Consider the following 288,358-nt stretch of genomic DNA (forward strand, 5'->3'; position numbering starts at 1 on the left):
ACATGCAGTCCTCACGGGGGACTTCTCTTGTGAATTCTATGCACTTCTCTAGGTTGTCAGAGCGATTGCAAGGAAGAAGGCGATTGAAGATATTTCCCTGAATTCCATGTGTGCCTCTGCGTCGTCTTCATTGCATGGAAGGTGGATTCTGATGTTGAAGATATTGTCCCTGAATTCCACGTATTCCCACAAATTCTCTGCATCCTCAGTCACTGTAAGGAAGAGGGTGATTCTGATGAAGATATTGTCCCTTTGCCACGTCTGTGTGATTTCGCGAGCTGTAAAGCGTGACACTGCAGATGAGGACTCTGGAGGTACTTCATCTCTCAGTTTGTACATTTCTGCTACAATGTGACTAATAAACAATAGCTGAAGGTAATAAATTTGTCTTACTGTTTTCATTATTACACTGGTTTGTAATAAAGTACTCTGTTTACATTTTGCTTGCTTGTTCCTAATGATTTAACATTTTTTGTAATCCACCTATGCTTTTTTTTTTTTTTGCGCTCGTCACGGTTTGTGATCTATTTCTGAAATTGTGTACTGCGGAGATTCGTGAGAGGGAAGAAGAGGGAACAAATCTCAATGCCACAAACTCCACACGAACACATTGGGATTATGTCACACACAAGATCTGATTTCGGCAAACCTTTCTCGTCGAACTTCCTAGTAGACACATACTAGGGTACAATCAAAGTGGAAGGTCGCTAAAAGGCTTGGATACAAGGTTGTCTAGTGTCTCTTCACCTTCTGGGTGTCTTGCTGGCTGGTGATTCCTCAAGAAGTGACAGAAGATGCGGGATCTTCCTGTTGCTAGTGTTGTTAAAATGATTGTTGCTGAACACAGTGGAGGTGAAAGCTGTGCCTTCGTGGGATCATTACACCTCTGACTACGCTGGAGCACTACAAGATGTCTGACTCTTTTTCATTTACACTGGAATATCACGGCATAGTAGAATGTTAATGGGGATAATACACTTCAGTGATAAAGGGGAAACCTAAAATGACATCCTTAAGGTCAAGTGGACAGAAATGTTCAAAACTCCCAACACTCAAATACAACTGAAAAAAAAATTAAAGTATTTCTGTTTGTAGGCCACAAACAGTGGGTAGCTAGTTACAAAGATAACATAACACATGAAGTGTGTACTTGTCCTTGTACTTCATCGATTGTGCTAATGTGGGTTTAATAAACACCAAAACATATAGAACATCTTTTGTGACAGGACAATATAATCTTTTGCAACAGGGACACGCACAAAGCATTTTATTAGAAATATATATCTACAAGTACATTTAAAAGCGGTTTCTTTTTTTTTTGATTAAGGTTTGGGGAATATGTGATACAGAATCGTGAGACTAAGCATTGTGCAGAATTTTCCAGAATGCCACTTGACTCAAGATTGACAACACTGGACCATAAGTTATTTAGAACTTGCAGTTTGAATGCAAAGGTAGCTTGTGGCCACACTGGAACATCACAGAGCTAAGCAGTGATTTGATAAGTCTTGACAAGGTTGGTGGGAACCAGAATAAATTGTAAGAAGGCTCAAGATGAGATGGGTACCAAATTGCAATATAAAAAGGCTGAGACAGACAACCCTGCTTGTCAAGAGCTCAAGGTAGCCGGTGAACTCAATAAAACACAAGGAGGCTAAGAGTAGGGGTCACCACATTGAAAAAAGAGGGAAGAACTCAAAGATGGCGGGAACATTAGAATGCTGACCATATTGGAACATTATTGAGCCAAAGTTGGTGGCTATGCTGGAAAGTCAGAAGACCAGGGTAAATAGTGACTGCGCTGTAACATAATCAAAGAAGGCTGAAGTGGATGGTGGCCAAACTTTTTTTTTTTTATCGATATTGGTTCAGATTACATTTGGACATTAGCCGGTTCAGTCTGCATTTGATGAAGATGGAAATGGAAATATGTGAATATGCTGAAGAAGCACTGAGGACATAAGAATTGGGTTACTTGGGTTGTGCTGGAGATTGGAGATTAGGACTGTTTACAACAGAGGAACTCCAGAAAGCAAACCACTTCTTGGCATATCCATGTTTTTTCCCAACCTCCTGTAGACCAGTATACCAACTTTTTTTTTTTTTAACACCTCGAAGAGCTTCGACTACTGGAACAGGGAAAGTGAAACTCCATCCCTGGGGTTACCAACAATACCAGAGCATGTGTGTGTGCCAGGACAATGCGCTTGGGGTTATGCAAACCTGTAGAACATAATTCCAAAGTGGCATTATTTTGGGATCAGAGATTTGAAATTTGGAAGCCCAGGCCAGGTTTAGCAGCTGTGGACTGCATCAGTTTTTGTGACCGACAGTAGATCTGAGAACCAGGATCACACATGGTTGCATTTTATTGCTGCAAGGTTAATGTTCCCACAGTAGGTGGCAGGTTACATTTTTTTTATTTTTAAAGCTCTGTAATAATCTCAAGTTGGTTCAATTAGGAGTCCTTATCTGCTGTTAATATTTTTTTGGGGTGCTTCTATGGTCTTCCATAAGTTCCTTAGCCCATGGATGTCCCCATGTCCTCCATAAGTCTCCCAGCTTACCCATGTCCAAGTTTTCTCGGCGGATGAGTTTTCCCATGGTTTCCAGGTGTCCCCAGCAGATGGACACCCCCCCCCCCCACACACACCCATCAAATGGTGAACTTTGTATCCTGCCCGAGTGCCCTGGCATCTGGATGTCAGTCCCCTGCCAGCTGGATGTCACTATGTCCTGCACGAGTCCTGAAGCCGCTGGATGTTGCAGTGTCCTCCATGAGTCCTACGGCAGGTGGATGTTACCGTACTCTCCACGAGTCCCCAAGCAGATGATCCCTGTGTCTTCAAAAAAAATCTCCCAGCAAATGTACAGCCCTGTGTCCCTCACAAGTTCTCCAGCAGATTAATGTTCCAATGTCCTCCATGAGTCCCCCAGCAAATATACAATAATGGTGTTCTCCATGAGGACCCTGGCAGAGGGCTCTCCCTGTGTTCTCCATGAAGCCCTCAGCAGATGAACCTTCACGTCTCCTCCAGGAGTTTCCCAATACATGGACATCCACAGTCTCTGGCTAGCTGGACAGTCACGTCTTCTCTGAGTCTCCAGGCAACTGGCCATCCACGTCTTCTCCAGGAGTCACCTGGCTAAGGTGCGTCCTCGTGTAATCCATGATTCTCCCAGCAGATGGATGTTTCCCTGTCTTCCAAGACTCTTCCAGCAGCTTGATGTCTGTCTCCGGGAATCCCCCTCCACCACCAGAGGGACATTCTAGAGATTGGCCCAAGCAGAGCTTCAATGGAAACAAGACTATTTTCCTCCTGTGCTATATCAAGGTTCCAAATTTTCAGTAAGCCAATTGAATGCGTCATTCTTGCCTCTGGTACTGCGAATTAGGGAGCTTTCTTTGTACAGATTGTTTGTTTTGGGTTTAGTTGCATCTCCAATTGGGTTGGTTTTCCAAGATGACTGTTCTTTCAGTAAAATAAATATCCCTCCTTCCATTACATTATTCCATGGAGGACTGCACCATCAGCTGAGTTACTGCTTTTTATATGCATTGATGGATTTCATTTTAAGTCACTGACAGGAGTATCTGAAATAGAAAGCTACAAGTTTGCAATGATCACAGAATGAATATGTGACAGTCATATTTTGTTTTTTTAATATAATAAAAATATAAAGTCCCCATTGCTAGTCAATCACCGAAATTGAAATATCGCAACTCAAAGGCTAAGCTTCACTAAAATAAAATGGCTGAGCCCTGTCAATGTGTTACACACAATTCTTCTCTATTGGCCGGTCTCTGGTAGAAGGATACAGCATTGCTCATATCCAGAAATTTCTGGTCTCCTGACCTATAAGGTATTGCTGGCCAGCTTTGGACCCCTATTTATTTATTTTGTATTCACTTTTAAACCCTACCACTTCTTACCATCTGTGCAGTGTTAATTTCGTCGACTAAAACGTTTTCGTCGACTAAATTAACACAATTTTAGTTGACTGAAATACGACTAAAACAATTCAGATGACTAAAATACGACTAAAACTAAAATAGCATTTTGGTCATAAGACTATAACTAAAACTAAATAAAAAATTGACATCAAAATTAACACTCCTCTGCTGGCCATTTCTATATCGTCAACACAATTCCATCCAGAGCATGTAATAATTTCACATTAAAGTTTAAACATGTATTGCACCACCGCATAAGTAACATAAGTAAGGAGCATCTACTAAGCTGCTAAAAACTAAACAATTAAGCAAAAGGCTTTTCTTATATTTTTCCCTAATATTTAATGTTGGTAATATATTCAGGTAATATGTGCAATGACATTACAGCCAATGGAGTTTACAGCAGTGTTAATTTCGTAAACCAAAACGTTTTCGTCACCGGCATTTTTCAACTGACGAAAACGAGACGCAAAGTATAGCACATTTTCGTCAAATGATAACTGACGAAAATCAAATCCGTTTTAGTTAATGAATGAAAACTAAACGAGAATGTGAGGCAGGGATGTTTACCCAACTTCTGGTTTTCACGGAGCTCCGCCTGTGTGGCGTCTGGCGTGGCGTGCCCCATGATGTCTGACATGAGGAGTGGACTACTACAAGAGAGTCGTTTCGAGACCAGTCATCTGACCTCACTAGAGCGCTGCAGCACTACAGCCAGACGTGCCAGGCCCGACTCATCACACGGCACTGGCACCCGGCCACCACCACATAAAGAGCAGAGCACCCACTGTGAGTTAACAGCCAGGCCAGCTATTACTGCCTCCCTGAGTCCTCTCAGACCACTCGCCAGTCACCACTGGCATCCGATTCCGCCATCCATCCAGGACTGTGTGCGTGCATATAGGCCGCTGAGGCCCATCCTGCTCAACAACTTCAGTTCAGAGTCAGACCAGAGACCACCCTTAAACCGGAGACCCCCACCCAGCACTCTGAGTAGCACTGTGTGCACTCGCTGCACTGACTGCAGGCAGCAGCATTACAAGCCTCCTCTCTGACCTGACCATGACAATTTAGATGACTAAAATGTAGGACGTTTTAGTGGACTAAATACGACTAAAACTAAACACTTGCAGAAGACTAAAATAGGACTAAAACTAAAATGCCATTTTAGTCCTAAGACTAAAACTAAATTGAAATTTGCTGCCAAAATTAACACTGCATCTGTCTTCTTTTTTTTTTTTTTTTTTTTTTTTTATTAAGTATTTCAGTGTGGAGGCAGGCTGCGGCCCTGTACTTTGATGGTAAATGGACAAGAAAATCTCCAAGATTCATGTTCTTATAAACTCAGATGACAACTGGATGGATTATATCTTGCATTGTGTCTAATAAAACCTCAATCTAATCCTACTGGGCTCTGACTTTTTATTAATATCACAGTCCCTGCCATTTTGGGAAAGATGAGCAAAATTCTGAATGGCATTTCTGGTATGATGGGCAGAGTGGAGGAACGAACTTTATTTCAGAGGATGCTTCCGATAGAAGCAGCAAAGCCCCCGTTTTAGGAGAGTTAGAGGAAGGAGCAGAATACTCCAGCGATTCAGAGTATTTCAAGAGGGTTAGAGGAATGAGCAGAGTCTTTCAGGAGTGTGAGAGGTAAAAGCAGTGTCCTCCAGCAGTGCAGAATATTTCAGGAGAGTTGGATAAGAGTAATGAGCAAAGTCATCCAGCAGTTTCAGAGTATTTCGGGAGAGGAAAGAGGAAGAAGCAGAGTCCCCCAGAGGTGCAGATTATTTCAGGAGATGAGTTTGTCAAATCCACTGCTTTAAGAGTATTTCAAGAGAGCGGAAGTAAGTCTTTGGGCAGCAAGCTTCCTTTCCTTAAATACCCTTTGCCACCAGAGGACTCTGCTCATCCCTCTAACTCTCCCTTTCTGAAAGACTCGGTGCCACCTAGAGTATTTCAGGAGAAGTGAGTTAGGCAAAAGAGCAGATTGTTTTAGGAGAGTTAGGAAGAAGCAGTCATCTGGTGATGCAAAATATTTCAGGAAAGGAGAGTTAAATAGAGGAAGAAGCAGAGTGCTCCAGCAGCAATGATTTTTTTTTCAGGAGAGTTTGAGGAAGGAGTCTCCCGTCAGTGCAGAGTATTCGGAGAGCAGAGAGTTGATTAGTGGAAATAGTCTGGATGGAGCAGAATTCTCCAGAAGTACAGAGTGTGTTGAAGTGGCAGACTTTATACGAGAGTGAAGACTCCACAGACTTTAGGTCCGTTGCTGCTTTGAAATTGGTCTTTAAAGTGGAAGTAAATCACAGCCTTAAAGAGAAAAAAAAATCACTGCAAGACAATGGCATGCTGTACTAGTATGCATCGTATACTAGCACATTATGAAGTGCTTACCTTAGAACGAAGCACGCGGTCAGGGCTTCCATCTTCACCCAATCTTCTTTCTGGGTTCACGTGCTCCAGCTGTCTGTTTGGCCGAGCTGCAATGGAGTCACTCCTGCACATGTGCGCCGTAGTCACAGCTGTGGCACAGAGCTTTGAAGGTACGGCACAGGTATGCCAGTCCTTCAGAGCGCTTGGGCCAGTGATGTCACCGGCCGCATGCAGTTTGAATATAGTTAGAACAGTGCACGTTTAGGAGATATTCACTGTACCTACAGGTAAACCTTATTATAGGCTTACCTGTAGGTACAAGTTAAAAAAAAAAAAACTTCCACGTTAACTGGTTCCCGCCTGGTCTATGGCAAGATGACAGATAAGCAGAAGATCCTAGGAGCTCAACATCCGAACAAGACCTACTGTGTAGACCAGAGGCAGTCTTAGCCTGTACTCCTTCCAGGCCACACCCCCAACACATTTCATTCCGCTCAAGGGAGCTTACTCATGGGGATGAGTAAGCTCCCGTGGGTGGAGTGAAACGTGTTGGAGGCATTGCCTGGCGGGATCCAGGCTGAGACTGCTCTTGTCTACACACAGCAGGTCTTGTTCTGATGTGCGGCTCCTGGGATCTTCTGCTCTTATCTGTCATTGTCTGGAGTGTGGGCGTGCTCCTTCCCAGCATGCACTCACAGCAGCAGGCACAGGACTACTTTTCCCAGCAGCTCACATGCATACATTGGGTTTGTTACTACAAGATGACACTGAGGGGAACCTCTCATCGATCTGGGCAGATGTCATATGACGTATCCACCAGACAAAGCCGATGACTGATCACTGTACCAGCCCGTTGCCGGTACCATGTGACTGCTGTACCCATCAAAGCAGGTCCCATGACAGTTATAAACAATGAATGGCTTCCTTTTTAAGCCATCCTCTGTGTACAGTTGTGGTGCTAGCTGTGATTGGTCAGTGTGATCACATGCTACAGACTGTGTGCCAATCACAGCCAATGTGTACCTTGTGATTAGCTCTGACTAATCACACCAAAACAAACTGAATAAATCAATTTCATCCCGTAAAATGCTTGCATACAGCAATTTAATGCACTGCTATATGCAAACAATGTTAAAAAAAAAAAAAATACTAATCTCTTCCTCAGAGTATTTCAATGTTACAATGGTAACATTATTTCTCTTTTGTTCGACAGACACAGCTCCTGGTATTCATAACCATTGGGTTATACTGCCCTGTACAGGTGTAGGACACAAGGCAGAAAAAAATTCTAGCTACACCCACGGGCAGTCCCAGGGGCATATACTCTCTCTGCTATAGCCACTCATTTTCTTTTCTCTGCCTAGTCAGGAGTAAGGACCTAGTTCCTTGCTGGGATCTTTGGTCCTTGCAAAAGCTTTTTAGAAATTTTTTTTCATACCGATTTTTTCCTGAGATCTACAATCGACTGCCGGACTGGGCGACGAGCTGGATAATCTAGATCCAGTAGTCACCCCAGTCTGGCAAGCGAGTGTGCCCAGACCTAAGCTTTGCGCTAGGTTGGCTGCGACATAGCCCTTCTGGACGGAGGGGGGGGGGGGGTTCTGGGAGTTAACGTCTCGCGAGGGCACATATGACTGGGTATCGGCCCGAGCCAGTGTTCTTCCTGGCTTACAGCTGGAGAGAGTCCAGAGGAGAGCAACTAAGCTGATTGGAGGATCTTAATTATGAAGAGTTCTTACAAGTATTTAATTTATTGTCCCTGGAAAGGAGACACCTGAGAGGGGACATGATGGCGATATACAAGTACCTCATCGGTGATCTCAGCATAGGAAAAAAATCTGTTCAGTCGCACTGAATGCATGAGGACACGTGGCCATACAATGCGATTAGAGGAGAAGATATTTAACCTTAGGCTGCGCAGGGGTTTTTTTTTTTTTTACAGTAAGGGCTACAAGATTGGGGAATTCTCTACCACAAGTGGTAGTAACTGCAGGGAGTATGGCTATTTTTAAAAGACTCTTGGACGTACATCTCAAGGATCATAACATTCAGGGGTATGATGATTGCGTCCACACACACACCTACACAGGTTGAACTGGATTGACTATAGTCTTTATTCAACCTCAACTACTATGTAACTATGTACAGCCCCCCATTTCAATGAAGGGTTCTGTCTTGAGCGGTGCCCGTCTGGTTCTTGGTATGTTGAGTAGCTATCCCTTCTCTCCTCTTGGAGGGTTTTGGGGTGGATGTGGGCCCCTCCTTGGGACGGTCACACCCCCGGTTTCCCCTCCTTCCTGCAGGCACCCGTGCCCTTGCCGAGTCCCTCATCCTGCTCCCCCTTCCACATATGCTGGGGCTGTTTGGGTGATCTGGCCACTTTCCTGGAGTGGGGGCAGGTCGCTGACAGCCGGGGGGGGAGTTGTACCTGGTGGGGGCCTGCCATTCTGCCTGGATCTGTTCATGAGGCCTGGTCTCCCAATTCTGGGGGTTCCTGTATGCCACGTGGTGCCACCATTTTGTTGTAGCCTGTGTATTCAATACATGGTGGCCATTTTGCTGTGGTTTGCCTTTGAAAATAGAGGCGACCATGACAGGTGGAGCCCTGTGGGCAGCGATTTCGGTGTTGAGAGCCCCTCCTCATCCCCTGGTGCTGACTCCTGGATCATTTTACTTCCTGATCGATGCACGTGTAGTGCAGATTATCCTGGTGGCTGCAGGTGTTTCACTCTGTGGGTGGTGAGTCTGGTGAAGTAGGGTCCTCTCCTCTCTGCTGAGGATTGCTTGGTGCTTTTTGCCTGGGGGTGGTGCTGCCAGTGCGGTAGGGGTGTCCCTTAGCAGTGTTTTAAACTTTTTGTGGGATCCCCCTTGTGACTCATGAAGTCTTTAGAGCACGTCACCACCTGATCCCTTCTCTGAGGCTGCGGGGCCCTCTGGGTCCCAACCATCCATTCACTGATGGCGGTCCTGAAGTCCCTTGTGTCCGGGGTGGAGGTGGCCTGTGGGCAACGGACTAGCCCCCTGCCTCGTCTGTCTTGTCAGATCCTGAATCTGGTTCAGCTGCCGCGGATGTGGGTCACCCTGCTGGGTCTGCAATCGCGTGCCCAGAATCCTCCGATAGTGAGGATGGTTCCTCCACTTCTGTGACCGTGCAAGAAAAAGCACTGGTGGATGCACTGATTGCATCTGTGCGTGAGAGATGGAGGATGCAGGTGACGCTGCGACGGAGGCACATGCACCCTTTGGCACTCACAAGCCAGCCAGAGTGGCAAAGGTGTCTCCTTTTCCCGACCAAAGTGTCCCCGTAGGGTCCCTAAGTGCTTTACTAGTTGTTACCCCTACGAGAAGTCCCTTATGAAGAAGTGGACTGTTCCACCAGTGGTGGACCCTCCAGTTTACAGATTAAACAAGGCAATCATGATACTGATTGAGTTCTCAGCCTATAAGGATCCAGCTTACTGCAAAGCAGAGGCTGTGGCCTGCCATATGTACACTCTGGCTCTTTTGGCAATGAGGCTGGTATTCACCAGTGCCCTAGTGTTGCAAACTCTGAGTGAGCTAAGCCTGGAGGGGGGAACAACTCCCCCCTGCCTTTGCCGAGCATGCAGATCAGCTGGTCCAGGGGCTGCAATTTATCTGTGATGCCTCTTTGGATGCGGCTCCCCTCTGTTTTGGAAGTGGTTCTTCAGTGTGTCTTTTGGCTCAAGCGCTGGTCAGCGGATCAGACCTCAAAAAAATCTTTGACTGATCTTCCTTTCCTTGGAGATCGCCTGTTTGGAGCTTCCCTGGATGCTGGATGGCATCATTAAAGGTCTCACAGGGGGACGAGTACTTTTCTGTCACAGGCTACTAAGGGCAAGTAATCTATTCATAGACGTGGGCCTTCCTTCTCAGCTCATAAGAAGTTTTTACGTCCCTCAGGGTCAGCTGACAAGGGCTCGAAGCCTTTCAGGGCATCTTCAGGAGGATCCAAACTAACCTGGTCTGGCAAGCCAAGATTGGGCTTCTCCAGACCCGTGGACAAGGCTCCTTCAGCTTGAAGATGTGCCCTCACCCATATCGAGGGGGGGCGGGAATGTCTTCGCCGGTTTCTGGACCTGTGGACTTCCCTAGTGCAAGACAAGTGGGTCCACAAATTAATTTGGTCTGGCTACAAGATCGAGTTTCACTCTTGTCCCCGGCCAAGGTTTTTTTGTTCCAACTTGCGCCTGTCCCCAGACTGCTTACTGGGCCTGTTTGGGGCAGTACGAGACCTGTTCCTTCAAGAAGCGATTGTCCCGGTTCTGATTTCGGAATGCTTTCAGGGTTTTTACTCAAACCTGTTTACAGTCCCCAGGAAGGAAGGCAAAGTGCGTCTAATCTTGGACCTCAAGGAGCTAAACTGCTTTATGCGGGTTCAGAATGGAGTCCGTTCGAACGCTGGTGGCATCCCTGCATCAGAGGGATTTCCTCACCTCTGTTGATTATCAATGATGCCTACCTTCATATTCCAATATGTGCCAGTTGCCAGCGTTTTCGCTGCTTTGCTGTGGAAGAGGAGCATTCTCAATTTGTGGCGTTTCCCTTTGGTCTCGCCTCTGCTCCTCGGGTCTTCACAACAGTGTTGGCTCCGGTGCTAGCCTTGTGGTACTGGGCTACTTGGACGATCTTCTGTGAGCGGAGTCTCCCTCTGCTCTGGTGAACAACCTAGAGATCACAATCCAGACTCGGCGGGAGTTTAGCTGGATTCCGAAATTTTAGTAGTCTGCTCTGGTTCGGTCCACGAAGCTGGACTATCTGGGCCTGCCTCTCTCGACTCCGCCTTGGCCAGAGTGCTCCTTCCTCTGGACAAACTCTAGAAATTGCAGGCTGCAATTCGTCTCCTGCTGTCCAACAGATGGTCGTCCCTCTGGACTTGCATGTGGGTGCTGGGTTGGATGGTGTCTACCTTCAAGGCGGTTCCGTTTGCACAGTTCCATATGAGGTCCCTGCAAAGGGAGATTCTGACCAAATTGAACAAGACTCCCAAGTCTCTGGAATATCAGATCCGGCTGAGTCTGGGAACCAGGGACTCCTTGCTATGGTGGCTTCATTCTCTGGTGCTTCGGCTGAGAAAATCCTTCCTCCCCTTGTATTGGACAGTGGTCACCATGGATGCCAGCCTGTCCAGCTAGGGAGGCATCCTCGGCAAGCATTCTGCTCAGGGGATTTGGACGCTGGCAGAGTCAAGACTACTGATCAATGTCTTAGAACGTTGTCGTTGTCAAGTGTGCATCCAATCAGGCAATGCCAAGACTGTGCCTTATGCCAATCATCAAGGGGGCACAAGAAGTGCCCTGTTGGTTCTGGAGGTAGCTGGCATTCTACAGTGGGCAGAACGCTTTGCTTCAGCCCTCTCTGTCGTACACACTCTCGGGGTGGAAAATGGGCAGGTGGATTATCTTAGTCGGCAGGCGTTCGACCACGGGGAGTGGTCCCTTCATCCGGAGGTGTTTCATCAGCGGTGTTTTAGGTGGGGCTCTCCCGAGGTGGATGTGTTAGCGTCTTGACTCAACAGAAAGGTGCAGAGGTTTGTGGCTCGGTCAAGGGATCCTCTGGTGGACACTGCAGACGTGCTGGTGGACCTGTAGGCTCAGTATCGGCTGATTTACGCCTTCCCTCCTCTCAAGCTTCTGCTCAGACTTCTATGCAGGATCGAGGCAGAAGGGATTCCGGTCATCTTGGTGGCTCTGGATTGGCCTCGCCAGGCTTGGTACGCCAATCTGGTGCAGCTGGTCGCCGACGTTCCTGGGAAGCTTCTAAGGGAGAATCTTCTGTCCCAAGGGCCGATCTTCCATCTTGCTTTAGTCGCTGGCTTTGATGGCTTGGCTGTTGAACGCCAGGTGCTAAAGGATGGGGGTTTATCTGAGTCTGTGATTCCTACCCTGTTGAAAGGTAGGAAATCTACTTTGAGGAAGATCTGCCATCATACTTGGAAGATGTACATTGCCAGGTGTGAGTCTCTTGGGGTTCCTCCTCGCTCCTTCTTGGTGGCTCGGATCTTAACCTTCCTTCTACGGGGGGGTTGAACAGAAATTGGCCTTGAGTACCATTAAGGGCCAGGTGTCGGCTTTTGGACACACACACCCTGGTGCGTACCTTTCTTCAGGGTGTTTGACATTTGGTACCTCAAGTGTGGGCTCCGTTGCCGCCTTGGGATCTTAATTTTGTGCTTTCAGCTCTGCAGAAGCCTCCATTTGAAAATATTCGGGAGATTCCTCTGCTTACGTTGTCTCAGAAAGTGGCCTTTTTAGTGGCTATCACTTCTGTACGCAGTGTGGCAGAAATGGTGGCGTTGTCCTGTCGTTCACCTTACCTGGTGATTCACAGGGATAAGGTGGTCCTTTGCCCCTGTCTGTCGTTCCTTTTAAAGGTTGTCTGATTTTCATTTGACTGAAGGCATTGTGTGGCCTTCCCTGTGTCTCAGGCCTAAGCATCCAAAGGAAATTGCCTTGCATGCCTTGGATGTGGCCCAGGCAAGTAGGTCAGACTCTATTTGTGCTTATGGATGGACCTCGAAAAGGGTTGTTTGCTTCCTCTGCGACCATTTCCAGATGGATCAGACAGACGGTGGTTCAGGCCTATTCCATCAAGGGTCAGGTTCCTTCTTTCCCTGTCAAGACACACTCTACCAGGGCCTCCTGTCATCAGGCATCAGTGATGCAGGTTTGCAAGCCGGCCACCTGGTTGTCGTTTCACACTTTTACAAAGTTTTATAAAGTGGATGTGTTGCATCCGCGGATGCTTCCTTTGGCTGCAAGGTTTGCAGGCTGCTGTTGAGAGGACCTGATCCTCTTTGAGAGTGTATTGTTTTTTTTGTTTTCAGGTGGGCTCTGGTTGTTTGGTTGAGCTCCTGTTGCCTGGTTGGCTAATCTTTAACCTTGGGAATTTTTTGGTTGTTCCCACCCCTCATGTTTAACACTGCTTTGGGACGTCCCAATGGTTATGAATACCAGGAGTTTTGGCTGTCCAATGAATGAAAGAGAAAATGGGATTTTTGACTTACAGTAAAATTAATTTCTCTGATGTTTGATGGACACAGCACCCACTCCTCTGCGGAGTTATCCTGACACTGCTTGTTACAAAACGGAGTGGCAATAGCAGTGAGAGGGAGTACAGTAAACCCCCCTCCATTGCAGGGGTTACGTTCCGGACAAAGCCGCGAAAAGTGAAAATCCGCAAAATAGAAAAACCCTATTAAAATGCATTGTAGGCATGTTTTTTTTATTACTGCACGTGTAAAAGCATTTTAAGGTCTTTAAACACACTTTTAAAACAATAGAAACTCATTTAAACACATAAAAGATACTGAGAGACATAGCAAGAGCTATGGAATACACAAAAATATTTCATTTTTAATGATTTATATAGTAAAATCACATTACAAAAAAAAAAAAAACTCAATATACCGGGACCGCAAAAACTGAACCGTGATGGAGCAGGGGTTTACGGTATACCCCCTGGGGCTGCCCATGGGTGTAGCCAGATTTTCTTCCTGCCTAGTTGTCCTACTTCTGTAGGGGGCAGTATAACACAATGGTTATGAATACCCTGAGTTGTCTGTCAATGATCGTTAGATAAATTGTAAGTCAAAAATCCAGTTATTGCTCTGGTCAAAGTGTGTTTAAAAAAAAAAAAAAAAAAACTTTTTTTTTTTTTTTGTCACCTTCCCTGATCAACACCACAACGACAGTATGTAAAACAAATATTTATTTTTAGTTTAGTCCAAAAACGTATGATAAAAAATATGTCAGGATATTTGTACTGTCCTGACATTTTAGGGCCTCAATAAATGAGATGGGCCATCAGTACATCAGGATTGATACATTTTCAGATATATACCATAGTTTGTGGACTTTGTATAACTTTCCTACAGACTAAATAATACACCCTGATTTGGGGTATTTTCACCAAAGGAATGGAGCAGAATATGCTTTTGCCTAAATTTATGAAGAAAGATTAATTTGCAAACATTTTATAACAAAAATGTTTGTTTTTTTTAATTTTTGGTCTTTTTTTTTTTTCTTCATTTTATTTGGCAACAACTAAAAAACCCAGTGGTGAATAAATACCACCAAAAGAAAGCTCTATTTATGTGAATGAAATGATAAAAATGCAGGTAGTGTTGCATGACCGAGCAATTGTCATTCAAAATGGGACAGTGCTGAAAGCTGAAAATCGGCCTGGGGGGGGGGGGGGGGGGTAAAAGTGCTTGGTATTGACTGAAGTGGTTAAGTTGGAAGCACTACTTCTATCAACCATCTTTTTTTTTCTTTTCTGATTCTGCTAAATTAAATCCTATTGTATTTTTTTTTATTTTTCCCTACACCTCTGATATTTTCCAGGGATCAGCATAATTGAACAATAACCATGTAGTGCAGTATGTTCTCCAGTTCTGATCGCCAGTCCTCAGGAGGGATCTGCTTTAACTGGACAGAGTAATGCCTCGTACACATGCATCGATTATTGGCTGGGAATCTTCGGCCAACGTCCGATCGGCCGATTTTCGGCTTGTTAGTATGATGCTTTCGACAACCGACTCCGACTTTTCGGCCGAATAAAATCTGGTGTGCAGGCTATAAAATTTTTGTTGGCCGTCAACACAACGGCCGATTTTCCTTCAGTCAGTACAGATTTCGGCAGAGCAAGACTGGGCATGCTCAGAGAAGGAAAAACACACGGAACGTAAACCAGCACATGACATCACTTCTGAAGTAGATTTTTGTTGGCTGAGAAAATTCGTGTGCAGTCTAGGCACATTCCAACCAACAAAACACAACTCTGGACAAAAGTCGGATGATCGGTCGGCTGATAATCGCTGCGTGTGTACGAGGCTTTAGGCAACAAAGCTAATAAGGGGACTGGAGGACCTCTGGTATGAGGAATGACTACAAGCATTAAACTTGTTCTCCCTGGAGAAGAGAGGCTTGAGAGGGGATATGATAGCAATATACTGTACACATACCTCAATGGTGATTCTAGTATAGGGAACAGTTTATTTAGTTTCAGGGAGCCTAAAGCCCCGTACACACGTACCGATGGTCGGCTTACAAATGTTCCTCTTTTCTCCCCGGGATGTCGGTGTCTGCTGAAAAGTGCAAAGACAGCACAAGGACAGCACAAGAATTTTGTCCGCCGACTGCAGAAGTGATGTCATGTAATGGTTAACTTTCCCTGTGTTTTCTATTTTCTGAGCATGCCCAGTCTTGCAAATCTGCGGTCTGTCGGCCGAATTGTGTACTGACAGGCGAACAATCGTCCGTTCTGGTGTCGGCATACAAATATTTTCATGTTTGCACGAAAGACTTTTGTCCGCGGATTGTGCGCAGACATCTGTCGGAGGCACCATACTAACACGCGTACAATCGGCAGATCCTTCGTCCACCGACGTTTGTATGCCGACGATCGGTACGTGTGTACGGGCCTTTAGAAGACACATGGCCCCTCAATGAAATTGGAGAGGTGGTTCAACCTTAGATTGCGTAGAGAGTTCTTTACTATCTGAGCGGTAAGGATTTGGAACTTCCACAATCAATCGTGTCAGTGGGAAGTGTCGATTGTTTAAAAAAAAAAAACTTAGATGGGCATCTTAGCAAACAGGAATATGGGAAATGGTATTGACATAAACACACACCTACACAGGTTGAACTGGATGGACAGGTGTCGTTATTCCACCTTACCAACTATGTAATTATGTAGTTTAAAGGGAAACACAATTATTATCCAATCCAGGCTGACCCTCACAACATCGTTGGTTAGTTCTGTGAAAAAAGTAATAGACAAAAGTCTAAGGAACTTTCACTGGTTTATGGCTGGCTGAAAATGCTGATAACCAGGCTGCATGCTCCTTCCAGGATTGTAGTGAAAGAGCCAGCTGAGTTCCTGGGCAGATTTCCTTTCACCCATCCCCCTAAAGCACACGTGTCAAACACAAGGCCCGCGGGCCGAATCCGGCCCTCGAGGCCATTTCATGTGGCCCTCACACCTGCAGCTGCAGAAGAGCTTCAGCCCTCCTCTGGTCCTCCTCCAGATCCTGTACTTTCTGCTTTCCAGCATTGCCTCTAGCTTCTTCCCAGCAGCAGCACAAGGCAATGGGGTTGCACTGTGATGTAAGGGAGGGTGGGGGACTCAACTTCTGGTGGTGGAGAGGCTCTTGACGTCTTGTGAAAGGGTAGGGAATGTTCTGGACATCTGGTCTTACAGATACAACCGGCCATTTCAGGGCAATCATAATGTTGATGTGGCCCGCGATAAAATTGAGTTTTACACCCCTGCCCTAAAGGAAAACTAAACCCATAAACAAAAATGTAATCTATTTCAGGTTACCAGTCTGTAGATGTAGTGGCTGCATTAGTTGTAATTCTTCAGGCTAAGAACATTTTTTATTAAGTACAGAAAATGTTGATCCTGCCACAAATTGAAGTCCCTGTTACTTCCTGTGAAACTAACGTTATTCAAAAACAATGTTATCTTTCTTTATAAAACCCATTGCACATTACATAATGAGATGTACTAAGGCAGCTATAGCTGGAATCCAGCCTGGGTGGCAACCATCCACAGATACAGTTGTAGAGCTCCCAGCCACATTCCTCATTGCCAAGTAACAAGTACCCTTATGCAGCCGCCTTCTTGGGAGGCTTCTTCCCTGATTGGATATGTGAGGACTAGGGGGTCGACAGATCTTTTTTTTTTTTTTTTTTTCAGGGCTGATACTGATTTTTTTGGCCGCCTTTCAGGCCGATAGCCAATATTGTGTACATTTAAGGTTTCAAAAAAATCACATGAACATGTTAATGTTTATTAAAGTGGCTGGCTGGCACGGTGCACCCTGCTGTTGGAGTGTGGGTGTGTGACCTGGCTCCCTGCTTTGGGTGGCTGGCGTGTCCTCACTGTTCCAGTTCTGCCTTTCCAGGGCATGCACTGTCAGAGGCGAGGGAGACAGCAGCCTTGGCCCTATCCGGGTAGAAGAAGCCAGGACTCAGTCAGAATGTCTGCAGGCCCAGTGCGCGGAGCGCAACATACGTAATGACGCCGTGTGCATGCGCCGCACACTGGGCCTGCAGTGCACTGCAAACCTTCTGAGTCCTGGCTTCTTCTATCCGATAGTGGGCCCCAAAGAGATAATGGTCTTCCCCTGCTGCGGCCACGATCTGTAATATTGGTAAGTTTTGACCGATACCGATTAATTAAAAAATGTGAATATCGACCCCACCGATAATCGGTCGACCCCTGTTGAGGACAGCACCTTTTGTAGTTGGCTGTGCAACAAATGCAGTCTTTTTTTCTTTCCGGACATATTTTCATGGGCAAGGGTGAACTCCACCCCCTCTATGCCATAGATCTAGATGTTAATAAATGTAGGTTTGCCCTCAAAGCCTGGTTCTCAACAACTTAAAATACTACCAGTTTGGGTGGCGCTGAGGCCATGGAGATGAGTAAGGAAAATAGGCTTTTTTACTTGCCAGTAAAATACTTTTCTTGGAGTACTATTCAGGACACAGAATTTTAAAATCTTTAAACTTTGGTTATATGTAGCTACTTTCAGGTAATGGGACTCTGGCAAAAAAGGAGAGCTGCAAGGACATACCCTCCATAACCCCTCCTATGTTCAGTTAGCCTCAGTTTTGTAGCAAGCAATAGGGACATCATAGAGAACAGAGAGGAAGGTCCTGTAATCCAAGAAATAGATTTTAGTAGCAGTCAAAAATACTATTTTCTTAGGTGTAAAGGCACAGGATCTTAACTGTGGAACATCCAAACGCAGTGCATCTGAGGTATGGAGAACACAGCAAACAACGGCAACAGCCAAAATCAAACTGGTCAAGAAGGGCTCAGCAGCTGGCATCAGAGGAGGCTGAAACATCAACCTGGTCAAACTTCAATGTGTGAACAAAAGACCGGTTGGCAGTCTTGCAAATGAGGGAAATGGATGCCTGATGCTATAAAAGTCCTTCCCTGTAGCCCTCAGTGGTTTCTGCATGTGGCGCTCTCACACAGCAACATTTATAGTTTCTTAAAAGTATCCTGGCCTGTTAGTGGGCCCTGTAGGCCAGGGTTGAGGACCACTGGTCTAGGAGACTGGAAGAGCTGAGCATTCGTCATTTCTGGTTAGGACAAATGTAAACACTTATTTACACCATTTTTATTTTTTTGGAAAGCATGAGATCAAGGTTTTGTTCTTTTGATCTCATGCTTTCAAGGACCCCCCCCAGATGTCTCCATAAAGAGGACCTGTCATGCTTTATTGCACATGTGTCATACACAAGGCTCGTGGGCTGAATCCGGCCCTTGCCCCCAGGAGGAGAGGTGTTGGTGAGATGTGGACAACCTATGACCGAGAGCTGAACCCTGTACTCTGTGCATAGCACAACCCTGCACTCTGTATGTAGCTCACTCCTAAACACTGCACTCTATACACAGTGCACTCCTGAACTCTACACTCCTTACATAACGCACTCCTGGTATTTATGGTCCCATAAAATCCTCACATGGTTATTGCACTCTGGCCACAACCCCATTATTACTGACCGGACGTCATATGACGGTGGCAGGATAGGCGATGGGTGATGCGGCGTGTCAGTCTGACTCCCCGCAGGCTCTTTACCATGTGTCCAATCACGGCTGGTCACATAGTAAACAGGAAGAGCCGTTGATCGGCTTTCCTCAGTACGTGCCTTAAAGACACGAGTAAAGGAGAGCCGATCTGCGGCTCTCCTGACAGATGGGGGTCGGCACTGGTAATCAGATCATTGATTATCAGTGCAGACCCTCGGGGGGGGGGGATTGGTGCCCACCCATGACCCCAGGGATGCCCACTATGGCCACCAGAGATGGCAATCAGGGCTCAGGGAGCCCCCCATTGCCCTCCCCATCAGTGCTGCCCGCCAGTGCCCTCCCCATCAGTGCTTCCCACCAATGCCCGTCATTGCCATCTATCAGTGCCACCCACCAGTGCCCATTATTGCCCACCAGTGCCGCCTATCAGTGCCCACCAATGCTGCATATCAGTGCCTGTCAGTGCAGGAAAAAACTTATTTATTTACAAAATTGTATAAATAAACAAAAAAACTTTTTTTTTCCAAACTTTTGGTCTTTTTTTTATTTGTTTAGCAAAAAAGAAAAAAACTTGCGGTGATCAAATACCACCAAAAGAAAGCTCTATTTGTGGGGGGGAAATGACATAAATTTGGTGTAGGTACAGTGTTGCATGACCGCGCACTTGTCATTCAAAATGCAACAGCGCTAAAAGGTGAAAATTGGCCTGGTCATGAAGGGGGGTGAATCTTCCAGAGGTCAAGTAGTTAAATTAATATGGAACGTTCCTTGCTAAAGAAGGTTATGGGTAAAGTTCCCCTTGAAGTCCTCACCATGGCTTCCTATGACATAGCTCCGTGTGTACCTCCGCAGCTGTGAGCATGCGCAGTGGGAAGCTGCTCAGCTGTCCCCTCCCCCCAATATACATTGTCCCCTGTACAGGGTGCGGTATACGATACGCGTTCACCCTAAAGGGCTATGATAGGCTACGCCCCCCGGTCACATGGCAACCTCCCTCCCCCTAATGGAAGTGTTTTAGCTCTGCCCCACCCACCTCGCTGCTTCCGTTGAACTTCTACCGCTAGAGGCCGAGAAACAGCACTTCCGGTTTCCGGCGCGATCGCCATCTTCCCTGGGACCGTGTGCAGAGAAGAAAGGGTGTCGGACTCCGAGAAGATGGCGGTCAGAGGGACAAGTTCACCGTAAGGAACGGAGCTCCCCCTCTCCCGGGTCATTGGTCCGGTCCTGTTTCCGGCGTGTCCTTGAGGCGAGTGTCCCAGCCATGTTCTCTCGCTGCCTGAGTCGAACCCTGCGCTGCCCGGTGTCCGCCCTCCGGAGGGTGAGTGTAATTATGTAACCCCAGCCCTTCCCCTACGATACTCGGTTCCTTCCTATACCCCAAATCGCCCGGAGCTCTGAGGAGGTACCTACCCTTCCCCCACATCCCCCCTCATAGGTCATCTGTCAGGTTGTGGTTTGCATATTATTTTAGGGAGGGTCATGTGTCCCTACATGAGCTGTATCAAGGTCTTGCAATGTTGGTGTTAGTCACTGGTCATGTGATCATCGCTGCCCTGGGGGGGGGGGTCATGTGACCTGTGCCACCCCAGCACCCTCAGCGGGGTCATGTGACCTGTGCCGCCCCGGCACCCTCAGCGGGGGGGGGGGGTGTCATGTGACCTGTGCCGCCCCAGCACCCTCAGCGGGGGGGGGGGGGGTGTCATGTGACCTGTGCCGCCCCAGCACCCTCAGCGGGGGGGGGGGGGGTGTCATGTGACCTGTGCCGCCCCAGCACCCTCAGCGGGGGGGGGGGGGGTGTCATGTGACCTGTGCCGCCCCAGCACCCTCAGAGGGGGGGGGGGGGTGTCATGTGACCTGTGCCGCCCCAGCACCCTCAGCGGGGGGGGGGGGGTGTCATGTGACCTGTGCCGCCCCAGCACCCTCAGCGGGGGGGGGGGTGTCATGTGACCTGTGCCGCCCCAGCACCCTCAGCGGGGGGGGGGGGGTGTCATGTGACCTGTGCCGCCCCAGCACCCTCAGAGGGGGGGGGGGGGGGTGTCATGTGACCTGTGCCGCCCCAGCACCCTCAGCGGGGGGGGGGGGTGTCATGTGACCTGTGCCGCCCCAGCACCCTCAGCGGGGGGGGGGGGTGTCATGTGACCTGTGCCGCCCCAGCACCCTCAGCGGGGGGGGGGTGTCATGTGACCTGTGCCGCCCCAGCACCCTCAGCGGGGGGGGGGGGGGGGTCATGTAACCTGTGCCGTCCCAGCACCCTCAGCGGTGGGGGGGGGGGTCATGTGACCTGTGCCGCCCCAGCACCCTCAGCGGGGTCATGTGACCTGTGCCGCCCCAGCACCCTCAGCGGGGTCATGTGACCTGTGCCGACCCAGTACCCTCAGCGGGGGGGGGGTGTCATGTGATCCGTGCCACCCCAGTGCCCTCAGCGGGGGGGGTCATGTGATCAGTGCCACCCTCAGCGGGGGGGGGGTCATGTGATCAGTGCCACCCTCAGCGGGGGGGGTCATGTGATCAGTGCCACCCTCAGCGGGGGGGGTCATGTGATCAGTGCCACCCTAGCACCCTCAGCGGGGTCATTTGATCTGCACCGCCCTCAGCATAGGTCATGTGATCAGCGTTGCCCTGGTGCCAATATGGCCACCCAGATGGGATGCGAAGGCGTTGCGGCACCTTTCAGTCGATGCATTGCAGATTATAAGGCGGAGTCGCTTATATTTAATGTTCAGCGCACGCCTTGGGATCCGCCATATTTTTTTTTTTTTTATAGGTGACTCCACATTGAGAGCCGTGGCTTTTTTGCATTGTTCATCACAAGACGCAGAGCATCTTCATAAATTATACATTTTTTTGGGATGCAGTGATACATTTTTTTTTTTTTTAAGTTTAGTACTCACCGATACCTTCCGGCAACTGTTATGTTTACACTTCAGCTGTTAGCAATGGTACAAAGCATTCAAAAGTTTTTTACGAATTAAATGTATTTTTTATTTATTTATTTTTTTTAAATTTTGCACTATTTTGTAATGTGATAGGCATAAATATATGCTGACCACTTGCCATACTATAGCTGAATGGCGGCTACAGCGCAGGTGGCTTGTTCTCGTAGGTCGTCATATGACATCCTCCTGTGATTGCACTCATTCTGATCAGTTTCCTCTGGACACTTCTGATCACAGATCGGGGTAAGGAGCCAATCAGCAGCTCTTTGGACACAGCTTACCACGGATGTAAATAGAAGCCGGTTATCAGCATTCCTTTCCTCATGCAAACAGTATTAAGAGAGGAGAGCCGATAACCCTCTTTTCTAAGAGGGACACTGATTACCAGTGCCGCCTCATCAGTGTCACCCCATCAGTGTCACTGATCGGTGCCGCCTCACCAGCGCTCATCAATGTCACTGATCGGTGCCGCCTCGCCAGCGCCCATCAGTGTCACCGATGGGTGCCGCCTCACCAGCGCCCGTCAGTGTCACCGATGGGTGCCGCCTCACCAGCGCCCGTCAGTGTCACCGATGGGTGCCGCCTCACCAGCGCCCGTCAGTGTCACCGATGGGTGCCGCCTCACCATCGCCCGTCAGTGTCACCGATGGGTGCCGCCTCACCATCGCCCGTCAGTGTCACCGATGGGTGCCGCCTCACCATCGCCCGTCAGTGTCACCGATGGGTGCCGCCTCACCATCGCCCGTCAGTGTCACCGATGGGTGCCGCCTCACCAGCGCCCGTCAGTGTCACCGATGGGTGCCGCCTCACCAGCGCCCGTCAGTGTCACCGATGGGTGCCGCCTCACCAGCGCCCGTCAGTGTCACCGATGGGTGCCGCCTCACCAGCGCCCGTCAGTGTCACCGATGGGTGCCGCCTCACCAGCGCCCGTCAGTGTCACCGATGGGTGCCGCCTCACCAGCGCCCGTCAGTGTCACCGATGGGTGCCGCCTCACCAGCGCCCGTCAGTGTCACCGATGGGTGCCGCCTCACCAGCGCCCATCAGTGAAGGAGAAAAATTACCTTCTTCCAAAGTTTTATAACAAAATATTAAAAATTTGTTCTTTTTTTTTTTTTTCCCCTTTCGTTTATTTAGCAAAAAATAAAAAGCCCGGTGGTGTTGAACTGCTTCACGACCGCCCACCGTAGATTAACTGCGCCCATAGATATTCTGCACCAGATCACTTCTTACCCAGTACGTGATCTGACACTTCTGGGTCTGGGGCGATGCTGCGATCACACACAGCGAGAAACCCAGCGGCGGGTACAGCAGACTCAATGTCCGCTGGGACCCACCGACTACACAGGCAGAACTACAATCTGTCCATGTAAACAAGGCAGATCGTCATTCTGTTAGACAGGAAGGGTTATCCTCCTTCCGGGCACATTTCTTGCTCTGAGAACTTGGATGGACTTGCTCAAGTCGTTGACTAATCCCCCAATTTGTCTTTGTATGTGGGTTCTGGGAAGGTGGTAGCCTCTTTTGAGGCTATGCCCTGTTTCATTCAAAGCCCCTATAGCAGAATGTCTTGGTGACATGGGACTGGAGGGTGCAATGATTGGACTCCCTGATGCTGTAATACCTCAGCGCAATACTGTGGTGTTCGAAGAACTCTGTCGGTGGAGCGCCACAGATGTGGATCTTCTGGTGTCCAGGTTCAATGCAAAGCTTGACAAATTTTTTTCCAGTGTTTATGGTGGATGCTCTGGTGACACTGTGACACCAGCTTTTCATAAATTATGATTTTCTTGAGTTACCATCTCGTCTGCTTCACAGTATTTGAGCGAAAGGAATTCTGGCAAATCCTGACCTGACCCAGGAGAACGAGATGCTCTGACACTAAAAATGCTGACGGAACGACCTTTGGATTCTTCAAGATCAACCCGACCTTCTGTTGAAAGTTTCAGTTCACAACCGGTTATTACACATTTCTTTGGCACATGCCTTTGTGGAAGGTGTCACTCATATTGTCCCACCAATCTGGACTCTGTGGGACCTCAACTTGATACTTTCTATATTACAGAGATCCCCATTTGAACCAATCCAGGATATTCCTTTAGTCCTGTTTCGGAAGGTTATTTTTCTGGTTGCCATGACTTTGATTCTCAGAATTGGCTACACTTCCCTGTAAGAAACTGTTCCTGGTGCTTCACTGTGTTGAGGTGATTCTATGGCCTACGCCATCATTTTCACCAAAGGTGATTACCCGTATATACCCGAGTATAAGCCGACCCGAGTATAAGCCGACCCGAGTATAAGCCGAGGCCCCTACTTTTACCACAAAAAGATGGGAAAAATGATTGACTCGAGTATAAGCCTAGGGTGAGAATGCAGGGTGGTGGGCATGGTACAGGAGAATGCAGGGTGGCGGGCATGGTACAGGAGAATGCAGGGTGGCTGGCATGGTACAGGAGAATGCAAGGTGGCTGGCATGGTACAGGAGAATGCAGGGTGGCTGGCATGGTACAGGAGAATGCAGGGTGGCTGGCATGGTACAGGAGAATGCAGGGTGGCTGGCATGGTACAGGAGAATGCAGGGTGGCTGGCATGGTACAGGAGAATGCAGGGTGGCTGGCATGGTACAGGAGAATGCAGGGTGGCTGGCATGGTACAGGAGAATGCAGGGTGGCGGGCATTGTACAGGAGAATGCAGGGTGGCGGGCATGGTACAGGAGAATGCAAGGTGGCTGGCATGGTACAGGAGAATGCAGGGTGGCTGGCATGGTACAGGAGAATGCAGGGTGGCTGGCATGGTACAGGAGAATGCAGGGTGGCTGGCATGGTACAGGAGAATGCAGGGTGGCTGGCATGGTACAGGAGAATGCAGGGTGGCTGGCATGGTACAGGAGAATGCAGGGTGGCTGGCATGGTACAGGAGAATGCAGGGTGGCGGGCATGGTACAGGAGAATGCAGGGTGGCGGGCATGTACAGGAGAATTCAAGGTGGCAAGCATGGTACAAGAGGATGCGGGGTTGCGGGCATACTAGTGCGGCTGTGTTTCACTTACCTGTTCCAGAGGCGCCTTCATTTTAAAAATGGCGCCGCCCGGTGTCGCCACGTCATTGCGCACTCACCACCGCCGCTCGGGAAAGCTGGTATACGTTCGGCTATTCCCGGCTTGTCCCGAGCGGTGGCGGCGCATGCGCGGTGACATGTATACGCCGAGCGGCGCCATTTTTAACTCTTAAACGCGTCGGAGCAGCCGGGAAACTTTTTTTTTTTTTTTTTTTTTTTGACTCGAGTATAAGCCGAGGGGGTGTTTTCAGCACAAAAAAATGTGCTGAAAAACTCGGCTTATACTCGAGTATATACGATACTTCTTTCTATCTTAACCAGGACATTGTGTTATCGTCTTTCTGTCCTAAGCCTCAGAGGCTGAATGATAAGGCTCTTTACCATTTAGATATGGTTTGTGCTAGGGTTGCACCAATACCGGTATCAGTGCCGATACAAAGCATTTACATGAGTACTTGTGCATTTGCTTTGATACCTAAAGCTTATACCGTTGTGGGATTTCAGCCCATACAAAATAATGGGCTCAAATCACACTGCAAAGAAGCGCATGTGATTTGAACAGATATGCGGTGCGATTCCTTTCGGTTTCCCGCACTGCTTCTTTGTGAACCCAGGCTTTGCCACAGTGACTTCAGCCTGTATTCACACAGCGGCAGTGCAGGAAACGGCATGCAATTCTTTGCAGTGCATTTTGAGCCCATTCATTTTGTATGGGTTCAAATCGCACCGCAAAGATATCGGTGCTCACCGTGAAAAAAAAGTACATCGGTGCATCCCTAGTTTGTGCTATCACGTGTTACCTGAGGTTGACTGCTGCTATTTGTCAGTCACGTTCCCTTTTTGTCTTTGCTGAAAGCCCATGGAAGGGTCACGTAGCTTCCAAATCTACCATTTCTCCGATAAATTGTCTTCTTATTTCTCAAGCGTACGGTCTAAAAGACAACGTTCCACCATTTTCATTACCTGCTCATCCTACCAACGGTTTTGGTGCCTCCTGGGCTTCTCTTCAGGCTTTAGTAGCTCAAGTTTATAAAGCTGCTACTTTTGGTTTTTGGTTCCCACTTTCACAAAGTTTTACCAAGTTGATGTTTGAGACACTGAGGGCGGTACCTTTGGTTGGCGTGTGTTTGCGGACTGTTGCGGTTCTAACCTGTTCTGGTTTCGTTGTTTGGGGCCAGTTGCTGTGTTTTGGTACATCCCAGTCGTCATGGATATGAAGATGCGTGGTGTTCCCTAATGTACAATAAAGAAAATGTAATTATTTTTTATCCATCCGATGCCATCTGATCCGATCCATGGGATGGATAGAAAATAGAACCACCATCCCTCTGTTTTTGGCGGACAGGATTAGATGGCGGCAGATTACAGATCCATAGAGGAGACTGAAGGGTCCTATCAGGTCTGCCTGAGAAACTGACAGGCGGACCTGATCAGACAGCCTGTGTGAAAGGGGCCTTTGGCTGTGTGGCTGTGGCATGGCAGGGAGATGATAAAAAAAATATAAATATTTTTCAATAATTGGAAAAAAGAAAAAGAAAAATTATTTAAATTTTAAAAAATAAATAAATAACCACACTCCCTGTCCACTTACCTTTAAGCAAAGGTAAGTTTACAGGGAGATGAAGCCTGCAAAAACTTCCATCTCATCTCCTCTTGGGAAGGAGATGGGCAGGCATTGAGAACAGGCAGTGGAAACAGTCATTAGTGACTGCTTGTGAAACTCCCGGTCACCACAAGAGGGCGCCAGTCCCCCCGTTGGAAGCCTCTCTCATCTAACAGAAGAAGGCCGAAAAGCCGGGGCCTCAATTTTCGTACGGCGCGGTAGTCCATGCACCCGGGGAGGAGGTGGGGGGGGGGCGCAAAAGGGACAGGACACAACTTGCAGGGCACCCCAGGCGCCAGGTCACTAATTCTAGTCGCCAATGCGACCTGGCGCCTGAGGTTTGTCGAGCCCTGATATAAATATGCTCTGTGCCCTTGATGTATTCCAAGAAAACAAAAGATCCAATATTCTCTGCCCTCTGGTGTGTTGCTGGATGTTTAGCAGTGCACCAATCTGGACTGAGCTTTCCATTTGGCTCTGCTGTTCCTATATTAGAGGGATCTGTGACGGGGTGGATTTGATTTAAATCACTAGTAAAAAGGCTTGATTAAAATCATAATAAAGAGCAACTGTCATCTCTGTCCTGCAGCGGCGGCTCCCCTGACCCGCTGGTGAGGTGGCAGTGACACGACAAGGTGAGGGACGTGGTGGCAGCAGGGGATGCCTGCTAACAGGCGCTGAAATGACAGGTGCTATTTAAATGTAAGGACTTATTCTTGCTGGTAGTTAGAAGCTTTAATATTTGCAAACAAAATGAAGGTTTCCTATTTAGAATAATAAGCTGTCAGGTTAGTAAAACTTCAAAATCAGAACTGTATTCAATCATACAGTTTGTAGTGTACATGCATTTGCAAAACAATGGGATAAAACAAAGTTCAGGAATATTCCTTTATCTCATGGTTTCTGTGAAATTGTGTGAATGCATCAATGCAGTGCATGTTATCTCCGCTTGGATTCATTAAATGAGTTTACCAAAAATGCAGCCTCATGCTACATAACTGAGCTCTATTTTATGCTGAATAAACTAAATTAATAAAGTATCTTCAATAGAAAACTATCTTTAGATTGATTTTTACTCCAAAAGCATCTTCTTAAAATAATTTTGATAAAAATCAGAAAAATCTGATTTAAATAAACAAAAAAATCCGATTTCTTTCGTTCATTGACGGACAAAGTTTCTTATCTTCTTGACCATTGGGTTATACTGCCCCCTACAGGAGTAGAACACTAGGCAGGAAAAAGCTTGACTACGCCTATGGGGCAGTCTCAAGGAGTATACTCCCACTCTCCGCCATGGGCACTCTTTTTTTTTTTTTTTTTTTTTTTTTTTCTGCCTAGTTAAGAGTAAGGCGTAGTCAAGATTTTCCTGCCTATTGTGCTACTCCAGTGGGGGAAAGTATAACTCGATGGTCAAGAAGGAGCTGTGTCCATCATTGAACATCAGAGAAATGGATTTTATGGTAAGTAAAAAAAAAAAGTGGGATTTTTGAATCAATTTTTATCCACTCTGATCTGTGCGTAGCAATTTGTTACTTTGAGGGGGAAGTAGGCGCCATGACTTAAAATTGGGGTGGGAGGAGCACAATGCAGACAGCTGATTGGAGGACTGTTGGAACTATGCTCTATAGTGGATGTAGGATAAGCACAATGCAGGCAGCTGATTGGAGGACTGTTGGCACTATGCCCTATTGTGGAAGTACAATTGCAGTGCAGGCAGCTGACTGGAGGAACGTTGGCACTATGCTCTGTAGTGGAAGTGGGGGAAGCACAGTGCAGGCAGCTGAATGGAGGACTTTTGGAACTATGCTCTATTGTGGAAGTAGGAGCAGTACAGTGCAGGCAGCTGACTGGAGGAACGTTGGCACTATGCTCTATATTGGAAGTAGAAGTGCAGTGCAGGCAGCTGACTGGAGGAACGTTGGCACTATGCTCTATATTGGAAGTAGAAGTGCAGTGCAGGCAGTTGACTGGAGGAACGTTGGCACTATGCTCTATAGTGGAAGTAGGAGCAGCACAGTGCAGGAAGCTGACTGGAGGAACGTTGGCACTATGCTCTATAGTGGAAGTAGAAGTGCAGTGCAGGCAGCTGACTGGAGGAACATTGGCACTATGCTCTATAGTGGAAGTAGAAGTGCAGTGCAGGCAGCTGACTGGAGGAACATTGGCACTATGCTCTATAGTGGAAGTAGAAGTGCAGGCAGTTGACTAGAGGAACGTTGGCACTATGCTCTATAGTGGAAGTAGAAGTGCAGGCAGTTGACTGGAGGAACGTTGGCACTATGCTCTATAGTGGAAGTAGAAGTGCAGGCAGTTGACTGGAGGAACGTTGGCACTATGCTCTATAGTGGAAGTAGAAGTGCAGTGCAGGCAGCTGACTGGAGGAACATTGGCACTATGCTCTATAGTGGAAGTAGAAGTTGGCACTATGCTCTATAGTGGAAGTAGAAGTGCAGGCAGTTGACTGGAGGAACGTTGGCACTATGCTCTATAGTGGAAGTAGAAGTGCAGTGCAGGCAGCTGACTGGAGGAACGTTGGCACTATGCTCTATAGTGGAAGTAGAAGTTGGCACTATGCTCTATAGTGGAAGTAGAAGTGCAGGCAGTTGACTGGAGGAACGTTGGCACTATGCTCTATAGTGGAAGTAGAAGTGCAGGCAGTTGACTGGAGGAACGTTGGCACTATGCTCTATAGTGGAAGTAGAAGTGCAGTGCAGGCAGCTGACTGGAGGAACGTTGGCACTATGCTCTATAGTGGAAGTAGAAGTGCAGGCAGTTGACTGGAGGAACGTTGGCACTATGCTCTATAGTGGAAGTAGGAGCAACACGGTGCAGGAAGCTGAATGGAGGAACGTTGGCACTATGCTCTATAATGAAAGTAGGGGAAGCACAGTGCAGGCAGCTGACTGGAGGAACATTGGCACTATGCTCTGTAGTGGAAGTAGGAGCAGCACAGTGCAGGCAGCTGACTGGAGGAACATGGGGACTATGCTTTATAGTGGAAGTAGGGGAAGCACAGTGCAGACAGTTGATTGGAGGACTGTTGGCACTATGCCCTATAGTGAAGGGTGGGAGGAGCACATTGCATACAGCTGATTGGAGGATTGTTGGCGGAGCTCCTTTCCAATCTCTGACAGTTCTTCTCTCTCCCTCAGGGTTCCAGCGGTGCGCAGATCCGGCTTTACACACGTAAGTATGAGTGCAATGTTTTGCAGAGAATGGTGCAGAGTTGTTTCTGATGATCTATTTTTTTCATTTTTTTTTTTTTTTCTTTTTCAGGGGCCGCTGGGTGCCGAATCACGTCTATTGGCAGCCAGAATAACTTTCTGTAAGTAGAGGACAACTACTGCACTTGCCAGATCCTGCACTGTGGATCTGGGTTGGTGCCTGCACCTGGGGGTTTGTATGTGTTTGGGCAGGATGCTGATTGCGCTGTCTGGTCTCTTTCTCTGCAGACCCTCCAGTACAGATGCCATCAGGTTCTATCGGACGTCAGCCGTTTGCAGTAAGTGTTAGCACAGTTTACGCATCAGGTCAAACAATTCAGTGACCATTATTCTCCTAACCCCTCTCCCCTCCGGCAGGGCAGGACGTGGTGACTGTCAACACACCAGCATTTGCTGAATCCGTCACAGAGGGAGATGTCAGGTGGGAGAAAGGTGAGATGGTGGTGCTGATGGGTGGGTGGGGGAAGGGGAAGGCAGGCCAAGGGTGGTAAGCTGTGCGGGAAGGGGTTTTCTGTGCAGCCAGGCTCCAAGTGTGGTCAGTTAACCCCTCATTGTCTCCTGCAGCTGTCGGGGATGCCGTATCCGAGGATGAAGTTGTGTGCGAGATTGAGACTGACAAGGTGATTGGAATTCTGCTGGATTTTTACCTGATTCTGTTCTACAGACACTGGCCATTGCACTGACTTTTTTTTTTTTGGGAGGGGTCCCCACTGTTCCTGGGCTCCACCCACTAACACCAAACAGCCGATTAATAGAAATGAGGGAATAGGTCGTGTGGCACACGAAGGACTGCAGTAAGGATGGCTGTGCGGTCATGTGACCTTCATTCACATCTCGCTGGGGCCCCAATCACAGCTCTATGTCCATCTCTCTGTACACGTTACCGGGAGGTCCCATTTTCAGCTCTATATCTACCTCCCAGAACACATTACGAGGGGTCCCATCCACAACTGCCTGTCCACCTCCCAGAAAACATTACCAGGGACCCCATTCACAGCTGTCTGCCTCCCAGAATTCCTTGTAAGGTGGTCACAGCTCTCCTATAAATAGGGGTCTTTGTGTGAGATGCTATAAGTAAGCAGGGACCCTCATGTGATGTAGTCGCAGCTCTGCTGGCTGGGCTATAAATGAGGGGGCCCTGGTGTGAGGCGCTATAAATAGGAGGGAAGGGCCCTTGTATGAGATCCTATAATTTGGAGGCCCTGGTGGGAGGTGCTATAAATAGGGGCCCCGGTGGGAGGTGCTATAAATAGGGGCCCTAGTGTGAGGTGCTATAAATAGGGGCCCTGGTGGGAGGTGCTATAAATAGGGGCCCTGGTGGGAGGTGCTATAAATGGGGGCCCTGGTGGGAGGTGCTGTAAGTAAGTAGGAACCCTCATGTGAGGGTGTCACAGCTCTGCTGGCTTAGCTATAAATGGGGGGCCCTAGTGGGAGGTGCCATAAATAGGGGGCCTTTGTGGGAGGTGCTATAAATAGGGGCCCTGGTGAAGTGATCACAGCTGTGCTATAAATCAGGACTCTCATGCGACGTCTGCTCTGCCATAAATGGTGGTATTCATTTTAGGTGCTAAAAATAGGGACTCTTTTGTGAGGCGCTATAAATAGCGGCCTGCATGTGAGATGGTCACAACTTTGGTAAAAATGTAAAATTATATAAATAGGGGGCCTTGTGTGAGGTTCTATAAATTGGGGGGGGGGTCACAGCCCTGCTGGTTGTGCTGTTGAAGGGGGGGCCTGGTATGAGGTATAAATGGGGGGCCCTGGTGTGAGGTGGTATAAATGGGGGGGCCCTGGTGTGAGGTTCTATAAATGCGGGTTGTGTGAGGTACTATAAATGGGGGGCCCTGGTGTGAGGTGGTATAAATGGGGGGGGGGGCCCTGGTGTGAGGTGGTATAAATGGGGGGCCTTGGTGTGAGGTGGTATAAATGGGGGACCCAGGTGTGAGGGGGTATAAATGGGGGACCCAGGTGTGAGGGGGTATAAATGGGGGGCCCTGGTGTGAGGTGCTATAAATGGGGGGGGGAACTGGTGTGAGGTGCTATAAATGGGGGGAGGCCCTGGTGTGAGGTGCTATAAATGGGGGGAGGCCCTGGTGTGAGGTGCTATAAATGGGGGGAGGCCCTGGTGTGAGGTGCTATAAATGGGGGGAGGCCCTGGTGTGAGGTGCTATAAATGGGGGGAGGCCCTGGTGTGAGGTGCTATAAATGGGGGAGGCCCTGGTGTGAGGTGCTATAAATGGAGGGGCCCTGGTGTGAGGTGCTATAAATGGGGGGGCCCTGGTATGAGGTGCTATAAATGGAGGGGCCCTGGTGTGAGGTGCCATAAATGGAGGGGCCCTGGTGTGAGGTGCCATAAATGGAGGGGCCCTGGTGTGAGGTGCTATAAATGGGGGGGCCCTGGTGTGAGGTGCCATAAATGGAGGGGCCCTGGTGTGAGGTGCTATAAATGGAGGGGCCCTGGTAGGAGGTGTTATAAATGGGGGCCCTGGTGAAGTGATCACAGCTGTGCTATAAATCAGGACTCTCATGCGAGGTCTGCTCTGCTATAAATGGTGGTATTCATTTTAGGTGCTATAAATAGGGACCCTTTTGTGAAGTGCTATAAATAGCAGCCTGCATGTCAGATGGTCACAGCTCTGGTATAAATAGGGGCACTTGTGGGAGGTTCTAACAATTTGGGCCCTCTTGTGAGGTGGTCACACCTCCTGCCTGGGGTGGGGGGGGGGGGTCAGGATAAAGAAAACATCTCTATTGTGAGATTTCTTAATTCTGAAAAGAATTAAACCCTACCTACTATCATTCCAATGTGCAAGAAAAATGGCCAGAGGAGCTCTTTCATTGGACAGGGCAGGTGGTGGAGTTTAGCCACGAACTCGGGGCTTTGTAACAAAGTGAAGCTAAATCAGAGGGGGGCACAGGACCGGTTTTTCTTGCTAATACACGTAATGGGCATCTTGTGATATTTGCCGCAAAGTATAGTCCCAGTCATGACTGGTTCTCTTTATTACCTTCATGTTTCCTTGTGTAGACATCGGTACAAGTACCCGCTCCTACAGCTGGAGTGATCGAGGCTCTTCTGGTCCCTGATGGCGGCAAGGTGGAGGGTGGGACTCCGCTCTTTGTCCTTAGAAAGTCTGGAGGTACATAATGGCTGAAGGAAGAAGGGGGAGGAGTCATTCTGGAGTTACATAGAATTGGCCAGAGAAAAAGGGGGAGGGGTCAGTCTGGAGGTACATGGTATTGGCTAGAGGGAGAAGGGGTCAATCAGGCGCTACATAGTACTGGCTGTGGGGAAATAGGGGGTGGGGTCAGTCTGGAGCTACATAGTATTATCTAGTTGTGTAAGAAGGGGAGGAGTCAGTCTGAAGTTACATAGTATTGACTAGAGGAATAAAAAGGGAGGGGTCCGCCTGGATCTACTTAGTATTGACTAGAGGAAGAAGGGGAGGAGTCATGAAGTTACGTAGTATTGGCAAGAGGAAGAAGGGGAGGGGGTAAATCTGTATTGGCTAGTAGAAAAAAAGAGTGGTCGCTCTTGGGGTACATAGTAATAGCTAGAGGAAAAGAGAGGGCGGGGGTCATTCTGGAGCTACTTAGTATTGGTTAGAAAAAAAAGGGGAGTGGTCAGTCTTGAGCTACTGCATATTGGCTAGGGGAAAAAAGGGGATTGGTCAGTCTTGGAGGGTACTTAGTGCTGGCTGGAGAAAGGTGGGGTGTGGTCAGTCTTGAAGGAAAGTTATGGAAGGTAGTAAATGTATCTTTGTTGTTTTTGTTTTCCGTTCAGCTGTTCCTAAAAGCAAACCAGCCGAGGCTGCAGCTCCCCCTCCATCTGCAGCTCCTCCTACAGCCAGTCCTCAGCCTCCTTCAGCCCCACCTTCTGTTGCTGGTCCAATTCCCACATCTCTCCCACCTGTGCCACCCGTCTCTTCCCAACCACTGGAAACAAAGCCCGGTACGTTGCACAGCATTACTACAGGATGTTGGGTGATGTGAGATTGGTTAGAATAGTTTTTGACAAATTTCGGTGTAAATGGAATGGGAACAGTAGATATGAAGGACAGAGTGGATAGTGGCATTGGGTGGACACTGTAGATATGGAGATCAGTGATTGGATGTGGGCACTGTAGATATGGAGGTCAGTGATTGGGCACTGGGTGGACACTGTAGATATGGAGGTCAGGGATTGGACACTAGATATGGAGGGTAGTAATTGGACACGTGTTCTGAGTTGACACCATAGATATGAAGCTCAGTGGTTTGACGCTGTAGATATGGAGGTCAATGATTGGGCACTGGGTGGACACTGTAGATATGGAGGTCAGTGATTGGGCACTGGGTGGACACTGTAGATATGGAGGTCTGTGATTGGGCACTGGGTGGACACTGTAGATATGGAGGTCAGTGATTGGACACTGTAGATATGGAGGTCAGTGATTGGGCACTGGGTGGGCACTATAGATATGGAGGTCTGTGATTGGGCACTGGGTGGGCACTGTAGATATGGAGGTCAGTGATTGGGCACTGGGTGGACACTGTAGATATGGAGGTCTGTGATTGGGCACTGGGGGGACACTGTAGATAATGGAGGTCAGTGATTGGACACTGGCACTGGGTGGAGACTGTAGATACGGAGGTCAGTGATTACACACTGGCACTGAGTGGGCACAAGTTGTGAGTGTATTGGTGGATCAGTTCAGTTGGCAGAGTTGTTATTGACCTATTATGAACTTGCAGTGTCTGCTGTGAAGCCAACATCTGCCGCCCCTGTGTCTGAGGTCGCCCCAGCTGGCAGCGCGCGCACAGAACACAGGGTAAGCTCCTCCTTCCTTTCTTGAAACCAGCAGGGTAAGCCCCTCCTCCCTTTCCTAACACAGGGTAAGCCCCTCCTCTCTTTCCTCCTCTCTACATGGTAAACCCCCTCCTTCCCCTCCTCTGCACTGTGCGCTGCTCTACTCAGTGTGCCCTCTGCAGGTGAAAATGAACCGGATGCGCCAGAGAATCGCTCAGCGGCTGAAGGAAGCTCAGAACACGTGTGCTATGCTGACCACCTTCAATGAGGTGGATATGAGGTAAGAGTCCGGCAGCAGGGGGGTAGGGGTTGGGTCTTCCTGCTTGGAGTCTAATAACGCATCTTCCTCTTCTTTAGTAACATCCAGCAGATGAGGACGCTGCACAAAGATGCTTTCTTGAAAAAACACAATCTAAAGCTCGGCTTTATGTCCGCTTTTGTTAAAGCTGCAGCATTCGCTCTCCAGGACCAGCCGGCTGTCAATGCTGGTGAGCCCCTCCCCCCTCCTACATAACACCCCATGGCCTGCCCCTTCTTGCACCCTCCATTCTGGGTCTGAGTCTGTTGCAGGCTCCTCCCTGTGTATTCCCTGTTCTGTATATTAGAGTATCTGTCCCCTACCTGTTAGAGCCTCTTACATTTATAGTGTCTGTTTTGTCTGCACCTTGTATATTAGAGGCTCCTACTTCCTCAGTCCATACTAGCTCTCCTTTCCCTGGTAATTGGCAGCTACCCTCTCCCCAGTCTTCTGTATTTTAGAGGCCCCCACTTCTCCAGTCCCTGTCCTACATATTGAGTTCCTCCCTCTCTGGTCCCTGCTCTTTGTTAGAGGTCCTCCTTCTAAAGTCCCGGGTCTGTCCCCTCCCTGCATATCACAGGCTCCTCACTCTCCAGTCCCTGTCCCTTCCCTGCATATTACAGGATCCTCCCTCTCCAGTCCCTGTCCCTTCCCTGCATATTACAGGATCCTCCCTCTCCAGTCCCTTCCCTGCATATTACAGTCTCCTCCCTCTCCAGTCCCTGTCCCTTCCCTGCATATTACAGGCTCCTCCCACTCCATCCCCTGTCCCCTCCCTGCATATTACAGGCTCCTCCCTCTCCAGTCCCTATCCCTTCCCTGCATATTACAGGCTCCTCTCTCTCCAGTCCCTGTCCCTTCCTTGCATATTACAGGCTCCTCCCTCTCCAGTCCCTGTCCCTTCCTTGCATATTACAGGCTCCTCCCTCTCCAGTCCCTTCCCTGCATATTGCAGGCTCCTCCCTCTCCAGTCCCTTCCCTGCATATTACAGGCTCCTCCCTCTCCAGTTCCTGTCCCTTCCCTGCATATTACAGGCTCCTCCCACTCCAGTTCCTGTCCCTTCCCTGCATATTACAGGCTCCTCCCACTCCAGCCCCTGTCCCCTCCCTGCATATTACAGGCTCCTCTCTCTCTGGTGCCAGGTTTATATCTCCACACTGCATACTAGAGGCCCATTCTCTTGATTTTGGTGAGTTCTCTGTCCCCACCGTCTCTCTCTGTTTTTCTCATAGTTATTGATGATACGACGAAGGAGATTGTGTACCGAGACTATATAGACATCAGTGTGGCTGTGTCCACACCCCGGGTGAGCGAGTGAACATTTTGAGTGAGGGGTGAGGTTCGCAGAAAGATTGTGACTCCTATCTTTCTCCTCCCCTTGCAGGGTCTGGTGGTTCCCGTGTTGCGTAGTGTGGAGTCAATGAACTTTGCTGACATCGAAAGGACCATTGCAGAGCTTGGAGAGAAGGTGATGTGATATAAAACGCTGCTGCTCAGGGGTAGCACTGCCGATTGCATCACATGACATACAGTGCGAATAAATCCTTCGTGCCCACCCATGAAGAGCATCATGAAAAAATAATATAAGTTTAGCTTGACTATGCACAGAATTCCTTGGAAGAAAGAGGCCAGGGTTGACGGCAAAACATTAGCAATGGGAAGGGGGAGATTCAGTGGTGGAAGTAGAGAGCGTGACATCACCAACAGGGTGGGAAGTGGTGAAAGTAGATCTGAACTGGTTGAATAATGGATTAATGTTTTCCTCCTCAGGCTCGCAAGAATGAGTTGGCAATTGAAGACATGGATGGTGGTACCTTCACTATCAGTAATGGAGGGGTGTTCGGGTCCATGTTCGGCACACCTATCATCAATCCTCCACAGTCTGCAATCCTGGGAATGCACGGCATATTTGATCGGCCTGTGGCCATATCTGGAAAGGTTTGTACATTTGGGGTAGTGGGGTCTGTAGGGGTGGGGTATGGCCAGTGTTAGATGAATTAGCTGTTTGGGATCATACAGGTATTATGTATACGAAGAGTTCAAGGGGGGGGGGTGTATATTTTAGGGTGTGTCAGGGGCTTTGTAGATTAGGGGAGTTTGCGGTTGTTTAGATTTGGGGGGTAAATATTTTAGGGGTGCTCATTGCAATATGGTATGTTGAGTGGGTATTTGGGCTCATTGGGCCACACTTTTTTTTTTTGGCTTGTGTCTCTATTCATTTGCTCATTATGCCTCACTGCTCTCACAGGTGGAGGTGCGCCCAATGATGTATGTTGCCCTAACTTATGATCATCGACTAATAGATGGCAGAGAAGCAGTCCTTTTCCTGCGTAAGATCAAGTCGGCAGTGGAGGATCCTCGCGTTCTTCTTCTGGATCTCTGAAGGGTTTTTCTGCACGCTCAATGATCCTTTACTCCCCATCTCCCCAGTTTTATGTTGGGGCTACAGTCCCCCCCCACCCAACCCCCACTGAGCAAAGAGGCGCCAATTCAGAGACTTGCTGTGCGCTTTTTACAGACTCCTTTTCCAGTGGGTTGGGCCTTCATATCTTCCACCTATCAATATGGCACCTTGCAACATATACAGAGTTAACTACAATATTTAAGGACTTGATTTTAAATGTTTAAAAATAAACGCCATTTATGAAAAAACGCTTGCGTAGAAAACCCTATATTTGCAAAGCTGCAATATGCTACTGTCAGAACAAAGCAGTATAACAATGGAGGTGAAGGAAGTCCACAAACTTCTGTTATAAGAATCGTGCAACTCCTCTGTGAACCCTTGAAATATGAGAACCCAATATTCCTCCAGGTGTAATTTTACACCATGGAGTCATGCGACACTAATGATGTCACAGGTCTTCGATATGTGGGGTTGTATGACACTAGTGACATCACAGCTCTTGGATATGTGCAGTTATGACTACACTGTGTACACAATTATTAGGTAAGTTGTATTTTTGAGGATTCACAACTACAGCGCTCTTGGTCAATCCAAAATGTTCATAGGCCTCAAACCTGAATATTTTAGAAAGTAAAAGTGAGGTTTTGGAGAATATCCATGTGTGCACAATTATTGGGCAACTATTAGTGTGCAGAATTAATATGCAGCTGAATGAAAAACAAAAATTTTCCCATCTCATTTGTTTTTATCTGTTAAAGTGAGAATAATAAACCACTCAAAAAATTCAAATAAATATTTCTGAAATGTAAATCCGTGACCAATATAGCCAGAAAAAAGAGAAATGGGAATGCCAATAAATTAGGTTGTAGTGAACATCCTCTAGTAACCTACCGACTCACTCGTAAATACATCGAAGGTTAATGAGCGGGGCTCTATGGCAAAAAAACAGCATGTATAAAAAAATTAGGCAAATAGGAAGAGTAGCCTAAAGCACCATATCTAATGAGCCACCGGAGAATGGTAACAGAAACAAACATATTAACCAGCTCCAGACCACCCGGCGCAGTTTTACTGCGGCAGGTAGCGCCTCCTGCGTGAACCAATGTAGGACTACGTCAGTCACGCGCCTGGTGTTAGGGGAGCGAGTGTGCGCTGCCAAAAATATTCTATATATTTTTTTTTTTTTCAAGAGTTGTCGCTCCTTTTTTGTTTTATAGCACAAAAAATAAGAATCGGAGGTGATCAAATGCCACCAAAAGAAAGCTCTATTTGTGGAGAAAAAAAGGACATCAATTTTATTTGGGTACAGCGTCGCACGTCCACGCAATTGTCCGTTAAAGTAACGCAGTACCGAATAACAAAAAATGGCCTGGTTATTAAGGGGGCAAATCCTTTAAGTCCAGAAGTGGTTAAAGCAACCTAAAATGAGTGTAGCAAAAAGTATAACATTTTATTGTAAATGCAACATAAGCAAAATCCAACATGTTAGAGATAATATGTAAAACAAAACACATTCCCACTATCGCCATTAAAAAAGACGTCCTGAAAACAAAAGACCACACAGTGCACCAGACGCCACATGCTCACATTCATGGGAAATCAAATCAGAAATGCTATAAGCAATAATCCAATAAAAAGTGCATGGAATTCACCAATTATGACTCCTTGAATGGTGCAGCAGGTGTAGAACAAATACAGATCAATTAGTGTAACCGCCAAAAATAAAGGTAATCGATGTTCTAAAGATACTGCAATATTGAACGGAGTCAGTGGATGCGCGTCAAACAATAGCATATCATGGACACTAAAGCCCCGTACACATGTACCGATTGTCGGCCGAACGATCGGCCGTCTTTTGTCCAGTGTTGTTGTGTTGGTTGAAATGTGCTCTAGACTGCCCACGAATTTTGTCGGCCAACAACAACCAACTGCAGAAGTGATGTCATGTTCTGGTCTACTTTTCGTGTGTTTTTTCTTCACTGAGCATGCCCGGTCTTGATCATCACATTTTTGTCGGCCGAAATCTGTTCTGACTGACGAACAATCGGCCGTTCTTTGTTGGCCAACAAAAATTTTAAAGCCTGCACACCAGATTTTGTTCGGCCGAAAAGTCGCAGTCGGTTGTCTGAAGCATCATACTAACAAGCAGACAATCGGACGTTGGCCGACTATTTACGGCCGACAATCGGTACGTGTGTACGGGCCTTTAGTCTGCTGCTGGATGCATGTGATGAAGCAGTAATTCAGGCACAACCCAGAGAAGTGAAAGTTTATGGACTGGGCTGCCAGACAACCGGTGTCCATCTGATGATAGGCAATTAACAAAACCTAAAGCGAAGTACGGCAGCAGTAGCATGAAATAGCAGGTAAGCGGCAGTGGAAAATAAGCAGCGAATGTCAATGCAGCAGTATTAACTATGGATCGGAGGGTCATAAACTCATCACATGTAATAACAGCATAGGTGGCCAGTGAGCAGTATATACCAGTCAGCAGGTGAGCGGCAGAAGAGGATATATGTCTGAACAATTTAATAGTTGCAGCAGAGTATGGCAAAGTATGGAGAGTTAAGCAGGGTGACTGATAGGCAAATCCCGTAGTGTATGGGTCTTGATTCAAAGTCTACACTCCATCATAAACCCTACAGTCTGAGTGTAAAGAGCCGATCCTATTGTTCAACTGGGTGGGAATAGTCACAGCCAAATCAAACCTGATTCCTGGTCCCTGGTGTGTCCGTGTCTCCTTCTTTCCCATGCCTTCAATATGCCACCACCATCTCCATCAGAATATATCGTGAATGCAATCCCACCATGTCTTGAAATGGATGTGTAGTAACCTCTCTACACTACAGCTCCCACTGCTCCCGTGGCACGCTCCCAAGTTGGTGAAAATGATGACCAGCGTGATCACTGGCTTCTGAAGCAGTAGAGCATAGCGTCTGCATGTTTCACTGATAAACCAGCTTCTTCAGGACGTGGTACCCCCTAGCTAGACCATGTTTAAATACACTTACTGCCCTTCTCTGGACTCTCTCCAGTTCCAGCACCTCCTTTCTGAGGACCGGTGCCCAGACGGAATACTCCAGATGTGGTCGGACCAGAGTCTTGTAGAGAGGGAGAATAATCTCTTTATTTTTGGAATGAATCCCCTTTTTTTCTACATCCCAGTATTCTGTTGGCTTTGCTTGCAGCGGCTTGGCATTGCATGCCACTGCCAAGCCTGTTGTCTACCAGTACCCCCAGGTCCTTTTCCATCTTAGATTCACCCAGAGGTTCCCCCCCTAGTGAGTAGCTTGCTTTCGTGTTTCTGATGCCCAAGTGCATTACTTTACATTTTTCAACATTAAACCTCATCTGCCATGTAGTTGCCCACCCCATTATTTTGTTCAGATCCGCTTGTAAGGTTTCCACATCCCGCATAGAAGATATTGGCATGCTTAGTTTAGTATCATTGGCAAAAACCGAGATTGTACTAGATATTCCCTCCTCTAGATCATTTATGAATAAATTAAACAGGATTGGTCCCAGGACAGAACCTTGGGGGACCCCACTTTCCACACCCACCCAATCAGAGTACTCCCCATTTATCACCACCCTCTGGACTTCCCCCTGGAGCCACTTTTCTATCCAGGTACTCACCCTATGGTCCATACCTACCTTCCTTAGTTTGTGCAGTAAGCGTTTGTGGGAAAAGGTGTCAAAGGCCTTTGCAAAGTCCAGATACACCACATCCACAGGCCTTCCTTTATCTAGATGGCAACTCACTTCATCGTAGAAGGTTAATAGATTATCATGAATCCATGCTGATTACTACTAATAATACCGTTTTCATTACTAAAGTCTTGTATGTGGTCCCTTAACATCCCCTCCAAAATCTTGCAGACTACAGATGTTAGGCTGACCGGCCTATAGTTACCCGGGATATATCTCGGCCCTTTTTTAAATATTGGTACCATGTTGGATTTTTTCCAATCAGCTGGCACCATACCCGTCTGTAGACTTTCCTTAAAGATCAAGAATAATGGTCTGGCTATCACCTGGCTGAGTTCCTTAAGAACCCTCGGGTGCAAGCCACCCGGTCCCGGTGATTTATTTATGTTAAGTTTCTCTAGTTTAGTTCTAAGTCTATCTTCTGTTAACCATGGGGGTACTTCCTGAGGTGTGTTGTTTAGTTTATCATCTATATCTCTAAGGTGCTCACTGATGTGGATGTGAACTGCCTCTTTGTTTTGCTTATATATAACTTCTTGCATGGGCACTGGATACTGTAAATGGCATGAGTAGCAGTGCAGTTAATCAGGCTTTTTTTTTTTTTTAACGTTTTTCTTTATTGAAAATCCGTAAGAAAAGTGGTACAAGCAAAAGTACAAAATCATAGAGAGGTAAATACCAAACAAAGCATACACTAAATGGGAAAGAACAATCCGTATAACAAAAAGTCGCTATCTGAAATAAACAGACATCCCATATATATAGGGCGGGATTAGAGCGAGAACCCAAATGAAGGGGAGACTGCGGTGTACCAATGTGCCGTTAATCAGGCTTTTGATAGAATATACATTTGTTCCATCTGCATTAGTGAAAACACTGGTTCCTTCAACATGCGTACAGATCTGGCAATGGCCACATTGGACCATCCCTACTGTTCTGGGAATGGAAGAAAGCCATGTGTCGTGCCCAGTACACGTACTCTGATTGGGTCAACCTATCAGAGAGTTTGGGGGCTCGATGAGCGACCATGTGGGGATAATCGCCTACAATTTTCGATAGAAGAGGGCATTGGCGTAAAACCAACCAGTGGGATGTCAAAATCTCAACATTATTCCATTGTGCCCCAAGGTGTTTTACATAATATCTCTACATGTTGGATTTTGCTTATGTTGTATTTACAATAAAATCTGATACTTTTTGCTACACCAATATGATCACCCGTCTTTTAAATATTCATAAGCCTTCCATTCATAGTGTCAGTTTGTTGATCTGTTGATGATCAAGTTTTTGTGCAGGAGCAATCACAGCCTCCCGGACACTGTTCAGAGAGGTGTACCGTTTTTCTTCACTGTAAATCTCCTCTTAACCACTTAAGCCCAGGAAGAATTTACCCCCATTCCGACCAGGGGGTATTTTGCGATTCGGCACTGCGTGACTTTAACGGACAATTGCGCGGTCGTGCGACGCTGTACCTAAACGAATTTGGCGTCCTTTTTTTCCCACAAACAGAGCTTTCTTTTGGTGGTATTTGGTCACCTGTGCGATTTTTTTTGATCACGTGCTATAAACAAAAAAAGAGCGTCAATTTTGCAAAAATAACAATATTTTTCACATTTTTTTATATGAAATTCCCCCCAAAAAAAATGTAAAAATCAAAATTTTTTAACATTTTCGGCCAATTTGTTTTATGCTACCTATGTTTGGTAAAAAAAATCGCAAAAAGCGTATTTTGATTGGTTTGCGCAAAAGTTATCGCGTTTACTAACAAAGGGAAAGATTTTTGTCATTTTTGTTGTTTTTTTTTTTTAACGCGTAATGGCGGCGATCTGCGATTTTTTTGCGGTACTGCGACATTGCGGCGGACAGATCGGACCCTTGACTGACATTTTTGACACTTTTGGGGTTACCAGTGACATTTCTACAGTAATCAGTGCTATATATATGCACTGTTACTGTAAAAATACACTGGTAGTGAAGGGGTTAACTTTATTTGGGAGGGAGGGGCTGTGTGTGTCCCTAGGGGCGTGCTTTCTACTGTGATTGGCTGTGGCTTCAGCTGTAAGGACACTGATCAACGGATCTACATAGTAGATCCATGTGATCAGTGTCTTTGCAGCGAAGAGAATGACAGGCAGCTTGTTTACACAAGCTGCCTGACATTCTCCCTCTCCCCCGCCGATCGCCGAGTGGCCGGCGGACATTGGGTCCGCTGGTCACACGCGCGGGGGGGTCCGTGACCACGCGGGAGCGGGAGCGCGCGCTCGCTCCCTAGACCCTCACAAGCAAGCAACGTAGCCCTACGTTAGTTTGCCTGTGAGGGGCTGACCGCCGACGTGTGAGGGGCTGACCGCCTGTGAGGGGCTGACCGCCGAGATAGTCGTGCGGCGGTCGGCAAGTGGTTAAAGAAAGGCCCACAAGTTCTCAATAGGGGTCAGGTCAGATGAGGTAAGGGGCCAAGTCATTATTCTTTATCTTTAACGCCTTTACTGTCTAGCCACGCAGCGGAATACTTTAGTGCATGCACCGGAGCATTGTCCTGCATAAATATCATGCTCTTCTTGAAAGATGCAGACTTTTTCCTGTACCACTGCATGAAGAAAGTATCTTTCAAAAACTGGCATTGGGTTTGGGAGTTTATTTTAACCACTTAAGCCCCAGCCCTATTTCGGACACTTTTTGTTTACAAGTTAAAACCAGTATTTTTTACTGGAAAACTACTTGGAACCCCCAAACATTATATATATTTTTTTAGCAAAGACTCTGGAGAATAAAATGTCGGTCATTGCAAAATTTTTTGTCATGCGGTATTTGCGCAGCGGTCTTTAAAACGCCATTTTTTTGGAAAAAAAATTGAAAAATCACATTTCACTGCATTTAAAAAATACTAAACAGTAAAGTTAGCCCATTTTTTTTATATATTGTGAAAGATGATGTCACGCCGAGTAAATAGATACCCAACATGTTACGGTTTAAAATTACGCCCCCCCGTGGGATGGCGACAAACTCTGGTCAATAGAGATCTCAATCTGCGACGCTTTAAATTTAACGGTTACCAGTTTAGAGGTAGAGTGTAGCTCTTTTTTTTAAATTATTGCCCACGCTCTGGCGATCGCGGCGATACCTCACATGTAAGGTTTGAACAGCGATTTCATTCGCGGCTCGACTTGCGTATACGTTTTTTTTGTGCGCGAGCTAACGGTGACGGGGGCGGCTAAATTTTTTTTTTTCCTATTTATTTTTTATTTAAACTTTATTACAGGTTTTTTAAAAAAAAAAAAAAAATCTGATCACTTTTATTGCTGTCACAAGCAATGTAAACATCCCTTGTGACACCAATATGCAGTGACAGGTACACTTTATGGAGGGATCGAGGGTCTAAAAGACCTTAGACCCCTCCACTACACTTCCCTGTATGCAAAACGCCGAAAACTGCATTTTTGCATACAGCCGTTTTTTAAATTTGCCGCCTTTTGCAGCACCGTAACCCGGAGGTGACGTCATGGACGCCGCCTCCGGGTTACGTCATCGGAGCCCCGATCGATGCCGTTTCCGGCATTCATCGGGACTCCATCCAGCCGGCGGACGTGCTGGCTGGGTGCTCGGGGCTCCCGGTGGGATGGGAGCCCCGGGCAAAGCCACGGAAGGCGGCGGGAGGGGGGGACATCCCCTCCCGCTCCCCCGGGTAACGATCGAGCGGCTCCCGAGGCCGCATCGGTCGTTACCGACGGAAAGCCGACCGTTGGCTTAAAACCACGGTACCGGGATGATGCCTCTAACTAGAGGCATCATCCCGGTATAACCCCGCAAAGTGTACCGACGTACCGGTACGTTAGAATGCGGTAAGTGGTTAAGTCCATCTTCAATCCGAAAAAGTCCAACTAGCTCATCTTTAATAATACAAGCCCATACCTGTACCCCACCTCCACTTTTCTGGCATCTGAGTGAAAGTGGAGCTCTGTTCCCATTACTGATTCAGCCACGGGCCCATCTATCTGGTCCATCAAGAGTCACTCTCATCCCATCAGTCCATAAAACCTTTGAAAAATCCGTCTTCAGATATTTCTTGGCCCAGTCTTGACGTCTTAACTTATGTGTCTTGTTCAGTGGTGGTCAGGTTTCAGCCTTCCTTACCTTGGCCATGTCCCCGAGCACTGAACACCTTGTACTTTTGGGCACTCTAGGTAGGTTGCAGTTCCAGGAATATGACAGCACTGAAGAATAATGGATTCCTGGTAGCTTCAAATTTGATTGTTGTGAATTTTTTGGCAGTTAATTTGTGCCTTTTCTCAACCCAAATCTTGCAAGCCTGTTGACTATTTGCAACAAAACATTTGATTGATGTGTGATCACGTTCCAATATCAATTTCAAGAGTGCTGCATCCCTTTGAAAGACTTTTTACAATTTTCGACATTTCAGAGTCAGTTAAATCACTTGTTTTGCCCATTTTGCCTGAGCAGCTGCCTAATAATTATTTACACATTGATATAGGGTAGTGATCTCCTTAGGCCACACCCTCCCTCATTCCACAAATACACATCCCCTGAAATGCCTAAATCCAATAAGCTTTCGGACAATATGCATAAAAATGATGATTTGGTCAAAATACTCACTTGCCTAATAATTGTGCACGCAGTTTAGTGACTCTTCGATATGTGCAGTTATATGACTCTAGTGACGTCACAGCCCTTCAGTGTGTTTGTATGTATTATTATAATACAGGATTTATATAGCGCCGACAGTTTACGCAGAGGGTAGACCATGCAACTAAAATAAACTTTATTACAGTAGGAATCAGAGGGCCCTGCTCATTAGAGCTTACAATCTAAGAGGGAGGGTCAAGAGTTACAGGAGGTAATAATTGTGGGGGGGGATGTGCTGATGGAGAAAATTAAATATATAGTTGTTAGGTGGGTGCCACATAGGCTTCTCTGACAAGATGAATTTTCAGGAATCGTCTGAAAGTGGACAAAGTAGGATATAGTCAGAAAGATTGGTGTAGAGCATGGGTGTCCAACGTTTTGGCTTCTCTGGGCCACAATGAGTGTGGAGAAATTTTCTCGGGCCGCATATAAAATATATACTATAGTTAAGGTATTTAAGTAATAAAATGCAGCCGCGCCCTTCCCACACTAATTTAACACAACTAGAGGATGATCAAATGAAATTGGAATCAGTATACAGAGGTTTACTTCTTCTGAGAGATAATAAAGAAACACTCTAACGACCATGACCACTTTAGTGACTTGAAGTAGTCATGGTGGTAGGAGTCAGAAGCGCCTCCCCCTCCCCTCCGAGGCAGCCTCTGCCTACAGTTGGAAGCTGCTGTGGCTGTGCCCCCGACCCGACTTCCTTCCTCCCCAGCAAAAAAAAAAAAAAGAATTGTCGGGGCAGTGGGCAGCATAGCCTGCAGTTCTGGGCCGCAGGTTGGACATGCCTGGTGTAGAGCATTCCAGAGGATGGGAGAGGCTCAGGAGTAGTCCTGGAGGCGAGCATGGGAAGAGGTGACGAGGGAGCAGGAGGAACAAAGAGAACGACTTGGTTGATATTTTAAAAATAGGTTAGTGATGTAGCTGGGCGCCAAGGTATGGATGGCTTTGTAAGTATAGTTAGTATCTTACATTTAATTTGTAGGTTGAGCGACAGCCAATGGAGGGATTGGCAAAGAGGGGTAGCCGATACTGAACGGTTGGTAAGGTGGATGAGTCATGATGGACTGAAGGGGGAATAGCCAATTTTAAGGTAAGCCAATGAGGAGGGAGTTGGAGTAATCGAGACCAGAGATGACCAGGGAGTGGATTATAAGCTTTGTGGTGTCGTTGGTTGGGAAGGAGTGTATCTTGGAGATGTTGCAGAAGAGGAACCTGGGGGAAGAAATATGAGCTTGGTTTTGAATAGGTTAAGTTTGAGGAAGTGATGTGACATCCAGGCTGATATTTCTGTTAGTAAGTTGGTGATGTGTGAGGAGACTGATGGAGTGAGCGGAGGGGTGGAGAGATAGATTTGGGTGTTGTCAGCATAGAGATGATATTGAAAGCAATGGGAGGCAATTGGCTGACCCAGGGAGCAGGTGTAGACTGATAAAAGGAGAGGTCCAAGAACAGAACCTTGGGGACCCTGATGGAGGAAGGAAGAGGAGAGGAGGTAGTAGAGTTGTAAGTAGCACTGAAGGTGCGTTGGGATAGGTAGGATGAGACCGAGGGAGTGGAGTTTTTTTTGAGGGGGGGGTGGTCCACTATGTCAAAGGCAGCAGAGAGGTCTAGGAGGAGTAGTACAGAATAGTGTCCGTTTGATGTTAGCCATTAGTAGGTCATTTGTGACTTAATGGAGAGCAGTTTCTGTGAAGTGTTGAGGGCAAAATCCGAACTGAAGGGGATCAAGAAGTTTGTTCTAAAGCCCCGTACACACGCACCGATTGTCGGCCGAACGATCGGCCGTCTTTTGTCCGGTGCTGTCCTGTCGGTTGAAAAGTGCTCAAGACTGCACACGAATTTTGTCGGCCAACAACAGCCGACTGCAGAAGTGATGTCATGTTCTGGTCTACTTTCCGTGTGTTTTTTCTTCTCTGAGCATGCCCAGTCTTGCTCATCTGCTGTTTGTCGGCCAAATTCTGTACTGACTGAGGAACAATCGGCCGTTCTGGTGACGGCCAACAAAAATTTTAAAGCCTGCACACCAGATTCTGTTCGGCCGAAAAGTCGCAGTCGGTTGTCGGAAGCATCATACTAACAAGCAGACAATCGGCCGGTGGCCGAATATTTACGGCCGACAATCGCTACGTGTGTACGGGCCTTTAGTCAGATGGTCACAGTCATTCAAGGAGTTTGGAGGAGAATGGGAGTAAGGAGATGGGGCGTAGATTGTGAAGATTGGTGGGGTCCAGTGTATTCAGCCATCTTATGTACTAGTAGCTTTAGGTAGCTTCAATTCTCATGTTATTGTTCAAGTGGATGCTGACCTCTGTATATAAAACGGGGGATGTGAGTGTGTTCAGAAATGTTATTTGCTTCCATATACAAACTACAAGAATGAAGACTGTCTGTGTATCCCTCAGCAACCATTCACATCCCTTTTCTCATGTTGTGGGGTTGCTATGGACAGTGCAGACATCAGATTTCAGCTGGTTTACAGATTGATCAGATGTTACTAATGCAAGGCAGATTTTATAGCTACAGAGTGATCTAGGAACTGTCGGCCTCAACCGTTCCTGAATCGCGGGCAGCCAATGAACTGTCAGGAGTCCTGAACTGTTCTGCATCAGTGATTCGCAAGCAATGAGGAAAGGATCAGGATGACGCCCCTGGAGCCCAAACATTTAAAGTTGATATAGGAATCTGTCTTGGCCGAGTCAGAGGTTGTGACATCATTAGCCCTCCTCTCTGACTCCACTCAGAGGAAGCTTTGTATTCTTTGCTAGAATATATTGCTTTCTATGAATGGCTGAGCGCCGCCCAGGTACTCTATTGTGTTCTGGGTATGAGACAGGAAGGTTTTGTCTCGCACCCAGAACACAGTACTCTATGCTGCAAGTTGCCTCAGCTACATACAGTTTATACCGCACATTCAGCAGCCTCACATGTTAATGAGGGACAGCTAGTTTGGGTCAGCTTAGCCCAAATGATCTATGTAAAGTGTAAAACAAAAGCTATAGTATAGCTTTAAAACAAATGGCAAATGTCAGCCCCCATATTTCTAACCCGACAGGGGTGCTGGGAGACATATCTGAGGGGCCTTACCCTCTTCCTGTTCACCTATCCGATTACTTTTATCTTTATGCTCTACCCAAACAAGAAATGGAGTAGCTGGCTGGTTGCTGTGAACTCTGTTCTGGATGCAAGAGATAAGACTGATATGGAGCTGAGCAAATGCTCTTAGCCATTCCCCGGCTGATTTGGTGGCAGTGCTGGGACAAGGTCATCCAGCAAGACAACAACAAGAGAAGGGCCCATGACCTTGTGCATTACCACTAAAAAGTTTATCAAAATCGAAATGGGTAGCATATATTAAACTCAAACATAGGATGTGTACCTGCATGTAGGACATGGGAACCACGAACCTCCAGAACACTTCTCTACTGCTGGATAGTGTCCTGAAAGACCCAGGTCTTTGTGGACGCCATCATGCTATCCAGCAGTAGAGAAGTGTTCTGGAGGCGAGTGGTTCCCATTTCCTACATGCATGTACACATCCTATGTTTGTGAGTATTATGTACGCTATCCATTCGATTTTAATAAACTTTTTAGTGGTGATGCACAAGGTCGGGGCACCCTTCTCTTCTTGTCTTACAGTGTTTTTGGATACCCTTGGTCCTGAGGGGGCAGCAAGACCACCTTATCTGTGCTAAAAAAAAAAAAAAAAACGACAATTCAGAACATTCACCTTCCCGCATACCACTTGAGCGCAGGAGAGATACTGTTTTTACAAGGTCATCCAGCACCCAGGGAGTGCCTGGGTGCTGGATGAAGGAGATAAGTCCCCATCTTTAGCCTGATTATTGATTGGGTGAATTTTGAGTCCATTGTCTCTGGATTCACCCTTTATGGGAATGCTTGTTTGACCTGCCGATAACACAGAGGTCATATATTTCAGGTGAGCGCAGTGTGTGTCCACTGGTGAAGGGGTTGGTCACCTGGATGAAAAACGTCCTTTTACACACTGATCTGGATTGCTTGGATCCTCCGGGCGTTTTGGACTTTCCTTTTCTACTAACTAATATTTAGGTATGAGTTTCTCACTGAGCACCGGACGCGGATACAAACACAGACAGAAGCAGAGTGCGCTCATTTATTGTTAATGTGAACAGGTGACATCACAGTGATGGGAAATTTTATGGCTCTTTGGCCCCCGTGTCTAAAGACATTACATGACATCACAGTGGCATGCATCCCGATATCGGCCGCTTCCTGTGGCCCTCTCACACCAGCTTGGTCCACTGGATGCCGCTGAAGAAAGGGTGGGATTTTATCTTCTGTGCACCACCTGGGCCGAAGCCGAGCCGCTTCTCTGGTTCATAATGCAGAAGCTGTAGGATAGAGATGTCATGACTATTCAATAAATTGAATTCTACACACAGGTCACATCATACAATCTCAGACAAGGGGCAACAAAAAAAAAAACCCATCGGCAATGAGAATGGCTGCTGGTGGTCATGCAAGGATTCTCTCCAACTCCCTTCTCTATCCTGGCACCCACTACATCACACAGCACAATTATGGTCACACATATGCGAACAATGACATGGAACTCCTATAATTGGCAAATTCTGAAGTCCTAATTATGCAAGTTATACTTCACTATAATTCTCCGATCTCCTCTGAAGGTTGTAGGAACTTTCCTTCCAGACAAACTTCCCACCTGACAGTTTGTATTCCTACCATCTTATATGCAGGTCACAGGAGAATGACTCCCATTATGTCCCGTGCAAGCGGCAGAGGAGAATTACCCCCATCATGTCCTGTCTAAGAGAGGTGAACAACCCCTGTTGTGTCCTGTGCGAGAGACAGTGGAGAATGACCCCCCCCCCATCATGTGAGGAATGGTGATTAATGGTCCCCATCGTGTTCCTGTGTGAAGGATGGCGGAGAATGGCCCTCATAGGGTCTCTTGTGCGATGGCCAGAGGAGAATGACCCCTATTGTGTCCTGTATGAGGGATAGTGGAATATTGGCAAAGAAACAAAGGTGACCAGCGCTATGGAGTGTACGGTGAAAGAAAAGTAGGTACTGGGTGTAAGCAGCCAACAACCAAACCCCAGGGGGTTAAGAATTAAATAAAAGTGCAAAAGAGGTTGAAGCGGCGCTACCTATAGGTGATCAAGTGTTGGGGTGAGTTTATATGCGGACTTCATAAATTAAATCCCATAAAGGAGGGGAGTGACACCAATAAATTATAATAAATATAATAGAAATAATCATAAAGACAAAGTGCAATACACGTATCAATCCAATCAGATCGGTTGGATCTTGCTGTGTGTGGTAAAATTGTGCAAAGGTGCTAGTGGTGTAAAATAAATAAATAAAGCAGGATTCACAAAGTGATAAATTTATTCCAATGCTAATGATACAGTGCAGAAATTAATAAATATTATTGATTATTGTGAACAGTTAGTGTCCAAAGAAAAGGGAATTCCTGGTGATAAAGTAGTGAAAGTGTAAGGTAATTCCCAAAGATAAAATGTTGCAATCACCCGTGTGACCACTGGGTGTCGCACCACATATACAACCTGTTGGCGTGATAGGCAGGCTGATGTGTATCCCGGGGTTTCCTCTCCACGGTCCAGCAGGCACAAGCTGGCGGTTTCACATAAAGGAGAGAGAGGGGAGCCCCATGATGCAGTATATAACAGTGCGTAATGGGAAGAAATAGTAGTGACTCACGGTGAAGCTGCCTCAGATCAGTATAGAGCGTTCGCCGGGAAGCTTCCGCGTTCCACGGCTGGAAAGTCCGGAACCGGAAGTGACGTTATGACGCAATGGACTCCGCCCTACGCGTTTCGTCAGAGGACGTCTGCTGGAGACGTCCTCTGATGAAACGCGTAGGGCGGAGTCCATTGCGTCATAACGTCACTTCCGGTTTCGGACTTTCCAGCCGTGGAACGCGGAAGCTTCCCGGCGAACGCTCTATACTGATCTGAGGCAGCTTCACCGTGAGTCACTACTATTTCTTCCCATTACGCATTGTTATATACTGCATCATGGGGCTCCCCTCTCTCTCCTTTATGTGAAACCGCCAGCTTGTGCCTGCTGGACCGTGGAGAGGAAACCCCGGGATACACATCAGCCTGCCTATCACGCCAACAGGTTGTATATGTGGTGCTACACCCAGTGGTCACACGGGTGATTGCAACATTTTATCTTTGGGAATTACCTTACACTTTCACTACTTTATCACCAGGAATTCCCTTTTCTTTGGACACTAACTGTTCACAATAATATTTATTAATTTCTGCACTGTATCATTAGCATTGGAATAAATTTATCACTTTGTGAATCCTGCTTATTTATTTATTTTACACCACTAGCACCTTTGCACAATTTTACCACACACAGCAAGATCCAACCGATCTGATTGGATTGATACGTGTATTGCACTTTGTCTTTATGATTATTTCTATTATATTTATTATAATTTATTGGTGTCACTCCCCTCCTTTATGGGATTTAATTTATGAAGTTCGCATATAAACTGACCCGACACTTGATCATCTATAGGTATCGCCGCTTCAACCCCTTTTGCACTTTTATTTAATGGAGGAATATTACCCCCATTGTGTCCAGTCTGCGGGATACTGGAAAAGGACTCCCATTGTGTCCCTGTGTTAGGGATGATGGAGGATGATTTCTGTTGTGTCATGTCTGAGGGACAGTGGAGAATTACTCCTATCATGCCTTGCGTGAGGGATGTAAAGCATGATCCCCATCATGTGCTGTCTGAGGTATGGTGGAGAATGACTCCGCTTGTGTCCTGTGTAAAGGATAGTGAAGAATGACCCTCCTTGTGTCCTGTTGGAAGGACAATGGAAAATTACTCCTGTTGTGTCCTGTGTGAGGGACAGAGGCAAATGGCCCTCATCGTATCCTGTCTGAGGGATGGTGGACAATAACTTCTATTGTTTAATATGTAGCCCAATACAATGAAAATAGTACAGCTCTAATGCCCCCCAAACCTGTGTCATTCGGATCAGCATGTGAATGGATTGGTAAAAGACAGACAGGATCAGCTTGTCAGGCTTCAGTAGACTTCAAGCAAAATGGTGGTCGTCTGCACAAAGACACGTACTCCCATTGTGTCATGTGTGAAGAATGACTCCCATTGTGTCCTGTGCGAGGGATGGTGGAGAATAACTCCTATCGTGTCATGTCTGAGGGAAGGTGGAGAATGACTCATGTTGTATCCTGTGTGAGAAATAGAGGAGATTACACCCCAGGTGAAGAACCACCATCATATCCTGTCTGAGGGATGGTGGAGAATAACTCCTATCATGTCATATCTGAGGGAAGGTGAAGAATAACTCCTATTGCGTCATGTCTGAGGGAAGGTAGAGATTGACTCATGTTGTATCCTGTGTGAGGGACAGTGGCAAATGCCCCCCATCGTGTACTGTGTGACGGACAGTGGCAAATGCCCCCCATCGTGTACTGTGTGAGGGACAGTGGCAAATGCCCCCCATTGTGTACTGTGTGAGGGACAGTGGCAAATGCCCCCCCATTGTGTACTGTGTGAGGGACAGTGGCAAATGCCCCCCATCATGTCCTGTGTGAGGGACGATAGCAAATGCCACCCATGGTGTACTGTGTGAGGGACAGTGGCGAATGCCCCCCATCGTGTACTGTGTTAGGAACAGTGGCAAATTCCCCCCCATCGTGTCCTGTGTGAGGGACAGTGGCAAATGCCCCCCATCGTGTCCTGTGTGAGGGACAGTGGCAAATGCCCCCCATCGTGTCCTGTGTGAGGGACAGTGGCAAATGCCCACCATCGTGTCCTGTGTGAGGGACAGTGGCAAATGCCCACCATCGTGTCCTGTGTGAGGGACAGTGGCAAATGCCCACCATCGTGTCCTGTGTAAGGGACATGGGCAAATGCCCACCATCGTGTCCTGTGTAAGGGACATGGGCAAATGCCCACCATCGTGTCCTGTGTGATGGACATGGGCAAATGCCCCCCATCGTGTCCTGCATGAGGGACAGTGGCGAATGCCCCCCGTGTCCTGCATGAGGGACAGTGGCGAATGCCCCCCGTGTCCTGCATGAGGGACAGTGGCGAATGCCCCCCATCGTGTCCTGTGTGAGGGACAGTGGTGAATGCTTCCCATCCAGTCCTGTGTGAGGGACAGTGGTGAATGCCCCCCATCGCGTCCTGTGTGAGGGACAGTGGTGAATGCTTCCCATCCAGTCCTGTGTGAGGGATAGTGGTGAATGCCCCCCCATCGTGTCCTGCGTGAGGGACAGTGGCAAATGCCCTCCCATCGTGTCCTGCGTGAGGGACAGTGGAGAATAACCCTTATGTCCCCTCTACCCTGTGTCACATCCTGCATGAGATAAATCACATTACAGGAGAAGGGACATATAATCCTGAAAGCACTGACCATTATTTTTATGTCTAACTTTTGATTGTGGCTACACAGATCCCCTGCTGGCCGAATGATGTTTTCCACGGTTTACTTTTTGTCTTAGGTAAAAATAACTGTTTAAATCCAGAACACCAGAAGGCTGGAATCAGAGACATTTAAAGGCCAGATATATGATCAAGGATCGCAGTTGGCAAATTGTCCAATCCTTCGAGGTTCTGAAAGTTTCTGATCCAACAAACTGATGATTTTCAGTTTCTCTGTCATTTTAACATTCTTGGCAGTTAGGTAGAATTTACATTTTGCATAGGATGTATAGGCGTTATGCAAAAAGATAGGACATAAGATGTTACGGAGAATGTAGGATATTATGTAGTACACATGATGTATAGGCATTATGTAAGATGTGTATGTAGTACGCAGGGTGTACAGGTGTATTATCAAGAAGTATAGATAGTACCTAAGGTTTAGTGTTCTATATTATGTACAACAGTATATAGGACGTTTAGTGTATAGATCAGCCTTTTCTAAACCAGGATTCCAACTGGGTTCTTTAGGGGGTGCCATGGAAAAATGCCTAAAAATTGCCCCAAATCGCCAGCAAGTCAGGTGGTGGATCTTCTGCCTTTCTTATTTGTTGTACAAAGCCATGGGTCTTCAATGTGCAACATTCCAACCTTGGGCACCATTTGGGCCAGCCACCAACATCCAAACAACCGAGACCATCAGTTAATAAGGAGCACAGCGGGACCCGCACAGTGTTCTTGTTTGCCCCCCCCCCCCTTTCAGCACTGGGTACAAGTGAAGTACCCATGGGCAGAGTGTCTCTGTTGCTGCTGGAAGAATAACGTTTATTGCATGCGAGGGATCTGCAGTTTGTGGTTTCACTACTTTTGTTTGCAGACAGTTTGGGGAACATATGCAACCTAGAAACTGCTGGCACCCGCCGCCAGAGGCACAGGAGCTCAGAACGGTGCAAGGAGATATTTGAATACTCAACCAGAAACAGACATTTTGAAAGAATTGTATTTGATAGGAAATATAACAGACTCAAAGGGGATCTCAGATTTCTTAATCAGTATCAGATCCTTTCCTGCCTATTCTCATTCTCTGTATGCTGTATCACTTTGTTATATCACAGATTCTTATCTCAGCATTCAGCTAAACCATCTGTATATCAGAACTGCTGTGGTTCCATGAAAAGAGTGAAATCTCTTCTTGTAATTTGCATTGTCGCAATAAAATTTATGAACAAGAAAAGAGTGAAATCTCAGCAGCTATTTATGAAGAATGACTGGGAAATATTAAACATACAAAGTGGAATGTGGTGCCAGGCTGGAATTTTAGAAAGATCAGACTAATTAGAAATGGCAATTAACATGATAATGATGGGAATACACCCCATACACTTACCTCCCTCAACAGAGAAATGGCATCTGCACTGAGGAATTCTGGGTAGGGGATTTCCATGTGAGCACTGAGTCCCAAATTCAAGTTCCTGTAAAGAGGCTGCAGAGAGACAGCAGGTCAGATATCCACTACAGGGAAATACACAGCAGACAGGACACCCACCACAGGGAAATACACAGCAGATGAAAAATTAACCACTGGGAAAAATACAGCATGCTGGGCACCCACAACAGAGCAAGATCATACATACTCATCACCTACTCACCTGGCCACACAGCATCTCATAGAGCAGAACTCCTAGGCTCCACCAATCACAGGCTTCATTTACTGGCCCCACCCCCTGGACCTCTGCGGACAAGTCAGTGAAAAGCGGCAGGAACATAAAGAGAAAAACATTTTTATTCTCCTTCCTTTATCTTTCTACATGAAAAAGCAAATAAATATATTTAAAAAGGAAGTTAATAAGACAAGTGCTTTACAGGGAGGGAGATAGAGGGATCAATGGGATGACTGAGCTGTCCATGGAGGGATTGCTTGGAAGGTAAGAGGGCAGGTGCCAACCAGGGAGGGAATCCAAGGGATTGCTGGGAAAATAACAGGACAGGCGACAGCCAGGGAGAGAATCCAAAGAATTGCTGGGAAGGTAACAGAACAGGTGCTGACCAGCAAGGTAATCCAAGGGATTGCTAGGAAGGTAACAGGACAGGCGATGACCAGGGAGGGAATCCAGGAGATTGCTAGGAAGGTAACAGGACAGGCAATGACCAGGGAGGGAATCCAGGAGATTGCTGGGAAGGTAACAGGACAGGCGATGACCAGGGAGGGAATCCAGGAGATTGCTGGGAAGGTAACAGGACAGGCGATGACCAGGGAGGGAATCCAGGAGATTGCTGGGAAGGTAACAGGACGGGCGATGACCAGGGAGGAAATCCAGGAAATTGCTGGGAAGGTAACAGGACAGGCGATGACCAGGGAGGAAATCCAGGAAATTGCTGGGAAGGTAAAAGGACAGGCGATGACCAGGGAGGGAATCCAGGAGATTGCTGGGAAGGTAACAGGACACCAGGGAGGGAATCAGAAAGGTTGCTTGGAAGGCTATAGGGCCAGTGCTGACAAGGGAAGAACTCAGAGGGATTACTAGGAAGGTAAAATGGTCAGGAGATTGAAGAGGACTTAGTGTCTTACCTGGTGCCACATACAGGTTCTCCACTGCCTCCGGACAACAGACATGGTCAACCTCTCGCCACTGGCCAAAGTATGTCAAACATACCTCACCTGAGGGACAATTTACATTGTCAATTTAAATTTACATTGTCATCATATGTCAGAAGAGTAGAGTGAAGCTTTACGACTGCTGAAAAACAGAGCACAGCTAAGGACTGAGATGGTGATTTTTGGCTGCTTGTAATAATAGCGATTAGACTGCCAGTGCTGTGTTCTGTTTTGCAGGCACTCTATGGGTCACTGGGGTGTTGCAGGGAAGATCTCACCTTTCTCCCCCATAAGCAGGTTGCGAGGATTCAGATCCTGGCACAGTACCCCCTCTTGGTGAAGAGTATCCAGGGCCAATACCAGCTGTGCAGCCCACAATCGGACCTGTGAATTCAGAACGCCCACTGCTGGAGAAGCATTGTCCAGAGACACACTTAGCTCATGCGGTTCTTGGCTGATGCCCTGATCAGCCCTACAGACGGATACTGGTGGGACCTGTCTACTGTTTTTTTCTTGTGCTCGTAAATTCCTGAGATGGTCCCAGAGCTGGCCACCTTCAAGGAAGGAAAGCAGATGATTGGAGGAGGAAAGCAAAGCATGCTGGAATAAGTAACCGTCACATGACTGACCTTTAACATGCTGCAACTGAAGGTACACGGAGTCATCACTGACATAGAATCGCTGCAATGGAACCATGAAGGGAACACCCTGAGGAATAATTGTTACTGTTCCATTACCGCTACGGCCGGACTTCATCAGAGACTACGAGGACAGAAAGAAAGGACTGTCATCAGGAACAGATAACCCTACAGAACCTGTAGGAAACGGCAGGCAATGCAAACACCCAGAACAATATCATGGAAACTTTGATATGGTTGTGGCTTGGGGACATATATATTATTTATACTCATCCTAGGCCTTCAGGGTGTTTGAAAATAATTTATAGGAAGAAAAAGTCATCAGGGTCATCTCACAGATAATGGAAGGAGCCAATCCCTTCATCTTCTAGGACCCAGCTTTATAAACCCCAAATGTGCCGAGATGCCCTACCTCTCTTCTGTCCCCATATTTTACAAGAGCCAATAATAGTCCGTTATCTCATTCCCAAAAGTTACAGGTAATCCAGGAAACTCTGATCACTGCAGCCAGGGCCCCCTTGGTTGTCCCTGTTCTCCTTCATCATCCCTCCCCCAACCAGATGATTCACAACTACAGAGAACTCATCTTGCGTCTTACAGATCCCTCTCCTTCAATTAAATGTTCTTTACACTCTACTCCTCCTCCATCCTCTCCTTACACCCATCTACCTCAATCTATTGATCCCTGTGTGTTCTACAATGTCTGTGCCTAGATAGATATGTCAGATCTTTATTCTCCTCCTCCACAACCCAGAGATTTGACTTTTCCCATACACACAACACATTCTCATCTTTCATTCTTACTCACTGCAGAATACATCCTCTGCCCACCCACACTTCCCCATCATCTCTATTGATTGGCGTCGACGTCCTCCATCCGCCCACACTCCCACGTCATCTCTCCTAATTGATGGCCTTGCTTTACTTCTCGTGTCTGTGTCATTGTCAGAAGTCTCATCAGATCATGCTAGGGTTTTATAGATTACGTCCTCTCTTACACCAGAAATGTAACAGCTGATCGGTATTTGCATATCAGAGAAGCTTCTGCGACACTTAGAATATCACATATATTGCCAGGACATGCCTGCTCTATGGAGCCACTAAATAAGGTAAAGCGCAAAAACTTGGCTGAACAGTACATTGTAAAATTTCTGTGTTTGGTTCCCAATCCAGCACAGGAAACGTCCAATCAGCTGACACTTTAATGCTGCATCTCTTCCTATACTTTCTGCGGGCTCAGCACCCTCCAGGGCTCTCTACATCATCAACTTCAACCGCACTTCTCACTAATTTAGATTATTCCTCCAAGAATGTATATATCAGTATACTCAGCATTTCTCCTCACTACAACATGATATCCCCTCCAGGACTCTACAGATCAATAACCTCGTCTTCACTCCTTGCTAATACATATTATCTTTCCAAAGTTTTATATATCAAGATCCCGGATCAAAACAATTCAAATCTGTAAAGAAAAGCGCACGCAACCTCGGGCAATAAAGCTTTAATAAAGGACAATAATACAGTACATTGGAATTGCACTCACACTTTTTCTTTAAGGCAATCGCTTTACAGCATTCCAACAGGAGCTACTCGCTCCTCCCGTCCCTCCAGATGGTGACTCTGCGGTCTCCTCATCCGCAGCTGCCGCCGCTGTATCCCCGCTCTCCTTCACTTCCTGTGTTACCTGGTCACCGGATGCCGGTTCTAGTGCGCCTGCGCACTATGCCGACGTGATCTATGGCGCCTCAGGAGAGCCTCAGCCAAAGCCGGAGCCACAAGTTGTACAGAGCTGCGAGGTGGGGGATTCAAGACACGGGTGCACTGCCTCTGCGGTTGCTACGGACAGCAGAGGCAGTGCACCCGTGTCTTGAATCCCCCACCTCGCAGCTCCGTACAACTTGTGGCTCCGGCTTTGGCTGAGGCTCTCCTGAGGCGCCGTAGATCACGTCGGCATAGTGCGCAGGCGCACTAGAACCGGCATCCGGTGACCAGGTAACACAGGAAGTGAAGGAGAGCGGGGATACAGCGGCGGCAGCTGCGGATGAGGAGACCGCAGAGTCACCATCTGGAGGGACGGGAGGAGCGAGTAGCTCCTGTTGGAATGCTGTAAAGCGATTGCCTTAAAGAAAAAGTGTGAGTGCAATTCCAATGTACTGTATTATTGTCCTTTATTAAAGCTTTATTGCCCGAGGTTGCGTGCGCTTTTCTTTACAGATTTGAATATATCAAGATCCTCAGCCTTGCTCCTCACTTATCCATATTCTCTCACCAGGAATCTTTATATCAATAACCTCAGCCTCACTCCTCACTATATACAGTATATTCACCTCCCTCCAGGATTCTATATATTGATAACCTCAGCCTCGCTCCTCACTTATCCATATTCTCCCTCCAGGAATCTATACAGGTGCATCTCATAAAATTAGAATATCAAAAAGTTCATTTATTTCAGAATTCAATTCAAAAAGTGAAACTCATATTATATATATTCATTATACACAGAGTGATTATATATATATATATATATATATATATATATATATATATATATATATATATATATATATATATATATATATATATATATATATATATATATATATATATATATATATATATATATATATATATATATAAATAAAACTCTTTAATTGAAAAGTGTACAAATACAGTTTTCAAAGCAAATATTGTTTAGTATCAATTGCATTGAGATCAGCAATAAAAAGAAAAAGCAAAAGCAAGACATAAAGAGCAGTATATCTCCCAACCTTGGAGATCAAACCAAATTAACTTAGTCAGGTGTATTAATACTTAAAGACAATACATGTGGCATAACGTGTAATGTCCAAGTGGATGCATGGTAACAGCATATCTCATGTAGCAGTGCTATTATAACATATGACAGTATTTTATGCAGTCAGGGTGGAGGAGCTCCAGCTATCCCAGATTTTATTATACTTTTTTGGGCAACCCCCGTGCTCGTATAATATTTTTTCATATGTAGAAGCTGGTTAACAGATTGTATCCAGCTTTGCATGGAGGGAGGAGTGGGCTGGATCCACTTAAGTGCAGTGGATTTTCTTGCCATCAAATGGGTTTCTCTTAGCATGGTTCGCATGTAGCGGGACCAGAGTTCTTCATCGAGGATGCCTAGAAGGCAGACCTCTGGGGTTGAGGGTACTGGTATAGACAGCACCGAGGATAGCACCTACAAAACCCTCTGCCAGTATCTGGCTACTATTACCAGGCATTGCCAGATGACGTGTATAAAGTCCGCTCTGGGGGCATCACACCTTCTACAGTTCGAGGAAGGCATACGATGCATGGCAAATAGCCTAGATGGGGTCAGGTAGGACTGATGTAACATGTACAGTTCAGTCAACTTATTGTTAACTGCAGGAGACACACAAATGTGAGGAGCACGCTTCCTCCCAGTCCTCATCTGATAAACTGGGAAGAAGTTCTTGCCATTTAGAGCGGACCTCCAGTGGAGTGGCTGTCAAGATAGCATTCAACAAGTGAGAATATATATCTGATATCAACCCCTTGGGACCTTGTGTTCGTAGTATACCTATAATCTGGTAATTAGAAAACTTACTTCCAGTGCTACCGAATTGTGCGTGTTGGAAGTACCTATAGAAGGTCATATGTGCCAGTTCATATTTACCCTGTAATTCTGCAAATGAGCAGAGGACATTATTTTGAAATACTTCAGCTAGGATGAATATGCCCTTGTTTTCCCAGAAGCAATAGTCTAAATAATGTCCCAAATGAGGGAACATAGGGTTTTGCCACAGGGGTCGATCTAAATTGATATCCGTACATTTATCAACGCGTTTAGATTCCCTCCACACTGTGTAGGCTAAAGTTAATATTGGCATATTTCTTTAAGTGAGGAGTGCAACTGGAGCCTCCAGTGCTATTAGTAAACGGTCACGCTGTAATGCGTGTGCAAGGTGAGATTCCACTACGAGGGGTGTGACGGGCACAACCCAATCAGTTAGATGTTTAACTTGGCCAGCAAGGAGTGCCATGCCGGCTTCAGCTTTTGGCCTTTGCAGGACAGATAACTTAAGCCCCTGTCTACTATTACCCCATATAAAAAGGTAGTAAATAGGGCATCAAAAATAATCTTAAAAATAGATTTGGGGACAAGGACAGGCATATGTGACATAACATATAGGCATTTGGGTAAAAGAACCATCTTAATTAGGTTAATTCTACTGGCCACAGACAGTGGCAGTTTAGTCCACATAGCAAGCTTGGTTCTAATAGTGTGCATAAGTGGATCCAGGTTGGCCTGTTAGGCTTCTGAAAGCTTTGCTGTGATAATAATTCCCAAGTACTTGAAGGACATAACCACTTTTAAGCGATTCCGAGAATTCTACCGGAGAGAATGCATGTGTCTGGAGAGGCATGAGGGCTGATTTTTGCCAATTGATTTTAAAGACTGAATAGGTTCCAAACATTTCTATAATATGCATAGCCACTTGCAGGGAGGTATGTTTGTCATTAAGATATAGAATTAGATAATCTGCGTATAGGCCGAAAACATCCGTCCTGTTGGCTAATGTAATGCCAGCCAGAGAGGGAGACTGCCGCAGCCGTAAAGCCAGGGCCTCAAAAGCCACTGCGAACAGAAGCAGGAATAAAGGGCAACCCTTGTGTGTGCCTCTGTGTAGCTGTATGGGATCAGATAATACGCCATTGGCTAGGAGATAAGAAGTAGTAGCCAAACGACCGCAGGCCTGCTTGTAAAAATGGCCATTCTATTGAATCAAAGGCCTCTGCCGTGTTAAGGGAGGCCAACGTGCAGAGTTTAGTAGATGGTCACTAAGCTGTGCAATAATTTGGGTCCTGTGGAGATTTATAGAGGTGGACTTCCCCGGCATGAATTCGGTTTGGTCGGGATGTATAATACTAAGGATCACAGAGTTTAAACGTTTGGCCATAATTTTTGTGAGAATTTTATAGTCTTCAATAGTGATATGGGACGATAGGAGGTACATTCAGTTAGATCCTTATCTAGTTTTGGTATGAGCACTACATTGGCAGAATACATTGACAACGGCAATCTCTTCTCTCGGAATGCATTTGCGTATATATGGACCAAGGTTGGGGCCACAACATCAATATAGCGACTATAAATTTCCAATGGAAGTTCGTCAGGGCCAGATGCTTTACCAGCAGCCAATGAGGCTATGGCTTCCCGGACCTCATCTTCAGTGAAATCTCCCTCTAGTAGTGTAATCTGCTCAAACGTCAGAGATGGAAACTGAAAGTCATCTAATCTCTTGATCATTATATGGGAGTGAAGTGGCATACATATTAGTATAAAATTCATGAAAGCAAGACAGTATTCCAACTGCATCTCTCACAAAGCCACCATTTGTATGTTTTATACTGGTCACCACCAGGCTGCCAGTTTGTTGCTTGGCTATATGGGCAAGAAGGTGGCTAGACTGGTTGCCTTGTTCGAAATACTTTTGCTGCAAGTAGAAGGTCTTACGTTTAGCGTTTGCCGACATACGTTCAGCATATACACAAGACGATACTTCCCATCTTGCCCGAGTAGAGTAAGAGGGAAAAGTCAAAAATTCAGTTTCTGCAGTGCGGCATGCCCTTTCTAACTCCTCGTGTTCCTGGCGGGCAGAGAGTTTAATGTAGGAGATGGTGGATCTAAGGGCACCTCTAAAATAAGCCTTGAGGGGGTCCCATAAAAACAAGTCTCTGGAGGGACCGTGGACCTCAAAAAACACTTGTAATTGATCTGGTATTCTGTCATGAGATCCAATCAAGGATAACTAGAATGGATGCACATTCCAAGATCACCTTGTGCCAGCAGTGCCCATTTTAAGAGCAAACACTAATGGCGAGTGATCTGAGATACCTTGATTGAGGCAAGTTATGGATGATATTCTAGGCAGAGGCAAGTTATGGATGATATTCTAGGGACAATTTTATCTTTGCCTAGTACCAAATCTATTCTAGACAGACACCCTCTGCCTTTGATGGCCCACGAATAGGCACGACTGCAGGGGTTAGAGATGCACCACATGTCTTGCCAGCCAAATTCCTCAACCAAAAGGTTAAATGCAGAGGGATGCTGTGTAGAGAAAGGTATCATGTCTATCCATGAGAGGATCCAAAAGAAGATTAAAATCTCCCATGCATAGTACAGCAGCTTCAGGGTAGGAACTTGCAAATACCATAGCCTCTTTAGCAATTTGTAGTGTAGCCGGTGGGGGATTACATATTCCTAAAATGACAAATGGCATGGTACGTTTTTGAGCCCGTATAAACTTATATTGCCCATTGGGGTCAACTTTCAGTTGATGGCATTCCCAAGGGAGAGAACGGTGCACCAGGACAGGGACTCCTCTGGAGTACGTAGAATGGTATGAGTGGGATGACCATTGCAGCCATGGTTCACGTAAATTGCTGAGATTGTCAGCCACCAAATGTGTCTCCTATAGACATATAATTTAAGCTTTGGACTGTAATATAGTAGTGAACACTTGGGAGCGCTTATGCGGGGTGCCTAGACCCCTAACATTCCAAGATAAACAATTACATAGCGTGGCCATTTTTTTGGTAGAGAAATACTACAAACTCCACAGGGGGAATGGACTCAGACGCAGCCACATCCAAATCCAGGCATACCACATAGAAAATAGCATCCACAAGAACTTATCTTTAGATTGCATACACCGACTAGTAATAAAACTAATTACAGTTAACAAAACCAGTTGCAGGTTAACATACGGAACAGTTAATGGAGCAACAAAAAATAGGATAGAAAAAGATGGGGCTTTGCAGGCCAGTGGGAGTAGAAGGATCAGACCCAAAACCAATTTATATAAAACCAAGATACATTTTATTGATCATTTTATTTATGGCCAAATTAATACTCCTATAGGTGGCCATGTTGGGCTAAAACATAAATTTGATCGACGCATTGTTAAGTTTACTGTGTTAGATGTTATCCCGGAGGACACAAGAGGTGGAGACATTGATAAGAAAGTTCTAGCACGAGAGGCCAGGTGGATATACGATTTGAGGGCTACCGTATATCCAGGCTTAAATGATGTAATTAGTTACAAACCATTCTTATAGTAGCCCTATTGACCATTCTACCTTAAAATTCTATGGGTCTTCTTTCCCCTCCTCTCTCCTCTTTCCCCCCCCATGAGGATTCCCCTTTTTCACACTAGGATGAAGGACAGATGAAGATATCCTGTATTATAGGGACTACTAGTCTCAAATACAATGTAGAAGTACAATGAGATATGCAAATTTATGTGAAATTAATGTGTATATACTATGACTCTGCCTATGTGCAGTAGATTAACATATATATGTATTCTCTTTTCTGTATTTAACAGATGACCAGTGAGACGACAGGGTTTTGATAGATGCTGCTGGAAAATAATTGCTGATATCATAATATCCCTTATATATGCTCTACAATTTTAAGTGTACATGTACAGCTTGATTATTGCACGTTTGGATTGGATTGTTGGTCCCTTGTGCGATCCCGATGGATCGGGCTGTATCTCAAAGTAATCCTGCATAGGTGCCTTTAGAGGGAGCATAACAAAAGAGCGCCCAGCCGACAGTGTGGATCGCACCCAATGGGATGCGGTTTTCCGCGAGCTGGAGGGTGGGTCAAGATGCGGCTAAGGAGGCTGTCTATAATGGTGTCCTCACTTCCGGCGCGACCGGAAGTGACGCGGAAAGGCGGAAACGCCGCAGATCGTTGCCTGAGCGGTGAGAGGACTGTCCTCACTTCCGGAGCGACCGGAAGTGATGCGGTCAGGCGGCGTCGCCGCCGACCGCAATTATGTATACACACAGCCGACCGCAATTAGGCATACACACGGCCCCAGCTGAATGCAATGAATTGGGGCGCTAATTTGGAACTACGAGGGCGGTCTTCACCTTACTATCCCTTATATATAATTCATCCTGGACAGGAGCAGGTAGGCAGGTTGTTGCTGTATACTGACCACGGAGGTAAGTGAAGCCATTTCTATACTAGGTGAAAGGACAAGGCTATCAGGACTGCACTTTTTACAGCACAGAATGGGGTGCTGTATATAACATAATTAACCCTTGAATTATTCTCTTTTAGGGCTTAGGTAGCCCAGGACCGATTGTTCCCCATAATTGAATATATATATGCATATATGCCCCCCTTCCCTGCCTGAAGTACTTTACATACTAAGGAGAGGTAGGTTTACTCTTTGTTAAACCTTATTATTTCCCCAATACCACAGGCCCCCCCCCCTATCTGTTTCCCCCCCTTTTCTCCTCCCCTTCATTCCCTTCCCCCCCTCCTCCCTCCTCTCCCTCTCTCTCCCCTCCTTCCTTCCCCTCTCCTCCCCCTCCCCCCCCCTTTTGTTCCCCCTTTCTTTCCTCTTCCCCCCTCCCTTTCCCTGAACAAGTATAGTTCCAGGTTATAGCTATATAGCACCTCTTATGTGTTTTTTCAAAACACTGGTCCTTTCTCCAGGTTATTCCCTGCTACCAACCAGAGTACAGAGGTTGGAAATTCAATATTCCAAGGAACGCACAGGAAAGGCTGCTTCTCGTCCTACTCTAAGCCACTTTTATATAACATTAGGTGGGTGCCAACATTCAGCTCCGGGTCTAGATATGCCTGAAGGCACCACTGTGTTTTCAGCAGCTGTCTTTAGTAGGTCTGTCCTAGCTCCATTGAATTAATATTTACCCTTCTCAGCCCTATTTTCCTCTTCTATATATGGTATCTTACTATCTTTCCCTCTGATAGTTGTACTTTACCATCTGTATCAGCCGGCAGAATACTTATCTGCATGTGCTTCTATTACTCATGGTTTACTACCTATATATATACATATCATATATTTTTATGAGAGGTGAGTAACCTATGTGTTCATATTTATAGATCCATCATAGCTATGGTGTAATATATACACATATATATTTTGAAAAGATACCTAAGAGTGGACCCCTACCTTTTCTGGCTGCGATCCCTATTGAGGAGGCTACATTAAGGGTAAACCCTGAAGGTGGGTCATCATGCTAAAAATGTGCTCAGAATCTTTATGGGCTATAGAATGGACATGGAGATATATATCCCTGTTGGTGCTTTGATTCACAGCCTTCCTTCTGGGGACACATTTGGGACTTAAAGTATCGGATCCAGTGCAATAAATTTGTTCATGACGTCTGTAAAGAATTTATATTTTCGGAAGAAACATCTTCCAAGCAGCATCTAGTATCGCTACAACCTTGTCGTCTAGCATGAGTCACTACCAAGAAGGGTCAGTACAAAACCAGAACCAAAATATGACTGAAACATAATAAGACCATGTATGATGTATTATGAAATGTATGACTGATTGATACTCATTTGGCTATGTCTTTATATTATTATAGAAATACCGGTCTGTTATGGTCTCTCAGGCCCTGAGGAAGCCTTGAGCGAAACGCGTCGGCTTGCTGGGGACCTACTTTGACCGAATCCAGCTTGAGACCCACTCTCCATCCTACACAGGCTTTTTTTCTGGTCATATCCCCCTAAGGGATTGGTTTCTATATTGCTAGTGACTCTCAATGTTTGATTTTAGTATTGTATGTCAGTCTGTTGTTTTTTGAGTATACATGGTTGTCCATGTGTAGTTTTATCCTGTAATCATCAATAAAATGTATCTTGGTTTTATATAAATTGGTTTTGGGTCTGATCCTTCTACTCCCACTGGCCTGCAAAGCCCCATCTTTTTCTATCCTATTTTTTGTTGGTCTCTCATAGGGGTAAGGGCCTTAACTACACGGAAAAAATTTTGTACAGACAGTTAATGGAGCACTGCCTGCACACAGCAGCCGCATACGTTAAGGCAATATGTGGGTACAGCTGCTCTTTAAGCTCCCTAGTTGACAGGGATTTACGACAGCAAGGATCAGTTAAGTTTGACTGAGAACAAAATTGCCATCCAGGGCCTTACAGTTACTTGTTGAATTTTTCATTCGTAGATGAATCCAGTCCATGATGTAAAGATCCAGGACATCCCTTAAATTAGGGTCGTTGAGCCAGAACATTTATGAACTTTGGTAACAGCCTTAAAGAAGAATATCGTGCACAAATTGAGTAAGGCGTGTATCTCGGGCATGATTTCAGAGTTCTTTCACGCTTTGAAATACCAAACACCAGTTTGCTTTAGTGACTTAAGAGTAACAGGAACGTTTCTAGGAGAAGGTAGATGCACAGCATACAAACTTTAGTGCAACAACGGGCTAAAAGCCATCGAAATAGTGGCAGTTAGCTAGTAAACGGGTAGGCGTCATCTGAATATGATTAAAGTTGACCTGTGAATTATGGCAGGCGCCCTTTAGAGCATAACCAATCTTGTGCTAAATCAGGTGTGGTAAAAAAGAGGACTTTGCCATGATCCATCATGCGTAGATGCCCTGGGAAAGCCATGGAGGAAATAATGTGGCGGCCCCTCAGCTTCTTTTTGATGTCATTGAAAGTAGCTCTTTGTTTTTGCAATTGGGGAAAGAATGAGACAAATGAGACATGTGAATTCACGTATTGAATGGGGCCGTTCTGTCTGGCTTTGCGGAGAATTAGATCCCGATCCTTGCAAGTCAGCAGGTGAGCCAGGAGAGGTCTCGGTGGTGCACCAGGTAGGGGGGGGGGGGGGGTTTCGCTGGCACCCTGTAGGCCCTTTCCACAGCAAAGGCCATGGAAAAAGCAGCGTCAGGGAACAGACATTTAACCCAGGATTCAACAAAGTCTCCAGGGTTTTGGCCCTCAGCCCTCTCCAGTAATCCCACTATTCTGACGTTGTTGCGCCGCAGCCTATTTTCCAGATCATCAGCTTTCTGGTACCAGAAAGAAATCTGTTTTTCAGCTGCAGAGACTCAGCTAGGGAAGGGGGAGAAATCATCTAATGTAGTAAATCTATGTTCTGCCTCTGTGACCCGCTCCCTAATATGCTGGACATCCTGTCTTAGCAGGCCGATATCTACTTTAATCTCCTCCATCTTACCAGTCAGAGATGTGTTGCAGGTTGTGATGGCAGCTAAGAGCTGTAAATGCACCTGTTCCAGGGTCAACTTGGCTAGTTTCTCAGAGGAGGCGCCCGATTTTAAGGATTCTGAGGGAATAGTACTGCTGCTCCTCGTGTGCGGGGAACTGCGGCTGCCATCTTGTCTTTCACAATGACCAAATTCTTTCAGGTGCTCGGTCGCGGTGGAGTACCGATCCTTGCTTATGTCCTTAGTAGGGTGAAAATGCTCTCCGGTGAGCTGTGTATAGTGACGGGAGCTGCTGTGAATATGCAGAATAGTGATGGATTCTCGTGGTGGCTGGCGAAGCTCTGCTCAGTTACCTCCGGCCATCTTGGCGGTAGCCACGCCCCCAATAGAGTGATATAGTTTAGTCATTTGTTTCTTTTAATTTTGATGATTATGGCTTACAGTTAGAGAAAACCCAAAATTCAGTATCTCAGAAAATTTGATTATTACATAAGACCACAAAAAAAAAAAAAAAAAAGTTTTAATACAGAAATGTTAGCTTACTGAAAAGTATGTCCATGTACAGTATAGTATGCACTCGGGGCTCCTTTTGCATGAATTACTGCATCAATGTGGCGTGGCATGGAGGTGATCAGCCTGTGGCACTGCTGAGGTGTTATGGAAGCCCAGGCTGCTTTGATAGCAGCTTTCAGCTTATCTGCATAGTTGGGTCCGGTGTCTCTCATCTTCCTCTTGACAATACCCCACAGATTCTCTATGGGGTTTAGGTTGTGCAAGTTTGCTGGCCAATCAAGCACAGTGATACCATGATCATTAAACCAGGTATTGGTACTTTTGCCAGTGTGGGCAGGTGCCAAGTCCTGCAGGAAAATGAAATCAGCATCTCCATAAAGCTGATCAGCAGAGAGAAGCATGAAGTGCTCTAGAATTTCCTGCCAGAGGGCTGCGCTGACATTGGACTTAATAAAACACAGTGGACCAACACCAGCAGATGACATGGCTCCCCAAAGCATCACTGACTGTGGAACATTTTTCATTTTATTTGGAAATCAAGGTCCCAGAGTCTGGAGGAAGAGTGGAGAGGCCCAGCAATCCAAGTTGCATGAGGTCCAGGGTGAAGTTTCCACAGTAATTCTAGAACACTAAATGCTTCCCTCTGCTAACCAGCTTCATGGAGATGCTGATTTTATTTTCCAGCAGGACTTGGCACCTGCCCACATCAAACATAACAATGCAGACGAGCTGAAGGCTGCCATCAAAGAAACCTGGGCTTCCATAGCACCTCAGCAGTGCCACAGGCTGATCGCCTCCATGCCACTCCACATTGATGCAGTAATTCATGCAAAAGGAGCCCCGACCAAGTATTGAGTGCATACTATACTGTCCATGGACATACTTTTCAATAAGCCAACATCTCTGTATTAAAACTCCTTTTTATTGGTCTTATGTAACAATCACATTTTCTGAGATACTGAATTTTGGGCTTTCGTTAGCTGTAAGCCATAATCATCAAAATACAAAGAAAGAAATGCTTGAAATATATTACTCTGTGTGTAACGCATCTATATAAAATATATGTTTTACATTTTTTTAATTGAATTACTAAAATAAATTAACTTTTTGATGATATTCAAATTTTATGAGATGCACCTGTATATCAATAATTGCAAGGCTCTGTAAATCAATATCCTTGTTCCTCATTAAATCATTTTCCCCCTCCAGGACTCTACATATCAATTCAGAAATATCAGGAATCAGTAAAGTGAAGGGGGAACTCTTTTACCTTTAGGATAAATGTTGCTCCTGTGGATGGATCACGAACCAACTGCACCTAAATCCGGGTGGGGGCAGAAATAGCGGAGGAGCAAAATACATAGGGTAGGATAAAGAGAGGGAAGGATAAGGAGGGGGCGAGATAAGGGAGAGGAGCAGAATAGAGGGGGTGAATTAAGGGGGCAGGCAGAATGAAGGAAGGGGCAGAACAGAGGGGTGTGAAGCGGAAAATGACAGAATAGAGGGGATGAAATGACACGGAAAGGGCAGAATAGAGGGGGTGGAATAAAGAGAGAGGCCAAATAGGGAAAGAGCAGCAAAGAGGGGGCAGGGTAAAGATGAGGTGCAGAATAGAGACGGTAAAGGGCACAGAATAGAGAGCGTAGGCAAGGGGGGCAGAATAGATGGAGTGTGGTAAGAGAGGGAGATAGAGAGTGAAAAAGATGTGAGCTTTCCAATTCACATCACAGGAGATTTATAACTCTTTTGCAGCCAATGTAGTATCGTTGTACAGTTAGGCCCCAACCCACAAAATAACACACCCCAATTATACACTGGAACGCAACATTGGTTACCTTGTCAATAATCTGCAACACCTGGCAACGCTTCAAATTTTCCACAGCTGCACTCAGGACTCTGATTGGTCGAAACCTCAAACTGCTGTAACCCTGAAATAGGAATGGAATTGGTAAGTCATACATGGGCCTTGATTCTATCAGGCCAGTTACCCCAATCTATCTGCTGAAGGGAAGTCCAGTAACTGGCAGGAATTTGGATGGCTGGGGTCCGTGCCTTTGTACACACTAAGGGGCACTTTATGGACATCAACAGAGCCACTGCTGAAGTGAAGGGATGGGACTGAAGTTCCTCTTGAAGTCATTTTTATCTTTATCTTAGTGTCTGTAGAGTGGTTTTAGGCAGGTCCAAGCACACAGAATGCATAACTGCTGACCTTCTGGGATTCCCACGCACTAGGAAGCTCTACAGAGATTGGCCATCCACTAAACAAGGGCCATCAACTGAGAGGCAGAATTGTGGGGAAACACCTTCTGACCTAATGTGTGAGGTCAGAAGAGAACGTCCAGACTTGATTCCACAGCAGCTCCAATAATGACAATGCAATGCATTGCTGCGCAAAAGGTCAAACACCCAGTATGGGGAGTCATGAAAAGGATAGACTATAACAGAAGACCAGCTGAGGTTCCTCTGGGAAAATTAGGCCACAGGGAACACCAGATCACCGGTGCTGGGGGACTAAGGATTAGAAGAACAGTTCTGGTCTGAGGAACAGCCATTTTGCTGTACAGGTGGAGGGTCAAAATTAGGCGCACATAGGAGAAATCCATGGATCCATCCTGTCCAGGGTCAGCAGTTCAGGTTGGAGGCAGGGTAAAAATGGGGAAGGATTTCTAGGCACATATTAGGGTTTATAGACTGAACATACAGTATATTACCAAAAGTTTTGGGACATGCCTTTACACGAACATGAACCTTAATATATTTCTGGTACTTATATAGCGCTGTCAATTTATGCAGCACTTTACATATACATTGCACATTCACATCAGTCCCTACCCTCAAGGAGCTTACAATCTAAGGTCTCTAACTCACATACATACATACATACATACATACATACATAGTAGGGCCAATTTTATACAGGATCCAATTAACCTACCAGCATGTCTTTGGAGTGTGGGAGGAAACCGGAGTACCCGGAGGAAACCCACGCAGGCACAGGGAGAACATGCAAACTCCAGGCAGGTAGTGTCGTGGTTGGGATTCCAACCAGCGACCCTCTTGCTGCTAGGTGAAAGTGCTAACCACTACACCACTGTGCCGCCCAATGGCATCCCAGCCTTGGTCCATAGGGTTCAATATTGAGTTGGCCCACCCTCTGCAACTATAACAGCTTCAACTCTCCTGGGAAGGCTGTCCACAAGGTTTAGGAGTGTGTCTATGGGAATGTTTCACCATTCTTCCAAACGTGCATTTAGGAGGTTAGGTACTGGTGTTGGAGAGAAGTCCTGGGTCTCAGTCTGCGCTCTAATTCATCCCAAAGATGTTCTATCGGGTTGAGGTCAGGACTCGGTGCAGGTCAGTCAAGTTCCTCCACCCCAAACTCGCTCATCCATGTCTTTATGGACCTTGCTTTGTGCACTGGTCTAAATCATTTGGTGGGGGACATAGAAGATACTAACATGGATGAGCGAGTTTGGGGTGGGGAGTCCTGACCTCAACTCGATAGAACACCTTTGGGATAATTTAGAGTGGAGACTGCGAGCCAGGCCTTCTCGTCCAACATCAATGCCTGACCTCACAAATGGGCTTCTGGAACAATGGTCAAACATATGCCATAGACACACTCCTAAACCTTGTAGACAGCCTTCCCAGAAGAGCTGATGCGGTTATAGCTGCAAAGGGTGGGCTAACTCAATGATGAACCCTACGGACTAAGACTGGGATGCCATTAAAGTTCATGTGGGTGTAAAGGCCGGCGTCCCAATACTTTTGGTAATATAGTGTATATCTGAATGCCACTGCACGCCTAAGCCTTACCGATGACAACCCATAAAAGTACCAGAGGAGTGACTGTGTGCAGCCAGCACAAGTAAAGGTGAACTTAATAAGGTAGCTATCTGAGTGTAGGTATGATTCCATAGGACTGACCTCTGCTGCTCCACCCACACTTCCCAGAGGCCTCTGCAAGTGACAATTAAAAATTTCTTCAGCGCGCTTTAAGTACTGTGATATTTTTCTTTTGACTGCATCGCGCCGCTCCCGACTCGGGTCCACTGCAAGAAAAACCCAAAGAACTGGTAAGAGGAGATGGCAGAACCAAATCGGAGCAGAGATGAAAATAGGAAAATCACTACCATACATTATACCAATTAAGATGGAGCATAGAGGAAAGGACTGCGGAGAGGACTGTGGGGGAAGATAGAGGATAGAATAGAGGACAGTGTGGGGGGAGATGGAGGATAGAATAGAGGGCAGTGTGGGGGGAGATGGAGGATAGAATAGAGGGCAGTGTGGGGGGAGATGGAGGATAGAATAGAGGACAGTGTGGGGGGAGATGGAGGATAGAATAGAGGACAGTGTGGGGGGAGATGGAGGATAGAATAGAGGACAGTGGGCGAAAAGATAGAGTTAAGCTGGCCATAGATGGATTGAAATTTGGCCGGTTCAGCAGGGACCAGCCTAATATCCACCTATTTGTTGCCATCCGTATTTGATTAGAATCATTATATTGACTGACAAACGGGCAAGATGGAAAACTTTTTTTGCTCAGCCAATGGGCTGCAGCTACAGATCAATGTATTCCGACAGTGCAGAATCCTGCGGGGAAACCTCATCTGTGTGAATGGAGGAGTCCATGGCCAGCTTAATGAGGGGAGAGCAGCAGGGAGAAAAGGTGAATAAAAGGAGAGAACAGTAGGGAAGATATTAGGGGATAAAGAAGAGGACAGCTAGGAAAAAGACAGGGGATAGAGGAGAAGACAGCTGGGAAAAATACAGAGGATAGAGGAGAGGTCAGCGGGGAACAAGATGGAGGCTAAAGGAGAGGACAGGTGGAAGAAGACTGAGTACTGCAAACAAAAAACAAAGACCATATCATGGTCCTTCAGGCTCTGAGGAAGAAACAAAGCCTCGAAACGCGTCAGCCGTCATTCTATTAACCGGTTGCCGACCGCCGCAAGTACATATACTGCTGCAGTCAGCCCCGGCCAGGCAAAGTGACGTACCGGTACGTCACTCGCCTGCAAGCCAAAAGGGGGCGAGCGCACGCCGCCGGAGGCGCGCTCCCGCCCCCCGCTCGTTCACTCTGATCCCCGTGCGTGTGACCGGCGGACTCGATTTCCGCCGGTCACTCGCGATCGTCAGTTACAGAGAGAGAAAGGCAGGCGGCTAATGTAAACAAAGCCGCCTGTCATTCTCCCTTGTGCAACAGCAGAGATCATACGGTCCTGCTATGTAGGACCGTAGATCTCTGCTGTTACACACACAGTCACATCCAATCACAGTTAGAATCACGCCCCTAGGGACACACTTAACCCCTCCTTCTCCAATAAAAATTAACCCCCTTCCCTGCCAGTGTCATTTTTACAGTAACAGTGCATATGTATAGCACTGATTACTGTAGTAATGTCACTGGTAACCCCAAAAGTGTCAAAAATGACAGTCAAGGGTCCGATTTGTCTGCCGCAATGTCGCAGTCCCGCAAAAAAAAAAAAAAAAAAAAACGCAGATCGCCGCCATTACTCGTTAAAAAAAAAAACAAAAAAAAAAAAAACAATAAAAATGACAAAAATGTTTCCCTTTGTTAGTAATAACTTTTGCGCAAACCAATCAAAATACACTTTTTGCGATTTTTTTTACCAAACATGTAGCAGAAAACAAATTGGCCAAAAATGTTAACAAATTTTGATTTTTACATTTTGTTTTGGGGGAATTTCATATAAAAAAATGTGAAAAATATTGTTATTTTTGCAAAATTGTCGCTCTTTTTTTGTTTATAGCGCATGATCAAAAAAATCGCACAGGTGATCAAATACCACCAAAAGAAAGCTCTGTTTGTGGGAAAAAAGGACGTCAATCCACTCCTATGGACGGCACTGGCCCCTCTCGTCACTTCCGGCGCGGCGCCGCATTCCTACACAGCTTCTGGGCATGCCCAGAAGCGGTTTAGCAGGGAATGCGGCGTCGCACCGGAAGTGACGAGTGGGGCCGGTGCCATCGCATTGATTCCTGGGAGCGATGACGTTCAGCTCCCAGGAATCATTGCAAACCGGAAGAGACGGCGCGGGCCGAGGCCACAGAGGGAGGAAGTGGAAGACAGGCGAGTATATCTTTCTACAATTACAAGGTAAGTAAAAAAAAAAAAAAAAAATAATCCTAACTATCCAATTCCTTTTCAGGTGAAGCAAAGCAAGCGGATGGGCACAAAATCGATTAGGTCGATTTTGTGCCCGGAACTCCGCTTTAAGTGGTTAAAGACTGTGGACTCTGTAACCATGGACTCCAACATTTGAATTTGATAGGCTGGTTTACATCACCTGTTTGCGAGTAGCCATTTTTAGTTTGTATTAATAAAGCCTTACTGAGGATAATGCGCTAGGCCGGTGCGCCCTTTCTTTCCAGTACCTTGTCGACCACCCCGGTCTTAGAGGGCAGCAAGGCCTAGCCATTGGTGATGCCAAGTATGAGTCCCGTGATAGGAGTGGTCTGGGAGCCTTGTTTCTGAGCGCAGGAGAAAGGTGCTGGGCATCGCAAATTTCTTTTGTAGCAGGAAGAAGACTGAGGACCGAGGAGAAGATGGAGGATAAAGGAGAGGACAGCGTGGAAGATGGAGGGTAAATGAAAAGGACATCGGGGAAAAAGATGGAGGAGGAGAGAGGAAAAGATATGGTGGGGGGGGGGGGGAGACTGAAAACAGAGGACTGGGGAAAAAAGATGGCTAGATGAAAGGACGGGTAGAGGATAACAGAGAGGACAAAGGGAAAGAAGATGGAGGAGAAAGGAGGGCTGCGGGGGAAGATGATGGAGTACAGGATAATGGGGGTTATTGGTCAGAGAGGACAGTGGATTACAGTGTAGCAACCAGCCAATCAGATTAGAGAGGAACACAACGAAGACATATTCCTCCACTATAGAATAGCACATGAATGGAATTTATTGGATTATCATTTACAATATGGCCGGAGCAGATTGGACTCTTGTCTATACTGACCTGTCACCCCACTGAGGAGGAGCTCCACGCCATGCTTGTAGTGGTTGAATGCAGCCTCATACTCTTCATTAGCATCTCGCTCCTGCGCCACGTGAAGCTGCTTGGCTGCATCCACCAGGTAATCCTTCTTGGACGGTGCCTTGCATGTCGGCTCAATAACTCGATAATGACAAGAAAAGTCTCTGTCACAGCTCATCTCCCACCTGAACGGTGACACTGGGGGGGAAGTTCCGGGAAGGTGCCGCTGTAGTCAGGGTGTGGGCTGCAATGAAAAATTAAAAACACAGAAGATTCAGAATTGTTTCCTCCCATTGGAAGGTTGAATCATTTTCATCGCAAGCAATCAGACATTAGGTTTTTTTTTTTTTTGGAACATGAATCAAGGAATCTGGCTGGTTGTGAAACAGCTCTGCTTTGACTCTATGTCAGTGTCAGTGTCTAAAGCCCCGTACACACGATCAGATTATCGAACGATCTGTCGTCCGTTTTTTGTGGCATGCTAGTCTGATGTGGAAAGTGAAGAGGTTATTTTCATACGAATTTTCCCGTACGACAGAATTCTACTTCAGAAGTGATGTCATGAGTTGGATTGCTTTGTATGTGTTCTTTCCTCTCTGAGCATGCCTAGTCTTGCTCTCAAGATTTTTTTCCATCGAAATCTGAACTAATGAGACGAAAATCGGACGTTGTTTTGACGGTCGAAAAAAAATTATTTAGCCTGCACATCAGGATTTTGTCGGTCGAAAAGTCGGAGTCGGCTGTCGGAAGCACCAAACTAACAATCAGAAAATCGGCAGATCGGTCGTCGGACGAAATTTCCCTTCAGATTTTCTTATCGTGTGTACGGGCCTTAAGTCTATAGCCCTTTATTGCTCTAAAGCCCCGTACACACGATAAGAAAATCTGAAGGGAAATTTCATCCGACGACCGATCTGCCGATGTTCGGATTGTTAGTATGGTGCTTCCAACAACCGAATCCGACTTTTCAACCAACAAAATCCTGATGTGCAGGCTATAAAAATGTTTTTGTCCGTCAAAACAACGTCTGATTTTCGTCTCATTAGTACAGATTTCGACTGAAAAAAATCTCAAGAGCAAGACTAGGCATGCTCAGAGACGAAAGAACACATAGAAAGCAATCCAACACATGACATCACTTCTGAAGTAGAATTCGGTCGTACGGGAAAATTCGTATGAAAATGACCTCTTCACTTTCCACATCAGACTAGCATGCCACAAAAAACGGACGACAGATCGTTCGATAATCTGATCGTGTGTACGGGCCTTTAGACTTCCAGGTTGTGAGCAGAGACCTGGAAAACTTGACCTGTTAATTCTCAACTCAGGAATACAGTATCTCACAAAAGTAAGTACACCCCTCACATTTTTGTAAATATGTTATTCTATCTTTTCATGTGACAACACTGAAGAAATGACACTTTGCTACAATGTAAAGTAGTGAGTGTACAGCTTGTATAACAGTGTAAATTTGCTGTCCCTTCAAAATAACTCAACACAATGTCCAAATTGGGCCCAAAGTGTCAATTTTTGTGTGGCCACCATTATTTTCCAGCACTGTCTTAACCCTCTTGGCCATGGAGTTCATCAGAGCTTCACAGGTTGCCACTGGGACAGTAACAGAGAGCGGGTTGCCAGAGAAGGGTCACCACAGATAGGATGATGAGGGTTAGCGGGGACAGAGATAGAAAGGGGTCATCAGGATCAGAATGAAGAGGGGGCACCAGGGAGAGGGATGGAAAGTAGTCATTTGGGACAAGGATCAAGAGAGGTTGCCAGGGATGGGGATGAACAGGAAACACAATGGAAGGGATTAAAAGGATTTGCACCAGGGACAGAGATGGAGAGGGGACGCCATGGACTGGGACTAAGTGAAGTTGGATCACCAGGGACAATGATGGAGAGGGGGTCTCCAGGGACAAGATTAAAGGGGGGCTACCAGGGACAGGGTTGAAAGTGGTCACCAGTAACAGAAATAAAGAGGGCTTGCAGGCACAGAGACCACTTGCCTGGGATGGGGATAGAGAGGGCTCACCAGGGGCGGCATGCAAAGGGCTCACTAGGTTTGGGGATACAGAGGGGTCATTAGGGATGGAAATGGGTCATTAAGTATGAAGAAAGGTTGCAAGCGATGGCATAAAAGGAGTTGCCAGGAACAGGGATGATACGGGGATATCAAGGATGAAGAACAGTCATCAGGGACAGGGATAAGGAGAGTCTCTGGGGATGAAAATTAAATGCAAGGGATAGAATGAAGAGAGGTTGCCAGTGACAGGGATAGAGAAGGAATATCAAGGAGGGACGGGGATGGAGAAGGCACGACGGGGACGGGGATGGAGAAGGCACGACGGGGATGGAGAAGGCACGACGGGGACGGGGATGGAGAAGGCACGTCGGGGATGGAGAAGGCACGACGGGGACGGGGATGGAGAAGGCACGACGGGGACGGGGATGGAGGAAGGCACGACGGGGACGGGGATGGAGGAAGGCACGACGGGGACGGGGATGGAGGAAGGCACGACGGGGACGGGGATGGAGGAAGGCACGACGGGGACGGGGATGGAGGAAGGCACGACGGGGACGGGGATGGAGGAAGGCACCACGGGGACGGGGATGGAGGAAGGCACCACGGGGACGGGGATGGAGGAAGGCACCACGGGGACGGGGATGGAGGAAGGCACCACGGGGACGGGGATGGAGGAAGGCACGACGGGGACGGGGATGGAGGAAGGCACGACGGGGATGGAGGAAGGCACGTCGGGGACGGGGATGGAGGAAGGCACGTCGGGGACGGGGATGGAGGAAGGCACGTCGGGGACGGGGATGGAGGAAGGCACGTCGGGGACGGGGATGGAGGAAGGCACGTCGGGGACGGGGATGGAGGAAGGCACGTCGGGGACGGGGATGGAGGAAGGCACGTCGGGGACGGGGATGGAGGAAGGCACGTCGGGGACGGGGATGGAGGAAGGCACGACGGGGACGGGGATGGAGGAAGGCACGTCGGGGACGGGGATGGAGGAAGGCACGACGGGGACGGGGATGGAGGAAGGCACGACGGGGACGGGGATGGAGGAAGGCACGACGGGGACGGGGATGGAGGAAGGCACGTCGGGGACGGGGATGGAGGAAGGCACGTCGGGGACGGGGATGGAGGAAGGCACGACGGGGACGGGGATGGAGGAAGGCACGACGGGGACGGGGATGGAGGAAGGCACGACGGGGACGGAGGAAGGCACGACGGGGATGGAGGAAGGCACGACGGGGATGGGGATGGAGAAGGCACGACGGGGACGGAGAAGGCACGTCGGGGACAGGGATGGAGAAGGCACGTCGGGGACGGGGATGGAGAAGTCACGTCGGGGATGGAGAAGTCACGTCGGGGATGGAGAAGGCACGTCGGGGATGGAGAAGGCACGTCGGGGATGGAGAAGGCACGTCGGGGATGGAGAAGGCACGTCGGGGATGGAGAAGGCACGTCGGGGATGGAGAAGGCACGTCGGGGATGGAGAAGGCACGTCGGGGATGGAGAAGGCACGTCGGGGATGGAGAAGGCACGACGGGGATGGAGAAGGCACGTCGGGGATGGAGAAGGCACGTCGGGGATGGAGAAGGCACGTCGGGGATGGAGAAGGCACGTCGGGGATGGAGAAGGCACGACGGGGACGGGGGATGGAGAAGGCACGTCGAGGACAGGGATGGAGAAGGCACGTCGAGGACGGGGATGGAGAAGGCATGTTGGGGATGGAGAAGGCATGTTGGGGACTGGGATGGAGAATGCATGTTGGGGACGGGGATGGAGAAGGCATGTTGGGGACGGGGATGGAGAAGGCATGTTGGGGACGGGGATGGAGAAGGCATGTTGGGGACGGGGATGGAGAAGGCATGTTGGGGACGGGGATGGAGAAGGCATGTTGGGGACGGGGATGGAGAAGGCATGTTGGGGACTGGGATGGAGAAGGCATGTTGGGGACTGGGATGGAGAAGGCATGTTGGGGACGGGGATGGAGAAGGCATGTTGGGGACGGGGATGGAGAAGGCATGTTGGGGACGGGGATGGAGAAGGCATGTTGGGGACGGGGATGGAGAAGGCATGTTGGGGACGGGGATGGAGAAGGCATGTTGGGGACGGGGATGGAGAAGGCATGTTGGGGACGGGGATGGAGAAGGCATGTTGGGGACGGGGATGGAGAAGGCATGTTGGAGGATGGAGAAGGCACGACGGGGACGGGGGATGGAGAAGGCACGACGGGGACGGGGATGGAGAAGGCGGGACGGGGATGGAGAAGGCACGACGGGGACGGGGATGGGGAAGGCACGACGGGGACGGGGATGGAGATGGCATGTTGGGGATGGAGAAGGCACGTCGAGGACGGGGATGGAGAAGGCACGACGGGGACGGGGATGGAGAAGGCACGACGGGGATGGAGAAGGCATGTTGGGGACGGGGATGGAGAAGGCATGTTGGGGACGGGGATGGAGAAGGCACGACGGGGATGGAGATGGCATGTTGGGGATGGAGAAGGCACGTCGAGGACGGGGATGGAGAAGGCACGACGGGGACAGGGATGGAGAAGGCACGACGGGGACAGGGATGGAGAAGGCATGTTGGGGACGGGGATGGAGAAGGCATGTTGAGGACTGGGATGGAGAAGGCATGTTGAGGACTGGGATGGAGATGGCATGTTGGGGACGGGGATGGAGAAGGCATGTTGGGGACGGGGATGGAGAAGGCATGTTGGGGACGGGGATGGAGAAGGCATGTTGGGGACGGGGATGGAGAAGGCATGTTGGGGACGGGGATGGAGAAGGCATGTTGGGGACGGGGATGGAGAAGGCATGTTGGGGACGGGGATGGAGAAGGCATGTTGGGGACTGGGATGGAGAAGGCATGTTGGGGACGGGGATGGAGAAGGCATGTTGGGGACGGGGATGGAGAAGGCATGTTGGGGACGGGGATGGAGAAGGCATGTTGGGGACGGGGATGGAGAAGGCATGTTAGGGACGGGGATGGAGAAGGCATGTTGGGGACGGGGATGGAGAAGGCATGTTGGAGGATGGAGAAGGCACGACGGGGACGGGGATGGAGAAGGCGGGACGGGGATGGAGAAGGCACGACGGGGACGGGGATGGGGAAGGCACGACGGGGACGGGGATGGGGAAGGCACGACGGGGACGGGGATGGAGATGGCATGTTGGGGATGGAGAAGGCACGTCGAGGACGGGGATGGAGAAGGCACGACGGGGACGGGGATGGAGATGGCATGTTGGGGATGGAGAAGGCACGTCGAGGACGGGGATGGAGAAGGCACGACGGGGACGGGGATGGAGAAGGCACGACAGGGATGGAGAAGGCATGTTGGGGACGGGGATGGAGAAGGCATGTTGGGGACGGGGATGGAGAAGGCACGACGGGGATGGAGATGGCATGTTGGGGATGGAGAAGGCACGTCGAGGACGGGGATGGAGAAGGCACGACGAGGACAGGGATGGAGAAGGCACGACGGGGACAGGGATGGAGAAGGCATGTTGGGGACGGGGATGGAGAAGGCATGTCGGGGACTGGGATGGAGAAGGCATGTCGGGGACTGGGATGGAGAAGGCATGTCGGGGACTGGGATGGAGAAGGCATGTCGGGGACTGGGATGGAGAAGGCATGTCGGGGACTGGGATGGAGAAGGCATGTCGGGGACGGGGATGGAGAAGGCATGTCGGGGACGGGGATGGAGAAGGCATGTCGGGGACGGGGATGGAGAAGGCATGTCGGGGACGGGGATGGAGAAGGCATGTCGGGGACGGGGATGGAGAAGGCATGTCGGGGACGGGGATGGAGAAGGCATGTCGGGGACGGGGATGGAGAAGGCATGTCGGGGACGGGGATGGAGAAGGCATGTCGGGGACGGGGATGGAGAAGGCATGTCGGGGACGGGGATGGAGAAGGCATGTCGGGGACGGGGATGGAGAAGGCATGTCGGGGACGGGGATGGAGAAGGCATGTCGGGGACGGGGATGGAGAAGGCATGTCGGGGACGGGGATGGAGAAGGCATGTCGGGGACGGGGATGGAGGTGGCATGTTGGGGACAGGGATGGAGGTGGCATGTTGGGGACAGGGATGGAGGTGGCATGTTGGGGACAGGGATGGAGGTGGCATGTTAGGAATGGGGATGGAGAAGGCATGTTGGGGACTGGGATGAAGAAGGCATGTTGGGGACTGGGATGGAGGTGGCATGTTGGGAATGGGGATGGAGAAGGCATGTTGGGGACGGGGATGGAGGTGGCATGTCGGGGGACTGGGATGGAGGTGGCATGTCGGGGACTGGGATGGAGAAGGCATGTCGGGGACTGGGATGGAGAAGGCATGTCGGGGACTGGGATGGAGGTGGCATGTCGGGGACTGGGATGGAGGTGGCATGTTGGGGACAGGGATGGTGGTGGCATGTTGGGGACAGGGATGGAGAAGGCATGTTGGGGACGGGGATGGAGAAGGCATGCTGAGGACAGGGATGGAGAAGGCATGTTGGGGACGGGGATGGAGAAGGCATGCTGAGGACGGGGATGGAGAAGGCATGTTGGGGACTGGGATGGAGAAGGCATGTCGGGGACAGGGATGGAGGGTCACCAGGGACAGGGATGAAGAGGATGATACGGGATGAGACATCCTATGAATTACAAGGCAGTGATGAGCAGTCGGATTCACTGTCAGTGGAATAATGTTCAGAGAGGTCACCAATGATGGAAGCAGCACACAGGGAGCACAAGGGGAGGGACATCCATCACGCAGACAGATAACGGGGCCCGGGGGCCCCTCCTTACCTCTTAAAGGTATTTCCAGCATCAACCGACTGCTCCACCCTGAGCTCTGCCTCCCCCTCCTCAGCCTTATAGATGACATCATACTCCAGCAGCCAATCAGCAACCTGCTGCAGATTAAAGGGACATACACATGCAGCATCAGATGACATCAGTCAGCTCCTCTGGAGTCAGAGGTCAGTGACCCCTCCAAGGGCCATTCACACCTGAAAAACAGAAATCCTTGTTTCATTCTCCCAGTAATGGTTGCTATGGGTAACAGTACACTCTTTCCCATGTCTTCACAGTCCAATGAGAGAATGGAATGTGTGTCACTGTGTAGTATACCCATATCTGACAACCAATCACATTCCTCCTCTCACCTACAATACAGAGCTGAGGATTATCAGCTACAGTGTGATTGATCAAAAGGTTTAACAGTCACAGGTGACAGGAATTGGAATGGAATTGCTAACATCGGTCACACCTTGTCCAATTAGATTGTACAATCTCCGCCACACACTTTAAGAACCGCCCACACAGTTATATCATTCCCTCCAATCACATTGTAGCGATTACGGGGGGCGGATCCCCCCTTCCCTGCAGATTGTCAGCGAAAACAAGTGCACCGTGCGCACCGGAGCAGAACCACACCCCCACTCAGACTCAGCACCTCCCATTGCCCCGCCCAGCAGGGGAGGGAGAGAGTGCGGGAGAAGCGTGGATTGGTCACGTGCTCACTGGTGTCAGGAACCAAACTTCGCCCACCGACTTGAGTGAGAAGTGCGCCGCGCGGTGACGTCACTTCTTCTCCGCCGTCTGCCATCTTGGTACACCCTGTCACCATGCCGGGCGGATCAGAGAAGGAATCGGAGTTATCGGAGCGGATTGAAGCTTTCATCACCGGCCTGAAGAGGGGGGGAGGGCGCCCGAGCTCAGAGGAGACCGCCAGAGAGACTGTGGGCCTTCTTCGCCGTATTATCGCCCAGGCCAGATGGGGCAATGCGGGTGAGACCCCCACACACCCCAGTTAGGGTTGCCATCTCATCCCTTTAATCCAGGACATATATTACACAGGTTCTGAGGCTGATTAAACTCACTTAGTGCATTATATTACCACCTTAATCAGCCACAGAACCTGTGTAATATATGTCCTGGATTAAAGGGATGAGAGGCATTAGATTGTAAGCTCTTCTGAGCAGGGCCCTCGTAATCCTCTTGTATTTTATTGTATTGTCTCATTCTAACATTGTACAGCGCTGCGTAAACTGCTGGCGCTATAGAAATCTAATGAGGTGGCAACCCTACCCCTATTGTAGTGATGGCGAACCTTGGCACCCCAGATGTTTTGGAACTACATTTCCCATGATGCTCATGCACTCTGCAGTGTAGTGCAGCATCATGGGAAATGTAGTTCCAAAACATCTGGGGTGCCAAGGTTCGCCATACAGGGAAGCAGTGGGGTCACTCCCTGTGGATGAGGGGAGTGTGGATGGACTTGCCCCAATGATGAGGATAGATTGTTGGTCACCTCTGTTACCCATAGGGTGGGGGATAATGTTAACACCTCATCCTTTGATCCAGGACACAATAATTACACAGGGTCTGAAGCTGATATAATGCACCAAGTGAGTTTAATTCCCACCTTAATCACCCACAGAACCTGTGTAATTAACCACTTTACCACCGGAGGATTTTGCTGTCTTACGTCCAGGCCACTTTTTGCGATTCGGCACTGTGCGACTTTAACAGACAATTGCGCGGTCGTGCAGCGCTGTACCTAAATGAATTTGACGTCCTTATTTTCCCACAAACAGAGCTTTCTTTTGGTGGTATTTGATCACCTGTGCGATTTTTACTTTTTGCGCTATAAACGAAAAAATAGCATCAATTTTGCAAAAATAACAATATTTTTCACATTTTTTATATGAAATTCCCCCCCAAAAAAATGTAAAAATCAAATTTTTTTTAACATTTTAGGACAATTTGTTTTCTGCTACCTAGGTTTGGTAAAAAAAAAAATCGCAAAAAGCGTATTTTGATTGGTTTGCGCAAAAATTATTGCGTTTACTAACTAAGGGAATGATTTCTGTCATTTTTGGTGGGGTTTTTTTAACGCGTAATGGCGGCGATCTGCGTTTTTTTTTTTTTTTTTTTTGCGGGACTGCGACATTGTGGCGGACAGATTGGACCCTTGACTGACATTTTTGACACTTTTGGGGGTACCAGTGACATTTCTATAGTAATCAGTGCTATGCATATGCACTGTTACTGTAAAAATGACACTGGCAGGGAAGGGGTTCATTTTATTAGAGAGGGAGGGGTTAATGTATGCCTGGTGCTTACTAACGTGTGTGGGGGGGAGGTGACTGAGTGACACAAGGACAGATTGCATGTTCAGCTATGCTGATCCCTGCAATCTGTCACTCCTTGTCACTTAGGAGATCCGCCCGCTCTGTTTACACAAGCGGGCGGATCTCCAAACTCGATTCCCCGACGATCGGGGAAGAGCAGCGGCGCGGCTGCTCCTCCCCTGGCCCGACTCCCGCTGTGACTGAAAACAGCAGGAGCGCGCGCCGCCTACAGGGGGAGGAGTCCAGCGACGTAGGTCTACGTCGCTGGACAGAATCAAGCCACTTTGCCGCAGTATGGTCAACGTGACCGGTCGGCAAGTGGTTAATGTGTGTCCTGGTTTAAAGGGATGAGTTGGTAACCCTAGTGGGGGGTGGTGGTGGTGCACCCCTGTAATAAAAGTAGATGGCAGGTCACCCCCCTCCAATTAAAAGTAGACAGTAGGGGTCACCCTCAGGATAAGATTGGTCATTGGGTGGGGGATGCACCCCTGTAATAAGGGTGGATGATGGGTCACCCCCATGATGAGGGAGGAAGATGTGGTCACCTCCAGGAAAAGGATGGAGGGGTCACCATTGGGATGAATGTGGACGTTATGGGGCACCCCTCTAATGAAGAGGAGGGGAACCACTGTAATGCAGGTGGATAGTGGGTCACTTCCATGATGAGGGAGGACAATGAGGTTCCCTCCACAACCAGGACAGTTGGAATGTCACCTCCAGGATGAGGACAAATGGTTTGGGTCATCTCTGGGAGGAGGGCAGATGGCCAGGCACACATGACGAGAGGATGGCAGGGGAACCCCTGTAATGCGGGTGGATAGTGGGTCACCTCCAGAACCAGGACAGTTGGAATGTCAGCCCCATGATGAGGGAGGAAGATGTGATCACCTCAGGGAAAAGGATGGATGGTCAACGTCAGGATGAATGTGGACATTAGGGGGACACCCTTGTAATAAGGGGATCCCCTGTATTGGGGTCCATAGGGAGTGATCTCCACGATGAGGGAGGACAATGAGGTCCCCTCCAGAATGAGGATAGTTGGAATGTCACCCCCCCATGATGAGGGACAATGGTTGGGTCAGCTCCAGGATGAGGGTAGACAGTGGCAAGGATCAACCCCAGGATGAGGACAAACGGTTTGGGTTATCTCTTGGACTAGTCACCCCCATGATGAGAGAGGATGGCAGGGGAACCTCTGTAATGCAGGTGGATAGTGGGTCACCTCCACAATGTTGGAATGTCACCCCCATGATGAGGGAGAAAGATGTGGTCACCAACTGGAAAAGGATTGATGTTTACCATCGGGATGAATGTGGACATTAGGGGGCGCCCCTGTAATGCGGGTGGATAGTGGGTTACCTCCATGACTAGGGAGGACAATGATGTCCCCTCCAGAATGAGGACAGTTGGAATGTCACCCCCCATGATGATTGAGGAAGATGTGGTCACCCTCGGGAAAAAGATGGACCGCAGGCCTACTAGCGGGATGAATGTGGACATTATGGGCACCCCTGTAATAAAGGAGAGGAGGGGACCCCCTCTAATGCAGGAGGATAGTGGGTCACCTCCATGATGAGGGAGGAAAATTAGGTCCCCTCCACAACCAGGACAGTTAGAATGTCACACCCATGACGAGGGAGGACGGTGGGGTCACCTCCAGGATGAAGGTAGACAATGGCAAGGGTCAACCCCAGGATGAGGACAAATGGTTTGGGTCATCGCTGGGAGGAGGGCAGATGGCTAGTCACCCCCATGACAAGAGAGGATGGCAGGGGAACCCCTGTAATGCAGGTGGATAGTGGGTCACCTCCAGAACGAGGACAGTTGTAATGTAACTCCTATGATGACTGAGGAAGATGTGGTCCCCTCCGGGGAAAGGATGGATGGCAGGCTCATCATGGGTCACCTCCATGACGATGGAGGACAATGAGGGCACCTCCAGAACAAGGACAGTTGGAATGTCATCCCCATGACGAGGGAGGACAGTGGGGGTCACCTCCAGGATGAAAGTGGACAGTGGCAAGGGTCAACCCCAGGATGAGGACAAACTGTTGGGGTCATCTCTGGGACAAGGGCCACGACGAAAGAGGATGGGGGGATCACCCCAGAAAAAGGATAGACTGCAAAGTCACCAGCAATATGAGGGCAGATAATGGGGGAGAGGGACAGCAGATCACCCCGGTGATGAGAGGGGACAAGCAGGGTCACTCCCTAGGATGAGGTCAAGTCACGCTTGCATTGGGGACAGATGGTGTGGAGTCCTCCTTGTAGATGATGGGATTGCCCCTGGAATGTGTATTGGTGATAGGGGTCACTCCCAGGATTGGGGTGTACAGTGGGCAGTTTGGTCTCCACTTGTGTAACGTCTCTCATTCCTCTAGGAGAGCTGATGGACATTATCCGGAGGGAAGGGAAGAGGATGACTGCTGCACAGCCTTCGGAGACCACTGTAGGGAACATGGTGCGCCGAGTTCTGAAACTCATCCGTGAAGAGTATGGCAGGTGAGGAGCCTCCATCATACCTCCCACCACACTCACTCTGTGCGCCTCTGTACTGTGAGGACCGAGCAGGAACCAGTGAAGTCTTAACTCCTGATCTCTAGGTTTGTCCCAGTCTGTTCCAGAGAAGGAAGTTAAACCATGGGTTTAGCATGATGGCTTCGTATTCTTTCAGAACATTTCAGGAAGTGAGCTAGGCTGTATGATCCTGTACAGGGGGGATATTGATGGATGTCACTGAGTTTTTCCTTGGGGTGGGGGGAGGGCTCCTACTGTAGCCTCATAGTTATCAGTATGGGCCTAAAGTGTTTGTTACAGCAACATTTCATATTCTTGATATATGGCTGATACACCATGTACTGCTGTTAAGAACTAACTTTTTTTTTTTTTTTTTATTGCTTCCTTTGTGTGAAATACCTAGTGAGCCTGTCAGTCTCCCTGCGTTTTGTATTTCAAACTGACCACACTAGGCGCAGGAGCACATTAATCCCAGCGTGGTCAGTTTTCTGGATGTACTGGGAGCATAGCCTGCCTGTTCTCCAATGGCTGACATGGCCCCCTGCACAGCTTTGCACTGGGAAGTTCAGTGTACTGCTGTTTCTCTGCCTCTTGCTGACACCTGGACCCCCCCCCCCCCCCTGCAATCAACCTTTGTGCCCCTTTAGATTTCCTGCACTGTGTTGTGGACTAAATGTTATACATATCACAACCCACTGTATACTCAGAGAAGGGTCAGAGACAGACATATGGCCATGGTCTTTTAGTGATTAAGTCATTCGGTTAATTTGCTGCATGCCACTTAATGGGTGTCCATCTTGTGCGCAGGTTGCGAGGCTGCAGTGAGGAGAATGACCAGCAGGAATCTCTCCACAAGCTGGTGATGGTGGAGGAGGGACTCAGTGAGGACTTCAGCACTTTCTTCCAACCACTGAAAGCCAATGTGATCGAAGTTGTAAACGAGCTGCTCGTCGAACTAGGTAATAATCTGCCGCAGCGTGTGAACATCTTTCTCCACTATGTCTGTTTCTGATTGGTCAATGTCTCCCGGCAGAGGGCACCACCGACAACATTGAAGCCCAGGCCAAGGAACACATCCATTCCAACGAGGTAATCATGACGATCGGGAGCTCACGGACTGTGCTGCGTTTTCTGCAGGAGGCTGCTCGTAAGAGAACGTTCCATGTTATAGTGGCTGAGTGCGCCCCCTTCTGTCAGGTAAGTAGAGGGGACTCTACATTCAAGGTAGTTCATCTACTTCCCACTGCTGACACTTCCTGTTTTTAGGGCCACGAAATGGCGGTCAGTTTAGCCAAAGCGAATATAGAGACTACAGTCATCACAGATGCTGCCATCTTCGCAGTCATGTCCCGTGTGAATAAAGTGAGTGGGGGAGGGCTGATGTCTGTCCAGCCAGATCTGTGTGTGGCAGGTGATGATATCCCCTCTCTCTCAGGTTATTATAGGCACCAAGACCATCCTGGCTAATGGCTCCCTACGCGCATTGTCCGGGACGCACGCATTGGCTCTGGCCGCAAAGCATCACTCCACTCCGCTCATAGTGTGTGCGCCCATGTTCAAACTGTCACCACAGGTACATCCTGGGCAGGGGAATGTTGGTGGTAATAATGATAGTTACTGTAACTCCCCCTCTCTTGGCTTGTCCTTTCCTTTTGGGTGTCTGTTTGTGGGCTCCTCCCTCACCAAGTGTGTCAATTTTTGCACCTCCCATGCTTTGTGGCCCCTCCCTCATTCAGTTTATCTCCTCACTTGCTGTATGTGGCTTCTCCCTCAGTCAATTTCTCATCCCTTGCTGTATGTGGCTTCTCCCATGCTTTATGTGGCCCCTCCCTTGCTGTATGTGGCTTCTCCCATGCTTTATGTGGCTTCTCCCATGCTTTATGTGGCCCCTCCCTTGCTGTATGTGGCTTCTCCCATGCTTTATGTGGCCCCTCCCTTGCTGTATGTGGATTCTCCCTTGCTTTATGTGGCCCCTCCCTTGCTGTATGTGGCTTCTCACATGCTTTGTGGCCCCTCCCTCAGTCAGTTTATCTCCTCCCTTGCTGTATGTGGCCCCTCCCTCAGTCAGGTTATCTCACTTGCTGTATGTGGCCCCTCCCTCAGTCAGGTTATCTCATCACTTGCTGTATGTGGCCCCTCCCTCAGTCAGTTTATCTCATCCCTTACTGTATGTGGCTTCTCCCATGCTTTGTGGCCACTCCCTCAGTTAGTTTATCTCCTCCCATGCTTTATGTAGCCCCTCCCTTGCTGTATGTGGCCCCTCCCTCATTCAGTTTATCTCCTCCCTTGCTGTATGTGGCTTCTCACATGCTTTGTGGCCCCTCACTCAGTTTATCTCCTCCCTTGCTGTATGTGGCTTCTCACATGCTTTGTGGCCCCTCACTCAGTTTATCTCCTCCCTTGCTGTATGTGGCTTCTCACATGCTTTGTGGCCCCTCACTCAGTTTATCTCCTCCCTTGCTGTATGTGGCCCCCTCCCTCAGTCAGTTTATCTCCTCCCTTGCTGTATGTGGCTTCTCCCCTGCTTTACGGTGCCCCTCACTTGCTGTATGTGGCTTCTCCCATGCTTTATGTGGCCCCTCCCTCAGTCAGTTTATCTCCTCCCTTGTTGTATGTGGCTTCTCACATGCTTTGTGGCCCCTCCCTCAGTCGGTTTATCTCCTCCCTTGCTGCATGTGGCCCCTCCCTCAGTCAGGTTCTCTCCTCCCTTGCTTTGTGGCCCCTCCCTCAGTCAGTTTATCTCCTCACTTGCTGTATGTGGCTTCTCCCATGCTTTGTGGCCGCTCCCTTGCTGTATGTGGCTTCTCACATGCTTTGTGGTCCCTCAGTCAGTTTATCTCCTCCCTTGCTATATGTGGCCCCTCCCTCAGTCAGGTTATCTCATCACTTGCTGTATGTGGCCCCTCCCTCAGTCAGTTTATCTCATCCCTTACTGTATGTGGCTTCTCCCATGCTTTGTGGCCACTCCCTCAGTTAGTTTATCTCCTCCCTTGCTGTATGTGGCTTCTCCCATGCTTTATGTAGCCCCTCCCTTGCTGTATGTGGCTTCTCCCATGCTTTATGTGGCCCCTCCCTCATTCAGTTTATCTCCTCCCTTGCTGTATGTGGCTTCTCACATGCTTTATGGCCCCTCCCTCATTCAGTTTATCTCCTCCCTTGCTGTATGTGGCTTCTCACATGCTTTGTGGCCCCTCACTCAGTTTATCTCCTCCCTTGCTGTATGTGGCTTCTCCCATGCTTTATGTAGCCCCTCCCTTGCTGTATGTGGCTTCTCCCATGCTTTATGTGGCCCCTCCCTCATTCAGTTTATCTCCTCCCTTGCTGTATGTGGCTTCTCACATGCTTTGTGGCCCCTCACTCAGTTTATCTCCTCCCTTGCTGTATGTGGCTTCTCCCATGCTTTATGTAGCCCCTCCCTTGCTGTATGTGGCTTCTCCCATGCTTTATGTGGCCCCTCCCTCATTCAGTTTATCTCCTCCCTTGCTTTGTGGCCCCTCCCTCAGTCAGTTTATCTCCTCACTTGCTGTATGTGGCTTCTCCCATGCTTTGTGGCCGCTCCCTTGCTGTATGTGGCTTCTCACATGCTTTGTGGTCCCTCAGTCAGTTTATCTCCTCCCTTGCTATATGTGGCCCCTCCCTCAGTCAGGTTATCTCATCACTTGCTGTATGTGGCCCCTCCCTCAGTCAGTTTATCTCATCCCTTACTGTATGTGGCTTCTCCCATGCTTTGTGGCCACTCCCTCAGTTAGTTTATCTCCTCCCTTGCTGTATGTGGCTTCTCCCATGCTTTATGTAGCCCCTCCCTTGCTGTATGTGGCTTCTCCCATGCTTTATGTGGCCCCTCCCTCATTCAGTTTATCTCCTCCCTTGCTGTATGTGGCTTCTCACATGCTTTATGGCCCCTCCCTCATTCAGTTTATCTCCTCCCTTGCTGTATGTGGCTTCTCACATGCTTTGTGGCCCCTCACTCAGTTTATCTCCTCCCTTGCTGTATGTGGCTTCTCCCATGCTTTATGTAGCCCCTCCCTTGCTGTATGTGGCTTCTCCCATGCTTTATGTGGCCCCTCCCTCATTCAGTTTATCTCCTCCCTTGCTGTATGTGGCTTCTCACATGCTTTGTGGCCCCTCACTCAGTTTATCTCCTCCCTTGCTGTATGTGGCTTCTCCCATGCTTTATGTAGCCCCTCCCTTGCTGTATGTGGCTTCTCCCATGCTTTATGTGGCCCCTCCCTCATTCAGTTTATCTCCTCCCTTGCTGTATGTGGCTTCTCACATGCTTTGTGGCCCCTCACTCAGTTTATCTCCTCCCTTGCTGTATGTGGCTTCTCCCATGCTTTATGTAGCCCCTCCCTTGCTGTATGTGGCTTCTCCCATGCTTTATGTGGCCCCTCCCTCATTCAGGTTCTCTCCTCCCTTGCTGTATGTGGCCCCTCCCTCAGTCAGTTTATCTCCTCCCTTGTTGTATGTGGCTTCTCACATGCTTTGTGGCCCCTCCCTCAGTCAGTTTATCTCCTCCCTTGTTGTATGTGGCTTCTCACATGCTTTGTGGCCCCTCCCTCAGTCAGGTTATCTCCTCCCTTGCTGTATGTGGCCCCTCCCTCAGTCAGGTTATCTCCTCCCTTGCTGTATGTGGTCCCTCCCTCAGTCAGGTTCTCTCCTCCCTTGCTGTATGTGGCCCCTCCCTCAGTCAGTTTATCTCCTCCCTTGCTGTATGTGGCTTCTCCCTTTATCTTCTGTGTCAATTTGTCTGGCCCCCTCCCTCACCCTTTGTCAGTTTATCTCCTCCCTCACCCTCTGTGTCAGTGTGGCTCCTCCCACCCTGTCGGTAGGTGATGAATAATGGTGACGACAGTACCTTCTTTTCCCATCCTCAGTTCCCCAATGAGGAAGACTCCTTCCACAAGTTTGTGTCTCCACAGGAAGTTCTTCCATTCTCACAAGGTAGGGGGCGCTCTTCTCTGCTCCCCAGTTGTGCGCTGTGTATATTGAGAATAACGCATCTTCTCTTTGCAGGTGAGATTCTGTCCAAAGTCAGTGCTCACTGTCCCATCTTTGACCATGTCCCTGCCGAGCTGATCACACTGTTCATAACCAACATCGGAGGGAACGCTCCATCGTACATTTACCGTCTGATGAGTGAACTCTACCACCCTGCAGACAACGACCTGTGATACCGCTGTATATGCACTAATAAACACATGAAGACTGAATTCTAGAAATAAATATTGTATTGTGTATTTAACGCTCCACTTCAGCCTGCGAGTGTTGTGTATCTGGATGAGTCTCTGCTCTGATTGGCTGCTCCATGGAACAAGACGACCCTGCGTCAAAGAGCCGCCAGGCCTTGTAGTGGCGTCGCAGACGGCTTAGGTTGGGCTTTGAAGAAACCTGATGGTAGAAAGTGAGAGCAGTTAAAGCAGATCCTGGGATCTGGTGCCCAATCCACCTGCTGCTGGCTTGTCTCTGGGTTCCCAAATGGTACAGTGCATCATACATTGAGGGACACAGGATATCAGGAACAGGCGGGTTATACTTTTGGCTACAGGGGATTGGGGCAATGCCGAAACAGGAAAATCCTAAGCCAGCCTTTATATTAACCACTTCTTCTCCAGAAGATTTACCCCCCCCCCCCCCCCCCTTCATGACTAGGCCACTTTTTGAGATACGGCACTGCGTTACTTTAGCTGACAATTGCGCACCCATGCGACTCTGTACCCCAATACATTTTTTTTTCCCACAAATACATCTCTCTTTTGGTGGTAATTGATCACCAATGCGGTTTTACTTTCTGCTATAAAACATATCCAATAAAAAAAATAAAAATCTATTTTTTTCATATATTTTGGCCAATATGTATTGTGCTACGTGTTTTTACAAAAAAAATCCCAAATAAGCATATTTTGATTGGTTTATGTGAACGTTGTAGTGTCTACAAACTATGGGATATATAATGCAATTTTCTTTTTATTTATTTTTATACCAGTAATGGCGGGGATCTGCGACCTATAGTGGGACTGCGATATTGCGGCGGATAAATTGGACACTAAGTCACTGTGTGGGAACCAGTAACGCTAATCCAGTGATCCAGTGCTTAACAAATATGCGCTATCACTGTACTAATGACACTAACAGGGGCAATCAAAGGGTTAACTGTGCGCCTAGCCAGTGTTTGTGTTTACTATGTGTGCTTTACTAAGGGATAGATTTTTGCTTTGAAGGACCACAAAATCACCACCCACCCAGAGCGGAACTCTGCCTTGTTTACATAGGCAGAGCTCCATTGCGAGTCTTTGCCCAACTATTGGCGGGAGCCGACGGACATCGAATGCCCAGTCCCCACAGATCAGCTTCTGCTGTGAATAATCACAGCAGAAGTGGTGTGCCCTGTGCAGGTGGAAGTTGCGGGATCACGTCTATATAAATGTGAGCACTGGCTGAATTTCAATCTATGTATGAGCTAACTGGATCTATCATTTGACTTGGGCACAACCAGCTTGTTGGCTAGCAATACTGATTATTCTATTCTTCTACTGGGGAAGGCACCCTGCTGGCAGAATACAATAGCACAGCGGAAGTGATTTCCCCATCCACCTCAAATGTTTGCATGGTGGAATTGGCACTTTTTTTTTTAAGTTCAATCCCCTGGTTGAAAGAAAAAAAGCATAATGTATGGCCAGGCTAACTCCCATTCAGGCTGCAGGGCTGAGAAACAACTCTGATAGGCCTTCTGCATGAAAGTGTGCCATCACTTCTATGACTGGCATGCTGCATGTACATCAAGACAGGTTCTTGGGTAGTTTGCTTCTTCGGGATTTGGGTGTTCAGCACACCCAGTTTGGCTGTTTTGGCTACCTTCTTGTGTCTGGCATCTTCTTCAGCTGCCCCTATTCCTTCTTTTACTACTATATTCAGCAGTGTGTCTTTCAAAGGTCCTCCTGGGTTTCCCGTACCCTGAGACTCCTGTTCCTTTCGTGGGTAGGAATTTAGCAGCATGAGTTGTTTCCCACACAAAATTATCCACTTGAAGACCAGGCCTTTTCTGAAGCTTTTTTGTTGTAAAGTATTTTTTTTTCTTTTTTCTAGAAAATTACTTAGAACCCGCAAACCTACATATATATATATTTGTATATGTAGTTTTTTTTTTTTTTTTTTTTAGCAAGACCCCAGAGAATAAAATTATTTTTTTTTTTTAATTTTGAATTTTAATGCAAAAAAATAAAAATTTTATATATATATATATATATGGATTATTGTGAATAGACACGTTAGCACTTTGTTAAATGAATTGATTAATGTATTTATAACATTATTGGATATATTTTATAGCATTGTTTATCAATTGATTACATTTAAAACACAGTATTTTTGTATTTTGAGTAACGCTGCACAAATTTGGTTTTCATTTTGGATACCTAACATGCTTGTGTAATGGTGACAAACTATGCTACTTAAAAATCTCTTGGTGAGGATTTAAAAATGTTTACAGGTTTCATAGGAGGTCCAGGGCTAGAATTATTGCTCCCGCTATAATGTTTGCTATGATACCTCACATGTGTGGTGCAAACACAGTTTACACATGCATGCATGGCTTATGTATGCATTCACTTTGGAGTGATGGCGCTCTTTTATATTAATATTATTTTTGTTTTATTTTTACACTGTCTATTTATTTATCACTTTTATTCCTATCACAAGGAATGTTAACATCACTTGTGATATATATAAGGGATGACAGGTCCTCTTTATGAAGAGATCTGGGGTCTATAAGACTCTAAATCTATCCTTTAACTTTAAAAGCATCAGATCTAAGAATTGATCTCATGCTTTTTTTTTTTTAAAACATTATTTACTTTTGCCCTACACTGGAAGTGATGTCATGACGTCACTCTGATCCTCCTAGATCAGGGTGTAACGTGAGAATTACCTACCCCGTGAGAAAAACCTACCCCTCCTCACTTCCGGCCAGGAACAGCTGAGCAGCGCAGCAGTGCGCATGCTCACAGCCCCGGATACCTAATGGAAGAGCTGAGGATCAGACTAGTGCGCATGCGCACTAGTCTGAAACGATCTCGGTGTCCGTTAAAAAAAAACCTACTGACGCGGCGGTGACATAAAATAGCTGTGCTGCACTATGAGTCATCTCCGCTCCTGTCCCGGTCACTTCCCTGATCTTGGCTAGTAAATTATAAAAGCGGCTGGCGGCTCCGTGATTTATCTTTTCATACAGCCGCCGCCGCTTTTATATTTAGTAGCCAAGAGCAGGGAAGTGACCGGGACAGGAGCGGAGATGACTCATAGTGCAGCACAGCTGTTTTAATGTAACTGCTCGCGTTACACAGACTGCCGTGAACCGGAAGTGACGAGGGTAGGTTTTTCTCACGGGTAGGTAATTCTCACTGAACACAGGGATCTCCAAACTACGGCCCTCCAGCTGTTGCGGAACTACACGTCCCATGAGGCATTGCAAAACTCTGACATTCACAGACATAACTAGACATGATGGGAATTGTAGTTCCTGAACAACTGGAGGGCCATAGTTTGGAGACCCCTGTCCTAGATGATAGTGGTCAGGAGAGACAATCTGGTCTCTCCTTACCTCTGTGACCAGCCATGTGCAAACCATCAGATCAATTCCTGGGCTCGCCAGTAAGTACTGTAAGCCCAAGAAACACCGGGCGGGAGGAGGGGGATGACCCCTCCCTCTGCTTCTAAAAGGGATGGATCCAGGGGCTAATCAGCTGCTCAGATCGCTTTTATGAGAAAGAGAATCTATGGCAAAAAAAAAAGATAACTTCAGCCATACCCCGGTAAACCACTTCAAACCGGCAATGCATATATATGTATTGTGATCTTGCAGTGATTATAATCCATGGTGCATTCTCAGATGCTATTGAACCTTATGGTGGTTAGTATACCTTAGAATTCCTCCAATAAAGCTTTTTCAGTGCTTCAACAAAAATGTCATAAATGCGATAGGCGCGTTTATGAGCATTGCTTCATAAACAACACACAAGTCATGGCCTTGTGTATTGCTTTCTTACAAGACGTAATGGGTAGAGGGGGGGTTATACTGGGAACTGGCTTACGTCTGTTAGCTAGGGTCCAACCCTTCTGAAAGTGGCAGTATAACACATCTGCTTCTGAATACTTGTCTCCATAATCTCCAAGAAAATAATTTTACAGTAAAGCCAGACTTACATGGGTCGAATCCCGAAATAATTTTCTTTTAAAAAACACATATAAGAATTTTCGTTCTAATTTCGCACAATTAGACAGCCGCAGCAACAGACGATTTTTGTGCAGCCATCAAATTTGAGTGATTAGGCATGTTGGACATTTATAATCAACTACTGGAGAATCGTGCGAGAAATAGAATTGGAAAAGAAATGCACATTAGCTCAAAAAAAGAAAAATTCCCGGCAATGAAAATTATTTTCTGTAGCAACATGAGGTGAAAATGAAGGCTTAGTTGGTCGAATTTCAAAATCAATGGTGGCACCATCAGATCACAAAACACCCAAAATTTCTGATTTTCAAAAGAAAATGTGTGTTTAGAGTTTGACCCATGTATGGCCCGCATAAGTATAAAAATCCTATTAGTCTCTGGTTGGCCTAATTGTACAATGATTGGGCCAGTGTGACAGGTGCAGGCCTACAAACCCCAACACAGCACACTTCCTTATTTCTATTATTACCTGACCCTATGTGATCATCAGAGTTCCTCCTCCTCTTTTAAGACCCCCACCACTACTGTTTTGTTGTCTCTATAGCGTCTTTTCTGTGTTGCTTCACCTTCAATGCATTTGTCTGCAACTCCTCATCTCTATGTGTGGCTCCACCCTTTGTTGGTCTGTGCCCTTGCTATGCATCAATATGCCTTCCTGGTTTTTAGATGGAGGTCAGCACCTGGTCTAGTTGGTTTTGGTGTGTTTGAGTAATATGAGTGTTGGGCTAGACTTTTTGATTGGCTCCAGATACAAAGCTTTAGGCCTGCTGAGATCATTTTCATCCTAGAACAAAATATTTGAGCAGCAAGGTGCAATGTGTAGCCCCCTTGGGTGTTGGGAGAATGGTGGGTGGCTGTTGGAATACCTGGTCCTCTGATTGCAGGTGCAGTAGATCTGCGAGGGGCAGGATGGCCGGTCTTCCATGTGCACACTGGAAGGGTAGGGAACACTGTGCCAGACAGCGCACCAAGTGTCGACACTCATCTATAGTCAGAGGATCATTAAACTTCACGGCGCCTGCAAAAAAACAAGATGAAATTCATATCAGACCTATGGGTAACTCTTCCTTCACCACATGCTATAGACGAACTCCACAAAGAAATGGCCCCCAGTTTAAGTAGGGTAAATGTAATTCTGTACATAATTTGGAGACCTTGATGTGTAAAATTCAGGATCTAGTCGGACTTGGTTGTCATAAACAAAGGTCTATGGGGATTTCCCTGGTTCAGATGACATTCCCACCTCATGTTGTGTACAAACTTTCTTTATAAAATTCCTTATTTAATAACATCACAAAGGAACAAAATAATTCCCAGCACACTTACTAGCTAACCTGCAAAACAACCAAACTGGCCCTGTCTAACAGTTTATGTTAAAAACAGGGTTTTGTTTGCACACATTTGCAAAAATGTATGCCACAGTGCCCACGCCAAGGGACCTCTGTATATATTGTGGTCCTAACTAAATTTCCACACATAACAATAGATAGCTCAAGGGCAGGTATGCCTGGAGGGAGCCCAACCCTCCATAAAAGCACAAGGACGGACGTGACAGCCAGCAAAAGTACAATTGCAGCAAAGGTATCCAGTGCGTCCCTGCACCCAATGTTCGAAAAACTGGCAACCACCCCAACCTATAACTGGCCCTTAGCAGCAAGGTGCAGATGGAAGGGACATCACAAGCAAACAAAAGATTTCCAAGCACAGTTACCAGCCAGCCTGCAAAACAGCGAAACTGACCCTAACAGTTTATGTTAAACACAGAGGGTTTTGTTTGCACACATTTGCAAATATTGTGTAAGCCACGGTGCCCACGCCAAGGGACCTCTGTATATACTGCGGTGCGAATGCTAAATTTTCAGAGCCTCCACAGTAGGAGCACATAGAAAGTTAAAAGTTGGGGTGGTTGCCAGTTTTTTTTTGTACAGTTGGCTAAACTGGGTGCAGGGATGCACTGGATGCCTTCACTGCCATTATGCTTTTGCTGGGCGTCACGTGATCCCTGTGCATGTAAGGAGAGGTGGGCTCTCTCCAGGCATACCTGCCCTTAATCTATCCATTCTTATATGTGCTCTTACTATGGAGGCTCTGGACATTTAGAGTTAGGACCGCAATATATATATATATATATATATTGTGACAGGAAGTCAGGTAAATCTGGGAATGTAGTCACTGAGAGGAGACACATTCCCACCTGCTTTGAAAAGTTCACTGATACTATAGGGTGTCGGCTGCCAAAGGCAGCAGGAAGGTGTAAAGAAGTTGAAAGGCCTTCAGCTGTTCAGAATGAGGAAATTAAGGCCTCTATAATTGGTCCAAAGAAAATCTATTGAGTGCTGCCTCCTGTCGCCGTGTGGGCTGGGAGAGGAAGGCAGACATACGTGTACCTCCCGACGCCGTGTGGGCATGGGAGAAGGACTGCTGCCTCCTGTCGCCGTGTGGGCTGGGAGAGGGGGACAGTCGGATGTGTGCCTCCCGACAAGCTGGTGAGCATGGGAGAAGACCCCCTACAGCGATGTGAAGCTAAGGAGGGTAACCACGAGTGAAGACGTCTCAAAGGTGAGAAGACAAAGTGTTCCATGTGAAGAGTGTGAAGAGTAAAGGGACCTGTTAAATGAACTGTGTTCAATGTGAAGAATCTGAAGAGTAAAGGATCCTGTTATAAATGAACATGTGCTGTGTGAAAGAAAACAAAGGGACATGTTCAATGGACAATGTTTGTGCTGTGTGAAAAGCAAACAAATGGACATTTGAGTGTCTGCTGTAGGATCAGCAGTGTCGGCCCAACAGTAGGTTGGAAAGACTTCTTAGGTAGGTTCCAGCGTGAGAAGGTAGCCGCCCACAGAGGCAAGGATTTATTTTGTCTTTTATTTTATTTTGGCTGTTTTGACGCTTGCAATTGTGTGAAGTAAATTGCATGAATAAATCAGTCTTGTTTTCAACCTCTGCTCGGCTATCTCTCTGTGAAAACGCACCCCCAAAGGGGTCATCCACGCCTACCACCGAGCTAATCCCTTACATATGGTGGAGGTATGCAGTGGGCATAAGCAGAGATCCCTGCAAGGAAGTGCAAATGTTTGATGAACTTTATCTGGTGCATGAGATTGCACAATCTATGTGTGCAGGAGAGAAGATCCTGACAGAAAAAAAAAAGTGTTTTAAAGAGACAGCGGTCTCAAAATTATTTGATGAACTTTGTTGTGTCTGGTGCAAGTGACTGCACAAACTGTGTGTGCAGGAAAAGAGATCTTGCAAGAGAGAGAAAAACTACATGTGTTAAAGAGACAGTGGTCTGAAAATTTTTTTGCTGGACTGTGAAAAATTTGTTTGTGGAGTTATTGAAGATGGGGCGGTCCAAACGCCTGAAGAATGCAAAGATAGATGAAATGAGAGACCGGATTCTATGGATGGAGGGGATGTTGCCGTCTGAACCAGCCCCATCCATGCCTGAACGGAATCGGCTAAAGAGAAAAGTTGTTGTCCCTAGCAACACTGGGGCAAATGAAACTGCTTTGGAGACGCAGGGTTCTCAGATGAAAAGTAAACCCAAAATGGGGGAGATGCTGAAACAATGGAGCTTTGCAGCTCAACAAAAGGATCACCAAGAGAGCATGGCAGGCTGGAAACAGAGACGCCAGCAGCCAATGGAGGCCATCGGTTTGGAGGAAACCGAGTATGTGTGCAGGGCTGAGTTGGATGCCTTGCAACGGAAAATGGAAGAAAAGGAACAAGCCTTGGAATTGCTTAAAATGGAGCATAGAAACTTGCAGGAAATGAATGAACTACTCAAGTCTCATGTGTTACAGTGGGAAGAATCCACTGCTCTTCTTTTGGTCGAGTTGCAAAAATGTCAAGACACTATAAAGGAGAAAGATACCATCCTCATGGAAAAGGAAATTGAAATTCAGACTTTGCAGAAGCAAAGTATGTGTGAAATGTTGGAGTTGCGTAATCAGCTGGAAAAAAGTCTTCAGTGTTTGGAAGTTACAAAAATAGACCTGCAGGAGTCGCAGGAACAGAATGTCGCTCTGAAAACGACATTGTCTCTCAGCGACAACGAGAAAAGTGAAAGACAGGCTAAATTACTGAGTACTGTGTATGAGCTCACCACTTTGAGCAGTGTGGTAGATGAATTACGTGCAGACTGTGAAAGTTGGAAAGGTGAAGCCCAACGTTTCCAGCAGCAGTTAAAGGAGAAAGAAGCCTGTGTGGCAGAATTACAGTCTCATTCCCAGAAACTAGCCAATGAGGTGAAGGCTCTTATGCAGGGAAAAGGAGATTGTGAACATAAGAGGGAAAAAGTAGAGGCACGGCTTCTGGAATCGCAAGTCAAGGTGTCAGAAGGTGACCGATTGTGTGCTAAGCTGTTAGAGAAGGCAAACCGACTGCAGGTTGAGTTGGACAATGTTACAAATCAGCTTTCTCAAGCAGACAGCAAATCTAGAGAAATTGCGGAAGATTTTTCTATCTTGGAATCGCAGCTGAAAGACACGCAGGAACTCTTACAGGAAGAGAGGTGTCAAAGGCTGAGTTTTAGCACAAAGCTCAAACAAATGGAAGATGAGAAAAATGACTTCCTGGAACAATTAAAAGAGGAGGAGGAAGCAAAGAAAAACCTATCAGAGCAAGTCGCAACATTGCAAGCTCAGATAGCAGATATGAAAAAACGCATGGAAGAAAGCGTTGGTTCATTAGAGTGTGTTGAAGATGTGAAAAAGAAGTTTGATCAGATGCTTGGTGAAGAGAAGACTGTGTCTGCAAAATATGCAGAAGAACGCGCACGTGCAGAAACGGAGGCGCGTGATAACGAGAGCAAAGCCCTGTTCTTGGCTCGCTCTTTGGAGGAAGCTCTAGAGTGTAAGGCTGAACTAGAAAGTGTTAAACAGCTGCGTACAGAAATGGAAGAATTGGTCAGCTCCAAGGATGATGTTGTGAAAAGCGTTCAGGAGCTAGAAAAGTCTAAGCGAGCCTTAGAACAGCAAGTAGAAGAGATGAAGATTCCGTTGCAGGAACTGGAAGAGGAATTCCAGGCAACAGAGGATCTGTCCCAAAGAGGGGATAGTGTGCCTGATGCAGTTTTTAAAAGGATCAGTGTTTTGGGGTCTGTCCTGAGTGAGCCTCAGAAATGTGACGACATGTGGCTTGAATCACCCCTTTGGAATAAACCGTTCCTTCAAAAACTTCAAGCATTGGAAAATGTATCATTAGAACTTCAGCAAACAAAGGAGCTGAGTAAGAAATGTGGTGATTTCTCAGTTCAGGCTGAAAACCTAGTGGAGAAAACTAAGGCTGTTGGTGAAAACGTGAAGCAAATGAATAAGTGCCTTTCAGGGAGTGTTTCCAAAATGGAACTGGTGAAAGACGGGTGGCAGAAGTTTGATCGTGATCTTGAGATGCATTCCATGTGGAATTCAGATAGAGAAAAAGAACTAGGTGACCTTGAGCGGTCAAATAGTTCAGCAGAAAGTGCATTGAAGAAACCTGTAAAAGAATGTGTTGCAGTTCCATGCTTCTTCACTGATGCAGAGAGGAGGTCTATAATGGATACCACCCAGATCGCTGGGTTCAACTGTGTTGTTGCCTTTGACCCCTATGTTGGTGGAAGGAAAGTTGATGATGTTCTGGTTGGCTACTTCTGTGAAGAGTTTGGCAAGAAATATAAACTGAATATCAAATCAAATAGTAGGCCTTTACTGCGACTCGCTCAGGAGGGCGAAAAGTTTAAGAAGTTGATGAGTGCAAATGCTTCAGATCTGCCTATGAATATGAAATGTTTGAATGATATTGATATCTCTGGGAAAAGGAACAGGGGTCACTTTGAAGAAATGTGTGACAGCCTGTTGTCTCAATTGGAAAATCCTCTGCACAGCATCTTAGAGCAAGCAAAGCTCAAGAAGGAAGATCATTCCCTTTTACAACAAAAAGTCAATGATTGTGTACAGCTGTATGGAGAGGCAACTCAAGTCACAGAGGGATGTCAAGAGTCCCTACATGGAACAAAGCTTAGTGAAGCAAAGGTTCTCAAAGTTTTGTGGAAAACATTTATGGATTGCAGAGAGAGGCGTCTTAAGAATGTTGAAGACATTAAGACTAGCCCAATTGAGTTGCCTATGGATCACGGTCCTCCGTGGTGGATTGGACAGACGGTTATGAGGGACAAGCTGTCTGACATTTATGAGAAAGCTGTCAATGAAGATGACAGAAACGAGAAGGAGCAAAATTATGCCAAAAATGCAGTTGAAGAATGTGTATATGAGATGAGAGACAAACTGTGTGGCATTTATGAGAAATCTGTCAGTGAAGATGACAGAAACAGTTTCATCCGGAAGCTTGAGGATAATAGGAGGCTTATCAGTGAGTCAGCAGTGCCTGACACATGCGTGCCTGGAAATATGTGTCCCAACCCTAGGGTTGAAACAAGAGGGGGGGGTATGTGACAGGAAGTCAGGTAAATCTGGGAATGTAGTCACTGAGAGGAGACACATTCCCACCTGCTTTGAAAAGTTCACTGATACTATAGGGTGTCGGCTGCCAAAGGCAGCAGGAAGGTGTAAAGAAGTTGAAAGGCCTTCAGCTGTTCAGAATGAGGAAATTAAGGCCTCTATAATTGGTCCAAAGAAAATCTATTGAGTGCTGCCTCCTGTCGCCGTGTGGGCTGGGAGAGGAAGGCAGACATACGTGTACCTCCCGACGCCGTGTGGGCATGGGAGAAGGACTGCTGCCTCCTGTCGCCGTGTGGGCTGGGAGAGGGGGACAGTCGGATGTGTGCCTCCCGACAAGCTGGTGAGCATGGGAGAAGACCCCCTACAGCGATGTGAAGCTAAGGAGGGTAACCACGAGTGAAGACGTCTCAAAGGTGAGAAGACAAAGTGTTCCATGTGAAGAGTGTGAAGAGTAAAGGGACCTGTTAAATGAACTGTGTTCAATGTGAAGAATCTGAAGAGTAAAGGATCCTGTTATAAATGAACATGTGCTGTGTGAAAGAAAACAAAGGGACATGTTCAATGGACAATGTTTGTGCTGTGTGAAAAGCAAACAAATGGACATTTGAGTGTCTGCTGTAGGATCAGCAGTGTCGGCCCAACAGTAGGTTGGAAAGACTTCTTAGGTAGGTTCCAGCGTGAGAAGGTAGCCGCCCACAGAGGCAAGGATTTATTTTGTCTTTTATTTTATTTTGGCTGTTTTGACGCTTGCAATTGTGTGAAGTAAATTGCATGAATAAATCAGTCTTGTTTTCAACCTCTGCTCGGCTATCTCTCTGTGAAAACGCACCCCCAAAGGGGTCATCCACGCCTACCACCGAGCTAATCCCTTACAATATATATATATATACACACACACACACACACACAAAGGTTTCTTGGTGTGGGCACTGCGGCTTATGCATATATTTGCAAATGTATGGAAACAAAACCCTCTTTTTTTAGACAGTCCGTTTGGTTGTTTTACTGGCTGGCTGGTAAGTGTACTGGGAAATCTTTTTGTTTGTGATGTGCATTGCCATTCCATAAGCACTTTTCTGCTAAGGCCAGTTATAGGTTGGGGTGGTTGCCAGTGTTTTGTACAGTTGACCTATTATATAACACCCTTTGTACCCCCATGGAACCTCAAACACTGCAGACTGTCCTTACCATGACAGGCCTGTGATGCCAGCACCTTTAAAACTGTCCCTGGAAGAGGTCCAAGTGGAGCTCCTGGAGATTGCTGAGGGAGAAATGAAAGGGGTAACCGTATCACTTGAACATTCTCACAGGGTAATCTACCCCTCCCCAGACTCTGACAAGAATGCGCATTACAGACACTGCACAACCCTCGGCTCCCACCGCAAGCACACCATACTGCTACCAAATACATATTCTGCATACCATATTACTAAATCCTATACTCTTCCTGCAACAAAAAGCTTTATAACAGCTTTGTGTCCCTTAGACTCACCTGCACCTCTTCCTGCAGAAACTCCTGAAAACAGAAATGAGATCATTAAAAGTAATCTCTCACAATCCCCCTAAGCAAATCACCCCATACTGTCCTGGTTCTTACCTCTACCATCCTCCTGGCCACCATCACTCTCTTCCGTTGAGTTTCCCTGACCTTCTTCTCCACAAAACACTGGGGGATCTCACTGACCAGTACCCGGGACAGGCAGCTGTCAGGAAATGAGAGGGACAGTCCAACCCTTTGCAGGGCACCTGCGCGTATCCTGCACAAAAAGGTTGCCATGAGTTGGAGAAACGTAACCATAGCGGGAGATGAATAACACGACATACCTGAGGAGGCGGCCCTGTTCTTCTGTTATGTCCAGCTCTAGCGGGGGATTCACCATGGAAACCTTTAGTCTCCTTCCACTGTCTTCTGATGATGGCTCATAGGAGTCTGTGTGTGATAAAGGTAACGTTCCATATTCCCATTGCACACGTTCCTGGAAAAGGCTCTAAAATAATGGATGCTGCAGCAACCACAAGCTGGAGACTGGAACATGCACAATACAGTGTAGATATTTGCCAGCACACCACGGATCTTCAGGTTGAGTTCAAACTATTTTTTATTGAAGCATGATCACTTCACAAACAAGAGTGCAACGTTTCAGAGCCATGCAGGACCCCTTCATCAGGCATGCTTGACGAAGGGGTTCTGCGTGGCTCCGAAAAGTTGCACTCTCTTGTTTGTGAAGTGATCATGCTTCAATAAAAAATAGTTTGGACTCAATCTGAAGATCCGTGGTTTGCTGGCAAATGTGTACACTGTGCTAAATCTGGTGCTGCCCTGCATGGCAGCCAATCAGCTTCTAACTTCAGCTTGTTTAATTAGGATTTGACAAAAAAAAAACTTGGAAGCTGATTGGTTTTTATGCAGAGCTGCACCAGATTTAGCATTCTCCAGTTTTAGTAAATCAGCCCCTGTGTGTGATAAAGGAGGCATCAGGGGTGCTTGTTAAAGTGGAGGCCCAGTCTCCTAAACAATTTAATAAAAGCACCCCCGTGAGTCTTAGTACTCTTACTATATAATTAGCATATTGTCATAACTGCCCTCATACTTTTTACTTAAAAATCGGTAATTTCTTACATGATCCTAGCAGGCAAGCAGTGGCCATAGAAGATGTGGGCATCTGAAGCCCGCTCCTGTGTATTTCCGAAATTCTGTGCAAATGGCTTCCAGAATGCATCTCTGGATCTCGCGTATGTGCAGTAATGACACTGCGCAGCGCACTTTTTTGATTACAGGTTACCATAGCAATGGCAGTGGAAGTTCCCGCCGTTTTGTTATGGCAACCTTTTAACCAACAGAGAACCCAGGCTTCCAGAAGACTCCTGGGATAGAGGACGCCGATATCCCAGGAACAGAAAGGAATCGCCTAGGCAGACAGGACCAGACGTGCCGCCTTCATACATTAAAAAAAGGTATTTAGGAACAATAGAAAAAACATTAAGGACTGTACTGTGTGTGATCCAAGGAACATGTCAGAATGGGCGGAACTCCACTTTAATATCTGGAAATGGGAGGATGAATACTTTTTTTTTTTTTACCTGCAATCAGCTGCTCCAAACGCACCCGCTCATGAGCTGCATGCTGATCCACCAACACCAGGAGGTTCCCACCTGCAAAACTCACACTTAGAAAAGATAAAAATGTATTCACATGATTCTGTCTGAGAAGTCTCTGGTGGAAGTGGGTAAGTGGGGGCAAGACCAGGAACTACGGCTTGAAATCTCACTGCTGGAGTCCCCAAAGATAGAAGTTAGTTTTAGTATTGCTGTCAGATGCAGTGCTATAAAGCGAGAAAACTTTGCCATGTGACCTACACCCAATGACCTTACAAAAAAAAAAATTTGATTCATGTGGGGTGGTCCCCTGAGTGCCACATCCCAAATTGGAATACAAGAACAATGGAGTTCCCCTTGGGGCGGGACTTTTAAGGCACTGTATAATATCAAGATACACAATTTATTTGAAAACTTTATTGAAAAAAGTATATACTTTTTTCAATAAAGTTTTCAAATAAATTGTGTATCTTGATATTATACAGTGCCTTAAAAGTCCCGCCCCAAGGGGAACTCCATTGTTCTTGTATTACAAAAAAAAAAGTCAAAGTTGTTGTCACTCTGATTTCCACCTTACGTAACATCCATGCTTTGCAGATATCTCATGAACTCAAAGCTCTCACTTACCCTGCTGCCTCCTGGCCCTGTTCTCTCCCAGGCCCTTATCCAAGTCTGGCCCCTCCTCTTGGCCCTCACCTGACTCTGCCCCCTCCAAGACCGCACCTGACTCTGCTACCTCCAAGGACCTCCCCTAACCTGGCTCTGCTGGTTCATAGGACCTTGCCTGACGTTGCCTTTTCCCAGGCTCTTAACTAGCCCTGCCCACTCCCAGGCACTTAGCTGACACCACCTGCTCCCAGGACCTCTTCTGACTTCTGCCACCTCCCTTGCCCTCACCTGGCCTTGCCTGTCTCCAGGTCCTCACCTGATTTTTCTGTCCTTTCAGTCTTTGTGTCAACCAAGCATGCAATGAACTTATTGTCCACTTGTTGCAGAACCTGCAAATTAGAACAATAGATAAATGTGATATAAATATCATTATAATACAGGATTTCTACTGTATAGCACCAACAGTTTACGCAGCGCTTTACAACATGAGGGCAGACGGTACAGCTACAATTCAATACAGGAGGAATCAGAGAGCCCTGATCGTTCGAGCTTACAATCTAGACATAACATCAGAGCGCAGTAGAGTCCAGCATGTCCTCACACTATTGCCATGCTGTAATATTCCTAAACATTATTTCTGTGGCTCCTGGTCATGCAGTTTTGTTACCCTTCACCAGCTTTTATTTACACCAATCGGCACCTAGTTTTAAGATACCAGAATTACTAAAATTGCAGACTTTTAATATCTGTCCAATTAAGCTGAACCTGTCTCAAATCTGCCAACACTGGGTTGAGAAATGTAAAATATGTACTTAGCCCCTCCCACCTCTTAAGCCTATTGGTCAATGTGGCTACTCACATTAAAAGACCAGTAAAGAGGCACAGGAGGCAGGGCCAAGATCAACATATAACTTCAGCTGCCCAAATGATTGGATCTACAGCTCGCTATGTCAGCTCTTGTATATTTGCCTAGGGGCCCTTTCACACAGGTGTTCAGCTTTGATACCTATGTCAGTTTTTCAGACGGATCCAAACTGGGCCACAATGTATGTCTATAGGTGGGTGAATGTCTGTTTTTTAAAGTGGAACTTTTTTTTTTTTTTTTCTTTATTCAATTCATATTTTATTTACATTTTTTTTCCCCAAATGCAAAAATTTCATATAAGACAACAAAACTATTTACATAAATACATACTTCTGAGTTTCACTCGCCCTCCCTACCCCACCCTATTTCACAATTAAAATTAACCACTTAAGCCCCAGAAGATTTTACCCACTTCCTGACCAGGGGGTATTTTGCGATTCGGCACTGCATGACTTTAATGGACAATTGCGCGGTCGCGCGACGCTGTACCCAAATGAAATTGACGTCCTTTTTTTCCCCACAAACAGAGCTTTCTTTTGGTGGTATTTGATCACCTGTGTGATTTTTTGATCATGCGCTATAAACAAAAAAAAGAGCGACAATTTTTCAAAAATAACAATATTTTTCACATTTTTTATATGAAATTGCCAAAAAAAAAAAAAATTTAAAAATCAAAATTTTTTAACATTTTAGGCAAATTTGTTTTCTGCTACATATGTTTGGTAAAAAAAAATAAAAAAAACCGCAATAAGCGTATTTTGATTGGTTTGCACAAAAGTTATTGCGTTTACTAACTAAGGGAAAGATTTTGTCACTTTTATTGTTTTTTTTTTTTTAACGAGTAATGGCGGCGATCTGCGATTTTTTTTGCGGGACTGCGACATTGCGGCGGACAAATCGGACCCTTGACTGACATTTTTTACACTTTTGGGGGTACCAGTGACATTACTACAGTAATAAATGCTATACATATGCACTGTTACTGTAAAAATGACACTGGGAGGGAAGGGGTTAACTTTATTAGAGAAGGAGGGGTTAAGTGTGTCCCTAGGGGCGTGTTTCTTACTGTGCAGGGATGTGGCTTGTGATTTAACAGCAGAGATCAACGGTCCTACATAGCAGGACCGTATGATCTCTGCTGTTACACAGGGCAGAATGACAGGCGGCTTTGTTTACATTAGCCGCCTGCCTTTCTCCCTCTGTAACCGACGATCGTGAGTGAGCGGCGGACATCGGGTCCGCTGCTCACACGCGCGGGGGGGAGGGGTCCGTGAACGAGCGGGAGCGTGCCACCGGCGGCGTGCGCTCACCCCCTATTGGCTCTCAGGCGAGTGACGTACCGATACGTCACTTTGCCTGCACGGGGCTGACCACCGCAGTATATATACTTGCGGCGGTCGGCAAGTGGTTAATAAAGTACAGGCACAGACTTTCTATATATTCTCAAATTCGGGTATCAGTCCTAGGGTTTCAATCCATATTTTCCATATATTCTCAAATCTAATTTCATTACCCCTTCTAGAAGTTATTTTTTCCCTTTCTATTGTATTATTGAGCATTTTCAGCCAATCCATTACCGAGGGTGGCCTAGGCTTTATCCACTCTGAAGTAATCCCCTTCCTAGCCTGGTATAAACATCTCCGGACTGCAACTCGTTTGGAAGCTGATCCCACATTTTGCTGCATTTATCCCAATATACAAAGTATTGGGTCCATTCGTAGATCTAATTTAAATACGAAGTTTATTTTGCTCAATACCCCTTCCCAATATCTGTATATAACTTGGAGCACCTCCAGAGCATATGGATCAAATCCCTAACTGTAGCCCTACACCTAGGGCAAGATGCATCTGCACGTCTCCCAAATTATTATTATTATTATACAGGATTTATATAGCGCCAACAGTTTGCGCAGCGCTTTACAGTGTGGGGGAAGACAATACAGATACAATACAATTCAATACAGGAGGAATCAGAGGGCCCTGCTCGTTAGAGCTTACAATCTAGAAGGGAGGGTCAAGTGAAACAAAAGGCAGTAACCGAGGGGGATGGGCAGATGGAGAAAATGGAGGTAGAGTTGTTAGGTGTGGGTAGAATAGGCTTCTCTGAAAAGGAGGGTTTTCAGAGATCGCCTAAACGCTAATAGAGTAGGAGATAATCAGACAGATAAGGGTAAGGAGTTCCATAGGATTGGAGAGGCTCTGGTAAAGTCCTGGAGGCGAGTATGGGAGGAGGTGACGAGGGAGCTAGAGAGCAGGAGGATTTGAGAGGAACGAAGAGAGTGATTAGGTTGGTATTTTGAGATGAGGCTAGTGATGTAGCTGGGGGCTAAGCTGTGGATGGCTTTGTAAGATGTTGTTAGTATTTTGAATTTAATTTGTTGGTTGAGCAGAAGTTAAGATAATCTTTTTGGTGTATAGTATACTCTATGAATAATATAAAGTTGTGTGAGTTTCTGGGCTGCTGATGAGGACAATAGATCTATTGAGGTTACTATATCATTCCATTGGACATCTTTAATTCTGCCACATCCTTTTCCCATTTTATCCTGCAATAGAGCTGGGAGTCCTTTTCCAGTACTTTTAAATGTATATTTTTATACAACTTCGAGATCATCCCTTTTAAAAGGAAGTGGTGTCTACCAGCATTTTCAACAGGGGGGCTCCACTCCATTCTAACCTCTCTTCTTTAAACTGTGTTGCCAATGCGTGTCTTAACTGTAAGTACTGGTAAAAATTCTTATTTGAAAGCCCAAATTCCTCTCTCAGCTCCTGAAATGTCTTCAGTTCCTCCGCCACATATAATTGCGATAGTCTTAATACCCCCCCTCTGTTTCCACTTATTAAAATTCTCCAGCCCCTCAAGCGCCTGTAGGTTTTTATTGTCCCAGATAGGCGCATATTCTGTATATCCCGAGTATTGAAATATTAACCGTACTGACAGGGGAAGTCGATTCCATGTCTTACATTTTCCGTTAAATACTTTTATCAAAGGCTCTAAATTCTTTGATGTCGATCTGCTGACAGCCTTAGGGTCAGTTCACACCACATGCAGTCCAGTGCGCTTTTCTTCTGCATCAAAAACGCATAGGATAATAGGTTACATGGTTTTCAATAGCATAGTTCACACCAGTACAGTCCAGTTCCAGAAAAAAGAAGTAGAACATGCAGGATAATGTCTGCACTGGACTGTATTGGAACGTGGTAAAACGCACCTAAATGCACCAAAAACACACATGTCCTTATTTAGGGTTAAAAAGAAAGAGGGGAAAAATGCACTGGACCGCATCAAAAACGCACTGGAATGCACCAAATATGCATCACAAACGCACATGCAGAAAGGCATCCGGTCTGCGTTTCTTTGGTGTGAACTGGCCCTTAAAGCAAAATTAAACCTTCCTATCCTTTACAGCCAAGGAAGCTGGTTCAGTTTGATGTGACAGTTAGCAATCCTGGCATTCCACGAATGTAACTGTTTTTTTGAAATTGGTAAAATCGATGGGTTTCTGCTTTATGATTTGCTGCTGTTCAGGTGTTCTGGACTTCAGCAAAATGCCAGCCGACAGCTTCAGGAAACAGGAACAATGCTGGAAGCAATTTACAGCACTCACTAATTTTGGTAGCATAATTATTATTGTGGAATGTATGTTCCTTGCTAAAGAACATTATTTTTTATCAAGTTGTTATGGGTAAAGTTCCCCCTTAAGCATACACCCACGTGAGGGCTGTGTTTTGCCTGGCATTCCGCGTGCAGGCAACCCATTCATCAGGGGCGTGGTTGCAATTGCAACCGGGCCCCATGCCCCAGGGGGCCTGTGTAGCTTCCCTGTACACCTGTATAGGAGGGGCGGCGGATGCAGCATGTAGAGAGATCACTGTCCTCCTTTTTCCTCCTCTAGCTGCAGGGGATGTGTCACAATAGAGAACCAGGAAGGGGTCAGTAAATATGTAATTTACCAGCTCCTTCCTTTTCTGAATGGACAGAGTCATAGTCAGTCACATTGTAAAAAAATAAAATAAAATGATAAAAAATAATACAATTAAAATACCAAAAAATAAAAACTACTGACACCAGTGGGTGAACTTCCAGGATCGCAAAGGTCACACTTGCAACCGGCCCTGGCATTCCACCACTGTGGGGAGGCCCCAAGATGGCAGGAAGGGGGCCCACTGCAGAACTTTTGAAAGGGACCGTAATAAAAGGGCCCCGCAACGAGGATCAGTGGGAAGAACCCCAGGCTTGAAGGAAAGGACCTTGGCGCGGGGGCCCTTTATGGTTTCTTGCACCGGGGCCCTGCAGGTTCTAGTTACGCCTCTGCCATTCATGCCAATTGGGACACAGCTGCTGCTCCCAATTTTAGATCCATGTGGGTGCGGGTCCCTGAATGCAGACAGTGCGAGTTCAGGGACATTCACCTGTACCCACAGAAGTGCCGATCGGAAGCTGCAATCCCTGATGAAACACTGAAGCATAATATACCTTGTCTAATATCCAGAGAGATAACCTTCCATAATAAGAGGATGCTAAAACTGTGCACAGCACCCTTTGCCTCCTTCTATTATAAAGTATGGCCAGCGTACCTCCATGCTGTGAATCATCTCCTTGGTAAATCGATATGGGTACAATATATTGTGTATCTTCACAGCCAAAGAGTCTGAATGGTCCTTACCGATGTCCACCGCCACCTAACACAAGAAAAACAATGTAATGTGACTCAAATTAGCTTTTATAAAAGAAACTAAGTTGTATGCAAAATGCCTTGAGCCAGGACCAGTGGTGAATTCTGTGCAATGAGTGGAATGTATAAATGTAATCATTATACACTAAAAGCTCAAATGTTTGCGAATGCCTGACCAACACCTACACTATATTGTCAAAAGTATTGGGACCCCTGCCTTTTCACGCACATGAACTTTAATGGCATCCCAGTCTCAGTCTGTAGGGTTCAATATTGAGTTGGCCCACCCTTTGCAGCTATAACAGCTTCAACTCTTCTGGGAAGGCTGTCCACAAGGTTTAGGCGTATCTATGGGAATGTTTGACCATTTTTCCAGAAGAGCATTTGTGAGGTCAGGCATTGATGCTGGACGAGAAGGCCTGGCTTGCAATCTCCGCTCTAATTTATCCCAAAGGTGTTCTGTCGGGTTGAGGTCAGGACTTTGTGCAGGCCAGTCAAGTTCCTCCACCCCAAACTCTCTCATCCATGTCTTTATAAACCTTGCTTTGTGAACTGGTGCACGGTCATGTTGGAGCAGAAAGGGGCCATCCCCACATCCCCAAACTGTTTCCACAAAGTTGGGAGCATGAAATTGTCCAAAATCTCCGGTATTTTGACACCTTAAGAGTTCCCGTCACTGGAACTAAGGGGCCAGGCCCAACCCCTGGAAAACAACCCCACATAATAATCCCCCCCTTCACCAAATGATTAGACCAGTGCACAAATCAAGGTCCATAAAGACATGGATGAGTGTGTTTGGGGGTGGAGGAACTTGACTGGCCTGCACCTCAACCCGATAGAAAAACTTTTGGGATGAATTAGTGCGGAGACTGCGAGCCAGGCCTTCTCGTACAACATCAGTGCCTGACCTCACAAATATACTTCTGGAAGAATGGTCAAACAATCCCATAGACACACTCCTAAACCTTGTGGACAGCCTTCTCAGAAGAGTTTAAACTGTTATAGCTGCAAACGGTGGGCCATCTCAAATGTGCGTATAAAGGCAAGTGTCCCAATACTTTTGACAATTAAGTGTATATGAGCTTGTTGGACTTCCAATTCAAAAACCATGGGCAATAATACGAAGTAGGCATCAGTTTGTGGCTTTACCCTCTCCACTCTACTGGGAAGGCTTTCTACAAGAGTTTGGAGTGTGTTGGGTCAGGTACTAAAGTCAAATTAATGCCAATGGTGTTCAGTAGGGTTAAGGTCAAAACTCGGTGTAGGTCCAGGCTCTGTGAGTACTGTGTGATATCTTACAAACTCCCATTGTGTATCTACAGAATACAAAGGGATTGTGTGTGTGGTGGTAAGGAGTGAATTTTCTGACCTGCCAGTATACTGTAAATATCAGAAGGCACATAGATCACTTACTGCAGGAAGTCGGGGAAACACTGGATTCTTCCACTTTGAGTACATTGTCTCTAGTGAGCCATCACCTGTAAAGAGATATTCTCCATTACATTTGAGGGTGTGGGGAAGGTCTTCTGTATCAGGAAGGATTGAGGAGGGAATGGGGAGGACAGTCCTCTGTATCATGGAGGAGTGAGGAGGGATTGGGGAGGACAGTCCTCTGTATCCGGGAGGATTGAGGAGGGATTGGGGAGGACAGTCCTCTGTATCAGGGAGGATTGAGGAGGGAATGGGGAGGACAGTCCTCTGTATCAGGGAGGATTGAGGAGAGATTGGGGAGGACAGTCCTCTGTATCAGGGAGGATTGAGGAGGGATTGGGGAGGACAGTCCTCTGTATCAGGGAGGATTGAGGAGGGATTGGGGAGGACAGTCCTCTGTATCAGGGAGGATTGAGGAGGGATTGGGGAGGACAGTCCTCTGTATCAGGGAGGATTGAGGAGGGATTGGGGAGGACAGTCCTCTGTATCCGGGAGGATTGAGGAGGGATTGGGGAGGACAGTCCTCTGTATCCGGGAGGATTGAGGAGGGATTGGGGAGGACAGTCCTCTGTATCAGGGAGGATTGAGGAGGGATTGGGGAGGACAGTCCTCTGTATCAGGGAGGATTGAGGAGAGATTGGGGAGGACAGTCCTCTGTATCAGGAAGGATTGAGGAGAGATTGGGGAGGACAGTCCTCTGTATCAGGGAGGATTGAGGAGAGATTGGGGAGGACAGTCCTCTGTATCAGGGAGGATTGAGGAGAGATTGGGGAGGACAGTCCTCTGTATCAGGGAGGATTGAGGAGAGATTGGGGAGGACAGTCCTCTGTATCAGGGAGGATTGAGGAGAGATTGGGGAGGACAGTCCTCTGTATCAGGGAGGATTGAGGAGGGATTGGGGAGGACAGTCCTCTGTATCAGGGAGGATTGAGGAGGGATTGGGGAGGACAGTCCTCTGTATCAGGGAGGATTGAGGAGAGATTGGAGACAACAGTCCTCTGCATCAGGGAGGATTGAGGAGGGATTGGGGAGGACAGTCCTTAGTATCAGGGAGGATTGAGAAGCGATTGGGGAGGACAGTCCTCTGTATCAGGGAGGATTGAGGAGGGATTGGGGAGGACAGTCCTCTGTATCAGGGAGGATTGAGGAGGGATTGGGGAGGACAGTCCTCTGTATCAGGAAGGATTGGGGAGGACAGTCCTCTGTATCAGGGAAAATTGAGGAGGGATTGGGGAGGACAGTCCTCTGTTATCAGGGAGGATTGAGGAGGGATTGGGGAGGACAGTCCTCGGTATCAGGGAGGTTTGAGGAGAGATTGGGGCTGACAGAACATAGAAATGTTAGTCTCTACCTCTCTGGCTGGCTGAGCCTCTCTCTGAACTGGCTCTGGGTAAGAACGGCTCTAGCAGCTCAGTCCTAAAGGGATGACATTGGTACTGGAATCCTAGATGAAAGGAAACAAATCTACTGCTGTTATACAGGTCAGTCTGATTCCTCTGTTTTCAGAGCATAGGTATTTTATGGGGTGTTTCTGCAAATCTTACAACCAATGCACTAACACAGATGGAGCACATCTGACCAACATATGACATCTATTGATTAAAGTGTATCCAAATTCAATAACCAATTTTATTTATTGCAGCTGACCAGTCCTCAGATGTGGTGGCTGCATTTGTTTTTTTTTTTCCAGGCTTCCTCTTCCTTCCATTTATTAAATGGTAATCCAGACAGTAATACACTTTCTGTCCTATGGTGACAACGCTCACTAACTGTACTGTATTTATGGAAGCACAGAGTTGTAGGAGAGGACAACAAAACACCTCCCAATCTCATTACATTGAGGGGGGGTGTTGTGTAGTTTTTAAAGAAAGCTGGGAAGACTGATACTATTGTTTGAGATTCAGTTCATCTCACAGGAAATGACAAAGACAATGGATTTCTGGAAGCTCAATGGGTATTTTCTTTACTTGTAAAAAAAGTACACAAAAACAATAAAAACAAATGCAGCTACCAGATCCAAGGACTGATAGGCTGCAATGTATTACATTTTTTGTTCTTGGGTTTAGATCAGTGGTGCATTTAGGTTTTGTGCTGCCCTAGGCCTGACTAAGTTTGGGCACCCCCAAATTTAAATATGACCCACCCCTTCCTGTAAAGGCCACACCCCCACTGGTTTATGACCCGCCCCGTCATCTGTACACCACAGACCACAACCATAGTCTATCTGTGCCCATCAGCATAGCCTTATCAGTTCCCATAAGTTCAGCCTCATCAGTGCCCCCTCATTACTGCCCATCAGTGCAGCCTCATCAGTGCAACATATCAGTGTGGCCTCATCAGTGGCCATCAGTACAGCCCCATCAGTGGCCACCAGTGTAGCCTATCAGTGCACATTAGTGCAGCCTATCATACCGGCAGGTAGTAGTGTGACTGCTTTATGGGGGTGCCAGATTGATTTGCCTCCTGAACCCTGCCCTCTGGCTCAATTTGCCACATAATACTGACACTAAACTAAAAGTGTAGCGCAAGCCAGCGGGGAACCTTTCCGTGCGGGACCTGGGAGGAGGCTGTTTTTTTCATGCGGTGAGCAGCTTTTTTGCTGCCCCCCTGCAAAGTGCCGCCCTAGGCCTGGGCCTTGTCGGCCTAGGCCAAGATACAGCACTGGTTTAGATATCCTTTAGTAATCCAACTTACTGTATCTGACATAGTAAAATAAGTTAGATGGCAGAGTGAGGCCAGCCTTCACAAATGGATGGTACGTACCATTACCACAGACCACCTGGACAGACATAGTGGATAAATCTTTGGTACAGGCCACGATCTGGTCCGCCTGGGGGGCGCTGTAAGTGCTGAGTCCAGTGCTGGGGTTGATGAAGACATTCCTCCCCAGAGTTTGCTCATAGTGCTGCAGCCACTCTGGGGAGGAATTCTGCGCTTTTTTCTCTTCTTGGTGGATTTCTATCGGTGGCTCCAGTTCATCATTTTCTGACCCACAGACCAAGCCCCCTGTGTCCATATTCACATTTGCACATATATGAATGTCGCTGGAGGGTGTTGTGTTTTTGGGAAGTTCAGCCATTGAGTGGTCAGTGTGATTTTTTAGCTGTAACTCTCCAGATCGTATCTCCAGAGGGCGACAGGCCAGGTTCATGTCCTTTTTTAGCCGGCACAACTTAGTTGATAGGGAGTTGTGACGTTTGATGGTTCCTGGCTCATTTTCCCTTAAAATTTCATAGCTGGATAAAGTCAAAGGACTGGCAATCACAGCCGTCTTCTCACTCTCTGCGTGCAACGCAGTCTCTTTCACAGCTGGCTGTATGCGTTCAACTAAAGGACACAAGGCTTCTGCCCTGGCTGATTCTGCTCCATCATGGACCCGGCCAGCAGGGGCTGCAGCCCCCTTCTTTCCATAAGATCTTTTGAATTTATCCAAAGATCCTAGGCCCACTGGCAGATGCAACTTCAGTGTTTTTTTTCTCATTGAGAGCTCTGAGGGTACAGTAGCCATTTTAGAAACTATCATATCGGTAGGATGATCGGTTTCCACAGCTCTTTCTTTTTCTGAAAATTCTGAAAGTCTATCAGTACAGGGAGGAATACTTTCATATAACTTTTTCTCCATAACTGCACTGTTTCTGTGTTGTGAATCCAGAAAATTAGGCTTGTAGGTGACAGCAGATGGATGGCCGGTATCTCCACCAGAGGTGTGCATACCCCATGTAGGAGGCTTAGAGCTGCTCTGGTCTGCAGCCTCCAATCCAGCATTAAGACTTTTTTTTGAGAGCATGCTTTGTCCTGAATGATGTTCCAACAAGCTGCTGGAAGTGACAAATTCCATGTCATTCCTACAGGATTCCAATCTGATTCCGATTTGCTGCCCAGGTAATTGCTTCACGTCTTCTTCCCTGTCGGACTCAAGGTTCAGCCTTTCTGACCCGCAGGGTGTAAAATCAGAAGACAAATGCGGACAGTCCAGTTTCTCCCGGTTGTCTGTCTGTGAGGTAGATGAGGGCAGTGAAATTGCTCCTCCGCTGACAGCCTTGGTGTCAATTGCATTCTGAGTTGCAGAACTGTCCACCATGTGTGCTGAAATTGCATTCCTCCGACACACTGACTTTGATCGCAGACTGGCAGGATCAGGGTGGACCAATATTGACTCGCTGATTCCTTTGGAATTTGATGGCTCTGACCTGTCTTTAGGTGATAATTCATGGCCTGATAAACTGACATGATGTTTCTGATTAAATTCAGTGATATCTTCTTTAGAAGGTTCTAAATACAGGTTCTCTTTCTTCAGGAAGTTCTTTACCCCCTGCTCTACACACAGAAGCACAGAGCCCCAGTCCTGGAATTCAATCAACGTTTTATGAGGCTCAAAGCAGATGTCATACTCATCATACGGGCACTGGATATTGAGCACAAAAATGCCATGCAACTCCGAGCTTGCCCGATGGGAGCCAGGGCTGCAGCTTGTACGGCCTGCTTGGCTGGCTTTTGGCCGGCATATCACACTTTCTTTCCTCAAAAGAGAGTCAATGAGTTTGTGCAAGTGTGTTTTCAACACCAGTCGACTATTGACATACAGGAACTGCATTGTTTTGTTGTAATGTCCTTCGGAACTGATAAAGCCAACAATCTGCAACTTGTCCTGTGTATGGTGGATCTCCCGAAGGTGCTGGGATTTCACCGGCCCATAGATCTGGCAGAAGCGTGAACACATGTCCCGGGTTTTTGGCAGCTGCAGAACCATAGAGTGAAGAGCTTCATTCTTCAAAGAAAAGGAGATGGTTGGTTTCATGAAAGAAGCTGCCTCCACCTTTTGGCGAATCCTCTCCAGTTCCAGGACAGGATCCACACACCCCCTCCGCACGGGCAGATTATAGAAGAGGTTATACAGTGTCACAGTGGTACCAGCGCTGGGGCGAGTCACCTCTGCTTGCTGCACAGGAAGTGGCTTCCTGTTCTGGAAAAGTTTAGTGAACGTTTGGCCACTAGGTTTGTGCTTGGAAGAGATTTCTACAATGCTGCACACATCGGCCATGCTGGCGATCGCCTCTCCACGAAACCCATGAAATCTTAAATCTTCCAAGTCCTTCAGGGAATGGCATTTACTGGTGAAGAATCTCATCCCCACTCTTTCCATGTCCTCTGGGCCCAAACCACAGCCATTATCCACCACCTGCACCCTAAAAATCTCAAGGTCAACCCGTACTGCAATACACGTGGCCTGAGCATCAACACTGTTCAGCAGAAGTTCTTCCACACACTGACTGACTGATGTAATAGCAATTCCTGACCGCAAATGACATCTGACATCCTCTGGCAAGACTCGGATCATCCTAAACACGACAGTACATAGGAACGTGGGATTGGATCTCCATCTTCACAGACCCATAATACTATAGATACTTGACTGAAAAAAAAAAATCAGAAATAATAATTAACAAACAGAAAACTATACGAGGTGGTATAGTGTAACAGGGTATATACAATGTGATATGGTATAATGGGAATATACTGTATGCAATGCGATGTGGCGTAATAGAAGTATATACAATGTGATATGCTAAAATAGCGGTATATATACACAGTAATGTGATATAGTGTAATAGAAGAACAGTGGGTATAGAAAAGAATCAACCCCCTTTTAAATAATCAAATTTTGTTGCTTTGCAGCCTGAAAAAAATTGGATTTTTGACTTACCGTAAAATCCATTTCTCTGATGTTCATTGACGGACACAGCTCCTGATCTTCATGACCATAAAAAGGTACAGGAGTAGGACACTAGGCAGAAAAAGAATCTGGCTAAACCTATGGGCAGTCCCAGGGGGTATACCCCCCCCCCCCCCCCTGCTATAGTTACTCAGTTTTGTTTCAAGCAGTGTCAGAAGAATTACAACTCTACGGAGGGGTGGGTTCTGTGTCCCTCAATGAACATCAGAGAAATGGATTTTACGATAAGTCAAAAATCCCATTTTCTCTTTCCTTCATTGACGGACACAGCTCCTGATCTTCATGACCATTGGGGCGTCCCAAAGTAGTGTTAAACATGAGGGGGTGGGAACAGCAAAAAAATTCCCAAGGCTAAACAGTAGCCAACCAGGCAACAGGAGCTCAACCAAAAACAACCGGAGCCCATCTGAGAAAAACAATACACCCTCAAAGAGGATCAGGTCCCCTAAACAGCAGCCTGCAAAACCTTGCAGCCAAAAGAAGCATCCGCAGATGCCAACACATCCATTTTATAGAACTTTGTTAAAGCGGAGTTCCACCCAAAAGTGGAACTTCCGCTTTAAGTAGTCCTAACCCCCTGACATGCCACATTTGGCATGTCATTTTTTTTTGGGGGGGGGGGGGGGGGAGAGCAGGTACCTAGTTTTGACATGTACCCGCTCCCACTTCCACTCTGAGTTTTTCTCTCCCCCTCCCTCCCTGCAATCTTCTGGGACACGTCAGAGGTCCCAGAAGATTGCCGGCCAAGCAAAATGCGCAGCGCAACTAGCGCATGCGCAGTGCGTACCCGGCTGTGAAGCCGCAAACTGTCACAGCCGGGTGCCCACAGCAGTGATGCCGGCGCCGCCGAGACCAGAGGGAGAGGATCGAGGCTACGGGCGGCCGCATCGCTGGACCGGGGGACAGGTGAGTGTGTGTTTATTAAAAGTCAGCAGCCACACTTTTTGTAGCTGCTGACTTTTAATAAACACAGAAAAGGCTGGAACTCCGCTTTAAAGTGTGCACAGACGACCAGGTGGCCGCCTTGCAAACCTGCGTCACTGACGCCTGATGACAGAAGGCCCAGGAGGCACTAAGTGCCCGAGTAGAGTGCGCCTTGACAGGGAAAGGAGGAACCTGACCCCTGATGGAATCGGCCTGAATAACCGTCTGTCTGATCCATCTGGAAATGGTCACAAAGGAAGCGTACAACCCTTTCTGATGCCCATCCGTGAGCACAAATATAGTCTGTCTTCCTAAAAGACTCCGTAGCTGCCAGGTACATCCTAATTGCTCAGACCACATCCAAGGCATGCAAGGCAATTTCCCTCCGATGTTTTGACCTGGGACACAGGGAAGACAACACAATGTCTTCATTCAAATGAAAATCAGAGACAACCTTTGGAAGGAATGACAGACAGGGGCGAAGAACCACCTTATCTCTGTGAATCACCAAGTAAGGTGAATGACAGGATAACGCCGCCATTTCCGACACCCTGCGTGCAGAGGTGATAGCCACGAAAAAAGCCACCTTCTAAGACAGCGTAAGCAAGGGAATCTCCTGAAGTTTCTTAAAGGGGGGTTTCTGGAGGACGAAAGCACCAAATTGAGGTCCCAAGGCGGCGGTCTGCACTGAAGGAACCAAATGTTGGACCCCATGAAGAGAGGTACGCACCAGAGAGTGTGTGGCCAAGGGTCGTTGTAAGAAGAAGGCCAACAAAGCTGACCCCTGCCCTTGATGGTACTCAAACCCCCCGTTGAAGGAAGGTCAAGATCCGAGCAACCAAGGATGAACCTCAAGAGACTCGCACCACACAATGTACATCTTCCACGTACGATGGTAGATCTTCCTAGAAGTAGATTTCCTAGCTTTTAACAGCGTTGGAATCACAGACTCAAATACACCTAGATCTATCAGCACCTGGCGTTCAACAGCCAAGCCGTCAAAGCCAGCAACTGTAAAGCAGGATGGAAGATCGGTCCTTGGGACAGCAGATTCTCCCTGAGAGGAAACTTCCAAGGAACGTCAGTGACTAGCCGCACCAGATCGGCGTACCAAGCTCGGCGAGGCCAGTCTGGAGCCACTAAGATGACCGGAATCCCTTCTGCCGCGATCCTGCGTAGAAGTTTTGGCAGAAGCTTGATAGGAGGGAAGGCATACATCAGACGATACTGACCCCACGGGGCCACCAGGGTGGTCAGGTGTGGAAAGTGGGGTCCCCCAAGGATCTGTCCTGGGACCAATCCTGTTTAATTTATTCATAAACAACCTAGAGGAGGGGATAACCAGCACATTCTCCGGATTTGCGGATGATACTAAGCTAAGCAGGCCGATATCTTCTATGCAGGATGTGGAAACCTTACAAGCGGATCTGAACAAAATAATGGGGTGAGCAACTACATGGCAGATGAGGTTTAACACTGAAAAATGTAAGGTAATGCATATGGGTGCCAGAAATACGAATGCAAGCTACTCACTAGGGGGGAACCTCTGGGTGAATCTAAGATAGAAAAGGACCTGGGGGTCCTAGTGGACAACAGGCTTGGCAGTGTCATGCAATGCCAAGCTTCTGTAGGCATTGCCATCAGACTACTGGCATGTATAAAAAAGGGGATTCACTCCAGAAATAAAGAAATTATTCTCCCACTCTACAAGACTCTGGTCCGGCCACATCTGGAGTATGCTGTCCAGTTCTGGGCACCGGTCCTCAGGAAGGATGTGCTGGAACTGGAGAAAGTCCAGAGAAGGGCAACAAAAATAATTAGGGGAATGGAGGACATCAGCTATGAGGAAAGACTACAAGCACTGAACCTATTCTCTCTGCAGAAGAGACGATTGAGGGGGGGATATGATATCAATGTACAAATACTGTAGCGGTGACCCTATCATAGGGAACAAACTATTCAGAGAAAGGGAATTCAATAGGACACATGGCCACTCACTAAAAGTAGAAGAAAAGCGGTTTAACCTTAAACTGCGCAAAGGGTTCTTTACTGTAAGAGCGGTAAGGATGTGGAATTCTCTTCCACAAGCAGTCGTATCAGCAGGGAGCATCGATCGTTTCAAAAAACGATTAGATGGGCACCTTAAAGACTACAACATACAGGGGTATCCAATGTACAACATACAGGGGTATCCAATGTACAACATACAGGGGTATCCAATGTACAACATACAGGGGTATCCAATGTACAACATACAGGGGTATCCAATGTACAACATACAGGGGTATCCAATGTACAACATACAGGGGTATACAATGTACAACATACAGGGGTATACAATGTACAACATACAGGGGTATCCAATGTACGGTTAACAGCAAACACACACACACATCATAGGTTGAACTGTGTGGACTGATGTCTTTTTTTCAACCTCACAAAACTATGTAACTATGCCTATGGAGAATGTTAAGTACTGTAGTTTGTCGCCATTCCACGAGGGCATTCAATTTTGAAGCATGACACGTTGGGTATCAATTTACTCGGCGTAACATTATCTTTCACATTATACAAAAAAATTAGGCTATTGGGCTATAAAGTGTTTGTTTTTTTTTTTTCAAAAAAAATTGCATTTGCAAGACCGCTGTGCAAATACTGTGTGACATAAATTATTGCAATGATTTCCATTTTATTCTCTAGGGTCTCTGTTATAAAAAATAATAATAATAATATATATATATATATATATATATATATATATATATATATAAATAAATAAATAATGTTTGGGGGTTCTAAGTAATTTTCTAGCAAAAAATACTGATTTAAACTTGTAAACAAAAACTGCCAGAAAAAGCCTGGTCAACAAGTGGTTAATTGATCAAAAATAAAACTATGAACTTATTATGCATTTTTTCACACCTGCCTAAAACTTTTGCACAGTACTGTATATACAGTATAATAAATAAATACAATGTTCCAGCGTTATATACAGGGTGAGAGAGGTATATACCATGTAAAAGAGGTATATACAGGGTGAGAGAGGTATATACCATGTAATAGAGGTATATACAGGGTGAGAGAGGTATATACCATGTAAAAGAGGTATATACAGGGTGAGAGGAGGTATATACCATGTAAAAGAGGTATATACAGGGTGAGAGAGGTATATACCATGTAATAGAGGTATATACAGGGTGAGAGGAGGTATATACCATGTAAAAGAGGTATATACAGGGTGAGAGAGGTATATACCATGTAATAGAGGTATATACAGGGTGAGAGGAGGTATATACCATGTAAAAGAGGTATATACAGGGTGAGAGAGGTATATACCATGTAATAGAGGTATATACAGGGTGAGAGGAGGTATATACCATGTAAAAGAGGTATATACAGGGTGAGAGAGGTATATACCATGTAAAAGAGGTATATGCAGGGTGAGAGAGCTTTATACCAGGATGAGAGAGGTATATACCATGTAATAGAGGTATATACAGGGTGAGAGAGGTATATACCATGTAATAGAGGTATATACAGGGTGAGAGAGGTATATACCATGTAATAGAGGTATATACAGGGTGAGAGGAGGTATATACCATGTAAAAGAGGTATATACAGGGTGAGAGAGGTATATACCATGTAATAGAGGTATATACAGGGTGAGAGGAGGTATATACCATGTAAAAGAGGTATATACAGGGTGAGAGAGGTATATACCATGTAAAAGAGGTATATGCAGGGTGAGAGAGCTTTATACCAGGATGAGAGAGGTATATACCATGTAATAGAGGTATATACAGGGTGAGAGAGGTATATACCATGTAATAGAGGTATATACAGGGTGGGAGGAGGTATATACCATGTAAAAGAGGTATATACAGGGTGAGAGAGGTATATACCATGTAATAGAGGTATATACAGGGTGGGAGGAGGTATATACCATGTAAAAGAGGTATATACAGGGTGAGAGAGGTATATACCATGTAAAAGAGGTATATGCAGGGTGAGAGAGCTTTATACCAGGATGAGAGAGGTATATACCATGTAATAGAGGTATATACAGGGTGAGAGAGGTATATACCATGTAATAGAGGTATATACAGGGTGAGAGGAGGTATATACCATGTAAAAGAGGTATATACAGGGTGAGAGAGGTATATACCATGTAATAGAGGTATATACAGGGTGAGAGGAGGTATATACCATGTAAAAGAGGTATATACAGGGTGAGAGAGGTATATACCATGTAAAAGAGGTATATGCAGGGTGAGAGAGCTTTATACCAGGATGAGAGAGGTATATACCATGTAATAGAGGTATATACAGGGTGAGAGAGGTATATACCATGTAAAAGAGGTATATACAGGGTGAGAGAGGTATATACCATGTAAAAGAGGTATATACAGGGTGAGAGAGGTATATACCATGTAAAAGAGGTATATACAGGGTGAGAGAGGTATATACCATGTAAAAGAGGTATATACAGGGTGAGAGAGGTATATACCATGTAAAAGAGGTATATACAGGGTGGCAGAAATACATACAATGTAATAGAGGTATATACAGTGTAACAAAGGTGTATGCAGTGAAGAGGTATATATATATATATATATATATATATATATATATATATATATATATATAATGTAAAAGAGGTGCATACCAGGTAATATAATGTCAGGGGGCCAGTAACATAAATAGAGTAATGTTTTACCTCAAGTTTTTTCAATGAGCTTTAATTTCCATCAATCAAAACGGGTTTCCTGGTTACAGGGGGCGGGCTTCTCCCTTCTTCCTGGTTACAGGGGGCGGGCTCCTCCCCTGTTCCTGGTTACAGGGGGGCGGGATCCTATCATCGTCTTGGTCACAAGTGGGCGGGTTCCTTCAGTCTCCCTGGTAACAGTAGGCGGGTCCTCTAATTGTCCTGGTTACGGGGGCGGGCCCTTCTTGGTTGCAGCAGACATGGAATGAGTACATGTTGTTTGCACATCCGTATACAAAAGTTTCTGCAGCTCATGTCACGTGGTTTTGTTCATCTCAAGAGGTAAGAAAAGTTCCTCCCTTGACTTCCCCAGGACCAAACTTTTCATTGACCTCCAGTATGCCTATAGAGTGTTAGTTCCTGTGCACCAGTGTGGAGGATATTCTGTGTACACAGATGCCTAGCTCCAGTGTGGGGGATATTGAAGTCATTCATCAGATAGTTCCAAATTAGTGGTCATGCTATCAGACAAGTTTTTTTTGGGTTGGAAATTGTAAACAGAAACATTATTTGACACAATACACAGCAGATTGTTATCTGTGAAATAATTATTACACAAATGTGTCACACACACCCCTCCCCCTCTACTATATCTTACAACACGGGGAGATTTTACTGTGTAGATTTAAAGACACAGAGCCCCAAATATCACCCCTTACTCTACAAACTGACATTTTTCAAAAATTTTAACCACTTAAGCCCCGGAGGATTTGGCTGCTCAAAGACCAGGGCCTATTTTGCGATTCGGCACTGCGTGACTTTAACGGACAATTGCGCGGTCGTGCGACGCTCTACCCAAACAAAATTGATGTCCTTTTTTTCCCACAAACAGAGCTTTCTTTTGGTGGTATTTGATCACCTGTGCGATTTTTACTTTTTGCGCTATAAACAAAAAAAGAGCGACAATTTTGAAAAAATTATATTTTCACATTTTTTTATATAAAAATAAATGTAAAAATCTAAATTTTTTTAACATTTTAGGCCAATTTGTTTTCTGCTACATATTTTTAGTGAAAAAAATCGCAATAAGTGTATTTTGATTGGTTTGCGCAAAAGTTATTGCGTTTACTAAGGGAAAGATTTTTGTCATTTTTTATTGTTTTTTTTTTTAACTAGTAATGGCGGCGATCTGCAATTTTTTTTTTTTTTTTTTGCTGGACTGCGACATTGCGGCGGACAGATCGGACCCTTGACTGACATTTTTGACACTTTTGGGGGTACCAGTGACATTACTACAGTAATCAGTGCTATAAATATGCACTGTTACTGTAAACATGACACTGGCAGGGAAGGGGTTAACTTTATTAGAAATCCAGGGGTTAAGTGTTTCCCTAGGGGCGTGCTTCTAACTGTAAAGGGGCGTGGCTTGTGATGTAACCACAGAGACATACGATCCTACATAGCAGGATCGTATGATCTCTGCAGTTACACCAGGGAGAATGACAGGCGGCTGTGTTTACATCAGCCGTCTGCCTTTCTCCCTCTCCAGCGGGAGATCGCGAGTGGCCGGCGGACATCGGAGCCGCTGGTCACTCGCGCTGGGATGGCAGTGAACGAGCGGGGGCAGGAGCGTGCCTCCGGCGGCGCACGCTCGCCCCCTATTGGCTCGAGGGCGAGTGACTTACCAGTTACTCACTTTGCCCAGGGGGGGCTGACTGCCGCAGTATATGTACTTGCGGCGGTCGACAAGTGGTTAAATGGGAGAAAAAAAAAATCTTCCATTGGACCATACGTTTAACCCATTTTGAAGTATTGCAAAAATGTCAGTTTGTAGCCGGTGGGTTGATATTTGGGGCTCTGTACCTTTAAATCTCCACAGTAAAATCCCACCGTGTTGTAAGATACCGTAGAGGACACCGTGTGTGACACATCTGCAATGTAAACGCATTGGTCCAATGGGAGATTTTATATTTCTCCCATTTAAAATTTTTGAAAAAATGTCAGTTTGTAGCCAATGGGTTGATATTTGGCTACAGTTTGTAGCCTAAGGCCCCTTTCACACAAACGATCCAATCCAATCCGATCCGCCTGTCAGTTTTTTTAGGCAGATCTGATCGGATCCTCCCTGCATCCCTATGGGGCAGCGGATGTCAGGGGTGACATGTCCGCTAACACCCACTGCCATCTGCATCTGATCCTGTCCGTGAAATCCGAACGGATGGAAACCCTATTTTCTATCCGTTCAGGGGATCGGATGAGAGCGGACAGGCGGTCCGTTCTCATCCCATCTCCCCATAGAGGACAGCGGGGCTCTGACACCTCCCTCTCTCCCGCACCGGACAGGGGACCGTGTGAAAGAGCCCTAAGGGTTTATATTTGGGTGTCTGTATCTTTAAACTTCCACAGTAAAATCCCATCGTATTGTAAGATATGGTAGAGGGGGAGGGGTGTGTATGACACATCTGCATTGTAAACGTATTGGTCTAATGGGAGATTTCATTTTTGACCCATTTTGAAGTATTGCGAAAATGTCAGTTTATAGCCTAAGGGGTGATATTTGGGGCTCTGTATCTTTAAATCTACACAGTAAAATCTCCCCGTGTTGTAAGATATAGTAGAGGGGGAGGGGTGTGTGTGACACATTTGTGTAATAATTATTTCATAGATTACAATCTGCTGTTTATCGTGTCAAATAATGTTTCTCTTTACAATTTCCAACCCAAAAAATGTGTCTGATAGCATGACCACTAATTTGGAACGGTTTGATGGCTTGACTTTAGTTGGAGGTTATCCTGCGTACACAGACGCCTAGCTCCAGTGTGGAGGATATTCTGTGTACACAGATGCCTAGCTCCAGTGTGGAGGATATCCTGCGTACACAGACGCCTAGCTCCAGTGTGGAGGATATTCGATGTACACAGATGCCTAGCTCCAGTGTGGAGGATATCCTGCGTACACAAATGGCTAGCTCCAGTGTGGAGGATATTCAGTGTACACAGATGTCTAGCTCCAGTGTGGAGGATATCCTGCGTACACAGATGCCTAGCTCCAGTGTGGAGGATATTCAGTGTACACAGATGTCTAGCTCCAGTGTGGAGGATATCCTGCGTACACAAATGGCTAGCTCCAGTGTGGAGGATATTCAGTGTACACAGATGCCTAGCTCCAGTGTGGAGGATATCCTGCGTACACAGATGCCTAGCTCCAGTGTGGAGGATATTCAGTGTACACAGATGGCTAGCTCCAGTGTGTAGGATATTCTGCGTACACAGACGCCTAGCTCCAGTGTGGAGGATATTCGGTGTACACAGATGCCTAGCTCCAGTGTGGAGGATATCCTGCGTACACAGATGCCTAGCTCCAGGGTCGAGGCTACTCTGTGTACACAGATGTCTAGCTCCAGTGTGGAGGATATTCAGTGTACACAGATGGCTAGCTCCAGTGTGGAGGATATTCTGCGTACACAGACGCCTAGCTCCAGTGTGGAGGATATCCTGCGTACACAGATGGCTAGCTCCAGTGTGGAGGATATTCGGTGTACACAGATGCCTAGCTCCAGTGTGGAGGCTACTCTGTGTACACAGATGTCTAGCTCCAGTGTGGAGGATATTCCATGTATGCAATTAACTCCAGTGTGAGGGATATTGTATATACATGAATGTCTAGTTTTGGGGTTTGTGGGATATTCTGCACACAGCTCCAGGGTGGGGGATTTTCAATGTCTGCCAATGGTTAACTCTGGTGTGTGTGCGCGATAGTCTGTGCAAAAAGGGGGGGGGGATATGTTGTGTACTCGATGGCTACCTCCCATGTGTGGGATATTGTGTACTACATGGTTAGCTCCAGCATTGGGGATATTCTGTGTGCTAGATAGTTACCTCCGGTGTGGGGGATATTCTGTGTACATGGATGGTTACCTCCGGTGTGGGGGATATTCTGTGTACATGGATGGTTACCTCCGGTGTGGGGGATATTCTGTGTACATGGATGGTTACCTCCGGTGTGGGGGATATTCTGTGTACATGGATGGTTACCTCCGGTGTGGGGGATATTCTGTGTACATGTTAGGTGGGTTCTGGTGTGGGGGATATTCTGTGTATATGGATGGTTAGCTTTGGTTTGGGGGATACTTTGTGTATATGGATGGTTAGCGCTGGTGTGGGGGATACTCTGTGTACACGGAGGGTTAGCTGTGGTGTGTTGATATTCCATGCCATGTACACGGATTGCTGGCCCTGTGCTCCGACATGAGATGATTAGAGACAAGCACACAGAAGGAATTCTGAGGGTTATTTCCCTTTATTTCAGTGCAGTGTAACAGAAACAACAATGGAGTATATGGGGTGTACATCGGTGTGAATGTTCCCTCCATACAGGTGAATATGGGGTGTACATCGGTGTGAATGTTCTCTCCATACAGGTGAATATGGGGTGTACATCGGTGTGAATGTTCCCTCCATACAGGCGAATATGGGGTGTACATCGGTGTGAATGTTCCCTCCATACAGGTGAATATGGGGTGTACATCGGTGTGAATGTTCTCTCCATACAGGTGAATATGGGGTGTACATCGGTGTGAATGTTCCCTCCATACAGGCGAATATGGGGTGTACATCGGTGTGAATGTTCCCTCCATACAGGTGAATATGGGGTGTACATCGGTGTGAATGTTCTCTCCATACAGGTGAATATGGGGTGTACATCGGTGTGAATGTTCCCTCCATACAGGTGAATATGGGGTGTACATCGGTGTGAATGTTCTCTCCATACAGGTGAATATGGGGTGTACATCGGTGTGAATGTTCCCTCCATACAGGTGAATATGGGGTGTACATCGGTGTGAATGTTCCCTCCATACAGGTGAATATGGGGTGTACATCGGTGTGAATGTTCCCTCCATACAGGCGATTTGTCATTTTCTCTGTCATCACCCGGAGGATGCTGCAGGACGAGGCGCTCACCATTAACTCTTGCATGCCTGGACGGTCACTTTTTAACGGAGAAACTTCTGAACTCCAGTTGTTGGATGTCCCTCTGGTTGTGAAATTTGGCCTCTGTGATTCTGGATTTGGGGCTCCCTTTGTTCTGCAGCCATTCTTGCATCTCCTGCACTCGGCTTAGCGGCCCCTGAATCTGCCCCCGGACCGTCCCATCGCCTGTATTCTGCACCCAGCCAACCAAGCCCAAACGTGTCCCCTCTGCCTGAAATTAGGGGAACAAAGAGCCCGTCAGCACGATCACAGGACATCAGAAATCTGAACAATGAGAGTGACAACATGATACGCCCACTGGGGGCAACATGTGAGGTCCTCCTGGGTGAGAATGGTGACCGGGATGGATGGACGTTACCTGTGTGTACTTGCGGAAGAAAACCCCCTGCACCTTTCCAAACACCTCATAGTCCAGGGAGATGAGCGAGCCACCATCCGCCATGTTCCTGAGGAGGGAAGAGACAAATGACATGGTTACCATGGCGATGGCTCATCAATTCTTCACTCACCAATCCCACTTCTCTACTTCCTTAGTCACACTGCTTTGCTGTTACAGATTTCCATCTCTGCATTTGCCAGATAATTTCTTACTCTTCCTGTGCTGGGGGTTTGTACCTCAGACATGGCAGTCTGCACCTGCTGAGATAAAACCAACTTCTGGATAAAACTGTGCCCATGGATATGGGGCCCCTGTGTACACAGGACAAATGAGAAGGCACAAAGACTGCATGGCTCACAAGGGGCTCCTCTATGACTAGATACAGTATATAGGGGCCTCTGCTGACACAAACCTACTCTCCCCCATATAAAGGAGGGGCCCCTGTGTACACAGGACAAATGAGAAGACACAGGTAGACCCCCATATAAAGGAGGGGCCCCTAACTATCCTCTACCTTCCCCTCCCTCAATGGCTTTTTCTAAAGGGGGCCTTGAAATCCTCTACCCCCACCATACATAGGAGGGCCCCCATGGTTGGATATATAGGGCTCGCTTCTGACACAACCCTATCCCCCCCCCCCCATCCATAGGAGGGGCCCCTGTGTACATAGGAGCAAACAAGCGGGCCCCTAACTATCCTCTACCCCCCCATGGCTTTATATATATAAGGGGCCTCACAATCCTCTACCCCCACCATATACAGGAGGGCCCCCATGGTTTGATATATAGGGGCCTCTTCTGACACAACCCTACCCCCCCACCACCACATGACTGGATATATGGGTGGCGTCTGCAGACACCTCACCCCTTACATTGGAGGAGATGGATATATTACGGGGGTCTCGCAATCCTTTACCCCCCTCTATAGCTGGATATATAGGGGGGGGGTCTCACAATCCTTAACCCCCTCTATAGCTGGCTATATAGGGGGGGGGGTCTCAAAATCCTTTATCCCCCTCTATAGCTGGCTATATAAGGGGGGGGGGGGGGAGTCTCACAATCCTTAACCCCCTCTATAGCTGGCTATATAGGGGGGGGTCTCAAAATCCTTTACCCCCCTCTATAGCTGGCTATATAAGGAGGGGGTCTCACAATCCTTTACTATCCTCTATAGCTGGATATATAGGGGGGGGGGGTCTCACAATCCTTTACCCCCTTCTGTGCCTGGATATATAGGGGCCTCCCCCCCCCCCCCATTCATACACAGGGGCGATCTTTCATGATTGGATATACAACAGACCACTCACTTTGCGCTGCCCCGTTCCTATGACAACACCGGCCAGCAGAGTCCCGCAATGATGACGTAACGGGTTCCGCTCCTTTACGCATCTCAGCCTCGGTTTCGCTCATTGGCTCTGTAGTCTGTATCCCGCCCTCAGCACACTGATCGGTCATTCCTTTATCCGCCAGCGCACACAGGCCCCTCCTCCGTATCCATGGCAGCGGTCTCCATGGTTCCTGGAGTACACAGAGCTCCCCTTCCTTTCTGGATGGTGGAGAAGTGAGGAAGATCTGAGCTTTGCTGCAGCCATTCATCCTTCCAGTGTCAGTGAGTAGATTCTCCTTCCAGGACTGTGTGTGTTCTTCCAGGACTGTGTGTGTGTGTTCTCCTTCCAGGACTGTGTGTGTGTGTGTGTTCTCCTTCTAGGACTGTGTCTGTGTGTGCTCTCCTTCCAGGACTGTGTGTGTGTGTGTTCCCGGATAGCAGTACTGGAGGAATCCTGAGGGCTGTGCAGCCCCTCCCCCACACCCTCTCACATTCTCCTCTCTGTTGTCACCCGGTGTGCTGTGTAGTGAGTGGCTGTGTGCCAGCTAAGGGTGTTTTGTTGAGGGGACTGTCATTTGTGCGCAAAAAAGTGAATTTCCAGGCACTTTCTTTGGGGCCAAAACTGCAGCTTAAATTAAAAAGTTCAAGAGTGTAGATGCTGAATATTAGCGGGCTCCAAACTGCGGCCCGGGGGCCAGATGTGGCCCTTAACTTGCTTTTATCTGTCCTCGGGTCAGCACCCGGCATGTGGCTATATGGCCACCCCCTACCTGTAACAAGTTAAAGCGAAGTTCCACCCTGAAAATTTGTTTTTCACCGTCTGCTTGCTATAATTTACCTGTAAAACAATTGGATAATTAATTTTTTTTTTTTTATTCACTCACCTTGTTTTTAAAGAAAATATACTTCCCTTACTTCCTCTTACCTTCTTCTGCAGCCGTCACTTCCTGCTTGCGTTGACTCCTGGGAGCTGAGTGTCATCGCTTCCAGGAATCAATGCGCCTGCACCGGCCCCGCTCATCAGTTCCGGCGAAGGCGCCGTCATTCCCTGCTGAACAGCTTCTAGGCATGTACCCGCACATTCGGCACTGAGGCCGGTATTCACCATTGCCCTGGTGTCACAGACTCTCACTGAGTGGGCTCAGCTTTTACACCGTGACCGGGAGGGAGAACAGCTCCCCTCTGCCTTTGCTGAGCTGGTGGACCAGCTGGTCCAGGGGCTGCAGTTTATCTGTGAAGCCTCTTTGGATGCGGCTCCCCTTGTGGCTCGGCTCTCTGTTTTTACAGTGGTCCTTCTGCATGTCTTTTGGCTTAAATGCTGATCTGCGGACCAGACTTCTAAAAAGGCCTTGACTGATTTCCCCTTTCAAGGAGATCGCCTGTTTGGAGCTACCCTGGATGACACCATTAAAAGTCTCACAGGGGGGAAAAAGTACCTTCCTTCCACAGGCTTCTAAGGGCAAGGAACCTTGTCATAGACGTGAGCCCTCCTTCTCGGCTCATCAAGTTTTTTTTTCATCCCTCAGGGTCGACTGACAAGGGCTTGAAGCCTTTCAGGGTCTCATCTGGAGGATCCAAATGAACCTGATCTGCAAACTGAGAGCGGGCTTCTCCAGACCTATAGACAAGGCTCCTTCAGCATGAATGTGCACTCTCACCCGTATTGGGGGTGGGGAGATGTCTTCACTGGTTTCTGGACTCGTGGACTTCCCTGGAACAAGACAAGTGGGTCCACAAAGTAATTCGGTCCGGCTACAAGATCGAGTTTCGCTCTTGTCTCCCGGAAAGGTTCTTTCCTTCCAACTTGCGCCTGTCTCCGGTAGGGCTGAACGATAGTCGATGTGATATCGACTATCGTTCTGCGGGCGTGGGCGATATTCATATCGCCGAAGACACGATATTTAGCATAGGCAGGGAGAAGTCGGGACTCGGAGGGAGGAGGAGGACTCCGCCCCTCCAGCCCGATGCAATCCAGCCCTCCCAGCTCTGCCTCTAGTATGCAGCCGACCATTACTCCGCCCTGCTCCGCCCATTGTCTCTCCTGGCTGCATCGGGGGCGGGATCAGGCTGTAATGTTTTGTAAATAGATTCAATGGAGAGACAATGGGCGGAGCAGGGGCGGAGAAATGGTCGGCTGGAGACTTAAGCCTCGTACACACACAGATTGTTGGCCGTGAATTTTTGGCCAATGTCCGATCGGCCGATTGTCGGCTTGTTAGTATGATGCTTCCGACAACCAACTGCGACTTTTCGGCCGAAAAAAATCTGGTGTGCATGCTATAAAATTTTTGTTGGCCGTCAACAGAACGGCCGATTTTCCGTCAGTTAGTACAGATTTCGGCAGACAAACATCAGATGAGCAAGACTGGGCATGCTCAGAGAAGAAAAAACACACGGAAAGTAAACCAGCACATGACATCACTTCTGAAGTTGGTTGTTGTTGGCTGAGAAAATTCATGTGCAGTCTAGAGCACATTTCAACCAACACAACAACACTGGACAAAAGACGGCCGATCGGTCGGCCAACAATCGGTGCGTGTGTACGAGGCATAAGAGGCAGAGCTGGGAAGGCTGGATTGCATGGCGGCGGAGAGGCTGCAGAGCGCTACAGTGCAAAGCAGCAGGAGAGGGGGGGAGAGACGTCCGGAGCATGGCGGAGGAGCACCGGGGGACAAAGGCTGCTACCGTACTACTGCTGGGACACTTCACTCAGCCCGCTTCCTCTACACTCCGGCTCCGACACAAGGCTCGGGCTGTCCGGGCGGGAGAAGTTCTACAAGTGTGGCGGATCCCCTGGCGGAGAGCTGAGCTCTGCTCACTGATCCCTCCTCCGGAGACTGTCTTTGACGCTGTGTATACGGAGCTGGCACTGGGTGCGAGGATGTTCTTCTACCTCCTACCACCACTGTGAGTCCCGACTCTGCCTATTCCACACTGTCAGTGTCTTCTGCATTCCACCCAGAGAAATATCGCAATATATATAGTTAAAAACCAAATATCGCAATGTACTTTTTTCCCCAATATCATGCAGCCCCAGTCTCCGGGCTGCTTACAGGGTCTGTTTGGGGCGGTTCAAGACCCATTACCTCAAGGGGTGATTGTCATGGTTCCAACTTCGGAACGTTTTCAGGGATTTTACTCAAACCTGTTTACAGTTCCCAGGAAGGAAGGCAAGGTGCGTCCAATCCTGGATCTCAAGGCGCTGAACTGCTTTGTGCAGGTGCAGAAGTTCAGGGTGGAGTTTATTCACACAGTAGTTGCATCCCTGCATCAGGGAGAGGAGCATTATCAGTTTGTGGAGTTACCCCTTCATCTCGCCTCTGCTCCTCGGGTCTTCACAAAAGTGATAGCCCCGGTGCTAGCATTGTTACGCCAATGGCGGATCGGGGTACTGGGCTACTTGGAAAACCTGGAAATCACCATACGAACTCTGCAGGAGTTCGGCTGGATTCTGAATTTTTAGAAGTCTGCTCCGGTTCCGTCCACAAAGCTGTACTATATGGGTCTGACTCTGGACTCTGCCTTAACCAGAGTGCTCCTTCCTCTGAATAAACTCTAGAAATTGCATGCTGAGATTTGTCACCTGCTGTTCAGCTGATGGTCATCCCTCCGGGCTTGCATGCGGGTGCTGGGCCTGATGGCGTCTACCTTTTTTGAGGCGGTTCAGTTTGCATAATTCCATATAGGGTCCCTGCAAAGAGAGATTCTGGCCAAATGGGACAAGACTCTGCAGTCTCTGGACAATCAGAGATCAGGCTGAGCCGGGGAACAAAGGAGTCCTTGATATGGTTGCTTCGTTCTCTGCTGCTTCGGCTGGCCAAATCCTTCCTTCCTCCCCTTGTATTGGACAGTGGTCACCACGAAATGCCAGCCTCTCTGGCTGGGGAGACGTCCTCGGCAAAGATTCTGCTCAGGGGCACTGGAGACTGGAACAGTCCAGATTACCGATGGATGTCTTGGAACTCCGAGCGATCAGACTGTGCCTGGACCATTGGACAGATCGTCTTCAGGGATGTCCAGTGCACATTCAGTCAGGAAATGCCACAGCCGTGGCTTATGTCAATCACCAGGGGGGCACAAGAAGTGTCCTGGCGGCTCTGGAGGTAGCCGGCGTTCTAAGGTGGGCAGAATGGTTAATTCCAGCCCTCTCCGCCGTACACATTCCCGGGGTGGAAAACTGGCAGGCTGATTACCTGTTGTTAGGCATTGGACCAAGGAGAGTGGTCCCTTCATCTGGAGGGGTTTCATCAGTTGTGTCTCTGGTGGGGCATCTGTTGGCGTCTCTGCTCAACAGCAAGGTTCAGAGGTTTGTGGCTCGGTCACGGGATCTTCTGGCGGATGCCACGGACACTCTGGTGGCCCTGTGGGGTCAGTATTGTTTGATTTATGCCTTGCCTCCTCTTCAGCTTCTGCCAAGACTTCTACGCAGGATCGAGGCAGAAGGGATTCCAGTCATCTTAGTGGCTCCAAACTGGCCTCGCTGGGCTTTGTACGCCGATCTGGTGAGGCTGGTCGTCGACGTTCCTTGGAAGCTAGGACCAATGGCCAGAGCACCCCCATCCCTTACTACCGATATCAAGAGTCTCCCACCCTCCCTCCTCCTTTACATCACAGTGCACTCCCCCCTTACCTTGTGCTGCTAATGGGAAGAAGCTGGGGGTGAAGCAGAAAGTGCAGGGTCTGGAGGAGGATCACAGGAGGGCTGAAGTAAGCTGTCAAAGTCAACTGAATGAAGAAACCAGGGGAGGCGGGAACAAAGGGGTGCTGAGGCTGTAAAGAATCTGGCAGAGGAGTTCTGTCCTCCTATCTGCTGAGACAAAGTAGGGGCAGAGACAAGGGCAGCTGTAGGAGAGGTGCGTGGATTGAGCCTGGAGGCCTTGTGTTTGACACACATAGCATATAAAGTGTGCACACAAGGTCATTACTAAAGCACATAAGTAGCATAGATTTCCATACATCCAGCATATTTCTGTAAATCCTTTCATCCCCCCCCCCCCCCCCACAGAATTTATATGACTCCATATTGTACACACAGAAGGTAGCTATGTAAACCTATCCTTGCATTCATAACTAATACTGAATTCTGTAACATTTTATTTTCTCCCCAGGGTCAGCATGGCGAGGCTCAAGATGGCTCCAAATGCATTTCCCGAAGGGTTAGCTGAATCGAGGCTTCCAACACTGCAAGCCCCTAAAATGCTGTCCCGACTGGAGATGTTAAAGAGCGACTACCAAGAGCGAACCCTCCGAGCCAAAGAAGAGAAGATGATGACTCTGCTGAAACAGCAACAAGAGCGCATCTCCCACAGGGCCACCAACTCTTCACTGTACACTGCATATCCTTCTCAACACAAGTCATTTCATGAAGTCCACCAGCACCCATATTCAAGTCCCTGGGCCCCAGAGGAAAGCGCATGGGCCTCTAACTGGACAGTAAGCAAGAAGACTGTTGGCATAGACCGCGCTCATCCTCTCAAACCAGTCTATCACCGCAAGGCCACCACACACGTGGCAGAGAACCATCACCCTCCATCAGCTAACGGGTACAATCCTCTTCCAGTACGAGAGCAGGTAAGGTCCAAATCCGGCCCAGCCCGAACAAACCCTTGGCAACAGCTGGAGAAAAAGGAGTCCAGCCTTGAAGCGGAGATTCGCAGGAAAGAAGCGCTGCTAAGAGAAAAGCTGCGGAAAACAGAGGAAGAACTGCGCCGCATACAGAGAGAGAGAGAAGAGGCAGAAATGGAAGACAGAAGAGTCCAAGAGATTCAGGACACCAGGAGGGTGAGGGCAGCCACAACCCAGAACAGGACAACAAAGACCTACCAGTATTCAGGGTATAGCGAGGAGAAAGGCCGGGAGGACAGACATCAGTTTATGGAGGACAGATTCTATGAGGACATAGAAGCTAAAAGCCAGATCCAGGAGCCAACATTTGACAGGAGCGCAAAACACATTAGACAAACCGAGAGCACGAAACATATCAGACAAACCGAGAGCGCAAAACATATCAGACAAACCGAGAATGTTTCTCCATTGCTGACAAATGGCTCCTCTGATGTCACAGTGGCACCTCAAGGTGCTCAAACCAACAGTTCCTCCATAGGTGATCACGTAGAGGAGGTCAATGAAGAGGACTTGGTTCCATGCGAGCTGTGCGGGCGACGTTTTATGGTGCAGCGTCTAGAGAAACATATGCAAGTCTGCCAGAAGATGCTGAATTCCAAAAGGAAGGTGTTTGATTCTTCCAAAGCTAGAGCCAAAGGGACCGACCTCGAGCAATTTCTACACACCAAAGGGAGAACGAAAGACCCACCCCCACAGGTAACTCCATCTCTTCTTACTAACATGTACTGCATACCTCCTCAACTTTTTTTGAGATGTGAATGAGGGACACCTTTTAGCAAAAGTATATAGGTGTAGGACACCCCCCCCCCCCTGCCACCCCTGCTTAAAGGAGAATTCTACAAAACCAAAGGATTAGTTAAAGAGGAAGTAAACCCTCCTCTGACACTTTTCCCTATAGGTAAGCCTATGATAAGGCTTACCTATAGGTACTGTAAATATCTCCTAAACATGTACCGTTTAGGAGATATTTACCTTACATGCAGCCAGTGACGTCACGTGCTGTGACCGTCGGATCCCGCGCACGTGCGCGGGAGTGACGTCACCGCGGCTCCGGCCAATCAGATGGCCGGATGCCGCGATCCCGGAAGACGGGCGACTGAACATGTCGCCCGTCATACAGGTAAGCAGGCGGCACGGCGGGGGCTCGTTCTAAGGTAAGTATTTCATAATGAGCTAGTATGCGATGCATACTAGCTCATTATGTGTTTCTCTTTCAGGTTGTAAAAAAAAAAAAAAAAATGTTAAACGAGTTTACAACCTCTTTAAGGACTCTGGGACTCTTACACCTTATGATTTAAGGATTCTTATATATTTGCATATATTTTTATATGTACATTCAATATTGGCGCTGCTTCTATTGTTTTTATAGAACTAGTAAATGTGTGAAGAGAAGACCAGATAGCGGCCTTAAAAACTAAAGTAGAAGTTCAGGCAAAACCAACCCTAAATCTACTTTTAGTCACATTCTAAAACTAAAGCAAAAATCACTATACATACCTTTTCTGCAGCTGCTCTGGTCTGGTCCCACGCTGAGCTGTCAGCGGTGGCTTCAGTGTGTGGAAGCGTGCAGGAAAGGCAGCCGACAATGGAAGCCCCATAGTAAGTCCATGGGTGACGTCACTTCCCAGCCTTTGTTGGCGGTCTCCTGCACACAGCATCTGCCGCTGGAGACCGAACCGGATCGCCTGCAGAAAAGGTATGTATAGCAATTTTTGCTTTACAGGGTTGGATAGATTAATTTTAGAATGTGGCTGCCAGTAGATTTAGAATTAGTTTTTGGCTGAACTTCTACTTTAAAAAAAAAAACGATGCTTGATGCAGAATCGCCCAGGAACCGCTGACATTCCTAGTGGAATAGTCCTTGACCTGGAAAGGATGACTCTTGCCCTTGATACCATAGGCCTGAGAAATTAGTTGATCAATTCACCATAAATAGTGGATCGAGACGCAGCCTAGCCATTGCACGGGCCCTCAGGCAGAACAAACAGAGAGTCAGACTGAGATCTAGATGGCAGCTCACTTCATCGTAGAAGGTTAATAGATTAATCTGGCATTAAACGTTTTTTTAAGAATCCATGCTGATTACTACTTATAATACAGTTTTCCTTACTAAAGTCTTGTAAGTAATCTCTTAACATTCCCTCCAAGATGTTGGAGGGGATGTTAAGATATTATTTACAGGACTTTAGTAATGAAAACGGTATTATTAGTAGTAATCAGCATGGATTCATGAAAAACCGTTCTTGCCAAACCAATCTTTTAACCTTCTACGATGAAGTGAGCTGCCATCTAGAAAGGGAAGCCTGTGGATGTGGTGTATCTGGACTTTGCAAAGGCATTTGACACCGTTCCCCACAAACGCTTACTGTACAAACTAAGGAAGGTAGGTATGGACCATAGGGTGAGTACCTGAATAGAGAACTGGCTCCAGGGGAGAGTCCAGAAGGTGGTGATTAATGGGGAGTACTCAGATTGGGCAGGTGTGGAAAGTGGGGTCCCCCAAGGTTCTGTCCTGGGACCAATCCTGTTTAATTTATTCATAAATGATCTAGAGGAGGGGATATCCAGCACAATCTCGTTTTTTGCCGATGATACTAAACTAAGCATGCCAATATCTTCTATGCAGGATGTGGAAACCTTACAAGCGGACCTGAACAAAATATTGGGGTGGGCAACAACATGGCAGATGAGGTTTAATGTTGAAAAATGTAAAGTAATGCACTTGGGCATCAGAAACACGAAAGCAAGCTACTCGCTAGGGGGGGGGGGGGGAACCTCTGGGTGCATCTAAGATGGAAAAGGACCTGGGGGTCCTGTGGACAACAGGCTTGGCAGTGGCATGCAATGCCAAGCCGCTGCAAGCAAAGCCAACAAAATACTGGAATGTATAAAAAAGGGGATTCACTCCAGAAATAAAGAGATTATTCTCCCGCTCTACAAGTCCCTAGTCCGGCCACACCTGGAGTATGCTGTCCAGTTCTGGGCACCGGTCCTCAGAAAGGATGTGCTGGAGCTGGAGAAAGTCCAAAGAATGCCCACAAAAATAATTAGAGGAATGGAGGACATTAACTATGAGGAAAGACTACAAGCACTGAACCTATTCTCTCTGGAGAAGAGACGCTTGAGGGGGGGATGTGATATCAATGTACAAATACTGTACTGGTGAGGACTCTAGCATAAGGAGCAACCTTTTTAGAGAAAGGGAATACAATAAGACACGTGGCCACTCACTAAAACTAGAGGAAAAACGGTTTAACCTAAAAATACGTAGGGGGTTCTTTACTGTCAGAGCAGTAAGGATGTGGAATTCTCTTCCATAAGCAGTGGTAGCAGCAGGGAGCATCGATAGCTTCAAAAAACTATTAGATGGGCACCTTAAAGACCACAACATACAGGGGTATACAATGTACGGTTAACATCAAAATCACACACACACAGGGCCGCTGATAGGCCAGTACAACTGGCCCTGTTGTACCGGGCCCGGAGTCCTCCACTCTGCAGGGGGGCCCGGGCAATCTAAAATCTAAAACACAGTGCAGAATAATAAAAAAAAAAAAGCCTTTTTGAATTCACAGAATCCCCTCTCCTACTTACTAAACTGGTGTTTTTCCTTTTTCTGGGCCCCTCTCTAATAATGTGCTGGTATGTGTGGGAGGGACTACTTCTTCTGTTTCGGGCGCATGTCTATTCAGTGCCCGCTCTGCATAGGATTCCTGCCTGCAGCCTGTGTAATGCCTTCCCTGCCCTGGCGGAGTGATCTCTCTTTCCCTGCTTATGGTGCTCAGCTCTGCTCCCCACTCGGCCTGGAAGCTGTGTCTGTCTGTGGAGGAGGCAGAGAGGAAACATCTCAGCCACAGGCAGCCGACATTTCTCTCCAGAAAGCAGGTAACAGCACTGCAGGAAGGCACTGAGGAGAAGAAGAGGTTCATGATCGTGAGGCTGCCAGACAGTCCCAGTGCAGTGCCTAACACAGCAGAACATTCAGGTGTGTCTGAACACTGAAGACACATTTATTTCACACAAAGTCAGGCAGGGCTAAAGATTGAAGGAAAGCCCAGAAAATCCAGATTGTTTCTTTATGTATTTGACTTTGTAAACGTTTACAGGATTGATGTAGCTCACTGGTATTATTTCCCAAGTCAGCCTAAAGATTTCTATAGTAGAAAAAAAAGTTATGCTTTCAAATTTGTGCTTTTTAATCAAACTATCTGAGAACAGAAAAGCTTTTTTTTCAGGTTGGAAATAAAATGATCAATAACCATAGCAGTGTGTGTCATTGAAGGCATCCTTGTCACTTCTGTTACAAGGGAAAGTTACAGGAGTTCACTATGTAATGAACAGAGAGGATTCTCTCTGCCAGAGGTGGGAAGCATTGTGACTCTGCCCTACAAATCTCTGCTTTCACTTTATCTAAAAACTCTGATCCCATACAGAGAGATGGGGAGAGAGAGACTGAGAGGAGAAGAGAGAGATATATAGATGGGAGAGAGAGAGAGGAGAAGAGACAGATATATAGATGGGAGAGAGAGAGACTGAGAGGAGAAGAGACAGATATATAGATGGGAGAGAGAGAGACTGAGAGGAGAAGAGACAGATATATAGATGGGAGAGAGAGAGACTGAGAGGAGAAGAGATATATATATATATATGGGAGAGAGAGAGAGACTGAGAGGAGAAGAGAGAGATATATAGATGGGAGAGAGAGAGACTGAGAGCAGAAGAGAGAGATATATAGATGGGAGAGAGAGAGACTGAGAGCAGAAGAGAGAGATATATAGATGGGAGAGAGAGAGACTGAGAGGAGAAGAGAGAGATATATAGATGGGAGAGAGAGAGACTGAGAGGAGAAGAGACAGATATATAGATGAGAGAGAGAGAGACTGAGAGGAGAAGAGAGAGATATATAGATGGGAGAGAGAGAGACTGAGAGCAGAAGAGAGAGATATATAGATGGGAGAGAGAGAGAGACTGAGAGGAGAAGAGAGAGATATAAAGATGGGAGAGAGAGAGACTGAGAGGCGAAAAGAGAGATATAAAGATGGGAGAGAGAGAGACTGAGAGGAGAAAAGAGATGGAGAGAGAGACAGAAAGAGAAAGAGAGGGAGAGAAAAAGAGAGATGAATGGGGAAAGAGATGGAGAAAACAAGATATAGAGAGAATTAGAGATGGAGGGGCAGACAGAAAGAGAGAGACCGAGAGAAAGAGACAGATAAATATTATAGAGAGAGCGGTGGACAGAGAGAGAGAGATGGAGAAAGAGAGGGAGATGGAGAGAGCAATAGAGAAAGAGAGGGATAAAGAGAGAGAGAGATGAAAGGGGAAAGAGACTGAAAGAGAGAGATAGAGAAAACGAGATATATAGAGAATTACAGATGGAGGGGCAGACAGAAAGAGGCAGATTGATAAATATTATATAATATAAGATAAAGATGGAGAGAGATAGAGGGAGAGAGAAAAAGAGAAATGGAGAAAGAAGCAGAGAGGTAGGCAGAAAGAGAGAGGGGCGGAGAGAGTGAGAAATAAAGAGAGAGAGAGAGAGAAAGAAAGAGAAGAAGAGAGAAAGAGACAGAGAGTTAAAGATTATATATCACAAAATAAAGATAGATAGAGAGGGAAAGAGACTGAAATGATAGAGATACAGCAGAGAGAGAGATAGAATGAATATATATCATAGATACAGAAAGAGAAATGGGCAGAGAGGGAAAAAGAGAGAGCAGAAAGATATATGGAGAGAGAGGAAAGGATGAGATACCAAAAAAAAAAAGAAAGGAACAGAGTGAACGACTGAGGGAGAGAAGAGAGAGACAGAGAACAGAAGAGAGTGAAGAGAGGAGCAGTGAGATGAACTGGAAGATCTATATACAGTATTTGAAGCATCAGCTTTTATCAAGAGAACAGGAACTTGTATAGAAGGCTGTATACGGTGTTAGAAGGCTGTATACGGTGTTAGAAGGCTGTATACGGTGTTAGAAGGCTGTATACGGTGTTAGAAGGCTGTATACGGTGGCACCTGCAGCTCCTCAGGTGCAGAAATTTTATGCCCAGCTTATTTTTAGCCTCCATGTATATAAGGGCCTGAGTTCCCATCACCACCGGGGTAGGGATAGCAGTGGCGGCAATTTATTTCAGAGCCACCATTGTTCTTTTTTAAAACAGTTAGCTTAGCCCCAGCATTTTCTGTGTGCCCCCCTTTGAATTTAGTACTAGAATCACCGACTGTCTGTGAAAGCCAGGATTTAGTCCTGGTTCACATTAGTACGATATCAGACATCGCATATGATTTGGAGCGCACTGCTCTGCAAATCACATGCGATGTCTGTGCGATGCAAATTCAGCCATACAGATTGTATGGCTGAATTTGCATCGCATTCGGACACAACTCGCACAGGACCCTTCTTTTTTGGTCCGCAGCAGAATTGGATCGCATGGTGGTTCACACCTATGGGATTCATGTTCGAACTGACAGTTCGCACTGCGATATGCAAACTGATCTGGAGGTGTTGTTAACCCTGTATTGACACCCCCAACAATTCGCATATGGCAGTGTGAACTGCTTGTGATTTGAATGTGATGCGGGAACCTGCAGTGGATTCACACGGTTCCCACATTGCATTTATGTGAACCGGCACTTAACACTAAACCCAGAAGCTGAAAAAATGTTTTCATGTGATACACAGCATTCCATAGGAGTGCCTGTAGCAGACCACTGTGTGTCACTCCCAGCTTCTGTAGCCTCCTGGGATCTGTGAAGATTTTACATGAATAACTAAAAGCTCATAAGAAGCTGATCATTGCAAGCCCCTTCTCAGTGGTAAATGGTTTCTCTCATCTCTGTAAACTGATACATCTCCAGGAGAGCTTGTTCTTTTGAAAGACAAAAGACTTACTAGCTAGATCACCATATAAAAATTAAGGAAAGAGAGTCTAAAAAAGAAAACTAATGCAATGCAATATACTAAATGTCTGCTTTTGGGTTTAGGACTGCTTTAAATATACAGTATCTCACAGAAGTGAGTACACCCCTCACATATTTGTAAATATTTTATTCTATCTTTTCATGTGACAACACTGAAGAAATGACACTTTGCTACAATGTAAAGTAGTGAGAGTACAGATTGTATAGCAGTGTAAATTTGCTGTCCCCTCAAAATAACTCAACACACAGCCATTAATGTCTAAACCGCTGGCAACAAAAGTGAGTACACCCCTAAGTGAAAATGTCCAAATTGGGCCCAATTAGCCATTTTCCCTCCCCGGTGTCATGTGACTCGTTACAAGGTCTCAGGTGTGAATGGGGAACAAGACTTTACAATCACTTTAAAGTCCCTTCTATTGCACTCAGCCTACTCCAAATCTCCAACTTTCTTCTGCAGTGCTCCGTCTTCCTGATACAGGGAAAGTGGAAAGGAGAGCTTCTGGAGCTCACAGAGGACATTACAAGGAGGCAGAAAACCACTTTTTCAGGAAAAAATAGATTATAGGGCCAGTAAGCAGTGGATATCTATGATTTTTATTTTTGAGCAACCATGAGTGTTTTTGAGCTGATAGTATCTTAAGACACTGGGCTCCATCCCTGAAACCTATCTACCGCTTTAAGAGCAGTGTTAAAAAAGCTCATAGCATTTTTCAAAAAATGTTTTGCCATTCAGCAAAAAATGCTTGTAAACTATGGCCTGCGTTATTCCATTGAAATATGCGGTATTTATTTCATAGAGCTATCCTGAGATAAAAGAGGTCTGTTCCCCTCTGAAATCAGTATGCCTTTTGGATAATCAAACCTATAACTGGCTGGAGGAAGATAAATATCACTTAAAGACAAAACTGCACTTTGTTTCCAGGCGGGGTCTAGGGAGGGGCCAGGGGCGGGGTCTGGGGAGGGGCCAGGGGTGGGGCTTAAGGGGCCCCATCAGGTTGGCTGTACGGGGCCCCATGATTTCTATCAGCGGCCCTGCACACACACATCATAAGTTGAACTGGATGGACTGATGCCTTTTTTCAACCTCACAAACTATGTAACTATGAAACAAAGTTTAGACTTTAGATCAATTCGAACATCCAAAGAATGAAGCACTTATCTTCTCCTTAGGATGTTTACGACAAAAAGATGGCATCACTGTGTTCTTATTTAGGTGTAACAAAGAAACCACCTTAGGTAAAAAAAAAAAAAAGAGGAATGAGGCATCAACACCAACTAATTCTGGTGAAGAGCCAGGAATGGTTCTTTGTAAGGAAGCGCAGCCAACTCCAATATTCTACAAGTCAAAGTAATGACAACCAAAAAGACAACTTTGTGTGTAAGAAGCAACAAGGGAAGTCCTCTCAGAGGCTCAAAAGGAGAACATACCTTCCTTGACAAAGGAAGCAGAGTATTGCGCCCCTGAAACAGTGGAAATACCAGATAAGGGCAAGGATTCAGAACTGATGAGACCCTTTGGGGAGCCATTGCAGGGGGTCCTCCCTACCCAATAGGGTGGGCACCCAAATCCCCCCCCATCACACTGCCTGCGCAAGATGATGGCTTGATGAGGATGCATAGGCCTATTATGCTCCAAGGGGAATGCCCATTTAGCTGAAAGGAATGTAGGTACAAGCACCAAAACCTAAATCGCAGTCACCCCTGGGAACAAGAATCCCTGATACTTGCTGCACTCTGTGCTGAGGCAGAAAAGATGAGCCACTGGCCATGCTGAGCTACAGCAGCCTGGAATCACGTTTCTGTGCGCCGGGAACCAGTAAAAAGGCAAATGTGCAGACAGACAGGATGATGTCATTGTGCACACACTAGTATCCCCTTTTGAACACTACTACTGCATTGTTACTTAAAGTTAAGCAAGCTCCGGGAGGCAGAAAGGACAGAAAAGCCTAGCGTGCTATAGTCCATGAGGTCACGAAGAGTTGGACACGACTGAACAACTGCAGTGTAGAGCTTCAATCATAGCCTAGCAGCCCAAGGCACAAGCGAATATTGTAAGGCAGTGGTCCTCAACTCCGGTCCTCGGGGCCCACTAACAGGCCAGATTTTAAGTATTACCTTGGGTAGATGCAGACTAGAATACTGCAATCACTGAGCAGAAAATGAGATCACCTGTGATGTAATTTAGTTATCTTGCAAACCTGGCCTGTAAGTGGGCCCCGAGGACCGGAGTTGGGGATCACTGTTGTAGGGGATTGCCATCACCTGTTCCATTTAGCCCAGAGGCACTCATCAGTCTTAGCTGCCAAACTTCATCCTTAATAGTGGGCAAACCCTGCAGGACCTTTAGGACCCCCCAAAGGTCTGGTGCCCTTGATCTGTGGAGCAACCTGTTGGCGAGGTCACCTAGTACACTTTACTCTGGAGATCATTTTCCTCAAGATCCAGGACCTACTGCCAGCATTATAGGCTGTCCCAACATTTGAGTCCAGGTACAGTCACTCTTGGCTGTAGCAACAGATCCAGGTAAAGCTCCCAATGCCATCAAGGGTGTTAGGAATTGGCCAGAAAGCATGTTACTGGGGTCCGTAAAAAGAGATCCGGCTAAAAACTGAGATGTAGCTGAGCTGGGGGAAGGGTTATGCCCAGGCAGGTATTCCTATCTTTTTATGGCCGGTGTCCATTCACCTGAAGGTGACAGCATAACCCATGTAGTAATGAATGTGAAGTCCTCTCTGTCCTGTAATGTACAATTAAGAAATAACCCTGCCCATCCGTTTATAAAATTGTATCTGAGTGTCCTACAGATGCCATGAATTATATACTGTATTGCCTACTAGTTATGGTTCCTGAATGGCTGTTACCAATTCTGGTGTCATTTCTGACTCTGGCATTAACATTTTCTTTCTACTTCAGGTCAAAGGCAGCTCATGGCGTCAGAAGCACGAGTCTTTCATCCGAACCCTCCGCCAGGCTCGCATGGTGCAGGACGTTGTGAGCAAAGGAGGAAAACCATCTGACCTGCCTCCACCTCCGCCAGAGGAAAATCCAGATTATGTGACCTGTCCTCACTGCAGTCGTCGCTTCGCTCCACGGCCTGCCGAACGCCATATACCCATGTGTGCAACAATTAAGAGCAGGCCCTGCCCTCCTCCAGGCCGGCGCCGCTGACACCAGAACGCTATGGAACTAGTGTGTGAAATATTTCTGCAGAGGTGGGTAAGAGATACAGGATAGGCACCCACTATATAGAGCAGTGGTCTCCAAACTGCACCCGGGGCCAGATGCAGCTCTTTGCTTGTCTTTATCTTGCCTTTAGTGCACTATATTCCTCCCACTGATATCAACAATGCAGCACTATTCCTCTGATACCAACAGCGGGGCACTATTCCTCCTAGTGACACCAATGACAGGGCACTATTCCGCCCATTAAAACCAACCATGTGGTATTGCTTGCTGCAATTTACAGGATGGCATTTTCTACGCTCAACAGCGCAACCCCCCCCCCCCCCCCCCCAAAGCTTGAATGACAGTAAACTGGTCCTTGGCTTAGAAAGTTTGAAGACCTCTGATACAAAGTTACAAGGTATGGGAGGGGAATTATCAGCACATAAAAAATAGGATCTTTGGACCTACTATAAAATCAGGATCTTTGGACCTACTATAAAATCTTTTTTCTCTTTCGTTCATTGACGGACACAGCTCCTCATCTTCATGACTATATGGGTTATACTGCTCCCTACAGGAGTAGGACACTAGGCATACTAAAAAACTTGACTACGCCTATGGGGCAGACCCAGGGGGTGTTCTCCTACACTCTGCTATAGGCACTCAGGTTTTTTTCTGCCTAGTCGGGAGTAAGGACCTTGTTTCTTGCTGGGATCTCTGGTCCTGGCAATTTTTTATTTTTTCAATGAATTTTTTTTTTTCCTCTTCTTTTTATTATTTTGTTCATGTATGATCTACAATTAGGTCCCGGGATCTCTATGGGGCAGTGCAAGACTCAAACCTGGAAGGAAGGGAAGGCGTTAAACTGCTTTGGGCGGGTACAGAAGTTCTGAATGGAATCCATTCGCACGGTAATGGCGTCCCCACCTCAGGGGGATTTCCTCACCTCCGTCAACATCAAGGACGCCGTTTCTTTTCTTCTGACACTGCTTGTGTCAAAACTGAATACCTATAGCAGAGAGTGGGAATATATGATGGGTACGAAAAGTATTCAGACCTCCTTAAATTTTTCACTCTTTGTTATATTGCAGCCATTTGCTAAAATCATTTTAAGTTCATTCTTCTTCCTCATGAATGTACACATAGCACCCCATACTGACAGAAAAACACAGAATTGTTGACATTGTTGCAGATTTATTAAAAAAGAAAAACTGAAATATCACATGGTCCTAAGTATTCAGACCCTTTGCTGTGACACTCATATATTTAACTCAGGTGCTTTCCATTTCTTCTGATCATCCTTGAGATGGTTCTACACCTTCATTTGAGTCCAGCTGTGTTTGATTATACTGATTGGACTTGATTAGGAAAGCCACACACCTGTCTATATAAGACCTTCCAGATCACAATGCATGTCAGAGCAAATGAGAATCATGAGGTCAAAGGAACTGCCTGAAGAGCTCAGAGACAGAATTGTGGCAAGGCACAGATCTGGCCAAGGTTACAAAAAGATTTCTGCTGCACTTAAGGTTCCTAAGAGCACAGTGGCCTCCATAATACTCAAATGGAAGACGTTTGGGACGACCAGAACCCTTCCTAGAGCTGGCCGTCCGGCCAAACTGAGCTATCGGGGGAGAAGAGCCTTGGTGAGAGAGGTAAAGAAGAACCCAAAGATCACTGTGGCTGAGCTCCAGAGATGCAGTCAGGAGATGGGAGAAAGTTGTAGAAAGTCAACCATCACTGCAGCCCTCCACCAGTAGGGGCTTTATGGCAGAGTGGCCCGACGGAAGCCTCTCCTCAGTGTAAGACACATGAAAGCCCGTATGGAGTTTGCTAAAAAATACCCGAAGGACTCCAAGATGGTGAGAAATAAGATTCTCTGGTCTGATGAGACCAAAATAGAACTTTTTGGCCTTAATTCTAAGCGGTATGTGTGGAGAAAACCAGGCACTGCTCATCACCTGTCCAATACAGTCCCAACAGTGAAGCATGGTGGTGGCAGCATCATGCTGTGGGGGTGTATTTCAGCTGCAGGGACAGGACGACTGGTTGCAATCGAGGGAAAGATGAATGCGGCCAAGTACAGGGATATCCTGGACAAAAACCTTCTCCAGAGTGCTCTGGACCTCAGACTGGGCCGAAGGTTTACCTTCCAACAAGACAATGACCCTAAGCACACAGCTAAAATAACGAAGGAGTGGCTTCACAACAACTCCGTGACTGTTCTTGAATGGCCCAGCCAGAGCCCTGACTTAAACCCAATTGAGCATCTCTGGAGAGACCTAAAAATGGCTGTCCACCAACGTTTACCATCCAACCTGACAGAACTGGAGAGGATCTGCAAGGAGGAATGGCAGAGGATCCCCAAATCCAGGTGTGAAAGACTTGTTGCATCTTTCCCAAAAAGACTCCTGGCTGTATTAGATCAAAAGGGGGCTTCTACTAAATACTGAGCAAAGGGTCTGAATACTTAGGACCATGTGATATTTCAGTTTTTCTTTTTTAATAAATCTGCAACAATGTCAACAATTCTGTGTTTTTCTGTCAGTATGTGGTGCTATGTGTACATTCATGAGGAAGAAGAATGAGCTTAAATGATTTTAGCAAATGGCTGCAATATAACAAAGAGTGAAAAATTTAAGGGGGTCTGAATACTTTTCGTACCCACTGTACCTCCTGGGACTGCCCCATAGGCATAGTCAAGTTTCTGTCTGCCTAGCGTCCTTTTCCTGTCTGTTCCTATTCCTGTAGGAAGCAGTATAACCCATAGTTATGAAGATGAGGAGCTGTGTCCGTCAATGAACATCAGAGAAATGGATTTTACGGTAAATAAAAAAAAATGGGATTTTTTACTTACCGTAAAATCCATTTCTCTGAGTCAACCGACGGACGTAGCTGCTGCTTTAAATCATAGACGGATGGGTAAAAAGCCCCTCCCACTAGGAGTGACCAGGTAGAGCCAAAGGCTTTGACACGCCCAGGGGCGCAGGGTCCCTGGATTTTTACCCCTGGCATCACCGTAGCATCTTCAGTTTAGTTACAAGCAGTGAATTATAACCAAAACGCAACTCTTCAGAGAAAAGAGGGATGGGAGCTATGTCCGACGGTGGATTTTAGGGTAAGTAAAAAATCCCATTTTCTCTTTCTCCACCCACAGACGTAGCTACTGCTTTAAATCATAGACGGATGGGACGTTCAAAAGCAGTAACCACTGAGGGGTGGGGAAAGGACTTAATAGAATGCAAGTCCCATGGCTCACATAGCCAAATATATAACATGGAGCCCAACAATCAACAACTGGGGCTCAATTGTAGCAAAACCATAAAGGAGAAAGAAAAGTAGACTGCCCCTTAAATGGCGGCCTGCAAAACCTTGCGGCCAAAGGACGCATCCGAGGATGCTAACACATCCACTCTGTAAAACTTGGTAAACGTATGTACAGACGACCAAGTGGCCGCCTTGCAAATATGCATCACTGATGCCTGATGGTGGAAAGCCCAAAGAGGCACTCAATGCCGCGTAGAGTGAGCCGTGACAGGGGAAAGGAGGAACCATGCCCTTAAGAGAATACGCCTTCACCACCGACTGTCAGATCTGTCACGAGATGGTTGCCGCAGACGCAGCCTGACCCTTACGGGGTCCATCCGTTTTTCACAAACTGAGTCCGACTTACGAAAGTCTCCAGATACACCGTATCACCCGAACCACATCCAAGCAATGCAAGGCAATTTCCTCAGGATGTGAAGGTTTTGGAGTGATGGAAGCACTATGTCTTAGTTCAGATGGAAGTCTGAAACCACCTTAGGAAGAAACAATGAATTAGGCCGTAACACTACCTTATCCCTGTGTATTACCAGATAAGGAGAGCTGCAAGATAGCGCCTCTAGTTCAGAAACCCTGCGCACAGAGGTGATAGCCACCAAAAAGGCAACTTTCTGCGATAAGGCGAGCAAGGAAATGTGTCTTATGTTCTCGAAAGGAGATTTCTGAAGAACCGATAGAACCAAATTAGGGTCCCAAGGAGGTAACGAAGACCTTCTGGGGGGAGCCAAATGGTGAACCCCCTGAAGAAACGTACAAATCAAAGAGTGTGTAGCCAAAGGGCGTTGGAAGTACACAGCCAAGGCCGAGCTCTGACACTTAAAGTGGAGTTCCACCCTATTTTTATACTTACCTCCATCTTCTCGCTCCGGGTCACCTGAAAAAGAAATGGATAATCGCATATTTTTTTTTTTTTTACTTACCTCGTAGCGAAGAAAAAATACTTACCTTACTTCCTTCTTCCTCCTTCCTCGGCAGCGGCCCGTCGTCACTTCCTGGCTCTGCAATGATTCCTGGGAGCTGAACGTCATAGCAGCCAGGAATCATTGCGCCTGCACCGGCCCCGACGTCAGTTCCGGGTCGCGCGCGTCATCCCCTTCTAAACAGCTTCTGGGCATGCCCAGAAGCTGTAGAGGGATGACGCGCGCGACCCGGAAGTGACGTCGGGGCCGGCGCAGAGCATCGTGGGACCAAAGAAGGCGGAAGAAGACGCCGAAGAGGATCTCGCTGGCTTCAAGCTGCCCACAGCTGAGATGGCAGCGCTGGACAAGACGTTTGCAAGGTAAGTATTTGTCCTAACAGGTAAGTGCAACCCGGGACAGATCAGAGGCTAGCCATTGTGGAATGTACTAGCCCTGACTGTCCCGGGGGTATTAAAAAAAAAAAAAAAAATCCAGGGTGGAACTCCGCTTTAAGAGTGCCCAACGCCAGACGTTGGTCAACCCCTTTCTGTAGAAAGGTCAGGATCCTGCTGATAGCAAAGGATCTAGGATGCAGCTTCAGCGATTCGCACCAAGCAATGTACACTTTCCACGTATGATGATAAATCTTCTGAGAAGTGGACTTCCTATCCTTAATTAAGGTAGGGAATCACAGAATTGGACAGACCCCTGTCCTTTAACACCTTGCTGTCAACAGCCAAGCCGTTAAAGCCAGCGACTGTAAAGCAGCATGGAAGATCGGACCCTGAGATAGAAGATCTTCCCGCAGAGTAAGTGTTTACGGACCTGCGACCTTCAGCCAAATCGCGTCGGCATACCAGTATCTCCGGGACCAATTTGGAGCCACCAGAATTACCGGAATCCCCTCCAACTCGACCCTACGTAGCAGGCGAGATAAAAGTTTCAGCGGAGGAAACGCATAAATTAGCCCGTTCTGGCTCCAGGGAGCCACCAGGGCATCTACTGCATCGGCCAGAGGACCGAGCCACAAACTTTGAAACTTTCTTGTTTTGTCTGGAGGCGAACAGGACCACATCCCCTTGGTCCCCCACCGGAGAAACAGCTGGTGGAACACTTGTGGATGCAGGGACCACTCTCCCTGATCCAGGGTTTGACGACTCGGGTAGTCTGCCTGCCAATTGTCTATGCCAGAAATGTACACGGCGGCTAGGGCTAGAACGTAGTCCTCTGCCCAGCGCAGGATCTCGGCTACCTCCAGAGCCGCCAGGGCGCTCCTGGTGCCCCCTTGATGATTGACATATGCCACGGCCGTGGCATTGTTGGACTGGACTTGGACAGAACACCCCTTGAGATTGTCCGTCCAGTGGAACAGGCTCAACTTGATTGCTTTCAGTTCTAGAACATTGATCGGGAGCTTGGACTCTTCCAACATTCAGGTCCCTTGACCCCCCCCTGCAACCGGTCAGACAGGCACCTGTCGTCACCACCGTCCAGAATACCGGAAGGATTTCCGTGGAGAAGATTCGGAGAGCTGAGCCACCAAAATTCAGGGAGTCCTTGGATCTCTGACTCAAGCAAATCAGACTGTCCAGGGATAGAGGATCCTTGTCTCATTTGGCAAGGATCTCCCATTGCAAAAGTCTAATGTGGGCCTGCTCCTAAGATCAGGCAGCTAAAACTGAAGATGCAATGGTGAGGCCAGGGGTAATAACTCAGGGACCCCGCCCCCCTGGGCGTGTCAAAGCCTTTTTCTCTACCTGGTCACTCCTAGTGGGAGGGGCTTATTACCCATCCGTCTGATTTAAAGCAGCAGCTACGTTTGTTGGTGGATGAAAGAGAGCTTCATATCTTCATTTGACGGATGGGTTATGCTGCACTTCCTAGGAGTAGGACACTAGGCGGAAAAGGGTTAACAAATGTTAACAAAGCTTAACTACGCCTATGAGGCAGTCCCAGGTGGTATACTCCCATTTCCTGCTCTAGGATCTCAGTTTTTTCCTGCCTAGTCAGGAGTAAGGACCTAGCTCCTTGCTGGGATCTCTGGTCCTGGCACTTTTGTTTTCTTTTTTTTAAACTGAACTTTATTTTTTTTATATTGTTTTTTCTTCTACAATCAAGTTGTTCCTGTGAGAACTACAATCAACTGCCGAATGGGGTGATGTACTGGATATCCTAGATCCTTACAGTTGTCCCAGTCTGGCCAGCGAGCGCACGCAGACCTCAGCTCCACGCTAGGTCGGCCACGAGATGGTCCCACTGGAGGGGCTGACCCGTGAGTGGGACACCTTGCGAGGATGCACTAGACCTGGCCGCAGGCGGATTCACAGCGTTCCTCTGGGCCGCAGCACCCCCCGCGCTGAGATAGGGAGGTGATCTGTTTGGAGTGAACCCCGCCTGGCTCCTAAGGTACAGTGAGTAGTGCCCCCCTCTTCCTCGGGAATCTGGGGTGACCGTGGGGTCCTCCTAAGGGTCGGTAGGTCTCCTGGGTCCTTCCCTCCCCCCCCCCCTGGCAGTTCCCCCTATTTTGGGCTTCCCCCCAGGATCAGTGGGTGGCTGGTGTGTGTTACTGCTTCAGTCTCTGTCACCTCAGTGAGGTGAAGGACTGTTCAGGTGGGGTGAGATTTCAGTTGCATCCGGTCCGCTCTGCATGGTGAGCTGCTGGATGCCTATTTGAGGTGGTGGGAAAGCTCCCCTGCTGGTAACTGCATGCCGCCATTTTCTTGTGCAGCCGTTCGGCTGCCATGTTTCTGGTGCCTTAAACGGCAGGAGCAGCAGCCATTTTCTGGTATCTCCCAGCTTGTTCCTTCTCATTGCAGTGGTGCTGGGACTTGTAGTCCCACAGGTGTCACCACTGCGGGGGTTGATAATAATTTCACAGCCTACTGGTATATGGTTTTATTTATATATATATATATATATATATATATATATATAATGTGTGTGTAATATTTTTTATATTTTGGAACACAGGTCCCTGTGTTGATTCCATAAGCCCCCCCCCCCCCAGTTAGAAAACATCCCCTAGGAATACATTTAACCCTTTGATTGCCCCTGGTGTTAACTCCTTCCCTGCCAGTGTCATTAGTGCAGTAACAGTGCATATTTTAGCACTGATTACTGTAGTAATGTCACTGGTCCCCCAAAAGTGTTGCTGATCACCGCCATTACTAGTAAATAGAAATTATAAATAAATCTTTCCCCTAGGTTGTAGACGCAATAACTTTTGCGATACCAATCAAAATACCAAAAATATGTAGCAGAATACAAATTGACCTAAAATGATGAAAACACTTGATTGGGAATGTTATATAGCAGAAAGTGAAAATTTTTTTTTGTTTATAGCGCAGGAAAAAAAAAAAATCACAGTAATCAAATACCACCAAAAGAAAGATCTATTTGTGGGGGGGGAAAAAAAGACGTCAATTTTTTTTGGGTACAGCTTCGCATGACTGCAGAATTGTCAGTTAAAGTGTTAGAATCACAAAAAATGGCCTGGTCATCAAGGGGGAAAATGTTTTGGTCCAGAAGTGGTTAATGAACTACCAGGGTGCTGTTGAGAAATCTAGTAATTCATTGAGCTTTCCTGTCAGTGTGGAACTGCCTTCCCGTATCAAGTCTGCAGGACCGTGGCATTACACCCAGGATCTGCTGATAGTAGGTGCAGTGCTTTACAGGTGCCTACCAAAAAATAAAATAAGTGTGCATTTTTTTATTTTTTTTGTAAAGGTGAACTTATCTTTTAACCCTTACCTTAGTGAAAACCAATAGTAAGGGGAAATGTGAAAGGCATCCAAGTTGGGCCTTAGTAAGGTAGCTACTGGTGCTTTAGCCCAACTGACCTTATTCACAAAGAGAGTCTAAAGCTGGATACACACTATACAACTTTTGTTGGTAGATTTCCTTTAGATTTACCTTTTCTATGTAGTGCAAGGGCCCTGCCTGATTGCATACAAATTGAAAGTGTTTAGGTTTGACCTCATATTATCTGGTTTTGGGAAGTCTGAAGGAAAAAATCTAAAGAAAATTGTATAGCGTGTATGGCCCATTAGGCTCCATTCACACTTGTCAGATCAGAGTCATTCCCCATGTTTACCAATGATAACCAATCAAATATATGCTATTTAACGTTGCTGTGATGTCAAAGTAGTTTGCGCACTACTTTGGTGCAACTTGAAAGCCATAGACTTTAATGTTAACCATAGCATGAAAGTCGTACCTAAATGTTAGAAAATGCAATTTGTGTGCAACAGTTGTTCATTATCACTGGTCAAAGCCAAAGGCCTATCCAATTCCAAGTTTCACCCATCAAAAGATGCACTCCAAAGTCAGCACAACTTTGGAGTGGTACAAGTGGGAATGAAGCCTAAAGGCCCGTACACACGTACCGATCGTCGGCATACAAACGTCGGTGGACGAAGGATCTGCCGATTGTACGCGTGTTAGTATGGTGCCTCCGACAGATGTCTGCGCACAATCCGCGGACAAAAGTCTTTCGTGCAAACATGAAAATATTTGTATGCCGACACCAGAACGGACGATTGTTCGCCTGTCAGTACACAATTCGGCCGACAGACCGCAGATTTGCAAGACTGGGCATGCTCAGAAAATAGAAAACACAGGGAAAGTTAACCATTACATGACATCACTTCTGCAGTCGGCGGACAAAATTCTTGTGCTGTCCTTGTGCTGTCTTTGCACTTTTCAGCAGACACCGACATCCCGGGGAGAAAAGAGGAACATTTGTAAGCCGACCATCGGTACGTGTGTACGGGGCTTAAAGCTGGATACACACTATACAACTTTTGTTGTCAGATTTCCTTCAGATTTACCTTTTCTATGCAGTGCAAGGGCCTGCCAGATTGCATACAAATTGAAAGTGTTTAGGTTTGACCTCATATTATATGGTTTTGGTAAGTCTAAAGAAAAAAGTCTTCAGAAAATGTTATAGTGTGTATGGCCCATTAGAGGACAGGGTCATACCTGGAGCTTTGTTGCAGCTCTAAACCCAGAAAGCACTTTGCAGTCATCACAGTATGCTCAGGTCTGAAAAGCTCCACCATGCAATCCACAACCTGAAGGTCACATTCTAGGTTAGGCCTGCTTGTCCAGCCCAACAGGGTCCGGTATAGCTTCTAATGGGCCATACACACTATAAGATTTTCTGAAGACTTTTTCCTTTAGATTTACCAAAACCATATAATATGAGGTCAAACCTAAACACTTTCCATTTGTATGCAATCTGGCAGGACCTTGCACTACATACAAAAAGTAAATCTGAAGACAAAAGTCTTCAGAAAATCTTATAGTGTGTATGGCCCTTTAATCTAGTCTGAAGAAAATGCTGATCTGCTTCAGCCTGAACCTTACCCTTAAAGAGACAGAGGGTCACACTAAAGTCTTTGCTATAGTTTTAGATGTGACAGGTAACACCGTACACACTAGTCTAGAAAGCACCACAGTGCAGGTCCCAGTGCCCAAGGTCACATTTCCATTCTAGTGTCACAGGTCCAGATCAGCATGGTCCAGCTATGGCTTACAAGGCTAGTGCTGAGGAAAGGCTGATCTGAAATGCTGCTATGTACAGACCTTCTCAAACAACTAAAGCTGGCAAAAAATATTTAAGGCCCCTTTCACACCCGCAGATTGATCGGGTCCACCTCTCCATTTTTCAGGTGGACCTGATGGGATGACCCAACATTCTCAATGGAGCAGCTGATCCACTGACACCAGACCTGTTAAAAACAGACAGATAGGGATCCGTTCCCCATTCATCGATCAGATGGAAACAGACAGGCATTCCCTTTCCATCCGACTGCCCCATAGAGAACAGTGGGCTGTGTCCGTGTGCGCTCTGCATTGTGATGTGGACACGTACCGTGCATCAGCTCAGTGGAGAGATCCCGGGCTGAGCAGGCAGGTCATCTTGACTGATTTTGCTCCACCTGAAAGGCGTTAAGATGGCAGTATAACCTGACAGTATCTGAATTCCTACGTCCCTCAGTCTCGGTTCATACTGATGGGGTGCAAATCCTGTTGTGACAGGTGTGATTCTAATGCGAATTGATAAAATTTCAGAGGGGATTCAGTGTAGCTGGAAATTTAATTTGCACAGGACCGTTTTTTTTTTTACTAGATCAGAATCCTACCACATAGATGTGAATGGCTTACATATCAAACAATGTTTTTTTTTTTTCAGATGACAAGCGAATCTATGCCTATCGGATCGAATCCACATCTGTATGAACCGGGACTCAATGGAAGAAAAAAATCCTCCTCTCATCCCCCTGTTCGTAATGCTGGAGATCGGACTCGTATACAGAGAAGAGACATTATCATTACACAAGTTATATATACACCAGGGAGCAGCTGGATTTTACAGACTTTTACCCTTCTTCACATATCTGCTCCCCACCACACTATACTACATGGTCAGGAATAGGCTGACATGGCATCCACACAGTGTTTTATTCAATGTTACTGTGAGTAATGGCCAAGAAGCTGAATACTGAGCTGTGTACAGTGTGTCAGATGCTGAGGCGGTGCTCTTGCTCACTGTTCCGGCAGCCATCCACAGTAATAGCACTTAGCCTCTACAGCAAAGGCCGTGCACATTGTCCAGTCCGGCAATAACTGTTCCACATGTGAGGTGGGAGTCTGGACAGTACTCGTATAAGGCACTAAAAAAAGTTTTTGTGTCCATTGCAGTGGTCATCACATGGGGGTCCCAGAGGCAGAACGACAGGGGTCGGCACCCAAGAAACACCATGACTCTGCATCCGAATCCTCCCGGGAGGTCTCAGCACTGCCAGTAGCTGGTGATAGTCCTTTTACACAAAGCGCCACCTACAGGAAAGACAGTACACAACTCTAATTATACAATAAACATTAGTCATGATGAGTCTGTGTGTAATGATTGGAGATCAAGTCACAATCTGACCAACCCCCCCCCCCCCCCCCCCCCCCACCACCATGCTGGGTTTTTCATGGTTTTCTAGTTTCCAGCAGTCAAGTAATTGTTAGAGGGGTAAAATAAATCAAAGAAACTTCAATGGTGCCCAAAAAAGAATTTTATTTGATTTCCACTCCATATTTTATGCGTCGATCACTTGGAAACAGAAAAAAGCAAAAAAAATAGCAGTGTGGGAAAATCATTATTCTAGCCATACACAGCAGTTAAACAGCTTTCAACCACTTCCTTACCGCTGGATGTCATGAGGTCCTGGGCTTTAAGCGGGGATATCTGAATGATGGGTGCCAGCTGCAGACATCATTCAGATATTTTTTTTTAGCGGACGATTCCCTGCACCATAGGAACAATCATAGTGGCTGGCTGTTCAGCCGCTTGATTGTTCTTACAAGCAGCGGGAGGGGACATCTCCCTCCCCCTCCCACGCTTCTACAGAAGGAATCTGCTAGTGGTGGAACTATACCATAGAGACTGCCGAGGACCAGATGGTACCCAGCAGTGTCTGACTTTCGGAGGCCCAGGCACGATGTTATGACGTCACGCTCAGCCTTGGAGTTGTCAATACTGCCGTGATCTCAGGTAGATAGCCAAGATCGTGTTTATTTATTTATTTTTTTTTTATTTCAGGCTTTTGAGCCTGTAGGAGAGATCTGAGGTCTTATTGACTCCAGATCTTCCCATAAAGAGGACCTGTCATGCACTATTTCAATTACAAGAGATGTTTACATTCCTTCTAATAGGAATAAAAGTGATAAAAAAATAATAATTTAAAAATGCCCCATTCCCTCATGCTTGCAAACAACAGCATATCTAAACGGCGTCCAAACCACACGTGAAGTATCGCCGCAAACGTCTGAGCGAGAGCAACAATTCTAGCACTAGACCTCCTTTGTAACTCTAAGCTGCAAAACTTTTTAAAGCATCACCTATGGAGATTATTAGGTACTGAAGTTTGGTGCCATTAAATGAGTGTGCGCAATTTTAAGGCGTGAAATGTTCGGTATCTATTTTTTCGGTGCAATATCATTTTTCACATTATACAAAAAAACTTGGGTAAATATTTTTATTTTTTTTTGTTAATTCATGAAAGTGTTTTAGTCTTTCCAAATAAATCACGTTTGAAAAATTGCCGTGTGACAAAAAAATTGCAACAACCTCCATTTTATTCCCTAGGGTCTCTGCTAAAAAATATTATGTTTGGGGATTCTGAGTAATTTTCTAGCAAAAAAAAAAAAAAGATGATTTTACATGTATGAGAGGAATGCCAGAATTGGCTTGGGCTGGATCTTATCCTGAATGGGCAAAGTGACAGGGCCTCTTATTTGTAAAAGGTACCAGATAAATTGACAAACAGATCATTTCAGTGTCAACAGAAACATTCATCCATTTGGCCATTTTTGCAGTCAAAATCTCTGAGCAAGTGGCTGAATGTGGATTAAAATTATAGAGTGTGTGGCGCACCTGCTAGAAGATCAGCTCTGTTTCTCTCACTATACCAGCTGTCCGTTCTATTCCACCTTCTACATTTGCCCCAGAAGCAGGCTTGAAGCAACCGTATTTTAGGTAACAGCAGTGTTAATTTTGGCATCAAATTTTTATATTGTTTTAGTTCTAGTCATTTGACTAAAATGCCATTTTAGTGATCTGCAATTGTTTTACATTTAGTTGTATTTTAGTTCAATAAAATAATTTTAGTCAACTAAAATCTAATGTGTTTAGTTAAATTGCAATGCGTTATTTTAGCATTTCTTTAGAATTTCCACACTCTTTATATCCTCCTGGAGTAAAAAAAAAAAAAAAAAAAATCAAATATTATTTATGGTATTAGGGTTTGAACAAACTCACAGATTTAGCCACTCTGAACGGTCCAGTGCTCTGGAAATTGACAGTCTGATGAGGAGTTCTGTAATGCATTGCACATCGTGCTCTGGACGGTGGTCTGAGGAGGCCTGTAATGCACAGTGCTCTGGACGGTGGTCTGAGGAGGCCTGTAATGCTGCACAGTGCTCTGGACGGTGGTCTGAGGAGGCCTGTAATGCTGCACAGTGCTCTGGACGGTGGTCTGAGGAGGCCTGTAATGCTGCACAGTGCTCTGGACAGTGATCTGAGGGGATGCCTGTAATGCACAGTGCTCTGGGGGGGGGGGGGGGCTGTAATATACGGTGGTCTGAGGAGGCCTGTAATGCACAGTGCTATGGACAGAGGTCTGAGGAGGCCTGTAATACTGCACAGTGGTCTGAGGAGGCCTGTAATGCTGCACAGCGGTCTGAGGAGGCCTGTAATGCTGCACAGCGGTCTGAGGAGGCCTGTAATGCTGCACAGTGGTCTGGACGGTGATCTGAGGAGGCTTCTAATGCACACAGTGCTCTGGACATGGGACAGTCTGAAGAAGAGGCCTGTATTACATTGTACACAGTGCTCTGGATGGTGATCTGAGGGGAGGCCTGTAATGCACAGTGCTCTGGACGGTGGTCAGAGAGGCCTGTAATGCTGCACAGTGCTCTGGATGGTGGTCTGAGGGGAGGCCTGTAATGCACAGTGCTCTGGACTGTGGTCAGAGGCCTGTAATGCTGCACAGTGCTCTGGATGGTGGTCTGAGGGGAGGCCTGTAATGCACAGTGCTCTGGACGGTGGTCAGAGAGACCTGTAATGCTGCACAGTGCTCTGGATGGTGGTCTGAGGGGAGGCCTGTAATGCACAGTGCTCTGGACGGTGGTCAGAGAGGCCTGTAATGCTGCACAGTGCTCTGGATGGTGGTCTGAGGGAAGGCCTGTAACGCTGGCTGCTGCTAAGCGCAGAACCCTACAGACTCGAGTTGCTTTCTTGCTGGGAGCAGAAGCAGGTTCAGCTCTGTGGAAACTGCAAATTCACGATGGGTATACGTCCCTGCCTCACATTAGTGTTTCATTTTCGTTCGTTAACAAAAACGGAATTGATTTTCGTCATAGTTTTTGTCAAAAATGTGGTGCACTTTTCGCTTTCGCCACTGTAAAAAGGCCGCTAACGAAAATGTTGACAAAATTTAACACTGGGTAACAACAAGGAGGTGAGGCTGCAGAGGTCAACATCACAAGCATTTCCATTTATACTGGAGGAGTACAGAGAGGAGGATATGCATGACACTTCCTGCTTCTCTGTGTTTTTAGAGGGAATTGTGGTTTGCAGGACATTTCATACATATATCCTTGTATAATTCCTAACAAAGCCAGGGGATGACCGCTCCCTACTTCCACACAGATCTAAAATATTAACTGCTGCGTAAACTGATCTAAGAATTGTTATAGTGAAATTTGTGCATGTGATGACTTAAGTCAGTTACTGCCAGTCAGCAACATACAGGACCAATCATCTGCCACTTTGTATGCTCACCTGTCTCTGAAGAGTTTGTATGGCCTCTCCATGTTGGCTGACTGCCTGACCCTGCTGGAAAAAAAAACACATTATACCAACATTCGTCTACAGCTCCACTATCACTGTCTGCAGATCTGTCTGGAGAACTTGCACACACTTCTCTCCTTACAACTTCTCCCCCTTTGAAGGAGTCAGGTTGGAGAGCACTCCACCTCTCCCCCCCTCACTGAGTCAGAAGGGCGAGCACACTACCACGTCCCTCACCCCCATAGTATCAGGCTGAGGAGCACCTTCCCACCACAATGTCAGGCTGAAGAGCACCCTCCAGCCACAATGTCAGGCTGAGGAGCACTTTCCCGCCACAATGTCAGGCTGAAGAGCACCCTCCAGCCACAATGTCAGGCTGAAGAGCACCCTCCAGCCACAATGTCAGGCTGAAGAGCACCCTCCAGCCACAATGTCAGGCTGAAGAGCACCCTCCAGCCACAATGTCAGGCTGAAGAGCACCTTCCCGCCACAATGTCAGGCTGAAGAGCAGCCTCCCGCCACAATGTCAGGCTGAAGAGCACCCTCCAGCCACAATGTCAGGCTGAAGAGCACCTTCCCGCCACAATGTCAGGCTGAAGAGCACCTTCCCGCCACAATGTCAGGCTGAAGAGCACCTTCCCGCCACAATGTCAGGCTGAAGAGCACCCTCCCGCCACAATGTCAGGCTGAAGAGCACCCTCCCGCCACAATGTCAGGCTAAAGAGCACCCTCCCGCCACAATGTCAGGCTGAAGAGCACCCTCCCGCCACAATGTCAGGCTGAAGAGCACCCTCCCGCCACAATGTCAGGCTGAAGAGCACCTTCCCGCCACAATGTCAGGCTGAAGAGCACCTTCCCGCCACAATGTCAGGCTGAAGAGCACCTTCCCGCCACAATGTCAGGCTGAAGAGCACCTTCCCGCCACAATGTCAAGCTGAAGAGCACCTTCCCGCCACAATGTCAAGCTGAAGAGCACCTTCCCGCCACAATGTCAGGCTGAAGAGCATCTTCCAGCCACAATGTCAGGCTGAAGAGCACCTTCCCGCCACAATGTCAGGCTGAAGAGCACCCTCCCGCCACAATGTCAGGCTGAAGAGCACCTTCCAGCCACAATGTCAGGCTGAAGAGCACCTTCCCGCCACAATGTCAGGCTGAAGAGCACCCTCCCGCCACAATGTCAGGCTGAAGAGCACCCTCCCTCCACAATGTCAGGCTGAAGAGCACCCTCCTGCCACAATGTCAGGCTGAAGAGCACCCTCCCGCCACAATGTCAGGCTGAAGAGCACCCTCCCGCCACAATGTCAGGCTGAAGAGCACCCTCCCGCCACAATGTCAGGCTGAATAGCACCCTCCCAAGCACCTTCCCGTCATGGTGTCAGGCTGCAGAGCACACTTGACCCCTCCTTCCCACAGTGTCAGGCTGGAGAGCACAATTCCCCAACCCCCCCACAGGGTATCTGCTAGCGAGCACACTCCAAACCTGCACCACTAGTGTCAGGCTGGAGAGCACACTCCATTACCCACCATACCTTCAGACTAGAGGGGCCAATATTTCCAGCGCCCGCCCCCTTCGGACACAGCTGATCACAGATCGAGGTAAAGGGCCAATCACAGCGGCTGTTTACCATGTGATCAGCTGTGTCCAATCACAGCTCATCCCATGTAAACAAATGCCAGTTAGCGGCATTTCCTTTCCTCAGCACTGTCAAGGAGGAAAGGAAAGCTGACTGGCTTTCCTGTAAAAAGGGCACATTTACACTGATAATCAGGGCACTAATCATCAGTGCAGCCCAATCAGTGCCACCTCTTCAGTGAAGCCTCATCACCGCACATTAGTGAAGAAGAAAAATTACCTTTATCCAAAATTAACAGAAAACATATTTTTTTCAAAATATTTGGTCTTTTTTTATTTGTTTAGCAAACAAAATAAAAAAAACCCAGTGGTGATTAAATACCACCAAAAGAAAGCTCTAGTTGTGAGAACAAAATGTAGTTTGAATGACAATTGCACGGTCATGCAACACTGTACCCAAAGTATGAGAGCACTAAAAGCTGAAAACTGGCCGGGGGAGGAAGGGGGTGCCCAGTAGGCAAGTGGCTAGAGAGCACATTTGCCCTTGGTATGTCACACAAGCTGTAATGATGGGAACGGGCTCTGGTTTGTGCAGTGTAAAACACAGATTGCTTTCAGGATTATAAACAAACAGGTAACATACATAGCAGCGCTCTATTATAAACATACAACAGAACTAACATTCACCTGCATCAGCACCTGCAATTTGTCCTCGAGCTCCTGAACTCTTAGCGTTAGCTGTGTGTTCTCTCGACGTAGATTCTCCTGTTCACTCACATAGGATGACACAAGAGTCTGCAGCCTTTGTACCTCTTCCTGCAGAGCACCACACGCACAGCCGGGGCACCGCTGCTCCTGCAAACCAAGAGTTACATTTCATATACAGTATGGAGTGCAGAGCTGGATAAAGGAAATCAGATCATCTCTCACAACACCCTTCCAGTCTCCACATGGCCTCCCTCTCACCTGTCAAACTTTCTCTGTACTCCTCCCTATCCAGTCTCCACATGGTCACCCCTGTACGCCCCATGTCCATCCTTCACAATGCCTCCCTCTCACATGCACAGCTTCTTCTGTACCCCCCCCGAGGCTCTTACCTGCACAGCCTTCTCTATACGGCACCCCTGTTCATCCTCCACATGGCCTCGCTCTCACCTGTAGAACCTTCTTTGCATTTCCCCCATCTATTGCATCGCTCTCACCTGTAGAGCCTACTTTGCATTTCCCCCATCCATCCTCCACATGGCCTCCCTCTCACATGCACAGCTTCTTCTGTACTCCCCCCCCCTCGAGGCTCTTACCTGCACAGCCTTCTCTTTACGGCACCCCTGTTCATCCTCCACATGGCCTCGCTCTCACCTGTAGAACCTTCTTTGCATTTTCCCCCATCTATTGCATCGCTCTCACCTGTAGAGCCTACTTTGCATTTGTACTCCCCCCCCCCCCCCCCCATCCATCCATCCTCCACATGGCCTCCCTCTCACCTGTAGAACCTCCTTTGTACTCCCCCCCCCCCCCCCATCCATTCACCTCCTTTGTACTCCCATCCATCCTCCACATGGCCTCCCTCTCACCTGTAGAACCTCCTTTGTACTTCCCCCCATCCATCCTCCACATGGCCTCCCTCTCACCTGTAGAACCTCCTTTGTACCCCCCCCCCATCCATCCACCTCCTTTGTACTCTCCCCCCCCCCCATCCATCCACCTCCTTTGTACTCTCCCCCCCCCCCCCCCGCCATCCATCCTCCACATGGCCTCCCTCTCACCTGTGGAACCTCCTTTGTACTCCCCCCCCCCCCTATCCATCCACCTCCTTTGTACTCTTCCCCCCCTCCCCATCCATCCTCCACATGGCCTCCCTCTCACCTGTAGAACCTCCTTTGTACCCCCCCATCCATCCACCTCCTTTGTACCCCCCCCATCCATCCTCCACATGGCCTCCCTCTCACCTGTAGAACCTACTTTGTACTTCCCCCATCCATCCTTCACGTGGCCTTGCTCTCACCTGCAGAACCCCCTCTGTACTCTGTGACATCTTTGCTGGCAGAGAGGCCTCTGTGTGCTGTGGAAGAGATGCCGATATATCCTGTGGCAACTCCATACTGGCAGAGGACGGGGTCTCTGGCATTGGTATAAACTCTGCTTCTTCCAGCTCCTGCAGATACACAAACCCAAGGTTTACAGCATCCACATACACAAAGAGCAAAAAAAAAAAAGCACAACACAAAAACAATCTAGTCCCATTACCTGCCGCAACCAGCTGGGACAAGCACTGCTCTCCATATTTTCTGTGGTGTTAAATGGGCTGGTCTCTGGCTCCGCCTCCATGGTGCCAACCAACCTGCCGTCACTGGGCTCAGAAGACAGGGATTCCCGTGCGCTGTCAACCTCCACTTGTGCAGATCCCCCTGATGAGCAGCTCTGGGCAACTGTAAGGCAAAAATAATCTCATCTCTTTTATCAGAGCTACCCAGCAGAAAATCCCTGGTTGACTCATGCCCTCCCCAAGCCATTCACTTACCAGTTTCGATACAACCCTCCCACCTCCCTCAGCCACCCTCTCATGGGGTTTGACAGAAACCCCCCCCTCATCCCTGCCAATCACTTACGGGTTCCAATAGACAGGCCACTGCTGTTTGACCGGATAGTCTTTGAGTTGAGGACTTTCTCTATGAGAAGAAAGAAATCTTAGCACAAGAGGCTTTCTGAAAGCTCATCATACCCCACCAACAAGACACAATTCCCAACTACTCACCCACAATGAGGATGGTGTTCCAGCCACGGCAAGAGAGCTCGGGCACATGATGTAATGAGCCAAATATCGGACGAGGCCACGAGGTACAGATGTCAGAGCCTTGAGGTCGCTCATTAGGGGTCATGGCTAGACGTCCATTTCCTCCATTTCCCCAGGCAAATATGTGATTATCTGGAGGAGAGAGATCCTTCATAAAATAAATATCCTCAGCACATAGTGCCACTAGCACAGGCAGGTTTACTCACCATCTGTGGAAGCAATGGTGAACTCATCCCCACAGGACACTCTGGTCACCTGTTTCCCTCCAAGAGGTCCCCCAAGCAGGTTAATACCCAGATGTTTCCGGTAGTCTCCAACACCTAGCTGGCCACACTTGTTGGAACCAAACGTCAAGAGCCTGCCACGCTCTATTAAAGAAAGCAGAGGGAGTGTAAGTTACATGGAAAGATGACAAGAGGCAGAGGGAAGACTATAGACACATCTCACCATCTATGGCAGCAGTGTGTGTCTTTCCTGGAGAGATGCTACGCACTTTATAGAAGGACAACTGCTTGGCCAGGGTCAGGGAGGTGGTGTACGGCACCTCTTGATAGGTCTGCTGTGGGGGGAGAAAAATGTGCTGTCAACCCCATGTAGCGTAATCCTCACATTCTAGTCAAGGAGTGGTCAGAAACTTACCTCATGGTTTATAATCCCAGCCGTGCACTGGTTCAGTCCCAGCTTGTTGTGTTCATTTGAACCACAGGCAAGAACTTTACCAGACTGTGTCAGGAGAAAACTGCCATCTGAGCCGCAGCTGACACTCACAATGCAGAGGCCTCGCTGCACCTCCACCTGACACAGAGGAAAATTGGATGTGAAGAATAACCCGACACAATGCAGAGGCCGAGAGCAGAGATTATAGCAGGGCACAAGGCGTACACAAATAGGAAAACACAACATGGGGCTGAACAGGACAAAGAGAGCTGAAGAGTCACCTTCTGAGGAGAGTAGACGTCATCTTCTGAGTCCAATCCTAGGCGTCCTACAGGGGACAGATAGATTATATCCAGCCCACCAAATCCAGAATGTCATCTAATGGAGAATTCCACAGTACACTCACCATACTCTCCACAGCCCCAGGAGTACACAGACTTGCTTCGTGTTAGCACCATAACGTGACTGTCACCACAGGACACCTGATCAACTGGTTCATTCAAGAAGAAGTCCACTAGAATGGGCTCTAGAACCTCTGAGCCCTCAGCCTGACCTATGCCGAGGCAGCCATAATAGTCTGAGCCGAAAGAGTAGACCTGGCCTTCATCTGAAGAAGACATAAAAAAATAAAATAAATAAATAAATAAATAAATAAATAAATAATGAGCTGAGGCCCCTTCACCATCGTATTACATCCGGCTTCCTGATCTTCCACATTATGTTCTCGTTATCTGATAACACAGGTTCATGTCACATGAGCCAAAACTAACCAATGGCTGGCTCAACTGTCACACTATATACACAGGTGGATCTCAAAAAAATTTGATTATCAAAAAGTATATTTCTAAAAGTGATAGTATATAGATGTGTTACACAGAGAGCGATATATTTCAAGCATTTCTTGAATTGAATTTCTTCTTAATTTTGAGGATTATGGCTTTGTTGTGGAAATTGCATATTACATATTTTCTTATTAATAAAGTGGCTCACTGCATTCTAAGCCTTCAAGTCCTGGTCAAGAAGCCATATAAGGCCATATGTATAGCTCTTATACCTTTCTGATGTAAGGCTTGAGGAATGCAGTATGACCAAGCCCACCCTTCCTCCTTAAAAGGTGAAGTCACTGTCCAAACTTTGGATAAAGCGAGCCCTTTCTCCTCAGGAATGTGAATGTCATATTGTTGCTTACAAGGGTATTGGCTTGGGAGGGGGGGGGGGGGAAGGTATATTCCTTATATAAAAGTCTAAATACCCAAGCCCAAGCTGCTAGAGTCTAGTCTCACCCAGAACATCCATAAAGCAAGTGTCTGGTCCTGATTACCTGTGCCATGTTGCATAATAGCAAATGGGACTCCATGGCGGGAAACCTCCTTACTTAAGTATTCTTGTTATATTTTCTTTATCTTTATCTGCCAGTCTTGTATTATGTTCCTAATATTGTAATAGTTTTGTATGTACAGATTGTTTTGTATAGTAAAAGCACATTTATACACTGCAGAGGTCTGAGCTTCCTTGATTATACCGCAAAGTAACCTTGCTAGATAGACGCAAGCAAAACAGGCTTACAGCTAGTGAAAACTCAAATTCAGTATCTAAGAAACATTTGAATTTCTCTTTCGTTCTCTCGTTCATTGACAGACACAGCTCCTAGTATTCATAACCATTGGGTTATACTGCCCCCTACAGGAGGAGTAGGACACTAGGCAGAAAAAAATTCTGGCTACACCCATGGGCAGTCCCAGGGGGTATACTCCCTCTCTCTGCTATAGCCACACCTAGTTCCTTGCTGGGATCTTTGGTCCTGGCAAATTTTTTTAGATAGAATTTTTTTTTTACGCCTCGATTTTTCCTGTGAGATCTACAATCAACTGCTGGACTGGGCGATGGGCTGGATAATCTAGATCCAGTGGTCACCCCAGTCTGGCCAGCGAGCACACGCAGACCTCAGCTCCGCACTAGGTTGGCCGCGACATAGCCTCACTGGACAGGGGCTGGCCTGCGAGTTAAACGCCTCGCTAGGTCGCATATGACCAAGTCTTGCCCCGAGTCGCAGCGTTCCTCCTGGTCGACACCCCCCCTATTTTGATAGAGAGGGGTTCTGTCTGGAGCGGTGCCCGCTTGGATCCTGGTATAGTGAGTAGCTGTCCCCCCTCCCTCTGGAGGGTTTTGGGGTGGACGTGCGCCCCCTCCTTGGTACGGTCGGACTCCCAGGTTTCCCTCCTTCCTGCAGGTACCCCTCCCTTGCCGAGTCCCCCCTTCCACATATGCTGGGGCTGTTTGGGTTGTCTGACCACTTTCCTGGGGTGGGGGCAGGGCGCTGACTGGCGATGGGGGGCCGGGTTGTACCTGGTGGGGGCTCCTGCAAGGGCCCCCCGTCCTGCCTGGATCTGTCCTTGAGACCTGGTCTCCCAATCCTGGGTCCCTGTATGGCTCCTGGTGCCGTACGGGGCCCCCATTTTGTTGTAGCCTGTGTGGTCTTTACACGGTGGCCATGTTTGTGTAGTCCGGCGGCCGTTTTGCTGTGGTTTGCCATTGAAAATAGCGGCAACCATGACAGTGGAGCCCTGTGGGTGGCGATTTTGGCCCCTCATACCCTGGTGCTGACTCCTGGATTATTTTACTTACTGATCGCCGCACGTGTATTGCAGATTATCCTAGCAGCTGCAGATGCTTGTCTCTGTGGGTGGTCAGTCTGGTGGAGTCCTCTCCCTCTCTGCTGAGGATCGCTTGGTGCTTTGTGCCTGGTGAGCGGGTGGTGCTGCCAACGCGGTGGGGGCTGTCCCTTGGTGTTTTACACTTTTTTGTGGGGTCCCCCTGGTGACTCGTGGAGTCTTTTGAGCACATTTCCCCACCTGATCCCCTCTCTGCGACTGCAGGGCCCTCCGGGTCTCAACTATACATCCATTCACTGACAGCGGTCCTGGAGTCTCTTGTGTCCCGGGTGGAGGTGGCTTGCAGGTGACGGGCTAGCAAAAAGCACCCCCCGCCTTCCCCTGCCTCATCAGATCCTGAATCTGATTTAGCAGCCGCTGACGCTAGTCTCCCTGCTGGGTCTTCAACCACGCGCCTGGAATCATCTGATAGTGAGGAGGATTCCTCCACATCTGCGACCGCACACGAAAAGGCATTGGTAGATGCATGGGCTGTATCTGTGTGTGAAACCCTAAAGATGGAGGACGCAGCTGAAGCTGTGATGGAGGCGCAGGTACCCTTTGGCACTCACAAGCCATCCAGAGTGGCAAAGGCGTTTCCTTTCCCCTCCTATTTTGACAGAATTGTCGCTAAAGAGTGGGGACTACCAAAGCGCTTTACTAGGAGTTACCCCTATGAGGACCGGTGGTGGACCATCTGGTTTCCAAATTAAACAAGGCAACCATGATTCCAGTTGAAGAGTCCCTGGCCTTTAAGGATCTGGCTGATCGGAAGGCGGAGGCTGTGGCCTGCCATTTGTACACTCCGATTTGGCAATAAGGTCGGTATTCACTATTGCCCTAGTGTCGCAAACTCTGACCGAGTTGGCTAAGCTCTTACGCCTGCGGGGCGGGGGGCCGAGCTGGCGGACCAGCTGGTCCAAGGGCTGCAGTTTATCATGATGCCTTTTTGGATGCGGCTCCCCTGATGGCTCGCCTCTCTGTTTTGGCAGTGGTCCTTTGGCGTATCTTTTGGCTCAAGTGCTGGTCTGTGGATCAGACTTCAAAAAAGGCCTTGACTGATCACCCCTCTCGCCTCCTCATCCACCCCCGAGGCCCCTATCACATCTTCATCCACCCTTTATACTCAGAACCTGTCACCCTTCATACTAACCTGTAATACACACAGTGAAATCCCCTCCAGAGCTGACTTGTTTCACAGATTTGCCTTGCAGCTTTTCCACATGTTTTGGTTGTCGATAAGAGGCCCGGTCTCCATGGCCCAGCTGCCCATGCAGCTTTGATCCCCCTTGCATGTTCTGAGCAATGAGAATATATTCTGGTATTAAATCCTGGTACATCTTGCGTTTCCCCAAACTCCAACAACTTGCGACACTCACCACCCAGGTGTACAACTCCTTCTCCACGGTCACCACAGCGAAATGAGCATCTCCAGCACAGACCTGTCGTGCACGACAACCACCTTTAAAGACATCAAGTTTCTGAGGAGTGGACTTTCCTCCTCCCCACACATACACTTCGCTGCTTCGAGATGTCACCACTGCAATTGGTCCATCTGTGACAGTGCCTGGCCTGGGAAAAAGAAGAAACTTTATGAGACATGGTACCAGCTGGGGATGAGAACGAAGGGGTGCTGCTCGATCTATAGCGCTCTTACCTGGAGCGTTTGTTGGATTTGTTCAGCAGGGAGACCTGGTCTTCCATTTCTCTGTGGAGAAACCAGAGCAAAATTTATCCTGCAAAGACGACTATAGGAAACAGCACATAGAGGGTGCACACCATCCAGGCTCACCTCCTCCTCCGAGCCAGCAGAGGCTTCTCCAGGATCTCATCAGCACTCGGTCGCATATCTGGTTCCTAAATTAGAGGGAGAGGGAACACAGATGATGCCAGATATTATCCAGCTTTCCACATTCAACTACACCAATCAACTTCTAGAGTACACGCTTACCTGCTACACACAATAACAATCAGCTCCTGGACTACACACTAACCTGCTACACAAATCAGCATCTGGTGGTATACACTCACCTGCTCCAAACAGGACCGCACTACATCAATCATATCCTGAGAGTAGACGCTGTTGTCTAGCTGCACTCCCCAGTTTCCTTGCACAATCTTCACACACAGATTCAGAGGATTCTGCAGGCAGTGAAGAATAAGATTATGAATAAATGGCTGACAGGAGTGGAATAGGGAAAGAAAACAATGACAGGAAAGGAAAGGAGCAGAGGGTGAAATCACTGAGAGGAGAGGAGAGAAGAGAAGGGAGGAAACACTGACAGGTGAGAAGTGGGGTGGAGCAGATGGAGGAGAGAAGTGGGGTGGAGCAGATGGAGGAGAGAAGTGGGTTGGAGCAGATGGAGGAACCACTGACAGGTGAGAAGTGGAGTGGAGCAGATGGAGGAACCGCCGACAGGAGGGGAGACGTGGAGCAGATGGAGGAACCGCCCACAGGAGGGGAGACGTGGAGCAGATGGAGGAACCGCCCACAGGAGGGGAGACGTGGAGCAGATGGAGGAACCGCCGACAGGAGGGGAGACGTGGAGCAGATGGAGGAACCGCCGACAGGAGGGGAGACGTGGAGCAGATGGAGGAACCGCCGACAGGAGGGGAGACGTGGAGCAGATGGAGGAACCGCCGACAGGAGGGGAGACGTGGAGCAGATGGAGGAACCGCCGACAGGAGGGGAGACGTGGAGCAGATGGAGGAACCGCCGACAGGAGGGGAGACTTGGAGCAGATGGAGGAACCGCCGACAGGAGGGGAGACGTGGAGGAACCGCCGACAGGAGGGGAGCAGATGGAGGAACCGCCGACAGGAGGGGAGCAGATGGAGGAACCGCCGACAGGAGGGGAGCAGATGGAGGAACCGCCGACAGGAGGGCAGGGGAGTGGAGCAGAGGGAGGAACCGCTGACAGGAGGGGAGAGGAGTGGAGCAGAGGGAGGAACCGCTGACAGGAGGGGAGCAGAGGGAGGAACCGCTGACAGGAGGGGAGGGGGAGTGGAGCAGAGGGAGGAACCGCTGACAGGAGGGGAGTGGAGCAGAGGGAGGAACCGATGACAGGAGGGGAGGGGAGTGGAGCAGAGGGAGGAACTGCTGACAGGAGGGAAGTGGAGCGAAAGGAGGAACTGCTGACAGGAGTGGAGTGGAGGAAGGAACTGCTGACAGGAGGAGAGGGATATGGAGGGAGGAGCTGCTGACAGGAGGAGAGGGGTATGGAGGGAGAAGGGACACTTACCGTTGCATCAAAGGTTCTTGTCAGAGTCAGCAACTCATACAGCACACATCCTACTGCCCAGATGTCGGACTTAAAGCTGTACTTCACCCCCTGGCACAGCTCTGGGGACATGTAATACAGGGTGCCCACACACTGCAAACACATTACACATGTATGTGACCAGAGCACTGGATTGTACAAACAATCATACAGCAATAGAGGAACTTTGTATCATCTGTAATGATTTATGTACACACAGACATGTTTGCCAATTACGTACTTGGGCTCAGTTCTTTGCTTGGCAGCACAACACAGTAGTTGTGCTTTATTGCCTTTTCTTACAATGCAAGTCTGTGTTAACTGACTCATTGAAAACCATGCCCTCCCTGTGAGGCAGTTTTCTACTCAGCACTGTATTTATAAAACATTGGATATAGCTATGTGTTGGTTATAAACATAGAACTAGTCAGGAAGGAGCATTTGTAAAAATCAGAATCTCTCTGCTCAACTACGATGACGTGTAGGGTGGAATTTAGTTGTATTCTCACCCTGTCAGATTCTAAAACTGATGAGGTGCACATAATTTCTTCAATATTCTATACAACAAGAGGCTCACCGTTTCTGCCATCGAGAACTCGGAGCCCAGCTGCTTTGCCAGTCCATAGTCCCCCAGTTTGATTAGGTTGGCTTTGGTTAGGAAGATGTTTAATGTCTTAATGTCTCTGTAAAGGGAAACTGGAGACGTTAACACTTACTAAAAAGCCACCCACCTCCATGTTGTTACCAGTAGGGGTAGTGTGCCCACCATCACCTCTCCTCCATGATGTTACCAGTGGGGCAGTGTGCCTGCCATCACCTCCATGTCATCTCACCACTAGAGGGCAGTGTACCCACCATCACATACACTCCATTATATCACCACTAGGAGCAGTGTACCCACCAAAACCTCCCCTTCAAGATGATACCACTAAGGGGCAGTGTACGCACCATCACCCCCTCCCCCCCCCCCTTTATGCTTTCACCAGTATGGGGCATTGAACCCACTATCACCTATCCCCCATGACGTTACCACTAGGTGGCACTGTATCCATCATTGCCCTATATGGTGACCATGGGACATGTACACTTGCCTGTGAAGAATTCCAGCTCGATGGATGCAACTCACCGCAGACACGATTTGGAAGAGATACCAAATGACCAGCTGCAGACATAAAATGGACATGTGACAATGACATAATGTTCTGCCCCTTAGTCCTCAACAAGCAAGGCACTCCCTACCCCCTCTTCCACCTGCCATCTATCATCTCCTTCTGGAACAATACTGTACATCCCCTTTAACTACCTGCCACCTTCTCCTGGAACTCTATACTTCCCCCCCCCCCCTCCCCACCTTTCACCTTCTCTTAAAACTCCATACCCCCCCCCCCCCTCACCACCACCTGTTATCTACCACCTCCTCCTGGAACTATACTGTACTTCCCCCCTTTCACTACCCAGCACCTTCTCCTGGAATTCTATACTTCCCCCTCCCCACTTACCACCTCTCACCTCCTCCTGGAACTCCATAACCCCCCACCACCTCTCACCTCCTCCTGGAACTCCATAACCCCCCACCACCTCTCACCTCCTCCTGGAACTCCATAACCCCCCACCACCTCTCACCTCCTCCTGGAACTCCATAACCCCCCACCACCTCTCACCTCCTCCTGGAACTCCATAACCCCCCCACCACCTCTCACCTCCTCCTGGAACTCCATAACCCCCCCACCACCTCTCACCTCCTCCTGGAACTCCATAACCCCCCCACCACCTCTCACCTCCTCCTGGAACTCCATAACCCCCCCACCACCTCTCACCTCCTCCTGGAACTCCATAACCCCCCCACCACCTCTCACCTCCTCCTGGAACTCCATAACCCCCCACCACCTCTCACCTCCTCCTGGAACTCCATAACCCCCCACCACCTTTCACCTCCTCCTGGAACTCCATAACCCCCCACCACCTTTCACCTCCTCCTGGAACTCCATAACCCCCCACCACCTTTCACCTCCTCCTGGAACTCCATAATCCCCCACCACCTCTCACCTCCTCCTGGAACTCCATAACCCCCCCACCACCTCTCACCTCCTCCTGGAACTCCATAACCCCCCACCACCTTTCACCTCCTCCTGGAACTCCATAACCCCCCACCACCTTTCACCTCCTCCTGGAACTCCATAACCCCCACCACCTCTCACCTCCTCCTGGAACTCCATAACCCCCCACCACCTCTCACCTCCTCCTGGAACTCCATAACCCCCCCACCACCTCTCACCTCCTCCTGGAACTCCATAACCCCCCACCACCTCTCACCTCCTCCTGGAACAACTGGCTCTTCTGACGGACGATCTTGTCAAACAGATTACCACCTGTGAAAAGGAGGATGGAGGTAAGAAGACCCTTCGGCTACACAGAAAGGAGCAACTGGAATTCCACTCACCATTGCAGTACTCCAGCTCAATCAGCAGTGTGTTGCTGTCCATGAAGTGGTTATAGTACGCTATGATGTTATCATGCTGGAGGAGGGATAAAATTACAATCTCATTAAGAGCATCGCGGCGTTCCTTTTCCGAAAGTCTAGCCAAGCCCACCTCCTTCCATACAACCAGCGAGTCATCCTGGAGGGAAACAGTTGGGAGCAAGAACAGCGTCAGAGAACAGGAAATATTCTAAATGTTCTTCTACTGGGCTATGAGGAGCCTTTTTCATTATATAGGAATCGGGTGTAAATATCTATCTACAAAACAGCGGCACAATCCCCTAAAAATTGGGTAAATCTAAGAGTAAACCAAGTCTGACGGGGGGGGGGCCCTGCAGACAAGGGAAATTGGGATTTTAATGTGCCCAAGAATATGAAAGAAAAACAAATCATAAAAAAAATACAAATTTTATTGAAAACAAGATAGTGAAATCAACACAAAGATACAGCGTATAAAAGGTGTATCACATAACACATCCTACAGTTGGGTGGATCGACGCGTTTCACCCACAATTTGGGCTTCCTCGGGATCCGGGTGCGTTATAGACTTTTCTAAAATATACACCCTAAATAAAAAGCACAAAACTATATCTCACGCGCCATGCCGCGAAATTTAGAATAATAAGCTGGAAAATGACTTCTAGGCAGGGAAGAGAGATATAAAAATCCCCTACAGAAAGTATTTACCCATAAAGGGATGAATGCAGTCAAATATTGAGCACAGATAAACCCAAACACCAAAAAGTATATTTTTTTTTTAAGCACCACCTAGGACATAAGGTACGTAATCCAATCAAGAAAAAAGTCCCGTGTCAAAAGATCATCGAGCCAGCAACCGTCCCTGCCGCAGACAGATCGGCCCACGGCCCAACTCATATTTGACTGGGTCAGTGTCTGCAGCAGGGACGGTTGCTGGCTCGATGATCTTTTGACACGGGACTTTTTTCTTTATTGGATACGTTACGTACCTTATGAACGTATCCAGGAAATTGAACAAGAAAATTGTATAATGTATGGCCAGCCTTAGATTTACCCCTTTTTCATTATATATATATTTTTTTATTGTGTGCTGCTATGCAGGACGATGGTGATGTCAAACTAAAGTTTTGTTAAATTTTAACGCCCTTAACTTTTTGGTCCCTGCCTCTCCCTGAGAAACATTTCTTGTACCTTCCTCTCCATGAGGAGCCTTTCCCATATTCTCCCTAACATGAGCAGCCTTCCCTGAAACCCCTCTCCCCAAAAAACCTATCTGCCCCCCCTCCCCATCACCCTGAGAAACATTTCTTGTACCTTCCTCTCCATGAGGAGCCTTTTCCATGTTCTCCTTAACCACTTTACGTCTGCCTGCAGGAATATTACTGCGGCAAAGTGGCTCGTTATCGTCTGACGACGTAGTACTACGTCGTCAGACACTCCCCTTTCTCGGCGGCGCGTGCGGCGCCGGAGGCTCGCTCCCGCTGTATTCAGTCACAGCGGGAGTCGGGCCAGGGGAGGAGCAGCGGCGATTGCCGCTGCTCTTCCCCGATCGTCGGGGATCTAGTGTGGAGATCCGCCTGCTTGTGTAAACAAAGCGGGCGGATCTCCCAAGTGACAGGCAGGGTCAGATTGCAGGGTTCAGCATAGCTGAACCCTGGATCTGTCCCTGTGTCACTCAGTCACCTCCCCCCACACACGTCAGTAAGCACCAGGCATACATTAACCCCTCCCTCTCCAATAAAATTAACCCCTTCCCTGCCAGTGTTATTTTTACAGTAACAGTGCATATATATAGCACTGATTACTGCAGTAATGTCACTGGTACCCCAAAAGTGTCAAAAATGTCAGTTAAGGGTCCGATCTGTCCGCCGCAATGTCGCAGTCCCGCAAAAAAAAAAAAATATCGCAGATCGCCACCATTACGCGTTAAAAAAAAAAAAAAAAACACCAAAAATGACAGAAATCTTTCCCTTTGTTAGTAAACGCAATAACTTTTGCGCAAACCAATCAAAATACGCTTATTGTGATTTTTTTTTACCAAACATAGGGAGCAGAAAACAAATTGGCCAAAAATTTAATTTTGGGGGGAATTTCATATAAAAAATTAGAAAAATATTGTTTTTTCAAAATTTACACTCTTTTTTTGTTTATAGCGCAAAAAAAAAAAATCGCACAGGTGATCAAATCCCACCAAAAGAAAGCTCTGTTTGTGGGAAAAAAAGGACGTAAATTTTGTTTGGGTACGGCGTCGCACGACCGCGCAATTGTCCGTTAAAGTTGCACAGTGCCGAATCGCAAAAAGTGGCCCAGACGTAAGACAGCAAAATCCTCCGGTGGTAAAGTGGTTAAATAAGGACGTGTGTGTTACAGTGCGTTTTTGGTGCCTTAAGATGCATTTTACAGCGTTCCGGTACAGTCCAGTGCAGGGAAAATGCAGCATGTTCTATTTTTTTTCTGGAACTGCAAGCAGTGGTGTGAACTGTGTTATTGGAAACCATATAACTTACTAACCATGCGTTTTTGATGCAGAAAAAAAAATGCATTGGACTGAATGTGGTGTGAATGGGCCCTTAGAATCTTTTCCCTCCTGTCTTCTTGAGAAGCCTTTGAGGACCCCTCCTGTCCATGCAGCTTTTCCCAGGACCCCTCTTCATGTCTGAGATGGCTTTTCCACAATTCCCCTCCTACTAGAGAAGCCTTTCTTACAATTCTTCCCATGCAAACTCCTCTACATTAGCCCTTCCTCATCCCAAGAAGCCTTTCCCTGCTTTGCCCACTCCCTGAGGAGCCTTTCCCATCCCCCCTCCTCACAGAACAGCCTTTTCTGAATCCGCCCCTGAGGAGCACAGTGCAGTACCTCATTCCTCCAGTAGAGCAATCTACAAAGGAGCTTATCCACTCCCCTGTAGGATGGAGCCCCCCAATGACTCCTCCCCCAGGGAGGGTCAAACAGAGATCTTGAGACAGAAAGAGCCCCACATCTATACAATGACCCCGCCCCCAGGGACGGCCAATAAAGTACCTCAGCCACTAGACAGAGGCAGCCCACCCTCCCCATTTTATACAGTGACCCGCCCCCGGGGACTACCTCGGTCCTCCGGTAGAGAGTGGCCTCCCCATAGGCCCCGTGTCCCAGGACCCGGATGGGGATATAGTGAAGCTCCTCCTGCTCGGGGCCACCGCAGCTCCGCGCTGACTCTCCATAGTCCGAGTTGATGGAGTCGCAGTGCCGGTCATACCGGCCGAGGGCGGACATGGCGAGATCAGCCGCCTGTGCCCGCCGCCATATTGGACTCTGGCTGACCCGGAACTGCTGACCGCCTCGCTCACAGGCACGTGACCCAGAGCCGCCGCCATCTTTCTTGAGGGCGGGAGCCGAGCTGTAGATCGCGTAATTGCTGCTAGTGTTTGTCGCTGACGTCGCAGCAAGGGGCGGGGATATACAATGTTGCTGCGCGGTGTCCATATATTGCGATTGGATTGAGAAGCCGATTGACGCTCACAGAGGGCGGAGCTGAATTGTCACCCAGCCAATCAGAGCCTTTCCGGCGGAGACCCATTTTAGAGCCATACAGTGTTGTCATGTGTGTGTTACTGGTAACCGGTCAGTGACAGGAGAAGAGTTCAGGGCAGGAGGGAGCAGTGACGGTCTTCCTCCAATCCTGCGCCTCGGATATCTCTCAGGGTTCCTTTGTGTCCAAAACACACCGATTGTCCATCGCTCGCCTGGGGACATTTTTAAACTTTTCACATATGGAATAACATACATTATATTACCAAAAGTATTGGGACGCCGGCCTTTACACACACATGACCTTTAACCACTTAAGCCCCGGAGGATTTGGCTGCTAAAAGACCAGGGAGTTTTTTGCGTTTTTTTACTGCGTGACTTTAACGGACAATTGCGCGGTCGTGCGACGCTGTACCTAAACGAATTTGATGTCCTTTTTTCCCACAAACAGAGCTTTCTTTTGGTGGTATTTGATCACCTGTGCAATTTTTTGCTCATGTGCTATAAACAAAAAAAGAGCGTCAATTTTGCAAAAATAACAATATTTTTCACATTTTTTTATATGAAATTCCCCCCAAAAAAATGTAAAAATCAAAATTTTTTAACATTTTCGGCCAATTTGTTTTCTGCTACATATGTTTGGTAAAAAAAATCGCAAAAAGCGTATTTTGATTGGTTTGCGCAAAAGTTATCGCGTTTACTAACAAAGGGAAAGATTTCTGTCATTTTTGGTGTTTTTTTTTTCTAACGCGTAATGGCGGCGCGATCTGCGATTTTTTTTGCGGTACTGCGACATTGCGGCGGACAGATCGGACCCTTGACTGACATTTTTGACACTTTTGGGGTTACCAGTGACATTACTGCAGTAATCAGTGCTATACATATGCACTGTTACTGCAAAAATGACACTGGCAGGGAAGGGGTTGACTGTTTTGGAGAGGGAGGGGTTAAGTGTGTCCTAGGGGCGTGTTTCTAACTGTAGTGGGACATTGCTATTGGGGTAAAAACAAAGATCAACAGTCCTACATAGTAGAACCGTCTGATCTTCATTTTTACACCAGGGAGAATGACAGGCGGCTTGTTTACATAAGCCGTCCGCCTTTCTCCCTTCACCGGAGCGAGTGAGTGTCCGCGGGTCACACGCACTGACCTGTCAGTGAACGAGCCGGGGCGGGCGCGCGCCCGCCCGCAATTGGCTCACAAGTCAGTGACAGGCGAGTGACGTACCCCTACGTCACTCTGCCTGGCCGGTGCTGACCGCCGCAGTATATAGTCGGCAACCGGTTAATGGCATCCCAGTCTTAGTCCGTAGGGTTCAATATTGAGTTGGCCCACCCTTTGCAGCTATAACAACTTCAACTCTTCTGGGAAGGCTGTCCACAAGGTTTAGGAGTGTGTCTATGGGAATGTTTGACCATTCTTCCAGAAGCGCATTTGTGAGGTCAGGCACTGATGTTGGAGAGAAGTCCTGGCTTGCAGTCTCCGTTCTAATTCATCCCAATGGTGTTCTATCGGGTTGAGGTCAGGACTCTGTGCAGGCCAGTCAAGATCCTCTACTCCAAACTCGCTTATCCATGTCTTTATGGACCTTGCTTTGTACACTGGTGTGCAGTCATGTTGGAACAGGAAAGGAGCCATCCCCAAACAGTTCCCACAAAGTTGGGATCATGAAATTGTCCTAAATGTCTTGGTATAAAATTAGCTGAGATGAGACAAAGTAGAAAGACAAAACGTGTTCACGGGACCGGAATTGCAACATTGTATCGCTTTCAGCGTTCTGTTTGTTTGATTTTACTTTGATGTAAGTGTATCCGTTTTTTTTCAATTAAACTGTTATTGAAGTTACTGCACCATGAGCGTTTCACTTTATACCCCCATGAGGCTGAACTGCTTCCAATGATCGTGTTACACATCGGATGATTTAAGCTACACGGGAGGTTGGCGTGTTTGTGGTCTGCGGTCATCTATTACCACAGGTCGGCGGGAGATTGGAGCCGGAAGCCAGCTGAGGAGCAAAGAATCTGCATTTTGTGATTACACACACGTGCATGTAGTGTGTGCTAGAGGTAAGCGGCCACTACAAACCTTATTCGTTTGAGATTGGATCGGTATCTATATTGTTCAAACGGCATACTTCATGATTGATTGATTTATTTATTTATTTGAAGATTTACTCACAGCAACAAGATTCACGTTTTGAGGATTGTACATGTTGGGACTTTGTTTTGTCTTTTTACCTTGTCTCATCTCAGCTAATTTTATCCAATTTTGGATTTATATGGGATTTACCTTCACACATATTTTGGACATTTCTTTGTGGACATTTGTTTGATATTTTTATTCACTGTCACGGTAGATTGCCTCATTGATTTTGTTATTCATCATATACTGTATATTTTGAGTTTCACATTGCGATTTCAGTTATTCACAGCATTTTGATCGGTAGTTCAATTTGATACACTGCTGATTATACCATATACAGCTAATTTTATCGAGTTTGGAAAGTTAGTTCGATTATACACAGTTTTTATCATCAGATCACCTTTATTATAGTGCTGATCACTTCTACTACACGGAACTTATCTCTGTTTCAGTTTGGGAGGCACATTATTGATCACAGGAATTCACGGAGCAATTTTTTTTAGTTTTATTTATTTATTCACCTTTGAATTAGCGCCGATCTCATTTTAACTATACAAAGTGAATGTGTTGTTTCTTGGTTTTCCCATGGAAGGGGACGAACAGATGATCTGTTTGACGAAAGAAGCTGTGGCTTCCAGATACAATTTCAGAATTACTCCCACGTCCAGAAGATGAGCGCCAGGATTTACAGAGGACTTGAAAGTTGGCAGAACAATCTCTTTATTTTCATGGAAAATAGAGGATACCTTGGGGTGCGAACCCAACATGGGAATTAGTACCACGTGGTAAGGAAAGAATGTAGAAATGGTTCTGGCGCTTTTTTCGGAGACCCTTTTAGCGGAAGTGATGGCAACCAGGAAGGCAGATAAGAGAGAAGGGTCTTTGGTGGAAAGCTGATCTGTGCGCTCCAGTCTGATTTCCGACAGAAAATCCAGAACAAGCGGGAGGGCCCACTTAGGGAATCTTGGCTTTCTCTGTGGTCTAAGCCTGGAAGCCCCTCTGAAGAATTGACGGATAAGAGAATGCTTCGCCTAGGATATCCCAGTGAAAGCCGAGATAGCTGACACTTGACCCCGAAGAGAACTGACTGATAAAGATAAATCTAGGCCAGACTGTAGAAAACTCAGGATATGCTGTATTTTCGGATCAAGAGCCAGTCCCGTTGGAAACATGAGCCATAAATTTGGACCAGATTCTTTCAAAAACCCTGTTAGTACCTGCTCTTCTAGCATTCAAAGTGTGGAGATGGCTTTGCTCGGACACCCTAATGCTTCTAGCCTTTCCCTTTCAAAAACCAAGCCATCAGGTGCAGATGGGCCAGGCAAGGATGTACCGATGCTCCCTGAGACAGGACATCTGGCCTGGAGGGCAGGGGAACTGGATCCCGAAAGCTGAGTTGCATCAACAGAGGAAACCATGGCTTGTTTGGCCAATAAGGAGCAACCACTAGAACAGGGAGAAAGGCGTATGCCCTGTGAAATCTCCACTGGCCCTTCAAGGCGTCCACCCCGAAGGCTTGGGGACAACGAAACCCCGCATAGTACTTCTCCAGCATGAAGTTGCACGGGGAGGCGAATAGGAAGGATTTCCAGAGCTATGAGCCACTGGAAGACTTTGTCGTAGAGACTCCACTCGTTGTCCAGGTGGACTCTTGAAAGATAAACCGCTGTGAGGTTGGACAAGTGCTTCTGAGCCCAGGTCATGATTGGCTCTACCTCCTTCAGTAAGGAGCGACTGCAAGTTCCCCCTTGCCGCTTTATGTATGAGACTGCTGTCATATTTTCTAGTCTCAGAAGGACAGAGGCTCCCACTGTTAGGTGGTGGAATGCTTGAAGGACGAGGAGTGCTGCTCAAAATTCTAAGACATTAGAGATTTTTCTGCGAGACGGAAAATTCCAACTGCCCCGGGCTATTTCCATTAGGCAATGAGTGCCCCAGCCAGTATTGCTGGCGTCTTTGGTGATGGTGACCCAGGAGACGGGAACGATGGAGTGGCAACTGAGGAGGTTCTTCCGCTGTAGCCACCAAGGAAGGCTCTCCTGCATTGACGAAGTTATCCATATAGGATGATTCTGGTTGCCTGGGCTCCATTGCTGGAGAAAACCCATCTGAAAAGGTCACATTCTCCACTGCGCCCATTTTACCATGGGTGCTGTGGCCACCATGGTGCCAATTATCCTCAGACACTGAGAGGCTCGGAGATGAGTAGATGACATGGCCAGACGTATCCTGTCTCTGATAACCGGGATCTTCTCCAGAGGCAAGGAGATGGTGCCCTTGCACGTATTGAATTGCGCCCGAGGAATATCAGTGACTGTGTGGGCTCCAGATGACTCTTTTCTACGTTCAATAGCCACCCTAACTCGAGAAGAGTAGAAATGACTTGGGCTCTGTGTACTAAGAGCTGCTTCCGGTCTTGAGACAGTAATAATAGCAGGCCGTCGAAATAGTGGTGAAGACAAATTCCTTTGGTCCTGATCAGGGCCACGACAGCCAATAAGCTGCTTTGAAAACACACGAGGCAATGTCATAAGCCCAAACGGGAGACATGTAAACTGCAGGTGGATCTGGTCTACCGCAAACCAAAGAAACATCTGGAAGTCTGCTGCTATCGGGGATGTGGAAGTATGCTTCCTTCAGGTCTATGGACACAAGCCAGTCGCCTGGCTGAACTGCTTGACAGATTGTAAACAGTGTCTCCATTTTGAACCTTTCTTTTTTGATAAAGGTATCCAGGTGAGTAAGGTCTATGACCGGTCTCCAGGATCCGTTAGTCTTTAGAACCAAGCACAGAGATTGTCCCCAACAGGAGTGCCCACCAAGCCAGCAGAGGGGCTGCAGGTACGGTCATATTTCAGGTCTTTTAGGGATTCTTGGACCACCCTTCTAACCAGAGGCTCCACCTGCTGGTTACCACCTTCTCTTTCCTTCGTGGCTCGGGCAAAACAAGGTTCGCAAAGCGATTTGCCGTCAGGGACCTGCGATACACATCCCCAGCAGAATCTCCTATCAGAGTGGCGGTGTCCGGACACGGTTCTAGAATCTTCTCTATGATGCCTAGAAGATGACCTATGGCGTCTAGAACCTGAGGATGAATGATGATGTTGTGACCTGGGAGGGTCTTTATCTTCACGTGCCGTGTGTTGCCTTTCTGACCTAGAAGGTCTTAGGAGAAAGTGAAGGGTTAACACATATATACAAACCCAAACCTTACAGGGAGAGGTTAAAACCAATCTTACCTCTAGTGTAAGGGTTGGCCACTGGGGGGCGGTGACACATCCACGACTGCTATGCTGTACTGCAATAAATATTAAAGAATAAGGAAGGGGAAGATACAGGGACACTGACCTGACAGCTCCTAAGGCACAGTACTCGCCCACATCCGAGAACAGCTATGCCCAGGGTAGCCGCCACATAAGCCAGCAGAACAACCTAGTGCACAGCTGTTCTGACAGCTATTTAAATTTGCCGCATATGGTGACGTATAAAAAAAGATGACATCTCTCAGGCAAATCAAAATCCACAATCCAAGGTAGGTGCTGAACCTCGGCTTGCCACCAGGAGAAGCATCTGAGAAGAAAATGGTCACACACCACCACAGAATCCAATGAAGAGAAGTTCCTTTATTCACATAAGTTGTACAGGTACAAGGTACAGCAGGGTAGGACAGTAGACGCGACTGCTACGTGCTTGTTCACTAGTGAGTGAACAAGTCAGTAGTGAACAAACATGTAGCAGTCGTGTGAAACGCGTCTACTGTCCTACCCTGCTGTACCTTGTACCTGTACGACTTATATGAATAAAGGAACTTCTCTTCATTGAATTCTGTGGTGGTGTGCGACCATTTTGTTCTCAAATGCCTATGGTACCGTCACTGCCCCCCGCCGTGCACCTGCGCTAATGAAAATGCTGACCGGCGGTGCTCGCGCGCATGCGTGACCGCCGCCATCTTGTCCGGACCACACATACACCAACCAAGCCTCACTTTCGATCGAGGCCGGAAGCGGCACGGACCGACACCATGAAGAACACGGAGCAGCAGAATGGAACGCTGAAGCGTTCCAACCGCCCTAGTCGAGCGAGACCCCAGGGAAAAAGAGAGTAGTCAAAACAGGAAGATAAAATAAACCGCTGCCATAACAGGGTATATTACCACCGGCACACCATGACTACGACCAGACCTGGACCACAGAAAACCACAGCTGCACATTTCAGGGTGTATTAATGGGCTTCCTTCTAATAGCTAGGACGATTGGCCATATTGCCACTTGCCTGCCAATGGCCAGGCTTAAAAGCGCTTCTTTGCACAGTATTCCACGCCCAAGTCCACCCTGCTAATAGCTAAGGCTTGTTGGACTTCAAAGGGGACACTGCCTGGATCCATCGTGCAGACCGCCAGACCTGAATCGGGAAATCTTCATGCGTTAAGACTTGACCATAATACATTAGGAGGAGGATAATATAGGAACGCGGTCTCTGGCCCAGAGCAAAGATTTATGGAAGCAGGGTCCTATGAGGTAGGAGGAGGCGGGACTAACCCACACATAGACTGCCATGGAGTCTGTCAGGAAAGGTACATTTATTTATCTTTTTTAAATAACACGTCTCGACTTACTTGCTCTGTGCAATGGAAATTTACAGAGTGGCTGTGAAAATCCGGTGCTTCTTGGCCCTCCTTTTTGTCCAGTGCCCCCACGGAGAGCCGCTTCACATGGGGGAGCACGCGTGCCTGCTCACTTCTAAGCCCCACTGCTATGGGATGTTCTCATGGTCCTGGGTATGAGTGCCCTGCTGAAGCTGGATTTGACTTGATTACTTAAAAACGCATGAACTCAGCCAGCTGTTCAACCCAGAGCTCAGAAGGAACAAATCCAGCTACAAAACCTGGTGAATGCTTATTAAAGAGGAGTTCCGCTCCACAGGAAAAAAATTAAAAGTCAGCAACTACAAATACTGTAGCTGCTGACTTTTAAATATTAGAACTTACCTGTCCAGGGTTCCCGCAATGTTGGCACCCGAAGCCGATTTTTGTATCGGCTCTCAGGTGCTGCTGCCGCCATTCAGGGTAAGGGAGCCCAGCAGTAAAGCCTTTTGGCTTAACAGCTGGGTCTTTCTAGTTGGGCCGGTGGCGGAGGAAGGAGGAGGGGGCTGAACTTCCGGGGGACGTGGCACTGTCTCCCGGAAGTGGGAAAGGGTACCTGTCAAAAACAGGTACCTGTTCCCCCTCCCCCTGAAAGGTGCCAAATGTGGCACCAGAGGGGGGAGGAAGCTTATAAGCGGAAGTTCAACTTTTGGGTGGAACTCCACTTTAAGTTCAACACCAGGAGCACAAGCGTCAGCCTGAGAAGGTAAGAATATATAAGGTTATCCTCCATTCCCCCCCGCGACAGACTACAGCTATTACCACACCATGTGGTGGTTTGTCCTCTCCTATTGGAAGCCCAAATTAAGTTGCAAGAAGTAACCATCATGGTGGAACACAGATGGGATCTGGAAGTGAAGGGCAGATGGTTGGTGGCCAGGACTCTGGACCACCCCTATACATTTCCCAATTCAACTGGTGATCGCTGATGTGAATGTCATTTCAAAGAAATGTATCAAGGTGTCCTGTCCTGTGATGAAGGCTGTCTGTGCCTACCTGAATGCTGTCATGACCACTCTAGAGGACTCTCAGTATCAGCAGTTGTTAGACCAACTTACTCTGCCTGTACATGAGTTCTCACTGGAACAACAGCTCCTATATCAACTGTTAGAATAGCGTATACTGGTGTTTGTGAAAGGGCCCGAAGACTATGGGTGTGCTACCACTGCGGACCATCCTATTAATACCAAACCATCCTATAAATACCAGGGACATGGTCCCTATTAGAGACAAATACTGGAACATACCCCTCAAGAAGTCAAGGACTTTCTCCATCATATCTTACAGAGTGGGGTGGTCTGGGAAAGTTAGAGCCCATTGGCTGCTCCAATTGTCCTAGCTTGGATAAAGGATGGGAGCATATTCTTGTGTGTGTATTATCAAAAGCTGAATACATGCACCTATTAAGACAGCCTTTTTCAACAAGGGTGCCCAGGCACCCTGGTGTGCCCTGAGGTCTCTTCAGGGGTGCCTTGGCAAAATGCCTAAAAATTGATCAAAAATGTTTCACAAGCCAGCAGGTGGATCAAGCCTGCCTTTCAGTTCCACAAAGCCACAGGTTTCCATTATGACTTTCTAGACACTGGCATTCTAACAACCAATGGCATCATCAGTTGATAAGGAGAATGTCTGCTGCATCCAGGGTATCCTTGTTTGACCCTCCTGTGCGTAGTAGGCGGTACCAGTGTGCAAAAGTGTATTTGCTTTGGAAGAATAAATTACCTCCAAGGTGGGTGTCCTACGTATGGATGTTGCTGCATTGTGTAAAGCTATTAAATATTTTTTTACATTTTGGAATGGGGTGCCTTGAGATTGTCCATAATTTTAAAGAGTGTCCCGACTGAAAAAAGGTTGAGAAACACTGCATTAAGATGCTTATCCCTTGCCATGGATGGAGGAGTTTTTCATGGCCTTAGGGCAGGCATGCTGCTTTTCAACTTTGGACTCGGCTAGTGGCTACTGGCAAACACCTGTGAGAGAGGAGGATCGAGAAAAACTGGCTTTTATCATTCCTCTAGGACTGTATGACTTGAATTGGATGCCCTTTGGACTAACTAATGCCCCTAGTACTTTTCAGAGATTTATGGAACAGTGTTTGGGGGACTTCAGCCTTAGAACAACTCTCATTTATCTTGATGACATCATAATCTTTACTAAAACCTTGGAAGTTCAGAATTACTGCTTTTACTCGAATGTTCACAGCAATATCTCACATGTGTATCACAGTTTACATATGCGTGCGGGACCTACGTATGCATTTGCATGGGGGGTTGGGGTGCTTAAAAAATGTATTTTCAAATTTTTTATTTACTTTAAATTTATTTTTTTACACTGGCTCTTTAATTTTCTTTATTTAACTTTATTGCTATTACAAGGGGACGAACAACATTCCTTGTGATAGGTGGGGCAGTAAAAGGTCCTCGTTATGGAGAGATCTGGGGTCCATTAGACACTAGATTTCTCCTCTGTTCTCCAAGGCAGCCAATCAAATTGAGTTTGTTTTGATTAGCTGCTTCACTGGTCGGTAACGGCCAGTAAATAGAAAGTCAAAACCATAAGTGATGAAATCCTCGTCACTTCCAGCTTCATTCATCAAAGAAAGGGGGGAGAATGCTATGATTAAGCACTGATACAAGTGTGAAATGCGTCAGCTGTTTTGTTTCTGCACCACTGTATGCTGTATGTATCTTCAATAATCGGGATTGAATTGGAGTGCGACCATCCAGACATCTTTTCTGTCCTCCAGTAATGTAGGCTCAAGCTTGGTAACACTGTACAAACACCAACTGCTATACTGCCTTATAACAGTTCATAATAAAACTGTCATTGGTCATTAGCATTTACCTTTATTGGATATAAAAGATTAATTACAATATCAAGGACTGCGTGTGGTCTCTGTCTAATTGGGTACCTTGGGCCTAGGCCCTACCTACACTTAACATAGTCAGCAGGATATGGAAAGGCTGTCTTCTTCACTGGAGGATGGCCTATTTGCCACTATGGTACCCCCAGAAGCTGCATTGACACTCATCTTGAAATATAAAGGCGCCAATAGCCCACTGGCCAACTTGGTGGAGAGATTAGAAATTGCAGCCACCCTTTTTCAACTTCCAGGTAAACACCTCCCTAAATTAAGCCATCAATTTCATGTAGGAGGTTGCTTGGAGGGCCATACCATTGTTGCCAGACTCAGAATGAGCCACCTTCTTACAGAGAGAAGGGTGGCTGGAGAGCCTTTATGGAGAAGTAAGCCCTGTGCCCGAGCTATGGCAAAATATTTTCCTACAGAAACAGCAAGAGGGTGGGACAATTCCTTGGTTTACAGTGGCTATCTTGAAGTTGCAGAAGTGTTTGGAGGATAAAGGTTACCAGGGCTGTGCTACTGTAGGTACTCCTGATCAGGTACTAGAAGAACAGCTTTTTTTGGGATCCCTGCTGGCCTCCTTAGAAGGGTTTTGCAGGATCGAGTGAGAAAGGACATTGGTGTGCCATTTATTGTCATACTGCTGGAAGCAGTGGAGAGGGAAGAGGATGAAGCCATGGTGGCAATCACCAGGGGAGATGAATGGCTCCTAATGTGAGAGGAAGCTACTGCCCCTTCTATTTCTGCACTAGTGGCAGCGATGAAGGACTTGAGGGAGTCTATTGCATCTATCTGACAAGAAGTTTCAGCTGTCAAGAGGGAGATAGGCCAGGACTCATTGACCAGAAATTCCCCTAAGGTTAGATCTTAAAGTAGAACTATAGGCAAAACTTTTTCTTTTCATTTTGGATAGAGTCAGGGAGATTTTTTTTTTTTGCCATCGCAGTCTCCGCTCAAATTCATCCCAAAGGTTTTCTATCGGGTTGAGGTCAGGACTCTGTGCAGGCCAGTCAAGTTCCTCCACTCCAAACTTGCTCATCTATGTCTTTATGGACCTTACTTTGGGCACTGGTCCAAATCATTTGGTGGAGGGGGGATTATGGTGTAGGGTTGTTTTTCAGGGGTTGTTAGTTACAGTGAAGGGAACTGTTAAGGCGTCAGCATACCAAGACATTTTGGACAATGGCAACTTTGTGGGAGAAGTTTGAGGATGGCCCCTTCCTGTTCCAACATGACTGTGCACCAGTGCACAATCAAGGTCCATAAAGACATGGATGAGGGAATTAGGGGTGGAGGGACTTGACTGGTCTACGTAGAGTCCTGACCTCAACCTGATAGAACACCTTTTGAGACTGCGAGCCAGGCCTTCTCGTCCACATCAGTGCCTGACCTCACAAATAAGCTTCTGGAAGAATAGTCAAACATTCCTATAGACACACTCCTAAACCTTGTGGACAGCTTTCCCAGAAGAGTTGAAGCTGTTATAGCTGCAAAGGATGGGCCAACTCAATATCGAACCCTACATACTAAGACTGGGATGCCATTAAAGTTCATGTGCGTGAAAAGGCAGGCATCCCAATAATTTTGGTAATATAGTGTATGTCAGCTGTTAGAGTAGCATATTCTGGTGTTTGTGAGAGGGCCCAAAGAAAGATTATGGGTGTACTACTGCTGTGGACCTTCTTATAAATGCCAGGGACATGGTCCTCCATTAGAGACAGATACGGTAACATACCCCTGCCCTGTGTCAGAAAGTCAAAGACTTACTCCATATTATGTTACAGAGTGGGGTCGTCCGGGAAAGTCAGAGCCCATTTGCTGCCCCAATTGTCCTGGTTTGGAAGAAAGTTGGGAGCATATGCTTCTGTGTGTATTATCAGACACTGAATACATGCAGCACCCATTGAGATGTTTATCCCTTGCCATGGAGGGAGGGGTTTTTCATGGCCTTGGGGCAGGCATGCTACTTTTTAACTTTGGACTCGGCTAGTGGCTACTGGCAAGCATCTGTAAAACAGAAGGATCAAGAAAAACCGGCTTTTATCATTCCTCTAGGACTGTATGACTTAAATTGAATGCCCTTTGGCCTAACTATTGCCCTAGTACTTTGCAGAGACTCATGGAATGGTGTTTGGGGGACTTCAATTTTAGGACAGCTCTCATTTATCTGGATGACATCATCATCTTTTCTAAAACCTTTGAAGATCATATTCACCATCCTGATCAGATTTTCACCAGGCTAACACAGTATGGGCAAGTTGAAGCCAGGCAAATGTCATCTTATGAGAAGTTGAATACAGTATCTAAGCCAAGTAGTAAAGTCTGGAGGGGTGTCCCTTGACCAGGGCAAGCTACAAGCAGTATGGGGTTGGCCCCGCAGGCGCGCGAGAGCGGCCATTCTGGGGCGCCATCATATGACGTCATCCTAGAACGAGAGCCGCACTGCTCCACAGTCATTTGACAGTGGGCGGGCGGCAAGTGGTTAATATTAATTTGATCCTGGGAAAACATTTATTTGGGCCCCTCCCTCACACTCAGTGGTGTGAGAGAGAAGAGTAAGAGAGAGGCAAGGGGGAAGGGAGAGGGGGAGATGGGTGAGTGAAAGAGAGAGGGTAAGAGAGGGGGGTGAGAGAGGAGGTGAGAGAGGGAGTGAGAGAGAGGGGGGTGGGTGAAGGGGGGGTGAGAGTGTGAGTTTATAGATGGGGGGTGAGAGATAGGTGGAAGAGAGGGGCTTGGTCAAAGAGAGAGAGGAGGGTAGGAGAGAGGGGAGGGGGTTGGGAATGAGAGAGAGAGGGGGGATTGGAGATGGGGGATGGGAGAGAGAGGATCTCATTGGGGCCTGGAAGGTCAATGGCCCCAAGGGTGTATATCCAACGGGATTCCCTTTGTCGGAGAAACTCTTTCCAGTCACTGCCTCTGGGGTCAGGGTTGATGGTATCCAGAGCCCAGGAGTTCAGTGAAGGCATATGGTAGTTGTAAATCTGAACTACATGTCTACCAATGGTGGTATAAATATCTCCTGCCTCCGGTGCCTGTACATGCTCCTTTATCCTACGGGAGATATCCCTCTTAGTTTTTCCTACAAGGTAGAAGAGAGGGGCTGGGTGAAAGAGAGAGAGGAGGGTAAGAGAGGGGGAGGGGGTTGGGAATGAGAGAGAGAGGATCTCGTTGAGGCCCGCAGGGTCAGTGGCCCCAAGGGTGTATATCCAACGGGATTCCCTTTGTAGGAGTAACTCTTTCCAGTCACCGCCTCTGGGGTCAGGGCTGATGGTTTCCAGAGCCCAGAAGTTCAGTGAAGGCATATGGTAGTTGTGAGTCTGAGGTACATGTCTACCAATGGTGGTATAAATATCTCCTGCCTCCGGTGCCTGTACATGCTCTTTTATCCTACACCAGAATTCCCATTTAGTTTTTTCTTTATAAAATACTCCACAGGGGCAATTCATACACCCTGTGTATAGCAATTTACAGAATGATTAGGTTTGTATTTACGGTTGTTCGTTAAAATATGGAATTTCACATTTCTCAAGTATTGGCACCATTGACAATAACTGCATGGGTAGGTACCACAAATAGGAAAAAGATGAAGACTGGGAAAAAGTACTGGATACCAATTTATCTCTAATGGAAGGAGCTCTTCTAAACATGACGAGTGGTGTAGGGGGAATGAATTTGGCAATTCCGGCGTTGGAAAGGAGCAAGTGCCAATATTTGGAAATCTGTTTCTGGACTAAATCATGTTGCCCTTTTCTAAGAGGTAATAATTCTGAGGGGTTGTTGGGTAGAAGATGTGCGTTTTTTTGAGCCCTCAATAATAAATGGGTACGGGATTGTTTAAAGGCACGATTGAACACTAGCGTAGACAGGTCCTAGAGTATTCTCTAGCTAAAAGACAATCTTTGAGTTCTGAGGCGGCCATTCTAAATTTGATATCATTGCTGCAATTGCGGCGAAGTCGCAAATATTGAGAATATGGAATAGATTGAAGAGGAGGCCTGGGGTGGAAACTATCAGCTCTGAGAATGGTATTTCCTGCAGAGGGCTTACGATATAGATCACTGACCAACATCCTATCTGTCATGGTTTCGAGGGATACATCCAAGAAGGTAACCCTGTGGGGGTCAAAGGTCTTAGTGAATGTAAGATTGTAACAGTTGGGGTTCATGGATCTGAGACAAATATGTAATAGATCAACAGGGCCGTCCCACAAAAGAAAAATATCATCTATGTAACGGAGCCATAGAAGGATGTGCTCCGAAAACATAGAATGATCATCGGCCAACAAAAAAAGATGTCCCCGTTCCTCCAGGTACAAATTGCCATAGGATGGGGCACAACATGTCCCCATGGCTACGCTTTGTACCTGGAGGAAGAAGGAACCATCAAGGGAAAAAACATTATGGTGTAGAATGTGACTCAAAACCTCCAGGACAAACTGAAACGAATCCTTAGAGTGGGATAAACTCTGTGAAAAAAAGGTCTTGGACTACTTGGAGCCCCTTGGAATAGGGAATAGAAGAATACAACGCCTCCACATCCACGGTGACCAAAAGAGCACTGTCAGGGACGTGGAGGTTCTTGATGGATTGAAGAAAATGGGCTGTGTCTTTGGTGTAACAAATGGTCTTAAAAAGAATCAATCCACTTGCTGGCAATTTAAGATATACTGGAATTACCAGTAATAATGGTTCTGCCCCGGGGGATCAGAAAAGGATTTGTGAATTTTGGGTGAAGCATAAAAAGTGGGATTTTGGGATAACGGTTTTAATTAAAATCAAATGTCTGTGAAGTAATAAGGCCCTTTTGGATAAGAGTATAAAAGGTACAATTGAAACTATCAATCTCAGCAGAGGCAATGGGACGATACCAGTCCCGATTATTGAGGATTTTTAAACAAATGTGTTTCTAATTACTGCTATTCATAACTATAATATTACCCCCCCCCCCCCCTGTCTGCCGGTTTGAAAATCAAGGACTTCTCATTGGACATACCATCAAGGGCCAAGCGTAAATGAGTAGGAAGATTAGAAGAAGATTAAGAAGAAGAAGAGGGGTGCAATAATTCAATAGCCTTAGTGATACATTTGAGAAAAGCCGCTACATTGGGGTTAGAATAGACAGAAGGACATTTTTTGGATTTCTTTTTAAGTGTATGTGAAGTATGTGAGTCATCTTTGTTAAAAAACAAATCCAGTAGGGCATCCAGATCAATGCAATCAAGTAGATTATCTGGATCTCCCTCCTCGTGAACCAGGGTAAGATCCCGTAGTGCTCTGCGTTCTTGGATCGTAAGACGTTCAGTCCAATCCTCCATGGGTTGTTCAACTTTGACATTTGATAACTGTAAAAAGATTTCATGAGTGAAGAGTTGGAGTTCTTTGATAATTGAAAATGTATCTAAATCGATAGAGGGGCAAAAACTTAAACCTAAAGATAAAAGCTCAATTTCATCATCTGACAGTTCACGTGAGGACAAATTGATCACTTTTAGTTCATCTTGTTCAAGTGGGGACATGTCATATATGTGTAAATTTGCTTTGTGGGGCTTGTGATGATCGAGTAAGTGACAAAAAGCTGGGGTGGAAGCATGAACAGGGGCAGCAGCAGAAGCCCGAATTTTAGGTGAAGCTCCTAAATCCAGTGGGCGAATGCCCAAACTATCAATGGTGGATGTCTGTGAAAGTGTTTCCAGAGGCCCATCACCAAGATTATCTGTCACAATACATGAAGAAGAATGTAAACTATTGGGTTCCACAGTGCATTTTTTTTTTTTGATCAGTATCCTCAGAGGGATGAGAATTGTGTAGACTCCTTTTACAAGATTGTTGTTCATTTTGACTGGACCGATGTGTCTGTGAAGGTAAAGAAGAATCAGGTGCATTAATGAGCGATAGGAGGATACTGATCAAAAAGGACGCACTGTGGAACCCAATTGTTCACATTCTTCTTCTTCACGTATGGTGACAGGTAATCTTGGTGATGGGCCTCAGTATAAAAAGATCCAGTACTTTTTCCCAGTCTTCTTCTTCGGTTTCTATTCCCATTCATGCAGAGTTGTATAAAGTACTCAAAACCCATACTTGAGTAAAAGTACAAGTACTTGATCAAAAAGTGACTTGAGTAGAAGTGGAAGTGCTCGATCAAAAAGTGACTTGAGTAGAAGTACTAAAGTATTCAACATTTTTTGTACTTGCATTGCAAGTAGTTTTTTAAAAATTTTGCTACTCAAGTACTGAAAGTAAAAGTACAAGTACTGTGTTATGTAGTTATTAAAGAAAAAAGTCAAAAGTTTGAACATCATATTGGTTTTTATTATTTCAAATGCAGCTTTTATTTATACATACAGTTGCATTTATTTTCGTATGCGCTGATAATACACATGTTTTGAGCTTCATGAACCCTGCCATCTACTGTTCTGGCAGTGGTAATTTTTATAATTGTAACTAGTAACTATGCAGCACAAAAAAAAAATATTGGAGTAGAAGTATTGAAATCATTGAAAAAATGTAGTGAAGTAAAAGTAGAAGTAGGAGAAAAAAATTCTACTCTAGGAAAGTACAGATACCGCCTTTCGGTACTTAAGTACAGTAGTGAAGTAGTTCTACTTAGTTACTATACATCTCTGAATTCATGGTACTTACCCATGTAATTCTAGAAGTATATGAGTAGCTAGTATAAAGCACAGCAGTTTAACGGAAACCTAGTATAAAGCATAAATGTATACGAGGAACTGTTATTACAGAGCTGGTCTTCAGGATGTCATTAGTTATAATGGCCAGCAGAGGGCACTCTTTGCCAAGCCCTCTAGAATCAGAATGGAAACCCGCCTGTGATTGCAGGCCTCGGTGGACGGCATTCAACAGCCTTTACAGAACACGTCTTAGAGCTACAAGCAGAATATGCAGATATAGCATTTCTTTACCTGGCCCTACTGAACATATTAGAATCCCACCGAACAATCGCCTTAAACTCCACCAAAAACAATGTAGGCCTAGGGCCTAACTGGACACATAATTGAAGAGATAATAAACCCAAAAACAAAAATGAAATATATTGCAGCTTACCAATCTTTAAATGTGGTGGCTGCATTATATTACTTTAGGCTTTTTTTTTTTCTTTTTCTTTTCACCTGGTGATCTGGCCAGTAACACACCTCCTGTCTCCACTCTTGATGGAGGAGCAACAGAGACACCTTTGGACAGAAGCATTTTCAATTTGGGGAGAGGGTAGCATTAGACTGAGGCACTAGCCAGCTTGGACTAAGTGACCAACAAATGAAAGCTGAACTCCAAATAAAACTTTTTAAGCCATTACAGAAACTGTTTGTTTTTCTTTTTGCCAAATGTTTTACATAAATAAAAAGCTGACCATTGTTAAGCACCCCTGTCAGTAGTAAATGGTTTGTATCAACATTCTAACTGCCACTTTTGCTGGACAGCTTAGTCTGTCAAAGGAATTTAAAACATAACAGACTTACCAGCTGGATCACCATGTGGAAATAAAGAGAAAAAAAAACTTAAAATACAGCCACTACTTTCCTGAAGCTCCACCCAGTCCGCATATTTATTCTCCGCCTACTTATCTTCAGATTATAGGGCCTACTCAATAAAGAGAGAATTACAAGAAATTGAAAATGGAATTTCAAACTTAAGGCCAAAAGTAGCAGAGTTGGAATAATTCTCCCATTCAGCTGCACTACTTCTACCTAAAGTTTAAAATTCTCATCACAATTCCCTGCAATTCTAAAGTGTGAAATGTGCTCAGGTGTGACCATACAAAAAATGGAATATGTAAATATAAATAAAGTGCAAAGTGTAAATAAGTACAATTATACTATCTGGTATAATTAGGTTTTATCGTACTTATTTACACCTTGTACTTTATTTATATTTACATATTACATTTTTTGGATGGTCACACCTGAGCACATTTGACTCTTTATTCACATGTCATGTTACCAGATATTTTTTGCACATAACATTGTGGCTTTCATCCTACCTACCTTCATGTCTGTGAATGTGTCTTCACTCTCCAGGGGTCCTTCTCTGCTCTGCAGTGGTGGCCTGCGCCGGCGAGCCGCTGCCGAGAACGAGTGCCTTTGATTTAAAAATGGTGCCAGGCAGCGCCATTACGTAACGCCCGGCTTAGCTAATACGAGCCCGGCAGGCTTGCGCCGTTACGATGTCGGCCCACAATGATTTTTTATACGGGCACCGGTGACAGGCATTTACGGGGGGGCCCGATTAACGGGCGCTTGCCGGGACAATGTGAATTATCTGGGACAGGCTCCTGTTTGCCGAACTGTCCCGGCAAAAATGGGACAGCTGGCAAGTATGGAAGTACGCTATTTTGCAGATGCTTTGTGATGAGCAAAACTGGCAGATGTTTTCGGTATTTTCTAACAATGGATTTAGTTCTGCTTTTAAACAGGTATGATTGTGGCAAACATTTGTTATATTTGTCTTATGAGAGGAGGGCATGCAAGAAGAGTAGAACAGGAAAATAAATGGAGGATTAAAAAAGGGAAAGCATTAAGGGAAAAAAAAAAAAAAGGGGACAAGGTGTGTACTCAAACTGCGGTCAGACTTGAGAGCCAATAAAGATTTGACCCTTCACCCGATCTAATCATCTACACCTGCCTCTTTTCTACACAGAGGAACCCTTGAAATACCTTTCCGGTCTCAGGGAACTCCTACGAAAAATGACTATATCTACAACTCATGGTACATTAGAGTGATGGTCAATGGGAAGAATGCTCCTAACACTTGTGGTCATTGGGAAGAATTAGCCCCTTAGAGATAACTAAAAGGATCAGGTCAAAGAAGCCAGAGGATACTGTTAGCTTACGCATGCATTTGCAAATGTGTGCAACTAAACCCCTGTTTTTTAAGCATACTGTTAGACAGGTTTATTCGGTTGGTCACTGGCTGGTTGGTAAGTAGTGACTGGAAATCCTCTGGCTTCTTTGACCTGCGTTTGCCTTTCCAGTGTTCCATGCTGTCAAGACCAATTATAGGTGGGGGAGGTGACCAATTTTTGTATTGTCGTCAACTAAAAGGATCAACTGTGTCAGTGGGAACTTTTCTGAGAGGCAGGAAATTGCTCAAGGAAGACTTGTTGAGAAACCCTGATCTAGAGAAATCATGAACTGCAGTTGGCTTATGTGTTCATTGCACTTGACGTCTGCGTAGGAGACACAAGTAAACATATTGGGGCTTCTATTAATATGAACCTGGGATAAGTGGCACACTTACTACCCATTATCCTTCTAGATCAGCCATTCTTAACCAAGGCTTCCATAGAATCCTAGTGTTCCCCTAAAGATTGCTAGGGGTTCCTTGAGCTCTGGTTGATTGACCTCCCATCTGAGGCCCCTTTCACACTGGTGGAGTCCGCCAGCAGAGCCGCCCACTCAGCAGGGGATCTTTTCGCTGAGTCAGGCTGAGCAGGCAGCCTGTGTTTGTTCTGCTGATGCATAGCAGACACAGACACAGCAAGTTGTCCTCTGTGGGCTGTCGGATGGAAACGGACCATCTATCCTTTTCCAGCCGACTGTCATCTGACCTGTCTGACAGATGGGGAACAGGTTCCCATCCGTCTGTTTTTAGTGGACAGGATTGAATGTCCGTGGGTGTCAACGACCACATGTCCGTTAACATCCACAGCTCCATAGAGAGAAATGAATGGTCCGTCCGCCTGAAAAATTGACTGAATGGTCAATCAGTGTGAAAGGGGCCTGAAGGTGCAATCATAGTTCCAGGGCCAGCACAAAACCAGCAAAATGATCCCATTATCTTTGTAGCTGTCTGTAAGGGTGGAATTCTGACCACTACTGGAAGGTTTGCATTCTTCCCTCTAACCAACAAAGGCATACTGGCTATCATTGAATTATTTTTAATAAGGGTTTCCCAAGACCTTAAAGAGGGGCTCCAGGCTCCCCCCAAAATATTAAAAGTCTGCAGCTACAAAGACTGTGGCTGCTGACTTTTAATTTAAGAAAACGTACCTGTCCAGGGATCCAGCGATATCCTCACCCAAGCTGATTCTTCACTCTGCTGCGGGTGCAGGCGCCAGCATCTCAAGCAACGGAAACAGGGAGTGAAGCCTTGCAGGTTTCACAGTCAGTGTCCTACTGCGCCAGCTGTTCTGCGCCTTGTGATTGGACCCCTTGTCTTCTGGGATCTGTGATGTGTCCCAGAAGATTGCAGAGGAAATAGGGGGGGGGGAGTGGGGGCTGAACTTCCAGCTCAGATTGCCTTGGCGATCTGGGCTGGAAGTGGGAGAAGGTACCTGTCAAAACCAGGTACCCTTTCCCCCCTCCCTCCCAAAAAGGGGCAAAAGTGGCAGTGAAGGGTGCAAACAAGCAGAAGTTCCCTTTTGGATGGAGCTCAGTTTTGATACTACTTCATCGGTTTCTTTGGTGTAAAAAAAAGTTTGAAAATGTCTGCTCTAGATTATAATCTGGTTTGTGCAGTGTCGTCCCTGCCAATTACACCACCTTGTCTGTGTGTAACAGGTTTTGCTCAATGGCTGTTTATACTCCTCAATTGAAAGGTCTTTTTTTTTTGTTAAGTTGTTGAAGGCTTGTTAGTATGTTGTACGAGCCCACAGGCAATGATTGTGATATCTACATCATAAAACAAATGACATACACTTTTAATACAGCTGATGCAAAGCAGCCATTTCTAACTCCAGGTAATAATGCGAAGTAACAACTTGTTTGGTCACTGACTACTGACCCGTCTGTCCTGTTGTGTCATCTCAGGATCTGCCCTGCAGAGAGAAGCCTATGTGGGCTGTAGGTCAGATGAGTGGACTACAGATCAGAAGGTAGACATTACTTTCTCTTCTGTCCACACCACAATGTTGATGTAACGTCAGTTTTTTTCTGCGCAGAAAACTGCATACACATTGCAGATTCCTGTGCAGAAAGAATCTTCACATTTTTTCAGCGCTGTGGTGTGACAGGGAACATAAATAACAATTGTTTTCCTTGAATACTTGCAGAATGCATGCAGAAAAAGAAAAACCTCACATCTCTGCACATGGTGTGAATGAGGCCTAACTGTCTGCAACTACTTTCTTCCTCGCATAACTGCAGGAACTGCCTGCAACTACTTTCTTCCTGTTTTTTATTTTTATTTAAAGTGCATGTAAACCCTAACCATGGAACTTCACTTTTTTGCTCCCTTTTGACCTGGTAAATATGCTACTGAAGGGGTTATAATCTGTTCAGTAAGTGACAAAATGCAGTGTTGATTCTGACAGAAATCTAGAAGCCCTTGGGAGGACCTTCCAAAGGTTCCAGGGAACAGGTTACCCCCATCCAGAGTAAACACTAAAGGCCCGTACACACGTACCGATTGTCGGCCGTAAATATTCGGCCAACGTCCGATCGTCGGCTTGTTAGTATGATGCTTCCGACAACCGACTGCGACTTTTCGGCCGAACAAAATCTGGTCTGCATGCTATAAAATTTTTGTTGGCCAACACCAGAATGGCCGATTGTTCGTCAGTCAGTACAGATTTTGGCCGACAAAAGCCAGATGAGCAAGACTGGGCATGCTCAGAGAAGAAAAAAAACACACGGAAAGTTAACCATCACATGACATCACTTCTGAAGTTGGTTGTTGTTGGCCGACAAAATTCGTGTGCAGTCTTGAGCACTTTTCAACCAACACGACAGCACTGGACAAAAGACGGCCGATCGTTCGGCCGACAATCGGTACGTGTGTACGGGGGCTTAACAATGAAGCAGGGGCCTGTAGGACCACCCTTTATTCTGTGTGTGTGTAACGTGTCTCCTGTTCCATTGGGAGACGTTCTAACGGTTATCCTGGAAGACAACTAGGGAAAATCTAGTGCTGTCCTGTACCCTCTCGTCTAGCTTACCCTAACCAGTTTGACTCTGAACTGCAGAACTCCTCCCCTCTTAATTTTGGGCATGAGGAAATAGGTGTCCAGTAGTCCTGTCTTAGGGTGATATCACTTCTTCTAGATATAGTACAGTGAGTGTGTTGTCACCCCAGAACAGGAAATGTGTTTTTGTCAGGTTTACCAGATGGGAAAGGAGAAAAAAGAAAAATGCAGCTACTACATCCAAGAACTGTTAGGCTGCAATAGCATTTTCTTCCTGGATTTAGAGTGATTTCAGCTTTCTAAATATCTTGAGCACTCCTCTCCCATCATACCTTTCGTTTAAGGTCTCTTATGATGGGAGCGCTCCTCTCCCATCATAAGAGACATTAAAGGAGAAGTATGGACATTTATTTTTTTATTTTGCAGAATCATAGGTGGATGTAGCATCGGTCCCATGCTGCATCTGGCCCCAACACTAAGAACCGAGCGATCAAACACCACCGATTGCTCGGTTCCCACAGCTCCCTGAGCAGAGAGATGGTGACTGAGCTTGCTAAGAGGGTGAGCTGGTCCAGGCATGTAGGCGGCTCCTGAATTCATTGTCACGATCTTGCCCAAGCCTGGACTGGCTCCATGAAGTCAGCAGGCTTCAGCCTGTTGTCTGCTAAAAACGGGTCACAGGAGTACAGAACGAACTGAACTCCTGTGATCCACAGGGTAAGTACAGCCAAATGAGCTTTGGCTGTACTTCAATCCACTGCATGGATCCCCCCCATAAATCTATAGAGCTCCCAAGACCTATTAGAAAAAACCCTTCATTACCTACCCGAGTACATGATAAAAGCAATTCTCAGAAACACATTTCTACTGGCCAGTCTTAGACAGAGATACTGGTCATAATGATTGGATCAGGTAAAGGTTGTGTCATTGTACCATGTGCCTTGCACAGTGTATGATGAATGAGTTTGTGAATTGATAGAGTTGAAGAGCAGAGCTAGATGAACAGTTATTTTCTGAAGAGTGTTCTTACAGATCTAATAAAGCTTCCTACATATGTGAGAGGTCTGCCCCTGGACAGTACCAGAGTAATAGCACACCATAAACTCAGCACTCAGGATAATGAAAACTCACACACCAAGAGCTGCATTGAATGCAAATACAATTTATTCTCCATGTCTTGGACAAGAAGCAAAAAACAATATGCTATAAGTTGTTTCAGGCCCTCTGTCCGCAAAAGTAGAAAACAAAAATACAAATAAAAATATAAATATTCTCAAAATTCAAAATAAATTAACGAAACTGTCTACAAGAAATAAAACGTTTTCATGGAAAACTTGGAAAGACAGCAAAGACTGAGTGTTACAATCAACGGAAGATACTGCACGTTCACCATGTGTCCGGCTTCGGGAGGAGGGTTTCATATATATTTATATATCATATATACTCTAGATCAGAAAAAGAAATCTTGGCTGATATGGAGCCCAGTAGGAGAGCAGCCCACAAGCAGCCAGCACCATAACAAACTGCTGTATGAACAGCCCGTAGCTTCCAAACCAGGAAAAATGAAACACAGGACATGTAAACACCATCACTGACGCAGCAGCGAGGATACAACATGCTACATATTAAAACAGGAGTCACAACAAAGGTCCATGCCAGTGCTACATGTCAGGAAGAGGTATCGGCCTTCGGTGGCAGTTGGAAGAAGAGGGAGACATCTGCCATTCACAGCCAGAGGGACAGGGTGGCAGTTGTCTGGCACTGGGAAGGATGGCAACCCTTGCTCTAGCAGTGACAGTGTGCTGAGTCGAGGCTTTTCACAACTACAACTTTGGCCAGAGATGAATGGACTACACATGCACAGTGTACACTTATAGCAGCAAGGAGGCAGTCTTACTTAGATGAGGCAGAAACCACATCCCTTATTGCCTGCGGAGAGAGTCACCAAGCTGTGACCACTGTGTGGCTACAGTCCTAGGTCACCTTCACCTTGGGCATTACAAGGCCAGTAGAGTAGGAGAGTTGAGAGAGTCCGAAGATTGCTCGTTGCTGCTGCTCCCCCTCCTGTGGGCGGCTCCGCAGTTGGGGAAGGGTTCAGACTCTGGGTATGTGAAGACAAAAGAAGTGGTGTAGGTGGTACATGCTGGGGTGCAGGTAACAACAGGGGTACACAGAGGCTCCATGTCCACAGACAATGTGTTATACAGGGGCTCCCATTCAGAGGTGTATAGTGTGCTTGACAAATCCACATCAGGAACAGAGCGAGCGGCGTCAGAAGATCCTGTGGAAGGGGAGCCAAACAGGAAGTCATCCAGAGGCTCAGATTTGAGTCCCAGGGATACCTGCAGCTGAGGGGTTTCCTTCTCAGAGATGGAAGACTGTGGGAGGCTGATGGAAAACATAGGCTCCACAGTGGCTTCTTGGGAGCTGGAAGAGCTGGTTACTTCTTGGATCAAAGACAGGTCCAAGGAGGATGCCAAGGAGGGGGTCAAGGTGGGGGTCAGGTCCAGGGAGGAGGTCAGGTCCTCGAAGGTTGTGTCCAAGTCATGTGGAATTTTGCAGGCAGGTTTGTGAGCAGCAAGGATAAACTCAAGCTTTTCTTTCTCTTTCAGAAGGGCTGCAATCTCAGCCTGCAGGACTGACTTTTCATCCTCCAGATCATCAGTTTCCTGAGAAGAAAAAAAGAAGCCAATCGATTAGGGGACTCTAGCACACAGTAATGCCACCTGGTATGCAAGGCTAGAACTGTACAACAGCATAAGGCTAAAAAGGACATCTACTTACAGCTTGGAGGGTGTCTGTCAGCTCTCGGCGACGGTTACGGCATTTAGCTGCTGCCATCTTGTTCCTTTCACGTCTAATTCTCCTTTTCTCCTCTTCCTCGGGAGAAAGCTGCATAAATAAAAAAGAAGGACAGCCAGTTAGAACTCAGGAATACATCTGCAAGTCTCATACATAAGGAGAGCAAAAGCAAAGACTTCATGTCACACGCACGTTATCTGGACAATTACCTGTTCAACTTTTCCTCTCCTGCCCTGGCTCTGTCCTCTTCCAGAAGAGCTTTTCAACACCCCGCTGCGGCTGTAGGCTGGAACTGTTCCATAGGGGTGAACTCTGGTCTGGGATGGGGCCACAGATGAAACGAGAGTAGGTTGAACCAACCACTGCAGGTCTGGCGAGGTGGAAATGGCTGTGACAGTGGGGACAAAGCTGGTGCTGGAGTCTGTGCCGAATTCCTGAAATAAAAGAAAAAAAAGGGGACAATAAGTATAAAGTGTGACAAGTCACCGTGTCCCTGTCCCCCCCCTCCTTCCACCTTCCCCTCCCTCTGAGCACACACGCTGAATGGGCTGATCCAGAGGGAGCTGCATTTCCAATCCCAGCACACCAGACAGAAGGGGATAAAAATAGCTCTGACGTCGCTAGTGACGCAAGGGCCGCTCTGGAGTCTCCTGAATGAACTCTGGAAGTGTTTTATCAATGAATCCGCTTTACACACACAGGAGGAGGGGAGCTGCTCAGCCCAGCCACTGCACTATGCAGCAAGCAAGCAAATCCGCAAAAGTCTGCACTATGCAACCCAATTCAGACAGCTTCTACGTAACCTGCACCATAATCCATGTTACCTGTAAACCCCAACCCATACAGCTTTAACCCCCCATGCATATCACCAGCACTGTGCGCCCCAAGCTAGACAGCATTACCCCAGTGCATATCACCAGCACCTTAATCTATGCTACCTGTAAACCCCAACCCGTATCAATGAGCACCCCAATCCAGACAGCATTAACCCCAGTGCATATCACTAGCACTGTGCACCCCAATCCAGACAGCATTAACCCCAGTGCATATCACCAGCACCCTAATCCATATCACTGAGCACCCCAATCCAGACAGCATTAACCCAAGTGCATATCACCAGCACCCTAATCCATGCTACCTGTATACCCCAACCCATATCACTGTGCACCCCAATCCAGACAAGAATAACCCCAATGCACATCACCAGCACTGTGCACCCCTGATCTGTATTACTTGTGTACCCCCAAGTCTAGGTCATCTGCACTGTGCACCCCCAATCCAGACACCATTAACCCTAGTCCATATAACTTGTGCACCCCCAATCCATGTCCTATGTGTGCTCCAACCCATATCATCAGCACTGGGCACCCCAATCCAGATACCAATAACTCCAGTACATATGGTTTGTATATGGTACCCCAATCCAATTCACAGCTAAGTCCCCCATAATCAGACATAGTGACCCGTAAATAGCCCGATCCAGACTCATTACCCCATCTAAAGCTGGATCCAGTGTATGGTGAACACCCCAGAAACAAATCCCAAATCCCCCCAAAAAATCTTCTGTCGCCCACTTACCGGCGGGGTGAGCGGGGATCCCATGCTGGAGAAGGAGGCGGCCGGTGACGGGTAATAAGTCATGCTGTCTCCGGCTGGAGAGGCGCTGCTACACCGGGAGGAAGCCGCCTCGTAGTCGGTGCTGTTGCTGGAGAAGCCGTGGTACATGTCTGCTGTAATATAAAGCTAAAGATCGTCCGATTGCTCCGGAGCTGTCACTGCCAGAATTCGCTCCTCTGTTGCCTTTTATACCCGCTGTCATGAAATTTATGAATGGGTGACGTAGAACGGGACGGACCAAGTACGCATGGGGAGGAGAGGATCGCTCTACACAGCCCTTCCGTAGCCTCCGGTACACGAATCACAATGCCAGAGTCTGACCGATCAGCACAGCCAAGTAATCACTTGTCCTGACTGATCACAGCTCGCCACAACCCACACAGTGTGCCCCCAGAACACCCCTTGGGTTACCCGCACTTGGTTCGGCCATCGGGAATCCACTGACGCAGTTATCCTTATAAGGAAAACATCCGTCCGAAAGGGCGGGGCTGCCGGGAAGAGCCCTGAGAGCAGAGCGAAGGGGAGGGGTTCTGTACACTGCCATAGGAACACAACACACACACAGTATACAATCTACACTGCACACTGCCATAGGAACACAACACACACACAGTATACAATCTACACTGCACACTGCCATAGGAACACAACACACACAGTATACAATCTACACTGCACACTGCCATAGGAACACAACACACACACAGTATACAATCTACACTGCACACTGCCATAGGAACACAACACACACACAGTATACAATCTACACTGCACACTGCCATAGGAACACAACACACACAGTATACAATCTACACTGCACACTGCCATAGGAACGCAACACACACAGTATACAATCTACACTGCACACTGCCATAGGAACACAACACACACACAGTATACAATCTACACTGTACACTGCCATAGGAACACAACACACACAGTATACAATCTACACTGCACACTGCCATAGGAACACAACACACACACAGTATACAATCTACACTGCACACTGCCATAGGAACACAACACACACAGTATACAATCTACACTGCACACTGCCATAGGAACACAACACACACAGTATACAATCTACACTGCACACTGCCATAGGAACACAACACACACAGTATACAATCTACACTGCACACTGCCATAGGAACACAACACACACAGTATACAATCTACACTGCACACTGCCATAGGAACACAACACACACACACAGTATACAATCTACACTGCACACTGCCATAGGAACGCAACACACACAGTATACAATCTACACTGCACACTGCCATAGGAACACAACACACACACAGTATACAATCTACACTGTACACTGCCATAGGAACACAACACACACAGTATACAATCTACACTGCACACTGCCATAGGAACACAACACACAGTATACAATCTACACTGTACACTGCCATAGGAACACAACACACACACAGTATACAATCTACACTGCCATAGGAACACAACACACACAGTATACAATCTACACTGCACACTGCCATAGGAACACAACACACACACAGTATACAATCTACACTGCACACTGCCATAGGAACACAACACACACACAGTATACAATCTACACTGCACACTGCCATAGGAACGCAACACACACAGTATACAATCTACACTGCACACTGCCATAGGAACACAACACACACACAGTATACAATCTACACTGCACACTGCCATAGGAACACAACACACACACAGTATACAATCTACACTGCACACTGCCATAGGAACGCAACACACACACAGTATACAATCTACACTGCACACTGCCATAGGAACACAACACACACAGTATACAATCTACACTGCACACTGCCATAGGAACACAACACACACAGTATACAATCTACACTGCACACTGCCATAGGAACACAACACACACAGTATACAATCTACACTGCACACTGCCATAGGAACACAACACACACAGTATACAATCTACACTGCACACTGCCATAGGAACTCAACATACGCACACAGTATACAATCTACACTGCACACTGCCATAGGAACAATACACACACACACACAGTATACAATCTACACTGCAGACTGCCATAGGAACACAACACACACAGTATACAATCTACACTGCACACTGCCATAGGAACACAACACACACAGTATACAATCTACACTGCAGACTGCCATAGGAACACAACACACACAGTATACAATCTACACTGCACACTGCCATAGGAACACAACACACACAGTATACAATCTACACTGCCCACTGCCATAGGAACACAACACACACACACACACAGTATACAATCTACACTGCACACTGCCATAGGAACACAACACACACAGTATACAATCTACACTGCCATAGGAACACAACACACACACAGTATACAATCTACACTGCACACTGCCATAGGAACACAACACACACAGTATACAATCTACACTGCACACTGCCATAGGAACGCAACACACACAGTATACAATCTACACTGCACACTGCCATAGGAACACAACACACACACAGTATACAATCTACACTGTACACTGCCATAGGAACACAACACACACAGTATACAATCTACACTGCACACTGCCATAGGAACACAACACACAGTATACAATCTACACTGTACACTGCCATAGGAACACAACACACACAGTATACAATCTACACTGCACACTGCCATAGGAACACAACACACACACAGTATACAATCTACACTGCACACTGCCATAGGAACACAACACACACAGTATACAATCTACACTGCACACTGCCATAGGAACACAACACACACAGTATAAAATCTACACTGCACACTGCCATAGGAACACAACACACACAGTATACAATCTACACTGCACACTGCCATAGGAACACAACACACACAGTATACAATCTACACTGCACACTGCCATAGGAACACAACACACACACACAGTATACAATCTACACTGCACACTGCCATAGGAACGCAACACACACAGTATACAATCTACACTGCACACTGCCATAGGAACACAACACACACACAGTATACAATCTACACTGTACACTGCCATAGGAACACAACACACACAGTATACAATCTACACTGCACACTGCCATAGGAACACAACACACAGTATACAATCTACACTGTACACTGCCATAGGAACACAACACACACACAGTATACAATCTACACTGCCATAGGAACACAACACACACAGTATACAATCTACACTGCACACTGCCATAGGAACACAACACACACACAGTATACAATCTACACTGCACACTGCCATAGGAACACAACACACACACAGTATACAATCTACACTGCACACTGCCATAGGAACGCAACACACACAGTATACAATCTACACTGCACACTGCCATAGGAACACAACACACACACAGTATACAATCTACACTGCACACTGCCATAGGAACGCAACACACACAGTATACAATCTACACTGTACACTGCCATAGGAACACAACACACAGTATACAATCTACACTGTACACTGCTATAGGAACACAACACACACACAGTATACAATCTACACTGTACACTGCCATAGGAACACAACACACACAGTATACAATCTACACTGTACACTGCCATAGGAACACAACACACACACAGTATACAATCTACACTGCACACTGCCATAGGAACACAACACACACACAGTATACAATCTACACTGTACACTGCCATAGGAACACAACACACACAGTATACAATCTACACTGCACACTGCCATAGGAACACAACACACACACACAGTATACAATCTACACTGCACACTGCCATAGGAACACAACACACACACAGTATACAATCTACACTGCACACTGCCATAGGAACACAACACACACAGTATACAATCTACACTGCACACTGCCATAGGAACACAACACACACAGTATACAATCTACACTGCACACTGCCATAGGAACACAACACACACAGTATACAATCTACACTGTACACTGCCATAGGAACACAACACACACACAGTATACAATCTACACTGAACACTGCCATAGGAACACACACAGTATACAATCTACACTGCACACTGCCATAGGAACACAACACACACACAGTATACAATCTACACTGCACACTGCCATAGGAACACAACACACACAGTATACAATCTACACTGCACACTGCCATAGGAACACAACACACAGTATACAATCTACACTGCACACTGCCATAGGAAAACACAACACACACACACAGTATACAATCTACACTGCACACTGCCATAGGAACACAACACACATACAGTATACAATCTACACTGCACACTGCCATAGGAACACAACACACACACAGTATACAATCTACACTGCCACAGGAACACAACACACACACACACACACACACACAGTATACAATCTACACTGCACACTGCCATAGGAACACAACACACACAGTATACAATCTACACTGCACACTGCCATAGGAACACAACACACACACAGTATACAATCTACACTGTACACTGCCATAGGAACACAACACACACAGTATACAATCTACACTGTACACTGCCATAGGAACACAACACACACACAGTATACAATCTACACTGCACACTGCCATAGGAACACAACACACACAGTATACAATCTACACTGCACACTGCCATAGGAACACAACACACACAGTATACAATCTACACTGCACACTGCCATAGGAACACAACACACACAGTATACAATCTACACTGTACACTGCCATAGGAACACAACACACACAGTATACAATCTACACTGTACACTGCCATAGGAACACAACACACACACAGTATACAATCTACACTGCACACTGCCATAGGAACACAACACACAGTATACAATCTACACTGCACACTGCCATAGGAACGCAACACACACACACAGTATACAATCTACACTGCACACTTGCCATAGGAACACAACACACACAGTATACAATCTACACTGCACACTGCCATAGGAACACAACACACACACAGTATACAATCTACACTGCACACTGCCATAGGAACACAACACACACAGTATACAATCTACACTGCACACTGCCATAGGAACACAACACACACACAGTATACAATCTACACTGCACACTGCCATAGGAACACAACACACACAGTATACAATCTACACTGCACACTGCCATAGGAACACAACACACACAGTATACAATCTACACTGTACACTGCCATAGGAACACAACACACACACAGTATACAATCTACACTGAACACTGCCATAGGAACACACACAGTATACAATCTACACTGCACACTGCCATAGGAACACAACACACACACAGTATACAATCTACACTGCACACTGCCATAGGAACACAACACACACAGTATACAATCTACACTGCACACTGCCATAGGAACACAACACACAGTATACAATCTACACTGCACACTGCCATAGGAACACAACACACACACACAGTATACAATCTACACTGCACACTGCCATAGGAACACAACACACATACAGTATACAATCTACACTGCACACTGCCATAGGAACACAACACACACACAGTATACAATCTACACTGCACACTGCCATAGGAATGCAACACACACACAGTATACAATCTACACTGCCACAGGAACACAACACACACACACACAGTATACAATCTACACTGCACACTGCCATAGGAACACAACACACACAGTATACAATCTACACTGCACACTGCCATAGGAACACAACACACACACAGTATACAATCTACACTGTACACTGCCATAGGAACACAACACACACAGTATACAATCTACACTGTACACTGCCATAGGAACACAACACACACACAGTATACAATCTACACTGCACACTGCCATAGGAACACACACAGTATACAATCTACACTGTACACTGCCATAGGAACACAACACACACACAGTATACAATCTACACTGCACACTGCCATAGGAACACAACACACACAGTATACAATCTACACTGTACACTGCCATAGGAACACAACACACACACAGTATATAATCTACACTGCCATAGGAACACAACACACACACAGTATACAATCTACACTGCACACTGCCATAGGAAAACAACACACACAGTATACAATCTACACTGCACACTGCCATAGGAAAACAACACACACACACACACACAGTATACAATCTACACTGCACACTACCAAAGGTACACAACACACACATAGTTTACAATCTAAACTGCACACTGCCATAGGAACACAACACACACGCGGTATACGATCTACACTGCACACTTCTATAGGAAAACAACGCACACACAGTATACAATCTAAACTGCCATAGGAACACAACACACAGTTTACAGTCTACACTGCCATGGGAACACAACACACACATTATACAATCTACACTGCACACTGCCAAAGGAAAACAACACACACACACACAGTATACAATTTACACTGCCATAGGAACACAACACACACAGTATACAATCTACACTGCAATAGGAACACAACACACAATCCACACAGTCATGGGAACCCAACACACAATATACAATCTACACTGCCAAAGGGACACAACACATACACACAGTACACACATCACACTGTACACTGACATGGGGACACAACACACAGTATAATATCCACACTGTACATCGCCTTGGGGACATCACACACACACACTATACAATCCACACTGTACACTGCCGTAGGAGCACCACTCACAGCATACAATCCACACTGTACAGGAACACAACATACACAAAGTATGCATTGTACAGTGTGGATTGTAATGGGACCACAACACACACAGTATACAATCCATACTGTACCCTGTCATGGAGACATACACACACAGTATACAATCCAAACTGCCACCGAGGACACACAGTATACAATCCACACTGTGCACTGCCATTGGGGGACACAACACACATACAGTATACTGTCCACACTGAAACAGGGAGACAACACACTGTATACAATCCACGCTGTACAATGCCACAGGGGACACAACATACACATGGTATACAATCCACACTTCTGTGGGAACACAACATGCAGTAAACAATCCAAATTGTACACTACCATGGCGACATAACACACACACAGTATAAAATTCACACTACCACAGTGCTGCAATACACACAGTATACATGTCATACATGTACACTACAGCATATATCTCTTTTACAAAACATGTCCAACGTAGTGTGAAGAAAAATAATGTTTATTAAAGCTATTACAAAGTGTGACTTTCTAGATATAAACTTCTTTCTGGTTATGGGCAACAGCACAACTTTCCCTTTTGGGATGATGACATGTATGGGGAACCTCTTGCTAGGATGTCCTCAGTGGTGGGGGCAGGAAACCTCAGCCCTGCTCTCACTTTGTTTTGATCTGTTGTTCTGTTCCTGGAAGCTCCCTCCCTGTGTAAGGGCCCAGTGCAGGATTCCCTCCTCCTCCTCCTTCCATGTGAGGCCAGAGAAGGACTCCTTCCTCCTACTCCAATGTGAGGCCAGATCAGGGTTTCCCTGTCTGGGCTTGTGAGATTTGCAGAGGGATTCCCTCAGTCGGCTGTGACATCATAGGACTGCTCAGACTGGATTTTCAATAAACAAGCCGTGCACACCCAAAGTCTGTGTCCACGTTGCTTGTGAGTTCCTTCTCCAAAACTGTACATGTCACTATTCAGAGGATTGTCTACCCATGCCTGTATTCTAACACTATTCACCTCTACAGCCTCCAAAAAAAACACACATTGCTGGACTACGATTGTTAGCCCCAAAACCTTTGTAGTACATCTTCTCTTTGGATTTCAAAACAGTTGGGCCTCCCAATGATACGTGAGATTTTAATTTAGGATAAGAAAATATATCTGCTAACTAAAGTGCATCTGGAAAGATTTTACAGCATTTTACTTTCTCCACATTTTATGTTACAGCCATATTCCAAAATTGATTAAATTTATTTTCCTTAAAATCCTACAAACAATACCCCATAATGGCAACGTGAAAAAAGTTGAAATCTTTGCAAACGTATTAAAAATAAAAATAAAGATAAAATCAGGTACATAAATATTCCCAGCCTTTGCCATGACACTCAAAATTGAGCTCAGGTGCATCCTGTTTGCACTGATCGTCCTTGAGATGTTTCTACTAGGGATAGAGGTTTTTTAGATGTTTCTTTTCAGGGCCGATAACGATACCGATATATTGGTCACAACGTATCAGTATCGGCCGATATGAGCCAATATTTTGTACATCCTATGTCAGGGTCTGAGACTAGTCTTCTTCTTCTCCAACCATTAGGTGGTGATGCTCATGTAAGGGTAAAATGATGTCACATAGCCTAATTCCGTTTACAAATGTTATTAAATATGCCACTCACATATGTACAAAAGATATAAGCAATTCCACATTAGCAGATATGCTGGCAGATCGGTATCTCTCACCCACGTGATACCCGGGTGATATCTCTCTGTCCGGCACCCACTCAATACCGTGACCACATGACCTCCGAGATTGTATGCTGGACGGAGCGGTATCACCCGGGTGTCACTTACGGCAAGTGGGTGAGAGACAGAGCGGTATCAGGTGGGTGGGAGATGGAGCGGGTGAGAGACGGAATGGTATTGGGTGAATGCCAAAAGGAGCGGTATCACCCGGGTATCACTTACGGCAAGTGGGTGAGAGACGGAGCGGTATCAGGTGGATGGGAGATGGAGCGGGTGAGGGATGGAGCGGTATTAAGTGGATGCCGAACGGAGTGGTATCAACCGGGTATCACTTACGACAAGTGGGTGAGAGATACTGATCTGCTAATGTGGAATTGCTTATATCTTTTGTACATATGTGAGTGGCATATTCAATAACTTTTGTAAACTGAATTATGCTATGTGACATCATTTTACCCTTACATGAGCAATATTTGGAATATCGGTAATATCGGCCAGTTCCGGGGCCGATACAGATATATCGGCAAAAGTGAATATCAGCCCTCCGATAATCGGTCGATCCCTAGTTTATACAACTTGGAGTCCACCTGTAGTAAATTCAGTTGATAGGACATAATTTGGAAAGACACACACCTGTCTATATAAGGTCCCACAGTTAACCGTGCCATGTGAGAGCACAAACCAAGCCATAAAGTTCAAGGAATTGTCTGTAGACCTCCGAGACAGGATTGTATCGAGGCACAGATCTGGGGCAGGGTACAGAAAAATTTCTGCAGCATTGAAGGTCCCAATGAGTACGTGGCCTCCATTATCCATAAAAGGAAGATTTTTGGAACCACCAGGACTCTTCCTAGAGCAGGCCGCTCCGGCCAAACTGAGCAATGGGGAGAGAAGGGCCTTCATCGGGGAGGTGACAAAGAACCCCGATGGTCACTCTGACAGAGCTCCAGCATTTCTTTGTGGAGAGGGAAGAATCTTCCAGAAGAACCACCATATATTCAGCACTCCACCAATGAGGCCTGTATGGTAGAGTAGCCAGGCGGAAGCCACTACTTAGTAAAAGGCACATGACAGCCTGCCTGGAGTTTGCCAGAAGGCACCTGAAGGACTCCCAGACCATGAGAAACAAAATTCTCTGCTATGATGAAACAAAGATTGAACTCTTTGGCCTGAATGGCAAGCATCATGTATGGAGGAAACCAGGAACCACTCATCACCTGGCCAATACCATCCCTACAGTGAAGCATGATGGTGTGGATATTTTTCAGCAGCAGGAACTGAGAGACTAGTCAGGATAGAGGAAAAGATGAATGCAGCAATGTACAGAGATAGCCTTGATGAAAACCTGCTCCAGAGCACTCTGGACCTCAGAGTGGGGCGAAGCTTCCAACAGGACAACAACCCTAAGCACCAGGATAACAAACGGTTGGCTTTGGGACAACTCTATGAATGTCCATGATTAGCCCAGCGAGAGCCCAGACTTGAACCTGCTTGAACATCCCTGGAGAGATCTGAAAATGGCTGTGCACCAACACTCCATTCAACCTGATGGATCTTGAGAGGTCCTGCAAAGAAGAATGGGAGAAAGTGCCAAAAAATGGGTGTGCCAAGCTTGTAGCATTATACTCAAAAAGACTTGAGGCTGTAATTGGTGCCAAAGGTGCTTCAAAAAGTGTTGAGCAAAGGCTGGAAATACATATGTACATGGGATTTTTTTTTTTTGGGGGGGGGGTTTATTTTTAATAGATTTGCAAAGATTTCAATCAAACTTCTTTCACAAAATCACATATATAAAAATCATGTATGTATTTATTTTCCTTGTTTGATTGGCTGGTTAGTCAGAGATCAGCATTCAGCTTTATGCGTTTTCATTTGTGCAAGCATTTATCATCACATAGATAATATGCAAGGTGTGAAAATTTAATTTCCAGAATGGACTATAAAAAAGGGGTTTGTGCAGGAGCATTGTTCTGGTGGAGAATCCACTTGTCTGGCCAGAGTTCTGGACTTTTCCTTCGAACAGATTCCAGTAACCTTTTCGGAATCTCCAAGTAGCAGTGTTAGTTGACCTTTGTACCATTTTCTATGAACTCATAGTGAACACACCAGCATGAGAGGAGTGTACGAAGGTTCAAACTCTGTTCACAATCGCATTCGTCCTTTGCATTTTTGGCTGCCCACTTGCGTTATCGTGGGCATCTTCCTGCCCCTCCTTAAACCACCTATGCCATTCAAAAACACTTGATATCTTCATGGAATGTTCACCATAAGTCTGTTTAACAGGGTTAAAGTTTAATTTGTACTTTTGCCAATTTTCATGCAAAATTTTAAGTTATCTGCTGCTCCAGATTCCTGTCACTCATTTTCCGCCAACAGTGCAACGCACATGTTTTATTTCTTCTACTTCTCCCTAAAGAGAAAGTCAACTGGCCTGCGACCAAGGCGAGTGTAAGTTAGAACACGCATGAGTGCAAATGGCTGTGTGACTCACCAGTGTAGTGGGCATTCCGAGAATTAAATTGTCACACATGTAGGTAGGTTGAAAAATGCATATGCAGTTAGCTGTTCAGCAGACAGCTCATGCCGGGGAAAGGGTTAAAGATTTTCAGCTCAGTTCCCAGGCTTTTGGTTTTGGCTACCCACAGGTGATATAAAACCAGGGACAGATAAGATTGGGTGCACTGGAGAATGGGACATAGGCATTGGTTGAACATAGACGCACCCACTAGAGGAAGTGTGGCACTTAAGAAACCGAGAATCACAGACAGCATGGACTTTGCCTTTATGGACTCTCACCTCACAGAGCTATGCCTGGGCCACTACTTTTTCTTAGTTGGGACACCAGAAGTCTCAGAAAACATAGCCGCTGTCTTGAGCACCTGTGGCATAAGACTAAGTCCCTGGAAGACTTTAACCAATATATAAAGCTGCCCTCCTAAAATACTTTTCCTGCCTCCTCACTCCCAAGCAAACATATTTTATTATGCTCATTTATTCTCATCTAGTCCCCGTCATCTTTTCTCTACCTTTAACTCTCTACTCTGTCCTCCACCAACTCCACCCTCTAACTCACTCACTGCTCAGGAGATCGCCAATCACTTCAAAAATAAGATCGATACAATTCGTGAGGAGATCTCAAATGTGCAGAAACCTCCCCCTCTTAACAACCCATGTCCACAGGTACAATCATTACTTCCCTCGTTCAACCCTGCTAGTATTAATGAGGTTGCTGGACTTTTATCACCCATCTAACCCCCTGCCCCCTGGATCCTGCTCTCTCGCACATGCTACGCTCACCCTCTGACACTATTCTACGCTCTCCAACTCACATCTTCAACCTCTCTTCTGGAATCTTCCCCAACTCTCTAACACACGCGCTAGTCACACCCATCCTTAAAAAGCCCTTACTAGACCCCACCACTCTTCACAATCTACGTCCCATCTCCTTACTCCCCTTCTCCAAATTCCTTGAACGATTGGTCTACAACCGACTGAGTGACTATCTTACTAAGAACAAACATCTTGATACCTTTCAGTCCGAATTTTGCCCCACTGAAACTGCACTCCTTAAACTCACAAATGACATACTAACAGCAAACACCAATGGAAACTATTCTTTACTACTCCTCCTGGACCCCTCTGCTGCCTTTAACACAGTGGACCACCCCCCTCCTCCTCAAAAAACTCCACTCCCTTGGTCTCCGTGACCTTACTCTTTACTGGTTCTCATCCTACCTATCCCAACGCACCTTCAGTGCTACTTACAATTCCACTACCTCCTCTCCCTTACTCTTTTGGGGTCCCCCAAGGTTCTGTTCCTGGACCACTCCTTTTCTCAATCTACACCTCCTCCCTGGGTCAGCTGATTGCCTCCCATGGCTTTCAATGTCAGCTCTACGCTGAGGACACCCAAATCTATCTCTCCACCCCTCAGCTCACTCCATCAGTCTCCTAAAGCATCACCAACTTACTAACAGACATATCAGCCTGGATGTCACATCACTTACTCAAACTCAACCTATTCAAACCCGAACTCATGATATTTCCTCCCCCACGTTCCTCTTCCCCTGATTTCTCTATCAAAATCAACGGCTCAACTATCAAAGCGTCCCCCCATGCCAAGGTCCTAGGTAAAATCCTGGACTCTGAACTATTCTTTCGGCCACACATCTAGTCACTGTCCAAAGTTTGCCGCCTTAGCCTCCGCAACATCTCCAAGATACGCCCTTCCTAATCAGCGACACCACAAAGATTCTAATCCACTCCCTGGTCATCTCTCGTCTCGATTACTACAACTCCCTTCTCATTGGCTTACACTTAAAAAAGCTATCCCCCCCTTCAGCCCATCATGAATGCTGCTGCCAGGCTCATCAACCTTACAAACTGCTCTGTGTCTGCTACCCCTCTTTGCCAATCCCTCCATTGGCTGCCACTCAACCTATGAATTAAATTCAAGTTACTAACCATAACTTACAAAGCCATCCATAACTTGGCCCCCAGCTACATCACTAACTTGGTCTCAAAATACCAACCAACTCGTTCTCTTTGTTCCTCCCAGGACCTCCTGCTCGCTAGCTCCCTTGTCACCTCTTCCCATGCTCGCCTACCCCAATCTGTCCGACTATCTCCTACTTTGTCCACTTTCACACGATCCCTGAAAACACATCTCTTCAGAGAAGCCTATCTGGCAACCACCTAAAAACTGTACTTTTTTTCTTCATCAGCCCATTACCCACAGTTATTACCTCTTGTATCTCTTGACCCTCCCTCTTAGATTGTAGGCTCTAACGAGCAGGGCCCTCTGATTTCTGCTGTGTTAAAGTGTATTGTATTTGTACTGTCTACCCTCAAGCTGTAAAGCGCTGCATAAACTGTCGGCGCTATATAAATCCTATATAATAATAATTAGGGAAAGGACATTATTGGTTATGTACTGTCATGCTACATTTTTACAGTAAAGTTGCATTAAACATCTGAGCCTGGTCTGAAGTTATTCAAAGGGGTGCATGATGGTTCTGGTGTATTCCAAAAGAACCTGGGTCTGTAAAGCACATGTGGGGTATGAAATAACACTGCTACACAGTGTTAACTCAGCAAAGACACGAAGAGGAGTGTAGTTGCTATGGGTAACCAAGTGAAGGGACAAACTACAAGCAACCAGTTGTTAGGCGTGGTAACCGGTAAGGGGACAGGTTCAATTGGTAGTGAGTTGCTAGTGGTCTGTCTCCCATAGCAACCGGCAAAAAACGAGACGGAGATCTATGGCCTAGTCACGAGGTTCAGGAAAGTAAATAGTTAAGTGAGCATGCATGGGGTCCACACTAGGTGCTCCTTGGGACCCCATTCTGTTACTGGGAATGAAGTAACAGAGGTACACTGGACTGGTGGAGTGGGCGCAGGCTCAGCACATCTTTCCAAATGCAAATACACAAGTTACAGTGTGTAGTGACATGGGACAATTCGCTCTTCAGAGGAACTCTACACTTTATTACTGCACACAGTGAAGGCTCAGCTCTAAGATGGGGAACTAATTTAATGTGAGATTCTTCACATGACCGCAGTCTCCGCCTGGTTCTGGGCATTAATTAGCGCGCTCCGTGCAAGAGATAACCCCTGAGCATGGGCAAAGTAGACCCTGCCCAAAACATGGCGTAGTCTAAAGAAGACACCTGCTTACACACCAATGTAGACATTGTCCTCCCCTTGATAAGTAGATTCTATGTGCCACAAGCTATGGGTCAGGGTCTCATATCATTTTAAAAGGTTTCTGTCAGACATTTGTGTACGTCCCAGCATAACTGAAAACTGAGAATTGACAGTCCCTGGAACAGCACACTCCGGGCCCCAAGACAAGACAAGACATGCCAAGCATTAGTACAGTAGGTGATCTTCACAATAGCACAACTCAGGTTCTAGAACAGCCTTGGTGCAAATGTCCTAATCTCAGGAAACTCCACCTAAACATAAATATATTGATCTTGGATTTAAAAAAAAAACAAAAAAAAAAAACCACACAACATGAATATATTATCTGACACATGTATTTTAGAGATTCTACATTCAGCACAGCAGAACAGAAGCTTTGTGGCACAATATGGGTTTAAACCTTCAAACTCTGAGTAATGAACAAACAGCCTTTAAACAGACATTTAGGGTCCCTTCATATTGGCCGTGCAGGGCTCATTCACACCAGATGGATTGTGCTGTGCTAGGCAGCCTTGACCATCACAGTCCCAATGCATAGACAAGGCAGGAAGCCTCATTCCCTATCACGTCAGATCACACCACTGCAGCAGAGGTGCATCATGCCGGGGACAATAGAATTTATTGAAAACACCACTTTGTGACGCCTCAATAAAGTTAGGAGGAAAAAAAAAAAAAGGTAAACAGTGCAATGTGCGTTTTTTTAATGTACGCTGCTGGTGTGAACGGGCCCAAAAAAATGCATTACAGTTCCTTAAGTTGTATTGCGGTAAGGTAGCCTAGTTTGAATAGGGTGGGGGTGCACCCAAAATCAGACATCCATTTTTTTACCCAGCAAACCATATTGCACACACACGTGTTGTGGTGAAGGGTTGTGCATTGTGTGTTAATACACTGCACTACAGTACATGTGCATTCTGGCAATGCGCGGTTACTGTAGCTCACCAATCTGAATGGGTCCTAAATGATGTATATATATATATATATATATATATATATATATATATATGTGTGTGTGTATATATATATACACACATATACATATAACGTATATATATATATATATATATATATATATATATATATATATATATATATATATATATATATATACATACACACACACACACATATATATATATATATATATATATATATATATATATATATATATGACAGTACATGTGCCCAGCAAATGAAATCACAGCGTAACACTATTTATACAGCTGATGATATTGATGCCTAGGAAGTGGCATGTTAACATAACAAAGCTCAAGATGGGTGTTTCAGATTGGAAGCATGTAAATTATTTTTAATCTTTTTTATTTTTTTATGCATCCATAATAAATGAAAATTATGCAATAGTTTCCAAAATTTCACTGGAATGACTTATCTCAATATCTACATAACAGAAGCAGGTTATAGCCTGCAATAAAGTCTACCTGTAAAAAGAATTACAGCATTCGCCCCTGGGACTTTTAAATGAAGCGCATCAAGCACATAAGTACTGTATAGTACATCACATGATTACAGATTTATTGATGGAATTTTTTTATACTAGCATGAAAAAAATCCAATTGGCACTCCAGATCACATTTTATAGGAGGTGCGCCACCTTTTGGCACTCCAGATCTGGTAGACTTTATTGTGTAAAGTAAAATGTGAACACTTGTAATGCATATAGGACTTTAAAATATATATTTTTTTCTTTTTATTAAGAATGGAGTACTGCTTTAATGGTCCATTCACAACGGCCCTGTCCACTGCAGTGCATTAAACGCACATTATACTAAGGCTGCCCATTCATTTCATTGGGCTGCTTCATGCATCACAAATGACCGAAAAGCGTGTATGCAGTATTTTTGGCAAGACAACGCACTGTAATGTGTTACTGTGCACTGAGAAAGTGCATTGGAGTGTAATTTAGAATAAACAGAACAGCCTCACACCAACATGCATAACGTGTGTAAACGCAGCATACAGGTGTGACATAATTATGGTTTGGGCATGATGCTGGTGGCTTGAATCATCTACGGGGTTTTGATAACTCCCTGTGATGTCAGAAGTAAATTTTGTGACAGTATTCCCTCAGGAGTTATAAGTATTCAATGGGAAATTCAATCTATTGCAACATCAGATTTGTATAAACTGACTCTTTAATACTGTGGATATCATTCAGCATTCATGATACGGCTTGTTTTTAGCAGATACCCACAAGAAGATCTTAGTAAAATGCAATTCTCAGCATAAAACGCGTTCCTCAGGCTGATGTACATATAAGGGTCGATTGTAGTGGAGTCTCTTTGTGTATTATTACATGTGCCGCCTATCCAACAGCATTGTGGGTGTTCATAGCTCTTCCCTCTAATCACTGAACGGTCGTGTCGAGTAGGAAGGAGGTGGTAGGATGATGCTGTGGCAGAATCTTTAATGATTGCCACTGTCCCTGTGACACCGTTCCCACCAACTGTGCACCAAGACTTAACCCTTTACCAAACAGGACTAGAAGGGCATGGTTTCCCTGGAAATTGAGAGTAGGCCCGCACTTCATCTGCTGCAAGAATAAAAACCTCAATCCATGCATCTCACATACACATAGCCCTGGCAATATCTAGAATCCCTATAGACATTTTCTCCATTGGCAATTATTAGAATGTTATAAGCTTGGATACTAGGCAGAGGGAAACTATACTGCCAATAAACATATACACTGCCTGGTCTATGAAGGGAATAACTGAAGTTCATCAGATATAGATTGATGGCTGACAACCAGTTAACCGCTTGCCGACCGCCGCAAGTACATATACTGCGGCAGTCAGCCCCGGCCAGGCAAAGTGACGTATATATACGTCACTAGCCTGTCACCGGCTTGTGAGCCAATAGCCGGCTCGTTCACTAAGGAGTCCGTGCGTGTGACCGGCGGACCCGATGTCCGCCGGTCACACTGCGATCGTCGGTAGAGAGGGAGAAAGGCAGGCGGCTAATGTAAACAAGCCGCCTGTCATTCTCTCCTGTGTAAAAATGGAGATCAGATGGTTCTACTATGTAGGACCGTTGATCTCTGTTTTTACAGTAGTAGCCACAGCCAATCACAGTTAGAAGCACGCCCCTAGGACACACTTAACCCCTCCCTCTCCAATACAGTTAACCCCTTCCCTGCCAGTGTATTTTTACAGTAACAGTGCATATGTATAGCACTGATTACTGCAGTAATGTCACTGGTAACCCCAAAAGTGTCAAAAATGTCAGTCAAGGGTCCGATCTGTCCGCTGCAATGTCGCAGTACCGCAAAAAAAATCGCAGATCGCCACCATTACTCGTTAAAAAAAAAAACACCAAAAATGACAAAAATCTTTCCCTTTGTTAGTAAACGCGATAACTTTTGCGCAAACCAATCAAAATACGCTTTTTGCGATTTATTTTACCAAACATATGTAGCATAAAACAAATTGGCCGAAAATGTTAAAAAATTTAGATTTTTACATTTTTTTGGGGGGAATTTCATATAAAAAATGTGAAAAATATTGTTATTTTTGCAAAATTTACGCACTTTTTTTGTTTATAGCGCATGATCAAAAAATCGCACAGGTGATCAAATACCACCAAAAGAAAGCTCTGTTTGTGGGAAAAAAGGACGTCAAATTCGTTTAGGTACAGCGTCGCACGACCACGCAATTGTCCGTTAAAGTCACGCAGTAAAAAAAAAATCGCAAAAAACCCCCTGGTCAGGAAGGGGGTAAAATCTTCCGGGGCTTAAGTGGTTAAAAGACGTGCTGAACATGAACACTAGCTGCTTCCTGTATAGTAAGAAGTAAGACGTAAAGACTCCTATCTATAAGCAAACATTGCACAATCCGGTCTAAACAGGCAGGAACTGAATCAGTTGCAGAGTTGGTACAATGGGAGGGACAGGTAACTTGCTGATGTCACAGACTCAGGTACTGGGACATAGGTGAGCAGAGTTCTTGGCTTATGTCATCCATACATTCCAGAATCAAGGATGTTAAACCAAAATCGTGCATTACTTATCCTTAACATATCTTCAGGCCAATGCATAACAAGCCAGGTCTAAAAAAGGGGATACGTATACTGTATATGTAACACCCCTCTCTATCCTCACATTTCAGGGACTCATTTGGGCAAAAAGACCAAAATTTGTGCAGTGTTCCTTTGAGATGGGACCTCCTCTCGTTCCATCATCTGCTGGATTTTCTAGAAATAGCTCCAACGCTTTATGTTAAGGTTGGAAGCCCTCAAAGAAATGGAGAGAAACAGGCTTTGAAGGGATAGATTAACCTAGCCAATCGAGTAACAGACACAGGATATGGCAGAAGTCAATCCCATAGATAATGGTATGGACAAGGACTTGACTTGACAGGCCTTGGAGTTGAAGTAAATGTGAGAGGGCAGGGTCAGGGTTGACCCATAGACAGGTAAATTGTGATGTACATAGGCGTAACCTGGTAACATTTTATTGTTGATACTATGAATAGGTCAGTATTGTATATGAGGGATAAGTGCCCAAAGAGCTGTGCAATGTATAGACATTTCCCCCTATGTGAGCAGAGACCACTAAATACGTTGTTGCCGGTTGATGCTGAAAGAAAAGTATAACCATAATACTGTATATACTGCAAACTGCTCTCTCTGCTCCACTGACCTACTGCCTCATATCCCTATCCCATGCACGGTTACAGGATTACTGTAGAACAGCCCCCATTCTCTGGAAATCCCTACCTCATCCCAATAAACTAGCCAGTCCCTTAGGAACCTTTCACGCAGATGTTTAGTCTGGATCTGTCTGCCAGTTTTTAAGACGCATCCAGACCGAACCACAATGTATTTCTTTGGGCAAACGGATATAAACGGACAGATGTTTACATCTGTATCTGTTCAGGCTGTTTTTTTAAATCAGATTAAGACTGCGTCCTTTTCTACTTAGACCTGAACAGATGTAAACGGATGCCAACTGTTTACTTCCATTCCCTTTATGTCTATTTTTAGGCAAGAAATCTTTTTTTATACGTTGTCACCTATGATTGCGCTAGTCCACACAGGCTCTTGATGGAACATGCAGACCAGCATGACTGCCACTTACATGATATTACAGCACTTCCCAGAAATCCAATGTACCGTGCCATGCCAAGCAACTCCCCCAATCTCAGACTTAAGCCTGTTACACAGGGGCCAAATATCATCCAGTATCGGCAGGTTCTACAGAAACTGGCCGACATTTGGCCCATGTGTACACCAGCCTGTCTGGCTTCTGTCAAACAAGCATGCTGGAAAACCAGCTTTCGATCAGTGCTGGCAGCCAATGGCTGCAAGCTTTGACTGGTGTGTTCTGGCAGGTGGGCAGTCCCCCTGTCAGAGCACAATAGCTCAGCAGCCAGATAGCTATACTAACATTGGATAATTAGTGCAGCAAGCTCCTCAGTTTTTTTTTTTTTTGTTTGGTTCAGTGTGTACCAGGCTTTACCATTCTTATCCTAGCACTAATACTGCTAAATGTGACTATCATTAAAGTAAAACTATAAACAAAACTCCCCCCCCCCCCATTTTAGACTGAGTAAGGGAGGGTTATAGCCAATCAGGTTTTTTTTTGCCATCGGTGTCCCATAGTGGAAATTCACCTGCACTTCATGTCCCATCGCCAATACAGGACGTGAGGAAATTAGGGATCGACCGATTATCGGCAACACCGATATATCGGGGGCCGATATGCACTTTCCCCGATATATGGGAATCGGCCTTTTAATTTACCGACATTTAGGGAAAGTGCTTGTACCGGAGTGATGCCTGCAGCTAGAGGCATCACCCCGGTACTGGCGTCCATAGCCGACGGTCGGCTGTCTTGTAACGACAACCGATGCGGCTGAGAAGCCATTCGGCTGTCATTACAAGGAGCGGGAGGCAAAGTCCCAGCACCCTCCCTCCGCCTTCCGCGGCTCGCCCGGGTCTCCCGTCCCACCAGAAGACCAAGGCATCCTACATCCACTGCCGCCGAAGAATCGATCAAAGCCGCATTCGGCTCTGATTGGGTCTCCATGTAAAAAAACCCGGAAGTGACATGACATCACTTCCGGGTACTCGGCGCCAAATTAAAAAAACTGACAGCATTCAAATCAGCCAAACTTGGTGTTTTGAATGCTTTTCAGTGCCGAGGAGGGGTTTGGGGTATTTTAGACCACCAGATCCCTCCACAACAGTGCCTTTGGAAAAAAAAAAAATAAAAAAAAATGTTTTTTTACATGTCCGAAAATATCGGCAGATATCAGCCGATAACGATATCCGATGACCAAAATATCGGTATCGGCATTAAAAAAAACGATATTGGTCGATCACTAGAGGAAATCCCTGCAAATTAAGGGAATCCATTGGGCTCCCCTCCCCCCCCCCCTCTATTAGGCTCCATGCATGCTGGGTTTAAAAAAATGTTGGTTCTCTTGACAGTAAAAAAACGCTCATATAAAGCATTTTTTAGGAGAGTTTTGAGTTTTTTTCTGCCAGAAAACTCCAATCGGAAACGCAAACCAGAAGGGTTTTAGTTCCAACCTTGGAAGGTTAAGCTTAAAATATGCCTCTAATCGTCCTAATGTGCATGGACACATAGGATAGCATTGAGCTGCTTCTACAGGAAGAACACAAAACTCCTTTAGTAGCACCGATTTTTAAGCCAGTGTGCACGGAGCCAAAATGTGGGATTTTTTTCCCCCACTTTTGATGATAACGGTTAACAGGACATTTAGAGGGGGTGAGACTTCCTAATGGGGGCACAGGTAGCAATTCAACCTGACACGTGTTCTAATCCTTTAGTGCCGGTTCACATTAAAGCGGCACGACTTCGGGGGCGACCTGTGAAGTCGCGTACACCGCGACTTCGGCGCGACGTGCACGGACTTCATATAATGAATGTCGCTCCGATGTCACCCCGAAGTAGTACAGGAACTACTTTCTAAGTCGGAGTGACTTGAGTCGCTCCTATTAGAACGGTTCCCGTAGCAGTGCATGGACCGCGACTTGTCAGGCTGACCAGTCGCCTGACAAGTCGCGGTAGTGTGAATGGGCACTTACACTTTATCCAAAAACTTACACTTTATCCAAAACTAAAAAAATGCTGCCTTTAGTTATACTTTTCTTTACATTTTATATTGATGTATACAGTATGTATATATTCTGACAGAAATCCAGTGATATAGGGAGCTTGCCTCCACTTCAATGAAATCCTAGAAAAGATTGTTCGCTTTGCCCAGTTCTCCCTTGCTGAACTACAGAACGCCTCCCCATGTTATGAAGATGAAGAGGGTGGGGGTTTTCTTCATTAGATATGGTATGGTGAGTGAACATTGTCCCCAGAAGAAGTATGTTACTGGCAGGGTCATTATGTGTGAAAAGGGGAAATAAAAACAAAGAAACCTAATGCAGCTGCCACAACTAAAAACTGCTACTCTGCTCTAGATTACATTTTTGTTCTTGGGATCAGATACACTTTAGATATAAAGTTGCACATTATTATTATTATGATATTATTATTATTGCATAACATACAATGGTAATAAAAGCCACACCGTGTATAATGCATATTGACATCGATAGCATGAAAACCCATAACATTTACAGCTGCAAAATACACATCCCACAGACAGGATACAATTAGAATACTTACTATTTCTGGGTTTCATTTGCAGATTTTAAAGAATATGTTACCCAAACATTTAATATTCCTGATATGTGGCTGCAGTACCATGTACTTGTATGAACAAGTATCCTGTCCTCTTTGTATTGCATCCTTTGTGTGAAATCTCGGCTGTTCCTGCCAGTTCAGTCCCCCTGCTTTCTTATTTTACACTGACCACTCTAGGCATGATAGCACATCCTTCCCAGCGTGGTTAGTTTTCTGGCTGTGCTGGGAGAGCAGGCCTGTCCTCCAATGGTCAGACTTTCACTGACACCACCCCCTCCCTGTGCACAGCCAATAACTGGGAAGATCAGTGTACTGCTGGTTCTGCACCCTCAGCTCTCCAAGCTCCTTAGGCAGCTAAGAACAAAAAAAAAAAAATTGTTTCTAATGCTTTTTTTATTTTTTTAATATACATACACAAATGTTCTGCCTTTCATTTTTATTTCACAATAAATGGGTTTTACAAGGTAAGGGTTCGGGTATACTTTATCAATTTTGTTTCCCATAGATGATATTTTTGTGCACTTTACTGCATGTCGATGTCTGTAAACTTACAAAGATTATCACATTGCTGCTTAAACTACCACTACCTTCTGTCCTCCATTCAGAGTGAGTTTTCCTGGGGTGTCTACAGAGGAGAACAAAAAAGAAATGAAACCAACTTGTGACTTATAATATTGACTCATAACATAACTCGGCTTTTTGGATAAAATCAAGTGTGGTATCTGTTCCTTTCAATGTCCAGTAGGGGTGCTCTGCCATCATGCTGGTCTTTTGACTAATGCCTCGTACACACGCAACGATTATCGGCCGAACGATCAGCCATCTTTTGTCCAGTGTTGTTGTGTTGGTTGAAATGTGCTCTAGAGTGCACACGAATTTTCTCGGCCAACAAAAACCAACTTCAGAAGTGATGTCACGTGATGGTTTACTTTCCGTGTGTTTTTTCTTCTCTGAGCATGCCCAGTCTTGCTCATCAGATTTTTGTCTTTGCCGAAATCTGTACTGACTGAGGAACAATCGGCCGTTCTGTTGACAGCCAACAAAAATTTTATAGTCTGCACACCAGATTTTGTTCGGCCGAAAAGTCTGAGTCGGTTATCAAAAGCATCATACTAACAAGCCGAAATCAGATCTGGATCAACTTTACCTATAAATGTTAGTACCCAGTTATATTATGTACACCCAGGAAAGAATCCAGGACTTTTTTAAAGCAATCTACTGAGCTGGCCAGAACCACCTCTGGAAGGAGTCTATTTCACATTTTCACAGCTCTTACTAAGATAAAACCTTTCTGTATTTGGAGACGAAATCTCTTTTCCTCTAGACGTAAAGCTCGCCCCCTTGTCCTCTGTGATGACCTTAAAGTGAATAACTCAACACCAAGTTCACTATATGGACCCCTTATGTATTTATACATGGTGATCATATCCCCCCCTTATGTATTTATACATGTTGATCACAATCCTCCCTTAATCTCCTCTTCTCAAAAGAGAATAAATTCAGTTCCTCTAATCTTTTCTCATAGCTGAGCTCCTCTATGCCTCTTATCAGTTTGGTTGCTCTTCTCTGCACTTTCTCCAGTTCCCCGATATCCTTTTTGAGAACTGGAGCCCAAAACTGAACTGCATATTCCAGATGAGTCCTTACTAATGATTTGTAGAGGAGCAAAATGATATCTCTCTCTCTGGAGTCCATGCCTCTGTTAATACAAGAAAGGAATTGCTTCGGAAGCCGCAGTTTGGCATCGCACACTATTATTAAGCTTAGGATCTACCAGAACACCCAGATCCTTCTCTGCTATGGATTCCCCCAGTTCTACTCCCCCTAGTATGTATGATGCATGCATATTTTTAGCCCCCAAGTGCATAACTTTACATTTATCAACATTAAACCTCATTTGCCACATAGATGCCCAATGAAACAGTGCATTGAGGTCAAATTGGAGACATCCTGTAAGGAAGTTATTCCACTGCAAAGCTTGGTGTCATCTGCAAAGACTGATATGGTACTTTTAATCCCAGATCCCATATCATTTATAAATATATTAAAAAGTAAGGGTCCCAACACTGAACCTTGGGGAACATCACTGATAACCTTAGACCATTCAGAGTAAGAATCATTAACCACTACTCTCTGTATTCTATCTTTTAGCCAGTTTTCTGTCCATTTACAAATTGATCTTTCCAAGCCTGTAGACTTTACCTTACACATTAGCTGTGTGTGGGGAACTGTGTCAAACGCTTTTGCAAAATCCATGTATACCACGTCCACAGCCACCCCTCTGTCCAAGGTTTTACTTACCTCCTCATAAAAAAAAGTTTGGTTTGTTTGACAACTTCTGTCTTTCATGAATCCATGCTGGCTGTTGCTTAAAATATTTTTTTCCAGCAAGAACTCATCTATGTGGTCTTTTATTAAAGTGGAGTTCCACCCTTAAAAGTCACTTTGCCCCATCTGCTTGATCTGTGTCACCTAAAAAATAAATGGATAATCACGATTTTTTTTTTTCTTTACTTACCTTCTTTTAGAAGAAAATATACTCACCTTACTTCCTCTTCCTCTCTCTTCGGCCGTGGCCCGCGCCGTCACTTCCTGCTTGCATTGATTCCTGGGAGCTGAGCGTCATTGCTCCCAGGAATCAATGCGCCTGCACCGGCCCTGCTCCTCACTTCCGGTGCAGGCACATCATTCACTGCTAAACAGCTTCTGGGCATGCTCAGAAGCTGTGCAGGAATGACGTGCCTGCACCGGACATGACGAGCAGGGCCGGTGCAGGGCATTCTGGGACAAAGAGGACACAGAAGAGGACGCCGAAGAGGATGGGCTGGCTTCAGCTGCCCACACCTGAGATAGCAGCCCTGGACAAGACAATTTCAAGGTAAGTATTTCTTCTTGCAGGTAAGTGCGACCTGGGACAGTTCAGAGGCTATCCATTGTGGAATGCACTAGCCCTGACTGTCCCGGGGGTATTTTTATTAAAAAAAAACTTTCTAAGGGTGGAACTCCGCTTTAAACTCTCCAGTATCTTACAGTACCTATTAAGACACTGCCATAGGAACACATTAGATGCTAGTTCAGGTACAATTTGTAAATCATATGTCATGCCTGAATTTGTACTGGGATGACTGAGGGCTTAGTGCCGGTTCACATTCTGCGTGACTTCATCTGTGGCTTACTTGTGACTTTATTAACAGAAGTCAATGCAAGCTGCGATGAAGTTGCCCAAAAGTAGTGCAGAAACCTTTTTTCTAAGTCGCACCGTCATTAGAACAGTTCCATTGCCGTTAATGGGGTGTAATGAGGTGACTTCTCATGCGACTTTGAACTTTCAAGTCGCATTACAAGAAGTAAAAAGGTACTTATACAGTATAGCCAAAACTTTTTTTCAGTTTTGGATGTAGTGTGGAAAGTGTAGACTCCATGATTGGATTTTATTGCTGTCGAGATTCACCCCCCTCTATTTGTCCTGGTCTCACCGAGACCAAAAGTAATAGGAAATTTAATAGTGGGAAATTCTAAATTGTAAAATGCTTTTGCTGTACATATACTTTACCTGCTGAATTACCTCACATGCAGGGCTGTGGAGTCTGTAGATAAATGTTCTGACTCCGACTCCTCAGTTTGTTGTACTTCCGACTCCGACTCACCGACTCCTCTGTATTAATATGCAAATGTATTTTATACATTCCTTGAAGGAAAGAAAGGCAACATACATGTCATTACCACAGGAATACTGGCTGGGAAGCCAACAGTCTACTGTATTGCACAGTTTAAGCAAAAGACAAACACAATGAAAACAACAAAGTTTTATTAATTTTTTTTTTTATTAATTAATCAAGTGGCTGGATAGTAGCAGCAGGCATAAACATCAGGAACAGGAACTTTACCAGTTCAAAAATACAAACCACATTATTTTATGGATGGTGGAGGCACCCCCTCCACCATCCATAAAAGTAATCATGTGGCGAATGCGCCGCTGGGACAACTTATGTGAAAGAGGACTGCCAGCAGCTACCTGCTACCATGGCAGCTACCTGCTACCATAACGCTGACATTTAAGGTCAAGGTAGTGATTAAATACATGGTGGGCGGTCCAGAAGTGGTGCTCAATTGGTACTAAGGGGCTCAAAGTGTGGCAAGAATGTATCCCCCACGTCATTACATACCTCCGAATTTGGTGAGATGGGAATGAGGGACACCTATTAGCAAAAGTATGCAGGCATAGGACACACCCCCTGCCACACCCCCTTAAAGAAGAATTACCGTATTTTAAAAAAGATTAGTTAACCCAAAAATGCTTCCCTCCCCCCCCCCCCTATTCCTTTAGGGCTCTTTTACATGGTCCGCCTCCGTAGGCGGATCTGTGATGCTCAGCGGGGATCGATCCGCCGATCCCCGCTGAGCCGGCGGATGACAGCTCCGTCTCTGCTTGCAGTGCAGAGAGGGAGGTGTCACAGCTCCCGCTGCTCTCTATGGGGGATCGGAAATTGAGCGATAGGGATAGGGTTTCCATCCATCCAGATTTCACTGACAGGATCGGATACGGATGGCAGCGGGTGTCAGCGGACATGTCTCCGCTGACATCCGCTGCCCCATAGAGCTGCATGGAGGATCCGATCAGATCACCCGTGTGAAAGAGCCCTTATACTGGCATTTGAAATTTACAAATGCAGCAATTTAGAAATTGGATGAAATGTTTAGCACTGGAAAACACTTTTTGAAAGATAAAAAGTGCATATTATTTACAGCTACAGTTGTGGTCATAAGTTTACACACCCTTGCAGAATTTATGATTTCTTGGCCATTTTTCAGAGAATATGAATGATAACTCAAAAACTTCTCTTTCACTCATGGTTAGTGTTTGGCTGAAGGTATTTATTTATCAATCAACTGTGTTTACTCTTTTTAAATCATAATGACAACAGAAACTACCCAAATGACCCGATCAAAAGTTTACACACCCCAGTTCTTAATACCGTGTATTGCCCCCTTTAACATCAAGGACAGCTTGAAGTGTTTTGTGGTATTTGTAGATGAGGCTCTTTATCTTCTCAGATGGTAAAGCTGCCCATTCTTCCTGGCAAAAAGCCTCCAGTTCCTGTAAATTCTTGGGCTGTCTTGCATGAACGGTACATTTGAGATCTCCCCAGAGTGGCTCAATGATATTGAGGTCAGGAGACTGAGATGGCCATTCCAGAACCTTCCCTTTATTCTGCTGTAGCCAATGACGGGTCGACTTGGCCTTGTGTTTAGGATCATTGTCATGTTGGAATGTCCAAGTACATCCCATCCACAGCTTCCGGGCTGATGAATGCACATTTTCCTCCAGTATTTTTTGATAACATACTGCATTAATCTTGCCATCAATTCTGACCAAATTTCCTGTGCCTTTTTACCTCACATATCCTGGAAACATCAGCGATCCACCTCCGTGTTTCACAGTAGGAATGGTGTACCTTTCATCATAGGCCTCGTTGACTCCTCTCCAAATGTAGTGTTTATGTTTGTGGCCAAAAAGCCCAATCCTGGTCTCATCACTCCAAATGACTTTGTGTCAGAAGGTTTGTTTCTTGTTTATTTGCTGTTGGGCATATTGTAGGCAGAATACTTTGTGGCACTTGTGTAGTAATGGCTTTCTTCTGGCGACTCGACCAATACAGCCCATCTTTCTTCAAGTGCCTCCTTATTGTGCGTCTTGAAAAAGCCACACCACATGTTTTCAGAGAGTCCTGTATATTACCTGAAAGTTATTTGTGGGTTTTTCTTTGCATCCGGAACAATTTTCCTGGCAGTTGTGGCTGAAATTTTAGTTGGTCTACCTGACCGCGGTTTGGTTTTAACAGAACCCCTCATTTTCCACTTCTTGATTAGAGTTTGAACACTGCTGATTGGCATTCTCAATTCCTTGGCTATCTTTTTATATCCCTTTCCTGTTTTATACAGTTCAACTACCTTTTCCTGCAGATCCTTTGACAATTTTGCTTTCCCCATGACTCAGAATCCAGAAACGTCAGTGCAGCACTGGATGAAAGATGCAAGGGTCTGTCAGGATTCCAGAAACTCATTGACCTTTTATACACACACACTAATTACAAGCAAACAGATTACAGGTGAGGATGGTTACCTTTAATAGCCATTCAAACCCCTTTGTTTCAACTTGTGTGCATGCTATCAGGCCAAAACTTTTGATCAGGGTCATTTGGGTAGTTCCTGTTGTCATTATGATTTAAAAAAAGAGTAAACACAGTGGATTGATAATACATGGCTTCAGCCAAACACTAACCATGAGTGAAAGAGAAGTTTTTGTGTTATCATTCGTATTCTCTGAAAAATGGCCAAGAAATCATAAATTCTGCCAGGGTGTATAAACTTATTAGCACAACTGTATATAAATGAGGGACATATGAGGAGGAAAGAGGGACAGAGGGACTTTATGGCAAATCAGGGACAGTCCCTCTAAATCAGGGACAGTTGGCAGCTATGCCATTACACCACCAGCCTGAACCGGTGATACAAGGCAGGATGGATCCATGCTTTCGTGTTGTTTACGCCAAATTCTGACCCTTCCATCTGAATGTTGCAGCCGAAATCAAGACTCCTCAGACCAGGCAACGTTTTTCCAATCTTCTATTGTCCGATATTGGTGACCCTGTGCGAATTGTAGCCTCAGATATCACATTATTACCTCACACAAGTCATGTATATAATATTATTACCTCACATGTATTCTGTATATCACATTATTACCTCACACAAGTCATGTATATAATATTATTACCTCACATGTATTCTGTATATCACATTATTACCTCACACAAGTCATGTATATAATATTATTACCTCACATGTATTCTGTATATCACATTATTACCTCACACAAGTCATATATATAATATTATTACCTCACATGTATCCCGTATATATCATTATTACCTCAAACAGGTCATGTATATAATATTATTACCTCACATGTATCCCGTATATATCATTATTACCTCACACAGGTCATGTATATAATATTATTACCTCACATGTATCCTGTATATCACAAATTTTACCTCACACAAGTCATGCATATAATATTATTACCTCACATGTATTGTGTATATCACATTATTACCTCACACAAGTCATGTATATATTATTACCTCACATGTATCCTGTATATCACATTATTACCTCACACAAGTCATGTATATAATATCACCTCACATGTATCCCGCATATCACATTATTACCTCACACAAGTCATGTATATAATATTATTACCTCACATGTATCCCGTATATCACATTATTACCTCACACAAGTCATGTATATAATATTATTACCTCACATGTATCCCGTATATCACATTATTACCTCACACAAGTCATGTATATAATATTATTACTTCACATGTATCCGATATATCACATTATTACCTCACACAAGTCATGTATATAATATTATTACCTCACATGTATCCGATATATCACATTATTACCTCACACAGGTCATGTATATAATATTATTACCTCACATGTATCCCGTATATCTCATTATTACCTCACACAAGTCATGTATATAATATTATTACCTCACATGTATTCCGTATATCTCATTATTACCTCACACAAGTCATGTATATAATATTATTACCTCACATGTATCCCGTATATCACATTATTACCTCACACAAGTCATGCATATAATATTATTACCTCACATGTATTCTGTATATCACATTATTACCTCACACAAGTCATGTATATAATATTATTACCTCACATGTATCCCGTATATCACATTATTACCTCACACAAGTCATGTATATAATATTATCACCTCACATGTATCCCGTATATCACATTATTACCTCACACAAGTCATGCATAAAATATTATTACCTCACATGTATTCTGTATATCACATTATTACCTCACACAAGTCATGTATATAATATTATTACCTCACATGTATTCTGTATATCACATTATTACCTCACACAAGTCATGCATAAAATATTATTACCTCACGTGTATTCTGTATATCACATTATTACCTCACACAAGTCATGTATATAATATTATTACCTCACATGTATCCGATATCTCACATTATTACCTCACACAAGTCATGTATATAATATTATTACCTCACATGTATCCCGTATATCTCATTATTACCTCACACAAGTCATGTATATAATATTATTACCTCACATGTATTCTGTATATCTCATTATTACCTCACACAAGTCATGTATATAATATTATTACCTCACATGTATCCCGTATATCACATTATTACCTCACACAAGTCATGCATATAATATTATTACCTCACATGTATTCTGTATATCACATTATTACCTCACACAAGTCATGTATATAATATTATTACCTCACATGTATCCCGTATATCACATTATTACCTCACACAAGTCATGTATATAATATTATTACCTCACATGTATCCCGTATATCACATTATTACCTCACACAAGTCATGTATATAATATTATCACCTCACATGTATCCCGTATATCACATTATTACCTCACACAAGTCATGCATAAAATATTATTACCTCACATGTATTCTGTATATCACATTATTACCTCACACAAGTCATGTATATAATATTATTACCTCACATGTATTCTGTATATCACATTATTACCTCACACAGGTCATGTATATAATATTATTACCTCACGTGTATTCTGTATATCACATTATTACCTCACACAAGTCATGTATATAATATTATTACCTCACATGTATCCGATATATCACATTATTAACTCACACAAGTCATGTATATAATATTATTATCTCACATGTATCCAATATATCACATTATTACCTCACACAAGTCATGTATATAATATTATTACCTCACATGTATCCCGTATATCACATTATTACCTCACTAATTACCTGTGCGAATTGTAGCCTCAGATACCTGTTCTTAGATGACAGGATGGGCACACGGTTTCTGCTGCTGTAGCCCATCTGCTTCAAAAATGTGTTGTGCATTCAGAGATGGTATTCTGCATGCCTTGGGTGTAACGGGTGGTTACTTGAGTTACTGTTACCTTTCTATCATCTCCAATCAGTCTGCCCATTCTCCTCTGACATCAACCAGGCATTTTCCTCCACACAACTGCCGCTCACTGGATATTTTCTCCTTTTCCCACCATTCTCTAAACCTGAGAGATGGATATGCGTAAAAATCCCAGTCCGTCTGGGGCCAACAATCATGCCACGTTTAAAGTCACTTAAATTCCCTTTTCTTCCCCATTCAGATGTTCGGTTTGAACTTCAACAAGTCGTCTTCACCACGTCTAGATGCCTAAATGCATTGAGTTGCTGCCATGTGATTGGCGGATTAGCAATTTGTGTTTCCAAGCAATCGAACAGGTGTACCTAATAAAGTGTCCGGTGAGTGTATAATATCACAGCGTTACCTCACACGTATCATGAATATTATTATTACGTATATCACATTGTCAGAAGTGTTGTACATGTATTATTCTATCACACATTTCACATTACTATATGCTATGGCTCATACAAAATTACTACATCACGTTTTTCACATATATCGTCCGATGAAATCGTATAAATAAATGGGGGTGCATATACACACACAAAGTGACGTCACAACCCCCGGTATCCGGGCTTCCCTTCTCCGCCTGCGGTGACAACAAGCTGCTACTGCTCAGGTAACCATGGAGAGAGGCGGGAACGCGGCCAGCCAATCAGCGCGCTGTTGCCAGGACAGAGGCAGCAGGGCTCTGTTACTATGGCGACGACGAAATATTTGGCTCGTGAGCACAGGAGGGGCGTTGACGTCACGGCGTGTCTCCGTGGGAACAAGCAGAGTACACGTCACCGGCTAAACAGTGGCCACGTGATCTGCTTCTCCGCCCAGTGGTTGCGGCGTTACCTGGGAGACGACTTTCTGTGTTTTTGTTTGTCTGTGAAAGCGATATGCCCCTCCCCCACCTCCGGGAACCTCTTCCCAGAGACCGGGAAACCTTCACTACTTACCAGGAACACCCGGGGACCACTACGCCCTCCACTGCAAATCTGGGAACTCTTCACATCACACCCGGGAATACCTCCCCCTATCTCTAGAACCCTGACACCCCGAGAACACCTCCTCCCCCCATCACTGGAACCCTGATACCTGGGAACACCTCCCCCCCCCCATTACAAGGGACCCTGACACCTGGGAACACCCCCCCCTTACTGGGACCCAGACACCCGGGAACACCTCCCCCCCCCCATTTCTGGAACCCTGACACCTGGGAACACCCCCCCCCCCCCATTACTGGGACCCTGACACCTGGGAACACCTTCTCCCCCCATTACTGGGACCCAGAGACCTGGGAACACCCCCCCAATACTGGGACCCTGACACCCGAGAACACCTCCCCCCATTACTGGGACCCTGACACCCGAGAACACCTCCCCCCATTACTGGGACCCTGACACCCTGGACCACCCCCCCCAATACTGGGACCCTGACACCTGGGAACACCTCCCCCCCTATCACTAGAATCCTGACACCCGGGAACACCCCCCCCCCCCATTACTGGGACCCTGACACCCGGGAACACCTCCCCCCCCCCCCCCATCACTAGAACCCTGACACCGGGGAACACCTCCCCCCCCCATTACTGGGACCCTGACACCCGAGAACACCTCCCCCCATTACTGGGACCCTGACACCCGGGAATACCCCCCCATTACTGGGACCCTGACACCCGGGAACACCTCCCCCCCCCCATCACTAGAACCCTGACACCGGGGAACACTTCCCCCCCATTACTGGGACCCTGACACCCGGGAACACCTCCCCCCATTACTGGGACCCTGACACCCGGGAATACCCCCCCATTACTGGGACCCTGACACCCGGGAACACCTCCCCCCCTTACTGGGACCCTGACACCCGGGAATACCCCCCCCCATTACTGGGACCCGGACACCTGGGAACACCTCCCCCCCATTACTGGGACCCTTACACCTGGGAACACCTCCCCCCATTACTGGGACCCCGACACTCGGGAACACCTCCCCCCCATCACTGGAACCCTGACACCCGGGAACACCTCCCCCCCCAATACTGGGACCCTGACACCCGGGAATACCCCCCCATTACTGGGACCCAGACACCCGGTAACACCTCCCCCCCCATTACTGGGACCCTGACACCCGGGAACACCCCCCCCATTACTGGGACCCTGACACCCGGGAACCCCTCCCCCCCCATTATGGGAACCCTGACCCCCGGGAACACCTTCCCCCCCATTATGGGAACCCTGACACCTGGAACACCTTTCCCCCATTACTGGGTCCCTGACACCCGGGAACACCTTCCCCCCATTACTGGGTCTCTGACACCCGGGAACACCTTCCCCTCATTACTAGGACCCTGACCCCTGGAAACACCCCCCCCCATTATGGGAACCCTGACACCCGGAACACCTCCCCCCCCCCATTACTGGGACCCTGACACCCGTGAACAAACACCTTCCCCTCAATACTGGGACCCTGACTCCTAGGAACACCTTCCCCCCATTACTGGTATCCTGACACCCGGGAACACCTTCCCCTCATTACTAGGACTATGACACCTGGGAACACCTTCCCCCCCATTACTGGGACCCTGTAACCCGGGAACACCTTCCCCCCCATTACTGGGACCCTGAAACCCGGGAACACCTTCCCCCCCATTACTGGGACCCTGACACCCGGGAACACCTCCCCCCCCATTACTGGGACCCTGACACCCGGGAACACCCCCCCTCCTTACTGGGACCCTGAAACCTGGGAACTCCTTCCCCTATCACTGGGACCCTGACAACCGGGAACACCCTCCCCCATTACTGGGACCCTGATACCTGGGAGCACCTTCCCCCATTACTGGGACCCTGAGACCTGGGAACACCTCCCCCACCCCCATCACAGGCACCCTGACAGGTGGGAACACCTTCCGCCATTACTGGGACTCCAACACCTGGAAACATCCTTTTCTATTACTTGGACTCTAACAAATGGGGACACATTCCCCTATAACTGGAACTCCAACACATGGGGACATTTCCCTCATTACTGGGCCCCAATCCAGGGAACACCTTCCCCCATCTCTGAGTCCCTGACATCTGGAAACATATTAACCTGGGAACACTTTCCACCATCACCAGGATCCCAACACCTGAGAACACCATCACCATGCTCCCAACACCTGGGAACACCATCACCAGGGTCCCAACACCTGGGAACACCTTCACCATCACCAGGATCCTAACACCTGGGAACACCTTCACCAGGATCCCAACACCTAGGAACACCTTCACCAGGATCCCAACACCTAGGAACACCTTCACCATCACTAGGATCCCAACACCTAGGAACACCTACACCATCACCAGGATCCCAACACCTAGGAACACCTTCACCATCACCAGGATCCCAACACCTAGGAACACCTTCACCATCACCAGGATCCCAACACCTAGGAACACCTTCACCATCACCAGGATCCCAACACCTAGGAACACCTTCACCAGGATCCCAACACCTGGGAACACCTTCACCAGTGTGAGATGATGTTGGGTGATGTGTTGCGTAGTGCGTGGTTTATGTTGTGGTGTATGACATGGTGTGTTGTGTAGTGAGATATTGGGTGTTGTATATTGTGAGGTCTGCTGTTTGGTGTGGGGTTCATGTTGTGGTGTATGGCATGTTGTGTCATGTAATGCTGGGTATTGTATATTGTGATATCTGTTGTGCATTGTGATGTTGGGTTTTTGCCGCACGGTGTTCATGTTGTGGTGTATGACATGGTGTGTTGTGTGGTGGGATATTGGGTGTTGTATACCGTCAGGTCTGTTGTGTTTTGTGGTGTGATGTTGGTGTAGTGTGGGGCAGTGCTTGGTGTTGTGTAGTGTGAGGTTTGGTGTTGTGTAGTGCAGGGTTTATTAAGTGATGTATGACATGGCATGTTAGGTGCTGAATATTGCAATATCTGTTGTGTAGCGTGATGTTGTTGTATAGTGCAGTATTCACGTTGTAACTTATGACATGGCGTGTAGTGTATTATGATGTTGGGTGTTGTATATCGTGAGGTTTGTTGTGCAGTGTTGTGTTATGGGTGTTGTGCAATGTAGTGTTCACATTATGGTGTATGATGTGGCGTGTTGTATATTGTGATATCTGTTGCATTGTGTAGCATGATGTTCAGTGTTATGCAGTGTGGTGTTCATGTTGTGGTTTATGACGTGGCGTGCTGTATATTTGAATATCGGTTGTGTAGTGTGATGTTGGGTGTTGTATATTGCAATATCTGTTGTTTTGTGTAGTGTGATGTTGGGTGTTGTGCAGTGTATTGATCACATTGTGGTGTATAATGTGGCGTGTTGTATAGTGTGATATCTGTGGTGTTGTGTAGTGTGGTGTTCACGTTGCGATGTATGATGTGTTGTATATTTTGTAGTGTTGTGTGATGTTGGGTTTGTTCAGTGTGGTGCCCATGTTGTAACTTATGACGTTGGGTGTTGTGCAGTATAGTGCTCACATTGTGGTGTATGATGTGGCATGTTGTATATTGTGATATCTGTTGTGTTGTTTGATGTTGGATGTTGTGTTCACGTTGTGTTGTATATTGGGATTACTGTTGGGTTTTGTATACTGTATTGTGATTTCTGTTGTGTAGTGTGATGTTGGGTGTTGTACAGTGTAGTGTTCACATTGTGGTTTATGACCTGGCATGTTGTGTAGTATATTGTGATATCTGTAGTGTGATATTGGGTGGTTGTATAGAGCGTGTTCATGTTGTGTAGTGTGATGTTGGGTGTTGTATATTGTAATATCTTTTATGTTGTGTAGTGTGTGTGATATTGGGTGTTGTGCACATTGTGTATATTGTAATATACGTTGTGTATGATGTGTTGTGTGATGTTGGGTGTTGTGCTGTGCGGTGTTCACATTGTGGTGTGTTGTGTGATGTTGATCGTTGTGCAGTGCGGTGTTCATATAGTGGTGTATGACGCATTGTGTAGTGTGATGTTGGGTGTTCACATTGTGTTGTGTAGTGTGATGTTGGGTTTTGTGCAGTGTTTATGTGATGTATGATGTGTTGTGCTGTTGGATGTTTTGCAGTGCAGTGTTCAGGATGCGTTGTGTGATGTTGTGCATTGTTCAGGTTGTGGTGTATAATGTGTAGTGTAATGTTGGGTGTTGTGCGGGGTTCAGGTTGTTGTGTATGATGTGTTGTCTAGTGTGATGTTCGGTGTTGTGCAGTGCAGTGTTCATGTTGTGATGTATGACATGTTGTGTAGTATGATGTTGGGTGTTGTGCGGTGTTCAAGTTGTGGTGTGTGACGTGTTGTGTTGTGCGGGGTTCATGTTGTGTTGGGTAGGGTGATGTTAGGTGTTCAGGTTGTGGTGTATGACGTGTTGTGTATGACGTGTTGTGTAGTGTGATGGGTGTTGTGCGGTGTTCAGGTTGTGGTGTATGACATGTTGTGTAGTGTGATATTGGGTGTTGTGTGGTGTTCAGGTAGTGGTGTATAATGTGTTGTGTAGTGTGATGTCGGGTGTTGTGCGGAGTTCACATTGTGGTGTATGACTTGTTGTGTAGTGTGATGTTGGATGTTGTGCAATGCAGTGTTCATGTTGTGATGTATGACATGTTGTGTTTTGCGGGGTTCAGGTTGTGGTGTGTGACGTGTTGTGCGGGGTTCATGTTGTGTTGTATGACGTGTTGTGTAGTGTGATGTTAGGTGTTTGGGTTGTGGTTTATGACGTGTTGTGTAGTGTGATGTTGGGTGTATGACGTGTTGTGTAGTGTGATATTGGGTGTTGTGGGGTGTTCAGGTTGTGGTGTATGACGTGTTGTGTAGTGTGATGTTGGGTGTATGACGTGTTCTGTAGTGTGATGTTGGGCTGTTGTGTGGTGTTCAGGTTGTGGTGGATAATGTGTTGTGTAGTGTAGTGTGATGTGGGGTGTTGTGCGGGGTTCACGTTGTGGTATATGACTTGTTGTGTAGTGTGATGTTGTGCAGTGTTCAGGTTGTCGTGTATAATGTGTTGTGTAGTGTGATGTTGGGTTTTGTGCGGGGTTCAGGTTGTGGTGTATGACGTGTTGTGTAGTGTGATGTTGGGTGTTCACATTGTGGTGTATGACGTGTTGTGTAGTGTGATGTTGGGTGTTCACGTTGTGTATGACGGGTTGTGCGGTGTTCAGGTTGTGTATGACTTGTTCTGTAGTGTGATGTTGGATGTTCACGTTGTGGTGTATGACGGGTTTTGCAGTGTTCAGGTTGTGGTGTATAATGTGTTGTGTAGTGTGATGGGTGTTGTGCGGGGTTCAGGTTGTGGTGTATGACGTATTGTGTAGTGTGATGTTGGGTGCTCACATTGTGGTTTATGATGGGTTGTGTAGTGTAATGTTGGGTGTTGTGCGGGGTTCAGGGTGTGGTGTAGTGTGATGTTGGGTGTTCACGTTGTGGTGCCTGATGGGTTGTGCGGTGTTCAGGTTGTGTAGTGTGATGTTGGGGGTTGTGCAGAGTTCAGGTTGTGGTGTATGATGTGTTGTGTAGTGCGATGTTGGGTGTTGTGCAGAGTTCAGGTTGTGGTGTATGACGGGTTCTGTAGTGTGATGGGTGTTGTGCGGGGTTCAGGTTGTGTAGTGTGATGTTGGGTGTTGTGCAGAGTTCAGGTTGTGGTGTATGATGTGTTGTGTAGTGCGATGTTGGGTGTTGTGCAGAGTTCAGGTTGTGGTGTATGACGGGTTCTGTAGTGTGATGTTGGATGTTGTGCGGGGTTCAGGTTGTGTAGTGTGATGTTGGGTGTTGTGCAGAGTTCAGGTTGTGGTGTATGATGTGTTGTGTAGTGTGATGTTGGGTGTTGTGCGGGGTTCACGTTGTGATCTATGACGGGTTGTATAGTGTGATGTTGGGTGTTGTGCGGGGCTCACGTTGTGGTGTATGACGGGTTGTGTAGTGTGATGTTGGGTGTTGTGCGGGGCTCACGTTGTGATGTATGATGGGTTGTGTAGTGTGATGTTGTGCGGGGTTCACATTGTGATCTATGACGGGTTGTATAGTGTGATGTTGGGTGTTGTGCAGGGCTCACGTTGTGGTGTATGATGGGTTGTATAGTGTGATGTTGGGTGTTGTGTGGGGCTCACGTTGTGGTGTATGACGGGTTGTGTATTGTGATGTTGGGTGTTGTGCAGGGCTCACGTTGTGGTGTATGATGGGTTGTATAGTGTGATGTTGGGTGTTGTGTGGGGCTCACGTTGTGGTGTATGACCTAGATTGTTGTGTAGGTGTGTCGAGGTTCTCCAAGTGACGTTTCCACTCTGAGAGGTCAGAGATTTTCCTAGAACTTTCTAGAAATGGGGAGTGAACATTTTTCTGCTCCATGATTTGCTGTCAGCCAGTCTCCTCCCTTCATACTGTATAGGTAGAGTTCACCCTCCCATATCTCCGATAGAGACTGCATACAGAAAAGATATGCTGGTGAAATGTCATTGGTGCATACAAAAGTTTAATAAGTAAACCTTAAACAGGAAAGGGGTGGAACTAATGTAAATCAAAATGTATAACATTAGAAGCGTGACCTGTAAAATTTGGGTGCCTGTGTTGTTGGGCAAGAGGAGTGTCACTGATTTATTCATAAAAGGTTAGGGATAGTATGAGGGATTCAGAGAAGAAAAGGGGGTGGTGTGGGGAATTTAGAAATGGGAGTTTAAGGGACAAAGCGAGGTAGTATGGCGAATTGGAGGGTGGTGTGGGGGACTTAGGGATGGAGGGGGGGTGGTGTGCGGGGACTCGGGGATAGATGGAGGAGGGTGGTGTGGGGGGACTCGGGGATGGATGGAGGAGGGTGGTGTGGGGGGACTCTGGGATGGATTGAGGAGGGTGGTTTGGGGGGACTCGGGGATGGATTGAGGAGGGTGGTGTGGGGGACTCTGGGATGGAGGGGGGGTGGATGGAGGAAGGTGGTGTGGGGGGACTCGGGGATGAAGGGGTGGTGGTGTGGGAGGACTCGGAGATGGATGGAGGAGGTTGATGGGGGGGGACTCGGGGATGGATGGAGGAGGGTGGTGTGGGGGGACTCTGGGATGGATTGAGGAGGGTGGTTTGGGGGGACTCGGGGATGGAGGGGGGGTGGATGGAGGAAGGTGGTGTGGGGGGATGAAGGGGATGAAGGGGTGGTGGTGTGGGAGGACTCGGAGATGGATGGAGGAGGTTGATGGGGGGGGACTCGGGGATGGATGGAGGAGGGTGGTGTGGGGGGACTCTGGGATGGATTGAGGAGGGTGGTGTGGGGGACTCTGGGATGGAGGGGGGGTGGATGGAGGAAGGTGGTGTGGGGGGATGAAGGGGATGAAGGGGTGGTGGTGTGGGAGGACTCGGAGATGGATGGAGGAGGTTGATGGGGGGGGGACTCGGGGATGGATGGAGGAGGGTGGTGTGGGGGGACTCAGGAAAGGAGGAGGGTGGTGTGGGGGGACGGAGGGAGGAGGGTGGTGTGGGGGGACTCAATGGACCTCAGGAAAGGGAGGAAGGTAGTATGGAGGATTCAGGGAAGGAGGGGGTTAGTATGATGAATTCAGGGAAGATTATCGGTGTTGTGGGGGACTTAGGGAAGAAGTGGAGTAGTGTGGGGGGCTTAGGGAGGGTGGGGTGGTCTGTAGAGGTTTAAGGGATGGAGGGGGGGACGGGACATATAGGAAGGGGGGGGGGGGGCGGGGAATGAGAACTCAGGAAAGGGAGGAAGGCAATATGGATGATTCAGAAAAGAAGGGGGTTAGTATGATGAATTTGGGAAATATGGATGTTGTGGGGGATTCAGGGAGGAAATGGAGTACTGTGGGGGGAGAGGGGCTGTAGAGGTTTTAGGGATGGAGGGGGGGTAGTATGGTAAGGTTCAGGGAAGAGGGGAGGGTGGTACAAGAGATTCAGGAACATAAGGGGGGGTTGCAGGAAGGAGGAGGTTATTCTGGGGGATTTGGGGATGGAGGGGAGAATATAACAGGATTCAGGTCACAGCTTGTAATAATCTGTTAGTGCGGAGAGACAGGAATAGAAGCGGCTCCATCAGACGCCACTAAATATAGATCTGCAGTGACGGCAGAGAACGTCTCAGAGCCTTCACACACACTTTCTCCGAATCTCTGTACTACATATCACACAGCTACAACACACCACCACCCTGTACATATTACAGCCTCGCTTCAGGGCCCCGGGGGCCACCTACTGTTGATTGCAAGACCTTAATACATATTATAGTCCTCTGGGGGCCAGATAAAACACACCACCCTGTACATATTACAGCCTCACTCCAGAGCCCATGAGGGCCAGCTATAACACATCACCCTATACATATTACAGCCCTCTGCACAAGGCCCTTGGAAGCCAGCTATATTCACCGCACCCTACATAGTACAACCTCACTCCAGGACCTCTGGGGCCCTGCCATAATACACCATACTGTACATATTACAATCTCACTCTATGGCCCCTGGGGACCAGCTATATCACACCACCAGGTATACCTTTACACCCCCCACTCTAGGGCCTGTTGGACAAAGGTTTATAAGGTTTGAGGTGCCTATACCTTGTAAATTGGAATCATAGTAGAGCTCCCATTTATAGTGAGGGTTCTCCACGTAGGGGGCACCTTTTCATAGACATCGGAAGATTCTTGCCTCATCTGGTTGGTTTTCGGATCTTCTCTGTGTGGTTTTGCAGAAAGATCAGAACTAATTACTGGGCTATACCATAGCAATCCCCATAGTGACCAGTGCATGTTCATACCATGTTATTGGGTAGTTGACTGCCCCCTCCACCTAAAAAAAAAAAAAACTCTACTCCTTTTGGTCCCTGTGACTGTACTCTTCAGTGGTTCTCACCCTACCTATCCCATCGCACCTTCAACATCACTTACAATACTACCTCCTCCTCTCCTTTTCCTTTTCTCTTTCTGGGTTCCCCAAAGTTCTAATAGCCTCCCACGGTTTTCAATACCATTTCTATGCTGATGACACCAAAAGCTCTGTTCTCTACCCCCTCAGTTCACCCCCATCATTCTGTGGATTTACCAACAGACATATCAGTCTGGATGTCCCACCACTTCCTCAAACTCAATCTATCAAAAACCGAGATCATAATAATTTCTCCTCTTTGCCTCTTCTCCTGACTTTTCTGTCAAGATCGATAGCACAACTCCTAACCCGTCCTCGCATGCCAGGGTGCTAGGTGTAATCCCTGACTCTGAATCCTCTTTTCGGCCCCACACCCAACCACTGTCTAAAACTTGCCACCTCAACCTCCGCAAACATCTCCAAAATACGTCCCGTCCTAACAAACCACACCATTTAACTTCTAATTCACTCCCTGGTCATCTCTTGTCTCGACTCCTGCGACTCCCTCCTCATTGGATTACCTTTACATATGCTAGCCCCACCTTCAGTCCATGATGAATGCTGCTGCCAGACTCATCCACCTTACCAACTGCGCAGTGTCTGCTACTCCTCTCTCCCAATCCCTCCACTGGCTCTCGCTCACCCAACAAATTCAATTCAAAATACCAACGACTTACAAAGCCATCCACAACTTAGCCCCCAGCTACATCATTAACCACTTGCCGACCAGTCACGTTGACTGTACTGCGGCAAAGTGGTTAGTTATCATCCAGCGACGTAGACCTACATCGCTGGACTCCTCCCTTGTGGGCGGCGTGCGCGTATTCAGTCACAGCGGGAGTCGGGCCAGGGGAGGAGCGTGGGTGATCACCGCCGCTCTTCCCCGATCGTCGAGGAATCGAGTGTGGAGATCCGCCCACTTGTGTAAACAAAGCAGGCGGATCTCCTAAGTGACAGATGGGGTCAGATTGCAGGGTTCAGCATAGCTGAACATGCGATCTGTCCCTGACTCCCTCAGTCACCTCCCCCCACACACGTTAGTAAGCACCAGGCATACATTAACCCCTTGATCACCAATAAAAATTAACCCCTTCCCTGCCAGTGTCATTTTTACAGTAACAGTGCATATGTATAGCACTGATTACTGTAGTAATGTCACTGGTACCCCCAAAAGTGTCAAAAATGTCAGTCAAGGGTCCGATCTGTCCACCGCAATGTCGCAATCCCGCAAAAAAAATCGCAGATCGCCGCCATTACTCGTTAAAGAGGAAGTAAACCCTCCTCTGACACTTCCACCTATAGGTAAGCCTATGATAAGGCTTACCTATAGGTACTGTAAATATCTCCTAAACATGTACCGTTTAGGAGATATTTACCTTTCATGCAGCCAGTGACGTCACTGGCGCATGCGCTCTGAAGGAACGGCCTATCGTGCCGTTCCTTCAGAGCCCCGTGCCGTGACCGTCGGCTCCCGCGCGCGTGCGCGGGAGTGACGTCACCGCGGCTCCGGCCAATCGGATGGCCGGATGCCGCGATCCTGGAAAACGGGCGACTGGACATGTCGCCCGTCATAGAGGTAAGCGAGCGGCGTGGCGGGGGCTCGTTCTAAGGTAAGTATTTGATAATGAGCTAGTATGCGATGCATACTAGCTCATTATGTCTTTCTCATTCAGGATGTAAAGAAAAAAAAAAAATTTTCTCGGTTTACAACCTCTTTAAAGAAGAAAAAAACACCAAAAATGACATAAATCTTTCCCTTAGTTAGTAAACGCAATAACTTTTGCGCAAACCAATCAAAATACGCTTATTGCGATTTTTTTTTACCAAAAATATGTAGCAGAAAACAAATTGGCCTAAAATGATGAAAAATTTAGATTTTTACATTTTGGGGGGGGGGGGGGGATTTCATATAAAAAAATGTGAAAAATATTGTTTTTTTTTCAAAATTGTCGCTCTTTTTTTGTTTATAGCGCAAAAAGTAAAAATCGCACAGGTGATCAAATACCACCAAAAGAAAGCTCTGTTTGTGGGAAAAAAATGACTTAAATTTCGTTTGGGTACGGCATTGCATGACCATGCAATTGTCAGTTAAAGTTGCACAGTGCCGAATCGCAAAAAGTGGCCTGGACGTAAGACAACAAAATCCTCCGGTGGTAAAGTGGTTAACCTAGTCTCAAGATACCAACCAAATAGTTAATCTCAAGTTTGTTCTCTAGCTTCCTTGTCACCTCCTCCCATGCTTGCTTCCAGGACTTTTACCATTTTATGGAACCCAAATCTGTCCACTTTTAGGCAATCCCTGCAAAACCCTTCTTTTCAGAGAAGCCTATTCTGCCTCCACGTAACAACTGTACTTTTTCTTTTTTCTCCATCAGCTCATCCCTCATAGCTATTACCTTTTGTATCATTTGACTCTCCCTTTTAGATTGTAAGCTCTAATGAGCAGGTCCCTCTGATTCCTCTTGTATTAAATTAAATTGTATTGTAACTGTTCTGTCTGCCCTCATGTTGTAAAGCGCTGCACAAACTGTTGGGATTATTTAAACCCTTTATAATAAAATAATAATAAAATTGGACGCTGAAGTCTTCATTGTTTGTGTGTGTGTGTGTATAAATATATAGAAATATATATGAATGTGTGTATATATCTAGATATATATACAGTGTGTGTGTGTATATATATATATATATATATATATATATATATATATATGTATGTGTGTGAACTGTTGGCGAAAAGTAAAAGGTCACTTTAGTGGTGACCCTGATACCCCCATCCTCTGTGGGCAGGGAAAAGGCCACAATTGGGTATTAGGGCATTATGGAAGGTAATTCTGCGTTCGCGTGGGATCAGATGGAAAGTACTGAGGATAGTGAGGTCTGACTGACAATCTGTGTGGGGAGAGCTTGGGATTCATGTTAAACACCATTCCACTCTCATTTTCCCCAAAATTTGCAATTCAATAACATAAATTATCAGGTTGACATCTCCATTTTTTAAGCCAGTTTAGAACACATTTGATAAACAGTAGACAAAGTTGGAAACGATGCAATAACATCATAAAACATTACTGAGTGGGTCTTCACAATACTTGTAACGAGGCCCCGTCATAAATGGTCAGGTCATAAAAAGCTCAGAGAGAAGTTTAAAGCATACACATCTGTCAAATAATGGGGGGGGGGGGGGGGGGGTTGTGACTTATGTTAAGTTAAAGCTGACCTGACATACATCGCAAACTTGCATTCATATTCCATATCTCCTACAGCAACAGAGTTACCTTTCAAAAGATCGGACACCTAACTGACATTTTTGACACTTTTGGGGGGACCAGTGACATTACTACAGTAATCAGTGCTAAATATATGCACTGTTACTGTACTAATGACACTGGCAGGGAAGGGGTTAACACCAGGGGTGATCAAAGGGTTAAATGTGAGCCTAGGGGGTGCTTTCTAACTGTGGGGGGACTGGCTTACTGCATGAACACAGAGACCCGTGTTCCTATACCGGAGGAACACAGGATCCCTGTGTTCATAACTGACAGAAAAGCAGTCTGCCGTGTTTCTCCAGGGGGAGCGATCGCAGCCACCGGACCCACTGATCTGCTTCCCCTGTGGCGAATGGGCGTACGCGTGTGCCCCCACGAAGCAACGTACAGGTACATGGTTTTGCAGGACAGAGCCGACCTGCCGCCGTAAAACTATGGCGGTTGGTCGGCAAGTGGTTAATATAAATTTAGCAAGCCAGAGAGTCCTGGAAGTCAGTCCTCTCCAGCCAAACTTAACTCTGGACACCTCACCCTGCATGGATGAGATCCCCAAGAGTGCCGCAATGGTTCTGCAACTGTCCCCCTTAATCCCTTCGCACTGACCGCACACATACACTATATTACCAAAAGTATTGGGACACCTGCCTTTACACGCACATGAACTTTAATGGCGTCTTAGTCCATAGGGTCCTATCACATGGTCTTTCCGCCCGGCAGACTCAGTTTTTCTCAGCGGCGGATCGATCTGCCAATCCATGCCGGCGGATGACGGGTCCATCTCCGCTCACTGTTCGGAGACGGACCTGTCAGAGCCCGCTCTCCTCTACAGGAGATCTGATGAAAACGGGCGGACATGTGACCGCTGACATCCGCTGCTCCATATTGGTGCATGGAGCATCTGATCAGGTCCGCCTGAAAGGCTGACAGGCGGACCTGATCAGAAAGCCCATGCGATAGGGGACATAGGGTTCAATATAGAGTTGGCCCACCCTTTGCAGCTATAACATGCTGTGCGTTTATTGTTGTTTTCTCCAATAAACTGCTCTATTTTACCTGCTTCCCCGTGTGGTCGGGTTTCCTGGCACCCTGACATTTCTTCATGTTTTTACGTTAATAAAGGCATTTTGGATCTCAGCTTGGGAGTGGAGCCACCCGAATTTCTTTCTCCTGTGATTGCTAAAACTGTGACTGGGCGAGCACCCTGCACAAGGAGTTCAAGTCGTCTGTACTGACTCACCCTTGAGCAGCCTGAGTATGTGTTTGTCAATCAACTTTAGCTTGTTCAAAACAAAAGAGAAGTATGGGAATCATTTTCTTTTAATCATACTTACCTAGGTGGATGCTCTAACACCAATGCCTCGTACACACGCAACGATTATCGGCCAACCGATCGGTCGACTTTTGTCCAGTGTTGTTGTGTTGGTTGAATTGTGCTCTGGACTGCACACAAATTTTCTCGGCCAACAACAACCAACTTCAGAAGTGATGTCATGTGCTGGTGTACTTTCCGTGTGTTTTTTCTTCTCTGAGCATGCCCAGTCTTGCTCATCTGATTTTTGTCTGTCGAAATCTGTACTGACTGACGGAAAATCGGCCGTTGTGTTGACAGCCAACAAAAATTTTATAGTCTGCACACCAGATTTTGTTCGGCCGAAAAGTCGGAGGCGGTTGTCGGAAGCATCATACTAACAAGCCGAAAATCGGATGTTGGGCGTGTGTACGAGGCATAAGAACCGAGCAATCAAACACCACTGATTGCTCGGTTCTCAGAGCTCCCTCAGCAGAGAGCTGGTGACTGTCAGTCACCGCTGTTTGCTCTGCCCCCCCGCTTGCTCACTGGAGTGCTGGACTGTGGAGGGGGTCAGAGATGTCGGCTGAGTCAGGTGTCAGTCCAGGCATGTGGACTGATCCTGACCATATGGTCATGATCTTGCCTGAGCCTGGACTGGCTCTGTGACATTAGCCGACAGCGAACTTCAGCCTGCTGTTTGCTGAAAACTGGGCCAGGGGGCAGGGGAGCAATTGCCCACCTGGGCCGAACGGATGCCCCATAAAAAGGCTGCACCACACACATGCCTAAAGGATTCCTGGTGAAGAGAAGTGAAAAGCCCCTGCCGCTGATCTACTGAGTGCGGGTTGAAGACAAGGACAGAGCGCAGCCCCCCCCCCCCCCCCAGCATGGATGGTGTAAACCAGGCATGTCCAACCTGCGGCCCGGAACCGCAGGCAATGCGGCCCACTGCCCCCTGACAAATTATTTATTTTTTGCTAGGGAGGAACGGGAAGGGCGCGACGGCATTTTATTACTTATATACCTTACTATAATATATATTTTATATGCGGCCCGAGAAAATTTCTCTACACTCAATGTGGCCCACAGAAGCCAAAAGGTTGGACACCCATGGTGTAAACTGTGTCTCGGTAACTCTCCTCCCCTGGCTAGCCCCAACTGAGCTGTCCCAGCTGCCCCCAACCACCCCCCTGCTGGCCAGATCGGGAACCTGGATTAGGCCAGTGAGTAGAGAGTACCTGGAGCAAAGCTTCAGCCTGGAATGGGGGTCAGGAGGAGGCCGGGAAAAGGAAGAGTGGGAGGGGGGGCCAAGTCGCTGCACCATGGGCCTCTGGTTTGCACTTGCTCCCTGGGCTGAAAGTTGCCCCCCCTCCCCCCCTGACTGCACTCCTGTGATCCACAGGAGAAGTACAGCCAATCAAGCTTTGGCTGTACTTCTCCTTTAATATTTGACAGAAAATCTGGAAGCTGATTGGTTTCTATACAGAGCACTCTCCAGCTTTAGTAAATCAACCCCTATGTGTCATTTCTGTCTGCTGTTTAATTTCTCTGCTATCAGCATAAATCACTTCTGACTTGTTTTCCTGACACCAAAAATGGTGACAGAGGAGGGATCTCTAGCTGATTGACACCCTCAACTCTGTTCCTGTGTATTGTGTGAAGGGGTGTGTGTCCTTTCCCTCCAATCAGCGCTCAGAGCTCTCCTCACTGAGCTCTGCAGAGTGTAACTTCAGCTCTCCGCCCCCTTTTTCTGAACTCTCAGACAAGCTTATAAATTCCGTGTTTTTAATGGTAGACGTTCAATTTGTTTCAGTCTGAATGTAAATTCTGACTAATTTCTGGTTATTCAGGAGATTTGGATGTATCTGAACCCCCGAATGAAATAATAACACATTTCATTGAAATTCGTTAAAATTTGTTTTGTTTATTCGTTTTCCAAACAATTCCAAATTTTTAGAATGATTTTAATTTGGATCAGTCAAAAATGATCGACTGATTTGGATTCTGTGTGAAGAATCGCTGGTTGTTAAGTTGGGGGCTGGGAGCTGAAATGTAAATAAAAGAATGACCCAAAACCCATACCAGACTCTTATCTGAGCGTGCAGCCTGGCAGGCCAGGACAGGGGAGGGAGGAGGGGAGCGAGCACCCCCACCTGAACCATACCAGGCCACATGTCCTCAACCAGTGGCGGCCCATCCATTGGGGGCGCAGGGGCGCTGCCCCCCCCCCCATCCATGCGTCCGGCCCCCTAATCTACATGCGGGTACTGGACGCATGGATTCCAATGGGTTTTTTTTTTTTTGAAGCTCGTGATTAGAACCAGAGGCTCTAATAGGCTTCAAAAAAGGGTGGGCTCGGGGCGCAGAGCACTGCGCCCTGAGCCCACCCAGTTGTGTGACAATAACAAATAAATATTCGCTATTGTCACACGGATCCTCCTCCTAGCCAATAAGGAAGCGGGTCCTGAGACCCGTTTCCTGATTGACCGAAAGGAGAAGTCATGCCATTGGCCAAGGAGGAGGAGGGAGGAGACGCAATAGACTGAGGAGAAGCTGCTGCCTGCCTGCCCTCCACATGTTCACGGTGAGTGAGCCGGCGATCAGGGGAGGGGAGGGGGGTCCAGGGGGGGGTATGGTATGCTTTGGGGCAGGGGGGGCTCTGCACTGCATTTGATCTGATCTAAACACACATGAACGCAGCCTTTGATCCGTACTATCTACCTGACCACATGTGAATGCAAGATATCATTCGTCCCGACTGTTCGACCACACGTGAACACAGCATAGGAATCTGTCCCATCTATCTGTCCAGCGCCAGTGATGTCACCGGCAAATGCCTTGATGTCATTGCGGTTTGCCCAGTCAAACGGCCGCAGCCCGCAAACCCGGAAGGAAGACCGGGTGAAGATGAAAGCCCTTTCAGCGGTGATAGCGTGCCGCTCAAGCGATTGGTTGTCAGGTAAGTCTTTCATAATGTGTGATGCATACTACTACATTATGACATTAATGTGCCGGGAGAATAGTTTTTTTTTAACCTGTATTTTTTGCCATAATATTAACAGTCCTGTTCAACAGTCTTATCTCTATACATGGCCATAAAATAACTACAGATCCTATATACCCCCCCCCCCCCCCTTCCCCTTTCATCACCACCACCACTCCATTATAACCAGAAAACTCTCCAACAACTTCTGAATACAATCTCTCCAGCTTCTCATCTTCCAGCTCCTTCTTACAGTTAATGATCAATCACCGCCACCTGCAGGCCAGTTTTGGTAATAACAACTGCTTCATGATCCTCATACAGAAAATACATAGACTGCATTGCACTGCAAACACTTCTTTCTCAGTATCTTCTTATTCTGTATGTATGGACTCTGCACAGTACCACTTCTCTTGTCCTGTATGCTGGGTGTAATTCTCAGTATCCGTTCTTATTCTATATGTATGGACTCTGCACAGTACTACTTCTCTTGTCCTGTATGCTGGATGTAATTCTCAGTATCTTCCTATTCTGTATGTATGGACTCTTCACAGTATTACATCTCTTATCCTGTATATTGGGTGTAATTCTCAGTATCTGTTCATATTCTGTATGTATGGACTCTGCACAGTACTACTTCTCCTGTCCTGTATGCTGGGTGTAATTCTTAGTATCTGTCCTTATTCTGTATGTATGGACTCTGCACAGTACTACTTCTCCTGTCCTGTATGCCGGGTGTAATTCTCAGTATCTGTCCTTATTCTGTATGTATGGACTCTGCACATTACTACTTCTCTTATCCTGTATTTTGGGTGTAATTCTCAGTATCTGTTCTTATTCTGTATGTATGGACTCTGCACAGTACTACTTCTCTTGTCCTGTATGCTGGATGTAATTCTCAGTATCTTCCTATTCTGTATGTATGGACTCTGCACAGCACTACTTCTCTTGTCCTGTATGCTGGGTGTAATTCTCAGTATCTGTTCATATTCTGTATGTATGGACTCTGCACAGTACCACTTCTCTTGTCCTGTATGCTGGGTGTAATTCTCAGTATCTGTTCTTATTCTGTATGTATGGACTCTGCACAGTACTACTTCTCCTGTCCTGTATGCTGGATGTAATTCTCAGTATCTTCCTATTCTGTATGTATGGACTCTGCACAGCACTACTTCTCTTGTCCTGTATGCTGGATGTAATTCTCAGTATCTGTCCTTATTCTGTATGTATGGACTCTGCACAGTACTACTTCTCTTGTCCTGTATGCTGGATGTAATTCTCAGTATCTGTCCTTATTCTGTATGTATGGACTCTGCACAGTATTACTTCTCCTATCCTGTATATTGGGTGTAATTCTCAGTATCTGTTCTTGTTCTGTATGTATGGACACTGCACAGTACCACTTCTCTTGTCCTGTATGCTGGATGAGTGTGATGATGGCATCCTCCTCTTCCTCTCCTGGAAGGATCAGAGGCCTCTATTGTATATTCCGGGAAGCGTCTGTATGAGGTGACACTGATGACCTCATTGCGCTCCAGCTGTAAGGTCCCCCATTGTTCTCCATTTAGATGGATGGCAGGGAAGGCGGCTGGGCTGATGTCCCACATTCCCAGCACCTCCCACTCTGCAGACTAATGAACAGTGGGATCCTTCTACTGGTCAGTCTGCATTCTCCAGTCATGTGACCTCATCGTCCTTTCCCGGGAATGTTATGCAGCAGTCTGTAGGGTTTCTATATAAAACTGCACGAAGCTAGACGCGTCAACGCCTATTCTCTCCGATTTGTAAATGTCCCTGATGTCAGAAAAACAGATACGGCCAGTCACTTGATGAATGAGTCACACTTGGCTTGGATGGATCACAGAATATAAAGGATAAATGAGTCTGAGGGTCTTCCAACTATGACTGAGTTTGCACTTTTTAGTTGAGACACTAATTACTATTCTGTCATGTGCACTCTGTTGGTGGCTTTCCTGCAGTGCTTTCTCCATCCATCCTTCCCGTAATGATAGTATTCCCTCAATAGTATATGCCCCTGCCCCGCCCACAAAGGGCAGATTTCTCGGCAGTAGTATCTCTGCCCCTACTAAAATAGTGAGATTTCTTTGTTTTGCCGTAGTTTGTGTCCCTACCCCCTAACAAAGATGACATTTCTCTGCCCTAGTTTGCGGCTTCATCCCCTTAAAAGAGAAATATGGGAATTTTTCTTTCAATTATACTTACCTAGGTGGATGCAGCAATGGTCCCCCCGCTGGCTCTTAACACTGAGAACCAAGCGAACAAACAGCGCTGATCGCTCAGTTCTCAAAACCCCCCGAGCAGAGAGCCGGTGACTGTAAGAGCAGAGAGCGCTGGGCTGTGGAGCGGGCAAAAACTGCCAGCTCAGGCTCTCAGCAGCTCACTATAAAAGCTGAGCCACCTAGAGGTCCAGGCATGTGGATGGATCCACTAATTGCTCGGTTCTCAGAGCTCCCTGAGCAGAAAGCTAATGACTGTTGGTCACCGGTTCTCAGCTCTGCCCCCCTGTGCTTACTGGAGCGCTGAGCTGTGGATGTGGCAGGAGCGGCCAGCTCAGGCTCACAGCGACTCACTATAAAAGCTGAGCCAGGTGCCGATCCAGGCATGTGGGGGGATTCGCTGATCGCTCGGTTCTCAGAGCTCCCTGAGCAGAGAGCTGGTGACTGTTAGTCACCGGTTCTCTGCTCTGCCCCCCTGTGCTTAGTGAAGCACTGGGCTGTGGAGGTGGCAGGATAAGCCGGCTCAGGCTCTCAGCGGCTCACTGAGAGGCTGAGCAAGGTGCCCGGTCCAGGCATGTGGGCGGACCTGCTGATTGCTCGGTTCTCAGAGCTCCCTGAGCAGAGAGCTGGTGACTGTTAGTCACCGTTTCTCTGCTCTGCCCCCCCTGTGCTTACTGGAATGCTGGGCTGTGGAGGTGGTAGGAGCAGCCAGCTCAGGCTCTCAGTGGCTCACTGAGAGGCTGAGCAAGGTGCCCGGTCCAGGCATGTGGGCGGACCTGCTGATTGCTCGGTTCTCAGAGCTCCCTGAGCACAGAGCTGGTGACTGTTAGTCACCGCTTCTCTGCTCTGCCCCCCCTGTGCTTACTGGAATGCTGGGCTGTGGAGGTGGTAGGAGCAGCCAGCTCAGGCTCTCAGTGTCTCACTGAGAGGCTGAGCCAGGTGCCAGTCCAGGCACGTAAGCGGATCCGCTGATTTCTTGGTTCTTAAAGCTACATGAGCGGAGAGCTAGTGATTGTCAGTCACCAGCTCTCTGCTCAACCCCCCCCCCCCCCAATTCTCACTGGCATGCTGGGTTGTGGAGTAGACAGGAGCGCCCATCTCATGCTCTCAGCGGTTCACTGAGAATAAGAGCCAGGTCCCGGTCCAGAAATGTGGGCAGATCCACTGAGCGCTCGGTACTCAGAGCTCCCGGAGCAGAGAGCTGGTGACTGTCAACCACCGGCTTTCTGCTCTACCCCACCCGTGCTCACTGGAGTGCTGAGCGGTAAAGGGGTGGGAGTGACCGGCTCAGGGTCTGAGCAGCTCACTGAGAGGCTGAGTCAGGTGCCAGTCCAGGCATGTGGGCAAGTCTGCTTATTGCTCGGTTATCCAAGCTCCTTGTGCAGAGGGCTGGTCACTGTCAGCCACTGGCTCTCCGCTCTGCCTCCCCCTCCCCCTCACTGGAGAGCTGGTGTGTGGAGGGGGCGGGAGCAGCTTGCTCAGGCTCTTAGCGACTCGCTGAGAGGCTGAGCCAGATGCCAGTCCAGGCATGTGGGGGGATCCCGACCATATGGTCGTGATCTTTCCCGAGCCCGGACCAGCTCTGTGATGTCAGGCAACAGCGGGCTTCAGCCTGCTGTCTGCTGAAAACGGGTCACAGGAGTGCAGAACAATCTGTGATCCACAGGAAAAGTACAGCCAAACGAGCATTAGTAATACAGTTTACTATGCTTCAGTGATGATTGGACACAGGAGTGATTGGTACCGATCACTCACTTTGTTAATTCAGGAAAGGAAGGGGCCAGTAAATGTTATCCCCCTGTGTGCCGGCAGGAGAGGAGGGAAGCCGGCAGAGCTGCGGGGGAAAAGGTTCACACAGGAGGGCCCAGACAGCAAATGGAAGGGGGCATGTATTAGAACCAATTCTCTTGCAGTGCAGCCGGAGGGAGGGAGAAGAGAAGAAGCTGGCAGCGCTGCAGTGGGAGACAGAAGAGGATCGGTGTTTGCAATAAGACAGTACAGCTGGCCCTCCTGGTGAGCAGGTGCCCAGGTCCCCCTTTTGAACTGATGGGGCCCAGGTCCAGTACAGGAGGGCTGGCTGTACTGCCTTATCAGTGGCCCTGTCCCCTCCCACAATGATGAGATTTCCACTCAATACTTTGTGTCTTTGCCCCTCCCACAATTTCCCTGCCACAAATTGTTTCTCCTCTCTGCCAATGGTGATGTTTCCACTCAGTAATGTGTCTCTGCCCCTCCCACAATCAGGAGATTTGTCTTTCGGTAGTTTGTGTCTACACCCCTCTCACAGAGGATGGATTTCCCTGCAGTACTTCGTGTCTTATCTCCGCCCCTCCCACAATGGTGAGATTTCCTTTTAGTAGTTTGTACCTCCGTCCCCACCCTATAATGATAAAATTTTCCTGCGGTAGTTCGTGGAATCTTATTGCTACTGAGCAGAGCTTTTTTTTCAGCCGAAACGTGGTGGTATGGAGTGCCGCCGCTTTTGGCACTGGACCTGCACTCACTGCTCACAAGTGTCGCTTGTAAACACAGGCCAGGCTCTGCACCTCTCGGCACCTCCCACAGAATCCTGGCCCTGCACTTGGGCCTGGAACAAGGGAGGCCCAGTGCATTCATGGGCAGCAGACTTGGTATCTCCCATCTCCCCCATACACAATCTTGGTATCCCTTTTCCTCCCATATACAAACTTGATATATCCCATTCTCCCCATATGCAATCTTGTCATACCTCCCAATTGTCCCGAAAATCCCGGGACCTTCCCAGGAAAACTGAGAGCTGTCCTGCAGATACAGGCAGAATTCCAGAGCCTGGTATTCTCTGCTGTGTGGGAAATCCTGATTGAACCTCCTGGCTTCTTTGCTTCAAGGCGATTGGCTAATGCTCAAAGCAATCATCCTGGAACCACTCACTCTGTGTAGTGTGGGGACGGGGTCAGATCCCAGACTATGCTGAAGCCCAGGAGCACTATCTAATGTAGGAGAACTGGTGAGTGAGACTGATACACAAGTTGTTTGAGTGACCAGATGTTGTTGTAGTGCCCTGGCAGAAAGTTTCAGGTAAAGTCCAGTCCTGTGCTCTCTGTGATTTTGTGCGTGTGTGTGTGTGTGGGGGGGGGGGGGTTCAGGAGTAAGAGGATATGTGCTGGGGGGTACCAGTTGGCAGAGTTGTATAAAGTACTCAAAACCCATACTTGAGTAGAAGTGGAAGTGCTCGATCAAAAAGTGACTTGAGTAGAAGTGGAAGTGCTCGATCAAAAAGTGACTTGAGTAGAAGTACTAAAGTATTCAACATTTTTTGTACTTAAGTATTGCAAGTAGTTTTTTTAAACATTTTGCTACTCAAGTACTGAAAGTAAAAGTACCAGTAGTTTTGAAAAAAAATTGCTACTCAAGTACTGAAAGTAAAAGTACAAGTACTGTGTTATGTAGTTATTAAAGAAAGAAGTCAAAAGTTTGAACATCATATTGTTTTTTATTATTTCAAATGCAGCTTTTATTTATACATACAGTAGCTTTTATTTTCGTATGCACTGATAATACACATGTTTTGAGCTTCATGAAACCTGCCATCTACTGTTCTGGCAGTGGTAATTTTTATAATTATAACTAGTAACTATGCAGCACAAAAAAAAAAAAATACTGGAGTAGAAGTATTGAAATCATCGAAAAAATGTAGTGAAGTAAAAGTGGAAGTAGGAGAAAAAAATTCTACTCTAGGAAAGTACAGATACCGCCTTTCGGTACTTAAGTACAGTAGTGAAGTAGTTCTACCTAGTTACTATACATCTCTGCCAGTTGGGTACTTTAGGAGGGGAGAGGACTTATGCTAGAGCAGCTAGAAGGATGGGGGTTTGAATATAAAGCCTGGGTTTTGTTTAACCATGCCCCTTAAGCCCCTTCCACTGTCAAGTTTGGCCACACCCACTTTGTTGCTGCTGTGCGATCTGCTTGACACAGGTCTTTACCTTCATCAAGTGTCCCTCATTCTCAAGTTTGAATGTTGGGAGGTATGATCTCTCCCATTGCCCCCCCCCCCAATAGGCAAACTTTGTATATATCCCCCCCCCCCATATGCAAACTTAGCATCTCCCACCCCCCATTTGCAAACTTGGTGTATCCTATTCTCCCTCCAAAATAGCTGACTTATTAACTCTCATTCTCCCCCCCCCCCATGCACAGACTTGTCATCTTCCGCTCTCCCCCCATATGTAGACTTGGTATCTGCTGTCCCCCCCATACGCAAACGTAGTATCTCTTGTCCCCATATGCAAACTTGGTATCTCCCACTGTCAAGTTTGGCTACACCCACTTTGTTGCTGATGTGCGATCTGCTTGACACAGGTCTCTACCTTCATGAAGTGTCCCTTATTCTCAAGTTTGAAAGTTGGAAGGTATGATCTCTCCCATTGCCCCCCCCCCCCTAAATAGGCAAACTTTGTATATATCCCTTCCCCCCATATGCAAACTTGGTATCTCCCATCCCCCCATATGAAAACTTGGTGTATCTTATTCTACCCTCCCAAATAGCGGACTTATCAACTCACATTCTCCCCCCCCCCCCACCATGCGCAGACTTGTCATCTTCCGCTCTCCCCCCATACGTAGACTTGGTATCTGCTGTCCCCCCATACGCAAATGTAGTATCTCTTGTCCCCATATGCAAACTTTGTATTTCCCATTCGGATTCCCCCCATATGCAAACTTGGTATCATCCATCCTCCCATACACAAACTTGGTATCTCCCGTTCCCCCATACACAAACTTGGTATCTCCCATTCTACCCCCCACAAAAGGCAGACTTGCCATCTTACATTCTACCCCCATATGCAGAATTGCCATCTCCCGCCCATACGGAAACTTGGTATTATCTCTTATCCTCCATATGCAAAATTGGTATCTACCATCCTCCCATACACAAACTTGGTATCTCCTGTTCCCCTAAACACAAACTTCGTGTCTCCCACTCTACCCCCCCCCCATACACAAACTTGGTATCTCCTCCCCCATATGCAAATGTAGGGGTATCTCCCATTTTACCCCCCCCCCCCCATACACGAACTTGATATCTCCTATCCCCCCCACATACAAAAACTTGCTATCTCCCATTTCCCCCCATGTGCAGACTTTTCAACTCTCTTTCCCCCCCATACACAAACTTGGTATCTCCCATTCCCCCCCCCCCCCATACACAAACGTGGTGAGGCCGGACATACCAGGAGGTGTACATGGAGGGAGATACCAAGTGTGCGTATGGGGGGGGAGAGGATGTCAAGTATGTGTATCTCTGCCCCCTGCTTGGTATCTTAAGACCCCTAATACACACATTAGGCTATATAACCCCCCCCCCCCCATACAGTGATTATAACTCCCCTCCTCCCCGTAGTCATTATTGGAAGGCCCAGCTGTGACAATAGAAGTACAGGACGTTGTCACCCTACAACAGGAAGTATAGGACCTGCATTGCAGAATTATTGGCGATTATTACACTATAACTGCAGATATTAAAGATGACTGAATGACACCATTGTGTTAGAAGATATTTATAGAGATATATACAAACATGAAGTATACATTTCATCCACAGGAAAGGGGCGGGTCTTACAGAGGGCGGGGTCTTGCTGCACCATCGGAAATCTAGTTCTAGACTAGTGACACATCACGTGACTCGGTAGCCACACCCCCTGTCTGCTCTTCCTTACCACTAGTCACGTGTATCCTGCAGACAGCCAATGAACAGCCTCCAGCTCAGAGGGGCGGAGGAGCGAACGAGAGAAATCTCCACGGTGTGGCCCCGCCTCTTCCGGTGAGCTCAGTTCCGCTCGCCATGGCTCGGTTGGTACCGGCTGTAGTGCTCCTCCTGGCTCTGTGCGGATCGGTTCGGTCCATTTCCTTCCAGCTGCCCCCCAACAGCCGCAAATGTCTCCGGGAGGAAATTCATAAAGACGTGCTGGTGACCGGAGAGTACGATGTGTCCGAACCGCACGGCCAGGGCCAGGTCCGCCTGAAGGTAAGCACGGCTCATACCAACTATATGTAAGGGGGGGGGGGATACCAAGTGTGTGTGTAAGAGGGAAGAGACAGATACCAAGTGTGCATGGGGGGGGCGAGAGAAGATACCAAGCTTACATGTGTTGGGGGGGGGGGGGGGGGGGTTGGATACCAAGTTTGCCTATGGGGGCAGAGGTAGAAACCAAATTTGCGTATGCGGGGGCAGAGGTAGAAACCAAATTTGCGTATGCGGGGGCAGAAGTAGAAACCAAGTTTGCGTAGGGGGCGGGCAGAGGTAGAAACCAAGTTTGCGTAGGGGGCGGGCAGAGGTAGAAACCAAGTTTGCGTAGGCGGGCAGAGGTGGAAACCAAATTTGCGTAGGGGGGGCAGAGGTGGAAACCAAATTTGCGTAGGGGGGGCAGAGGTGGAAACCAAATTTGCGTAGGGGGGGCAGAGGTGGAAACCAAATTTGCGTAGGGGGGGCAGAGGTGGAAACCAAATTTGCGTAGGGGGGGCAGAGGTAGAAACCAAATTTGCGTAGGGGGGGCAGAGGTAGAAACCAAATTTGCGTAGGGGGGGGCAGAGGTAGAAACCAAATTTGCGTAGGGGGGCAGAGGTAGAAACCAAATTTGCGTAGGGGGGGCAGAGGTAGAAACCAAATTTGCGTAGGGGGGGAAGAGGTAGAAACCAAATTTGCGTAGGGGGGGCAGAGGTAGAAACCAAATTTGCGTAGGGGGGGCAGAGGTAGAAACCAAATTTGCGTAGGGGGGCAGAGGTAGAAACCAAATTTGCGTAGGGGGGGCAGAGGTAGAAACCAAATTTGCGTAGGGGGGGCAGAGGTAGAAACCAAATTTGCGTAGGGGGGGAAGAGGTTGAAACCAAATTTGCGTAGGGGGGCAGAGGTTGAAACCAAGTTTGCGTATCGGGGGGCAAAGGTAGAAACCAAAGACGGAGAGAAGATAACAAGTTTGTGTATGGGGGGCAGGGGTAGACACCAAGTTTACGTGCAGACAGGGAGGGGAGGTACCAAGTTTGCGTAGTGGGCGGTAGAGCTGCATGATTCTGGATAAAATGTGAATCACTATTGTTTTGTTAGAATAAAGATCACGATTCTCGGCTTAACATCTTTCACAATATACAAAAAAAATTGGTTTACTGTTTAGTTTTTTTTTAAATTCATTAAAGGGTATTTTTCCCCAAAAAATTGCGTTTGAAAGACCACTGCACAAATACAGGTCCCAGAAGACTGCATCTCATCCACCATTCACAATGCACAGCGCCACTCCCGCATGTGCAGTGGGCACGCGGCTTTAAAGCCGCAAGCTGTCACAGCTGGGTGCCCATAGTGAAGATGCTGGCGCTGGGGACTGAAGACAGCGGGTGAGAGCGCCTGGGGTGAGCACACCGCTGGATCCTGGGACAGGTGAGTGGCTGTTTCTTTTTAAAACTCAGCAGCTACAGTTTTTGTAGCTGCTGACTTTTATTTTTACCACAGATGACTGGAACTCTGCTTTACAGACTGAAGTTCATCCCTTTGATCTAAAGGAACCAAATGATACAATCTTTCTATTTATTTCTCAGATCTGAGCAATGTTGATAAGCATTTGCCAGCTGCTATTTTTTTTTACAGCTCTGAGCAAACAACGGCTCTGCACTCAATCAAATGGTGGATTAAGATCGTGAGGGGGGTTGAATCAAGATTGCAATTTATTTAACAATTAATCATGCAGCTCTACTGGATGGTAGATGCCAACTTTGCGTATGGGGGGAAGAAGCAGTATCTCACAAAAGTGAGTACACCCCTCACATTTTTGTAAATATTTTATTCTATCTTTTCATGTGACAACACTGAAGAAATGACACTTTGCTACAATGTAAAGTAGTGAGTGTACAGCTTGTATAACAGTGTAAATTTGCTGTCCCCTCAAAATAACTCAACACACAGCCATTAATGTCAAAACCACTGGCAACAAAAGTGAGTACACCCCTAAGTGAAAATGTCCAAATTGGGCCCAGTTAGCCATTTTCTCTCCCCGGTGTCATGTGACTCGTTAGTGTTACAAGGTCTCAGGTGTGAATGGGGAGCAGGTGTGTTAAATTTGGTGTTATCGCTCTCACTCTCTCATACTGGTCACTGAAAGTTCAATATGGCACCTCATGGCAAAGAACTCTGAGGATCTGAAAAATTATTGTTGCTCTACATAAAGATGGCCTAGGCTATAAGAAGATTGCCAAGACCCTGAAACTGAGCTGCAGCGCGGTGGCTAAGACCATACAGCGGTTTAACAGGACAGGTTCCACTCAGAACAGGACTCGCGATGGATGACCAAATGATTTGAGTGCACATGCTCAGCGTCATATCCAGAGGTTGTCTTTGGGAAATAGACGTATGAGTGCTGCCAGCATTGCTGCAGAGGTTGAAGGGGTGGGGGGTCAGCCTGTCAGTGCTCAGACCATACGCCGCACACTGCATCAGATTGGTCTGCATGGCTGTCGTCCCAGAAGGAAGCCTCTTCTAAAGATGATGCACAAGACAGGCCGCAAACAGTTTTCTGAAGACAAGCAGACTAAGGACATGGATTACTGGAACCATCTCCTGTGGTCTGATGAGACCAACATAAACTTATTTGGCTCAGATGGTGTCAGGCGTGTGTGGTGGCAACCAGGTGAGGAGTACAAAGACAAGTGTGTCTTGCCTACAGTCAAGCATGGTGGTGGGAGTGTCATGGTCTGGGGCTGCATGAGAGCTGCTGGCACTGGGGAGCTACAGTTCATTGAGGGAACCATGAATGCCAACATGTACTGTGACATTTAAAATCAAGGGGGGAATCCTGCGCTTAATGGTAGATGAGTTCAATGTAGTAAAATGACATAGGCAAATGACATAAGCAAATAGCAGCTAGAACACTGGAATCATAGCCATCCCATTCAGTATATATATCAAGTAGTGCAGCGCTATGAACAACAAAATAAATTGTGCTTAAAAAAAGGATAAACAAATGCAATATGGTGACATAATATGCATCAAAAACGTGAGTCCATTCAGCACATGGAGATATAAAGAGTCCACTTAAAGAATGAAGATCCCAAGATGTGGAAAACAGAATGGAAAACAGGCACCCGTGCAGATAGACAAGGTGGCAGCTTACCACAATGCGTGGGCCTCCAAGTTAATGGAAAGGCCACTGAAAGCATAAGATGTTAGCTCTTATGGGCTGGACTCTCTCCTCTGCACGAACAGACCAGGTTTGCACTTCAGTTATCCTCCGCCTATTCATAGATCCAGGAATGACTCCGGAGTATATGGCAATATGTGGAGGAATGAAGACAACATAGTGTACTCCCGTATGGTAAAAAATGCAGCTTTATTACAAGTTCTACTTACAAGAGGATGAATATGCACAAGCGACTGGATATAAAAAGCGGCGTCCCGCTATGGTAAGCATGCAGCCGGCGTCCTGGGGGCGTGACAAGCGCGATGTCCGGAACCTCCCGACCGGTTTCGTCAGAGCGACCACGCCCCTGACGACGTCACTCTGACGAAACCGGTCGGGAGGTTCCGGACATCGCGCTTGTCACGCCCCCAGGACGCCGGCTGCATGCTTACCATAGCGGGACGCCGCTTTTTATATCCAGTCGCTTGTGCATATTCATCCTCTTGTAAGTAGAACTTGTAATAAAGCTGCATTTTTTACCATACGGGAGTACACTATGTTGTCTTCATTCCTCCACATATTGCCATATACTCCGGAGTCATTCCTGGATCTATGAATAGGCGGAGGATAACTGAAGTGCAAACCTGGTCTGTTCGTGCAGAGGAGAGAGTCCAGCCCATAAGAGCTAACATCTTATGCTTTCAGTGGCCTTTCCATTAACTTGGAGGCCCACGCATTGTGGTAAGCTGCCACCTTGTCTATCTGCACGGGTGCCTGTTTTCCATTCTGTTTTCCACATCTTGGGATCTTCATTCTTTAAGTGGACTCTTTATATCTCCATGTGCTGAATGGACTCACGTTTTTGATGCATATTATGTCACCATATTGCATTTGTTTATCCTTTTTTTAAGCACAATTTATTTTGTTGTTCATAGCGCTGCACTACTTGATATATGTACTGTGACATACTGAAGCAGAGCATGATCCCCTCCCTTCGGAGACTGGGCCGCAGGGCAGTATTCCAACATAACGACCCCAAACACCCCTCCAAGATGACCACTGCCTTGCTAAAGAAGCTGAGGGTAAAGGTGATGGACTGGCCAAGCATGTCTCCAGATCTAAACCCTATTGAGCATCTGTGGGGAATCCCCAAATGGAAGGTGGAGGAGCGCAAGGTCTCTAACATCCACCAGCTCCATTATGTCATTATGGAGGAGTGGAAGAGGACTCCAGTGGCAACCTGTGAAGCTCTGTTGAACTCCATGCCCAAGAGGGTTAAGGCAGTGCTGGAAAATAATGGTGGCCACATAATATATAGACACTTTGGGACCAAGTTGGACATTTTCACTAAGGGGTGTACTCACTTTTGTTGCCAGCGGTTTAGACATTAATGGCTGTGTGTTGAGTTATTTTGAGGGGACAGCAAATTTACACTGTTATACAAGCTGTACACTCACTACTTTACATTGTAGCAAAGTGTCATTTCTTCAGTGTTGTCACATGAAAAGATAGAATAAAATATTTACAGAAATGTGAGGGGTGTACTCACTTTTGTGAGATACTGTACCTTGTTTGTGTATTGGGGGGGGGGGGTAGATACCAATTTATTTTGGGGGAGGGGGTAGATACCAAGTTAGCCTGTGGGGAAGGGGGGGGGGCATGGGGAGATACCAAGTTTGTGTATGGGGGGTGGGGGGAGATACCAGATTTACGTATTGGGGGGGGGGGATACCAAGTTTGCAGACGTGCGGGGGGGGGGTAGATACCAATTTATTTTGGGGGAGGGGGTAGATACCAAGTTAGCCTGTGGAAAAGAGGGGGGGCGGGGGAGATACCAAGTTTGCGTATGGGGGTGGGGGAAATACCAAATTTACATATTGGGGGGGGAATACCAAGTTTGCAGACGTGCGGGGGGGGATAACCATTTTGCGTGTGGAGGGGAGGAAAAGAAAAGATCAGGTCCACCAGAAGGTTTGGAGGTGTGGGTGTTATATCAAATGTATAGAAGGTGGGGAGATACCAAATGTGTATGAGAGAAGGGGGGAGATAACAAGTTTGCATACGGGGTGGGGGGGATACAAAGTTTGCGCATGGGGGGGTGCCAACTTTGCATATTGTGGAGGGAGATACCAAGTTTGCGTGTGGAGGGGGGGGAAGGGAGCAGGTCCACCAAAGGGTTTAAAAGTGAGCGGGGGGGAATTATATCAAATGTATGAAAGGTGGGGAGATAACAAGTGTTTGTATTAGGGGTCATGAGATACTGAGTTTGTATGGGGGGAGAATATACCAAGTTTCCATAAGGGGGGGAAATATCAAGTTTGCGTGTTGATGGGGCACGAAATGTCAACTACTTTGCCATTTCCCCATATGTTAGTCTGAACACCTCTAGCTGCTGTATGGTGGAAGTGGCGTGTATAGGTGTCGTTCCCCCAGTATTTCTTTAGAGGTTAGACTATATAGCTTGGCCAAGTGGGTGCAGAGCTGTGGCAGTGGTAATCTGGGAGAAGGTCCACGTATGCTCAACCCCAGTGTAATACGGCATGCACCCAGGACATGGATAAAAAGGACATACAAGGTTTGCTTTATTCTGAAACATGTCTGATCACGGGTTATGTACCGCCACCTAGGAAGGTGTCAGACTAGTTATTCCAGGTGGGGGAGGGGTGACTCCTGGGAATCTGTCATTTGTGTTGGACAGATATTTGTACCTGAGAGCAGAGCCGTCCCTAATCAGCCCTCCCCAATCCACAGCTGTGCTTTTCTTCCAGAGTAAAGCACATGTCACCAAACACGTGGGGCCGAGCCGTAGGTTGGTATAATGGAATTGCCCGTTCTTTGCCCCTGTCTGACCTTCCTCCACAGACATTCAGTATATTAGTTGTCACTCAGCTGCTGTGTGTGTGACCTGATTGTGTGCTGACCGACGTAAACATCTCATTTCAGATCACAGACTCTGCTCAGCACATCCTCTACTCCAAGGAAGATGCATCCAAGGGGAAATTTGCCTTTACTACAGAGGAATATGACATGTTCGAAGTCTGCTTTGAGAGCAAACACCCTGCAGGTTGGTGCCACCCTGTATTATACTCTTTTGGGCTGTTCCTAAATGTCAGATTCTGACCTGTTCCATCTTCTCAGGCTCTGGACGTGTCCCGGATCAGATGATTGTTCTCAATATGAAGCACGGCGTGGAGGCCAAGAACTATGAGGAGGTGAGCTGCCAGATATGCAAACGGTAGGAGGGAGCTGTGTCCAGCCTTGTGTTAGGTCATGAAGGATTTGAGGGGGGGGAGCTGTGTCCAGCTCTGTAGGATCATAGTGGGGGTGTCGAGCCTTTTTTTGTTGGGTCATGGAGGATATGAGGAGAGATGTGTCCAGCCTTTTATTGAGTCATGGGGGGTACGAGGAGGGAGCTGTGTCCAGCCTTTTATTGAGTCATGGGGGGTACGAGGAGAGAGCTTTTATTGAGTCATGGGGGGTACGAGGAGAGAGCTGTGTCCAGCCTTTTATTGAGTCATGGGGGGTATGAGGAGAGAGCTGTGTCCAGCCTTTTATTGAGTCATGGGGGGTACGAGGAGAGAGCTGTGTCCAGCCTTTTATTGAGTCATGGGGGGTACGAGGAGAGAGCTGTGTCCAGCCTTTTATTGAGTCATGGGGGGTACGAGGAGAGAGCTGTGTCCAGCCTTTTATTGAGTCATGGTGGGTACGAGGAGAGAGCTGTGTCCAGCCTTTTATTGAGTCATGGGGGGTACGAGGAGAGAGCTGTGTCCAGAATTTTATTGAGTCATGGGGGGTACGAGGAGAGAGCTGTGTCCAGCCTTTTATTGAGTCATGGGGGGTACGAGGAGAGAGCTGTGTCCAGCCTTTTATTGAGTCCTGGGGGGGACGAGGAGAGAGCTGTGTCCAGCCTTTTATTGAGTCGTGGGGGGGTACGAGGAGAGAGCTGTGTCCAGCCTTTTATTGAGTCATGGGGGGTACGAGGAGAGAGCTATGTCCAGCCTTTTATTGAGTCATGGGGGGTACGAGGAGAGAGCTGTGTCCAGCCTTTTATTGAGTCATGGGGGGTACGAGGAGAGAGCTGTGTCCAGCCTTGTGTCACAGAACTTGGACAAGGAATTAATGGTGTATTTTGCTATCCTTGTTCAGATTGCGAAGGTGGAGAAGCTGAAACCACTTGAGGTGGAGCTGCGCCGTCTGGAGGATCTTTCTGAATCCATTGTTAATGATTTTGCCTATATGAAGAAGAGAGAAGAGGAGATGAGGGACACAAATGGTGAGACCCTTTTTATTCTGTTCTTTCTCTCCTCCGCATTTCCTGCTCTCCCTACTTTCCTCCGTTACCCTATAATGTTCCCTGCCTTCTTTTTATCAACTGTCTACCCATTTTCCTCCAATATTCTACTTTCCCATTGTCGTCTTGTCCCACGTTGATAAACTTTCTTTCCTCTTGCAGAGTCCACCAATGTGCGAGTTCTCTATTTCAGTATCTTCTCCATGTGTTGTCTGATGGGATTGGCAACGTGGCAAGTTTTCTATTTGCGTCGCTTTTTTAAAGCAAAGAAACTCATTGAGTGAGGGGGCCATTTAGTCCTTTGTATCCTCCCCACCCCCTTTTTGTCATCGTCCTCCTGTCGGGAGTTAATCTGCCAGCAAATCATTGCCGGACTGTGTGGCGATCCTTCAGCAGCTGCAGCCACAGGAAATATTTGTCTGTCGAAGTTCCCTGGTACAACTCCTTCCCGCCACCCTGTACCACCTGCTACAGCACCACCAGACTGTACACCCAGCCCCTGTCTTCAGCGTACCGCCGTTTGCAGGCTTTGCGCTCTTTAAGCTGTATATTTGGGATTTGTGTTTTTCACATTAAAGAGGACTTGTGGGTGAAATTTGTGTTCTGCCAGTTTGTGAGCTTGGACGTGATCAGAGGGATGTGCGCGCCCGGCCTGTGATCAGAGGGATGTGCGTGCCAGGCCTGTGATCAGAGGGAGCGGGGGGGGGTGTGCGTGAACACCAGGGCTGTAATTGGAGGGGGGGTGGGCTTGTGTGCCAGGCTAGTGATCAGAGGGGGGTGTGTGCATGCGCCCCAGGCCTGTGATGGGGGGGGGGGGGTATGCGTGCGCACCCGGCCAGTGATCATCGGGAGGGGTGTGTGCTAGGGCCTCTGTTAGAAATCATGCAACCCCTTTCAATCTTGCCCTCAACCCCTCACCTGATCCCGCCTGAAAACAAAATACAGACTTGTCATTATAGTGAACAGGGCCAGTGGCTGCACCTACCTGCTGAGAGCCGCAAGAGGAATTGTCGTTGTGAAAGTAGCCTTAGGATGCATTTTACTGTCTTTCTATGATCTTTAGAGTCTGTCCCCCCCCCACCCACCTTACATCAGCATTCCCGGGGTACTCCAGCTTCGCCTTAGAGTCCCCAAAACCACCCATCTTACATCAGGGTCCCAAGAGTCCACCTCCCTTACATCAGGGTCCACAGAGTCCCCCCTTAAGTGGAGTTCCAGCTGTTTCTATGTTTATTAAAAGTCAGCAGCTACTCACCTGTCCCACGATCCAGCGATGTGGCTGCCCGAAGCCTCGGTTCTCTACCCCTCCTCTCCCTGGCGCCAGCATCAATAGTGTGGGCTCCGGGCTGTGACAGCTTGTGACTTTACAGCCGGGTGTGCACTAGACGCTGCAGTTCCTAAATGGCTGGGCTATCTTCTGGGACCTCTGATGTGTCCCAGAAGATTACAAAGCGAGTGAGAGCTGGGTACCTATCAAAACTAGGTACCCGCTCCCCCCTCAAAAAAATGACATGCCAAATGTGGCATGTCAGGGGGTCAGGAGCCCTTAAAGCAGATCTTACACTTTTGGGTGGAACTCTGCTTTAAATCACTGTCCTTAGAGTCACTCCCCAAAGCGTTTCCCTATTTGCACCAGGTGCCGGAGTCCCCCCTCCTCCTTACATCAGGATCACAAGAGCCCCTCTTGAATTATAGGCAACAAGAATAAAAGATAAAAGGAAGGGGGCGCTTCTAAAGCTGGCCATAGATGGATTGAAATTCGTCTGGTTCCTGAAAAACTGACCACATTTTGATCTATCTATGGGCAGACTGGTTTTATTGAAGTTGATCTAGCAGCTATATCTGGCAGCAGTAATCATCGTATTCTGATGGCAGGGAAACCTCCCTTTGTCAGAATAAAGTAGTGCAGGAGGAGCGATTCCCCCATCAATATTGATATAATGAGGGAACTGAGCGATTTTTCTATCCTGAACAACTTGTGGTTGAAGGAAAGAAAATTGCCTTGGCAAGCCGTACATGACACGATTTTCTTTCCTGCAACCACTAGTTGCAGGATAGAAAATTGCTCAGTTCCCTCATCACATTCAGTGTTGATGGGGGAATCCCTCCTGCTGAGCTATTGTGTTCTGCTGGAGGGGAGCTTTCCTTGCCTGCAGAACACAATGATTACTGGTAGCAGCTACAGCTGGTGGCAGTAATTGCATGTAAAAAATCCAACAGGCTGGTTGTACCCAAGTTGATTGATGGATCGACTTTGGGTACAACCAGCCTGCCCACTAATGGTTCAAATCTCGGCCAGTCCCGGCTGAACCAGCTGAGATTCAATTTATCTATGGCTTACTTTAATGTTTGGCTAGCCTAAGAGTAGCCAAGCAAACAAATACACAGATGTAAGGGTTAAACAAAAGTAAACTGTTTCACCTGATAACAGAACTTTCACTGCACACAAGTTATTTACTGCCTCTCCAGTCTTTCAGGTCACTGCACCCATGGGCTGACAGTCAGCCTGGTAGTAAACAAGACTGTTTGCAGTGACAGTTCTGTGATCAGGTGACAGGAAGAAGAGGGAGAAGGGAGCTGCTGAAGCTCCTAGTGCACCCCTGCCTCTATCCTCTGCACTGCTCTGGGAAAAGGAATTCAGCAGCCATCCACAGAGTCCTAGGGTGGGGGGAGGGCTGTTGGCTTTGGGGGCCACAATTGAAATCTGGGGGTGGAGCCTACTCCAGTACCCCCCTTGATTCTGGCATTGGGATAATCACACAGTACAGGTGCTGTGACTCAAAGCACCTGTACTGTGTGACTATCATGAGGATAATGATGATCGCATGAGGCTGCTGTATAATTCATATAGGCAACAGCAGGGCATGGAACGGAGAAATGTGTATGTGTGTGTATACACTTTAATCTCCCTGAACCTTTTCTGAGACTTCTCAGCCGAAGGTCCCGATGTGTGCGGACTGTAAGATGAAGCTCTGTGTGATGACAAGGTGAGATTGACCTCTGCTCTGCCACTGATAATGATGGTAGCTGCCAGCCTGAGCCTGCCATCGCTCAGCCGCTATTTCCCTCAGACTGAGCTGTCCTCTCAGCACTTACTTGCTGAAAGAGGAAGGCAGTGAGGAGGCCCATGATATCACACTGCCAGCAGCAGCTGGGACTGTGAGTCAGGACTTCAGTTTTACCATCGGAAAATGCGGCACTAGCATTTGCTTTAAATAGACCTGTGTGCCGCTTTAGAAAGAAAGTCCCTCTATCCTACACCTCCTGGGCCCGCCCTGGATGAACTGATGGGGCCCACCCGGCCCAGGGAATAAGGTGTACCACCTGGGGTCCTTGGAGAAAGATTGTGTTAGCAGCATGTGTATACTCTACATTATGAAACCTAAAGCTGCCAGCTGGCCAGACCCCTAAAGCCAGCCCTAGGTGTGTTTTTGCCTGAGCTGTGATCAGAAGAGGTGTGTGTTTTTGCCTCAGCTGTGATCAGAGGAGGCATGCGTTTTTGCCTGACCTGCGGTCAGAAGAGGTGTGCATTTTTGCCTGACCTGTGGTCAGAAGAGGTGTGCATTTTTGCCTGACCTGCGGTCAGAAGAGGAGTGCATTTTTGCCTGACCTGGGGTCAGAAGCGGCAGTGCCTGTGCCTGACCTGCGGTCAGAAGCGGCAGTGCCTGTGCCTGACCTGCGGTCAGAAGGGGGAGTGCCTGTGCCTGACCTGCGGTCAGAAGGGGGAGTGCCTGTGCCTGACCTGCGGTCAGAAGCGGGAGTGCCTGTGCCTGACCTGCGGTCAGAAGCGGGAGTGCCTGTGCCTGACCTGCGGTCAGAAGGGGGAGTGCCTGTGCCTGACCTGCGGTCAGAAGCGGGAGTGCCTGTGCCTGACCTGCGGTCAGAAGCGGGAGTGCCTGTGCCTGACCTGCGGTCAGAAGCGGGAGTGCCTGTGCCTGACCTGCGGTCAGAAGCGGGAGTGCCTGTGCCTGACCTGCGGTCAGAAGCGGGAGTGCCTGTGCCTGACCTGCGGGAGTGCCTGACCTGCGGTCAGTAGCGGCGTGCCTGTGCCTGACCTGCGGGAGTGCCTGTGCCTGCGGTCAGAAGGGGCGTGCCTGTGCCTGCGGTCAGAAGGGGCGTGCGTGTGCCTGACCTGCGGTCAGAAGGGGCGTGCGTGTGCCTGACCTGCGGTCAGAAGCGGCGTGCCTGTGCCTGACCTGCGGTCAGAAGCGGCGTGCCTGTGCCTGACCTGCGGTCAGAAGCGGCGTGCGTGGGCCTGACCTGTGGTCAGAGGAGGCGTGTGCCCAGCCTACGATCAAAGGAGGCATGTGTATGGGGCCCAGCCTTTGATCAGAGGTGGAGTGTTTGCCTGCCCTGATGAGTGCAGACAGAATATTTAGTTTTTTGGTGTTGTGATATTTGCCTGATTATTTATCATGCCTTTTGCCATTTTACATGCTTGCTGTTCCATATTTTTACATAGAACTCTGTAGATTCTTCTACTGGCAGCTATCTATACTGAAGGAGTACAGACATGCACTGAGCAGGTTGCGGCAATCTACATGGTCAGATTTCATCTTGTGCTACTTGGCAGTATAAACCCTTATTGGCTGTTGTCTCTCTTCCATCACATTGCATGGGTGATGAGAGCTTGTGGAAGGGGAGATTACTCAGCAGAGTGACATGAACATATGCTTGGTAGTTTCACTCTGGAGCTGTATATAGAAGATGGCAAAATCAGATTGTAATGCAAGGTCTACTTAAAGCTCCAAGCACAAAAAATACCTTGGCATTTAATCACAGCTGATCACATGTAAACAGACTTGCCAGACAACGGCTGTGTCTGTATGAGGAAAGGAGTGCCGATAACTGGCAAGGCTGTCAGCACACTGTTTGCACTGATCATCAGTGTCATAATGATCAGTGCAGCCTCATCATTGAAAAAGAAAAATTAGTTATTTGCAAAACTGTATAACCGGAACTAAGAAAAATCTTTTTTTTTTTTTTTTTTCAGTTTTATTTTTGTTTGTTTAGCAAAAAAAAAACAGTGGTGATTACCAGTAAGGGCTCTTTCACACGGGCGATCTGATCAGATCCGCCTGTCAGTTTTTTAGGCGGATCTGATCGGATCCTCCATGCAGCTCTATGGGGCAGCGGAGACACCTCCGCTGACACCCGCTGCCACCTGTGTCCGATCCTGTCCGTGAAATCTGGACGGATGGAAACCCTATTTTTCCATCCGTTCAGTGATCGGATCGTTCAGTGATCGGATCGGATGAGAGCGGACAGGCGGTCCGCTCTCATCCAATCCCCCATAGAGGGCAGCGGGGGCTGAGACACCTCCCTCTCCGCTCTGCAAGCAGAGACGGAGCTGTCATCCGCCGGCTCAGCGGGGATCGCGGATCGATCCCCGCTGAGCAACACGGATCCGCCTACGGAGGCGGACCGTATGAAAGAGGCCTAAGAGAGCTCAATTTGTGTGGAAAAAAGAAACAAATTATAATAATTTCATATGTATAGTGTTGCAAGACTGTTCAATTGTCATTCACATTGCGACATGCACTGAAAGCTGAAAATTGGCCTGGGCAGGAAAAGGGTGAAAGTGTCTGGTATTGAAGTGGTTAACCAGTTCTGGACCTGGAAGGAGTTGCCCTTAAGGACCAGGCCATTTTTTGCAATTCGGCACTGCGTTACTTTAACGGAAAATTGTGCAGTTGTGTGATACTGTACCAAAATGAAATTGATGTGTTTTTTTTTTTTTTTTTCGCTATAAACAAAAAAAGGAGCGACAATTCTAGAAATAAAAAATTCAACATTTCCAAATAAAAAAAAAAATTAAATCTCATTTTTTCATCCTTTTAGGCCAATTTTTATTCTGCTATAAATTTTTGGTAAAAAAAAAATCACAATAAGCTAATTTTGATTGATTGGTTTGCCCAAAAGTTATCGCGCCTACGAACTAGGGGAAAGATTTGTCATTTTATTTATTTTACTAGTAATGGCGGCGATCTGCAATTTTTAGCGGGACTGCGACATTGCGGCGGACAGATCGGACCCCTAACTGACACTTTTGGGGGCGACCAGTGACAATTCTTCAGTAATCAGTGTTAAAAATGTGCGCTGTTACTGTAATAATGACACTGGCAGGGAAGGGGTTAACCTAATGGGTGATCATAGGGTTAAATGTGAGCCTAGGGGTTGTTTTCTAACTGTGGAGGGAGGGACTTGTGAAATGACCATAAAGACCTGTGATCCTATATAGAAGGATCACAGGTGCTCTATGATCCATTTCAGAGAGAACAGTCAGCTGTGTTTACAACAGCTGACCGTTCTTCTCTCTCAGCGGGGAGCGATCACAGGTGCCCGGCAGAAATCGCGGCCGCCCACGCCGTGCATCAGCATCCCCGCTGCCCTCAGCACCACGTGCGCAAACGACGTAGTGCTACATCCTTTCACGCAGCCGAGCCAGCCTGCCGCAGCAATCAGCAAGTGGTTGAAGGAAGTTGAAAATGTAAGATTTATTGGTTGGGTCAACAGGTTAAAAAATAAGAATAAAGAAAACGAGTGCAGCCACAGCTTAGAACTGCTACAATTTTATTTTATTTTTTCTTTGGGGGGGGGGGGGGGTTAAAGGATGTTAACTTTAAAAAAAAAAAAAAAGTGCATTTATTATTTTTTGTTGCAGGAGCCTGGAAAGCATTGCACCGGTGATCAGCAGATTCCTGATGCCATGCAGGTCTCCTGCACACTGTCAGTGTATCTGCTTCCCCGTGCATCCTGAACGGGTATGCTGATACCCTGACAAGAAGACTCAGTGAACTACCATAGCGCTCCACTGCGCCATTGTTGGGGCATTGAGAACTACAGGCCGACAGCCGTTAATGATGTTGGGGCTTGTAGTTCATTGAGAGGCAAGAAGCTGTGCGTCTGAATGATGTGGCCGTGAGGGCGGAGCCACACACAGCTGCATCTAGTACGGGAAACTTCTCCCCATACTGCGTGGGGGGGGGGGGGGGCAGTGAGTGGGGGCTGGAGCACCGGGTACATGTTTCATGTTCCATCCTAAAATCAGGGGTAGAACATGTAACCTAATCCAAAAGGTGCACTTATCCTTTAATGCTGTTTTATAGTGGAACTAAACCCTCCTTATCTTTACAGTCACAGAAGCTTCCCTTCTTGGCCTTTGTTTGATCTGCAGTTGCCATGATGCCGCACATGTGATCAGTTATGACACCAGGCATTTAATGGCTTGACAGTTCGGTTAGGAGCACAAGCAACTGTCACCATTACTAATCACGGCATGCCTTAGTGGCTCATTTTTTTGGGAAAGTTCAAGGGTAACTCCACTTTCATGGGAAAAAAGATGGCAAATAAAAGAAAAAAATATATAGCATAGAATTGTGACACAAGTCATATTGTACTTAAATGTTATTAAAAATGACCTTTCTTTTTCAATCTGCAGCTCTGTAATTTTCTGTAAAGTGCAATGCAATATGGCTACCTGGAGGTGCTCTCTACACAGAATGTGTATGGAATGCCCCCCCCCCCCCCCGTAACCTTTCCTGCTTGTGTGATTGGCTCACTGATTTTTCCAGAAGTCTGCACTGATACAAGTCAGATTTTTGGTATCCCCTGCAACATAAATGTAATTTTTGGTAAAACACTCCCAATAGGAAATAATTTGCAGACCCTGCCACTTTGCTCACTAGAGCCCTGATTTTGCAGCAGCTGGTTGATAATTATGAAACCACTCCTATTAGACCCACTCAGCTCAGAGGACCAAACAGTGATTTCTACAGAATAACAAAAGGTAGGAATCTGCAACAAAGTTCGTTATAATCCCTGCAATGTACATAGATCACCCAGGAGGTGAATGTTTTTTTTTTCTCAACAAAATTGGAGAAAAAAGGGGGTACTTCCCCCTTCTGTGTCGCAGGTGCTATTACTTCTGCGTCAATAATGATTTATTTTGTGGCGGCACAGCACAAATTATAATAGGGCATAATTGCTGTCCCACCTTCTGCATCGCAGGTGCTATTCCTTCTGCATCAGCAGGGGTTTTTTTTTTTTATTAGCGCAGCAGCACTAATTTTATTTAGGGCATAATTGCTGTCCCCCCTTTTACATTGTAGGTGCTATTTCTTCTGCATCAGCAGGGGTTTTGCTTTTTTTTTGGCTTTATTACGTTTTTCTTTATAAAAAAACTATTATAAAACGCTTTATAGTGCACCAAGTACAACAGTATTGCACCCAAGCACCATATTCTCTTCCCACACTCTATAATAAAAAATTATAAAAATCCTGCCAAAAAAATAAAAAAAGAATAATAAAAACGGTTTATAGTGCACCAAGCACAAAAGTATTGTACCCAAGCATCATATTTCCATCCCACATTCTATAATAAGTTGTAAAAATGCCCATCATGTCCGAAAGGCCAACAAGGAGAGGCAGATGCTCACAGCTCGCAACCTCTGTGTCCACAGTGAAAAGTGGTTGTTGTAGACATGGTGCATCCTCTGCAGGCGGGGCACGCTTGTCCTTTTCTTCTGGTGCTGGCCGTGTTATTGAGCCACAAAATGCTGAAGAGTTGGTGGAGTGGATAACTAAGCCATCCTCATCCTCTGTCACCCAGGCCCATACTAGTTTGCCTTCCACTGCAGCTGCCAAAGTGGCTTGTTCCACAGGCTCCTTGCCCACAGCTACTCCTTCTGTAGCCTCACCATTATGCAGGGAGGAGTCACCTGAATTCGATTATAGTGTCAGTTACATGATGCTGGAGGATGCGCAGCAATTTGAATGCTCCAATGTTGGTTCCCAGGTTGAGGAAGGGAATAACATGAGCCTAGAGAGAGGGGGTGACAATGACGGACAAGAAATTAGCAGTCATGTTCCAAAAGCTGCAGCATACTGCCAAGTTTGCTCCAGTGACGAGGAGAGAGGGGATGATGAGGTCACTGACTGTATTTGCAGAGTTGTATAAAGTACTCGAAATCCATACTTGAGTAAAAGTACAAGTGCTCGATCAAAAAGTGACTTGAGTAGAAGTACTAAAGTATTCAACATTTGTTATGTAGTTATTAAAGAAAGAAGTCAAAAGTTTGAACATCATATTGGTTTTTATTATTTCAAATGCAGCTTTTATTTATACATACAGTAGCATTTATTTTCGTATGTGCTGATAATACACATGTTTTGAGCTTCATGAAACCTGCCATCTACTGTCCTGGCAGTGGTAATTTTTATAATTGTAACGAGTAACTATGCAGCACAAAAAAAAAAAATATCGGAGTAGAAGTATTGAAAAAATGTAGTGAAGTAAAAGTGGAAGTAGGAGAAAAAAATTCTACTCTAGGAAAGAACAGATACCGCCTTTTGGTACTTAAGTACAGTAGTGAAGTAGTTCTACTTAGTTACTATACATCTCTGTGTATTTGTGTGCCTGAGAGAAAATAGAGGAGGAAAGTGAGGAGGAGGCAGCACAACTCCAACGAGGCAGGATGTCCTCCAGGGGCCGGCTTAAGGGCAGCCACCCTATTGCATCACACCACAGAGCTCCACAGGTGCAGGGTGCTGCTAACTGCCCGCTGACTTCCAAAAGTTCATTGGTGTGGGCTTTTTTCAACACGTACAGCAAACCATTGCTGTTTGTAATCTCTGTCTGAAATGAATCAAGTGTGGCCAGAACACCAGCCGCTTGGGCATCACATGCTTGGCAAGACAGGCAACAGCACCTGAAAGACCCAAATCATAATAAAATGCAGACTTTTCCTTGCTCCTCATCTGGCATCTCTACCCCCACTATACCTCACGTCCTCTCAAAACCCTGCACTGAGAGGGATGATGGTATAGCAATGGGTGCCACAGGTAGTTGCACCCAATCTGCTAGCAGTACACTACCTGTTGATTTGACCAGCAGGCAAATTTCGCTACCCCAGTTGCTGAACCGTAAAGAAAAAATACTTTCCCAGCCATCCACATGCTCAGCGTCTAAACGCTAGCTTGGCCAAATTGCTAGCACTACAACTGCTGCCTTTTCATCTGGTAGACTCTGCCCCTTTTCGTGAATTTGCTGAATGTGTTGTACCTCAGTGGCAGGTTCCAAAAAAAAAATTATTTTCATGTAAGGCCATTCCAGCTCTCTACCATCATGTGGAAGGCAATGTTTTGGCCTTGTTGGACAGAGCAGTCAGCAGGAAGATTCACATTTCTGCTGACTCATGGTCCAGCAGGCATGATCAGGCAGCTGGGAAGGATGCAGGACAGGGTTCAGTGCTGGAGCTTGTTCCGCAACCACGCCTTCAAAACATTGCTAGTGATTCTGCCACATCTGTCTGCTCCACCCCCTCGTTTTCTTCTTCCTCTATGGCCTATTCTGCTGAATTGTCCTCAGAACCAGCAGTGCTATCTAAGCGTTCCAGGGGCTACGCAAGAAGTCAGTCTAAAAGATGTCATGCAGTGCTTCAGTTGGTCTGTCTAGGGGACAGGAGCCACACTGGGGCAGAGATTCAGTCAGCTCTGCAGGGGCAGGCTCAGAGGTGGTTGACGCCACAGCAACTTGAGCCAGGAATGGTTGTATGCGACAATTGCATCCATCTCCTCTCTCAGACAGGGACACTTAACACATGTTCAATGCTTGGCACATGTCCTGAATTTGGTGGTGCAGTGTTTCTTGAACAGGTGCCCGGGCTTACAAGATCTTCTGAGGAAGGCCAGAAAAGTATGTGGTCATTTCCGGCGGTCCTACAATACCAGTGCTCGGCTGGCTAAAATTCAACGGAAATTTAACTTGCCCACCAACTGCCTCATTTGTGACATGTCCACGAGGTGGAACTCAACATTGGCAATTCTGCAGCGGCTGAGAACCTGTGTGAGTATGGCACAAGGACAGGCTCAGGGAAGCTTGGCTTCTTTTCACCATGCCAGTGGCTGCTGATAAAGGATGCATGCACTGTCCTGTCACCATTTGAGGAGGCCACAAAGATGGTGAGCTGCGTCGATGCATCCATCAGTGACACTGTTCCTCTAGTGTTCCTGCTGGAGCACACTCTTGGTTGAATCATGGACAGGGCATTTGAGGCAGAACAGCGGGAGGAAAAGGAGGACTTCCTTTCCTCACAACGCCCCCTTTTTGCAGATGCCATTCCTGTGGGGCCACAAAACACACAGGAGGATGAGGAGGATTGTGGCAGCATGGATGTAGAGGATAACATACAGCAGTCTTCAAGGGATGGTTTTCATTCCCCAGAAGCCTCAAGAGTTGAACGTGGCTGGTGATAGGTTGCTCCTGACAATGTCATCCTTAGTGACCCAGAGGACTCAGAATCTAATGCCTCCTCAAACTTACGCTGCATGGACTCCCTGATGCTGCAAAGCCTGCGAAAGGACCCAAGGATTTGTGGTATCAAGAAGAGGGATCATTACTGGTTGGCAACCCTTCTTGATCCACATTACAAAGGTAAAGTTGCAGAGCTCATCCTGCCTTCACAGAGAAAGCTGAAGATGAAACATCTTAAGGATGCCTTGAAGAAAAAATTGTGTAACACTTTTCCAGATACTGGGAGGTTACCATTTCCTAGACAACGTGTTTCTGAGGCTTTGTTTGGTCAAAGTATGAGCGGTGGAGAAGGCGGCCGGCTGACTGATGTCTTTACACAATTTTTTAGTCCTCAGCTCCCAGGGCTGTTGGCTTTAAGCAACCATCGGCAGCATATGGTGCAGGATTATCTAGTGGCAGGAGCAGACCTGGAGACCTTTCCAACTGAGCATCCACTGGGTTACTGGGTTTTTAGGATGGACCACTGGTCAGAACTTGCTCAATATGCAATCAAGCTACTGGCCTGTCCTGCTTCCATCGTGCTTTCTGAATGGTCATTCAGTGCTGCTGGAGGTTTTGTGACGGATAAAAGAGTGTGTCTGTCCACAGACTCCGTTGACCGACTGACATTTATCAAAATGAATCAGTCCTGGATCAACAGCAGCTATCAAGCTCCTGATGCTGATGTAACTGAATTTGCTAGGGATCTGGGATCCCTTGAAGACTGCCTATGCTGACTATCCGATTCCTGAATCTTGATTATGCTAGTTTCCAGCATGTTAGCATGTTTTTAGTTTACGGCATCACCAACACCCAAGGCTCAATTTTACTGCACCTGTATTACAGGTGCATTTCATTAAAATTTTTGTTTCTGGTCTTTTACAGCAGGGCCCGTTCCTGCGCCCAGCAAGAGTAACTGTGAGGGGTTACAGTGTTCAAGCACCACTAGGGATGGATAAACGGTTTAGGCCGAGCATAAGTTTGGCCTAAACATCACCCATTCAGGTACTCTCCTAACACCTGAACTTTCTCCGCACTTGGCGGGATGTTCGCCTGCCGAGCGCACAGTCAAGAGGTTGTTAAGGCTTCCCTGCTGAGAACTGAATTTTAAAAAAATAACTGCGAAAAGAAAATGTAAATTAAAAAAAAATTGGGGTAAAAACAGCTTGGGGGACGTTTTTTTTTTTTTTTTTTTTTACATTTTGGCGTGGGGTTCCCCTTAAAATCCATACCAGACCCGAAGGGGGGAGACCCTACGCCGCTTTTTTCATTTTTTTCTGCGAGCAGACAATACATTACAGCTGCAAGCAAGTTTAAATGTCAGTATTGCTGCAGCAAGATCTATACATCGTACAAATGCGCCACTTTACGGGCAGACTAAAGGAATTTTTCATTTTTATTGTTTCACTTTAAGCATTATTAAAATCACTGCTCCTGTAAAAACTATTGTTTTAAAAAAAAATTTTGCATTGATACATCTCCTCGGGGCAGTACCCAGGTCCCCCAAACACTTTTTATGACAATAACTTGCATATAAGCCTTTAAAATGAGGACTTTTGATTTTTCATGTTCGTGTCACATAGACTTTAGTGCAGTTCGCCTGTTCGCTAGAACTTTTCCCTGTTTGAGATGTTCTGGTGCGAACCGAACAGGGGGTTGTTCGGCCCATTACTAATCGGGGAACGAAGGGCCTTACGGAAACAGTTAATGTTACATGAGCTGGCAATTGAATCTATGGGAGCTGCACTTACTGGTTTCTGTGAAGTAACAGAAGATTATGAGTGTTGTACATGGATTCATAATACAAGCATGGAAGTGCCTGATTATTATGAAGTAATTGATCAACATCGAAAGAAGGTAGCAGGACTTCAGGCAGAAGCCAGGAAAATTGTTAATGATGGGTGGAATCCTTTTAAGGGATTGGGAAGTTTTGGAGATTTTTTTTGGATATGTACTGTCATGGTTTAGACAAGTTAGAATGTTTTTTTTAATGTGTTTAGTGCTTCTTCTCTTTATATATTTGCTTGTAAAGATAGGCATTTATAGGAAGGCAACACAAGATGATGCATATTGGAGACCAGATTTATAGTTGTCACTTATGTGACAAATGGGAGGGAATGTTGGAATCATGTTTTATTTAAATGTTATATAGTCATGCTTAATTAAATGTTTGGAGTTATGCTTTAACTTTTTAATTTTACTGAAAAACTCTCTCTTTGTAAAAGACATTTTTGCTGTTGAGGATGTAAATTTCCTCCCATTGTTTCTGAGTTAATAATAATATTTTTTGGTTGCACAGTATTTTGCTATTCTGAGATATTTCTTTCCTGAGTTTGCTTTACAGTTATGTATACATCTCTTTCCTACTATGTATATGTTATATAAAAGTTCATAAGCAGCGCTTGATAGGAGGAAATATCCACCACCTTCAGTGCATCTGATAGCACACACCACCAACATGTGATCTCTCAATCTCCTTACCAAAAGGAAGATGACAAAAAGCAAGTAGCAAGTGTAGGCAGAGGATCAACAAAATGGCGTCTCAGTCCCAAATGCAGCTTAGACCAATGCACAGGGATGATGTATTCTGATAAAAGTCTCCAGCTTGCAACTCAGATGTGAACCAAGAGGGACAAAGGAGATCTCATAGTGCAGTATGTTCAATAACCATAACATTTATTTGCATACATACTTACAAAAGCAGGTAAAATCAGGCAGAAAAACATTTCAAAAGTCCTGGGTCATTCAGCTTGTGCGTGTCAGCGTGCCCAACTGGCGCGTTTCGGCCAATCAGCCATCGCCTGAGGTGTGGTTATGAGACACACACATGCCTTACATATGCTGAATGGTCGTAACATCACTTCCGGCGAGGAGGGCGTTACCATGGCAACTTAAAAACACAGTAGTTCAATTCTCCTGCGCTCAAGTGCAGTATATAGGAAGAGAGAGGAAAGTTTCCAACGGGTTTGGATGGGTATGACTAAGGGTCTTGCTGCCACCTCAGGACCAAGGGTATCCGATACAAACTGGAAAAGATAACAAAAAGAGGGGCGCACTGACCTAGTGCATTACCACTAAAACCATTTATTAAAATAGTAAAATGCGTAAAATATACTCACAAAACAAGTGTGAATGGACACACACATCGATATAATCAATATAAAGTCTCCAAGGTAGCCAGGCACTGCGTAATGCTGGATGGCAAGCAGCGAACCGCATGGGGCTGCTGTGGCTAGGCTGATGCGTTTCGAGGGCGAACCCCCTTCCTCAGAGCAGCATTTCTTGGATCTGAGGAAGGGGGTTCACCCTCGAAACGCGTCAGCCTAGCCACAGCAGCCCCATGCGGTTCGCTGCATGCCATCCAGCATTACACAGTGCCTGGCCACCTTGGAGACTTTATATTGATTATGTCGATGTGTGTATTATTCACTCTTGTTTTGTGAGTATATTTTATGCATTTTACTATTTTAATAAATGGTTTTAGTGGTAATGCACCAGGTCGGTGCACCCCTCCTTTTTGTTATCTTTTCCAACTTAAAAACACAGGAAGCTCTGCGGTCCAAACACCGGACATCGCAGGGACAGGCTGTGTTATACTCGCTCCTCCTTCACAGGATGAAAGCGTAAACAGAGGGTTCCTAATCAGACTCAAAGATATGGCCCCACAACAAAACAAGTAAATCAATTATATAATATATAATCAAATACAAGTGATAAAAAGGACATATGATCACAAGAAATATATAATTTAAAAGGAACCATATATAATGATAATAAAATCACTATACTGGCATCTAGTGGCCAAAATCGGGAATAACTCCTCAAATAAATAAAAAGTCAAAAATTACAAATAAACTGAAAAACATTAAAATAAGGGTCTCTGGAAAAATGAGAAAAGAGGGGGGGGGGTGTGGGGGGAAGGAGGGACCCCACCTTTCTCAACCAGGGTTAACCATCACAAGGAGAAATAGGACATCAAAATAGATGGACCTAACTGTTGTTAATAAAGCAAATAACATCCCAGTCTATGTTGAGACCATGAGGCGTATAGCACTGTATATCATAAATCCAACGAGTTTACATTTGTGATACCTCTCTCCTAATATGGGACCCCCTCCAATGAGGAGATAACTTAGCTATGCCCAAGAAGGTAGTACCTGTAGGGTCTCTCCCATGGCATTCAATATAATGTCCGGAGACACTGTGCTTGTGTAAGCCCTTTTTGCTGTTGAAAATAGGAAGGCAAAATGTTAGGGGCATCTAAAACTTTTGGGGCAACATAAAGTCTCAGAGGAGCAACACCTCTAAAAGTGACACGGGGAAGGTCCGGAAGGATAGGGCCCAAAACCTGATCATTTTTTAAAACCTTCCAATGTTTCCCAAGGATCAGTTTAATATCAAAGTGTTGCTTGGAAAAGGAAGTCACAAAAGCAACCCTATGGTCCTCCCCCTCAGTGTTTTTTGCCATCTTCTTAGGATGTCTTTCCTGTTTGTTTGTCCTATATCAACTATGACCTTTTCCAAATCCTGTTCACTATAACCCTTCTCTAAAAATCTATTCTTTAGAACAGTGGATTGTGATAAATAGTCATCCCTATTGGTACAATTTTCGACTTAACCGTAGAAATTGGCTTTTTGGGACAGCTCTCAGCCAGGATGGATGATGGCACCTACCTTGACCTATGTAGCTGTTCCTGTCTGTTTCTTTGAAAAAAGTGGTGGCAACCAATGAGCCATTTCTAACCTCCTTATTGAGATCCCGAAAATGTATGTTGGAGGTACTCATCTTGTATTGTAAAACAATATCCAAGGTGTTGTTATTCAGATGGCTCATGAAATCTATGAGGGGGGATGAGTCCCCATGCCACAGGAGGAGGACATCGTCTATGTACCTCCCCCAGAACACCAACTCAGGCCTCTAGGCAGCATAGACGACATCCTCCTCCCACTTGGTCATAAAGAGATTGGCCATGCTTGGAGCAAACTTTGCTCCCATCGCCATGCCTCTATTTTGGAGGAAGTAAGAACCCCCAAACCAAAAATAGTTATGGGACATGGCGAACTGAAGCAACTTCATGACAAAGGCCCTATGTTTAGGTATAAGCCCCTCATCTCTCCTCAAAAAGGATTCATACCCGTCATGATGCGAGATGATGGTATAGAGGGATTTCACATCGGCAGTGGCCAATATGTCACCATCCCTCGAGACCATCTCCTCAAGCACCCTTAGGACTTGGGAAGAGTCCCTCAAATAAAAAGGAGTCTGAGAAACCAGTGGCTGAAGGGAACTGTCTACATATGTGCCAATCCTGGAGGTTACGGAATCAATACCGCTAACAATTGGCCTACCAGGCGGATTGACAAGAATCTTTGTGTATTTTCGGGAAAAAAAATATCACGGATATCCGGGGGGGAACTAGGAACAAGTTTTTTTCTTTTTTAAGTGGGGTACACACTAGTAGAAAATCGGCCGAAAATTCCCGTCCGAGGTAAAATCGTATGCCGACAGTTTCAACGAAAAAAAAACGAAGGGACAAACACCAAAATTTTTATCGTCCGTCTCCAGACGACCAATTTTCGTTTAATGTGTATGCAGTACGTCCGTGAAAAATCGGATACGAAAGACCGCGCATGATCTGAAGTTGCTGACAACCCGAAAAGTCTGGGAACAAATGTCCCAAAAAAAAATTTTGTGAACATTTATGCACTGTCAACTAAAAATGGTAATGAATGCCGAGCAAGAGAGAGAGATATTTCGTCCGATTTTCGTCAAGTGTCATTCCTATTCTTCTTGATTGCCAAGAACTCAAGATCCTTCAAGACAAGATCTTTAAATACCCCTAAGGAGGGCATCAAATTCCCTGGGGGGTTAAACAACGAAGCATTCGCTAAATTGGTAACTCCTCACTGGACCGGATAACAGGCCTAGGTAGTTGAGATAAGAAATATATTTTCATATTCAGTTTTCTGACATGTTTTTGGATGTCTATAAAAACCTGGAACTTGCTAAGCGGTTTATCCAGAGCAAATTCCAGTCCATGACTTAATACATATTTCCCATCTTCTTGTGAGTATTCTCTCACTAGGATTAAAGATCCCATCTGTGTTTAAAATCTTTTCCTCTTTTTTTCCTGTGCCTCCTCCCCCCTCTAGTCCCTCTGATGGTTCTCTCTCTCTCTTTGATTTGAATGCGGGCCTCTGGGAAAAAAAGGGGTAGATGGTGGTGGACCTCTATTGTGATAGTGACTCACCCTATGTGAAAAAGGGGCTCCATACCTCTCGCCCTCTAGAATTCTGAGGTTGGGTGGAAGGATATTCAGTAATATACTGCATGTCTTGACCATCACAATCCTCATCATAATTCCAGGGCGCTCCGGAATAACCGGGGGACTGGGAAGTAAGCCACATCAGAGAAAGCCGGATGGTTCCATTGCCTTCTGATTTGAATGGGTCCGCCCCTACCAGTTTGAAGGGAGCGAGAAAACTGGATTGGTTCAGTGGCCAGTTAGTACTGCTCCTGGATGTGATTGGTAAGGAACGGCGGTGGCGGTGGGGGAGCCTCCTGGGTTGAATCTGGCCTTGCAAAAGGCTTGTCCCCAGTTGAAGGTAGGTTCTCCCTAAGCTGTCCAAAGTTCTGATGCCTCCTGGTAGGATAGGGCTACACTCGGTCTGGCCTTTGGGCCGGGGTAGAAAAAGCCCGTAGTGTATGTGCCCCTGGGGTGGCAGCCCAGGGGTGCCTTAATTCTCACTGGTGAGGGGCAGCTCGCCTTGAGTTTTTCGGCACCATGGTCACTGCACCTACGCACACTTTTTTAAGCACCTGCCTCTTGGGCAAGGCCTTTTGGCTTCGACCAGAGGAATTTTTATTCCGGCCAGAAGGCCTTCCCTTGTATTTTCACAAGGGCACTAATTCACCTCTCCACTTCCCCTTCCCCACCTTTTTGTTTGTGTGTGTTTTTTTCTTTGTAGTTTGTCACTTTCTATTACCTTTTTTCACCGCACGACTTGTAGGGTGTGGGTCCTCGGGCCCTGCCTTGAGTCTTGGGAGGGGGTGGATATGGCCTTTTGGCTTGGTCCGCCCTCTCTCATGGGGTCTCCCTTCGGGGCAGCCCCACTTAGTACTCGGTGGGGGCTGTTTCGGCAGTCCCCCTGAAGAACGGGGTCAGTCTGGTTTCGGCCAGACAGACCATGAGTACCTTAAATCCCTGTCAGGAGTCTTGCGCCCCGGGGGATCGAGGTTCGGGTCCTACCTCTTCGGAGGGAAGACCATTTGTGTTCGCACACCCTGTGCACTTTTTGTGTTCCTCACGTTTGTGTGTGTGTGTGCACTTTTTTATGCACCGGGTGAAGTCTTTTGAGTGTGTTTCACACGCTACGGGCTTAAAAAAAAAAAAAAAAATCCTCATCATAATTCCTCTGAAGAGGTTCATAATGGGTTCATAATGATTATAGGTGGCCACTTTGTTTCGATAAGGAGCATTGTAGGTGTTTGTGGGAATGGAGTTCAGATGGTTAGTATTAATAACCTGTCTTCCCTTTTTAAAAGGTCCACCCCTATCAAGCTGCTTAAGAACTTCTATATTTTATTTATGCTTTTGTCTATGCATTTTAGCTGGCTGCTTGAACCCCCCCCCCCTTTTTTTTTTTAACCTTCATAGTTCTTATGAGTTTACTTTCATCTGTTCAGCACAGATATTTTTATATATTTTACTTCTATTATGTATATGTTATGTCCATTGTGCTTAAATATTATATGTATATTTTTAGTTGGTCTGGGAAAATAATGTCACATCCCCTTTATGAAGTGTATATAAGCAGTCCTGACCTGAATGCCATTGAATATACAGACTGAAAGACCATACCTGTCTTGATGTCTTATTTCTGAGTGCTCGTAAATTCTTTACAGGTTGAAGGTAGGCTGGCCAGTAGAAGTGTACCTACCAAGGGGTATTACCTTTCATCTATCTACGTCTGTACAAAAGTGACATTTAGATGGAAAAAAAAAATATCATATGCTGCTAAATGACATTTTCCTGTCAGCTGGGGATTCCCCTCAATGTCCATATAAGACCCTTATACTAGATGAGGGTCTGATTTGCATTTTT

At 46.6% G+C, this 288,358-nt stretch overlaps 9 protein-coding genes across 9 annotated transcripts; 4 read left to right on the forward strand and 5 right to left on the reverse strand.

Moving 5' to 3' along the window:
- Positions 1–20,047: 20,047 nt before the first annotated feature.
- Positions 20,048–37,350, forward strand: DLST (dihydrolipoamide S-succinyltransferase). Its single transcript, XM_082275932.1, has 15 exons — positions 20,048–20,219; positions 29,649–29,682; positions 29,773–29,821; positions 29,949–29,998; positions 30,078–30,152; positions 30,285–30,340; positions 32,749–32,860; positions 33,505–33,672; positions 34,455–34,531; positions 34,692–34,789; positions 34,867–34,997; positions 36,041–36,114; positions 36,193–36,276; positions 36,579–36,746; positions 37,057–37,350. The coding sequence occupies exons 1-15, from the start codon at positions 20,163–20,165 to the stop codon at positions 37,189–37,191; spliced, it is 1,368 nt and encodes a 455-aa protein (XP_082132058.1). The 5' UTR covers positions 20,048–20,162; the 3' UTR covers positions 37,192–37,350.
- Positions 37,351–49,780: 12,430 nt separating this feature from the next.
- Positions 49,781–76,048, reverse strand: RPS6KL1 (ribosomal protein S6 kinase like 1). The gene is made up of 10 exons (XM_082242767.1): positions 75,777–76,048; positions 72,716–72,840; positions 70,621–70,713; positions 70,056–70,103; positions 57,236–57,368; positions 56,885–57,160; positions 56,580–56,669; positions 55,660–55,742; positions 55,398–55,493; positions 49,781–49,940 (listed from the first exon to the last, which is right to left on the reverse strand). The coding sequence occupies exons 1-10, from the start codon at positions 75,970–75,972 to the stop codon at positions 49,833–49,835; spliced, it is 1,248 nt and encodes a 415-aa protein (XP_082098893.1). The 5' UTR covers positions 75,973–76,048; the 3' UTR covers positions 49,781–49,832.
- Positions 76,049–83,392: 7,344 nt separating this feature from the next.
- EIF2B2 (eukaryotic translation initiation factor 2B subunit beta) lies at positions 83,393–92,701 on the forward strand. The gene is made up of 8 exons (XM_082275057.1): positions 83,393–83,589; positions 87,317–87,437; positions 88,260–88,411; positions 88,486–88,649; positions 88,719–88,814; positions 88,888–89,025; positions 92,327–92,393; positions 92,466–92,701. Exons 1-8 carry the CDS (start codon positions 83,427–83,429, stop codon positions 92,621–92,623), a joined length of 1,059 nt encoding a protein of 352 aa, XP_082131183.1. The 5' UTR covers positions 83,393–83,426; the 3' UTR covers positions 92,624–92,701.
- On the reverse strand, positions 92,663–119,207 carry MLH3 (mutL homolog 3). The gene is made up of 12 exons (XM_082275053.1): positions 116,562–119,207; positions 115,150–115,242; positions 113,781–113,845; positions 112,270–112,374; positions 107,143–107,215; positions 106,203–106,274; positions 104,946–105,051; positions 104,719–104,878; positions 104,614–104,637; positions 104,310–104,382; positions 97,545–97,696; positions 92,663–92,840 (listed from the first exon to the last, which is right to left on the reverse strand). Exons 1-12 carry the CDS (start codon positions 119,134–119,136, stop codon positions 92,691–92,693), a joined length of 3,648 nt encoding a protein of 1,215 aa, XP_082131179.1. The 5' UTR covers positions 119,137–119,207; the 3' UTR covers positions 92,663–92,690.
- A 6,239-nt stretch (positions 119,208–125,446) lies between these two features.
- On the forward strand, positions 125,447–147,735 carry ZC2HC1C (zinc finger C2HC-type containing 1C). Its single transcript, XM_082274984.1, has 3 exons — positions 125,447–125,503; positions 136,966–138,178; positions 147,312–147,735. The coding sequence occupies exons 1-3, from the start codon at positions 125,475–125,477 to the stop codon at positions 147,564–147,566; spliced, it is 1,497 nt and encodes a 498-aa protein (XP_082131110.1). The 5' UTR covers positions 125,447–125,474; the 3' UTR covers positions 147,567–147,735.
- On the reverse strand, positions 130,103–131,946 carry ACYP1 (acylphosphatase 1). The gene is made up of 3 exons (XM_082242904.1): positions 131,838–131,946; positions 130,511–130,598; positions 130,103–130,363 (listed from the first exon to the last, which is right to left on the reverse strand). Exons 2-3 carry the CDS (start codon positions 130,592–130,594, stop codon positions 130,148–130,150), a joined length of 300 nt encoding a protein of 99 aa, XP_082099030.1. The 5' UTR covers positions 130,595–130,598; positions 131,838–131,946; the 3' UTR covers positions 130,103–130,147.
- Positions 147,736–158,232: 10,497 nt separating the features above from the next.
- On the reverse strand, positions 158,233–178,849 carry NEK9 (NIMA related kinase 9). The gene is made up of 23 exons (XM_082275720.1): positions 178,612–178,849; positions 175,506–175,683; positions 175,379–175,434; positions 174,151–174,227; positions 173,643–173,748; positions 173,048–173,179; positions 171,838–171,948; positions 171,599–171,663; positions 171,464–171,514; positions 171,186–171,378; positions 170,960–171,104; positions 167,562–167,762; positions 167,437–167,483; positions 167,138–167,293; positions 166,946–167,057; positions 166,705–166,866; positions 166,460–166,630; positions 166,314–166,373; positions 165,952–166,133; positions 165,710–165,859; positions 164,392–164,559; positions 162,123–162,176; positions 158,233–158,629 (listed from the first exon to the last, which is right to left on the reverse strand). Exons 1-23 carry the CDS (start codon positions 178,777–178,779, stop codon positions 158,498–158,500), a joined length of 2,877 nt encoding a protein of 958 aa, XP_082131846.1. The 5' UTR covers positions 178,780–178,849; the 3' UTR covers positions 158,233–158,497.
- A 22,833-nt stretch (positions 178,850–201,682) lies between these two features.
- On the reverse strand, positions 201,683–205,127 carry FOS (Fos proto-oncogene, AP-1 transcription factor subunit). Its single transcript, XM_082275234.1, has 4 exons — positions 204,921–205,127; positions 203,552–203,776; positions 203,325–203,432; positions 201,683–203,209 (listed from the first exon to the last, which is right to left on the reverse strand). The coding sequence occupies exons 1-4, from the start codon at positions 205,065–205,067 to the stop codon at positions 202,538–202,540; spliced, it is 1,152 nt and encodes a 383-aa protein (XP_082131360.1). The 5' UTR covers positions 205,068–205,127; the 3' UTR covers positions 201,683–202,537.
- A 56,186-nt stretch (positions 205,128–261,313) lies between these two features.
- TMED10 (transmembrane p24 trafficking protein 10) lies at positions 261,314–269,555 on the forward strand. Its single transcript, XM_082242742.1, has 5 exons — positions 261,314–261,533; positions 267,613–267,733; positions 267,808–267,881; positions 268,816–268,942; positions 269,123–269,555. Exons 1-5 carry the CDS (start codon positions 261,351–261,353, stop codon positions 269,242–269,244), a joined length of 627 nt encoding a protein of 208 aa, XP_082098868.1. The 5' UTR covers positions 261,314–261,350; the 3' UTR covers positions 269,245–269,555.
- The last annotated feature ends 18,803 nt before the right edge of the window (positions 269,556–288,358 follow it).

This window comes from Pelophylax lessonae, assembly GCF_965119305.1.
Source record: "Pelophylax lessonae genome assembly, chromosome: 13".
Classification (NCBI taxonomy): domain Eukaryota; kingdom Metazoa; phylum Chordata; class Amphibia; order Anura; family Ranidae; genus Pelophylax; species Pelophylax lessonae.

Bases quoted from the DNA above. Each gene is read 5' to 3' on its own strand.
- DLST (XM_082275932.1), top strand. From the start codon at position 20,163: ATGTTCTCTCGCTGCCTGAGTCGAACCCTGCGCTGCCCGGTGTCCGCC. The intron at 34,790-34,866 runs GTAAGAGTCCGG...CCTCTTCTTTAG, and splicing joins TTCAATGAGGTGGATATGAG to TAACATCCAGCAGATGAGGA. The intron at 36,277-36,578 runs GTGATGTGATAT...TTTCCTCCTCAG, and splicing joins TTGCAGAGCTTGGAGAGAAG to GCTCGCAAGAATGAGTTGGC.
- FOS (XM_082275234.1), bottom strand. From the start codon at position 205,067: ATGTACCACGGCTTCTCCAGCAACAGCACCGACTACGAGGCGGCTTCC. The intron at 203,433-203,551 runs GTAATTGTCCAG...TTATTTATGCAG, and splicing joins GGAGAGGAAAAGTTGAACAG to CTTTCTCCCGAGGAAGAGGA. The intron at 203,210-203,324 runs GTAAGTAGATGT...TTTTCTTCTCAG, and splicing joins TGACAGACACCCTCCAAGCT to GAAACTGATGATCTGGAGGA.
- ACYP1 (XM_082242904.1), bottom strand. From the start codon at position 130,594: ATGGCGGATGGTGGCTCGCTCATCTCCCTGGACTATGAGGTGTTTGGA. The intron at 130,364-130,510 runs GTAACGTCCATC...CCCTAATTTCAG, and splicing joins TCTTCCGCAAGTACACACAG to GCAGAGGGGACACGTTTGGG.
- TMED10 (XM_082242742.1), top strand. From the start codon at position 261,351: ATGGCTCGGTTGGTACCGGCTGTAGTGCTCCTCCTGGCTCTGTGCGGA. The intron at 261,534-267,612 runs GTAAGCACGGCT...ATCTCATTTCAG, and splicing joins AGGGCCAGGTCCGCCTGAAG to ATCACAGACTCTGCTCAGCA. The intron at 268,943-269,122 runs GTGAGACCCTTT...TTCCTCTTGCAG, and splicing joins GGAGATGAGGGACACAAATG to AGTCCACCAATGTGCGAGTT.
- ZC2HC1C (XM_082274984.1), top strand. From the start codon at position 125,475: ATGTCACGTGGTTTTGTTCATCTCAAGAG. The intron at 125,504-136,965 runs GTAAGAAAAGTT...TTTTCTCCCCAG, and splicing joins GGTTTTGTTCATCTCAAGAG to GGTCAGCATGGCGAGGCTCA. The intron at 138,179-147,311 runs GTAACTCCATCT...TTTCTACTTCAG, and splicing joins CGAAAGACCCACCCCCACAG to GTCAAAGGCAGCTCATGGCG.
- EIF2B2 (XM_082275057.1), top strand. From the start codon at position 83,427: ATGCCGGGCGGATCAGAGAAGGAATCGGAGTTATCGGAGCGGATTGAA. The intron at 88,412-88,485 runs GTAATAATCTGC...GTCTCCCGGCAG, and splicing joins CGAGCTGCTCGTCGAACTAG to AGGGCACCACCGACAACATT. The intron at 88,650-88,718 runs GTAAGTAGAGGG...TCCTGTTTTTAG, and splicing joins AGTGCGCCCCCTTCTGTCAG to GGCCACGAAATGGCGGTCAG.
- RPS6KL1 (XM_082242767.1), bottom strand. From the start codon at position 75,972: ATGAGCTGTGACAGAGACTTTTCTTGTCATTATCGAGTTATTGAGCCG. The intron at 56,670-56,884 runs GTGAGATCTTCC...ATTGTCCCTCAG, and splicing joins CCTGCTTATGGGGGAGAAAG to GTGAGGTATGTTTGACATAC. The intron at 55,494-55,659 runs GTGAGTAGGTGA...GTCTCTCTGCAG, and splicing joins ATGAGATGCTGTGTGGCCAG to CCTCTTTACAGGAACTTGAA.
- MLH3 (XM_082275053.1), bottom strand. From the start codon at position 119,136: ATGATCCGAGTCTTGCCAGAGGATGTCAGATGTCATTTGCGGTCAGGA. The intron at 106,275-107,142 runs GTGAGGACCTGG...TGAGTTTTGCAG, and splicing joins TGAAAGGACAGAAAAATCAG to GTGGGAACCTCCTGGTGTTG. The intron at 105,052-106,202 runs GTAAAAAAAAAA...TATCACACACAG, and splicing joins TTTGGAGCAGCTGATTGCAG to ACTCCTATGAGCCATCATCA.
- NEK9 (XM_082275720.1), bottom strand. From the start codon at position 178,779: ATGTCCGCCCTCGGCCGGTATGACCGGCACTGCGACTCCATCAACTCG. The intron at 171,664-171,837 runs GTGAGTGTATAC...CCTCTAATTTAG, and splicing joins TGCGGTCCTGTTTGGAGCAG to GAACCAGATATGCGACCGAG. The intron at 167,058-167,137 runs GTAAGTTTCTGA...CTCCCCCCACAG, and splicing joins CTGGGATTATAAACCATGAG to CAGACCTATCAAGAGGTGCC.